At 43.6% G+C, this 288,358-nt stretch overlaps 1 protein-coding gene and 5 long non-coding RNA genes across 23 annotated transcripts; 4 read left to right on the forward strand and 2 right to left on the reverse strand.

Moving 5' to 3' along the window:
• Positions 1-22,659: 22,659 nt before the first annotated feature.
• Positions 22,660-208,808, reverse strand: ERG (ETS transcription factor ERG). 7 transcript variants are annotated; one of them, XM_025449910.3, is made up of 12 exons: positions 208,650-208,808; positions 206,185-206,286; positions 198,181-198,268; positions 80,819-81,036; positions 63,127-63,278; positions 42,782-42,985; positions 41,881-41,961; positions 39,863-39,934; positions 32,836-32,904; positions 32,113-32,169; positions 31,372-31,419; positions 22,660-24,632 (listed from the first exon to the last, which is right to left on the reverse strand). In XM_025449910.3, the coding sequence occupies exons 3-12, from the start codon at positions 198,217-198,219 to the stop codon at positions 24,112-24,114; spliced, it is 1,461 nt and encodes a 486-aa protein (XP_025305695.1). In that variant the 5' UTR covers positions 198,220-198,268; positions 206,185-206,286; positions 208,650-208,808; the 3' UTR covers positions 22,660-24,111. The 7 variants fall into 7 exon arrangements, with proteins under 7 accessions (XP_025305695.1, XP_048960694.1, XP_025305696.1 ...); XM_049104737.1 differs by lacking the exons at positions 198,181-198,268; positions 206,185-206,286; positions 208,650-208,808 and adding exons at positions 117,216-117,342; positions 128,376-128,521; XM_025449911.3 differs by lacking the exons at positions 198,181-198,268; positions 206,185-206,286; positions 208,650-208,808 and adding an exon at positions 128,376-128,534.
• On the forward strand, positions 118,752-121,678 carry LOC118352963 (uncharacterized). The gene is made up of 2 exons (XR_004811010.2): positions 118,752-119,028; positions 119,817-121,678. It is a non-coding gene; the product is annotated as an uncharacterized LOC118352963 (long non-coding RNA).
• Positions 125,809-130,775, forward strand: LOC112661788 (uncharacterized). The gene is made up of 2 exons (XR_004811009.2): positions 125,809-126,070; positions 127,429-130,775. It is a non-coding gene; the product is annotated as an uncharacterized LOC112661788 (long non-coding RNA).
• On the forward strand, positions 208,765-218,455 carry LOC112661789 (uncharacterized). Of its 10 annotated transcripts, none has more exons than XR_007407659.1 (3): positions 208,765-208,827; positions 213,688-214,120; positions 218,046-218,455. It is a non-coding gene; the product is annotated as an uncharacterized LOC112661789 (long non-coding RNA). The 10 variants fall into 10 exon arrangements; XR_007407660.1 differs by lacking the exon at positions 208,765-208,827 and adding an exon at positions 208,918-208,980; XR_007407661.1 differs by lacking the exon at positions 208,765-208,827 and adding an exon at positions 209,071-209,133.
• Positions 218,456-231,748: 13,293 nt separating this feature from the next.
• LOC112661787 (uncharacterized) lies at positions 231,749-269,774 on the forward strand. 3 transcript variants are annotated; one of them, XR_003137965.3, is made up of 5 exons: positions 231,749-232,667; positions 255,026-255,383; positions 262,811-263,060; positions 263,280-265,850; positions 269,293-269,774. It is a non-coding gene; the product is annotated as an uncharacterized LOC112661787 (long non-coding RNA). The 3 variants fall into 3 exon arrangements; XR_003137966.3 differs by having other exon boundaries at positions 231,751-232,667; positions 263,280-265,720; XR_003137967.3 differs by lacking the exon at positions 269,293-269,774 and having other exon boundaries at positions 231,771-232,667; positions 263,280-263,482; positions 264,345-265,789.
• LOC125754154 (uncharacterized) lies at positions 256,648-262,117 on the reverse strand. Its single transcript, XR_007407665.1, has 2 exons — positions 260,974-262,117; positions 256,648-259,306 (listed from the first exon to the last, which is right to left on the reverse strand). It is a non-coding gene; the product is annotated as an uncharacterized LOC125754154 (long non-coding RNA).
• Positions 269,775-288,358: the final 18,584 nt, after the last annotated feature.

Raw genomic sequence — 288,358 nt, forward strand, 5'->3', positions numbered from 1 at the left:
GCAGGCTCCTGAGAAGGGTGCCCGGGAGGTCCCGAGCCAGGAGCCAGGCCTGCCCTGACCCGGCTGCATGCTGGGGCCCCCGGGCTGCGGGAGCTGCACCTGTGCGGGCGCTGGGCCAGGCCGAGGGCGAGCCGGAGCCGGGCAGGCAGGAGGGAGCACACACACACACACCGGCTGGGCAGGGAGGCTGGTCCTGCTGGGGTACTGGACTCGGGTTCCTGTAGGACGGGGGGGGGGGGAAGGGATGGCTGCAGTGATGCAGAGGACACGAAAGGTGTCTCACCCCAGTGTCTCTGCCTTAAGCCGCTGGTCTACCCCCCTCCCAACAGGTGCACAGCCCACGACCTTGGTTACCTCCTCCACTTCCACCCTCCACACCCAGTCTTGGAAATCAGGGCCAATCTTCCAACAAAATGTTTCTAAGAACCTACGTGTCTAAGTAAAATATGCTTTCACGGAGGCGACCAAAATTCGATGTTCATTCCCAGTCTGAAGCAATGAACTGGGGCTCCCTCTGTTCCCAGAGTCGGGGCCGCTGCGCCTCCCTTTAAACGCCCATCAAGGGAGCTTTGGTACGGCGGGGCGCGCGGGGAGGTGCCCTGACCCCCGCCTCTGTATTCCGGAGAGATGGTGAGAGATGATGAGAGATGATGAGAGATGAAGAGAGATGCCTTGGAAGCTGAGCGGTCCAGGTTGGGAAGGCCAGGCCGCGGTGCGCGGGGCTGCAGCGCCCCCTGCTGGCAGGACGGGGTTGGTCGGGCCCAGGGCTCCCCCTCTGCAGACCCGAGCCCTCCCTGCGCTTAAAGACTCCCAGGAGGGTCTCCCAGGGCGCCTTCCCCAGGAAAGAGGGGGACCAGCTCCAAATCCTCCCCATCAGTGTGAGCTGGAAAACATGTTTCAGAGGAGTTAAGACTCTGACACTGCAGCCCACAACACACACACACACACACGGATGCACGCGGACACACATAACACAGGGACACACACACAGGCCCAGGGACACAGGCAGAGATACACACACACGAGAACACACAGACGCACACATGGAGACTCACAACACACACACATACACACACACACACACAGACGTGTACACACATTCAGAAAGAGAAATGTGTCCCCAAAGGGCTCAGTCCCCAATCTCTCTGCAGGCCCTGCCCAGGCTCCCGGGCTGGGGGTGGGGACGCTGCACGCTGCACGGAGCACATTGGCCTCCTCCCCAGAGCTTGCTCTGTTCTAGAGTGCGGGAGAAGCGTGGCACTGATGAGCCCTGATGGCCAGCCTGCCTCGTCAAGATCCAGTCCCTGGTTTTGAACATTCATTTGGGGAATATAAAAATAGTGAAAGGGAATAAAGGGGAAAAGAGAAAAAGTGAGTGGGAAATATCAGAAAGGGAGACAGAACATGAGAGACTCCTAACTCTGGGAAACGAACTAGGGGTGGTAGGAAGGAAGGTGGGTGGGGGGTGGGGGTGACTGGGTGACGGGCACTGAGGGGGGCACTTGATGGGATGAGCACTGGGTGTTATTCTGTATGTTGGCAAATTGAACACCAATAAAAAATAAATTTATAAAAAAATAAAAATAAAACAGTCTCCTTTTCTGCTAACCTCAGATATGGATGAAGGTGGGCCGTCCACCCCACCCCCCCCACCCCCACCCCCGGCCCAGGAGGAGCCTAGAACATCCTAGGATCCTCCCGCTGTGAGCCAGGGTGGTTGACAATTTGCATTCACATTCCCTGCCTGTGCAGCCCTTATCAGGGCCATGGCGGAAGGTCCTGGGGACAGGTCATGCCCCACATTCCTCCCAGGAGGCTGCTGGCCCACCAAGCTGTAACGTGCTTCCTGCTGCAGGCCGATGAGATGCGGGGCTGGTAAGTCCCCTTGCCCACGGGTGATGACGGCCTGGCCTTCACGTAGGCTGGTTTACCCTGTGGGGAGCTGATGTGAAGTCAGTCACAAGAGGCCAGGGAAGAACAGGATTTAGAAAAGATAAATGGAAACAAACAACAAGCAGCAAGGGCCGCATGTCTGCGAGTCCTGAGAGCCGCAGGGAAGGAAATTGGTTCCAAGTGACAGGAAACCTCAGATCTCAGGCCTGAGTGTGAATCTCGTCCTTCTGAGCTGTGTGACTTTGGACAGGCCACTTAACCTCTCTGAGTCCCAGCTCTGCCACCCACAAAATGAAGATTTTAATAGTGCGCGCTTCCTAATGGAGGCCCGATGAGCCAGCAGCATGTGCTGACCTGAGGAAGAGCAGGCTTTTGCTTTGCTAGCCCATCCCGCATAGCAGCACATGGGACAGACGTGGAGCCGAATCCACAGCCTTTGCAAAGGAATGTGGGCCTTTCCTTGTCACTCGAAGTGGGTGGGTGGGGGGAAGGTAGAGCCACAGAGTACACAACTCAACTAAACAGACTACAGAAAAAATTTTAAAAACCCTTTGTTGACTTTTTGCTCAAGTCCACACAGCTGTCCCAAACCTCTCCTCCCTCCCCCTCCAGCGTCCCCTCTCCCTAAATGCTTTCCTTTCCATGCATTCCCCATCCCCCTCAAATGCATGGTTCTCAGCCTTGGCTGTCCATTCAATGCACCTGAAAAACTTTAAAAAGGGCCAATCCCTGGGTTGCACCTCAGACGGGTGAAATCTGAATTTCTGGAAGCTGGGTCTGGGCATCCCTAGCTTTTAGATGCTCCAAGGTGATTTTGTATGCATCTCGGGTTGAAACCATTACTCCAAATATATTTAAAACTACTCCTTTGAAACATGAATCCATTGACCACTTCCGGCTTCTGCTAATTCCCCTCCGTGTGTCCAAGATTACTCATTGCTGGGTTATTTGTAAACTGTAAAATTCCTTGGACGGGGAGAAGTCAAATAAAACGTCGCACATCCAAGCACTGGAATACTATGCAGCTATGAAAACAAACCAGACGCTCTCATGGAACTGTTGTGGAATGTCTCTGGGGTACATTTTTAAGCAGAAAAGGCAAAACGTGTTCTGCTATATTTCACATAGAAGGTGAAGGAAGATAGAAGTTTATATTCACGGCTTTTTTTGCTTATTCATTTAAAAAATTACAAAAAGATACACAAGAGTTGAACAATAGTTATTAAATATTGAGGGTGGCCTGGGAAGGTGGAGGACAGGGTGAGAATAAAGCTTTTCACTATATGCTATTCTGTATTGCCAAATTTTTGAATCATGAGAACATGTTCATTATTCAAAAATTAAGGCAACCCTGTTGACTGTGCCCTTGACCGTGTAACTTGCAACTTGCTCTGACTCAAGGGATGTGAACAGAGGCCACATCTCAGCAAGAGTTGTAAGGGTCATGGCCTTAAAACTCTTTTTTTTTTTTTCCTTTTTCTACAAGAATGGGGGTGCCAAACTGGGAGAAAGCATCCTTCCTTCAACCCAGGATCTAGAACAAGCAAACACAGGGGCAAAGCCAGGAACTGCGCACAGCTGCTGACATGAAGTGTGAGTGAGAAATAGATGGCTGTTCAAAGCCTCTCTGGTTTGGGGATGTTTGTTAGTCAGCAAATCTGAGGCTGCAGGGCCTGTTGAGGCATGACGCTACAAAGGTTTGGGTGGAGGCGATGGGACCTCAACTGATTTTATACCTTTTCTGAAGTTAAAGCCAATCGGACTTGAATTTGATGTGTGGCAAAATAGGAAACTTGGTTTTGCTTGGGAGGTGGGAGGGCATGCTAAGTGTCAGGTGGCTGCTGCGCATCCGGAGACTGGAGCCCGTGGAAGGTGCCAGCTAGAGGTACACCCGGGGAGCCATCTATTTGCATTTACACCGTCAGCAGGCACAGCGCCTCACGTCTGTATGAGCTCATCCAGAGAGGCGTAGAAAGAGAAGCGTTCTGAAGCCTCATCCAGGGCCCTGTAAAACGTGTAAGACAGAGGTCTGAATGGGTCCTGGAGCCAGGAAGGCGCACTGAGCAGGTGGCTATGTGGACGGGGCATTCAGGGAGAGGGTGCAGGGGAGGGAACATCTAGGGGCATTGAGGTGGTGAGCGGTGGAAGGGCTGGTCCCAGGGCTCTGGTCCTTCCTCATCTAGTAGCCTTACCCTCCCGTCCCCCACTTCTTTGTGACCATGCTCTGCTTGGAAGCATCTCCCTGGGTTCGCTCTTGGTGGACTAGTTCTCATGTACCCCAAGGTTTTCGTGTCTCCTGGCAGGGACAGCCTTTCCCTGTCCTGGCTCAACCACTTAGGCTTAGTCGCTTTCCCCTCCTAGGACCTGAAGGTGGCTTCGTCTTGCCCACCCGCATTTGATCAACGTGGTCCAGCCTCACCCCCGCTTCCCCAGGCAGGAGACTGCTTTTCGTCACCAGAGGTTTTATCTTATTGTGAGAGGCATGAAGCTTGCCCAAGACTTCTCTTCCCCTGTGTCAACCTTCCCTGACCTCAAGTTCATCATTATCTGCCAAGGTCCTGGCCGCAGCATCCATCGGCAAGTCCTGGCCCAAGGGCTGTTCGCTCCCCTTTCATCCAGTGCTCCGAGGGGGTCAATCGGCCTGCAGACCCTGCACTGCTCCGGTCGCTCTGCAGCAGCCAGTGTCTCCCCCCACCCAGATCCTTCTCCGCCAAAGCCTCAGAGCAATCCTTCTAAGACAAAAAAAAAGTTGCCACTCACATCCTCCCATTCCGTATTTCCATCCAGTAACTCCCTCAGTTTCAACCTTTCACTTTCAACCTCACTGGGACCTCAAGTCCCTTGGCACCCCATCACTGTCACAGTGTCTGCAGCACTCCACAAATATTAGGCAAAATGTACATCTGGTTGTTCTTGCAGTTAGGGAGTAGGAGAGGAATTCCGTGTATCCACGTTTCTCCTGTTTCCCTGGAAACTTTTTTCTGGGATGAAAGAGGAGCCAGGGAGTGGACGGAGTGGGGGACTGAAGAAAGAGGAGAGAAAAAAGACAAAAGGGCAAGTTAGGAAGGTGGGAAAGAAAGAATAAAACCGTGTGAACTGTGTGATCCAGTGATATAATTGTCAGCCACAGAGGTCTTGGTAAAACTACTTCAACTCTCTTTAGTGTAAGTCCTCAGGTGTATGCAGGGGTTAGGGGGGAAATCACAGCAAAGCTGCTCTTCTCAGCAAAGAGACAGCCAGAGTGTCCTGCCGGCATAAAGGGCGGGCGTTGACTTTACCCCAGTCCCCCACCCACTGTCTTCCTCACACCCTGTGAAACCAACAGTGTCCACGTGTAAGACACTCACCAAGAGAAGCCAAAGACATCCCAGAGCAGGACCAAGTGGCCACATGAGCTCAAAATCATAATGCAAACAGGTGGCATGTTTGCATCTGTCCCCACCATGACTTTCATTTCATGGAAGGTGCTACAGGGCTGTTTCTCTATTAAAATAAAATAAAATAGAATAGAATAGAATAGAATAGAATAGAATAGAATAGAATAAAATAGAATAAAATAAATAAAATAAAATAAAATAAAATAAAATAAAATAAAATATGAGTGAGTGACTCAGTCAAACAGACAGACAGATAAATAATTCTGTTGATTTGGTGCCTGCTACTGCTATGACCACTCACTACCTGGATTTATGTGGCCTTTCAGAACAGAGGCAGGCTGGCAGGTGCTCATTACCTCCCTCACCAGAGTGCTTTGCCTGAAATCACAATCTTTCGGAGCTCCTGGGGAAGAGTCATAGATATTAAATGCACTATCATCTAGTTTACATTTCTTGGCTGTGTTAAAAAAGTTTGAAAACCTTGATTAATATATTTACAGGTAGGGGCACTTGGGTGGCTCAGTCAGTTAAGCATTTTCCTTCATGCTCAGATCATGGTCCCAGGGTCCTGGGATTGAGCCCCGAGTCAGGCTCCTTGCTCAGCAGGGAGTCTGCTTCTCCCTCTCTCTCTGCCTCTCCCCCTGCTTGTGCGCTTTCTCTCTCTCTCTCAAGTAAATAAATAAAAGATAAAATCTTTAAAAAATATATTCACAGAGAACATTTGAGTTTATCTAAACTAGTCATTCTATTATCTACTGACTATTACCATATTTAGTTTCCCATGAATGAACTATGGGCCCAAACCAACAGATGTCAAGTATTTGTTTAGAGCACTGTTCGGTAAAACACAGATGGCTATTCCTAGGTCTGTACTTGATTTACCATTAAAAGGTTTGAAACTTGATGAGCACCAGTGAAATGTATGGAGTTGTAGAATCAGCATATCGCACACCTGAAACTCATATAACATTGTATGTTATCTATCCTTCAGTTTAAAAATTTTTTAAGAAAAAACCTAAATTTCGTATCAATAAAGCTGTTCAAAAATATATAGGTGATTTTTGTTCATTTTCCCATCTGATAAACTTGGGAAATCAGAATAAATATCTTCAGGACTTTGGAAAAAATGAACAGTCTTCTTAAAAGTTTGAAGTGAGGAGGTCAGTTTCTAGAACAATGGCCTTTAATATTTCAGGGTGATGGTAAATTTGGGGATTTGGTGAAAGAATTGAACCATATCACCAGAAAAATTCATAAGTACTAGGAATTTTGCTATATAATTTAGAGGGTACTGAGCCATAGCTGAGGCTCTCCATTCTATGGATTAAAGTACTGAAGTCAAACTGCACTTTCCTAGAAAATGATGACCACCATCACCTGGCATGAAGCAGGCCCAGTGTAGGTCACAGTATGTGTGGGAACACGGACTTGCCCTCCGGATGAGACTTCCTCCTGACTCCGTGATAACTCTTCCCTTGTGGTTGCAAGTTCTCTCACTCACCTTTGGGTAACATCTCCTCCCTACCCGTCAAAAGCTTGAGCGTGACCAAACCAACCCTAATTCCAGGGCACATGACTCATGTTGGCCAACCTGTGTATCCCCTCTCTGTGGCTGCAGTGACGGGGTCAGGGGTGGGCATGTGACCAAAGTCTGGGAGTGACCGTCAATTCCAGTTACTTCTCTTGTAACCATTGGGAAAAAAGATGTGCTTTTTCTTTTGGGGTGGATGAGAGGTCATGATGTAGGCCAACAAGTCTCAACCAGGGCTACTCTGTTTCTCCTGGACTCTTTGGGAATATGTCTGGAGATCTTGCTGGTTGTCATGTCAGGGAGGATGCTACTTGCATCTCAGTGGGTAGAGGACCAGGATGCTGCTGACCATCCTCAGGGAGGATGCTACTGGCATCTAGTGGGTAGAGGACCAGGATGCTGCTGACCATCTACAACGCACAGGACGGCTCCCACAATAAGGAATTTTTAGGCTTGCTGTATCAATGGTCCTGGAGCTGAGAGATCTTCTGGAAGCCTGGAGTTTTGTTTTGGCCACCACCTTGCTCTGACATAGAATGAGCCTGCCCAAGGCAGAGAGGACCAACACTGAAAGTTGGAGCAAATCCAAGCCAGGAAGACTCTGGATGCACCTCTGCCTGAAGGCCATGCCTGAAACATTCCAAGTCTGCATCATCTACAGGTACAACGTCCTTGCTCAGTCCCCCCCACACCCCCAGTGCCAGGAATCTCTCCTTCATGGAGGTTAAAACAGTGATGACGATGACAATGGGAAGCCAGGATGTGAAAGAGGAGAACACCAGTTAGAAGGACACAAGGAAACAGCGCTGGGGATGTGGGACTGGGTGGGGAGGACTCCCTGATTGAGGCAGGGCAAGGAGCCTGCTTTGTGAAGACCTGGAGGACAAGTCCCCGGGAGAAGGGGGAATGGCTGGAGCAGAGGCCTAGATGTGGAAGAGGCCATGGGGATGAGCCACAGGAAGGGGGCAGGGAGGGATAGGTGAGCCATGAAGCCAGGGAAGCAGGCAGAGAGAATCACACAAAGCCTTGCAGACATGGTGGGAAGTGTGGTTGTACTCTTGGCCTGAAAAGAAGCTCCCAGGACGGGCCCCCTGCACCCCAATGTTCATAGCAGCAATGTCCACAAGAGCCAAACTGTGGGAGGAGCCCAGATGTCCTTCGGCAGATGAATGGATAGAGACGATGTGATCTGTATACACATTGGAATATCACTCAGCCATCAGAAAGGATGAATACCCACCATTTGCTTCAACGTGGATGGAACTGGAGGGTATTGTGCTGAAAGAATGAGTCAACTGGAGAAGGACAATCATCATATGGTTTCACTCATATGTGGAATATAGGAAATAATGAAAGGGACTACAAGGGAAAGGAGGGAAACTGAGTGGGGCAACATTAGAGAGGAAGACAACCATGAGAGACTCCCAACTCTAGGAAACAAACGGTTGCAGAAGGGGAGGGGGTGGGGGTGGGGTGACTGGGTGACGGGCACTGAGGGGGGCACTTGATGAGATGAGCACTGGGGGTTATACTATATGTTGGCAAATTGGATTTAATTTTTTTTAAAAAAGAAGAGGCTTCCATACTAAGAGCCCCAGGCAGCTCCCTTGTGAGAAGGAGCTGGAAATCGAACGTCCTCCATCCGTATCCCACACGGCCCATTATAGATAAAAATCAGAAGCACACTCTGCCCGGTATCCGGCTGTCCTTAAAACGCGTGGCTGCAATCATGTCATCTAATCCTTTCCGCATCTTCATGAGGTTCAGGGCCGGAGCCCCCCGCCAGGACTGCCATTCTGGCTGCGGCACAGGAGAGGGTTTCTGGCCTCCAAACGGGCAAGGCGCGCGGTTCTTCCCCAGGGTGTCCTGTCCCTGGGCTGGAGCACAGGACATATGCCCGTCACAGAGGATTTCCAGCACTCAACTCCCGTGTCCGTCCCCGTTTCTGAAAGGACCGTGTGTGCTGATGTTCAGGGACGGGTCACTTAGGCGGGCAGGAAGGGCAGCTGGGTCGTGGCAGGCGGTGTGACCACACGGGGCCCAGCCGTCGGGGCAGCTTGGAAAGGGCACCCCTGGGGGCAAGCAGAGGCTGACCGGGAGCCCTTGCTCATGTCACCAGCCTCGGCTCCTGGCGCTCAGCGTGGTCCCCGGGGGTCGGGCCACATGGTTGTGAATCCTCGTCCCAGGGAGGTTGTCTGTGCCTTTTCTAATTTGCACAAAGGAGCCCTTGTGCCGGTGGAGGCCCCGCTGGCAAAAACCAACCTCTTCCCTTGTCCTTTCTCTGCACTGATAGCGACGGCTGTGTCCTTCGGGCCTCCTGCCACTTGGCGTGTCAGGGGGAAGCAAGCACCTCCTCGTGTGCTGGGTGTCCCTGGACCGCTTTAGCCCTTCCTCCTTCGCACTACCTGGACTGCAGGTACTACTCAAGCGAGGAGGCAGGGCCCCACTGCACATGCTGGGCCTGCTGGGAAACAAGGATTGGAGGAAAATCATGGAAGCAGAAGCAGGTGCGAGAGTCTCCTGTTGGACTTGTTCTGTGGCAGGACCTGGAGGGCTAGCAGGGCCCGGCATCAGGCTGCAGTGGGGGGACCCCGATCCCTAGGGGTTTTAAGCTTGCCTCTCCCAGCAAGGCTAGGAGCTGGGATCCAGCACAGGGCAGATGGGGGGTGGGGGCAGGATGGCAGGACTTCATCTCTGGGTGGTCTCCCAGCAGCTCAGATTCATGCTTGGGGAGCTCTGGTCGCTCCTCTGGCTCTCAGTGCAGGCCTTGTAGATGCACTTTCTGTGACATGGCAGAGGGGATGTGCTTCACCCCTTGACTTCTCAGCCGTAGCTGTTTGTCGTGGAGCTTTGCAGGTGGGAGATCAATCTGAACTAGACTTGTAGCCTGCACCGGTCACTCTCAGCAGGTATTCAAACACTAATCCAGGTATCACTCTGTCCTTTGTAGGTGTGGTTAACACCTGTAATCAGTTCACTTTAAGGAAAAGGAAATTATTCTTGATAACCTGTGTGGGCCTCATCCAACCAGTTGAAGGACTTTAAGAAGAAAACTGAAGAAGAAATTCTGCCCAAGAGTTTCCAGCCAGGTGGCCAGCCCACCGGATTTCAGACCTACCCAGCTGGATTCCACAACTGCAGAATCCAATTCCTTGAAATACACATGTGTGCACGCACACGCACACACACACGCATGTGCGCACACTTAAATCCTATTAGTTCTGCTTCTCTAACTGATACATAGTCCAAGTCCAACTCTTGCTTTTCAGTGAGTATTTTAGAGTTAGAGCATCTGTCTTGGACCAGAATAATTACGCAAGGTGAAACAACAAGACAAAAAGATCCTGGGTTTCTGAATATCATGGATGCCATACCAGCCCTAAACCATCTGCCTTTGGATTTTGATATGGAAGAGACACAAAATTCTCCCTTGAGTAAGACATTGTTTTTCTTCTTTCACAGACAAACTTAATCCTACGTGATACATATATATTTACTGAGTGATTCTGATTTGACCAACAGCTGAGAAAGAGAACTTCTGAGGGGCTAACGCTACACCCAAGGTCCAACAACCAGCAAAGGGCAGGACTTAGTGCTTGCTGGTGGGATTGGAAAGCCCACAGTATCTCAACTACAATCTGCAAAACCCAGAATTTCAAGGCCCTAGGTTTTTGTAATGTCCCTTTATCATCTGTAGGGGAGGGGAGAATATATTTCTTTAAGCAATATTATTTAGTCTCAGAAAACCTGAGAGTCAGCACATACTCCGTCAGTGGGATGAGCTAAGAATCAGCTACGGATATTTCAGAAGCAGAGGGAGCACCGTGGACCTGGGGTCAGTGCAAGCTGTATCACCTCAGGCATTCTCAAAGTCCGAAGCAATATACTAGGCTGAGTCCAAAGCAATCCCGAGAATGCAGGCTTGTTGGTTATCTAATGCTGTGTAATACGCTCCCCTAAAATGTAGTGGGTTAAAACGAAGAATATTTATTACCTCACAGCTTCTGTGGGGCAGGAATTCGGAAGCGGTTCAGCCGGGTGGTTCGGTGCATGTTGTCTTAGGAGATTTCAGACCAAGTCGTGGCCAAGAGCAAGGTCATCTGAAGGCTTTACTGGGGCTGGAGGACTGGCTATTGGCAGGAACCCCTCACCCCTTGGACCTCTTTCATAGTGCCTCTTGGGTGTCCCCACGGCACGGCAGCCAGCTTTCCCCAGAATGAGTTATCGAAGGGACAAGCCAAGGAGAAGATCACAATGCCTTTCATCACCTAATCTCAGAGGTCACACACTGTCACATCTGCCATCTTGTATTCAGCAGGAGCAGGTTCATGAGTCTACCCTACACTTAAAGGTTGGGGGAATTAAGCTGTCTCTTGAGGGGAAGATCATCACAGGGGACTCATGGTAGGGACAGACAAAATGCTGCCCAGACGTTCAACAATAACTAATCAACAGAGAGCATTTGGCAGAGGAAGCAAATCTACTGGGGATACCCAAACCCGTTGTGCCAAAAGTTAACTCTCAGCCACCGCACAGAGGAAATGGAGCTTCCATCCTGTGCCACAGCAATCAATGCAGCACGTCCCCCAAGGCTGCTGAACGTTGCTCCAACAGGAGCCCGCTCTGCTGGGTGTGAAACTGTGACTCAGTCTATGTTTACCCTCTTTTTGTCATGGTGCTTGAAAGACATTTATACTAGAAGATAATCATATGTGCAGATGAGTGTTTGTTTGTTTGTTTGTTTTTTTCAGATGAGTGTTTAAAATGACTACATCTAACAAATAAAGAAATCACCACCACGTTGGGAAATAAAACATTGCCAGGTCCTTAAAATACCATGTGTTCCTCCTTGACCCCATCTCTTTTCTTCCTGCTGAGAGGTAATCACTATCTTGATTTTGAAATAACCAGTCTCTTGCTTTTATTCATATTTTTAAAAACGCCATTACATGATCTCTCAACATGTTGTTTGTCTTTGCCTGCTTTTGAAATCTAAATAAATGAAACCATATTGAATATGTTTTCCTGCTATTTGCTTCTCTGGCTCAATATTGAGTTTGTGAGTTTTATTCATTATATGTATTTCCATTGTATAAATATACTAAAATTGTCTTAACTAATCTAATGTTGATGGACTCTTGGACTATATCCAGTTCTGATTATTCTAAGCATGCTTGTAGGGACACTGACCACAATGTGTCATGTAGGTTAGTGGGCTTGTGAGAGATTCCTGGTTTTATTTGGAATTTCTCTAACAGAATTTTGAGTATATGCTTCATCCGTTCTACAGTGAGTGCCAAAGAATGCCAAAAGGTTTGCCAAGGAGATTGTATCAGTCTCCGCTCCTACCAGCAGTGCATGAGAGCCCCCCCCCTTTTTTTATATCCTCACCATTACTACTTTTTGATTGGACTACTTTTTAATGTTTGCCAAGATGGTGGGTGTAAATGGATACCATTTTGGTTTGAATTTACATATCCTGGATTACCATGAGCTTGAGCACTATCCATACATTCATTGTCCATCATGTTTCCACTCTTGAAAAGGGGGCTATTCAATTCTTTTACACATCTACTTCTTTTTCTTATTGATTTATAAAGGCTGTACATTCTGGATACTAATACTTCGCAGGTTATATGAATCACAAATATCTTTTCCCAGCGTGTAGTTTGTCTTCACTGTCTTTAATGATACCTTTTAATGAAACAAAGTTTATTATTTTAATATAATTTTATCAAGATTTCTTTTTTTATTTTGTAGTTTTTGTGTCACTAAATTCTTTTCCACCTGAAGGTCATGAACATGTTTTTCCTGTAAAATCTTTGAAAATCTTTATACTTTGCATTTTAAATTTTAGTTTTTAACCACATGCTATGGATTTTTATGTGTGGTTTTATATAGTGCTCTAATGTATTTTTTTATTTTTTTTATTTATGATAGTCACAGAGAGAGAGAGAGAGAGAGAGAGGCAGAGACATAGGCAGAGGGAGAAGCAGGCTCCATGCACCGGGAGCCTGATGTGGGATTCGATCCCGGGTCTCCAGGATCACGCCCTGGGCCAAAGGCAGGCGCCAAACCGCTGTGCCACCCAGGGATCCCTCTAATGTATTTTTTTCCTCATATATGACTTCCAATTGTTCTAGCTCCATTTATTTAAAAGTTCATTATTTGTGTAATGATCTTCACTATCATTTCTGATTATATCAGGTATTCATATATGTTGAATTTGTTTATGGATTTCTCCTCTATTCCATTGGTCTATTTTTCTCTTTTTGAGCCATTTCACATCGTGATTCTTAATTCTTTTCACTTAATGAGATTTAGTATTTTGGAGGACAAAAAAAACCATAAAATGTAAACTGTGTTTTCTTCAAGGGTATCTTGGTTAATCTGGCTCTCTCTTTTTGGTTAAAACCAAAAAACCAAAAAACAAAAAACAAAACTTTTGGGAGTTTTTGCAGGAATTCAGTGAATTTCTAGGTGATTTTGTAAATAATAGACATCTTTATAATACTGAATTATCAAACCCATGAAGATGATTCATCCCCTTATTTATTTAAATCTTCTTTGATGTCTCTCAATTAAGTTTTATTATTTTTCCATAGAGATCTTGCATATCTTTATTGTATTTATTCTCAGATACAACATATTTTATGCTATTATAAGTAATACATTTTAAGCTTAATTTTCTAGATTACTTAATATGTTAGTATGCAGAAATGCAATTGAATTTTTATTTCAACAATCTTACTAAAACTCTTATAAATTCCAAAAAAATAACCTAAGGATTAATTTGGATTTTCCATATGCACAGCCATATTTTCTGTGAATAATGAAATATCCATTTCTTTCTTTCCAATACTTAAATTTTTCATTTTATAGTCTTAGTCTTCCAGTGAGAACCTCCAAAATTATGTTGAATAGAAATGATAATAGTAGGCAACTTTGTCTTGTTCTTGAAATCAAAGAAACTGTTTCAAGTTTTAAATCTTTAAGTTTGACATTTGCTGTAGGTTTTCTATAGATAACCCTTTATCAGGTTAAAGAAGTCACATTCTATTCTCAGTTTGTTAATACTTAATATATAGAAGTTTTGTTATATTTTTAGAAGTTTTACTATATTAAATTATTTTTCTGTATCCATCAGATGATGATATTTTGCTCCTATGGTGTGCTCATATGGAGATTACATTAATTGATATTTCAATGATAACTCAACTTTGCATTATTTGATAAGCCCAACTTGGTTGTAATGTATTGCTTTGATATGTGTGACTGAATTCTGTTGGCTAATACTTTGTTTAATATGTTTGCCTCTTACATTCACAAGTGTAACTGACTAGCTTTTTTATACTGTTGATTTTACTATCAAGGTTGTATTAGCATTAAAAACCATATTGAGGATTGTTTCTTCTTTTTGTATTCCTTATAATATTTTGGGCAATTTTAAAACTATTTGGACCTTGAATATTTGGTTTATTTCATTAATGAAGCCATCTGACTAATGGGAGTTTTATGACTACTAATTCAATTTCTTTAATAGCTATAAGACTATTCAGGCTTTCCACTTCTTGAGTCTTATGTCATCTGTTTTATTTTTTATAAGAATTTGTCAACTTAATCTAATTTTCAAATGAAAAGGCATAAATTGGTTTGCAATACCCTCTAATGTTTTAAAAGTCCTTAACAACCATATTTTTATTCCCTTAGTTATTTTTAATTAATACTTAATTTGCATCCTCTCTTCTTTTTAAGCAATTTTACCACAGATTTTTCAATTTTATTAATCCTTTCCAAAAACAACTTTTGTTGGTAATTCTCTATATTTTAACTCTGATTTTCACTCTATGCTCTCATATTTATATTTCACTTTCTACTTTTTTGTTGTTTGTTTATATTGCTTTATCCATTTTATTCAAATATAAATATTTATATATACTTTTATGCGGTGCTTTAGCTATATTCCACAAAATTCTTATATATATGTTCAATTTATTATGCCATAAATGTTTTCTAACTTCCATTGTAATATCTTTTTTGAAAATGTTAGTATAGGGGCACCTGGGTGGCTCAGTGGTTGAGTATCTATCTGCCTTCGGCTCAGGGCATGATCCCTGGAATCCTGGGATCAAGTTCCGCATTAGGCTCCCCGGAGGGAGCCTGCTTCTCCCTCTGCCTGTGTCTCTGCCTCTCTCTCTGTGTCTCTCATGAATAAATAAATAAAATAATTTTTAAAAAGAAAATGTTAGTATATTTCATGAGTATAATTTTTCTGCTTGAATTTTTTTAATTGACATGTAGCATAATTACCTTGGGTCAAAGAAGGTACTTTATGATTTTAAACCTTTAAATGTGCTGAGACTTGCCTAATAAACCTACATACGATGATTTTTATAAATGATCTATATGTGAGAACAAAGTCTATCCTTCAGTTGTTGGGAATAGTTCCCTAACTTCATTAGGGCAAGTTTGCCCATCTTACATCCTTTTCTTTTTTTCCACATGTGTTATCAATAACTGAGAGAAGTATATTGATACATGAACATGACTCTAGTGTAAGAAACTGCATTATTTTGTTTTAAAATCAAAATGATATTGACTCCACCAAGAGTTGGTGAGAACTTTGAATCTTTGAATGTCATCATTCCCATGGGTTCCTCTAGTTCTAGGTCCTGGAATTGAAAGTTTTCTGGTATTTAGCGCACACTCATTGCCCCAAACTGTAGAGATTCTTGCTTCGGTGTCAGGTAGGGTCCTTGATAGAGTTGGAACCCCCAGGACTGGGCTGCAGCCCCCTCGGAGCACCATTCAGCCACATCTCTGAACTCCTGTCACTTTCCAGGGCCTATACATTCATGATGGTATAAGTCCCCATTGCTTGTGAATCCCATAGACCATAGTCTCCCATTCTTGGGGAATCTCCTCCCAACTTTCCTCCTGTCTTAGAACCCTTCTTATCTCTTTTACATGTTGTTCTCAGTAATTCTCCCCTCAAGAATCTTTGGAAGCTCAAATGAAGCTACCTCATCCTGGACGGAGCTGAAAGAATGAGATGATGACAGTTAATATATTTTTTTAATTATTTATGGTAGTCACACAGAGAGAGGGGGAGAGAGAGGCAGAGACACAGGCAGAGGGAGAAGCAGGCTCCATGCACCGGGAGCCCGATGTGGGATTCGATCCCGGGTCTACAGGATCACGCCCTGGGCCAAAGGCAGGCGCCAAACCGCTGCGCCACCCAGGGATCCCGAGATGATGACAGTTAAGATCAGGTATTTGTATAAAAAAAATAGGTATGCATCATTGCACACAGAGGTCAGCAGCTGTGTACATATACTAACAGCTGCTGCTTCATAACGTTTCTGTATGGAGTTCCTGCACTGAAGGGGCGGCAGTGGGTGGTTGAAAGTGCACCTGGCAAGCATCAAAATCCTGGGCTCGGTTGGCCTCTATTTCTCACTTGACTCACTGTTTTTTGTTTTGTTTTAAGATTTTAAGAAATTTATTCATTTGAGAGAGAGAGAGAAAGAGCGCGAGCAAACATGCCCTGGGGAGAGGGGTGGAGGGAAAGAGAGAAGCAGACTCCCTGCTGAAGGGGAGCCCCACACGGGTTTCATTCAGCTTTCTCTGGGAGGTAGAACAGCACCTAGAGTCAGACAGATCCTCATTGAAATCCCCATTTTCCTGTTTCACAGTCGTGCAAAATTGAACAAAGGATCTTAACAAGTGCTCAGCTTTAATTGAGCGAATGCCATAGAACACCTGAGTGTTTTCTTCTTAATTGGAATGAAGCAATTTAACTGCAAGCATGGAATGAACAGTGCTGGCTTCACACCCAGGGACCACTGCACAATCCCACCTGGCGATGCTCTGGGCCACGTGAGTGCAGGAGAAGTACAGACATGTGCAGAATGTCACATCAGAACACAGGAGGGGCACCTGGGTGGCTCAGCCTGCTAAGCGGCGGGCCTCTTGATCTCACCTCAGGTCTCGATCTCCCAGTCTTGAGTTCAAACCCTTTGGGGGGGCGGGTCCTAGAGCCTACTTAAAAAAAGAAATATAGGAGAGCAGGGATTTCTTCTAAGGAGAAGTGTCCTACTGACCAAGCTGAGACTGGTTCCACTGTTGAGAGGGAACAATTATTCTCCACTCTACAGGTTTCTGGCAGTGAGAAGGTGGGCCTGGTCTAATCAGGTGAGCCTTTAAAAGAAGTCCAAGAGATTCAACATGAGAGTCTCCTGCTGGCCTTGAAGAAGCAACTGTCTTGCTGTGGGATGGCCTGACACGCTTCCAGCGGCGCCGCGTCTGATGCTGAGTGGGCCAAGACCCACCCCGCAGGGTGTGCGCCTTCAGGGACACGTGCTGTGCGGGGTTGCTCTTCTGTCCTCCCTGGGAAGGAGGGGGAGGTGCTGCGGTCCCTGCAGACAGCTGCCCCTGGCCCTGTGGGGCCTGGCAGGTAGGATGTGTTGTGACCTCCAGGTGGAGTGGGTGCCAGGCACCCTGAGGGGACAGAGCCACGTCACAAGTGAACTTGGGAGGATTCTCACGCCCATGTGACGCCTCACTCCCCAGGGTGCTCATGCCCTTAGAACTAAGTGAGATCGATGGAGAGAGAGACTGCTGAGCTGTCCTGCGTCTCTTTGCTGACCTGTGGACATGAACCCCAATTGCATAGAAGCGAAAAAAGTCCTCCACAGCCAAGTAGTCCCCTTACCAAGTGCTGCTAAACGTCTGCGACAAGGTCCCTCGTGAGCACACCCACCCACATCCAGGAACTGCTAGGCCAATGTTGGCCAGTCCGTAGGCAGCTTCTCAACTCAAGGGTTCTTCCTTGACTGTGGCCAGTGGGCATCTCTGCTGAGTCCACCTTTGGTCCAGACGTTACCTTTCTGGATGTTCCCTCATGCACACAGCTGGAGACGTTTACTGACGGCTTGAGATTGCCATGCACCCACCATGTGGGGCCTGAATTGATGAAGCATAAATGTAACCCAGCTCCCATGAGAGACACCAAACAGTGCCTTCAGTTATCGCTCCATGGCATGGTCTTGCATTCCTTCATTCCCGTCTCTCTCCAATGGGCTTGCTCTAGCTGGCCTATGTCCCTGGGCAAGTGCATGTTCAGAAATATTGGAATCACTTCAAAATGGAATAAATAGGGCAGCCCGGGTGGCTCAGCAGTTTTGCACCACCTTCAGCCCAGGGCGTGATCCTGGAGACCTGGGATCGAGTCCCGTGTCAGGTTCCCTGCAGGGAGCCTGCTTCTTCTCCCTCTGCCTGTGTCTCCGCCTCTTTCTCTCTCATGAATAAATAAAATCTTTAAAAAAGACAAAATGAAATAAAAATTCCTCTTTTACAATCCATTTTAGAAAATGCAACGTAAGTGTAGGCAATCATGGGGAAAAATAGATTAAGAGCAGAAGTCTTGGAGTCAGATGGAATGGGGACAAGTATCAGCTCATTCTCTTATCTTGGGTAAGCAAAGTAAATTATCAGCACTGAGTATCAGCATTTTTACTTTTAATGTGTATTATGAGGGCAGTTGGAAGGATAATAATGCATTATGAAATAATGCATTTGAGGTACCTGGGATGGTGTCTGCCCCTTAGCTCATTAAATGTTGGTTATCTTGCATATCAGCAAGACCCTGTTTCTTTTCACATGTGCTTCTGTTCCTGGGTGTTTTTGACATAATGCAGGTGCTCACATGGAGTCCCAGCAAGTTTGTTAGACTTGCCCTGTTCCTTCAGCCTGCTATTTGAGATCCTGCATTCATCATATAACCAGTTGTCCTCATCTAACTTGTTCATCAAATAACCTATCGGGGTTGTCTTCAGTGCACCTTCTATGCCCTCCTCCTAGAAAGGTATGAGTCAGTAAGGTCAAGGACAGAGACCTGGAGTCTGTCCCTAGAAACTTCCTTTCAGATGAGTTTTGATCTCTTGATGAGTAATCTTTGGCCATGTCATTCAGTCAGTCATGACCTTGTAAAGTCTCACAATCATTTTATCAAGTCCTCTCAGAATGAAATTTGGCTACCATTTTTGTATTATTTTCCTTAAGAAATATGCTGTGTGTCTACGGAACATGAAAAACTCCTCTATGTTTTTTTATAAAGTTCTTATATTTAACATGCTTCCTCCGTAAGTCTGTAATTCAACATTTTTCTGGCACAAATCACAACCAAATAATATCATGGCTTGCCTTGACAGGATAATATTTTGTGAGACACTTTTATGAGAAAATGAATGAAGCTATTTTGCTTTATAAAATTAGTTTAAAATAAAAATTTTAAGTTATAAAAGTAGGCATGTTCTTTCTATACAGAAATAACGGGTTGCTTTTTAGATAGAATCAAAAGAATATGTAAATATTGCTGAGCAGTTAGCATTAACCCTTATAGTTTCAAGGTAAAGCTTTCCAGATTGGTCAGATGAAGACCATAAGGCCTGCTGAAAGAGATCCACATTGGCAGTGGGAGAGGGCTGGGAACACATGGCTTTAGATATACAAGGCTTCTGAGTTGTGGCTGGTCTATTGGGCAATTTTAGGGAGGTTTGGTTGGCAGAGATGCTTAGAACAAGCTAGAAGACAGGCCATATATCCATGGTGTGTATACAGAATTCTAATTTGAGGGGCACCTGGTTGGCTCAGCAGTTGAGTGTCTGCCTTCGGCTCAGGGTGTGATCCCAAGATCTGGGATCTAGTCCCACATCAGGCTCCTTTCAGAGAGCCTGCTTCTCCCTCTGCCTGTGTCTTTGCCTCTCATGAATAAATAAATAAAACCTTTTTTGTTTAAATTCTAATTTGACTCCTAAGAACCCATGCCCTGGTGTACATAACCCTTTCTACTGGAACGTGAACAGGACCTGTGAATATGATGGATTGTCAGTCCCACAATTAGGTTATATTCTATGACAAAAGGACCATTTCAGATATAATTAAAGCATCTAATGACCTGAGTCTGGGTTAATTTTTTTAAAAGGAAATTATTCTGGGTGGGCCTGGTCTAATCAGGTGAGCCTTTAAAAGAAGTCCAAGAGATTCAACGTGGGAGTCTCCTGCTGGCCTTGAAGAAGCAACTGTCTTGCTGTGGTGGGGACCATGTGGTGAGGACTCTGGCCCCAAAGAGTTGAGGGTGACAGCCAGTAAGGAAAGGAGACCTCAGTCCTACAGTTGCAAGGATCTGAGTTCTGGCAACACCCAGGGAGCTAGGAAAAGGACTCCAGCTTCAGATGAGATCACGATCTTATCTGACTCCTTGATTTCCACCTGGTGAGACCCTGAGCAGAGGACCCAGTTACATTGTGCCTGGACCCTTGACCCACAGAAAGTGCGAGATAATAGATGTGAACTGCTTCCAACTGCTGGGCTTGTGGTCATGTGTTCCTGGGCAGTAGATAACTAATACACATGGGAGCAAGTTGCCAGCAGGGAGGAGAGCTGCTCAGAGGGTTCATAACTCAGGAGGACACATCCAGAGTCTGCTGGCTTCCCCGATGGTGGATTTTCATGTGGCCACAGTAAAACCTGTACAGGATTGAGATTTCCCACTGAACATCACACACAAAGATTCTCTATTGTGGTGGCTCCTAGATCTCAGCACGCACCAGGATCACTTGAAGGGCTTGTCAGAATCCATGGCGGGCTTCTGCCCACAGAGTTTCTGAATCAGGAGGTCTGGGCTGGGGCCTGGGAATCTCCATGACTAACAAGTTCCCAAGTGAGGTTGATGATGCTGGACCTGGGACCTCACTTTGAGAATCACAGCTCTATGATAAACAAAGAGGTTCTAGTTACTTTTAATATTTGACTTCTACAGTCAACCTTTTCCTCATTTGATATAAAAACATTTTAGCAATTTTTTTAAAAAATCAAGGTGAAAATAAAGGAACAGAAATTACTAACTTTGAATAATCCAAAGTGTTTTTTATTTTTGATTAGCCATCCCAGAACTTGTATTTGAGTGGGTGATGAGAGCCAATTAAACCAGGCTTTTAAAAAAAAGTCATGTTGTGTCCACAGTTAAAGGCCCATTTGGGGGCCTGTAGGACATCTGTGTTTTCCTATTTGCCAGAGCTCCAGAACATCAGGAGCTTGTGCTGTGCCCACCATCCAAGGCGAGCCCCTCCGGGCCCTTGTTCCCGGTAACAGGTGCTTCCATGGCTCAGACAGGTGCTTGGGAGGAGCAGCGACTCCTCCAAATGCATCAGTCCTGCCAGACGACTTCACCATGGACCCTCTGCGATGTGGCAAAGGCATCAGACTGGGGGCAAAAATGAAGTCTTGCCTGAGATTTGGGAAGAGCAGGGATGCTACCAAGTGCCCAAAAGTCCATTGCGGGGATTCCACTAATGAAAAAGCCCCGAAGACCATTGAAGACGAGAGTGGACAGATCTCTTGCCAAGAGAAGTGATAGCAGGCAGGGATCGGGTGCATCAGGGCAAACCAAGAGAGGGGAGCCTCAGAGAGAGAAAAGGTTCTTCACATAATTATAAACCGGAACTGAAGAGTGCTCTGGAGTTAGATAAAGTCAGGAGCAGAGACTTAATGTTATTTTGAGATGTAATTTAAGAATTATTTATTTGAGAGAACACAGCATTATCATGTTATCCGAAATTATCCCAGTTGCTCATGCTTGTCATAAAGCTTGCTAATAATCTGGGTTGGGGAGGGGCGTGCTGGAGAACCTAATTGAAAACATCTGCTAAAACTGAGTATGATAATCAGGTCTTATTTTTATTATTTTGCTCATGATATAATCTTGAAGGAGTGGAACTGAGTGGTGATTCAAGTAAACTCATCTTTATATGCAGAATGTAGGTAGGTGTCCTTGGCTTTGCATTCCAAAATAAAGATGACCGATCTTTTCCATTAGAAAAGTTTGGGTCACCCCAGCTGCCAACTTTTATGCTTTTATTTATTTTTTCTCCCTAAGGAGATACAGGCACTTTATGGACCTTTCCCAAACTGCTGCAAAATGATTGATGGTTGGACTCCTTCTAATCCAAGTAATGCAGAGTGTCTGAAGCTTCGGTAATCAGATCCTACTGACTTTAAAGACCACTGCCAAAATATCCATAGCACAGAGGTTTGGCAACTTGATTTAATCATAGCAAAAGGATTACAAAGTGCAAAACAAGCCCCAAAACAGCTATGAAATGGGCCAATTCAGAAACTGACTCAGGCTAAGAAGTTGCTCAGTGTCTGAAACTGCCTTCACCTTGGCCAAGGTTGGGAGGCATGTGTGACACACAGAAAAGATGTCAAGGGAAGTCGACCTTAGATCACAGTGTCTGGAGACTGGTGAATCCCAAACCAGGACACCCAGGTCCTCCTGGTGTGGGAAGACCTGGCGAGGTCCTCTGAAAGGGAAGCCAAATGGCAAATTCAGAAGCTGTCGCTTATTTCTTTAGAGTGAGAAATTGTGGCTATCCGTGAAGCTTTACTGACCAACAGGAATGCAGTTAGCATTAAGAGCAGTGGCTTGTTCACCATTCAACAAACATGATCACAGCAGGAATTCAGGGTGACTTGTGACCAGGCGCTTATTTGGAATTTGTCACAACCTCAGCGCTAGATGCCTCTTTCCATTCTGGGTGCAAATATGGAGGTCCCAACGCAAAACCTTTGGTCCTTCTGCTCCAGGAGAGGCTAGGAATGAGTAAGAGAAAGTGAGCAAGAAGGACCTGGAGAGGCCAAGGCCGTTTGGGCACTAAACATCCTATTTGCTTGGCTCGCCCTCGCATCGAGTTCCTGGACGAAACAAAATTATAACACAAAACCCAAAGTTCAGCACGCGTTTTGTTAGGCTACTTTAGTCGCTTAAAAAAAAAAGTGCAAATGCGGACTCCTGTGTAAATCTGATTTGCCATGCGAGGCCAAGCTTGTTTTATTACATACATTCTGCATTCTAAGAACTAATAACTTCATATTGTAAACATCAAGCATACAGAGTTAAAATTCAAGGCCACATTCTATCATTGATTGTCTCTTTTGTCGTGTATCTTTGGCTGGCCGAGATCAACTCGTAGTGTATAAATGCATAAGTTATATAATTATTATATAAAAAGGAAAAAAAACAAAACAAAACAAAACAAAACAATTGACTTGTATACTTCATTCTGACAAACGCACAGCGTTCGCGACTCAAAAGGAAAACCGGAGCCTCCGCCTAACCCAATGCCTAGGTGGTTTCGGATGGCAGCAGCCAAGAAGGCCGCCTCTTACCTGACCCAGTGGGGAGCAGAGCCCCCACATCATGATGAGGTCCCGAATGTTTCTTTTAAATATCAGACAATTCCAGTTAAAATTTTCTTTTGACAAACAAACAAAAAAAAAGAGAGATGCATATTTTTTGTTTCTGCATTCTACTACGTCCCCCTCCCGTCCTCCTCCACCGTGCGGTACTCTTCCTCTTAACCCTGTGTTTGGTAGAACACTGACCGATGAACCCGCAAGTCTCCTCCACTCGATTCTCCAGTCTCCGTACTGTCCTAAGTCCAGTCTCTACTGCTTGACAAGTGTCTCTCCCCACCCTGTGGCCTCCTCCTCGGCTCCCTCCTCTTCCACCTTCTCCAGCCCTCCGTCTACACCACTCGCTCGCTGTCCGCACACACATTCGCAGCCCCGCCGCCCTGCCGGGCTCGCAGTTCTCAGGATGCTGTCAAGGGGTTGGCAGCTTTGGGTCACCTTCACAGCTGGCGACAGCTGGTGGCTCTCCACCCAATGGAATGAATCGGATTTCACCCCAAACAGCAAGTGCTGCTGAGTTCCACATGGCCATCTGTTCACAGGCCAGTCTCTCTCTTTCTTTCTCTTTCTTTCGTCCTTTTTCAAATTTTTGATATGTTTCTATTTTTAAATACAGGTAGTTTTCTTAAAATGACATTTCAATGGTATGTTAGGTCAAGACCGTGTTACCACTATTGCTTTGCTTTCACCCCCCCTCCCCATTTGCATGAGCAGGACCCCAAACTCTTCTCTGGAGTTTGTACACTCCTTAAGAACACTTTCTTTGGCACTTTGTCCTTGTGACTCCATGCTTCTACTTACAACGTCTCTTATAAGCTTGGTCCACATGTGGTATGTCCATGTACATTACATCTGTAGCATCCTCTTTGTTCCTGTAGTAATACTTTAGTAATCCCCTCCCACTAAGAGTCTTTGGATCTCTTCCCTGGCTTCCTTCCCCAGCGCCAGTCAGGCTTTTTCATTCCTCTTGAGGCACTTTTGATTCACGTTCTCCAATAGAGTTTGTGGCAATTTCTTGGTGATCGTATGCTGTTGGGAAAGGCCTCCGTCAGGGCTCTAGTAGTAGGTGCCCAGATGAGAAGGCATATGGCTGGCTGGAAGCCTAGTGTTGGGGTAGATACCTCCAGTTGGCGAATTCCAGTAGGGGTTCGGGGCGGCGAAAAAACTGGATGATGTCACAGGGAGGGCCGGGGGGTGCGGAGCCACAAAGTTCATCTTCTGTGGGTGGGCGTGATAGGAGCCCATGTAAGGGAGGTCCGAGGGGTACTTGTACAGAGATGATTCTGGAGGGTGGGGCTGCAGGGCCTGGGCGATCCCATGGAAGTCAAACTTGTAGGCATAGCGCTTCCCATGGACTTTGGTCATGATATTTTTGTCATAGTAGTAACGGAGGGCGCGGCTGAGTTTATCGTAGTTCATATTGGGTTTGCTCTTCCGTTCTCCCCAGCGCCGGGCAACCTCATCAGGATCGGTCATCTTGAATTCCCCATTGGTGCCTTCCCAGGTGATGCAGTTAGAGTTTGAGCTATCTGACAGGAGCTCCAGGAGAAACTGCCAAAGCTGGATCTGTCCACTCCCTAAGGAGGTGGGAAAAGGAAACGGGACACCAGTGAGAACAGGCTCTGAGCTAACAGCATTGTTTCTCCAGCGACAGAAGTGGGTGCTGGTGCTGTGCCATGCAAATCCCCTTAACCTGGCCTGCGCACCCATCCCTTAGCTGCTGGGGGTGGCCACAGCTCTTGTCCCAAGGCCTCCCTCCCCCTTCTCCAGAAAACTGGCCTTGGCTGAACAGGAGATGCTTCACCCACCCCAGGTAGCCCATGGCCAGAGGGGCTGACACCATGGGCCAGAGGCAGGTCTCCTTGCTCCAGGAGGGGCTGATTCTGTGATGCTGTTCAAACTCCAGAGCTCCTCGTGGGACCAGACCATGGCAAGGTTCTGCTTAAGGCCACCAGCCCCCGTAGCCTGAGCCCTGCACTATCCTGCTTCATGGCCACCTCTCTCCCAAAAACCTCCACTTAACTGATCACTTGCACAAGTATATCCTTATCGCAAGCTCCGTGTCTAGGGGATCTGACCCGGGGTGAGGATCCTTGGAGACTATCAGGGGGATCCAGAGATCCAAGTTCTTTATAAAATGCAAAGAATTCCTATGGTACAAAGTTTAGGTTGTAAATTTCTGACTTCCTTCCTTAGCCAAGTCAACTTTGCGTTTCAGAGGCAAAAGCATTTATTTTTCCTATTTTGTGAGGCAAAAAGTGCCATTATGTCGATGGCAATAATGACTTAATACCATTTATATTGGCTAGGTCAAGTAAAATAATAAAAGTCAGATTTAGGAAATGAACTTCTAAAAGTTTATGGAAAAACATAGAGAATGGAAGTAAACACCGTTATTTCTAACATAACATTTTGCTGGCACCCAGAAAGCAATTCTGTCAAAACTTTTCCTAGAACAGAATTAACCCACTCAGAATGAGGAAGTTTAGAAAAAAGTTGGCTCTTTTTCAAACCAGATCACCTATTTCCAGTACTTAGGCAACTGCATCGTAACGGAAATCCACGTGTTGCCCCTGCATTGCGATGCCAATTGTGTTCAGAAGAGTTTCCAGAAGAAGAACGGCAGTGGTGCGTGGCTGCAAGCCATTTCGGGGGGACCAAGCAAGACTCCAGCTTCATCAGTGAGATCTCATTTAGCTGGGGGTGCACGGTCAGAATTTTTTTGATCCCATTGGAGACATGTGGATGTGGCTTTTAGGTTTTATTAAATTCCGAGAAAAACCCAGGCCCAAGATTCTAGCCACCATGTTACACTACTTTAAGATGATTTATGGCTCCCCACAGGAGGGAAGCATGTAAATATCAACAGCAATCTGGAGCACCAGGAGAAGCTAAGATGTGCTGAACAGATTTTAGAAGCTTTAAAAGCAACTAAGAGGCATGTCTTTTCCCCCAAACTCCAGCTACAGCACTGCCTTGGGCTTATACCAAAAAGATTACTTTATGTTACACTATCAGTAAATATCAATAGATGTGATAAAATGATTAAGGTAACTTTAACTGGCAACTCTTCAGGGAACTGATGTCATGTAAAGGTCAATTATAAATGTTTTTTTTCCTAAATCCTCCCCTCTCACTAGCTCCCTATATAAACTGTCCAACTCGTAAATCCTTGTTTCCGCATTGGCTACATGGAAATGGGTATGTTTGTGAATTCATCCATACAATAGCATCGTGAGAAAGGTCAGCCTTTTCTGAATGTGTTCTGGAAAATTATCATTTTCAGTCTCACAACACATTTGAAATATATTAACAGCTTGTCGCTCATCTCAATGGAAGCGTATGCTTTTTCCGAACCACATATTCAAACTGTTCCCAATCAAGTTTTGTTGCCCCCAACATCTTATTAATATGCATTTTAAAAAATACAAAGAATGGTATGAGAAAACCATATGGTTTTAGTATAGATATTGTAACCAAAGGATTACTACTTGAAAAAGATTCCATATAGGACCTGGGAATAGGGAAAAACATGGATTTTTTATTTAACATTCCAATGTATGCTTTAATGTAAACACATAGACTTGTCTGAAAATAAATATTCACTGTCAACCTTCTCCCACAGAGAGAGCAGTTCCACAGATTTTGCATAAATACACAGACCTTCCTAAATAGCCAGAAAAATACTTGGTATTTATTCAAACCTTGGCATTGTTCTTAGGAATCTATCCCTGGCCTACTTCCTTTGTAAACGTGTATGGGAGAACAAGTGGACAAAAGTGGTTTCCTATCTCTCCTGCTCCTGAAGGAGGAAGTCAGGGACCTAAGTTCATGGCTGGAAATTCAAAGATGAGCAATTTCTTACTAGACCATGTTACCCATTAGCCAGGCTCAGGCCTCTGAGCATTTCAAGGGTCTATGAAAATAAGAGATCTATAAACAAAATTCATCAGCTTCCAAACCTGAGAACAAATGCAAAAATGCAAAATTGCCTCCTGTATAAATAAATGTTACAAAATACAACATGATATCAAGCTTATTAATCATTAAATGTAATATTCATAACAAAATTTGTTATATATATATATAGGGCAGATTTTCTCGCTGTGCAGAAATTGTCAAGGATACACTGTGGCTGCTGAGAACTCAGCCAATGGTAGATTAATGAAGTTCCCTGTGGCCACAAATTTCAAAAGCAGTTTATTAAAACAGTAACATTTTGATAAAGGTACATCTCAGAACATCTAATAGGGAATCCAAAACAAGGATAGGAAGCCTAAGAGGGGCCTGAGTTGCTCACTGGCCAAGCCAACCAGTGGAAGAGAAGCTCTAACATTTGGGATCTGCCCTCCAGCAGCCCTGCCACCTCCCTCTGGTCCCTCACCTTCCTTCCGGAAAACCCTTCACATCTGTTTTCTTGCCCTATCTGGGTGGCAGCCTTGCAACATCAGAGGGGAGTAGCAACTTTTGCCCTGGTTTTGTCCAGGATTAACCCAAAAGCCAGGACTGGTTAGAAACACAAAGATATCAGCTGCCCACCCCCAGAAGAGCCCAATGGGATGAAGGGAGGAGGGATGCAGCCTGGAATAGATGAATGCAATCCTTTAATTTTTAGAAGGAAAGTGGTCTCTTAATGCAATTAAAAGAAGAGAAATAACAGTAGCAAAAAAGAACGACTGAATTGAAAAAGGCAAAATATCTAAAAGGTTTCTAAAGCACGGAGAAGCAGGGCTGGGAATGACTCAGCAGCTGTGGCTCCAGTGGGGTGGGGATCCCCAGAGCAGGACACAGCAGCCACCTCCCAACAGAGGGCAAAGAAAGCAGAGAGGGGCCCAATAGGCACCACGGTGGCAGCCATCTGGGGACCCTTCGCTGGGCACGCTGCAGAGAAACGGGTGCACACAGCCTGGCCCCTCCACCATGTTAAGCTCCAGGTGGCAGGCGTGTCCCAGGCTTGGTGTGGCTCACACAAGACTTAGGAGAGTGCAAGGCACTAGGGTGGTCGGAAGCACCACTTTGGAATCATCGCCGCTTCTGCTGAGTCCTGGTGCTGGCACACATGGGACCTCGGGCAACTCACCCAATTCTCTGTGCCTCAGTGCCTCCATCTGTAAACTGGGGGTGACTGCAATGCTACTATCTGGCTGGGTCACTATGAGGATAAACTCAATCATGAGGGGGTCTTATCATAATTTGAGCTGAAAATCAAGAGTTGAAAGAGAGGCACACACCTTGCCTATAGCTACAAGCTGAAAAAGGAAGCCAAATGTCCCCCCATGCAGCCTTCATTGGCTGTGAAGGACTTTGAACCATGTTCTCAGGGCTGGCCGGAGGCCACTGAGAGCCTACCATGTGCCAAGCACTGTTCTGAACATTTGATATTTTTAATCCCCATCGGTTCATCTGACAGCCCATTGTAGAGGTGAGGAAATTAGAGCCCAGAAAACAGACCGATTTCTGACTTATTCTGTCCAAGGTCAGCAAGGGTTGAAACCCAGCCTCCAAGCTTGGACGCCAAATCACAGCATAAACCATTGCTCTCAGGTCTGAGTTTCTGCGCACACCTCCACACTCCTAACTCCTCTCCAGGTTGTCCCTTCCCTGGGCCTGGAGCTTGGGAGGTTCCCAGTGGGAGACTAGACACTCCTACCTTCTAACAAATGGCAAAACATCCCAGAACATTGGTTTCTGGGTATGCATGAAGCTGGATACATTTCATGCCCATCATTAAAGAGCATCCAGTTAACATCGAGGGAGCCCCTGCACACCACCTGAGAAAATGCTTTTTCATGGAAAGGCAACTTCAGTTCATTAGAGAAGCTACAGTAGATGTGCAGCCATCCTGATGCGACATAAAGCTGCTGCGTGGTGTATATGTGGTCCCTGTCCTAATTATGCAGGGACATACCTCTCAGCAGGAGAAATACGGCCCATCCAATGCACATCAAATAACTCTCATTGAGACATTGAGATGCTGTGATGATCTTGCACATTTATACACTATGATGTCACCTTTCCATTTAAAATGATTAAGAACAGTTTGCATGGTACAAAGAGCAAAGGCAGCAATTTTCAGTAATGAAGGATTTATTTACCAGAGAATGGGAAAACAGAATCAAACAGGAAGAGATGTTCTCATTCACAGAAAGATAAAAGACATTCCGGTTTGTGGGGAGAAAGCCACACGAATACAACTGACGTGTGGCCCAAGGAGAGATGGAGAGAGAAGGTCTAATTAATTCATTGTAAACGGAGGGACAGAAATCTTTACCTTCCAGCCCCAGGTGGGGATGTTGCTACTCTCCCCAGGGCCAGTGAGGATGGTCTTTGTGATACAAAGTGCAGTCTTCACCCGCCAGTCCTGAGCTGCTGACCCACTATGGACCGAGATGTTTTCCTGGCGCCTAAAGAGTCGTTGAACTAAATGGAAACCCCTCCCTTCTACTCTCTTGGCGTCCCTTCTCCAAACAGTGCCTCCTCCCTCTTGCCTATCCAGAGGTGATGTAGGGAAAGGAAATAAAACCAGGCCTTGGAGACAAAGAGTCAGGGCTCAAATCCCACCTCCCTTCTTATTGGCTGTGTGACCCAGGGAAAGTTACCTAATGTCTCTGGACCTCTAATTCCTCTTCTGTAGGATGAAGATAATGAGCCGCCAGGGCTGTCATGTGGCGGCGCCAACACAGGAGCGCCTGCCCAGGCATTACACAGGGTGGGAGCTATTTGTTATTTCACATTATTGTACTAACGTCCCCAGAGTGCTTCCGCTTCCGGGCCTTTCCTCTTTCTAATCTATCCTGAACACTGCAGCCAGATCAGTCTTCCTGAAGCACAACTGATAATAGTCATCTCAAAACATAGTAATCATTTTTATTTGAACAGTTATGCAGCGGTCATAGGGATGAGGGGGGAACCAGGGACCCAGGCGCCTTGGCCACCAGTTGGATGCTCACTGAAGAGACAAGCACCTGTGGCTCCATGAACAGTGGACAGGGCTGTCATCACCCATGTTTATTTCTCTGCCAAAATATAAGGTCCCTGAGGGTCAAGGATGCTATCTCCTTATTCCTTGCCATTCATTTCTTCAACAAATAATGGTTGAGCACCTGGTCCAGTCCCCAGGGTGCAGTAGTAAACAAAACAGCCCCTTCTAACTGCTCAGATGCCTAAAAGGTATTTGCTGAACTGGTTAATGGTACCTAAAATTGAATGCCAAAGCTCAAGACACTCAATAATGATGATATTTCATGTTCTCAAAATATAGATTCCCTTGTGGGGATGCATGCTGATTGAATCTGGACTCCTCGGTTTCCAACCCTGTTTGGGCCTCAGTGTTTAGGAAATATACATTCCAGCTTGTACTTGCAATATGCCTGTGTCATCTTGGCATTTGAATGTGCTGTTGAGAATACACAGCATATGCCATGAATTTCTGAAGTTGATGCCAGCACAGCTGGTTCTAATCTGAATACAAACAAATAAAACAGTTCGGTGGGCACTGAAATGTGATGACAGGTGATGATCCCTGGCAAGGTACGGGTCACAAGTGGGCCAATTAGGGACTCGCACTTGGTGCTAGCCTCTAAGTTCAAAAACAGGCTATTCATTGACGATGATCCTAAGTCTGATGCCTCATGGTTGTAGTTAAGGTTCTCCTTTTCAAGATATTATTTGATCAGTTTGTGTGATAGGCTGAACTGTGTTCCCCCAAAATGCATATGCTGGAATCCTAACCTTCAGGATCTCAGAATGTGACCTTGTTTGGAAATAGGGTCTTTGCAGAGGTGACCAAGTGAAACTAACACCAGGGTATGTTCTAATCCAATATGACTGGGGTCCTTATAAAGGGAAATTTGGACCCAGAAACACATGCACAGAGGAGACAGGTAAAAGAGATACAAGGATACAATGACCATTGACAAGCCAAGGAGAGACGTCTGGAACAGATCCGTCCTTCACAGTCCTCAGACGGAACCAACCCTGCCTGCCTGACACCTGACACCTTCAATTTTGGACTTCTGGCCTCCAGACTGTGAGATAATAAATGTCTGTTGTGTAAACCTCCATTTGTGGCATTTTGTTATGGCGGCCCAAGGGAACCAATAGGGCTTAGATTAGGTGATACTGCTCTTTGCTGAAGCTAAAGTCTTAATTTATAACATGACCCATTTTTTTCCACTTTGGCAAATAATCCAGTGAGATCTAAAACTCAACTTTGTTCTGTTGAAGGGATTTCTCACCAATACAAGTTCATCTTTCAAAACAGCCACTGCCAAAAAGGTAACTCTATAAGGAGCAAAACCACCAGCATTATCTCACCTGGATTGGCAAGGCGGCTACTTGTTGGTCCAAGAATCTGATAAGGATCTACAGCAAAAAAAAAAAAAAAAAAAAAGAAGTCAAATCTCAGAGACCTAGTCATGACTCGGTATGATGTCACTACAGGCATAATGCTGACCCACTTGTGTTTCCAGATTTCAGAGTTGAACACACCAAAGTTACCCAGCACCACTTCCTTTATTGAATAAGATGTCACATGGAATCTGAGAGAAGTTTCTTGTTAAAGGCCTCTTAAGCTAGTGGCCAAGCACAGATTTGGCTCAGAGCTCCCGACACCTGGCACTCTCCATCCCTGGACATAAACTGGGCAAACGTGTTACATCCCCACTTGGCCTGGCCTGGGGGCCACGTTGCCTGTGCTGTTCAGCACACTGGCACTATCAGCCGTCTACTGTGCTCCACACTGGGCCTGGCACAAATGCTGGCATGCTGCACATGACCTGAAGGTGAAATGAAAAGAACTCATTTGTCACAAAGACACAGCCTGTGTGCCACAGGGTGTTTTTTCCATATTTACTGCATAGGTTTTGGAAATGTTTTAGCAAAATCTCAAGTTATCTCTAGTGAAAAGACTGATGACTTGGTCCACATTTTATACATGGAACCATGAAAAAGAAGACAAAATTCCATTGATTTCATTTAGAAAGTAACACATTTTAGAAATATGCTACTAAACCAACTTCTTTTTTGATGGCCAGCAGGATGTTCCCTGAAACATACCTAACTGAGGACGCTGGTCTTCAGTTTTGGGCACTGCGGAAGGAGATGGTTGAGCAGCTGAAAATCCAAAAACAAAAGACAGAGTTAGCTGTAGCTTCTATTTGGCCACTAGTCTTTGATGCTGTTATATTACCATCCTATCCATTATCTTAGTTATTAACATAATAGTCTTACTCTTATATATAACATCTTAGTCCTATAAGCAGCATTTAACAGCAAGAAAATTTCCTTTGTAATGAAACCAAACATTGACATTGTGACATAAAAAGAGAGGACACTTCCATTATTTAAAAAATATACAGCACTGTTTCTGAAACTAAAAAAAAAAAAATTCTTTTGAGAAACCAATGAAAATGAATCATAGTCTAAATGAAACAGAAAGAGAAATCACTAGGAAAATAAAGCTAGGGATACTTTTAAACATGGCCAAGATTAGGAAATCACCCAGTATTTAATCTGTGCGCAGAAATCTCATGACACTTGCCTTTGTCCATGTTGAAACACATCATTTGTTTCTTTTTGTTATAAAAATATAGAAGTAGGTATAACCCCAGCAGAAAAAGAATCATTGCACTTAAAGATCAGTTGCATTTTGCTGCCACTGGAACAAACATTTTATGCATTAAAAAAAGCATAGATTTGCTGCAGAAATCGTTGTGTTCTATCAATGGTTATCTGCTGCCTAGTGACCTGCAGATTCAAGCAGCTGAGCCAACACTGTACCTTTTGACTGGGGGGTGGGGTGGCCGTGACTAGTCCAGGCTGATCTCCTGGGTGGGTCATAAGGTAAATCTGCAAAGACAAATAAATTGACTGAAAGATCAATAATGTAATTTTATAATAGAAATTTTGTGTTCTGTGTTTTTTGTGAATGTTGTGACTTTTGTGTATATGAGAATAAATATTGTGGAAGAAAATCCAGTAATTCAAAGAAATATCCAACCTGTATCCCATTAGATTTGGGTTTTGTTTTGTTTTTAAAGATTTTATTTATCCATATGAGAGAGAGAGAGAGAGAGAGAGAGAGAGAGAGAGAGGCAGAGACATAGGCAGAGGAAGAAGCAGGCTCCATGCGGGGAGCCTGATGTGGGACTTGATCCCAGGAGCCCAGGATCATGCCCTGGGCTGAAGGCAGTGCTAAAACCACTGAGCCACCCGGGCTGCCCAGGTTTGGATTTTACTTAGAAATTATTGTTTTGTTTATTTTACTGATTTAACATTTTCACCCATTGATCTGACAACTCGCACTGACAGACTCTTGCAGGGTTTGCTGAGTCTTCCAAGGAAACTTCTTACAATCACAGGTCAAGACCATTTTTTAGAGTTTCTAACAATCTACTTTGACCTGCTTCCATCTGCAACCAACTTAAATTCATCCCTTTGTTATCTTCATGAACCATCCAAAACAGTGCTCACAGATTTGATAAGCCCACCAATTCTTGCTTGAGGTCTGCCCCTAAGTCCACCAACTGACACTCGTGTTCCTTTCTCTTCCTCCTTGGAAATGGGCATGGTCATCTTATCCATCAGCTGGCTCTCTCAATGACCCCTCATTTTCTTTTTATAATCTCACCCAGTTATATTACACCAGTTTTAAGTGTCCAGTTATTTTCCTATGTCAGTATCTACTTTCTCTTTTTCTCTAAATGAATTTAGAATTTCTCTAAAAGAATTTCATGAAATCAACTGCAAGACTGAAATAGTATTGCCCATGCAACACATTAACGATGAGCATAAGAGCCGAAGCATATACCAATGATTTCTTTGTATTTGCAATGCATTATCATTTGTCTCATAAATCTTCATTGCACTTTACAATGCAAACTTTACTTCTGCATCCTCAGTGCAAGTTCTATTAATGATTATGAAGACTCTAAGTCATTTCAAGGTTCTTTCAAAAATATACTCCCACACATTACCACGCATAGTCTTGCATACATAAAATGATTTCTACATGAAATCTCATTAAAGAACCACTTCAAAACTATGTCTTCTTAAATTGATGGGTACTCACTTCAATGCCATGTGTCATTCTGAACCAATTGAAAGCCACAGCCAGATACTTCAGGTATTTCTGTTGCCAGACACCTGGAAATCACTGTAAAATCTCACTTGAAGGGCAGTGCAATTTGTTTGAAGCCTCTCTTTAAACAGAGGATTTGACCCTGCTTTAGACTGGTAGTTTGACCAGTCTTCAGAAAGTCTGACTACGTTAAAAAAAGATGCATCTCTTCCTATTTTTGGATCCCAAAGAGAATACCACTGAAATGCAACGTGAAATTCAACACAGAATTGCCTTAATTTATTTGGTCTGTTTGGCTACAAGCATCTCAACCAGTGTGGTCTATGAAATCCTACCCTCTATAGCTTTGGTTGAGTTAGATAATTTTTCTTTGTAAACTCTTCCACTGGCATTTTTGCAGTTTGGACCATAAGCCTCTTCCCACTCAGCTCCTCAGATTCTCACTTTCCTGGTGCTGGGGTTGCCCATGGGAATTAAATCTGCAGCCGCTATCAATTTACAACTGTATTTCAACTTAAGTCTCTGGGAGCACTTTGCACGTGGAGACTTATCCAGTTGCATTTTGTCTAAAACATGGTCAGCCAGTTTCAGTTTGAGAATTGTCTCAGAAAGAAAACTGGACCAGCAAGGCAACTATAACAACTTGCTTCTAGGCAGGAATCTGTGTTCCTACAGATAATAATCTCAAAATTATTATCTGAGCGTGTCAGTACAAATGAATAAATGCACGCAAAGAGCTCTAATTTGGGTTTCACCAGAGAGAATGCTAAGAGAATGAACAGCGAATGTCAGTAGGTTGGTCCACTACCACTTTAATCATAAAAGTATTCCTCATGAAGTGTGGCTGAAAAAAATTAAACACCCAACTACTAAGAGAAAAATATTTTGAAACTTTTTATTCATAAATCCTTCTTAGGATGTATAACTATGTTCCATCCTCCCTTGAAAATAAGTCAGGACCTAAACAACACCAAGTCTGACTTTTAGCCAAGAATTTGAGATGTTTATATGAACAATGATTAACATGTTCATAAACATATTGCTATGGAAGATAAGTAGGCTTTTGTTTTCGTTCATGAAATTCTGGTCCAATGTTGCCTTATCTGCTACCGCTCACGCACTGTGGGCACTGAGCCCCCCTCCAGTGGGAGGGGGAAGGGACACCGGGGAAAGATTGAATGAAGCCACAGTGAGACAGGAGGTCATGAGGGGGGCCCCTCCAGCCACACCTCCCACCCCACAGCATGGCCAGCTCTGGGCAGTCCTACTCCTGGGCTGTTTGGGAAATTAGGACTCCATGCACATTTGCGATGTGTCTCTAACAATAGGACATAGAACTTCTACTAAGAACAGATTTTACATTTAATTTTTGGCACTCATTTCAATATACTCTCCATTTCTCTTGAACCGTGATCTTCGAGGTAATTAACTCATACACTTGGCAGAAGGTCCCATGTCAGAGAAGGGCTGCTTTCTGGCATCAGTTCCATTTTTTTCTATGTGTTTTAGAAACTGAAATTTATAAAAGCCATTCATGGGCAGCTTAGGGTTACCACAGAAATGTGCTTAATGCCATGATCCAGATCAAAAAGCACAAAACTAAAAATAGGGAGTTTTACTGGTTTTGGGTCCTTCCATACCAGCACTTCATTTACTGGGAGCTGGAACTGGTTGCCAGTGAATCAAGATAATATATATATTCTATTCTCCTTCCTGTGTTAGGTCCACCAAGTTTTGTATTCTGCTTTCATCAAGCTTAGAGATGAACATCCTCTAGCCCTCACCAAGTCCACTTGCTCACTTTATTTTTTTAATGGACCAGAACTTGGACCATGGAAAAGCTCATTATCATTCTGCAGGATCCATGCCATGTTTGCAAAGTAGTGCTAAAGGGCCCTGGCTGAGGTGGGAGGGAAAAGATGAGATCTGCCTGCTATCAGTGAACCTAGATGCTAATGTGAAGACAGACCAAGAGCTATTGTCCAGGACCAACCAATAAAGCCATACTCAATGGAAAGAAGTTTTGGAGTCAACCCTAATGTGATTAAGTCATTCATTCTCCTTGTTTTCCTCCAGACCCTCCTACAGTATTCTAATATCCTCTATCAAAGACATAGAGATCTGGGAACATCTTGCATTCCTGTATCACATAGCTTGTGCAGATCTCTGTGGTAATAGTCTAGCCAGGGGGAAAGCAAAGAGTGCATTTTTGGCCATGAGCTGGGATACAGGTTTTATATAGCACCTGATAGAGGAGAACATGCATAGCTGCACTGCCTTGCCACTCGACTGGTAACAATGAGTATCACTAGGTTGAGAACTCTGATGGAGTCATTTAAGTTTCTGAGAAACCCTAGAAGAGCACCAGCTGAAAAGCGAAAATCAAGGCTGTATTTGCTGGCTCAACCCTTCAGCCTCTTTTGATAACATTCAAGATGGGTGTCACAGTACACGGATTGTGTGCTAATGGAGTAGGAGAGACAAGATTACAGAATGGCCCTGATGGCACACACCAGAGCTTTCCTATGAATGGGACCACGGCTCCAAAAGGCATGTGTTTGAGAAGGAAAGAGGGTACTTACAGGAGAGAAGGAGAAAGGGTTTCTAGTAGTTACAACTGACACAACCCAAAAAACCATGAAACACCATAAAATCATGACCACAAAAACCAGAATGTAAAACGATATGCCTATGTGCCAATAATTTATAAGAGTAGGTAGGAGAGAGATGGATCTAAATGCTAACCTAACAAAGGGATCACGAAAGAGGGTGCACTTTGAACCAGGAACATCTGGGAAAAACAAATAGAAGCAAGCCTGGGAAGAGAAGGAAGATAAATGAACAGAGCAGTAATATGTCCACGTGTCCTTGTCTGTGAAGTCAGTAAACAGTCTTGGACAGCTGTGGGGTAAGACTAAATGACACAGCGACTTGACTGGGTAAGCAGTCAGCAGACTCAGGAATCAGTGACGCATTTGGGAAGGAAGGCTAGGAAAGAGGGGAAAAGTAGACTGGGACCAACAGCTCAGGGACGGGTCACTCAAGGCAGAAAGAAGGGAGGGGGCAGAACATGTGGGGAGGGGGCCTGTGAAGTAGGACCCGGCAGGATGGCTGGAACAAGTGCCCTGTTCCCACGGCTGTGGGGTTAGAGAATGGAGTGGCCATGAAGGTCACAATTCAGCAAACCAAGAGGGCAGGGAATGGGGAACTCGGGTCTCTATCCCCAAGGGCCCAAGAACCTCTCACAGGGAGACAACCAGCAACCACCTCTTCTGACAGCACAGGAGCACAGCTGGATCCTCAGTGCTGCTCTGGGAACTGCCCTGTTTCCCCAGAGCCAGTGCAAGCTTTTCACCTGCACCGTAAAGGGCTTTCTGACTCAAAAGAGCATTCCTTCAAGGTTGATCCCTGTCTCCCACCTAGTAGGGAAATAAGTCTCTTCTCCAAGGCTGAAACCCAGAATCTGGCTTTCAGCAAATAGTCCTGGCTTGCTGGGTTTGACTCTTTATAGCTCACATATCAATGTGTATGTATCTCCCTTGACAATCACAGCAGCGGCTATCAAAACAGGTATTTTTGATACAAACGGACTCTTAGGAATGGACTCTCCTGGTATGGAAGTATGGAGGTATGGAGGTGTGATCTCCTTCCAGGTCACACACAAATTATGGCCCCAAGGAAGAGCCTTATCAGAGCTCTGGAAGGTGCACCTGACTTTGCCACCTGTCCTCCCCAGGGCAGCACAGAGGGGTGTCCCAGCCATCACCTCCCAGCCTCCCCCTCTCTATACACCTGGGAGGCCATATTTTCCAAATCTACTATGTCCGAAAATATGAAAAAGAAGTGGTTCCAGGATCCACTGTCCTATGCAGCAACAAGCAACCAGCTAGCTGGTCTGACCACTGGGCTTTATCAATGGATTTGGCTAATGTTGTGGCCTTTTGACCAAACTCCCACACTAGCTCACAATCCCTGGATTTTGTGACTTAGTCAGAGGCATCTATGAGGCAGCTTCAAACAAACAAGCAAGCAAGCAAACAAGCCCTGGCCCACCATTTTAGATAAGTTCCTTTTTTTTTTTTTTTTTAAGTATGGATGGAAATGTTTGTTGTTGTTGTTGTTGTTATTGTTTTTTGTTGTTGTTTTGGAAATATTTTTTAAATGCTCACAAAAATCTTTGTGATTTTCCTATACTTCTGTTTGTTTTCCCAAGGATGCATTTATTAGAGGTAAATAGCAGGGTTTTTCACAGTCTAGTTCACTCTGGATCCTGGGTCTTGTTCCCTATTAAATGGCCTAGGCCATCTCTACAATGGCAGAGGTAACTGAGCACTTTGGCTAAGCCTTTCCGCCACGATCCCTGGGAGCAGTGGGCCAAACCCTTCATCCAAGATTAGAGAAGAGGATAATCGCCAGCCTGAAGGCAGTATGGCTGTAACAGGGCAGTGTCGGGGTGGGAGCAATGCTAAAAAGCTTCTTCACTCTTGCTATTTAGCTCAATGATCCCGTCTTTCTCACTGGAAAGAGTGGTGCCAAGCTTAGTGCCCTGGACGAATTCAAAATGAGTTCTGGACATGACCCAGAGGTCAAAGGGTGACAGCTTGGGTCTAGGAAGACATGATCCACGAATGAATATGGAAAAACCAGCCCAGTGCCCTGAATGGCCACATCCTCAGTAGAAGGCTGGCAGGTTATCATTTCAAGTCCTGGTGAGGAGACAGGTCTACACCGTGCATACCCTTCTCCTCCTTTTCCACCTGGCACACATCTAATCCTCCATCAGCATGTGGCCCTTCCTCTGGAGAGCATCCTTCTTCCTTTCGTGGGAGGTACATTTGCAAGCCCTCCTGCTCCTACAGTCTCTGCTGTTAGAGGTGGCGCCTCCACCGTCAGGCGGGAGCTTCAGGCTAGACGTTCACATGTACGTGTCTGTCTCCGGCTCTGATGCTAGCTCTTATGATTAAATGCTTATGTGTGTGCATCTATCTCTGGCTCTAGGTGGCTCTACTGAAACATCTAGAACTTCGGGCAAAGCACGTACGTGCGCCTGTAAGCTGGATCCCATTGTACCCTCCGTGGTTGGCATACAGGAAGCACGCCTGGACATCTGTGGAATGAACAGGCCAGCTTTCTGAAGGTGGGATGCTTCCTGAAGCCTAGCTCATCCTCACACTCCCAAAACGTAATATTGTGCTCGTCACTAACAAGCACTTGATAATATGTACTTTCTGTAAATGGTACATAAATCAACTACCTAGAGAAATCATCAGGAAAGACGTAAAGTATGGGTCCGATGTAAATTCTATCGCATGCTTCTGCCCTGTATGACTGGCTCTTGGGACATGCTGGGAAGTCGCCACTAGCACCAAGGGGATGCCTTGTGCGTTGCGTGTTCGCCCAAGGATGTAAATCCTTCCATCACCTCGAGAGCAGACGGGTTCCTGACTGCCAGGCATCCACATGCCGTCTTTGCCCGTCTGTCTTTGAAAGCAGCTAGTTAAAGGGCTGATCTGTTTTGAATTCTGCAGTCAGGGACCTTCGGTGTGATCTTTGAATGAAATGGTCGGATCGAATTTAGGCTCCCGATCCAGAGGCAGTATGAGACTTCTCAGACTCCCTTCAGACCCAGGATCCGCTCCCTCTGACTCACGTGACTTAGGTCACGGATCTCACGGGACATCCTGGGATGTGTCTCAAGGAACAGATCACACAGGGGCGTTTTCGTACCTGGCCTAGTTGTAATTCTTTGCGTAGCTTCAGGATATACTGAAGTATTTGGGAATATAAAAGCTGCACCCCCTGCAGACGAAAGGAAAGACAAAACATGTGAAGGTCTTTAGCTGTGGTTGTTGATCTCAGCAACAGTGTCAAATCTACTCTGCCCTGTGACACCAAAGGGAGGTGAGCCCCTCTATCCTGCTGTTCCAGACTTCAGGAGGAAGGGACGAGCACTTGGGGCAGAAGTGGATTCTGACTACGGAAGTGGACGTCAAGCTGTGCCCCATTTGTTATAGTGTCTTGTGTTTTGATTTTATAGCTTCTTGCTGAAGCCCATCTGTTTGTCCCCACCCACTCACCCTAGCCCCACCAGCAATCTCATCTTATTAAGAAAAAAAATTATATGGTGTATCTTTGCATTTTTAAATTCATAAAAATCCATAAAACATTTTACAGAGCCCTTGCAAAGAAAGTCATACCAAAGAATTGCAAAAATTTTGCCAAAGAATATATGGATCTTATTAAAAGTGACTCCACATCTCTATTCAGAGGCATGTTTCCCCTCCTCTCTATCAATGCCCCTGTTGTGAGCAGAAAAAAAAATCCCTTTCTGCAGTTCAGTCCATTTGGAATTGGTCGTCCTGTTCTCTGACTGCTTTGATGTTTAACAGTGACAACAGTCACAAAAGCAGAGCTTTCTTGAAACTTTCACTCCCTGTTATACATTTTTTAAACAACTGTGAAATTATCAGAAACTGTGGATAGCCCAAAGGTGTTTCCTAAGAGAAGGAAATTACTTTGTCTAAGTTATTTGTTATTCCTGGCCACAAGGTCAAGAATAGGCTGATGCGATAGATAGAATTTGCACACATCAGCCTTGAGAGGCGCACTCATGACTCAAAGCATTTTCTTCCTTACTTTACATTAAAAGCGCAAAGTTCTGAATATTGAGGACCAAGATTAAGCAGCAATTTCACTGTAACACTCAAACCTGGACTCACTCACATTACACATTATAAAGTAAACTGGCAAATGGTTGGAACACTGCTGTACTTCCATGGGAGGCTGGCCAAGAACTTGCTTACGAGTGGGTTACCCAAGCCTTGCCAGAATGTGAAGCTTTCCCCCCTAGCCTGGGTGGTGGCACAGGGTCCCTGCAGCTGAAACAGCGGGGTGAGCAGCCTGTGGCCATGCTTCTGTAGTGGTCTCTATCTGGAGGGAGACAGTGGATGCCAGCCGGGAGCACATCATCTGCAGAAAGCCAACTTCTACTATAAGGGCAGTGGGGGGCGGGGGGGGGGAGGTTAGCAGGGACGAAGCATCCTGTTAGACTCTACTAGGCTCAGGCAATAAATAAAGAAAACGCAGAATCTGTGGTTAGAGGCAGAACAGCAGTATTGGGTTAGTAACCAATTTCATATCCTCCAAAATTGTAACGCGGCTTCCCTTTCGACAGAAGCTCATAGAAAGTGACCAATGAGCGTTCCTTCCTGCTGCCTTTTGCCAATGTCCAAAGTCTGTGCAAGAAGATTCGACTCGAGACAAGTGAAATGTCCTGAAACTTTTCCTAAAAGGAATAAATAAAAACTGCCTGTCCTGAGACACATTCCTTTAAGAACAAAAATGAAAAGGGCGGGGGGAGGAATACTAAGGGCCCCTTTATATTGAACATGCTTTTAGTGTCTACAGTCAGCACAGCGTATATTTGAGGACAAACAGCAGCAGATTATAATCCAGCCAACGTGAGCTAAGGCCATGGCTAAAGGCTAGTTCTGCACGGCTCTGTTACAAGAAGTCCTCTGATGGTCAAGGGGAGGGGGGCGTGCTCGGAAACCAAGGGGCACCCCCTGCCTGTAGGCGCTGGTTCCTCCAGCAGCCAGAGCCTCCTGCGCAGCCAGAAGCCCTCATCCATCCTGTGTTCTGTCTTCCTGACCGCTCTGAGGGTCCTGCGATCCAGCCTGAGAGCATGCGACCTGGAGCCAAGACCCTACGTTTGTCCTGTGGGGTAGGGGCGGGGCCAGCATTACCTGTGTTTCTAGCATGCATTAACCGTGGAGAGTTTTGTAAGGCTTTATCAACATCATCTGAAGTCAAATGTGGAAGAGGAGCTACAAAACAAAACAAAAAAGCAACATCAAAATGAAAAAAAAAAGAGAGAATTACCTTCTTTTAAAAAAAGAAGAGAAAAGGAAGAAAAACACCTCCCCACTCCCACCCTAGTATCGTGGGCTGCTTGGAAATCTCTCCATGGCCCTGCTGCTTGTTAGCGTGTTAAAACCTAGGTGGGCCCATATTTAATTCAGGGAATGAGTGATGGAGATGCCAGGCAAAGCATTTACACCAGAGTTCACAACCCCCAACTACTGCGCTACTTCCATCTCCCGCTAACCATGCTTGATGCCTGAAACATTAAAGCATGCAGCAAACTTCGTGAATTCATGCCTCCGATTGCCAATATGCCATTCCCATTGTCAGGTGAGCCACATCTCACGATCCCAAACGGAAACCTGTGTTCAGGTGGGATCTAGGGGAGACCCAGTTTAGCCTTAGGGAGGATAAACCCCCTAATCCCATCAGAGAGGGGCCTTTCCGTCTGTTGCTATTTCGGGGTGGGGCACCACGGAGACTCAGTCATGTGTGACCAGACAAAGCTTTGCTTCCCTCTGCCATGTGGTCTTCTTGCTGGACGTGACCCTGGTGGAGGCAGCTGAAAGCCAATGTGACTTTGGGGCTCCTGGGGCACGCGCTGGCTGCTTCTTACCACGTTCACCTAAATCACGGCCTGGTAAGCATTTGGTCCTCTCAGACCCTAACTGAGAACTACTAGGACAGGAAGAAGCTGTCAACAAACTGTTTTGAACCTTCTCCACTCGGGTTAGCCAGAACCAGCACGACAGTGACCTCTGCCCCGAGCGGGGACCATCTTACTCTCTCTGAGGTAGTGCAGGTGGGAGAGAAGGATGTCAGCGTTGTAGCTCGGGGTGAGCCTCTGGAAGTCGTCCTTGGTCATCTTGCACAGTTCCTTTCCATCAATGTTCTGGAACAGCAAGATGTCAACGTCCGGAAGGCCGTATTCTTTCACTGCCCACTCCAGCCACTGCCGGACGTGGTCCGTGCTCCACAGCGTGGGATCTGAAAGGGGAAGGAGCATAACCCATCAGTTCCTGTGGACACATTCCCAGGGCAGAGTCATGTCCCAGGCGGGGCCCCCAGCAGTCGCAGCTTTCCAGAGCGGCCCCTTTTCCCCCCACTGTCCCAGGAGAAGAGCCTCCAGCCAGGCTCAGGGACCTGTCACAAGGTGTCTGGGGGAAAGATAAAAACACAACTGACCCAACAGGCAGAGATCACTGCCTTTAAAGTGAATTGTTCTGGAAAGCCTAGGACTATTCCCACCACTTGGCCCCCTGGTTGCTCGGGAAATCGAAAGTTTCACTTGGGGATGGATTGTTTTTATTATTATTCTTTTTTTTTTTTTCATTTACTTTTGCTTTCATGTATTTTTTTTAATTTTTATTTATTTATGATAGTCACACAGAGAGAGAGAGAGAGAGAGAGGCAGAGACACAGGCAGAGGGAGAAGCAGGCTCCATGCACCAGGAGCCCGACGTGGGATTCGATCCCGGGTCTCCAGGATCACGCCCTGGGCCAAAGGCAGGCGCTAAACCGCTGCGCCACCCAGGGGTCCCTACTTTTATGTATTTAAAAATGAAAAAAAAATGGCAACTTTCTTTCCTTATTAAACCATGGGCATCTTTATATGAAAATAGAGTTCACAACACACATGGGAAAGGTGTTAATTACTGTCACACCAGAAAGTATTTGTACAAAATACTGAAGACTCCTGACCACAAAATTGGAAGTAAAGTGTAGGTAAACCAAAACCCTAACACCTCTGATGAGCTAGCATTTCTAGGAGAGAGCTGTCAGTTAGTCACTTGCTTTTCCCGCAGAAACTCTGGTTTTGCACCTAGCTGGCGCTGCAGGGGTAGGGGAAGGGCTGGGGGACTTTCTCACTCCACAGCTGCAGCAAACACCCCAAGGCATGCAGGCAATGCCACATATGGGAGGGGACCCCGTGGGATCCCAGATGGCACAGCCCTGGGGAGAATCCCCATGGAAATACAGCCGGAACTGCCCCCACAGGAACAGTCCGGGTAGAGGGATATTCAAGGTCCCCAAATACTGGCAGATGGGAGACACTCGGGCAACCCAGAGTTCAAATCCCAGGGTCTCTCAGTGTGCTGCAACCCCCAGAGACTGCTTCTTCCGTGTCTGTTTTATATGTAAATGAGAGCCTTGACCTTGGTTCTTAGGACAGACCCTTAGAGGTTGGGCATGCCAAGATGCTCTGATCATGAGTGAGAATCTGGTGTAGGGATAAGTCATCCCTTTGAATCACTTCATGGCTAATAGCTTTAGAAGCTTGTTTGATCTTATGAGTGTTTCAGGCTACTCAGGAGTGGCACATGCTGTGTGCTGTTGGGAGAGACTTCAAGTTTCCAGAAGTAAAGAGCAGTAACAGGGAGAAGCAGCCAGATCGTCACAGCACCAGAGGTCTCGCCTCTTCCCTCCCTGCCTTCCTCCCTTCCTTCCTTTTTCCATCTCTCTCCTTCTGCCTCCCCTCCCCCTTCCCTTTCACACCCTAATGTTTCATATCTTTTTAACTGAAAGATTGGATTCAAATCCAATAGAATCCACTCCCTCGCTTTCCCCTCCTGAACATTCCAGAAGCAATCACCATTCTGGACTTGATGCATGCATCATCTCTATGTGTATTTGAATACTGTTACCGTATCAACTATGTGTATTGTTTGTGTTTTTAAACTTAACATGAATGGTATCTGATTTTCTTTTGGCACCCACCACCGTGTTTTCAAGATGGGTTCAAGTTAACACATGTTCAATTGGGTAAGCAGCTCTTGGGCACCACCACCCGCACAGACCAGTGAACGTCTGAGTGCCTCCCTTCCCGCGCACATGTGAAGGCATCTGCCTTGGTCCACAGCTCTGGCTCTACCCTGGAGTCACGGGGGATGGGAGCACTGAGCCTGGTCTCATCCCAGGAGATTCTAGCTTAATTCTGCTGGAGGGCAGCCCTGGCATCAGAACTATCAAAAGCTCCCCAGGTAATTCTTAGGTGCAAGTGAGGTTCAGACCATCGACCCATGGGCCTCACTGCTTGGAGTGTGGTCCTGGGATACTGAGGCGTTGACATCACCTGGGAGACCTACTTCGAAAAGCAGAATCTCAGGTGCCGCTCCCCACCTGTATTTTCATCAGATCCTCAGATGATCCGCATGCAGGTTAAGCACAGGGAAGTGCTGGCCTGAGGGGAGCACCCAGATGTGGAACTGCTGGGCTGTAGGGCAGGCACATGTTCCATTTTTCTGGTTAGGATTTCAACCAATTTTGTAACACTCACATTCTCAACCAGCCACCAGTGTACAGAATCTGAAAACCCAGGAGAGCTCTGATTCTGTGCCATCTACAGAAACTGAAATGGTAGTGTTGACAGGAAGGTGCGCACATCCCTGTGTAATTCAAACACGCGGAGATACTTTGTTAGTGTGTGAAAATTGAGTGTATCCACGGGAGGTTAGCTTTGTCTACCATTAAGTTCAGATGGCTCTTTTGCCATTATGTTGGGATTTGACCTTGGGGGAGAAAATGGTCAAAACTCTAGACTATTTTCATAGAAGGTCCTTCTTTCTTCTTTTGCTCATGGCCTGTCACAATTCCTCATTATGCAGACATGGATCCTTTCAATTCAAGCCCTCATGCCCCTAGGTTCTACGCAGAGGAGTCACAGGCTCTCAGACAGAAGGTCTTCCCATCCGCCAGCCTTCTCGGGTCATTTCTTTAAATCCCACCATGAGGTATTAGGCAAACCCTTCATATTTGTTTTGTTTTGTTTTTGCCTTTAACAACTTAGAAGGACTATTTTTTTTGGGGGGGGGGGGGGGAGGAGCATCTACTTCCTAGAAATCAGTCCAGAGTGAAATTGCGTTTTCTTCTCCTAATGGTATAACTAGATATTCTAAAAATGATATATAAACATCTTCCCAAAAGTCATGGACTTCATGTTAAAATGGTAAAATGACATCTTAGGAAAACAGCCAAAAAGAGAAGTCTAATCTCTCTGTGGTCCCTTGGTACACTGTTAATTGGTTTCCCTTGTTAAGCCCAGGACTATCATGGCTCATTCAGTTTTCCTTTCGAAGACCTATGGGCAAGACCCCAGAGGCCAATTCCTCAGACCTGCATTGTTCTTATTACGAACATTCTCACTTTGGGTTGGTGAAATGGCTATTCTCTCGTACTGCTGGCATGACTATAAATCGCTACCACCTTTCCAACAAACAATTCAGCAATACATTTGAAATGTCTTTTAAAAAAATGTGTGCATCGTCTCTCAACTAAAAATTCCACTTCTAGAAATTTATCGTAAGGAAATAATAGAGGATGTGCGCAATGATTTATTTTCAAGGATGTCCTTTGTAGTGCTGTTTATAATAGCATAACGTTGGAAACACCCTAAATGTCCAACCAAAGAAAACTAGTTAAGTTGCAGCACATTTAGGGATATTCCTGTGATACTTTGAAATGAAAATCATACTGCTGAATCTATTGATATGAAAAAATGCTTAAAGTGGATTAAGTTGAAACCTTTGAAAACATTACTGAAGCATAATTATTGTTGGCGAAGAAATGTAAATATAACCACAGAAAGAATATTGGAGAGCTTGGCAGTAAGATGTCAACTGTCGTCTCTGGGGAGAAGGTGATGGAGATTTTTTTTTTTTCACTAAACTGTATTTTCTCTCCAATAGACATATAATACTTAGGTTTAAAAATTGTTTATAAAAACGTATGCTGCTCTGTTTCAAAATCAAAACAAGATCTTACAAAGAATTTATTTATTTATTTTATTTTTTTAAAGATTTTATTCATTTATTCATGAGAGACAGAGAGAGAGAGAGACAGAGAGAGAGGCAGAGGGAGAAGCAGGCTCCATGCAGGGAGCTCTATGTGGGACTCGATCCTTGGACTCCAGGATTGCACCCTGGGCCAAAGGCAGGCACTAAACCACTGAGCCACCCAAGGATCCCCAACAAAGAATTTATATACATATATGTTTGTTAAAGTGTTTTTATAAAGCTTTCAAGGGCATACTATTTTAATCTCACTTTCTTATACAGTTTATTAATGGGGATTGTTTCATTCAAAAAGAATAAAGTTACACAAAGTTGTATTACTCCTGAATCTTTTTAGGAATGGATCTCTGCATCCCTGCCCTACAAGTTTATAAGCAAAGAATAGAAAAACAAACCATGGTTATATGATAGAGTAAATAAGGATGGTCCTTTCTGACCTACTCATGGGGTGCCATTATTCCAGACCTACTCTGGAGGTGTCATAACAGAGAATACTTTTCAAGGGACAAGCCCAATCACCTCAACATGAAGCACAGAAGCCTGAGTTTGCTAGACCCCAGTATCTTCATGGGATGTCATGCTAACCACTCCCCATCCTGTCATCCTACAACCACACACTACTGCCTGCCATCTCCTGAACCACTGCCCCATGCCTGTGCCTAAACACACCCACTGCATGCAGAACTAGCCCCTTCTTAATCCCTTACCTTCCCTCACCACCTCCTTTGGGGATCAGTTCTTGATGCTCTTGAGGGATAAGCACTTATAATGACCCTCTGGGCAGGGAAGTGACAACAAGACTTGCAAGCCCGAATCCTGCACCAATGATAGTCCCACAGTGAGCCCCACCTTCCCCAGCTACCAAGGCCAGGCATGGATGCTGCAGCGGTAGGCAGCGTTTTGTAGAGTTCAGGTCAGTATGTTCGGTCCCAGCTCTCTCTTCAACTCCAGACACCCCAGTAGTCTCTAGGGTCTCCTCCATGCTCATGGTATATTAGCAAAGCTGTCTTCTTCTGTCCCATTCTGCCATCACAGAAGGGGGCTCACAAGGTCCCACAAGATTCAACAGACCTTACCTCCTTCCCTTATCCCCAACTATGCATACAAAGGAGAAACAGGAGGGAGCCACAGAATTAACCCCAGCCAAGGCATCACCTTTAGCTACGTTTAGGTGTGCCATTCCATACCTTCGGCCTCCAGAGACCAGTGGGGCTCAGGACCCATCACTTGACCTCATGATGAAGCCGGCTATTCCTTCTTCTATGAAACAACATGCAGAATTCAAGGACCTAAAGCAAGACTCCCATCAAATGAGGTCTAAGATTAATTAACTCAAGCTAGAAGGATCCAGAGGAGACAAGGAAAAGGAGACCTACCAAGGGAAAAGGCAGAGTTTTCACCAGAAAGGCTTTGCTCGAGACTACATAAATGAAAAGCATTTGACAGGATTCGGGTGACAGAAGCAGAGAAGCCCTTTAGTTTAGGGGAACAGCGAGAGCCCAGCTTCATGCCCGCAGAGACATGAAACACCTGAGGTGTTGAGGGAGAAGTGAGAAATTGGGTGTGGCTGGAGTAGAGGGCTTGAGAGGGGGCACACAAACACAGGAGGACGGAGATGAAAGTTGGGGTACCATCACAGGGAGCCTTCAGTATCTTGCTAAGAAGCCTGAACTTTATGATTCAGGAATTTCAGAGTCACTGAAAATGTCTGAGGAATCAAATTACAATTACATCAAGCACAGCAACCTCGGTGGTAAAATAAAAGGCTTTATTGGGAGCCAGAATACCAATATTTGGGTTCTGATTCAACGATTTACTAGATGTAAATGCTAACCTTTCTGGATTTTGTTTTCTTTTTCTGTGGGTAATTAAGTGAAATGTTAGGGGAATAGAAAAGTAAATGAGATAATGTATGTGAAAGCACTTTGCCAACAATAACACTGCAGAGAAATAATGCATCCACACAGTGGATTTCACATCGCAAACTCTGCTGAGATGGAATAAACAATCTCCTATCTCAGGGCCAGCCTCTTCCTTTAAGCACAAAAGTCTGATTTACGCTTTATTTTGAGAAGCTTTTGGAGGTGCTTCTGTCAGATGAATCACGAACCACTGAAGATAAGTTGTTTTGTTTTCAGCCTCCGGGCCAATTGTTTTGAAAATAGCTGTGTCATCAGTCCACATTTCATGGACATCAAAATGGTAAACCCCATACTCCAAGGGAAAAGGGAAAAAGAAGTCCTCAGTCTCTGAAGCCTCTTATTTGTATCTTTGATTCCATGGTTAATAACTACAAGTTTTACGAAGGCTATTTCGGTAAGTTGAAATGAAAAGAAAAATAATAAAGGCGAAGCATAGAGTTCAGGAGTTGCACCATTTAAATTACTGCTGGGGTTGGGGGGTGGCAAGCGGTGTGTGGGTAGAGGGTTGAAATTATTTTTACATTTCCCTGAAACTGTTTTCTGACCTAGTAGCGTTCCACTGATGCCAGGAAAATATTAAGTAGATATTTAAATCAGGCAAAAGGATATTGCATTGCCAAAGACGTACTGAATCTTCACGAAATAGAATACCTCATGTGGGCAAACATTCTGTGTCAGAGACCCCCTAGAGGAACGAATAAAAGTCAGGTTAAGCAAGAGTCAAACTGGTGAGAATATAAGCCCTAGTGTCATTTTTCTTGAATACCAGCGTAAAATATTGGCTTCCAGATAGAAAAATCACCCTTGTTTAAGAACAAATATCGACACAAATTGTACCTCTAAGCCATATCACAATCCTATGAAGTCTTTGTTTATAAAACCAGGCCCTGGGCAAGTCTGCCAATCTGCTGTCCAAGACACTCAAAAGCCTGCAAAAATAAGATTTAACATTTTGCCTCTTGTTAGGGAGAGACTTTACATTCACAAAGTAGGCTCAACAGAGAGAACTGGCTTCATTTTGGGCTTTACTTTACCCCAGATTGAAATTTGAACTCAAGAAGCCTACACTGGTGGACGCCTGGGTGACTCAGCGTTTTGGAGCATCTGCCTTCCTTGGCTCAGGACATGGTCCCAGGTCCCCGGATCGGGTCCCACATCGGGCTCCTTGCAGGGAGCCTGCTTTTCCCTCTGTCTTTCTGCCTTTCTGTGTGTCTGTCATGAATAAATAAATAAAATCTTTTAAAAAACAAAAAAGAAGCCTACACTGGATTCTGTTTCTGAACCTTTTAATTTCCTAATTTATAGATGAGGTTCAGTTACCATTTTGATAGCTTTGATCTCTAATTTTTTTTGAATTAGTGAATTAGCCAGTGAATGAGGTCTATATAACACTGATTTTCTTTGATTCTGGTTGTTCTTTTTTGGTGGCCTATTGAATGGCCAATTTCTGCAATTTCTGCAAATGCCCCTTGAGAGTTTAAAAAGAATGCATATTCTCTCATTGTTAGGTAGAGGTTTCCTCAAATCATTGGATTAAAATTGATAATGGATACCTAATTTTTTGGTCAATGATCTATCAGCTGCTGAGAAAGGCAAATTAAAATCTCTCACCTAAAGTGGATTTGTCTTTTTCTCTTTACAATTCTTTACATATCTTGAGGCTATGTTACTATGTATATACAAGTTCATCATTGTCATGTAGTTTTCATGAATGTAACTCAATTATCTCCAGTAGTGCTTTCTGCTATTTCCACTTTTGTCAAGTTTGTTTTGATTAGAATTTGACTAGTACATCTTATTCCATCTGTTTGCTGTCATCCTTTCTTTGTGTTAATGTTTTTGTAAACAGTACTTAATTGACTTTCGAGTATTTTCTTTTAAATCTAATCACTCTCTCTTTAATGGCAACTTTGGTCTACTTATATGTATTGTTACTGATCTGATTTCTGCCACCTTATTGTGTTCTTTTTATTTACCTTGCTTTATATGTTCTTTATTCCTCCTTCGTAAGCGTCTTATTGAATTTATCGATTTTTCTTCATTTTTTTTTTTCCTTTCTCTACTGGTCTGGCTGTTTAACATTCAAGTTCTATTTCTTTACTTGTTACTCTTTAACAAAATCCAAATTTAATCACCAAATTTATCCCTTTCCCAAAGAAAGCAAGGAATTTAAAAGTCTTGAACTCTCATCATGATCATCCTTAATCTTGAATGATGATATTATCCAGTGTTTTTATTCTACTCTGTTGCTATTCTCCCTACTTAGGAGGTTGTGGTTGTTACTCTATAGCCATTTCTCTTTAGATCTATTCTTTTTTTTTTTTTTTTTTAAGATTTATTTGACAGAATGAGAGAGAGAGAGAGCGCACAAGCAGGGGGAGCAGCAGGCAGAGGGAGAGAGAGAGGGAGAAGTCGACTCCCCACAGAGCAGGGAGCCCAATATAGGGCTCAATACCAGGACCCTGAGATCATGACCCGAACTGAAGGCAGACACTTAACCGACTAAGCCACCCAGGCACCTCTAGAGCTATTCTTATTTCAACTAATTTCATTGCTCTCATTTCCGTATCTTATTCCTTTCTTCTAGGATCTACTTTCTTTATTAGATTTTCTGTTATTTCTTGAAGTGAGGGTCGGTTAGCAACAAACTCAGACTTTTGTTTGAGAGTATCTTTATTCTCCCCACAATTTACAGAATGGATTATAATGCACTCTTAATAAAGTTTTTTTTTTTTAAATCATATTCCTCTGAAGTTTATTCTAAAGAGCCCATTGGCTTCAAGAAGCTACTAAATGAGTCTATGGCAGAAAAAAAAAAGTTAAGAGCCCAGAAGAGAGCTAGAATTTTGTCAGTTTCTCCTAGCTCACTGAATATTTTTCTCTACTGCCCTCAGTGTTGTGTGTCATTGTGGAGAAGTCTGCTGTCCTTACAACTGTCATTATTTTCAAATAGTCTTTTTTCTTTGCTGGTTTTTAAGTTCTTTGTCTTTGGTGTTCTACAGTCTTGCCAGAATATGATTAGTGTGTACTTATTCTTATTTATCTCTTTCTATCTTCTGCTTCCTGTATATGGAAAATGGTCTTGTTCATAAATTTTGAAAAGTCAGATTTTTTTTAAAAGATTTTACTTATTTATTCATGAGAGACAGAGAGAGAGAGAGAGAGAGGCAGAGACATAGACAGAGGGAGAGGCAGGCTCCCTGGAGGGAGCCCGAGCGGGACTCGATCTCAGGACCCTGGGACCATGACCTGAGCCAAAGGCAGACACTCAACCACTGAGCCACCCAGGTGCCCCAAGTCAGATTTTATCTCTTCAAATATTTCATCTTGTCCATTCTTTTTACTCCCTCCTTTCTGGAACTTCTATTAGATTCAGCACATTATCACGAGCCCCTTCCCTGCCCTTGACCTTTGCTCATAAATTCCATGTCTTTATCAGTGATCTGCACCCTGAAATCAATTGCAAGTCTACTTTCCTTAATTCACTCTTCGACTTTTTCAAATCAACTGTTTAACCCACCTACTGAGTTCCTGATAACTTGTAAATCCTTTTTTGTGTTTCTAGGAATTTTCATGCTGCTTCTTCAACATTATCTGTTCTTGGGATGCCTGGGTGGCTCAGTGGTTGAGTGTCTGCCTTTGGCTCAGGGCACGATCTCGGATTCCCGGGTTCGACTCCCATATCAGGCTCCCTGCATGGAGCCTGCTTCTCCCTCTGCCTGTGTCTCTGCCTCTCTCTCTCTCTCTCTCTCTCTCTCTGTCTCTCATGAATAAATAAAAATATTTTTAAAAAACAAAAAAACAAACAAAAGTATCTGTTCTTTTCCATAATGTCTTGCTCCTCTATTTCTAGTTCCTTCTACTGTGTGTTTAACCCCTTTTAAACCTACTTACTTTATAGTCTCAATCCCATGCTTCAATTATCTAACATTCTTGAGGCTTCATCATGTTGTCTGTCGTTTCTGCTGACTCCTGCTCTAGGTAGATTGCTTCTTCCTGTTTTTGTAATTTGGAGTCACAGAGTCATTTTACAGTGAAGCTTTCTCTGCAGGAATATTCTGTAAAGTTTGGATTGAAGATGTGTCTCTCCAGGAGGATCACATACATACTTCAGTCAGGTGTCGGAGGTGGGCATTAGCCTACGACCACTTTTCAATGCTTAATTTCTCAGCCTAGGATTGCTGGAAAACACAGTTGTGTGCATATGTACATAGAGAGAGATCAAGTCCCACTCCTTGCTTTGCATAAGACCGAGACCAAGACCTCATCTCTTGCTGCTTAAAGACCTAAATCTCTGAATGAGAGACACTGGTATCCCACCCCCATACACGTCACCTGTGACAGCCAGGTGACAAAAGGACAGAGGAATACTCTGTTCTCAGTTCCTTCCTTGTTTTGAGTTGCTAAGGAATTCACTGACTTTTTCCCCCACAGTTAGACATATAAAAGATGTCAGATTCCATGCTACATTTCCAGGTATTCTTTAAGAGGAACACCTTAAGTCTCTCTTAAGCTCAACATTTTACTAGGCCCAAGAGTCTTCTCGGCATATTTTTTTACCTATTTAAAACTTTTCCATTTCCAATGTACCGGTCAGCCTAGCTCATGCTATGCTCTGTTTCATGCATTTATTAACTGTCAAAAAATTAATTGTACATGTTAATCATGTAATACCCTACAAAAGAGTCAAACACTATAAGGAAATATGGCTATCTTTAGCCTGCTTGAGAATCAATAATTTCATTTAAGTGTTTTATTCATAACACATGACTAAATTATTTTTGCTGGGCTCTAAACATATCTTTGACATTCTGACACGCCAAATACTTCACTGGATGGAGTCATTCTCAGCTCTTCCTGAGTGGATTAACTAGTTTCAGGATTTTGTTTTCCTTCATTTCTTCCCCCTGTTGCCTCTCCTTGGTTATCCCATGACAACACAGCTTTTGCTCATCATGTTTTAGAGATGCATTGACCTGTTCCACTTAAAGTTTCTCCTTGCTCGGGTTTCCTTTGCCTCTTTAGATATTGATGTCCACAGAGTTTTGTCATGGTCCTCACTCCATACTTACCCCTGTACTTTCTGTCTATTCCCATGTCTACCTACAACATGCATAGCACATTAGTTTCCAGTGGTTGCCATTAGAGAGTACACTAAGTGACTCAAAACAACATAAATGTGTTGTCTGATGGTTGTGGAGGCCAACATCTGAGAGCAAGGTTCAGCAGGGCCCTGCTCCCTCTGGGGATCTGTGTAGAATTCTTCCCTTGTCTGTTCTAGCTTCTGGTTGTGGTCAGAATCCTTGGTATTCCTTGGCCTGCAGCTCCATCAATTCAATCTCTGCTTCCATTATTACAAGGCCTTTATTACAAGGCCATTATTACAAATCCCCTGTGTGTCTTCACATCATCCTCCCTTTCTGTATGTCTGTGTCCAATGTTTCCCTTCAATAAGGACACCATTTTATTAGACCCACCCCCAGGACCTCATCTTGACTTGATTCAATCTAAAAACACTCTACTTCCAGATAAATAAATATAAAAAAATACTCTATTTCCAAATAAGGTCATGTCCTAAAGCACTGGGAGTTAGGGCTTTAACCTTTCTTTTTTGTGGGGCCACAATTCAACCCACACCACATGCTTATGTCTGTGGATCGACCTCAAATCTCAGGATTTCTCCCAAATGCTTGACTTGAATATGAAAGAAAAAAAAAACACTATAATATCTGGAGGTCTTACAATATCCTCAGCATTGTTTATGTGCTTCAGATGTATTTTCTTATTTAATCCATACAGTGTCATACAAAGTAGGTATTACCATCATCTGTATTTTGGTGCAGCTGCAGGCCAAGGAACACCAAGATTAAGTGACTTTCCAGGTCCCAGAGAGAGACAATGGCAGAGTTTAGAACCCAGGTGTGGTAAGCCCTGATAAATGACTTTTAACCCTAATGGCTCTCAGATTGCCTTGTGGGTGGATGTCCCACTGGTAACTTAAATACAGAATAAACCAAACCAAATCATCTAACTTAATTTTTTTTCTCCACACATTAACATCCATCTAGCCACTCATGCTAAATCTAAGTTATTTTCAATTCCATCACAGAAATGTAGTGGTTACATCCTGAGCAACACAGTAGACTATTTTAACATCTCCTCTAGTATCTTGTCCTTTACTTAGTCTCCTTTGAAAAGGCCATTTCAGAATCTCTGCAACAAGAGCATCTCACCATTTCATGTCCTTGTGTTCCTCTCTGGGTAATTTTTTTAAAAAGATTTATTCATTTATTTATGACAGACATAGAGAGAGAGAGAGGCAGAGACACAGGAGGAGGGAGCAGCAGGCTCCATGCCGGGAGCCCGACACGGGACTCGATCCCGGGACTCCAGAATCACGCCCTGGGCCAAAGGCAGGCGCTAAACCACTGAGCCACCCAGGGATTCCCCTCTCTGGGTAATTTTGATAGGGTAGCACAAGAATGAGAAACTCAGACTCTGGAGTCAGAAAGAACTGGATTAGAATCCTGGCTCTCAGAGTTGTTAATTGTTGGCTGGGACTTTCTGAGCAATGATCTTTAGTTTCTTTATCTATAAAGTGAGAATAATGAATAATACCTACACCACAGGGTGCTTGGGGATTTAAATGAGATATTACCTTTTTCTACAAAGTGGATGGTCCAGTGCCTGACAATAGGGTGCACTCAACAGATGGCAGCTGTATCATTTCTGTGTTTATGATTTCAGTCACACATAGAAGAACCCCGGGACAGTTTCCTCAATCAGCTTATAGTGTAAGAATATAATTAACTTTGACTTCGGATTTAAGGTTTAGATGGTTTGCTTGTCTGGTTACTTGACTTGGTTGCACAGAAGCAATTTAAACAGAAGATTATAGAAACCCATTTCATAATGTAGACATAGTGGAAGAGATCCTTGGGAGCGTTTAGTGGCGTGACAAAATAACATGAAGACGTGTCATCTTTCTTACAAGTTCTGTAGGTAGATGTGAACACAAGCCTGGGAACTGGCTCTGGTCTTATCCACCTGTGCAAGTATCTCGGGGAGAGGCGCTTCCCTTCTCTCCAGTACTCTACGTTCTCATGTTTAAAGGAAGAGGTTTGTGATATAGTTAGCATTATGTGTCAACCTGACTGGATCATGGGATGTCCAGACATTTGGTTAAACATTTTTTCTGGGTGTGTCTGTAAGGGTGTATCCAGAAGAAATCAACATTTGAACTGAAAGACTGAATAGAGCAGTCTGCCCTCCCCTGTGTGGGTGGGTGACATCAACTAACCCACTAGGGACCTGAATGGAACAAAAAGGTGGAGGAAGGAAGGGACGATTTGCTCCCTTTGCCTGGTTTTTGAGCTGAGACATCGATCTTCTGCCTTCAGGTTTCTGGCTTTCATGCTTTGAGACTTGAACTAAAATCTACACCATTGACTCTCCTGGGCTTCCAGTTTGCAGACAGCAGATTGTGGGCTGTGAGACTTCTCAGCCTCCATAGTCACATGAGTTAATTCCTCATAATAAATAAATAAATGGGGAAGAGGAGAGAGAGAGATGGAGAGACATTGGTTCTGTTTCTCTGAAGAATCTTGACTAATGATACAAAGTTGAAGGCAGCCTGGTGGCTCAGCAGTTTAGTGCTGCCTTCAGCCCAGGATCGAGTCCCATGTCAGGCTCCCTGGATGGAGCCTGCTTCTCTCTCTGCCTGTGTCTCTGCCTCTCTCTCTCTCTCTCTCTGTGTGTGTGTGTGTGTGTGTGTGTGTGTGCGTGTGTGTGTCTCATGAATAAATAAATAAGATCTTTAAAAATAATAATAATACAAAGTTGAGCTAAGATCATCCAGGGTCTTATACCTTCCACTCCTGTGATTCCATGATTCTTGCTAACTAAATCTAGATTACCACTCACTCAACAGATGCACATTTACTGACCTCTGCATACAGGCCACAAGCCTGCTGCTATTTTGTCTGGTGATTAAAAATGCAAAAGATGTGTTCCCCAACCTGCAATCTAATAGAATAGACAGTCTTTAATTAACTCTAGCAAGATTCAAACAAAATAGGTTTACCGTCCAAGGTTGGTGAGGATATTCTTCTATAACTTGTTATTCACCTGCTTTCGAAGCCCAGCTTGGAGGTGTCACATTGAGAAGGAATCATGTGAGAGCCACGTGAGTCCTCTTCCACTCTGAGAGCTCAAAATCTTGACTTTACAATAAGCCAGACCAGCAAAGACTCACCGTGGACATATGCTCTCTGTCCACAATGAGCTGTTCTCTAATGTAATTCACTCTGTTCATAAAGGATGTCTTAAGGACCATACTAGTGAAATGCAGTGCTGCAATCATGTCAGAAATATGGTCACCTCTACAGTCTCACTGGACCTCAAGTGTAAAGTCCAGGGATCCTGCATTTGGGATTCAGAATTAAGAAAAACATTGTCTTCCCTGTGAAACTTCTTTGTAAAATCAGGGATTATGTCCCCACATGACTTTTTATTTTGGCTGCCAGGAAGCTCAAAGCCATACTGGAAGCGTGGCTACAATTTCTTGGCCAACCTTGTGGTCAAATGTGGTCAAAATGGATACATTCTTCTTTCATGTGATTTTGGTTTTTCATTAATATTTTAATTGCCTCAAAACTGATACCTAATTTCTTTTTGATCAGTAATTTGGTTCACAGGTTTATCAGTAGTTTAGTCTACAAAGCATCTCCAATCCTTGTGGGATTAAATGGTATATGCAGATTTAAGTACATATGAGATGCATTCTAGAATATAATGTGAAAGAAAATTAAGCATGCTAATAAAAGAACTGGTTAGATGTTTTAAAAGAAGCAATTAAATTGCCAAAAGATTAAGGTTGGCTTCCTAGACAGGGTGGATTTTCCCTGAAGAAATATTTGTGAGCAAAGAAAGGAGGAAGGGCATTCCATCAGAGGGAACCACATGGATCTAGACATAGGCTTGTGGCAATGCAGACTGTGAGAACATATGACTCAGGGCCAGGATATGGCAGAGAAAAATGATGGAGGCTGCAAAGAGATTAAGGAATCATATGAGATTCCAAGGAAACTACTCTTGACAGTCATGTTTATTGTCATCTCATCTCAGATGCTCTGAAACATGTGTCTGAACCAGTCATTTAAGCTCTTAATCCCATATGCTCTTGTCAGGAACCACTTACTTCATGTGGATGGGTCTTATCTACTCTTGATCAGTTCTGGTCACTTCCTATGTGACAGGCATGAGATTCGCAAATACTCACTGATACTTCATGAATTGAGGAGAAAGGATCCAGTGTGGAGGGCCTGAAGATGACATAATACAAGGAGCTGCAGCCATGTGTGTTTGGGCGGGGGGGGGGGGGGGTCAAAAAAAAGGGGGGGGTCTTAAATCATAGAAGAGCTTTTATTCATGGTGACTAAAACACAGTAAGCCTCAGTGAATGAATGAATGTAGGGAACAAGTGAATGTGGCAACTCTTTATCTCTGAGACTTCTGATTGCCATGAGTGTTTGTGCTCAAGGTGAATATTGAGACAATAAAAGTAGAAATGTTTGACTGATGAGTCACTAAATTACCTCTGAAACTAATAATACACTATATGTTAATCAACTGAATTTAAGTTGAAAAAAGGGGAAAAAAAGTAGAAATGTTTGACAAGCCCAATGCCCAATGCTTCTGCACCCATTTTAGGGAATAAAAACAGTGAAAAGGAAAAATCTTTCAAAATGATGTAAGCTGCTAAAACCTGAGGTCCTATAGCATTTTGGTCACCATTTTGCAACTTTTAAGAAAAGTGGATGAAGACTGTGCCTTCCTCTTTGTTAGCCCTGCTGGTTAGCACACTGCCAAGTACACTGTCAATACGGAAAAAGCTACAATGACCACCAGAGGTATAGCTGGTACACAGAGGGCCAGTGTCCCCGATGGCAGATGCTCTGTGAAATGTGGAGAAATCCAGTTTTAGAATACTAGCTCCATCATGCAATGGCGACCCATTTGTTTCTAAACAGTGATCTATGTTCACAGACTCAATGAGGCAAACGTGGAACACTTGGAAGTCAGCGGCCTGCATTGTGCCCAAGTTGTCTTGGCTGTTGATAGGAATGCAGCCAAATGCCTGCAGGCCTCATACTGCGCTTGACCCAGCTTGTCAGAATGGAGCTCCAGGCTTCCTCCACTCTTCACTGCGTTCTGTAACTTTAATTGTCCTGGGTTTTCCTGTGGATGCCTCAACATATGACCGCTTGTTTTATTTTATTTTATTGATTTTATTTTTATTTTTTGAGTACCTTTGTCACACAATATTACATTGCTTCCCACCAAATGGGCGACTCTTCATTTTTTTAAATTGCTTGGAATGTCAATGTGAAATTGTTGGTTATTTCCTATCTTCCTGGCCACTCCCTCTTCTAAAAAGTAACCCAGCCTGCCTTCATTAAAAACAGTTAAGGTGTACTCAAGTAAAATTTACTCGCAGTCTCTTATTTAGATTAGAGCTTCTCAAATCGTATTATGCATGAAATCACCCAAACAGTGCATCAACAATGTGGAATCCTTGACCCTCCCCACATCCAGATTCAGGAAACTTGGAAATGTGCATTTTCAAATCATAAGTCTCCCAGGGAGTCCTGATGCAAGTGATTCTGACTGTACTTGGAGAAACATTTTCTAGTCGACATCCAAATCCAGCTGAGCCAACCACTGAAGTGCCATTTCACCAGGCTACACGTGTCTAGCTCCTCATAAGACTGATTTCACTGAATGACACTCTGATCTACAACCATGTCAGGAACAGCCCAACTCCATGAGATGTAGACTTAAACATACAGATGTACACCAAATAGACAGGTAGATGAAAACGCACAAATGTGATTTACCATCTAACCAGTGTACTGTGAGAGGAAGAAACACACATACAATTTTTCCAGGACAACATGCATAAGCCAGGGCTCCCCAGAATGTCTGCTGGTCTCATTGATTGAGTGTTTTTCTCAGGACTTTCTCGTTCTTCGAGGGAATATTTTTCTCTAGATTTAGAGTGAGTAGCTGGGCCATCTCTCCTATACTACTTTCCTTTTTAGCCTATGAACACTTCATGCAATGATTGAGGCATCCCCTTCTCACTGCCTGCTGACACCTTGGAGCTGAGTGACACTCACCTTTTGCAACTGTACAAGACTTAAAAATTTGCATTTTAAAAGCAGATGCTTAGAGGGGATCCCTGAGTGGCTCAGCGGTTTGGCGCCTCCCTTTGGCCCAGGGTAGGATCCTGGAGTCCCGGGATCGAGTCCCGCGTCGGGCTCCCGGCATGGAGCCTGCATCTCCCTCTGCCTGTCTCTCTCTCTCTCTCTCTCTCTCTGTCTATCATGAACAAATAAATAAATAAATATTTAAAAAAAATAAAAGCAGATGCTTAGAAATAAGTCATTGTTCTCAGCTATCTTTATGATTTGCCCTTCTGAGTGTCAATCAATGTGTTTAACTAGTAGGAACTCAATGTGCCAGGTGGAAGCAGATTTGGAGAATTCCATTTGTGTGCAGAGTGCTTTATGCCTGCAAGAAGTGCCTGGGTCCTGGAGTGGGGGCTGAAGGTCCAGATGCAGCAGCTGACAGAGCTGCCCCCAGGGCCTGCAATCTCATGGCCACATTGGGGAATTATTTGGATTGTGCAATGCAGCCGTCTGGGTAGGTGGGTGGGTGGGTAGGTGGGTGTGGGTGTGTGGCGTGTGTGTTCATCTGTGTGTCTGAGCACACATACATGAAGCTTGGCCAATAACTGAAAGACTCACAACTTGCAAAATCAGCCACCACTAGCTCTCTTACAAACACTATTAACTGAATAACTGCCTGCATTGGCGTGAAGCAACCAAAGGAGGGAACAGCTGAAAGAGGACTTTCTTCAGGGGATGAAACCAGTCTTTACACAAAACCTTCAGTGTGAGCCAATCTGCACGACCATCAGTCCACTCATCCAACTGACACTTAATGAGCAGCTACTATACAATAGCAGGCACGCTGGATGCTCTGACTCCATTAAAGTGGTTCTTTGCCTCCTCCCCATATAAGTATCTCTCCTGTTTTCTCAACATTTTACTTAAGGTAGCAACCCTCAAGTCTGTGCCTGCTGGGAATGATACTGATGACTTCAAAGCACACTGACGATGTGACAGAAATATGACCCCGTGGGTGAACAGTTTAAGTGGTACCACACATTACCTCCTGGGTCTGTGATTCTCTAAAGTACCAAGACAAGAATCTTCAATATAGACCTTGACTGGTTCTCCCATCTTAGAGAACTAAAAGCTTTGTTTTGCCTGAATTGGAGGAACAACACTCTTAAGAAACAAGGCTACGGGTGAGATGGGCATGGATGGACATCCTTTGCATTCCTACCTCATCCTGGTTATATCCGGATAGTGTCTGAGGCAACACCATCCTTTCCCTCCATTCTTCCCCAGGAACAACTGCTCTCAGCCTTTTGTAGGTACCACACATCCAGGATGCTTGCCTTGGACATTTGCATATCCATATTTTTCCCAGAGGAACAACATTCTATTCTACAGCCCAAGAGCGAGCAATGGGTTTCAGATAAGTAGCTCAGCTGCTATGATCAAACCAAGTACAGGGCTTCTGTAGAAAAGTCAACTGCCTTTTAATCAGCATCAAAATCAGTTCTGTCCCTGTCATCAAGTACACATGAGACTTCATCTCTGCTGTCCCCAGTAAAAGTCTTACAAAATGCCTCAAGATGAGGGACGGCTCCAAAGGATAATGCTTTTCAATCAACTGCACCAAATCAGCTTCATGCAGTTTGCTGAGAGCCACCCTCTCCCCGTGACAATCCTAAAGCAAAGTCCGGTCCACAAACCCACGCCAGAAGTTGGGCCACATCCTCTATATGTTGCCGTCTATGTGGAAGGGGACAGAAGTCCGTGAAAGTGAGCGTATGCAGACTAAGGGGCAGTGGGATGGGAATCACACCACGGAGGGGACTGTTTGTCATCACACTTCACAGAGATGCATTTAGTGACCCCTGGAGCAAGGGAGAATCACGTTCTTGCAAACCTTGCCCATGCATAGATATCCTTTCACTCATCCTCCCCTTAGTTAATATTCACTTGAACACCTACTGCATTCCAGGTCAGCACCTGGTTGGCCATGGAGGTTGGGCCTTTGGGGGGGCTGAGGCTGTATGGAGGGAGGAAGCTAAAAAGCAAACACTCACATGAATGTGCAGTATGATGACCAATGGGAGTGAACACAGTAAAGACAAATAAGGCAGGGAAGATGAGGATGCTGAGATCAGCCAACTGGAGTTGAGAATGGTTCTAGATGAGAAGCCCTCAGGAAAGGGCTCTCTGAGGAGAAGTTTGCACCCAGCCCTGATGAAAGACAGAGCTACCTGGAATCAAGGGTTTCAGGCTGAAGTGGCAGCAAATCCAAGCTCCCGAGACTGAGCCACAGGGTGACCAGATGGTTAGCCACAAGGAGTGACAGGGAGGATCCCACGGGGGCTGTGTCAGGAGCCAAGACTGAGCCCAGAACCTCAAGGAGGAGAACAAAGTGGGCAGGCAGATCTGTGTGAACTCTAACGTGGCCTCTTACTATTAGACCCTGGGAAAAGTTAGTTGACCTCTGGAAGCTCCATTTTCCTCATCAGGGAAATTGTGATTAAGAATTCCATTTCCCAAGATTTCCTGAGATGGTGTCTCCAAACTGCTTACCAAAAACCCTGCCATGGAGTAAGTTCTTATTGTGGCCATGGTATTTTTGGTTTTATGTGGCACATTTCCTCTGAGAAGCTGTGTGAAACTCATCTTTCCCATTCCCTTCAGTTTTGCTCAACAAGTTAGTTCCTGGCATTTCCTCAAATTCAGAGCTATTGCTTTGGTTTGAGTTTAGAATTACTTCTGTGGCAAAGAATTACTCTGGTTCTCGGAATCTGTAGTACAGGCCAGGGATAGCTGGAATTCTTGATTTTGAGAACGCGCAATACATAGCTCCCAGCGTTTTATTTTTTGCTGGATAAAAATTTCTTTTTTTTAAAGCCTACTATCTAGTATGAAGAGCACTTCATCTAAAAAATATTTAATACCAAATAATCTCAGAAAAAGGGCAATTCTTCCCTTGAGTGGTCACTTTTCATAGATTTCCATTTTCTCTCTCTCTCTCTCTCTCTCTCTCTCACACACACACACACACACACACACACACATACACACACAGATCAGGGGACATTTCACCAAAGGTGGTCAGACTCCTGCTGGCTTCCGTGTAGAATAATGGCCCTAGACCAGTGAGGATGATGGAAGCCAGAGGTGGGAAGAGAAAGCTGAACAGCCTTCTGGAAAGGTGTGGCTTGCGGACTGAGCAGAGTGAAGTATGAGCATCTGACCTGCTGGGACGATGACTCTACGCTCGTTCGTGGTCATGTTTGGGGGCGGCATGTGCTTCTCCTCCATGTAGCTGCCATAATTCATGCCCACAGTGTCGGGGCTGCCCACCATCTTCCCGCCTTTGGCCATACTGCATTCATCCGGGGAGTTCCTGAAGGAGAAGAAGATAAATCCTACCATTATTGTTGCCACCAAGAAGCCTGCCTCCCAGTCTTTTTGTGATATACAGAGAGAACCAAAGAAGGGCAAGGTGGGGAGGCTGAGGAAGGAGGAGGAGAGAAGAGAAATGTCAAAGGGCAAATACAGTGTCTGCTCTGCGCTGAATGACCGTGTCCCCTCAAAACTCCATTTTTGAAGCCCTGACACCAAAAGTAATGGTTTTTGGAAGTGGGGCCTTTGGGAGGTGACCAGGGTCCCACAAGGTCATGACAGTGAGGACCCTGTGATGGAATTAGTGCCCTTACAAGAAGCAGAAGAGACCAGAGGACTCTCCTTCTCTGTCTCTGCCACTGAGCACACACTGAGAAGGTGGCCGTCCACAGCTCAACGAGAGAGCTCTCCCTAGACCCCAACCCTGCCAGCACCTTGGTCCTGAAGTTCTAGCCTCCAGAACTGTGAGAAATACATTAATAGATGCCTGCTGGGTAAGCCCCCCCAGTCTGTGGTATTTTGTTATGACAGCGGAGTTGGACTAATATAGCGCCCACGCTCAGTTGAAGCACCAAGCAGACACCAGGGATGCAAAGCTGCCACCTGGCTTCTCTTTCTTAAGCCAGCTCCTTCTGAAACTGTCATGTCAAAACTTCCCTGGTGACAGCTGTTTGGAAACACTTGCAGGGAACAGTGAACTACCATTGTCCTCTCTCTGTGACTATAAACAAGCCATGTACACAGATGCTTGGAGGCAACACCGGCTCTGAAGGCACTCTGACAGGCTTATCCTAGAACGGCATTCCTCTTCCAAACCTCAGAATGAGATCCTTGTGTCCAATTTCAAATCCCTATAGCCAATCTTTAGATATGGAGCTTTGAAGGCTCACCATGTCCCCAGCGGAGGTGCAAGCAGGCAGGACAGAGGAGGAGGCAGGCCTGGTACCCTGGGAGGTGGCGGGAGAGTACACTCAGCAGCCCCTAGGCTGGGATAGGATGAAGCCAGCTCTGAGGATGCAGAAAGGGATCAGCAGCTGGCACTCGGGTAACCCTTCACAGGGCTACTGTTACTAAGGCAGTTGTAGTCATTTGGATAAAGACAAATCTGCCTTTCTTTTCTGGAAATATATATATATATATATATATATATATATATATATATATATATATATATAGTGAAATTTGAAGGGTAGAGGATATGGTGGAATCATATCTAATAGGGAAATCCCACATGGAATATCCAGCTTACCTGGGAAACAGAAAAATATGTCAATGTCTTTTAGAAATTAACCCACAGATGGTTAACTCAAGCTCACTGTATAGCTGAGGGATCTTGATAGTTGGGTTACGTCTTCTAAGGTGGATTTCTAGCAATTGCTTCTCCAGCTCTACCCAACACAGGACTTTCATGCCTTTGGGAATCTCCAAATTTCCACTGGATGTCGGATTTCCTCACCCAGTGTCTAAAGCCTTGAGGCTATGGACTCCACTCCAAGGAGTTTTACTTCATCTTCTCCACAGCTCAGTAGTGGGAGCTCTGCAGCCAACTTGTGGAATCATGGAACTGTGGGACTGGCATGGACCTGACCCTCAAGTCTGAGAAGGTCAAAACCATCTGAGGCAGAAGGGCACTTTCCAGGTGGGACAGGGCTGAGTTGGGATGGAGGAGTTTATTCAAGAGCCAAAGGTGTGGTAAGGGTGTGGACAGAAAGGGCAGACGGATGGGCAGTGCCCTGCAAAGAGCATTCAGCATCTCTAGAACTATAAAAAACCAAAGGGCCTTCTCTGCACTTGCTCACGTGGCTGGTGCTGATGGAAGGGGCTGAGGGCTGTCGAGGAGGAAGGAGCAGGCATGTCTGTGGGTAGAGATCATGGTCAGGGTCACAGGACTAGGGCCCTACCACAGGCCTGGAAATCCATGGTCCTGCTTCATGGCATCCTCACAGCTGTGCTAACATGAAGGAAATTTAAAAACAAACACAGTCTGAGTTCCCATGGTGCAGATCCTCTATATTTCCACCGCTGCCTACACATGCACTACTTCCTGCTGATGCTACTTTTCCTGGCTTCAAACACTTATCTCTAGAAGCCTCATCCTAATATCACAACATGGAATGTCTTCACTTGAGACTTTGTTTCCTATGCCTTTGGAAAATTCCACCAGTTGAGTGGAGGATGTGTGTTTTGGTCTATTTGCCTCAAGGAGAGAAGTTACTAGGGACGAGGGGACAGTCTGAAAATTTTGGTTCTTCAGGGCAAAAGCTTTAGATGCTGCTCAGTGGATGAGAGTAACTCCAGCTACAACTATAAAATCTAGGGTGAGCACTGTGGGTTCTGCTCATTCAGTCATCTGTTTAGACCACTTTTATTGAGTGCCCGCTGTATACCAGGCACCATAAATCCCCTCTTCTCCAGCAAGACAGGTAAGCTTTCCCATTTAGCTTTCATTGTAAAAAAACAGCCACATGAACCCATCAGACCTGATTTTCAAAAGCTGCCTCTTCAGAACATTGTATTTTGTTTAAGCTTCAGAGGAAGACAGATTGGAACCATGTTCTTGATCATTTCAAATAGTTTTTGTAAAAACTCTAAGGGAACTCCATCCCCGAGGAGAGGAGAGGGTCACTCCACAGGCCTCCGACATGCTGGACTCAAGCAGGTAATCAAGGCATAAGGGCCTCAGAGATCCCAGGTGTGCTGTTCCCGCTTCTCAATCTTCTCCCTTGTTTATTCTCTTGGGAATTTTAACAGCCCAAGAGGAGAGCATATATACATGGGCCCTGTCCTGAGACCCTAACCTTTATCGGTCCTCTCACAGCCTGAGGTAGCAGGTATGGGCACCATATCTACTTTTCAGAGGTATAGCTGAAGGGGTATGCTCAGTTCCCAGAGCCAGGAGGGGTCAGAATGAAGACTGGAAGCTAGACAGCCTAACCCACTGTCCATGCTTCTGGTCCCCATGTGGGGACCTCCACAAGGAAGCCTCCACCAAGGAAAGGAAGATGCTGTTCTTACAAGTTAAAATAGGCCTTAATTTCAGAAAGGCATGGAGAACTCCCTGACCACGTGTTACTCTGGTTTAAGGCATGCATTGCAACACCTGCACAATTCCTATTCTAGGACACCACTGTAGCCCCATGGCTTGTTCAATTCCTGGCACAGCAGGTATGGGAACCAACCAGGACATGTCTAAAAAAAAAAAACCTGAGTAAGAAATAGAGGCAATTCCCGGAGATTTTTTCAGAGGCATCTATTTAGACACTTTGTTTAAGGGGAAAAAAAAAATCCCAACATGATTCAGAGAACTGGCAAGTGTCTATTTAAAAGTCTCCCAATAAATACATTTTCAGCTCATGGCCCAGGTGTGATAAGGAAAGACCCACACTTCAGAAATCTGCCTCCTGGCTGACTGCACTGAGCTCCACAGACACTGTGCATTCTAAGGCTTGCAAGTTGGCAGGGAGAAACTTCCCAGGAACAGTTTGGTATTCCACTCGCATCACATGATTCCTACTCCAACAAAAGGATTTGGACGTTCAATGCATTGCTTTTGAAATACACGTAGCAAAGGGCATCCCTTTAAATATTCTATTTTTAGTATTTGCATATGTGTTTTCCAGCAGTTTCTGTGAAAATTCTCAGGCAATTCATTAGATGCTTGTTAAATGGAGAATCGTTTGGGGAATATGAAATGTCTCTGTGTTGTTGTTCTGGGGGTTAATTTCATTATTGCAAATAGATGTCATGAAAGATATTTCTCTCAAGGACTCTGTCTTTTGGGGGCATACAGAAGTTATTATGCAAATCAAAATCACAATGAGAGATCACCCCACACCTGTCAGGATGGCTAGTCCAAAAAAAAAAAATAAATAAATGTTGGCAAAGATGTAAAGAAACTGGAGCCCTCATGCTGTCGGTGGGGATGCAAAATGGTGCAGCATTGGGACACAGGATGGAGGTTCCTTGAAAGTCTTCAGAAAAGACAACCATATGACCCAGCAATCTCATTTATGCATATTTATCTGAAAGAACTGAAATCTAAACTTCAAAGAGATACTAGCACTACTATAGTCACTGCACACTCTTCACAATGATCAAGGCGTGGAAGTGACTGTCCACTGATAGGTGAATGGATAAAGATAATGTGGTGTATACAATAGTGGGATACTATTTTCCTTTAAAAAAAGGAAATTCTACAGTCTATGACTGTGCACAAACCTTGAGGACATTACACTGAGTGACATAAGCCAGTCACAGAAGGACAAATAGCATGGGATTCCATTTACATGAGGTGTCTAATGTGGTCAATTTGAGGGAATTGAAGTGGTTTTTCAGAGCTCAGGGAGGGAGAAATGGGGAGTTAATACTAATCAAGAGGCATAAAATTTCAGTCAAGCGAGATGAAAAATCTCTCGAGACCTGTTCTCCAATATTCTACCTATGGTGAACAATAATAATGTACATCTCAAAATTTGTTGAAAGGGTAGGTCTCATATTAAGTGTTCTCACCCCAATAAAATAAAATAAATTAAGAATTACTGTGCCTTCGGGTGCCTGGGTGGCTCAGCGAGTTAAGTGTTTGCCTTTGGCTCAGGTCAGGATCCAGGATCAAGTCCTGAGTTGGGTTCCCCACCCTCAGCAGGAAGTCTGCTTCTCCATCTGCCCCTCCCCCTGCTTGTACTCTTTCTCTCTCTCATTCTCTCAAATAAATAAATAAAATCTTTTTAAAAAAAGAGTTACTAGGTCTTAACCACATTCTCAAATGCACATTTTCATGTCTGGGTTTTATGTGTAACCCGAAAACCACCAGTCTTGGCAATCCCATAGAGAATGTGGCATCAGTGAGAGGGACCAGGAGCTGAGAGGACAGCTGCTCCCCTCTGTCAGAGCAGGAGAAATCTCACATTGGGCTGAGGTTGCCTCAGGGGGGGAAGGCTGGTGCAGAGGGAAGAATTTCACCAAGACACTGGACAACAGCTGGGGCACCATATCACTTCCCAACTCCCCTACCATCCCCTTGGAGCCACACAGCCTTAGGAGGTCAGTATCAGAAGCAACCTCACAGATCTCCCTGGGGTGTGGGCTAATTGGGGTCACTCCGGGGAATGCAGAAAGCCCATTCTACCAACATGATAAAAAGATGGGGCAATGGAGCCCTTCTTCAGGTAACTGGAGACACATGCCCAATTAAGTTGTTTTATTGAGCCTCAAGGAATGAATCACTTATAAACAGTAGAAAATAAAGCCTGTGACTGAGATAACCAGCACTGACTTCTTACGACATACTGGTATTTCAAATTAACGGTGAAAGGACATGGCAAAGAATATCAAATAAACTGGAACTGCATTAAATTTAAATTCAGGTGAGAAGTCAGACATGAACCCCCCCATGAACATGAACATGAACCCCCACAGGGTTCTCATACAGTTTCAGAATCAAGGAGTTAGAAGAGGCTCCATTCCCAAGCCCCCAGACATGACTTTCCAGAAGCTACTTAGACCAACAAATGAACATTTTTCTAAACAGGAGATTCCATCATTTTCCACTGTACCTTTAGAGTTATATTTCTGTGGATATGTGGTGGTTTTCAATATATTTTCCCCTACCCTTTCTCAAACTGTGTGTCATTTATAAGATTGCATACATGACATGCAATATAAGACAGTTATAAAATACATACAAGACAAAATGATAACATGAATAATCAAAGGATTGAAGTGAATGGAATGTAAGGCAGAAAAATAATTAATCATGAGATAATATCAGCACATTGAGTAGGCTTACTCTTTATAGCTGCTAGAAGTAGGACACCAATTTATCTCTGAGCTTCCTACTAGCCAAAGCAAAGAAGGAAATGTATCCTGTCATAATTCAAGGTGTCAGACACATCAAGATGAACCAGTTATTCAGCAGAAGCAGAAGTTTCTCTCATGGCTTCTCCCAAAGAAAAGTGGGTGATACAGCAAGCAATATCCTTCCCAAATCCAGAGCATTCCACGCAGTGCCTGGGAGCTGGTGACAAAGCAGGGGGCTCCAAGAACACAGATCTCAGCTGCTTTGGCTACAGAAATCAAGAGATTGCACATGCTTAGCTAGTCCTTCATACTTGCCATTTCTTGACACTTTTGGAAAGAATGGGCCAACCAGAGAGATCGGTGAAGGGATCTTGAGAGATGGAATGCTATATATTCCAGTTTCCACAATCTTCTATTTCTGTGTTTTAAACTCAAATTTGCCTCTGAAAGTGCCTAATGCATTGTGGACAAACAAATGTTTATAGACCTCAGTTGATTTGAACTTAGGCTGTTGGGATCCTGAGTCCAAGTACCTTTTTTAAAGATTTTATTTATTTATTCATGAGACACACAGAAAGAGAGGCAGAGACATAGGCAGAGGGAGAAGCAGGATCCTTGCAGGAGCCCGATGTGGGACTTGATCCCAGGACCCCAGAATCATGCCCTGAGCCAAAGGCAGACGCTCAACCACTGAGCCTCCCAGGTGCCCCTTGAGTCCAAGTATTTGACCACTACACTCTAGGACTTCACCTGGTAACTCCACATGAGCAGTCACTCTCATGGACATGCAACATAAGTGGATGGGCCCTCAGAAAACTCCATTTCTTTACTGTTGGGTATTTTCAGAAGAATATCCTCGGAGTGGCCCTGAAGGCAGTCATGGAGAGATGTGCAGATGTGAGCTGAGCAGTGGCAGCCACGTACAAAGCCAGGGCCTCCAGGGAGAAGCCCAAGATGGCATGTTGATGTGGATATACACATGAATTTTGATTAGTCTAGGTTTTTTTTTGATCACCTCAATTTCCAGTTGAATGTCAAATGCTCCCCCAACAAGACTCCCTTGAGGTGCTCGGTACCGTACATGCTCTGCAGAGATGACGGGCTTGCACACTGGGAGCCTGGGAGGGAGTCAGATGAGAGGTCCCCACACTAAGAGGCATAGCAAGCAATAAATCTGATCCAGAATGTCGGCCCAAGAACTGAGGACCAGGACACAAGCTGGACCATCAGAAAAGCAGTCTCAGGTTTTAAGATCAAGTGGAACACAGCCCGAGACAAAAGCTTCATTTAGCTGTTCCTATACATAATACCTTATTTTTAAAAGGGGTAACACACCTGTGAAAATGTACTGAGAAATTAAAGCCGGGGCTTTGTTTTTGAAAAACAGAATAAACTTGGCATCTGACATTGGTTTGCTCACATCAGAGACTGCTTACAGCAGGGGAGATTCCATCATGGAAAGAGCCCGCAGTGAAGGGCACAGACGTGGCCATTAGCTTGACAAAAATGGAGCCTCAGCCCTGCGCTGTCCTCTGTACCACTTGAATGGACCTCATTGATCTGAGAATGTCGCTGAGGGCAGCCCCAGGCAACAATCCTGAGCTCACTAGCCACATGAAGTCTGTGATTCACCCTCACTTCAGAAGAGTTAGCAGAGGCACTAGTGCCTTAGAAAAAAGTCCAAGGCAAGTCAAATTAAATTTGGAAAATCAATATACTTCCTCTAGAAGTGGGTAGAGACAAACCCACAATCCTCTTGAAAATCCACCTATTCTTCAAGACCCATCCTTCTTCCCATGCCTGGATTCCTCTTGCACTTAAAGAGACCACTGTCTGCAGTCTTGCTCTCCACCTCATGCTGGTGGAGTGTTCCTAAGCTTTAACTTCCAGACTGATCTTCCGCAAATACAAACCCATGCTGGCTATGTGTATCCTAAGTCCTTCCCACCTTTGGATAAACCCATACTCCCTAGATTCTCCATTGGCCCTGGGTCTCCTCAATTCATTCACTCCTTTAACCAGTACTTATGGAGCAAGTCTCTCAGCCAGGCCCTGTCCCAGGTGCTAAGAATACATCGGCATCCCTATTCTCATGGTGTCTGCATTTGAGTGCAGAAACCCCCTCTCCCACACTCCACATTCTCTTGCCCTCAAAGACCATGTTCTGTATCACCCTGACTCTTAAGTGGATAAGCAAGCTAATGTTACTATGGTGCGGTCTTCAGCTCGTCCCTGTTTACCAGAATGTCACTATCTTCCCGAATGTTCTTTTTAGTTTATTGGGTGATGAAGCTATGTGAGAGAAATACAAAGGTTTTCTTTGGCAGCTCTGCCCTAAAAGCCCAAAGAGGTCAGTTCCGAGAGAGGGCCCGTGGGAGGCTGGCTGGGGCATGCATTCCGGGCCTGTCTTAAACCCGAATACCGAAAAACCCTTCTCAGGTGGTTTTCCTCCTAAGAACCCTAAAAGCACATACTTAGTCCTAATCGACCGAACAAACTCCTAATCGAGTTTCATAGCATGAATTGAGGTAAGGCACCACAAAAAGTATTTTCAGGACCCCAGACAAGGAGGGGATTGTCTGGAGAGCGCCGGGGTAATTTGTGGGTCTGTTTTATTTCTGAATCAGAGGCAGTGGAAAAGCTGCTTCAGACCCCATGGCCCGAGCAGCGGGTGGAGCTCGGCAGTGATTCATGGAGAGCTCCCCGCTCAAACTGAAACTGTAGATGTTTGTCTTCACAGCTGTGTGTTATTTTTACCCTTGCTAAATATGTTCTCTTACACCTGGAATCCCAGTCTCTTCCCTCCAGTCCAGTCCCCTTCCCCTTCTCCAAAGCAGCTGAAGACTAAGTTAATTAAAAAAGTCACCACTAACTCACTAACAGTTAGTTCTTTGTCCCTGAAAGGGGTTTGAAGTTTCCCTGCATTTCACTATTTAAGTTTCTATTTCTCTTTATGGCTTGAGAACGGATATCAGCAAGATCTTGAAATTTGGGGAGAAATGCATCCTTTTGGGACTCATCATTTGGAAATAAAATATTCTACAGACTAAGATCTCTATAAACATGCTCAGGATGTTTTACCTTGTGAGTGGTGTGTGTGTGTGTGTGTGTGTGTGTGTGTGTGTGTGCGCGCGTGCGCGCATGTGTGTCTTTCTTTTATTCTTTGCTCAAAACAGGTTTCTCAGAGAGGAATGAATTAAGCCCAATAGCCACCAAAGTGCTTCAATTTTTTATTTTCATAACAGGCTATGTAAATTCTGGTTAACCAACATGATTTCACTTTTGAGACAGAGTATGCCAAAGCAGTCCCCCTGTCCCTCTGCCAACACCCACAGCGACCTGATGGGACTCCCGTGTGTCATAATGGGGAGCAGGACTCCTAGGCTCTTTTCCCCTACAAAATGGAACCCATCCACTGGACGTCCCAAGAGATGGCAAAGACAGCAAGGAGCGTCTGCTGCAAAGAGGGGATGAGGAGAAGTCTGCTCCAGACAGAGAAGCAGTAGCAGAGGCTTTGTCCCCTCCTGACTTTTCCTTGAGTAAGACTCTGTCAGGCCATGTCTCAGTTTTGCAGCCCAAGGAACTGACATCTATAAAGACTCAAGGCCTCTTACAAGTAGGACAAGCTATTACTAACTGACCTCACTATCACCCTTTGGAAAATTCACCAGCTTACCAGTCTCCAACACCGTGCCACCCACACCTTGGAAGAAGGCCGAGCTTAATTAGGAGCCATCAGAAGCTTGAGGCAGACAGAAGCAAATGCAATTGCTGTTGCAGGTGTCACAGTCCTAACATAATACATGAAGTCTTACAGAAAATATAGGAAAACACATATTAAGTCAAATGTCGAGGAGTCAAAGTAGAAAGGCATGGAGAAAGTGCAGGCCCAGCAAACCACTTTCAAATACCAAATACTGAGTACTGCACATAAAAGGAGGAATCCCGGCATTCGAAGACTTTCAGCCAAGATTCCATTCTGTAGGTAGAGGCTGGGCACAGCAAGCTCAGCACAGACGACATGCAGAGTCCATGAGCCGTCACCATCCTGAGAACTCTACATTTCAGCCCAATGAGTATTTACTGGGAGCCACCAATGTGCTCGGATTGCAAGTCTCTTCATCACGCTTACAATTTTTAAAATGTGATTTTGTTTGGAGACATCTCACGAAGGTAATGTGAAGGTGAGTGCGGATAACTTGACCTGCTGTAATAAATTCAAATGAGATGCAGGTAAATGGTTTTTAATGTGTACTCTCTGCAAGACAACAAAATGGTCAGGGTGTGGATGTAATGCCTGTCGGACAAGAGACAGAATGCATGGCTCGTCTGTCATTTGGAGGAAGCGCCGCTGTCCCTGTCAACACAGAAGAGCTGTCTGGCTCAAGGAAGCAGCCTGAGGGAGAGGAGAGGAGCCCAGGCCTAGGGTCAAAGGGCCTATGACAGGTGGATGTGAGCAAGTTATGAAAATATTGAGAAACTCAATGTTTTTCATCCAAAAAAAGGGATATAATCATAATGCCATTTCACAAATTTAATGAAGAAATTGGAGGAGATACTGTGTACTAAAATTCTGTTAATAAATCACAGTATGCTGTGGAGGTACTGATGAATGTTGCTCATCTGGGATGCTCTGTTTCATGCCCAGGAGGACTGGGTCACACCATCATGCCTGCTACGGTTGAGCCCTGAACATCCCTCTGTTCTGAACTTGTCACGTGATTTCACAGAACATTCCTCACCTTTGAGGGACCATGAGCTTCTTTTACTCATCTTCATAGCAGCTAACACAGTGCATGATGTAAACACCAATTAAATGTTAATTTAGGACAAGTTTTCTCAGTTTGGGCACTATTGACATTTGGGGCCAGACCATTCTTTTGGAGATGGAAGGAGTGGGGTGGGGGTGGGGATCCTCTCTTGTATATTATGGGATGTTGAGCAGGATCTTTGGCTTCCAGCCACTAAATGTGAGGAATGTCCCCCAGTTGTGACAAAAATGTCTGCAGACTTTGCCAAATGTGCCCTGAGGCACAATCACTGTGGTTGACCACTGTTGGTTTAATGAATTAAGATCCACTGAACTCAGGCAAGAAGGCAAGGGCTCCCTCATTGTGCCTGGTGTTTATGAGCACTAAGTGTGTGGCCTCAAGGTCTCGCCCAATACTTGGAGGGGCCCAGGCTCTAACCACAGGAGGATTCTCAGTGTGGCTTGTCCACACCTCATCTGGAGTATACCCCCAGACCTTATTCACCCCCACTTCCCTCTTTCTTACTCTGTAGGTCCAACCTAGCAGCAAAGCACATCAATTCTACCTTCAAAATATATCCAGAACGCCATCATTCTCCCCACCCCTCCACCACTACCACTCTCACCGAGGCCCCACCATCCCATACCCTAATTCCTGCAGAGGCCTCTCAGCAGGTCTCGGCTTCACTACCGGAGCCAGGAGATCCTGCTAAATCCTGCTAAATCACACCCCCACTTTTGCCTACAGCACCCCGTTGGGTCTCCTAACTCACTCAGAGTGAGGCCCACGATCACTTTAACTCATTGCCTGTTTGTGGCTTGGGTTACTAAATGTCAGTCACGATTGTCCTCTAAAGCTTCAGCCTGACCTCAGGGCCTTTGCACTCAGCACTTCCTTTTCCTGGTATATTCTGCTGTTTAACCAGGGGGCAGTCTCCCTCACTACCTTTGGGGCTTTATTCAAATGTCACTTTCTTAGAGGTAATGTTCTCAGGCCACCCTCTGTCCTGCCTCATTTTTCTCCTTAACATTTACCGTAATCTAACCAGCTATATGTTTTAATTGGTTATCTGATTCAATGGCCATCTTCCCCGAGGAGAAAGTGAATATAGCAGGGCAGATATTTTTTTGTGTTTTATGCCTCTCTATGTCAGGTACCTAGAACAGTGACTGCACATGGTAGATGCTCAATAAATACTTGTTGCATGAATGAACAACTGCCAGCATACCCGGTATGTCTGATGTCAAGATGGACCAATCAGATAGCCCCTTTCCTGTCGTCGTCATCACACTGCAGGTGGCATGCTCATTAAACATTATGTCCAAAGCATCTTGCTATTTCATGCTAGGCCGGAGTTACCCACCCAGTGAATCTTCCTGCCAGACCACACAGAGGGGCAAGACCCAGTCTCCCCCTCCCAGCCACACAGGCTCAGGCAGGTAAAACCCTACTATGGTGTGAGGTGAGGGAGGCGCACCTCGGCTCAGGCAGACGGACCTCCCGGGGGCAGACCAACCTCTCCACGTTGCATTCTCCCAGACTCTGCCGGCCACTCATTTTTCATCTCCCTGAATCCTGCAACAGAGCACTGATTCTCAGATCGGTGAGCACAGGAATCCCCAGAAGGCTCATTAAAGCACAGAGCTGGGCTCCATCCCAGAGTCTTGTCAGATTCGGCAGGTGTGGGGAGGGCCCAAGAATGTGCATGTCTAACAGCTCCCGGCTGGTGCTGATGCTGCTGATCTTGGGGCTCCACTGTGAGAATTGCCACACCAGGGAGCCCTCACTGGACTCGAGCAAGAGGTTAATGACTCCAGGTGGTGTGGGGACTGGGCTGGGGCAGGATTCACAGCATGGCACCCAAATTCATTATGTTCCAGCTGCAATAAGCTTCCAGGGGGGCCTACATGGATTTGTTACTTCCAGGTGGGCTACATGGGATTTTCACGTATGGAAGGATGCAGGAGATGTCCAATGCAGCCTTTCTGAGATCCGGCTGACTCTCTGAGTCAGAGATACTCAGATGCCATCAAACAGCTGCTTTGCACACAATACTGCCTTTCATTTAAGGCAATCATGTGTGTGAGTGTGTGTGCATGCGTGCGTGTATGCGTGTGTGTCTTTTTCTCGCCCATCTTGCCTGTCTATAGTGACTTGAGCCTTAGCAACCTCACAGTAAATTAAGGTCATCAGCAGGGGGCTTGCTGGAGGCCAGGCGAGCATGCAACCCCACTGGCAGGAACCTTTGTGTGTACTGTGTGGGCAAACAGCTGGTTCAAGTTTGACTGTGCACAGACACTTCCCCACCGTATGAACACTTGGGGGTTTCTTGTGTGTAAGGCTGGAGTGAAGAAAGGGGGAAGGCAGGGTGGCCATGGACTACTGAGGCTGAGAAATGATGTCCTGTGTCTACACAGTGTGCAGTGAGATTAGTGTCTGCAAGAACCGTGCCCTCTGATACAGCAGCAGCCAAGCCAAACCCACAATTACTTCCCTGTTGGCTCACAAAGCAGTGGTTCCTTTCTCTCCTGTTTTCCTTTTATTATTTTTTATAGAGCTCTATTATAATGGCAACAGATTTCATTTCACCACTTATATTTCATTTCAGGACCCTGTGAGCCCAGAAGGGCTGAGGTTTTGTAGAATTCCATCATTTGGTTAAGGAACAAAGTCCCTCCCTCTACCCAAAGCACTTGGCCTTTTCCTCCAAGGGTAACAGATTGAGAGGGTCAGAAAGGACCATTCCCAAGGATGGTGTTCTGTCAGAGGGAGCTGGGTCAGATTCAGGCAAGACCCCAGCTACAGAGTGCTCTTGTCCTGGGGGATATTCACCAAAGAGCAATGAAGGACCGCAAAGGGAACTGCTTACATGTTGCAGCCAAAGTCTGGGTTTTGACTTATGTCAATTCCCCCTTGAACTTGACTTCTAGAGGCACGTGGCCCCCTCCAAAGTCCACTGCATGAAAGCTCATAGCAATGACAATTAGAAGAAGCTGCTGAGCTGGGGGCCAGGACATACACTTCTTTTCTTGCTTCTGTCCCAGAGTCCCTGACATACCGTGTCTGGGGCTTCCAGTCAGGGGAGTGGTGGGGAGGTGGCCACTACCTCCAGAAAGATGCTTGGCAGGGGGTGGGGGGAATGTTCAGGAGCTACACCCCTTTTCTTGGTTCCCATGCCCTCCTCCACACTGACTCTGCCATGAAACCTGCAGGGCAGGACCCCTGTTCTCCATGGCACTGCCTCTGCCCCTGACACCTTAGATAGAGCTGATATATAGCCAGGGGCCCATTCAAGGTTTCCAGAATGAAAGTCCAGTTTCCAGTGACTGCAGGGCCATGTCCTCTTGTTACGGAGCTGGGACTGATGTGTGTATAAGTATCATGCAGTGAGTCAGAAAACCCTGCAGGTCTGACCCACAGCCATCTTCTGTCTGCTTGTTGGGCCTCTAGATGAAGTAAGCCTTAGCTACACTGAGGGATTCTGAGTATTCCCTTTCTCCATGAACCCCCCTGGCAGCCTGGCATGCTCTGAAGCACAGACTCTGCTGGGCCACCCACCTCTCAGTACTCTGGTAGGTCCCAGTGAACTACAGATATTATGAACCACCCCCTACCACTTCCCATCCGGCCAGGCTGAGCCCCTTAGTGACAAGGAACTGGACACCCCCAGGGAACCTTGGTTAGGAAGTCTAAAAGGAATGGCTTCACCAACCACTGACCAGCACAGGGTCTGGGAGTACCAGGTATGGCCAGTTTCCTGTGTCCATCTGGTCAGGGCACCACAGCCAGTGACTTAACCCAACACTAATCGAGGTGTTGCTGTGATAATATTGCATAGATACTGTTAACATCTATAACCCACTGACATTAAATAAAGGCAATTATTCTTCATAATGTGGGTGGGCCTCATCTAATCCATTGAAGGTCTAAAGAGCAAAAACTCAGCTCTCCCTAAGGAAGAGAAAGTCTGCAGCATCAACTCCTGCCTGAGTTTTCAGCCTGCCAGCCTAGCCTGTCCTCCAGATCTCACACTTGAGAGCCCACACAACCGCAAGAGCCAATTCAACAGACACACCAAGCCGGCCCCGCACTCAACTCCAGCAGATACACTGGGCTCTGGCAAGGATGGACAGGAGCACTGGATTTGTCTCTATAGTAGACATGTCAGCTGTATTGGGGTGGGTAACGATGTCACTTGGTGACCAGCTGATACCTGCGTCAGAGTTCAACTCCACAAAGCCTAGGAGGTGACTGAAGCCCCTCCCTCCCCATTTCACACCAGATCTGCCATTTTTCATCAAAGAAGCATATGGACCTTGATCAAAGGTAGATACAGTCAGCTGTGCTCTCTTCACGGACGGCACCTGCCAAACATACCACCGTGGATCCAAGAGGAAGACAAGGATCACGAGACTGAATTCCCTCAGTATCCACCACCAAAACACATCACAGTTGGCTTCAAAAGCTGGAACTACCTTCAAAATTTCTGTCATGGGAACCTTCTGAGCAATCCTAGAAATTTGTGAGGGCCTAAGAGAGGAAGGTAGTAAGGTTTCCATTGTTCCTTCACAAGAAAACTGATAGGTTCCTCCAAAAACAATTGCATTTCACAGAAAATAGACCCACCTTTGCTCCCGAAAGGAACCCCCAAAGGGCTTCCCTTAGTCAGCTGGGCTGAGGAATATGGAAGAAGCTTCCTGGGAGCCCCGTCCTTCTTGAGGACCCAGCCCCTGGGCTAGGCTCATTGTTCCTGTCCTGAATCCCTGTGGGGACCTCCTCAGGTTGAGAAGGCTGGCGCACGGCCCCAGCCAGGTGGCAAATGGACACTGGCTACGGATGGGAAACACAAGCCTGCCTCAAAGGAAATAGTGGCCACTTCTTCTGCAAGACAACAGGCTTCTTCTATTTACATGTTCTGCTAAACTCAGGAATAGCAGAATGAGAACAAGAGAAGGTTTCGCTTCTCTGACACTATCCTCGACTCCTTGCTTGGTCTCCTCCCGAGGCTGCTAAATCCAGGCTGGCAATTCCTAGAGCTGGTCGAAGGCCATGCTCCAGAAATAAGGGCCCGGGCCTGGCTCACTCTGCGCAGACCTGCCTGGAATCACCTCAGCACCCTCTGTCCGAAGTGTTCTCTCCCACTCTCTCCCACATGCACAGTCTTTCTCTAACACACAGACATAGACACAGACACACACACACACACACACACTGGTGGATTCCCTGCAGGTAGAAACTAGATTTGGAAGAAGAAGTGCTAAGTACTCTCAGTGCTCACAGCACGATGACCAGTTAATGAACCCTGGGAACATTCTATCAGATGGATAGGTTTACCTGTGAAATACGGGCACGTAACCATCAACTAGCTGGGACTCCGCTCCCCTGAGCCCTTTGACGGCATTTCCTACTGAGCTCTTTCCATCCTATCGGGACTCAAGGAGCCACTCACTGCCTTGCTGGGCCTGCCTTGGCTTTAACTCCATTTAAAGGACCAGCATCATAGCAAGATTCAACAGCAGAGTTATCATTCTCATTTTGCAGAAGCAGCTAGATGCATGGAGGGAACGGACTTCTTGGAGCCGAGGAAAGCTCTGACATCTGCAGTCTCCCTGTCTGGCATGCCAGCCTCCCCTCAGCATTCTTGCTAAGGTACGGTGACTTGGGCCCTTTATCAACTACAAGCTGATACAATGGTTTCCAGCACTTATAAAACAATTATAAAAAGCGCATTTAGCAATATATAGCAATATATATTATATATTGCAATATATAATATATATTGCAACAGGGTGGAAAACGCACTCACTGGGTGTGGAGTCAAACACTCCTGGTTTGAATCCAGTTGCTTTAAGCTGTGATCTTGGGTTAGCCAGAAAATGTGTGAGCCTCAGTTCCCTCTTCCATGGTATGGGGACAAGCATTCCTCACAGGGCTGCTTGGAGGACTGATAAATATGAAAGGGTTTTGTACGTGATAGAGCACTAACAAATGTAGGCTGTTCTTACGACTCCGTGTCAGACTGTGCAACATTTAAAAGAAATTACCCAGGGACGCCTGGGTGGCTCAGTTGGTTAAATGTCTGACCTTTGGTTTCAGCTCAGGTCGTGATCTCAGAGTCCTGGGATGGTGCCCACCTCGAGCTCTGCACTCAGCAGCAAGTACACTTGAGATTCTCTCTCTCCCTTCCCCCCTGCCGCTCCCCCTGCTTGTGCTGTTTTTCTCTTACTCTTTCAAATGAATAAATAAATCCTTGGGGGGAAAAAAAAAGAAATTATCCCCTTCTTGTCTTAAGATTTTATATTCTTTCTGAATAAATATGGAGCATTATACCATACTTGAAATCAACTTTACTTTTCAAACCCCCATTGGATTAAATGTTTTTGAGTCTCAGGGACTGTTGTTCTGCATCTGATAATACATTCTATGCGACAGAGGCTTTATTGTGACAAACTCAGGAAAGTGGATACTCATGCATGCCATCAGAGCTGGGCTTTAAATATAAGAACGATGAGAAGAAACAGCGTGCAGTAAGAGAAGGGACAGAGGAGGGTGGGGGGGGTGGAGGACATATGAAGTAGACGTGCCAGCCAAGTCATATGGCTTGGACATATGCTGCACTGCCTGGCCACTAGCTGACACTCTCCCTCCATAAAAACATAAGACAGCACTATTTTCCAGGCAATAAAAACCTCAGAGATGAATCCTGCCATATGTGGGCATGGCCCCCCTCCCACGGAGCCCTCATGCCTGGGAAATAGAATTGAACACTACATCTTCAAAGGGAGTTCTTGGTAAATATACTACCGGTTTTACAACCTCTATCCTCCACGCAAACCACTGGAGAACACATTTTATCAGCATTGCCCAATGTTACCATTCGGTGGCCTTAGGTTCTGAAACAGTCTTTGGAGAAGCGTGACTGACTTCCAATTTACCTTTTCAGGGGACAGGAAAACCAGAAGTCCCGGAGAACAAGAGTCAGGGGTCTCCTTACCTTGAGCCGTTCACCTGGTTAGGGTTACATTCCATCTTGATGGTGACCCTGGCTGGGGGTTGAGACAGCCAGTCCTGCTGAGGGACGCGTGGGCTCATCTTGGAGGTCTGTCCATAGTCGCCAGAGGAGGACGCGGTCATGTCCGTCTTAGCCAGGTGTGGTGTCCCGTAGGCACACTCAAACAATGACTGGTCCTCGCTCACAACCGATAACGCTTCCTGAATGCCCAAAGAAACACACATTCAGGACACGCCGAAGGACAGTCATGCTTCAAAGAGCCACTGACTTTAGAGTCGTTTCTTACGGGGGGCTACATTTTAGGGAGTTTTCATAGAATCCATTCCTATGTCTGAGGAGAAAAAAGTAGCTTGTTTTCTTTCCCTTAGACTATAACAGTTGGAACTGACCGGCCCAGAAAAACTTTCCTGTGGGTCTCTGAGCATCCCTGGCTTGACTGCAGCAGTGCAGATAATACCCACTTTAATCTCAACTCAAGGAAGTTGAATTTCAAAGGTCTTAGAAGACATCCAATTGCATGTGTCATTATTTGACAAATGCAATCTATAATTCAAGCAGACAGGGTACAGAATGGTCGTGGAGATTAAAAAAAGAAATGTGATGGGTAACACCTAAACATCTGGCGAAATTGCTACATTCCCAGGAGATTTTAAAGAAGAGTCACTTAGAAGAAGGCTAAAGGGAAGTGGAGCCCCGAAGGACAAACGTACAAAGATACAAATTTTTCCACTTCTAAGTTATTAGCTGAAATAGAGTTTCAAGCAGTGCTTCCATGATGGCGAACATCTGGATGATAAATGAACCAGAAAAAAAAAAAAAAAAAGCTGTGAATTATCCAGATGCCTCCAAATACCAGGGTGTTTAAAATATCTGGATCTCTGACTAGCTCTTTTTCTCCTTTATTTTCTGTTAGTATCTTCGGTCTTTTGTAGGATTTGGTGAAAAGAAACAGAAGTATGTCATTGTTGGATCATTAATTCTCCTGGGGTTTGAGGTCACACAAGTGGTTAGCCTATGGCTACACTTCTATATTCTATGGCCAAATCAGCAAAGGCAAGTTAGATTCGGACATTTCAACTACTAATGATATATCATATAGCAGAAGAACTATGACACAATCTAATATTGATTTCTATCAGAGAAAAAAATTGTGCAATAACTCATTTTAATTTTAATCCTTTGGCATCCTCAGTATTGCTACTAACTGGTGAGAAGCAAATGCTGCCAAGGTCACATTTTTTTTTAATGGAAATTTTGATGCCGGGGTGGAGGCAGACCGTGGAGAACTTTAGTCCAAACTTCTCATCCCCAAATGAGAAAATGTGAGATCCAGAAAGGTCTAGAACTCACCTTGAAGTAAGCTGTGGAACTGGGGACACATCGGGCAGGTGTGTTACTGTCCACTCCCTCAACCTATGACGATGCCTTTCTTACATCTCTTGGTTTGGGATACTGTTTACATTAGCACTCCCTTCTTCTTCTTCAATTTGATATTTAAGTAAGTAGGGACCCTCCCTGTTAGTCACAGAGCCTTAAGCAGCAGCCTTTCTTTTTTTTTTTTTTTTTTTTTTTTTTTTTTTTTTTTTTTTTTTTTTTTTTTTTAGCAGCAGCCTTTCTAAGATTCAGACCACTCTCCTTACCCAGAAGCATCGGGATCTTTAGGGAACACATGCAATTTCACAAAGCCCCCCTCCAAACCCAGTGCATACTCTGCTACTCTCTCCGCCACCCACCCAAGGACTAACTTCACAGGTACCGGAACGATGTGGCCAGGCACACTGCGCTAGGAATCAGTGAGCAGGAAAGAAGCACAAGGACCCAGCAGCACTCTGCCCCCAGAGCAGTGGCCAAGTGCCTGTAGATACCTAACACCCCACCACCCCCAACTTATTAAACCCAACTTCTTAAAGATCCCTCAAATCACAGCTTGGGGGGACACCTGGGTGGCTCAGCAGTTGAGCATCTGCCTTCAGCTCAGGGTGTGATACTAGAGACCCGGGATCAAGTCCCACATCAGGCTCCCTGCATGGAGCCTGCTTCTCCCTCTGCCCATGTCTCTGCGTGCCTCTCTGTCTGTCTCTCTCATGAATAAATAAATAAAATCTTTTTTAAAAAATCACAGCTTGGGACACTTGAGGGAAGAGTAAGCTGGTGGTTGACACAGTAACACAAAACATACAAAAAAGAACACGTTGAAAAAAGAAAAGAACACGTTGTAGCTGCTAGACAGCCAGAATCAGACATGAGAACGAAAAAAAAAAAAAAGGTAAGCCATCTCTGAATACATGCCAAAATCAAACACATCGACAACACACAGCAACAACACAAGGCAGCAGCACCAAAGCGCAGTGTGCGGTAACAGGCATGGGGGACCTCAGGGTTCTCTCCTCTGCAAGGGGAGTGAAGGAACCTGAGCCACCTACACTCCCAGATGTGGATTTAAGAGTAAGACTGGCATCACTACATGGACCTAGTGTAGCAGTGCTATTCAATAAAGACATAAATCACAGCTGCTTATATAATGTTTGCGGAACAGAGTCTCCCACCCCGGAGCAGCCCTGGACAGAAAGTTTTCACACACTCACAACAGGACACAAGGCTGACTGGCGCCCTCCACTCCCGCCTGATCCTGCAGACTCCAGCCCGATTCCAGCTCCGGCTCCAAGGGGGATAATGCATTACCGCATGTTACTAGCATCAGCTCACCCGGGAAGAGAAATATGAATAAAGGTGCAATTTCTAACAGAACTTGGCAGAAACAGGTGAGGTTTAAGGGACAGGCTCAGTTTTAAATTACAAGTGAAAAAGAAAAAAGTTTTCATAGCAGAGGTGAGCCTACAAGGTCAAAATATTAGTATACCCCCAAGATAAAGCAGGGTATCCTTGCAAAGCCTGCCAATGACTGAATAAATGTAGTATAAGGTTTAAGAAGTGGACCGAAAGAGCAGAACTAAGACAAGGCTCCAGTGTGTGTTTGGTGGGGGAGGAACCCCGTTCTCACATCTGGCAAAGCATTATTTCAGCATATGGCTTTCTAAAGAAAGAAATCAAAGTTAATTGAGATCGATTTTTTTTGGGGGGGTACTTACAAAGCTAAAGATAAGGAAGACACACATCTTTTCTTCATATCTTAGAATTCTCCTCAAAGTTAACATTGCATAAAAGATGAGAAAGGTGATGCGACTCAGAATATCAAAGGTTGCTTTTGTTCACTAGAGGAGAAAGAGCCCCAAAGTGAGGGTGCTTCAGAATAAACACCTCAGAAAGAGTGAAATACAATCCACATTCTGGAACGACAGAGCAATTAGAAAGCATGGCCCAAAGTGATTCTAACTAACCCGAGAGTACCGAACACCTAGAAGTAAGTACAGGTCAGCAAAAGGAAACACACAAAATCAACCTCCCATTCTCTCTCTCCCTCTCTCACACACACCCGTACCCATGTAGCACATCTGAATGAGGGGGGAGTAAAAAAAAGCCCAAAGGGTGATTTTTCCAAGACCTACTTCAACAGCACAATCACTAGAATTAACTGCTGCTCTTCAGAGGAAAACAGGCAACAGACGCCATGGGCCAGCAGCATCTGTTTGTTCATCCATTAGACTCAGTCATGTTATTACACGCAGGCTTCATCATCCCTTTGGTTCGATATGAATGACAAAGGCTATTGCACAGGATTCTCCCGCCCTGGCAGCTCTGAGACTTCAAAGCGGGAGAGGATCTCGCCCAGTAGGATTAAAACCAGAACGGAGCTCTGAGCACAGGCTAGTAACCAGGAACACATGAATCCCTCAACTCCAGCTCGGCAAGGGACTTCTGGCCTTGACTGATGCTGTCGTTGCTTCCCTGCCTGCCACCTGGCTTCCCTCCTCATCCGTGGCCACCTCACCTACCTACCTGCCTACCTGCCAAGGGTGTCGGCAGATGCCTTAGTTAACATGTATAGGTTATGCTCTCAGAACCTTCAGCCAGCCGCAGGACTTGGGAGACTGCTTTGGTTGCTTTATAGCAGAGAACTCAAAAAAAAAAAAAAAAAAGTCAAAACCTGGCAGAAACATGGCATAATAATTTAATATGCTTGCCTCTATGTTACTATAAAAAGACCTGAACTTTAGATTGGTGTGTGCTAGTGTGTGGGGGTGTTTTCTCTGTAGCTCCAGGAAAGTTGGGATAGTCCAATGTGGCAAGTGGCAGGCTACCAATGTCATTTTTTTTTTTGAACTTACAAGACACACATAAATTCTAAGCTAAATGCCCCCAAACTAAAGGTGCTGCTGTGTTAGCACTCGAGTGTTTATTATTTCATATGAATACTGAATATACCAATAACATACAAGGACCATTCCTTCCAATCTTGGTCAGGGGACAACAGTCAACTGATAGTTTCAGAAACTGGGAAGTTCTCAACTAGATGATATTTCATAGTGTAAGACTAAAATTTGATTTATTTTCAAGTAACTAGATGTGGGTACAGCAAAGGATCCAAATGCTTAGATTACAAAGACAGCAATAAAAAGTCGACTGCACTTTGTAAGTGCACTGACATTTTCGGCAAAAGACTTCAGGGATCCTGAAACAGATGAATCCCTTCTGTAACAGATGAATATTTTTGAGGGGCTCCTATATTTCAAGTAAAAGAATTAGAAAATAAGGGATCCTATTTGCTTTTTTTTTTTAATTTTTATTTATTTATGATAGTCACAGAGAGAGAGAGAGGCAGAGACATAGGCAGAGGGAGAAGCAGGCCCCATGCACCGGGAGCCCGACGTGGGATTCGATCCCGGGTCCCCAGGATCGCGCCCCGGGCCAAAGGCAGGCGCCAAACCGCTGCGCCACCCAGGGATCCCCCTATTTGCTTCTAATTTGTCATCCCCCCGGGTTAAAAGTACTATACTGTTAAATCCAGAGAACCCAACATACTTAGATTTCCATGAAATCCGGGCTTGACGTGGAAGCCAGTCTCAGAATGATCAGCTCTCTTTCACAGCTGGAGCAAGTGAAGCCCACAGAGAGACACGGTCCTTCCATGGTTTTCAAAAATTCAGAACATAACCAGAACTCAACATCCACAGACCTGGATTCTCAAGCCCTGTGTTTCCTTGTGGTGAGGAAACACAAGTGGAAAAACTAAATGGAACAAGTATGCTGAGTAAGATTATGGTCATGCTTTAGAAAACATCCTTAAAGATGTCCTGGTCGTCACAACACAGTGTCTACTCCAGAAAGCTAGTGTCATCTGAAATCAGGAGCCTGCCTCTTCCACTGTGCCTCTTAGCACATTACAACCCAATACAAAACTCCACCTTAAATTTCCTCCCGCACACAGCCAAGCAGAATTTGGTGCATCACACAACTCCACACCCTGCCATGAGTAAGATATCTTGTGGCCACTTTCTCACAAACAGCCGATCCATCACAGAACACCCAGGTTGCCCAGTTAAAAAAGCGCTCTGCATGCATATCTTTTTAAAACCTATGTCACTGACTTTAAGATACACCATTTTTCACATTTTCCCAGCTCTGAAATCCAGATGATCCTACAGTCAATGGTATGCCATGGTTTATGGGCAGCATGTCTTCCACTTTGGTGGCAGAGAAAATAATTGTTCGTTTTATAACCAGTGGGGATCTTAAATCTATGAAATGTGGTTATTCAGTTCTGACAACAGTCCCATACAGTCAGTTGTCATTCCTGGATGAGAAAGCGGAATGGAGAAGAAGTGTGTTATTAACAGTGTGGACCAGGTGGAAGCAGAATCCCAGGATTTAGGATGGAATTGAAGTATCATCAGAAGATGGAAATGAACCCTCTAAGTACAACAGACTCTCCCATGAACCTAAAAGCTACTCAGCAATAGGCTCCAGTATTTATGTAATCCACAAAGCTGTTCTTTTCTCTGGTTAATCAGATAATTTAGATTCAAACTGATTGTCATGTACTGGGATGCGTTCATGGTGGATGGATGCCAGACTTCTCTTAGTGAATAATACACAGGAAAAATCGGACAGGTAGGAACACCATTATAAGTATGCTAGAGCCAGTGCCACTTGGTGGCCTTAATGGATGTCTGCAGACCTAATGATATGGGAAAACTATTTATTAGGTTGTCTCAAGCAAAATTGTTCAGAACATCTCTTTGACGCAGATGCCACACAATTGATGCTTCTAGAAAGTCACCTCCTACTCTCATTTGGGAGAGAAAAAGGCAACACAAACAAAACAGACAAAGCACCTAGGGGAGACCCTCACTTCCCACCATTCATCCAACAACCACATACCAACTGCTCGGGAGTTTTTTAAATAAATAAATAAATAAATAAATAAATAAATAAATAAATAAATAAATTTCATTCATTCATTTAAGACACGGGGAGAGAGAGCAAGAGAGGGGCAGAGACACAGGCAGAGGGAGAAGCAGGCTCCATGCAGGAAGCCTGACGTGGGATTCGATCTGGGGTCTCCAGGATCACACCCTGGGCTGCAGGCAGTGCTAAACCGCTGTGCCACTGGGGCTGCCCTCAGGAGTTTTTATTCTAAATGTGTATGGTTTTGCATTCAGATACAGCCAACATCTCATGTAATAAGAAACTTCATCTGACCAGTGTGTCTTTTCATCATGACACGAAAAAAGCCAAACATTAAGTGACACAGGACTCATCAAGCTGGGTGTGAATCACTGCTGCCCTTTCTTGGCATTCTTTTCTTTTTAACTCTTCAGTGTGGGGAATCATTAAAATCATAGATTAAATGCAGCATCTAGCTTTGTGTCACGTTTTTCTCATTTAACACGTTGCTATTTTAGTCCTTCAAAAAATATAAAAAATCTTGGATTAACCTCAAAGGAAAAACGCACGTAGGCAAATGAAGTCCATGTAAAGAATGTATTTATTCTCCAATATGGCATTGTTGCAGTATCGGAAAAGTTGACAATGCACAACACCAGCTCTGTGCTAGGAGAATGAGACACAGGGCTGGTGCAGAGATAAGGAGATACATCCAGATGTGCAGATACCCACTGAGACACACAGATGTACACCCATCTCACTGTCTACAATCCATCTGTCCATCTATCTGTCATCATCTTTATTCACAGAGCATGTGAGAAGACCTTCACATATTCCCCATCTCTCAGCACACTCACTGGGACAGATATTGCCTAGATGATGCAGAAGACCTGAATTCTCCCCCTTCCATCTTTCCTCGTTTCTTCCTTTTTCATCCTAGGAGTTTTCCCCCCTCTCTGTATATCCCTTTGGAAAACACTGAGCCGGAGATGGGTCCCCTGGTGACCTCCTGTCGCACTTCCCTGGTCTGAACTCTCTGGGTTTCTCCTTGGCTATAGGGCAGGCTGAGGTGGCTTCCAGAATTCTCTTTGTTCAGATACTTCTTCCTCAACTCCTGCATTTATTAAATTATAAGCACTTTCAGGGCAGGATCCTTTGTGCATGTGTTACTAGCATCAAAAGAACTTCCCAACACCACATGTTTGCTGATGTTAATATTAACCATTGAAGTCATGAAATCATATTATAGCCACATCATAATGCAATAAGTAGGGTCCAGAAACATCTATCACATCACAACAAAGGATCGACACTTATAAGATCATTGGATTTTGCAGCCAGTGACCACGAATCCAGAGGCTGTCACCAGCAATATGTCTGTAGTCACTCTCATGGAGCACATGATTGCAGCAGGGTCTTGCCTTAAATCTTTGTGGGCATAAACTGGGGACTTTGTGGAGTTAGAAATATACAAATGAAATAAGGCTTCCTGGAAAATGAGAATTCCAAAGCAAGGAAGAAGCATTCATCAGGGAGTAGAAATCCTAGAAATATTGTGAAAGCCTAGAGCTCTGCAGAAAAATTTCCAAGAAAGAATAGGTCTATCTCACACGATGAAAATGAGATTTCAGTGAACCCTGAGCAATTAGAGAGCCAGCTAACATAATGTTAAAATAACTTCTGTTTACTTGCTCAGTGATGCGCAGGATGCCCTTTCAAATATTTGAAAGGAGAGCATAAGGAGACTATTTCTCCCAGCAATCAAAGGGTACAGTTTCAGATGTGCAAGATGAGTGCGTCCCAGAGACCCACCACACAGCTTGGGGCTGGAGTTAACCACACTGTGTTGTCAACCTAAACATTTGCTATGAGGGTGCATTTTATGTTAAGTGTTCTTATCACACACACAAAAATAAATAAAGAGGGAGGAAGGAAACTTGTTGAGGTGATGGATGTGTTTATGGCATAGATTGCGGTGGTGGTTTCACGGGTGGATACTCATCCCAGACTCATTAAATTGTATACATTAAATACGTATGGCTTTTTGTATGTCAATCAAGACTCAATAAAAAAGGTTAAAAAAGGGACGCCTGGGTGGCTCAGTGGTTGAGCATCTGCCTTTGGCTCAGGGCATGATCCCAGAGTCCCAGCTTCGGGCTCTCTGCATGAAGCCTGCTTCTTCTCCTCCATCTTCCTATGTCTCTGTCTCTGTCTCTCTCTCTCTCTGTGTCTCTCATGAACAAATATATAAAATCTTAAAAAAAAAAAAGGTTAAAAAAAAAAAACCCTAAAGGAACAATATGTAAGTGATGTCAACAGCTTCTTTGTTCTTCTACAAAGAAATGCATTTCCCCCCCCGCCCCACAGGCTTCTTTCCTTCTTTAGAGGTGAACGAAAAGTGTGAAAACACGTGTGGAAGCATCATGTTTATAGGTTTTAGGTAGAAGTGAGCACAAAGAATGGAACCACTGCCCCCATAGACCCTCCTATGCCCTTGGCTTTGTGTGGCTGGCATTCCATGGTTGGTTGGTTTTGTTTTCCTCATCACCGCCATCACAGAACACTCACAGATTGTCAAAAGTCTTCATCTTATTTTTATGAAGTTTTATTTTTAAGTGATTCATTTGAGATGAAAAGATTTTCTTTTCACTTCTTATAGTAAAATTTAGGATACACATGGAGTCATATCACAATGCAGGAAACAACATGGTAGAGCGTAGTGGCACTGGATCTGGGTTCAGAAGAACCAAGTTTGAAGCCAGATTCTGTCCTTGCTCTCCTTGCCACCTCAGGAACTTCGGGGACCTCTTTCTGCTCCGTGTCCCAAAAGGAGCTTGCTGGGAGCTTGTTGGAGATGTAGAGTCTGGTCTCCAACTCTGCTGAATCAGAGTCCATTCTACCACAGCCTCCTGCGTGGACTGGGACTATTGCATACTTGCACAGTCAAGTGCAAGTAGAGCCATTTTACCCCTGCTGGAGTCTCGATTTCTTCAACCAATAAAAAATGGCATTGATAACAGCTGCCCAGCTCCCAACCATGTTAAATGGACCAAATGAGCCAGCATGTGTAAAAGGTTTTATAAACCTTAATGTTGTATTTCAATTGTTATTACGTTACAGAAAGCTGATGTGCCTGACTTGAATTCTCCACATGGTTCAAGCAGTGGTTTAGATGATCCATTTCTAGTCATATTGTTCTAGCAAGCCAGATGCACGAAAAGTATGACATCTCTAATGTGCAATTAGTCACTTATCTTTGTAAGTACTACATTTAAAAGTCACGTACCTTCATCTAACATGGGGGAGTGAATAGGCTAACATCTCTTCTTTTATTGTTAAGAGGGCATTTGTCACTTTGGCCCCACGTGATTTAATCTTTCTGGTTCCTGATCAGTTCTTGTAGGGTTTTTGGTTGTAATTCTACCTTAGTTTCTTTGATATCAATTATCTATAAGTTTTGTATGAGAGGGGATCTAGATCCTCTGGTCAAAACTGTAGCTTCAACTACTGGTATGTTCCTTGGCATGCTTGGCATTCTCTATGTAACGAGTAAATGGATGAATAGATGGATAGGATGGATGGATGGATGAAGATACCATGTTCTTGTAACATAAGCTCTATATCTTTCCCTAGAATAGCCCATGGCATACAGTTGATGTTCCTCTAACTCCTAAAAATATCTCCTTTTCCAGCATGTGGGATCCCTGATGCTTTTTATTTTAACTTTCCCTAAAACGTCATGCGTTTTTAATAAACTTATACAAGGACATGTTTCTATAGCAGCTTGGCTAAGCAACTCACAGGGACTATGCCATCCTTCTGATTTTTGAAGCTTACTCACCAGGAGTAAGGTGATTCAGGTTTTAAGAGGCACAGAGGATCCTCAGAATAGCATCCTGGGCTCACAGGGTAACATGGGCTTTTGCATTTTTCCTCTGTTGGAAAAGAATGGAAAAGTCCATTTCTGAACACCAAGGGTGGGATGCGTATCAACCCTCTCATCTTCAGAAGGATCTCCATGAAACACAGGCAGCACTACACTTGGCCTTTTCAAAACACACAGGCGTATGCTAAAAATACAGTGCACTGCACATCTGGAATTTGTCTCATCCATGAATCTCTCACACATGGATTCATTGTTTTCGATAAAATTCCAAGAATTTTATTCATGAGAAAGTTCTGGCACAATGGAAAACCCTGGCAAGTACAGTACGGGATAGGAGCAGCAGATGTCCCGGCCTCCACCCTCAGTGCTGCTGGCTCAGTTCATTTGCATCAGGCTTCTCTCTCATGCCTTCAAACCTCCAAGCCAAGCTTCCCTAGAAAAGGGAGCAGTATAGCAGCCTTACTTGAAAAACAAACTTGATGCAGTTCCCCCACAATTTCGACATGCAGGTGTCAGGAGGGGCCCATGGGGGTGTGAAAGCAGCATCAAGGCTCAGGGTCACTGGTTCCAGATGCAGCTGCTCACTCAGTACAGCTCAGGCCTGGGGCTGTTGACTCCTTATCTTTGAAATGAAAGTCTGCTCTTCTGATGTGTCCTAAGGTCCCTTCTTGAACCAAAACAAAATCTATTTTATTTAACTAGTGACATACTCTTCCTGCCATGGCCGGGCTGCAAGCTCCACCTTCTATATCTCGGAGCAGATGTGCAGACGTGGCAGTGCGCAGGGTTTGGGGGGGAGGAGGAAGTCTATCCCCTGTGCCGTGGTTGCCAAGAAGTCTTTACACGTTCAAGTTAAAGGTTAACTGTAGGCTCTGTCCATGCTGTCTCAGATTTTAATTTCCCATGTCCTATGGATATCTTCTTTCTTGCTCACCGTGAGAAGGTAGGCAGGACCCTGAGAGCTCACTTCATGTCTTCAAGTGTGGTTAGGACCTAATCTCCTGCATGGGGACTCGGGTTGTTTGACACATAAAGAACACCAGTCATAATAAAGTATGGTTCTACTAACCAAAGTCTTCGGAAGCCAGGATGATCAGGCAAGGAAGGGAGCACATGTTGGAAGCCCCTATCCCTCACAAGGTCCAAAGACCTCCCTGCTTTCTTTCCCATCCCCAACCCCAAATAATTTTTGGCACAGACTGCATACCGTATAAAGCAGAACCAAACATGGACACTCTTTCTTTCCCAGACACTGACTCCCACTGTGGAAAGAGCCAAATGCTCACCCACTGTGAGGGTTCCCTCCCTGCCAAACTCCTGCTTCAGCCCTGTGAGTGATGATGCTGCCGTCCCCGGGGCTGGGAGGCTAAGCCTGTGCTTTGCAGAAGATTTTCCAGTACATAAATCTGCCCTGGTTGCTGCACAGGAAGGAGACCAAGCAGCCAGGGTATCATAACCTTTGTTCACGCTCTGGGCTGAGCTCATTCTTCTCCCATGATGTAGTGTGCAGCACCAGGGAGTACCCTGTCACTGGAACACTTTGCATGCACCAGCAAGCTAGTTGCCAGCGAGACTCATTTTTATGACTCTGGGAGTGTTGATCTCAAAACCTAATACATTTGAATTATTCATTGTAAACTCGTCCAACAATTTCAAACTACACATACATATGTCATAACCAACAGGACTCTCTTAGAGTCTAGCTCGAGCCCCTCTGTAAATTGGTCTACGCTGGAAGCCAAAATCACTCTTTAAAACTCTGTAGGTCCATTCATACCAAAACCACTATAACCTGCAGAACAGCAGGTGGCCTAAAAATTTTAATGAGGCCTACAAAAGGGTCTAAACCTTGGGTTTTGGACTGCCTCCTTTTTTGGGACCTCTTTATACTAATTGCACTGAACACTCATGGAGAAAGCAGAACCACTGATGTCCAGTGTGTTCCCATCTTTTCCAGGGCTCGGGGCTCTGTGCATTTTGTACAGGCCCATGCTGCGCAAAGACATCTGCTGGATGGGTGAGGGGTGGCCCCTGCAGAGCCCTGTGGCCCCTGCAGAGCTAGCTCCTGTCAAAGGGGTGGGGTTTTCTGTGTTACTCATCCACCTATTTTGCACAACGAGCCTATGTATGTGTATATCACACATGGCTCTCTCTACTTAAAAAGGGCTTACCTGGAATAAAAGATGGTTCCCTGTCTTCTATCCTGGTGGACTTCCACTGATCACTACTGTAAGCACAGGTGTACTCTAAATTAATTTAAAAATTAAAATGACATATGCAAAAAAAAAAAAAAAAAAGACATATGCAGAGCCATGTTGCTGGAAGTGACAAAAGCCACTTCTGCCCTTGTCAAATCTTACGCCGGTGAGCGACAGATCTAAAAGCGAGCAGACTGGTGCCCCTCTCAAGTCCTAATCAAGAGGGGACCAAACGGGCTCCCATGGGCTCCAACATCTGAGGCCAGACTGTTACTAATGCAGCTGATGCTGATGCTGAACTCCCACAGTCACAAGGCGCTTCTACAGAACTCATCCTTGCACGCAGGTCTCACTAGCATCCATTGGATTTTCACTCATGTTAATGTCACTAACCTCCATTTTTGCTTCCAAGCAAAAGAGTAGACGTGTGTCCATATGCATCTTGGCAGGTGGGGTGATGAAAAGCAGCATACCTACTTAAGTATTTTTTTATATAAATTTATTTTTTAATGGTGTTCAATTTGCCAACATATAGAATAACACCCAGTGCTCATCCCCTCAAGTGCCCACCTCAGTGCCCGCCACCCAGTCACCCCCATCCCCTGCCCACCTCCCTTTCCACCACCCCTTGTTCGTTTCCCAGAGTTAGGAGTCTCTCATGTTCTGTCTCCCTTTCTGATTATTTCCCACTCATTTTTTCTCCTTTCCCCTTTACTCCCTTTCACTATTTTTTATATTCCACAAACGAATGAGACCATATAATGTTTGTTCTTCTCCAATTGACTTACTTCACTCAGCATAATACCCTCCAGTTCCATCCACCTCGAAGCAAATGGTGGTTGTCATTTCTAATGGCTGAGGAATATTCCATTGTATACATAAACCTACTTAAGTATTTGATAACTCTAACTCCTCTAAACTCATCTCCCGCTGGCTCCTCGAACCTCACAATCTGGGCAGACATTGTCATGCCAGGCAATGAACTCTCTCTCTATAGCACCAACAAAGCCATACCTTCCAGCTTCCCCTTCGTTACCCATTCAAGTGCAGGCAACAGACAAACAAACTCTAAAATTCAAAATAATTAAGTACATATTTGTAGAGTGAATTAGAGCCTTGCTTTTCGGGGTCCGATGCTGGCACAGGCAGCATCAACATTACCTGAGACCCTGTTCTATACACAGAATCCAGGCCTTGCCCCAGAGCTAGGGAGCCCAAATCCCGATGGACAAGATTACTAAGATGAATGGCATACACAAGTAGTTCTGGGAACTGGGTTAAAAAGTTGCAAGGGTTCTGAAAAGAAAGAAAAGGCAGAGCCGAGTGAGGAGGGCCAGGGAGAGAGGGACAGACAGCTGTTGTTAATATAGAATGGTCAGCGAGGTTCTCGTGGGGGGAGGTGAGGCCTGAATAAACTTAAGGAAATGAGGGAGCCATCCCAATGCACTCCTGGGGAGTGAGCCTCCAGGGTCACTGAAGCCACAATGCCAAGGCCAGAGGAGGGCACTGGGGTTGGAGGTGGGACTCTGAGATCAGGAGCAGCCAGGAAGGAAGTGCCATCGCAGAGAGGGAGAGTGTGACTATTGGCTGAGAAGGGGATTCTGATGAGGCTGAGGATGAGCAGAGCCGTGGCCAGAACCTGGTCTCCTGGGAGTGAAGGGGAACCAGGGAAATGTCTTCTTTCCTGAGATGTACTAATATTTTTTACCTTGTAAGCATTCTGCAAAGAAAGATCTTTCTATCTTTTAAGTATTATGATTTTCAAAACTCAGCGTGATCAGAATGCATGTATTATGCATGCCAGAGTATACACCAGGAGTCACACCTAATGAGACATGATAGCCGTCCTTTGCCGCCTATACAATGGAGCTTACTTCCATACATCATCATATACAGAAACTTCAGGAATTCAGGATGCGTATTTTCATTCAGAGAGCCTGTCCATGGCCATGACCGTTTTTTGTGCTATTTTGCACATATAGGAAATACCTCGTTGAGGCTTCCCGCCATCCTGGACACCTCCTATAAAGGGCAGCCCTCAGGGAAACCAACCACTGGCAGTCAAAAGGAACAGCACCAAAGTGCTCCCCCGCCCTGAAGTCAGGGACAACCCCAGGGACAGAAAGTGTGAGGTGAGCAGGTATTAACAGCTCTAGATGGTGAGCAGCAGACAGCAGGTATCACTTCCGTTCTGCTCACCTCACACCCCAGTGACAGCTTCAGAGCTGGAGAAGGGATTCAGATGAACAGCTATTTCCTCTTTAGACAAAAGGATAAACTTGTTTTAGGGCAGAGGCCTTCTGAAGAACTATTTCTACTATGCTTGCCTATCAAGAACCCTAAATTCTCAAAGCTTTATCAGTGGAACGTGCCTCCTCACTGAAAAAGGGTGCTAAATTCCTTGCTAAGGAATTTGAATCCAATGTCAAAATTCAGTACATAGTCTGTGTATTAGTTTCCTAAAGCTTCAAAAAAAAAAAAAAGCATCCTAAATTAAAAGATATTTTTAAACAACAGAAATGTGTTCTCTTACAGCTCTGGAGACAGAAGTCCAAAATCAAAGTGCCAGCAGGGCTAGTTCCTTCTCAAGCTATGAGGAAGGGATCTGCCCCAGGGCTCTCCCCTTGCCTTGTAGACGGCTGTCTTCTCCCCATGGCTTCACAGAGTGTAGGCATGACTGTGTCTCTGACAAGTTTCCCCTCTGTACACAGATGCCAGCATCCTGGATTAGGGCCACCCTGATGACTTCATTCTCACTTGATAACTACTGGAAGGCTGGTTCTCTGAATAAGGTCATGTTCCGAGGTTCTGGGGATTGGGACACTAACATATGAATATGGGTGGCACAGTTTAGCCTGTAGCAGGCTGTAGGTTCCTGGAGAGCAGAGAATGGGTCGACTTCATTCATTGCTATCCCCTGCTGCCTAGCAGAGTGTGAGGTCCCAGACTAAGTAGTTGTTGAAGTGTGTTCCAGGAACCTCCTGGGCTCCCAAGGTCCTTCCAGGCAGTCTCAGGGCTCTACAGTGTTTTCGTGATGTACTAATATATTATCTGCCTTTTCCATACTGAACCTCTCACAGGAGTGCAGTGAAGTTTTCCAGAGGCTACAGGACATATGATAGCAGAGGTGATTGGACACAGAAGCAGATATGAGAATCCAGCTGTCTCCTATTAAGCTGGACATTTTAGAGATTTGCAAAAATATAGAACAATGCCACTCTGCTCACTAAATATATTTTTTGGTAATTATAGTTATTTCTCACTGCACTGTGTTCTTTACACTAACACAATGAGTTTATTACTGTTGTTTTTTAATGAATTCATAAATAATGCTTCAAAAACATCTCAGTTTTGGTTTCTAATTCAGTCAATGTCAATAGATATTATCTAAATAAACAATGGCTTCTTAGAAACTTCAATCATTTTTAATGGTGCAAAGGAGTCCTGAAGCCACAAGTTTGAGGACCATTGCTGCAGGGGTTTAAACCAGCTGGGACATGGTCCATCTTCTCTGAAGTAACCCACAGTCTTATGGCCATTAATGTCCTTTATAAAGAAAATATTTTTAGTAGCTAAATGCTACAAAAATGAAGCCTACTGGCGATTCCCATAAGTTGACAAAAAGGAGTTATTAAAAAAAAAAAAAAGGCAAGCCAATCTTGAGTCTCTGAAGATAGCACTTAGCCATGTGTTAAATTTGCAACTTACACGCTTCAAAAACCAAGAGTCAGGGGGGAATGGCATTCCACGTATCCCAGCTGCTGAGTGCTGGCCCCCAGATACTCCAGCACTGGACAGAAGCTACTAAAGAAGCAGGCTGCCCATCCCCTCTTAGCTACCGACTACCCACCGACATCTGTTTTCAGCTGAGACTTCTGGAGAGTGCTGTGTCTTCTGGCAAAATGGGAGAAGGTCTGGTGAGGGACCACAGACCAGCAGGAAATGAGGGGAGGCTGTAGACCACCTACCCGCTGCCAAGCTGGTTGTGGTTTGGGGGCAGGGCCAACTTGAGAAAGTGGTCCTGGGGCCATAGGGCTGCAGAACCTAGGCATGAACTTCAGGCCCATCTCTTCGCATGTCCATCTTGATGCACTTGGTGCATCTCTGGATTGGGAAGTGGCATTCTCCAATTAATGCCAAGTACCACTCTTTTTTTTTTTTTTTTAATAACCAGGGTATCTTAGGTTCTCAACTCATTTCTTGGATGAGTTCCAATACTTGGATATTGGAAGATCCTCCCTGTTTATTTCCTTGCTGAAGACTGTGTGAAAATGTCATGTCTCATTCTAAAACAGGTTCTCAAAAATAAATAAATAAAATAAAATAAGTAAGATTCTTAAAGGCATTTGATGTAAATAATCAGTAGTTGGGCATCCACTACAACCAAAACAACCACAGTAGGCACTGGTGGTGGTGACAGAAAGCTGGATTGTCCTCAGAATCAATTATTTTAGATAGACTGTAATTACTTTAATAGAGGGACAAAATACCCTGGGAGAAAAGAAGAGCAGATTCATCAGGACTGGGGGAATGCAGGCTCCATGAGAGCAGGGATTCCCTTCTTTCAGTGACTTTTTTCACCAGTGCTTGGAAAAGTGCCCATACTCAATGCACACATGCTAATTATCTGTCATGTAACTTTGTAGTATGTGGGTGCTAGTTTGTTGATTGCTTTGGTGGGGGAGGAAGGAGGGATGAAGGAGAAAGGGAGAAGGAAGGAATTGGTGTTCACTGACCTTGAAGAATGGAGGGACAAGACAGGTTGAGATGGCGAGGAACGTTTTCAGGTAAAGAACACATGAAAAAAACTGCAGAAGTAGGACCATCCTTGTGAGTTGGAGAGGGCCGAGGATGATTCAAGGTGGGGGCAGGTTGTGGAAGCTCAGATTGGATCCAAAGACTGCACCTCATTTCTGATGGCCCTGGATGCCCCATCCAGGGTTTGTCTTTCATTCTGCACAAAACATGGGCTTCTTACTTCCATGTTTCCATAGCCTCTCCGTCCTGATCACTATTGTCTCACATCCTTTCCATTCACAATATTAATCACCTCATCTAGTCTGGGATTATATCCCTCCTATTTAGGTGAAGTACATACTTGATTATCATTTAAATTAATTTGAAAATGTAATTAATTTGTTTTGCATTATCAGGAGTGGTTTAATTTCCTACACAGAATACCTAAGAAGGCTTTCTCATGGGCTTACAATCCTGGAAGACCCAATGCCCAATGGGAGGGGATATATGTTGGAAACAAAAATAAAAGTCAGCAATTTAAAGAAAGCCAAGTTTGGAAAATTCTATCTAAGGACAGGCAATTCCCCATATGGTAAAATGGCAGTGACAACCAAAACAGGGACAGTGTCTATGGAGAATGAACTCATATATCTGAGCCACGACTTGTATTAGTCAACTTGACAGACAGTACATTTCATTAGTTTGGGACTATTGGCTCTTCTGAATGTGGGACAGCTCACAACAAATCACAAGGTCATGTGTAAAATGAAAAGAAGGGCTCCTTTACAGTAATAATAATCACACTGTGTCACCCTGCTGCCCCTAAATAAAGTCCAACTTCCCAATGTGTCCTGGCCCCTAGAAGCCCTTAAGTCCTGAGCTTGTTTTTCTTAGTGACTACTCTTGCATTCACTGTTAGTGACCTAAGCAACGAAAGTAATTCCCAATCAACCGGAAGAGGCAGGTTAACCTGGCAAGGGATGGCCGACATCATTTGACTTTCCAGGAAAATCCTCCTTTTCTACTAACTCAAGAAACATGTACTGTGCTACCTTGTATTTAGCAGAGAGATGCAACACACAATAGCCAAAAGCAAGAGGTGCATCAATGTCAGTGCTTGTGCTGTCAACATTTCTGAGGAAGTATGTACACTCAGAAGCGAGCATTGGAGGGACCCCCTATGGCCCCAGGACTTCTGTTCATTATATGGTTTCCCAAAAAAGAGACACCGAAATCTGAAATCAGAAACACATTTTCAAGGGACAAGTGCATGATGCTCACAAGTTAGGTGCAGTGAGGCAGGGGTGTTGGCAGAGGTGGAAGAGGAGGAGGAGGAGGAGGAGGAGAGGAGGGAGGTCAGGAGGATGTCCGTGGGAAACCTGACAGACCCACAGCGAAGGATCTCGAAATTGCCAATGTATTCTCATCAAATTGCCGATTTCAAAAGACTTGGATCTGAGCCCAGCGAGAGATCTAATTTGGACCTTGACTCTGGCCCTCCCAAAAATTACTACTTCTATCTCAGCACCCAAACAACAGAAAAGCAGTACATGTTCAGTTGGTTAATTCCAAGTAAAGTCTGCATATCGAAACAAAATGTATACTTTTCAGGCATATGAAGTAGAAGTGAGCCAAATTAGCAAAATGCACAAGCGTGTTGGCAGTGTTTCCGTGCAGGGTTGAGCAGACCTGTCATCCACGTACAGGGGCTACATGTGTACCCACCTCATGGCCCGTTACCCACTCTAGGAATTACTCAAGCCTTTGTTTTTCTCCCTCCAGCTTCCTGCCTTCTTAAAGCATTTGCTGGCCATCAGCCAATGGGGGAAAAAGGTAAACTCCACTCTGTCCACGTCGCGACTTATCAGTGCTTCCAGTAAAAGGCCTGTGGTGGAGAGCCAGGGAAGTGAGATTTGTGGTTCCTTCAGATCTACACCTTCCTCATTACCCAGAAGGTCGGTCAATCAATAATTCTTATCTCCTGACTGGCACGGCCCTGCCTGACTTCTTACCCTCTCCCATGGGGCTGCTGTAGGGCCTGCTGAGCTTCCCTGAAGCTCTATGTAAAGGAAAATGTGTGCTTCTCTGGATGTTACCCAGGGTTAACACAGAATAGATACTGTGAGCTTAATTTTGTTTTCTAACAACAAAAATTAAACTGGAGACAACAAAGATTTCCCAAACTCCTTTAGTGCCAGACTCAATTCCTAAAGATCTTTTCCTTGGCAAGACCCATGGAATGACTCTGGAACCCTAGGTGCCCCAATGAGCATAGTTAATGATGCTAAAAAAAAAAAAAATGTCATGATAGAGGCAAGAATGGAACATTCTGATTTCTCCTTTGGCAACTGCCACCCAAGGGGGAGTCTTGGCTGGCTGGGGGGGAGCGAGCTCTTCAGTTCACATAACACCCCATCCAGCCACCCCATATAAACATGCTATCTCAGCCAAAGTGGTGTGCCCACTCTGAAAATGTGACTGGAAGGCAAGGCCTCCAGCCCCTTGTCCAACCGGAACACAAACCTGAGGCCCCAATAGAACTGATGCTCGCCTTCAGACTCTGGCCATACATTTTTAAAAAATATATTAAATCTATCCATCTAGGAACTCAGTAATTCACTTACCAAACATTTACTGACTCGTCACTCTGCCACGCACGCACCATGACACAACTTCAGGACCTCTTGCAAGAAGATGCAAGGGTTCTATCTACCTGCTAGTTGTATGTCATTATTGTAAGAAACCTTCCCATCTCTCTGAATGTCATGTCATAGAAATTCAGCCACCAATGCTCATAAACATCATCTATGGGAGCTGGGCTCTAAAGCTTCAAGAAGATCCAGCTTTCTTAGAAAAATCACTGACTACATATGGATATAATTATCTTCATTCTGTTTTCCCCTAGAATCACTGTATTTATAGCTTTGAGCAATTTTCTTTTTTCCCTTTGAGGAAATACTGTGAAACATTTTTCTTATAGGTAATATTAATTTGTAATAAATGCATTTTTTGATATAATAAATGACTTTTCATATTTATTTTTGAACAAACCAGGGAGTATGAAAGTAAATTTACGGGCAGCTTGCAAGCATGTCTTGCTTTTATGTGAGAAAGGAAATAAATGTAGATGCTTACTGTTAAAGTTAATGAGGCAATGCTAGTGTCAGAATTATAAGCTTCATACTTCCTCCTGTTGTGCAGTTCATAGAGCATGTTTACACACCCCATCTCACTTGGATCTAATAAAATCTTTACACATTGCAAGTATCAACACCTGCAGTAGTGTTACAATGATTTCCCTCAGAACTTGTCTTTGTAAGATGATCATTTGTGTTGCATACTGGTGTTTACAATTTATGTACAACTTTGTTGCACCTCATGGTTTATCCGTCTGTTTCAGGCCATTAAACTGTAAGCTCCTGGAGGGCAGGGACATATCTGACTCGCTTCTGTGTCTTCAGGGCCAACCACACAGTCACTCAATACAGTCATCTAGTGCAGCCTTGCTTGGTGACTTACCCTTTCCAATAGCTCTGTGTTGTCATGTGTGATATGAGGATAGCAACTGTACCACTTATCTTACCTATTCCAATCTATGAGACAATTAATACAACATCGGGCATAAAGTAAGTACCTGTAAGTGTTTGCCACTAGTACCACTGCTGTTCTTGTTATTTAGACTGAATTGAATTGAAGTTCGTGAGAGCAAGGTAACTTATACAGGGGAATGGGACAGATGACCAGCAGAAAGAAAGGACCATCAGGGATTCTGTGTCCTGGTGTGCAGCTCTAGCTAAGCTATGAAACAAAGTCATAGATCTTTTTTTTTTTCTAAATCATTTCCATTAATATAATTTTTAAAATAATTTACTTGTAAGTGTTCCCTGTGTTTCTTTTCCTGCCATGACGGTCTTTACCTTACCAAATACACATGGGACATTGACACACTGGAAAGCTGAGGAGACACAGAAATAGTATACCCTGGCCTCGCTGTGCAGTGGCATCTCTTCTCCTCAACATTTTACATTTTATAATTACATCTGGCAAACTGCTTCATCAGCGTAACCTTGTACCAGGAATCAAATGAAAATGAGCCAGCTCTCAGCATAGAAAGTGGAAAATCAGAAGTACACTCAACATTGACACCATTATATTCTCTACATTTCTGTTTCTAAGACAGTCTATTAAAGTTGCCATCCTAACAGTAGAAGATTCCGTTGAGCACAATGTTGGGTGAGTCCAGATTATAGATTAACAAGAGGCCACCAGAGAAGATGGGATGGGCTGGGTTTCCAGGAAGGATCTGTTAGAAGCCTCTCATGTCTGGGGGGCTTTTCAGACCCTGAAAAATCCAAAAGGGGTTCCCTTTCCTGGGCCAATCCTTATTCTCCACACCACGTTTATGTAATAACAATATTTGCAAGTGCAGTCAGAAAAGGAACTGCCGCCCATCATTAACAAATAGATGGGGCTCTGAATCATGTTCACTTTTATTGGCCAATGAATTCTCAGACTTTTTATCTTATTGTTCAATTCAGGAAAGAGGGGATTAAATAGAATTAAGCAAGGAGGGGAAACTCACTTTTTTCACTTGCAGAAAGCTAATTATAGTTTGGTCACTGAGTAATTTCATTATCTGCTTAGGATCCTTAATTAGATTTGATGTTCACTATGAAGTGTGGCAGATTTCCTTGGGGAAGCAGAACTAGGATAGAACATAAATGTTCAGTGTCACCGAATATGTTCAGAAGAATTAGACATCAGTCTTTTTAATTATTCTAGCAGTTTATCATTCCCTCATGAGCTCTACAGACATCACCATTTCAGCAGGAGAAACCAGTAGACTTCTGGGAAGATGGTCTTCCTCAATTACATGGAACTACATAATACATTTAAGACATCCCTGGCTCTGTCCATTGATGGCCAGAGCACTCCTTCCATGGTCATGGCGTGGGAACCCAAATGCCACACATTCCCTGAGCACCACCCCACGTGGAAGATAAGAGACAGCTGCCTCCACCTGAGAACCACGGTATGGTCATTACTTTCCTGGCTTTCTTGTTTTCCCTTACCCTAATATTTAAATCAAGCAATGGAACTATGTACATGATTTCATCACTGAGCTCCATATTCTGTGGTCTTCCTACAAATAGCATATATTTTTTTAAAATCTTCAGTGTTTATGTGTCACACAGGCATCCACTGATACAAACTAAGCTATAATGAATATACAAACCAGACAGCTGAGGCCATGTAGTGCCCAAGGTGTGGAGAAACCCAACATCCATTCCCATGCATTTGCTGCAGCACCGAGTCACCTTGACCTTCCCTAGCTTATAGTCCAGTCTTACGAGTGTACATACATCCTGTGTGGTATCTGCCTGTGGATGAGTTGACACCCTCTGATAGGCTATCTTAAGTCCTCATATAATAGATTGTGTGCTGGCACTCCATGAAATGGATGTTAGATTAGCCTTTACGCAAAGTCATTTACCGGATTATAGGTTGAGCACTTTGCAGTTTAATGAACACCTTTCGATCATTATCTTTTGTGATCCTTCAACCCCTCCGTCTAGACAGAGAATAGATTTTATGATACCCGGTTTATAAAGACATGGGTTGTGTTCCCAGTGGTTGACTGTGAGCCTGTTCTTTGTAACTTCTAACTCTCTGATTCACCCACAGAGACACGATAGGTTCTAAGTGAGTTGAGTGAGGCTTCCACGTAAGGCTCCTGTCTGCAGCCCTCACGATTGACCCACACTGAGCAGGGCTCTTCAGAGAGCCTGAGGCCTGGGACGTGGGAGATGGAGCTCTGAGCGTCTGGAGGGAAAGGAAAGAAGGCCAACCTCTTGAAAAAGACACTCCTGAACTGCAATGGCAGGGAGAGAAAAGAAGTCACTGCTACTAATGCAGCTTCTCTCTCTCAGGACCTTAGGGGGAAGTGGCTGTACGTGGGCTAACTGTGCTCACACCTGCAGGACTAAGTTTATCGGCCATGTCTAGGTGTCCACTGAGCTCAGCTCTCCTGTCTTCCCATGTTGAGGAACCCTGGCAGGGCCCAAAGGAAATGAGCTCTGCAGCCTCATCTGCATACTTGCATGCGGCCCCTCAGGCTGACCCTCAGCTCTTGGCCAGCAGAGCCCACGAGGGGCAGGCAGCAGCCACCCAGGGGTGGGATACCCAGGACCTGCGAACCTGTCAACCTCCTTCTGGGCTGGGGCTTTTTTTAAAAAAGATTTTATTTATTTGTTCATGAGAGACACAGACAGAAAGGCAGAGACACAGGCAGAGAGAGAAGCAGGCTCCCTATGGGGACGCTGATGTAGGACTCTATCCTAGGACCCCGGGATTCAGGACCTGAGCCAAAGGCAGATGCTTAGTCACTGAGCCACCCCGGTGCCCCATGGGCTGGGGCTGTGAAGCATGGGGTGTTTTCAAGACATAACAGTCAACAAAAAGGTACTTCAAAATTAAACGGAGGAAGTGCTCAAACAAAACAAAACAAAAAGAGTCAGAGACCCGTCAAAAGCACACAGGAACCAACCTGAGAGTTCCCAGTGTTGGTTGAACTCCCGAGAGTTCAACTTTGATGTGGTGGTCAAAGTTGGAACAAGATACACAACAAAATAAGTAACAAGACAATAGGATTACAACCCAAAGAGTGAAAGAAAGATCCAAATATGAACAAATAATGGAATGAGGTAAATAAATAAATGAGGGAGAAAAAGACAACTCTTCTTAACAGGAAAATCCCAAGGGATAAACACAGAAGGAATGAGGGAAATAGAAAATCACCCTCAAAAGCCCACAGTCCAAACTGCTGTGGGCATGATGTATGGACAGGTGCTACAATTAGCGGCTGGTGCTTCAAGGAAAAAAACAGGGTATCTGAACATCCTCAAAGTATCTCCTGCAAAATATGTATCAATTACTGTTATGTTAATCTACATCCACAAAATCTTTGATGCTTCCCCTTTCAGAGATGGAGCTTAATTCCCCAGACACTACCTTTGCCAATGATTCAGGTCAACCTCACCGGCAGGCAGGCTGCCGTCATGTACCCATGTGATCTGATGCATGAGATCACCTCCTGGGTGTTTTCTTCCTAAGTACCGACAACCTCCACCTACCTGGGACAAACCCCCAATGAAGCACGCTCTACAACATGCCTGAGCAACGCTCCTCATAACCGTCAGGGTCATGAAAGACTAGGAAGAGCATGACACTGTTCCAGAGCCCAGGAATCCAATGCAATGTGGTGACCTGCTTCAGAAAAGGGACCAGTGGAAAACTGGGGGAATTTGGATAAGGTGTATAGTTTATTTAAAAGGAGGTAGCAGAGTGCCTGGGTGGCTCAGTAGGCTAAGCATCTGCCTTGGGCTCAGGTCATGATCCCGGGGTCCTTGAATCAAGGCCTGTATCAGGCTCCCTGTTCACTGGGGGCCCGCTTCTCCTTCTCTGCTTCTCCCCTCCTGTCTGCCACCCCCCTCACTCTCTTCTCTCTCTCTCAAATAAAAAAAAAATAAAATCTTAAAATAAAAGGAGGTAGCAGCATTTTCTATCAAGAAGAGTGGTAAATATTTTTGGCCTTTTGGCCTTTGAAACTACAGTGTGAAAGTGGTCAAAGACAACATGTAAGTCAGTGGGTGTGGCTGAGTTCCGGCAAAACCTTCTATACAAAGAAAAAAGCTGTGAGCTGGATTTGGTGCGTGAGCCAGGCTTCCTGACTCCTGGACAGTAAAGTTGTATCAAGGTCAATTTCTCAGTTTAGACAAATGTACCCTGGTTATGAAAGACATTAACACAAGGGGAAACTAGGTAAAGGGATCTGGGAACTCTCCACGCTATCTTTGTAACTCTTCTATAAACTTAAATTTTTTTCCAAAAAAAGTTTTGAAATGAAGTAGAAATAATTGGGGTGAGTTGTGTGCCATTTTTGGATCGTCTTTGCTACCACTGCTCTGAATTTTCTTCCTCTAGTGACTATACTCAAGAATTGGTCATATATGTGGATCACATCCCACCAAACATGACCAATTCCATGTTTTCTATCTGTATTCCGCACAGAATGAGTGATATGGCGCTCATTACAGCACATGAATGTGAGAAGAGATTGCAAGACATGCTTCCTAAGTCTAAGGGAGCCCCAGCCTCAGAATGGATCCCCAAAGGGGGTTAATGGGAGTGCCTTTGGACAATGGTGGCCTCACTGTACCTCTGCTCATAAAAATGGCTGGACAGTTCCCACTAAAACCTAGGTGCCATTTTCAAGAACACAGAGTAGCAGAACCAAACGTACTCCCTCCCAAGAAAGATGAATACTGCTCTGCCACAGCCAGTGGGTAGAATGACCAGGGCTAGAATTCCTATCTCTGTATGTCCATTCTTCTGTAACAGTGGCATTAAAATCATCCTACAGTCATAGACCCCTTCCTCCAACCATACTCTTAGGCGGGAGTTCAGTGTATAAAGCAAGCAGCCTCACAGAGAAGTGACACCACAGTTAAGCCTTTGGGGGATGAGAAGGGCTTTGTGGGCAGACATGAGCAGAGCAGAAAGTGCCCACCATGCTGAAGAATCCTAACACGGTGCCAGGATCACAGGTGGTAAGGGGCACAGTGCCCCTGGTCTGAGACTCAGATGGCCCCACCTGCCACTGAGCAGTTAGGTATTTGTTACAGGTGATGGGCGGCCAGAAAAGGTTTCCCTGCAGGTGAGTGGCACACCAAGCCGTGTCTTGAAAAGACAGCATCAAGTCTAGAGGTGGATCCACACTAGGGAGGTAACATGCCCGTGAACCAAGAGCATGAGCTGGCCGGATCTGGTGGGGTCCACACCCTGAGGCCCCCGGAGCAGGCGTGTGGCCAGGGGATTACAGCTAGTTCTCTCGGCTGGGGCAGGAGGAGATTGGGGCCTGGACTCTCTTAGTCGAGAAGCACCAAGGTCCTGATCTGAAAGCTCTAATTGTAGCCATTTCCGAACCTGAGGCCTGACACCCAAGAAGCTCAGTCTTCTTCCTCTGATGCACCCCAGGCTGCTCAGGTTGAGTAGAGATGTGCTCCTTACCTCTCAAACATAAATTTGTGACTCAGATCCCGTAAGTCAGGACACAGCACAGGCACTGCAAGGACACTGTGTACTGAACTGAGCCACAGTGAGCAGTTTCCTAAATTCGCTTTCCGATCCATCCAGCCCCCACCTTGCCGTTAATCACATTCAGTCCAAGTAGGTGAGGGCTTGATGAAATTGTTGATCTTTAGCATAAACCCCTTCATTTGACTTGTTCAGCTTTCCATTGTTCTTTGGGATGCTGAGCCCCCGCCCCCTTTTTATATTAACATGATCCTACATTCAATTCTCTATATAAAACAATTCTTTTTTTTGAAAAATACTTTAAATAAGAAAACATTTATTTTAGGTATCAGTGAGTGGTGATATAGGAATGATTCAAACTTAATCCTGCCCTGACGTATGGGAAACTGACTCAAATTTGGGAGTGTCAGAAATCAAGAAGCATTTACAAATACCCAGGAGGAAATGTCCTTCAACTTTGTGGCCACAGAGAAAACAGTCCAGGTGGGAGGTTGTGGGGAAGATGGAGTTTGGGGATGCTGCCATTTTGTGAAATGGAGCTGTACTTAAATGTATGAAATTGATAACTATTTTAAAGCTCACTTAAATTCTACCTGTGATATAAGTGGGTGAGTTTGGAACTAAACGTGTATAAATTTTTAAAACAGATAGATTCATAACCTCAAAGAAGGAAGTCAGGAAAATGAACCCATTGACTCTTTCTCGGATGGCATCAGAGTGGAGCTAGGCTTCAGAAGAATGGCTAGGAGTCTACTCATGAGCAAATCTGTATTTAAGGAGTGTTTCCTTCCCATAAGCAGGGAAATGTGGGAGGGCATTTCTTGCTGATGTGTGAGTCACCCATTGAGTCACTGTGAGAGGCAAGCCCCATTGTTGGTCCTGGAATCCACTGACAAAAATGGTCATGCCTGTCAATTTCCTGTCACTTCTCTCAGCCCGACTGTCCCCAAAGCACTCAAGGTTTGTATATTCATAGAAGGACACCTCTGGAAAATGGTGAATGTCTCAAGGAGAAAGCCAAGAAATGGGAACCCAGTAGGTGCCACCTTTCCAGGTGTTCCGACATCCTGCTGTCTGCCCTCTGGCTGAGTGTCTTGGGCTATGCCATCTCTTTCTCATGCCAGGAGCTCTTGGGTCTCCGAGCCCAGCTGGGTCCCCAGGTGGGGGCTATGCTCTGCCTTAAGTGCCATCATCCGTCCGTCCGAGGCCCAGGACAGATTCCACAGCAACGATTCCAAATCTCACCCTGCCTCTCCTCTCCTCCTCAGCTTTTTGCCCTGAAAACTACACACATCTTGAGGGTTTGAGCAAAATCTCATCAATCACGTGATGGCTAGTAGGACAGATAAAACACCTGCTCTTACAGGGCCACAGGAAAACCAAGAGTCCTGGCTGTGTAGAAGGTGGTGGCTGTCCCTTCTTTTCCAAATAAAGAAACAGAGTGAAAGGGGCAGGAGTGGGGGATGGGCAATATGGGTGAAGTGGGGTGGGAGGTGCAGGTTTCCAGCTATGGGGTAAGTGTGTAGCATAAGGGGTGAAAGGTGAAGCATAGGGAATATGGGCAATGGAACTGTAACAGCACTACATGGCACAAGTGGCAGCTGCACTTGTGCTGAGCAGGAGAGAGGAGAGGAAGGACAGGGAAATGGAAAGCTTAGCTCCCTCATTTTTATTTAGAGGAAATGTAATAAGTCTCTAACCAAGGTGTCTGGGTGGCTCAGTTGGTTAAGCATCTGCTTTCAACGCACATCATGATCCTGGAGTCCTGGGATGAAGCTCCACATCGCATCGGGCTCCCTGCTCAGCGCAGTCTGCTTCTCCTTCTACCTGTGCCCCTCCCCTTGCTTGTGCTCTCTCCCTCTCTCTCCCTCTCTCTCTGTCAAATAAATAAATAAAATCTTAAATAAAATCTCTAACCAAAAAAATTATCTCCAGGCTTAATGATAATTTATCCTCAGGGAGATGGACGAGTCTAGGTAAAGGAAACATAGTCCTAACACTGTAGGACTTCAAGACAATAACCGCTGATGTGAACAACATGGTCACAGTGTAGCAGGGGCGCTAAGTGCCTGGGTGAACTCATGCATGGGACCTGCCCTCTCTCCTCAGAAAGGAGGAGCTACTGTCACACCCATTGTAGAGATGGTGATACTGAGCCTTCACACATTGACTAAGTTGCCTAGAGCATATCGTTAGGAAACCCCAGAATTCTGACCCAGCTGCCTGCTTCCAAAGAGGATGTCTAACTATTGAGCACAATGCACCAAATGGCCTGGGACTGAAGTGGCTGCAAAGAGGTTTTGAAACTAGCTCAGCCTGTGAAAAGACACAATGTACAGGACATAAGATGGAAGAAGGGACAGCGACCTAATTGATGTTTCTCTTCATGCTTTTAACTCTGGGCCCCTGAAAGGGACACACACACACACACTTCCACTGGTACTCCATGGCCAAGGCACTCACCAGTCTTGTCACATCCAATGGAAGGCTGCAGCTGGCTACACCCAACACACAGATGGAGCCCTTTGTTAGGTAGGAGGTTCTTCGCACTGCTGCCTCTGAGGAATTAGGTCACAAGAGGCCACGATGCCTGCCACCTGTATTCAGTTCCTCTTCCCAGTGGCCACACAAGTACAGTCGCTGTTCCCAGCCACCCAAGCCTGTTCCTGCCTCAGGGCCTTTGCCCCTACTGTTCCCCCTCTGTGCACTCTCCCACGGGATATGCGACCCTGGTTCTCACATTTCCTTTCTGTCTTCGCCTGACAGCCATCTCCAATCACCTTATCAACACTGGAGCCCCCCACCCCCTGCCACTCGGTGTGTCCCCCACACTTCTCACCCCTGATGTACTCTATCATCACTGTCCCACTGAGTCCTATTTGTCTGTCACACCTCCCATCCCCACTCAATCGGGAGCACTGCATGAGTCCCTCTGCCCCTGCTTCACGTACCCTCTTGTGCTGACCGTCCCATGGGTGTCCAACACATCGGGAGCAAATATGTGAGTTGATTCCCACATGCTAAGCCCCAAAGGGATAAAGTGGTATTGCTCGTTCGCCATGCTCCCGGCAGAACTTCTTGAGACAAGCCAAAAAAACGAAGCTACCTGTCATCCAACAAAGAAAAAATCTGCCTACTGTCTTTGGGCAAATATGCGACGAACTCTAAAATCAAACCAGTCTGAAATGGGCACGGGGATTAAACGAAGGTGCCTCCCTGCAGGTGCTTGCTGCCGCAGGAATTCATCGTGGACGCAGTGAACAACCCCCCGCTGCCCAGGTGGAGGGCCACAAGAGCGAAGATCTGATCAGAGGATAATTTTTAAAAAAAAATCTTCAGCAGGGGACATATCCCAACATGTCATTCTGTATTACAAGAGCTGGGTCCTGGCAGTGGGGAGGTGACCGCTTTTGCCTCGGGCCTCTGCAGGGGAACGTGGGCGTCAGTGGCCCAATTGTCCTGGCTGTTTACGAGCCTGATCCTTGTAACACCCCTGAAATGTGTTCTCCTAAAGATGTTCCCCAAGATATGACAGTGCTCTGCATTGTTTCGCTGCATACCACACTCCTATCCCAGAGTAATCCGCCCTTCTTTTAACGGCTGATGACAGCTCCAATGGCTGGGCGAAAATCAGTTGAAGGAAAGGGAAGTCTTGTCGGAAATGAGATTAATCTTGTAACGAGTGTTCAGCTCTGATAACCCATCTGGGCACAACTGCTTAAACCGGAGAGCAATTAACCTTCACCCGACAAGCTCTGTCCAACCGTTATAAACATTAAAGAGACAGGATCCTCCCCTCCTCCTTGTAGACTAAACAACCAGATTTGAATTCCATATAAACGGCCTCTTTCTGCAGATGTGCGCTGATGACAAAGGCCAGGGGAGAGGTGGGTCACGGCTCTGCTCGTAACTCAGGTAACCTGGACCTTGGCTGGAGCCCGCGGAGGTCGCTAGCGTGAACAGTCGCTCCGGGCACTTTTAAATCAAATCCCTAGCTTTAGGGGAGGTGGGCTTAGCTGCTTTCATGCAGGAACACGTCTGCTAACAGCAACACAACCTGAATGGGGTGGGGATTTTTCCCCTTTTCCTTTTGTCCAACAGTAGGCATATTTGCACGGAGCTGGCCCCTTGCACTCGATTCCTCTCTTGCAACCACGCGGGCAACTGCATGAGTGAATGTATCTTGTGGTCACAAAGGGAGATTTTTTTTTTTTTAATCTCTGAGAAGTTACTAGCTTTCATGGAGAGCAAACCTGTGATCTTGCCTTTATCAGCACATGCTGTAACCGACGGGGCTAACCAAGTGGCCCACGGAGAACACTGCGTGGTTAGGGGACCCTCCGGTGAAAGTAAGTTTCCCAACACTGAAGAGAAACCTCTGACATCACTTACCACTCAGGCAATAGCTTTCTGGAGCATTCTTTAAAGATTTGTTTTTATGTATATTTAGAGAGAGAGAGAGAGCATGCATGAGCCAGGAGGAGGGGCAGAGAGAGAGGAAGAGAGAGTCTTAAGCAGATTCCATGCTGACCACAGAGCCTGAAGCAGGGCTCAATCTCATGAACCTGAGATCATGACCTGAGCCAAAACCAAGAGTCTGGACACTCAATGGACTGGGCCACCCAGGCATCCTTGGAACATTCTTTTATATGGGGGCCACTGGATTGTGTTTATGGACATGGTATTAATAATAAATAAAGAATAAGGCCCCGTGACTTAGAGGTGGCTCCAAACCAAGGCAGGTACATAATATACCCTACAGAACATGTAAACAAGAATATGTAAGTATATGTACAAACTGATACAAAGGACAGATGTTCTATATAACCAGCCAGTCTGCTAGTGGGCTAAAGCCTCAGATTCTAAAAAATAAACAAATAATAAAAGGGGAAACATGAGAACAGTCACTTAGCATGTTCTACACAAATCTCTCTCCTGAGGTTTCAATCCAGTCTTCATGATGGCCAGAGACAGCTCTCTAAATACTTCAGGCTAACGTTTAATCTCATCTTATCCCTTGAACTCAGTTTCTTTCTTCCAATGGGTAAGTCATGATATTTGAGGCCTTGCAGATGTGTCTGTACATGACAGGGCTGAGCTTACAAGACACGAGTCACTCACGCTGGCCTCTCGTAACAGAATGAGAGAGAACAGGAGAGCACTGGCATCCGCTGGGCACTATTACTGCCACAGGGACACACTCTTGCAGCCACAGCCAGGAGAGCATGCTTTCATGGTCTACATTTGCATCTCCACAGTGCCTTTTCCTGCCACTGCTGGGCAGGAGTTGTGAAGGACACCCAGTGGGACTTACCCTTGCCTCACAAGGCTTTATGCCACCTCTGTGTTTGCAGCTACATGAGGTAGAAGCAGAAGATTCTGGATGTCCAGTTCTCCCAGTCCCACTGGGAGCTTTCCAGTGTCTCAGGCAGAGGCCAAGTGAAGATGGGCTGGTCAACTTTTCATCCCCAAGGAGCCATCGAATGCACTCCAAGTAGACAAAGGTGCACATAAACAACACAACAAGAGCTCCTGACTGGTTCTTGATTTAAATTTGCACGTCTTCCCCAAGAAAAATCTTGCGGAGCCTTCATCATTATGGCTAAGATGAAACTCCCTTCTTTGTTTAGTGACAGATTCATGTCATAAGACATGACACCAGGACGCTGAGGGGAAGTTCATGTTTCTGGGCCAGTATCCTCTATGTCTACAACTCAGCAGGTATCAAAACCAGAAGACAAAAATGAAATCATTTTTGATGAGCTTAGTCTTAGGGCCGTGGAGGTTCAACTTGAGAACTTTAGAGAAAAAAGCCACAGGAATCACATATATATATATATGATGTAAAAAGCATATTCATCCATGAGTCTACACTGATGGTGAAGCCAGTTCCCCATGTGACACTGATGAGCCCTGCGGTGGCACCAACCTTGCTGCACTCCTTGACATCCACCAAGTAAAACTCTGAGATAAGGAGAAACCACAGCATCACACCCAGTATCTTGTGAAACTGAAACAGCTGTAGAGTGAACGCCTGCCTTACAGTGATTTGTGATTTTGATCATCACACTGGATTTAACAGTGTGATGGCTGCCATTCATTCTGCAGAGCTGTACATGCTTTTCCTGAAACTAACTGCAGTTGAATATTCCCCAATGGCACTTACACACAGGCATGATGCCGGAATCCTAGCATCAGCACTCGGTTGTGAGGATTATCGATGAGTGGCTGCCTGTATTTCCAAAGCCCAAGAGAGGCTGCCAACCTCAAGGCCTGCCTTGTCTCCTTCCTGCCTGAATGGTGCCCCCATCCACGCCCACCTGGAACCTCAGGATGTGGGCTTATTTGGAAACAGGGTCTTTACTGATGTAATGAAGGCAAGGACTGGGGGCGGGGGAGGATCATACGAGATGAGGGCAGAACCTAAATCCAACAAGAGAACCCCAGCAAGGGACCAGAGAGGAGAGAGCAGCCAGATGCAGAGACAGGGTGATGAGATGACAGAGGAGGGGTTCAGGGGATGTGGTTACAAGCCAAGGAATGCGGGCAGCCATCTGAAGCTGGGACAGGCATGGGACCCACTCTCCCTCAGAGCTGCCAGAAGGAACTGACTCTGCTCATACCCTGATTTTGGATGTCTGGCCTCCCAAACCGCAAGAGAATAAATTTCTGTTATTGAAAGCCACCCGGTTTGTGGTTATGTGTTACAGCGGCCCTGGGAAACTAATACACTACGTATAGACACAGTTTTTAACAAAATTTTTGCCACTTTGGGGCATTATATGGCTCACTATTTGCCTTATAGAGTTAGTAAAGTTTCCAAAAGTGCTTGAGTTTATGCCAAAATTACATAAACTCCTGGTTACAGCAACCAGAGAGTCTTACGCTGTCAGAATACTAATTTTTACAAACTTTCCACGTAAATGCCTTTGTCTGACAGTGCCCTGATTCTTCTAAGAATTTTTCTGCTTGTACCACTGAGGGAACAAATGTCTGGTTCACATTCTAATGAAAGTCATCATTGTGTGGGGAGATGTCTTCACAAAGATCTTTAAATCTCTCAAAATGTTATTTGTTTGAAAATAATGTTAGAAGTTAAAAAAAAAACAGCCAATGGAAATGAAAATTTAATTTCTTTAGTATTTTTTCCAACCAACATTTGTGAGGCAAATTATGACAGGTTCATGTATATTCTCTTCCCAACAAAATCTTAGTTCTTTTAAGAATTCCTTTCAATTATCCTAAGAACAATTAAGAGTGTACGGACCTCAAGTAAAATTGGTTGAGAAACACTGGACCCCTACACGGCCAATCAAGTTTCATCTAACTTTTGGACTCCCAAATAAAAGTTGTGGGTGGCTTTCCTTTGACTCCTTAAAAACTAGATCATAGTTTTTGCAGGAGAGGAACCAAGTCAGATTTCTTTTGTTCATATATACTGGCTGGAGACATGCTCCACTTAGGCAAAGATTTCAATACACATTTGGTCATGTGTTCATGTTTTCATTCATTCAGCAAACATTTACAGGGTAGCACTTCACGTGCCAGGCACTGTGCTAGGTGCAGGAGAAACAACATTAGACCAAATTCATAAACCGTTACATTGAAAATCAGTTAAAGTTACCAAGATAACAGAATAGTTTAGGTTTTATGAAAGATCACATTTTCTTTGGCTTATATATAATGCCTTAAACAGTAAGGCTTATCACTAAGCTAAATACTATGTTTGCTAAACTTAAAATCTTAACTTAAAATTTCAATAGGAAATCCGGTTTTATTATCTGGCTTAGATAAGTTGGTTGTTAATTGCTATTAAAGTTAATCTTTAGGGACACCTGGGTGGCTCAGTGGTTGAGTGTCTGCCTTCGGCTCAGGGCGTGATCCCGGGGTCCTGGGATCAAGTCTCGCATCAGGCTCCCTACAGGGAGCCTGCATCTCCCTCTGCCTGTGTCTCTGCCTCTCTCTCTGTCTCCCATGAATGAATAAATAAAATCTTTAAAAATAATAATAAAAAATAAAGTTAATCTTTATTATAAAGCAGATTGTCTTGTAATCAAATACAAAGAACTTACTATTAACAAAAATGTCCTAGCACATCATACCCATTGCAGATGGGTATTAAATATTACTATTATATACTATATTACTATATATATACGATACTATATACTACTATAGGATTATTATACAGTAATTACAGTAGAGTAAGACTGCCTGATTCACTGATGATTATGGAAGCTGTCAGTGTGAACCAGTACATCAGATACCAGTATATGTCTTAGGAGATTAAGTTCTAGCCTCCCTGAAATTTCAAAGGAGGGGCTGCAGTAACAACAAAAGAGAAACACGTAGTGCCCATTGTAATTCATTAAACCCAACTCTTCATTTCTTTGTGCCCAGAAAGACTTTTTGCATAAGGGATTCTAATGCCTGAACACTGAGGTAATGTGAGGCAAAGTTTGGATATATAAACACTAATGGGTGTTGCCACTTAGTGAAAGTGAAAGCACTGCTTGGCTTTACCCCATCTGGACAGGTGTCATGTAGCAGAACGCAGGCTCCAAGAACCGTATTTCTGCTTCTAGTTTTCTAAATTTTTTTTTAATTTTTTTTTATTTATTTATGATAGTCACACAGAGAGAAAGAGAGAGAGGCAGAGACACAGGCAGAGGGAGAAGCAGGCTCCATGCACCGGGAGCCCGATGTGGGATTTGATCCCAGGTCTCCAGGATCACGCCCTGGGCCAAAGGCAGGCGCCAAACCGCTGCGCCACCCAGGGATCCCTGCTTCTAGTTTTCAAATGGAAAGCATCTCCCATCACAGCCTTGGCAGAGACATGTGCACATATCAGGCACATGCTCACAAATGTTCCCATCACAGTTATATTCTGGACAGCCCCATGATCACCCCACCTTCCCAAACATGGGCAGGTTCTTTAGGACACACATGCCTGTGTCTAACATTAGGTGTCCACATGTGACCCAGGGGCATTCAAGACACTGGTCTCAACACATAGTAATACCTCTGTCTTCTGATCAAAAAAGTGCAACTTCCCTCATAACTTTGAGGGGCAACTAACACAATACAGTGCATATAAGAAGTCAATAATTGCCCATTGAATGAAATGAATGAATTCTCTATGACATATGAGCAAGTATCACCTCACAATTAATGAACTCATTCAGGCATTTATTACCCAGGCAGACAGTTATTTATTATTGAACAGACATCTAATAAAGGCTTGCTTCTTACTGGGCATGTTCATCACAAACAAAAGATATGATAATTCAATAGATGGAGACGCCTGGGTGGCTCAGCGGTTGAGTATCTGCCTTTAGCTCAGGGCATGATCCCAGGATCTGGGATCGAGTCTCACATCAGGCTCCAAGCATGGGGCCTGCTTCTCCCTCTGCCTATGTCTCTACCTCTCTCTGTGTGTGTCTCTCATGAATAAATAAACAAATCTTAAAAAAAAATAGATGCCTCCTCTCCTCCTGTAGAAAATGTACCAGCTATAGTAGCTGGTTCAATCTAGCACTTGACTTCTTCCACTCTAGGGCTCCTCCAGAAACCAGCTGTAACTCGCCATTGCAGACATGCATTCATTCACGCATAGAAAAGGCGAGGGAGGTGACAGTGAGTACCTCACAGTCCTCCATCTTGGTTTTTCTTTGGATCTTCAAAATTGTTGGTTTTCTGAGCTCATGAAAATGCAGCTGAGTTCAGCAGCTAAAATTTTAAGTAACATGTTGCTTGAACCATTGAAGGGACCCCCGGTGGTGACTCTATTATGGCATGTCTACTATTCTAAGAAAAAAAAAAAGCAAAAAAAATACCATGAGAAAGCAGCAAATAATATATAGGGAAAGATTTTCACCTCTTTAGATAGATCCATATCTATTTAGATAAATACCCAAAGCATATTGGAGGATACCTTTCAAAAGCTGAACACTGAAACAAACAGTCAAGAATGGATTACTTCAGAAAAAGTAAAATACGGGATGAGATTAAATACTAGGAACGAGACTAGAGTGAGTAACCAAAGTGCTCATAAAAGCAAATATTGCACACAACGCATGCTATTATTTAATGCTCAAACCACCAAGATGCAGGCACTGTTATCATTACTCAATCTGTTCTACAAATGAGCAAGTGAGGCACAGAAAAGTGAAGTCACCTTGCCAGGGCACAGTGGAGCTAGGACTCGCCCCAGGCAGTCTGGTTCTGCTTCCTAAGATGGAATATGAAGCCTTAATCTCAAAAGGGGATCATGAGAAATTTAGCTCTCACTCCTCTTCTGTATCCTAGAAAAAAAGGAAGCGAGTAGAAAAAGACTCTTAAAAATGAGTTTAATTTCTCAAATGTTATTATTCTTTTAAAAGAATATGTCTCTGTGCATGGAAAAAAGACCAAAATATCCAAGAAGTGCCAAGTCTTCACCGACCCTTCACGGTGAAATATCAATCATTTTAATTTCCTTTTCTAAATGCTTATTTTCTAAAACCTATAGTAATTGTTTTTAAAATAGGGGTTAAAGAACAAAGGTTTTATTATTGTTGTTGTTGTTTGAGCAATGCTATTCAGTGGATATACTGAACCTGTATCCACTTCAGGCTAAAGAAAATAAGACAAAACAAACCCAACCACAAGCCCCAGTCAAGCAGTGGTGATTTTCAGGGAGGATGCCAGTAGGGGTGCTGCTCCATCCCACACCAAAGTCATGTCTATCTGCTGTACAACCCTTCACCAGCATCACAAAACCGTGATTCTACTGGCACTGGAACCAATACGGACTCTGGAGATCAGAGAGTCATTTTGCAAAGAACCAGAGGTGCGGGAGGTGGCATCTGGAGGGAGGCATGTTGGGGGACGCCCCAGGACATTTCAGTAAAATGTAACAAAGCTGTGCAATACAGTTGCAAAGGACGGAAGGAGTCTTCACTCAAACAGGAGGATCCGAAGAGCTTCCAGTGTCTTCCAAGAAGATGAGTAAAAGTATATCAACAAATGACTCCTGAAAAGAGTGTCTCTTTGAGCAATTTCATGTCAACTCAACCTGCATATACGTACGGAGTAACTGTAGATAAAATCATAGGGCACACGCATGTACTAGCCTCTTCATGAGACAGGACTGCATCTAACCATGTCTGGCAGTTTCTCTGGGTCAAGTGCAGTCTGCCACCCCACCTGGTGGTCATCAACATCTATGGAGAAGGTCCTGGAGGAGGCGCTCTACTGGACACGATGTTCTTGACATTGCAAGAGCTTTCAGATCATCAAAGGAGGTGCTCTAGCATGATGTGACCCAACAACTAAGGGCAGCTCGGTCTTCTGATTCTTTTCAGGCCCGGTAGGAGATGGGAGGCGGAGGTTTCCGTGTTTGCAGTATGTAAACATCACTCTTTGGAGTTCTGCCCATGCTTGACTTGAGTGGTTTTCAGGTGCTGTTTATTTGGTTTAGTTTATTGTTAAGTGTTACTGTTTGTTGACTTGGTATATTATTTTCCCTTACAAAGGGGCCAGTTGGTAAGGACACATCCTGTAGATGGATAATTGATGATTCCCCATTGTTCAATGTTTGTGTGTTGTGGTTTTATGTGCTTTGGTTCAAAGGACCCAAACAATGCATTCACTGGAACTTCATAGCTGGTGTAAAGTCAGCACACAGAACAATCTGTGCACTGAGATTTCTGTACCCAAATCTGGTGATCTCCACTTGGCTGAAGAAAGCAAAATCTAAAATGACCTTTACTCTAAATAACCACAGAAAAAAAACCCCAGCACTTGAATCTCCAAGAGCCTTATTTTCCACCGACTACAAAGGCAGACTCACGCATCGTTCACCATGATTCACAGGGGACGGAGGTTCCTACACGACACACCTCTTACTCACAGACACGTCTGGTCTGGTGACACTCATCCCCGCCAACAACAGCACGGAGACAAGAGCAAGGATGGAACAAGAGACTAAAACCATTACTTCAGAGACGGTGGGTTTCCAACTGCTTTGAGATAGAGAATTAGGCCAGAAGGTCTGTAGCAACAGGTTTATTCCCCCCGGGAGAGGAGACAGTGAGTGAGGAGCACACATGCGCAGGGGAAGTCTCCAGCGGAGCCCTTCCTGCCGTGGTGTGCCTCTGGCGGGGCTGGCGATCTGCGGAGGAAGTGAGCGCAGGAAGTATCTGTCTACAAACCCTTTATCCTCAAGGCAATTGCTGCTGCAGCATTTTACTGTTTACCAAAGCAGTAAACATGTGATCTAAAAAAAGATGTTTTCCATCTCCAAAGAGCAAGGCTTAACAAAAATATATGTGTGCTTATTTCATAACCAGCCTCTTATCAAAGCTGTGCGCGGTATGATTGTGCTTCCCAGAGAAGGGAGTCAATGGGAACGGCTTTTTAAGGAGGACAGAAGGTACTCTGTCAGAGATGCCCAAGGAACAAACAGTGGTTCTCTCCACTGGGCTGCTCCTCTAGCCAAGTAAATTGTATTTCTCCTCTAAAGCTTAATGCAAGCTTAAAAGGGCTCATTGACTGGCTTGAGAGGTAAAGTCAAGACAACTATCCATATCGACTCAAATTGGTGGGATGGACAACCCCCAAATCAGATCAATCATAAAGTCACCTGTACCTGACTTTGGACAATATTCTTATTTTACACCTGACTCTAAACACACTTCTAATTCTAAGAGTTCACATAAGATGAAGTAAAAAATAGAACTCGAAGTAGACGTGTGGCGGCTAGGGGTTTTGATGGCATTTACCTGATTCTTTTCAGGCCTTGTAAGGAGCCTCTTGGCCACTCCTCCCTGTACATCTTTATCCCAGATCGAAGGCCTATGAGCTGCACCGTCCCAGATGCCTGTGGACAGACCAGCAGTGGAGAATCCCAGAGAGCCAGCGTGATGTGAAAGGAGGCAGGTCCCAGGGGAACCTGTGAGCACTCCTCATTCCTGTTGTCCCATATGTTTTCGAACCCTCCACTGGGTTGTTAGCTATCGCAAAGAGGGGGAAAGAGGAGGGAAAGAGGGTGAAGGTGAGAAGTACAGAGAGGAGCAGGGAGTGACAATGCCCCAAAGTGTCTTCTCCAGGAGCGGCTGCACCCAGACTCCACCACAAGCACCTCCCAGCATGGTAAGTCACCTCCAGGGCAGATGAAGTGCTGTGAGTAACGGAGAACTCATCATCTGTAGGAGTTTTTACTTCATAATAAAAGAAAGAGAACATTGGAAAATTGGCTCAAAAAAAAAAAAAACTGCTGCAGAAATTGAAAAAAGAAAGAAAGAAAGAAAGCTTTTGTGGATTTCCTGATTTTAACCCTAGAAGAATTTGACTTGAGTAAACATTTATTAAGTACTTCGTACGCAATTAGTAACTTTCAGTTCACCTCACCAGGACCCCATTACACAGGTAAGAAAAAACAGATATTGTGAGGTCAGCACTTGTCAAGGGTGATATGCCAGGAAGACCATGTCCATGTTCCCTGAGGAGGTGCTAAGGCCCAGCAGAGGTGAATTCACCTGTTGGCTCCCACAGCAGCAAGCTCGGGCCACCATCCCCTAGGCTAGCTCCCTCCCTCCCCACCCCACCCTTCCCTTCCTTTCCCCTGCAAGCAAGATAAGACCAATCCTTTCCCCCACAGAGGCTATTTTAAGGATGCTGTGAAGACATGTAGAGTATCAGTGTCTCCCTGGGCACGAGATAAACACAGGCTGGGCTTGCTCCATTTCACCTTCAGCTTTCTGTTTGATCTTTGGAACATTAGGGAATACATACACATACCACAGGTCCAAGGAGCGCTTTGCAATATTAAACCCCACACACACTTTTTTTTCTTTTAACTTGGAGCAATGTCTTGGGAAATCTACCTCAAATTGAGACACAGACTAATCGTGTTGACAAATTCTGAAGTGTTGTTTCAACAGCTTCCTCTTCCTCAAAGGTGAGTATCACATGCATACAGTTAAGTCGGAGAAAGAAAACTCGGTAAGGCCAGTGGGACCCAAAGGGGACAGGATGGTGAACCTGCTACCGGCCCTAGAGGGTCAGGGGGATTCTATCTTCGGTACAGACTCTACATCCATAAAAAAAAAAAAAATCAATCTGCTACGCTGTAATTTTATAAGGGGAAGACAGCCATTCAATCCCCAAAATGTAATGATTTAAAGGTGGCTCTGCTAGATTCAAGAGCGCAGGTTCTTTGCCTGATAGGTTATAAACGTTCTTGACAACGTTCTCCAGAACTTGACACGCACTGTCTTGAACAAAAGCATGGGAAGGACCAGCCCTGGCATCCATGTTATGATTGGACTGTGATGTGGCTTTAAAAATAAATAATTTTGCTTAGCCTTGGCATTTCTTTTCTACATGTCTCAACACTTATCTGTGCACAACAGAAGTTTACCGTTCTTCCCAGAGTTGAATCCCATGAGCACCCCTGCTGAAAGACTTGTAAGGCCTGCTGGAAAACGAAGCTGCATTTTCATGACCGATGCCAAGGCGAGAGAGCAAGGAAGTTGATACTTGGGATGAGGAAATTTAAATCAGCAGCTGATTTGGAATCTGGAACCACTGCCCTGTGGATATGGCCAAATATGGGAAAGAATTCTTGTCACCAAGCAAATGCAGATGGGTGCTGGAGTTGAGCTCTTGAATTTTCTGGCATTTTATCTTGATTAGTCACCGAAAGCAGAATAACTGTTGCCTATGGAGTTTTTCACACAAGAGTAGCAACAAAATAAGCCAGTTATAAGAAGTTTCATTATTCAGTTATTTAATGTATCATTGTTTCATTTGATAAATCATTTTTCTACATAGTCATTCAGTATTTGAGGCAGGGCAAGTAGCAGGAGAAAGAGATCATAGGATGGTAAATTGAGGGGAGACAAACAGATTTGTGTTACCTGAGCAAGTGCCTCAGCCTCTCTAACCCTCTCCCCTGGTTCCTGGTATGTACAAAAAGCAACAGTTATCTAGGGGGCATGAGTATCAAATGAGATAATGCAAGCACCTAGCACAGAATCTGGCTTTTATGCAGTTTTGAGGATGATGGTAATTTGGACTAGGAACTCTAGATACAACAGCTACCTCTTAAAAACATTTCCTTAAGCTCTTTTAAAACATCAATGTAATTCTATTAAATTAATTTTTACTTAACTAAGAGAACTCTCAAGAAATATGACTTCTATTTAAAATCTATGATAATGGTTAATTATTCTACATCTTAATTTTCTCTTTATGACTTCAAAAGATTTTAATTTTTAAAAAATTAACAAAAAAAAACTTTAACAAGTATTCATTGAACCTCTATACTTTGCCAGTCACTGATGAGGACACAAAAGTGGTGGACAGACTGTCACTAAGAATGAGTTCCAAGGCTTACATAGGTCTGTGCACATGATGTATTCACAGAGTATTCACACTCATAAACACAAGCAGAGCTGGGAGTATGTGCTGACAAGAGACAACGAAGTTTAAGAGAACAGAAAGAATAAGGAATGATCTTTAACTTTAGGAAACATCCCTCAGGCAAGTTTTATAAGGGGAATGTGTGGGAAATACGTTTGATCAAACAGAATGAAGGCATGAAGAAGAAATCGGTCCAGAAGTCCAGTGGCCACTGGTTGAAATAGGTTCACAGCAAAACACAAAAAACAGCAAAATCTAATGAAATACTATAAATAAGGAAACACAAATAAGAGATGCCAGCCTTGCCTGTGAGAATGGCAAAGATTCAAAGGGTAAAATATTCACAATTGTATGGAGTGCATGCAACCGGCCTTCTCTATGGCTAGAGGTGGGAACTAGTAGAATCTTTCTGTAAAGTCAAGTGGCAGGTTTTTTTTTTTTTTAATTGCCAAATATTTAAATTTCCCAGTTAAAAATATGACTTTAAAAATATGTATGCCCATTGGCCCAACAATTCCTTTTGTAAGTGCCGATACTAATAAAGTGAATTTTTAAAAATTAGAGAATGTATGGCAATGCTAGTAGTGAAAAACTGAAAGCAACATTATTTTCTATAACAGGATATTGGTTATATAAAAGATAATATTTATTGTAGATGGGATATAAGGAAGCCTAAGAATTTTGCTTATTGAAAATGTTTTAAGTGACATGGGGAAATCACCTAAAAAAAGAATGTTAACTAAGAAAACCTGGATGGATAGTCAGGTGGATAAAAAACATGCGGAAGGAAGACACACCAAATGTTAGTAATTTTCTCTGGCTGCTCGGGATCAGGAGCAACTTACATTGACTTTGTAATGATTTTGTTTTTGTTTTTTTCTACATTGTGAATGTTTTATTACTATATAATTTGTGCAAAACAAGATGTATTTTTCAAAATTAATGAGAAAATAGAACAGTGGAAGATATTTCAATATTCCCATTCTTGCCCTAATCAGGAGCAACATGCACTGCAGGTCTCAACCCTCCTTCAGCAAAACAGCAAACAGCCTCTGCCCTCAAAACAAACCTAAACCAACCCTCTGCCCAGCCACACCTTGAGTGACCCTTGCATGTGTTTGCTATCTGCCCTGCTGCACCCTGACCCAAGGACTCCTACAGGCTCCTCCTCCTCCTGACCTCCCCTAGCTTGGTACCTCCCAGACCTAGGTGTGCCCTGGTCTAGGTGGGGACACTACAGTACTGACATGTAGAGGTGACCCTGTTCTTTTTGAAAGCACTGGAGCAGAGGCTGTGTAGCTCTGGGCTTCACAACTGAAGCGGGATAAGGTAAGACTAAATGGATTTGGATGGTCCAATGGCATCTGCCATTTATTGGGCACCTACCAGAGGCTCTATAGACCCCTACCAACACAAAATGGGATAGCCATTTTAATCCCATTTTACAGGTGAGGAAACTGAGGTCAGATAGGTTAAGTCACACAGGCTCACGTGACTAGTCAGGATCCAAATGCAGGTGTCCCTGTAGAAATGAAATCTCAGAAGCTGTGTACAGAATCCCCAGGGCAGGGAATAGCTGTCCTCCATCCTGTTGGGACAAAAGGAGGAGGTGGGTCCTGTGGCATCTGCAGTGTTTCCTAGCCCTGAAGAGAAGATCCTGCCAGAGCAGAGTGTGCTACCAAACACTAGAAGGACCTGGAGACTGTCTCTGTCAGTCTTCTCGGAAGATTTAGACTTCAGAGAAATCCATAATCCTGGCTTTCCCACAGCCTCCTGTATGGGTGATTCTCTTCTGCATCAGCCATTTAATCAATGTACCTGCCAAGTTACTGGGATGCCAATAACATGTTTTCTGCTTTGGGTCAACACTTCTACAGAGGGACTCTTAACTCCAAAGTTCTAAACACAGAAGTAATATTTTCCATAAGGCATTGGTAGTGGTGGTTTTATTTATTCTATTTTTATGTATGCTTTTTCAAGAGACTCAAATAAGTATGTGTGTGTTTGTAGGGTTTTTTTTTTAAGTAAAGGTCTATTTTGCAAAATAATGATGATAATAATGAAATAATCACTTTAAAGAAAATGTAGATAATTAAGAAATGATTCAGGCTTTCAGAACATTCTGAGTGCACTAGAATCCTACGTAAGAGTATTTAATAGGAAAGAATCCAAAAATTTCATTGTTTCTTGTTCCCCTTTCCATGGTCACTGAGTCAGGACGGTGAGTGGACACAGGTGCACACACACAGAGGGCTAGGGAGTGCAAACCATGTCAGAGAACTGCCCATGAATGCAGGCAACATGCACTTTAAGTTAATGGCCTGGAGGTGCCTGGGTGGCTCAAGTCAGTTAAGCTTCTACCGTCAGCTCAGGTCATGATCTCAGGGTCCTGGGATCAAGCCCTGCATCAGGCTCCCAGTTCAGCGGGGAGCCTGCTTCTCCCTCTGCCTGCTGCTCCCCCTGCTTGTGCTCACTCTGTCAAATAAATAAAATCTTTAAAGAAAAAAAAAAAGATAATGGCCTTGACGTCCACTTTCAAGCAAGGACAGGAGATCAGGGCCTGCTCTGGGGACATGCCATTTACATAGCGGGACAGCAGCATATTACATTTTATATTCCTTCCGCTGCCACTGAGTATCCCCCTCCCCCACAGTAACGAAGACTGAAACAAGTCTCACCCCACATAAGCCAGCGGACTGATGAAAAATTACATGCCTAGAGCCATTCAACTCATTAATCACATCCACCCAAACCCTAGGAGATGAACTTTACTTCATACAACCCTGAGCTTTTCACTAACTTTTCCTTCACACATGATGGCAAATATTCAGAGTGCCTGCTATGTGCAAAGCATGAAACATAGAAAATAAGCAATATATTTTTAAATTAACACCATGTTTCAATCATCAAACCCTCCAACCTCTCTTAAATCAAAGTAACTTCTTTAAACAACTAATGAAACAGTGATAGTGTGCTCCCTCATCAAGCCTTGTAATTTTCCACATCCTGCCTGCTTCTAAGATGCCTTCCACTGGCACCATTCTCTCCTTGTCCTTCACAGTCAGAGCTCTGTGATAACGGAAAATCCCCACACTCCCATTTTCAGGACAAAGGGTCTTGAAATTCTAGGATCAGGGATTATAATGTAGCATTCAAGGGCCACCAGAGGAATCCAAGAGTTGAATTGTACTTGGACAGATTCACTTGCTTTATCATTCTAAGCATCGCATTATACACATTTAAGGGCATTTATCCTGAGATGGGATCACTGGCTTCATTAGACTTGCCAAGTGACCCAAGGCATAATGAAGGGATCAACGAAGTCTTTGGAGACTGGATTAAAAGTTCTAACCTAAGCACAACCAAAGTTCCGAGGGTAACAACTGGCTCCTTGGAGTCTCTAAGCAACACCATGCAGTTCTGAGAGGAAGGACGGAAACAGGGTGTTAAGCACCCCTCAGTACTGTCAGATGGTGGGAAAGGCAAAAAGCAGATGGGAGCACCAAAACTGATCCATGAATCACCCATGGGGACATCACCTTTGATGCTTACGTGTTTATTTGAGAACTCTTAAAATCTGATCTTAAAATCTGTGGACACTTAGAGATAAACAGGCACTCTCAGGTAAGTTCCCCAAATTCCTTTGCTTCTTCCAATGGAAACTTTTTATTCCCGATTCCAAACACCAAGAGAAAATGATGACAAGGGTCACAAAGACGGGATACAAACATCTAACTTTTCATAGTGCCTCACAAGGTCTTATAAATATTAATGAGAAAAAAGCCCACTCCAATGGGGAGTACCAAATTCAGTGAATCTGATGCTTAATCGACTAATTGATTTATTTACTGAAACAACAAAAGAACAGAGTGTGTTTGAGACTAGAAATTGCCTGTATGACAGGCTGTTTCCTAATTCCAACGGACAGCCATAATTTTCCTTATGCTAATTTGAGCTTTGCACTCACATAATTAAAACTGCAGTCAACAGAGTCGGGCCGCCTTTTTCCACTCTATAAACAAGTCTGTAAAGTCATCTCATTACTTTACCCAGGAAGCCCAACAGAACACGTTTTAAAGGAAGTTACCTATAAAGATGGGCTATTTTGTTTGAACAGAGGATTAAAAAGAATCCACTTGAAGTTATTTTAAAGTTCACCTGAGATATATAAAATATACACATAACCAGTGCCATCACATATTAAAGTGATTACAGTACCCTAGAAAAGTGTTAACTACGATCCAAAGTTTATTCTAAAACATTCAAGCTTCAAAATAACTTCCTATCTTCAGAAATGTATGCTTCAAATTAAACAGTATAATACATTTGTCTTTCACAAAACATACCCCACATTCTAAAGAACGGGCCATTATGTCAATGTCCTTCAATACACTGATTTTTTTTGGAAACACACACAATTGTACTCAAGCTATTCAAAATTCACAAAGAATATTTTATTTAATTGTTATGAAATATGGACACAATTAGTAAAAATAAGAAAAGGGTAGCATTCTGCATTATAAAAAATAATTTCTGCTCATATAGTTGAAAGAGGGGCACATCAAACCTCCACTTTTAAAATTCTTTCCCATGATAGCTACATTTCACAGCAGACTCCAATCCTTGATGCCAAAGAAAGAAAAACCTTTGTAAGGTTAGTTTTTGGTACATGATTTTTTCATACATATTACTGAACGTTCCGCGAAAAATAAAACATACCTTGAGAGGCAAAAACTGAACAAAGCTTCTAAGACACAGTTCATATGGCAGGTATTAATCATACCCTCTAATACAAACATTTCAGATACCAAACCAAGAAGGATTTTTGAAAATGCCGTGGCCCAATTCTGGGCAAACTTCCATATTCATGAGCTTTCAAATTAACCAAGACCCTTGATGAAAATACAACCAAATGCTTCCCGCCTATACACAGCAAAACTAAAGACACACAACTAATTAAGCTTTCTTTTTCTTCCTTTCAGTAGATTTTTGCTGCTGATTTTTCTCATTTCGACAAATGTCACCAAGGCAAGGTGGCCTTGAAAATATTTCAACAGACCACCACTTCACAGACTCCATGCCGCTACCTTATACTAACGATTCTACTGGCTTCGCTTAGAGGAATTAAGCTAAATATAGGTTCCCATCTACACGGATTCACCACCCCATTAATAGCTCTATGCTATCTACTAGAGACATTTGCAAGAAAAACATCAGACCACATACCCCGGAGCACAGAGCACTGGTCGGCCACCGCTCTTCTATTCCCACAAACCAACCATGATGGGCAAGAACATTTACTCACAGCGCACAGAGGAGTAGTATTTTATTAAAGTTAAATATGTAACCCAACAAATCGAATTACCACCGTTTGAGTTATGAGAACAATCCACTCTCAGCATGAAGGATCCAAAAACCAAGCCAACATTTGCGTGTCCCATGACCAACCGCCACTTGTCAGGTATCTCTTCGTTTCCACTGGGGCTGGCTGGCAACCCTGATGCTAAGGAGTCATTCAAGAGCATCCAGAAGTTCAACATTTACCAGCCCATCTTTTTCTCCGACCCTGCCCTCCAACCTCTCTGAGTCCAATGCCTTCCAGCAGATACACATCCACGCACCGCTAGGGATGGTTAAAGAATACGAAAATTCGGACGCGCTCCAAAAAGCCTTTGCAAAAGTCATCCACAGCACTCAACAGTGAATTTAGAAACCCCAATTTTTTTCTGAGTTTGAAGTTTTTAAGCCTTGCGGATGGTTGGAGTAGGAAAAAGGAAATTTACTAGGCAGTGCAGAGGAAATCTTGTTGTCCTCTATTGTGGCAGTGGGGGTGTTGCCCAATCCTGACTTATCTGCCTTGATAAAGGAAACCAAAGAAAAGAGTAACAAGCACAAGATTTTGTCAAACGAAAAGGAACCCTTTTCTTACCTTAATGGTGCTGGCCATAATGCAATCAAATTTATTGATCGTTAATAAATGTTAATAATAATTATTGCTTCTCTCTGACCAGAAAGTAGTTTTGATGAGGTTGTTTAGAGCGGATGAGATTGTGCTAAGTCTGGGAAATGAAGTCAGCCAATGGCAGGAAGAGGTTTCTATTGGTCCTGGCTGCCCAGCCCGAAGAAACAGGATATTTGGGAGTGGAGAGATAAGGGACCCTGAAAACAATGTTGTTTTTCTTGATGATATGCAGCCAGGAGGTGTTTTTTTTTTTTTTTTTTTTTTTTTTTTTAATTAAAAGAAAAAAGCATCCATTGCCTGGGACCAGGACCGCCACAGCAGGTGTGATTTGGTGTGCTGTCGTGTGACACGCTGCCCTGAGGCAGGATGCAGATGTGGCGGGACTCCACATGGCTTCACACGGGCTCTGAGCACCTCGGAACGAGGCGCAGAGGGCCCCCTCGAGCCAGGGTGCCAGGCATTCTGCACCCCCAGCTCCCTGGACCTGTCACACGCCTGGGACACAGGCCATGAGCCGCTCCTCCCCATACCCTCCCTGTTCCTTTCTCCCAAAAGGAAACTCTGCAGGTAGAACTTAGTTCATATCAATGTAATATATTTCCTTGCAGATTTTTAATGGCCTTCATTTATTCAACATCTCACATGAGTTTTCCAGAAGAATTTCATTTTCTCTTTCCAAACACATGCAATTTTTATTTTGCTCCATGATAAACCAGATGAAAACATAAAGACTTGCTAATCGATAAGGTAAGCAAGGCAAACAGAGAAGAGTAATAAACCTGTCAAATCCTAGTTTTTAAATATTTACTGAAAATTCAAGTAACAAAAATAAATAAATCCCAAATAACTAAAATTATACTACAGGTGGTTTATAATGTGAGCATGCCGGTCCTGCTCTAACAAAAGTCAGTGTGGCAGGACCACAGACCCCGAGAGAACTCTTGGCTATGCACGGATGCCACGTGAAGACCTCATTAAGTGTTTGAAAACCCAAGCTCCAAGTTCAGGGCCACACGTCTGTTTTCCACTCAAAGGAAGTACAGCTAATGGGGGCTTGAACATTCCTTAGAGGATTTCAAGCCTTTAATTACTCATTTTCAGGAAATTACTTGTTCTCTGGAAGAAACAACATTTTGCTTTGAATCTAGCTACACGAAAGCTGGACCAGGGAAGAGGTGTGGTCTCCATAGGGGACCCGCAGAACACAAGAGACCAAATCCTGAGTGATTGAGCAATGCCTGTTTCCAGAGGTGGGTGGTCAGGGGAATGGATTTCGCTGGGACTTCAGGCCTGCATCTGTCAAGAGTTCTATAAACAAGCCCAGGTTCCCATATCTTCTATTGTCCCCTGGCTCCCCTCCTTGTGTTAGGATAGGAGGAGGGGGGACAAAGAGACAGCAAAGGGAAGAGAGAATAGAATAGAATAGAATAGAATAGAATAGAATAGAATAGAATAGAAGAAAAATAAAAGGCAAAGAGAAAAAAGAAAAGAAAAGAAAAGAGAAAAGGAAAGAAAAGGAAAAGAAAAAGAAAAAAGAAAGAAAAGAAGGAAAGAAAAGAAAGAAAAGAAAGAAAAGAAAAGAAAAGAAAAGAAAAGAAAAGAAAAGAAAAGAAAAGAAAAGAAAAGAGAAAAGAAAAGAAAGAAACCCTGTTCTGGCTCAAAATCATAACCTTCAGGTTCTCAGCATCTACACGTCGAAGGGGGCGCTGATTTCCCCTCTTTTCATCTCTGAACAATGAACGAGATGGCAGGCTGATTAAAATTTTGTTTCCCTGAAAATTTCAAAGCACTGAGTTGTTTTATCTGGGCAGCTTCCACAAGGCTTCAAGAGTGCTGAGAAAAATGCTCTCGGCTGGCTCCACCAGGATTCCTTGCTTTTCTGCTCTCCTGAGAAGCATCAACCTTACATGTTAACCTCAGTACCCCAGTGAGCAGTGCTCCATTATGGATTCCCCAAAGAACAGCCTGAAACAGGATGAAGGCTTTGCTAACAAAAGAGCCCAGGGAGAAAGCACTGCCTAGGCCAACCTCACCCTCATCTCCTGGTTCCAACCCTGCCCCTTCCTTGTCCTCACCCAGAGACCCAATTCTTCATGGAGTCTCTGCTTTTAATTCCTTGGTTACTGCTTAATTCAGCTGAAATAGTGAAATCTCTTAACTGTTTATGCAGAAATAAATCTCCAATGTACAGAAACAAAATACAAAGGACTCCTAATATCCTCCACCCAGTTACTCCAATTGCTGGAAATTTACATCACTTGCTTTGTGCTCTCTTTCACTCTCTAATATTTATGAATAATGCATATATGTGTATATTCGTATATATCCTTTATTCCTTAATAAAAATATTGTTTTAGTAGAGACTAATTTCCCTGCTTGGATACTTATGAATAGAAAACCAGATGCTACTATTTGATCTACCTCCTGAAGATTCTATCCATATGTTTCATTGTGTCAAATTTTGAAAATGCACACAAATACAGAAAAGTGATCTTTATTAGATCACTTATGGGCTGTAATTCCCACAATTTTTTTAAAAGGCAAATCTTCCTCACTTCTAATGACAAGATTTCAGTTGATTCTTAGCATCTTCAAAGATAATCATTCCTGATCTCTAGAATGGCATAATAGCATCCAAGCCCAGTATTCTCTGAATATTTAATGCAAAGTTATTTTTTTACTTTGATTGGCTATTTATTAGCAGATGGCATATCTATTAACTAGAATATATTAATGCAGAAGCCATTTCCTAAACATTATCCTGGGGGAATCACCCAAAGATAAAGATCCCACTTTATCTTTCCCTTCACCCCTACCCCAAGCCTATACCTACAAATGGTCTCAGCACCAGGTCACTCAGCAGCCTAGTGACTGGGCAGCTTCTGACCAAGCACCACCCCTCCTGGGGGGAAGCCACCCTTTAGGTAGCCAGATAAATCCATGTCAGGGGCAATCTAGCAGAGGGGCACTGCCTAGGGACCATCCTGTCATGAGTCTGCAGGACAGGTTCCTTCTCTGCCCTCCCTGGGACATACAGTAAACACCACGCTGGCCCGGTATGGCCCCCTAGAGTCTGTGGTCATCAGACTCCCAGGAGTAAATTCTGCATTTCCATTTTTACTTACCCACCATGGACTCATTAGCTACAACTTATGAAAACCCTTTGTAAGCCTGTTCTTCTCTTGGTCCAAATGATAAAAAGGAAGTAATATAAAATTGACTACACATTGACTAAAACAATAAAAGGGACACTGTCATTTATTTGTCTTAAAACCACGTATTCCCGTTTTCTCAAGATTCAACAAATTCTCATCCTTGTTCTGTTAAGTAACTTCTCTGAGTGGGATATGCAAAGGAAGGTCAAGAGTTAAGATACTTTGGATGAGGGCAACATAGTTCTAAAAATGATATATGGGCACAGCAAAGAAATAAGGCCCATAATTTTAACTGGATACACAAAAGGTTTGCTCATCAATGTCTGATCGCTGTATTAAACATCCATACACTGGAATGCTCATTATCATTGAAAATATTGCAGGAAAATCAAGTAGTAGGTGAATTCTCAGTGATATGGAAAATTGTTACGATACTATGCCTGGTTAAGGTAAAAATCCAGTTATAAAGGAGAATTATATCAGAGAACCATTTTGTTAAAGGGAAAAAAGCAAGACAGAAATACTAGCAGGCTATATACTACAGTACTCATGGTAGAGAATCTTTCTTGTTTTCCCTCTTCCTTTGGCTCATCTAGATTTCCAAACATTTACAGTAAATAGAAATCAAATTTTTAAGATAAAAATTACATGAGTAACATAATGTTCTATGTTTTTGTAAATATCTGTGTCACACACAGCTCACAATACCCATGCTTCTTGAGCTCTATGTGTGTGTACCCAAAATTCACATTCCTTTTTATATCTCTAGCAGGAAGAGAATAGTTCTTTTTTTTTAATTAATTTTAGTAAAGAAACCCAGAAGATACTCATGTGTTTTGTCATGGTCATCTACCAACATATCAGTATTAATAAAGTGCCTTTTCCATGCCAGGCCCTCTGGCTAGCACTAGGAAACAAGGATGACAGGGCTCTGTCCAGCCACTGAGTGTCCTAGCATTCCGGAAGTCTGTGTTTGTTTACTTAAATTCCACCCACATAAAACTCCAGAGCCTGGAAGCAACCCATGAAATGCAAACTTTTTAAGAGTCAAACAATAGGACAAAGTGCTCTATATTGTCCCTAAAAGGACACATGAATCTTTAAATGTAAAATGTTTGGATTATTCATGAAAGCCCTGCACGGAGGATGTTCTAAGGATCCTTGCCAGGGACATGCCTGAGATTATAGATAAGGATCAAGCATCTGGAGCTGCCCCCACAATGCAAAACTGTATCACTCAGTGGAACTTTTCTATGTCAATTGGAGGATTTGCCTGAGAATATAATTCAGCATAAGGCACTCTTAGGCACCAAGGTCACTCTCATTATACACTGGTTAAGAACTGTTTTCCATTCAAAGCATGCTTCGTGAGCACAGTTTCACTCCACTGGATAAGACTCTGTGTGTGTGTGTGTGTGTGTGTGTGTGTGTGTGTGTGTGAGAGAGAGAGAGAGAAAGAGAGAGAGAGATGCCCTCCAGCAACACATTAAGAAATAATCCAATTACAATTTAAATAACTATTGTTTCAACACCTTCCCTAAGTGGTTAACATATTCTTCAGCATCTTGGTTGATTTGAACTAATCTAAACCAAGGAAATTGTTATCACATACTAAATCCTCAACTTCTCAACACCAAGTTGCAATTTCCTTAATTTTGAAGCATGCGTCAGTTCAGTTCCGCAGGCTCAAATGGAGCAATGATTTCAATGAACACAATTTCATAAGCATCGCATATATTCTCAAATTTTGACAACTTTGCTCTTACCTAACTCTGTATGCCTCTAAAAATGGAGGAGTATTAAAACCAGTATTAGGAACCCTAAATATGTCAATTTATTACTCAGGGCTAAAAAGAAAAGCTGAAAAAGAAAACCCTAAGAACAATTATTTTGCACAATAATTTAAAGGAACTTTTAAATTTCCTGTTTCAATGATCATGATTCTGTACACAATTTGTGAACCATTAAACGCATTAAGGTCTTCATCCATGTCACTAGGCATATATAGGCAGATGTGTTACAGTCTTTGGACTGCACGGGTCACCAAAAGGCATGGTCTACCTACAGGGCAGTCTAGCACCCATGCCACATAACTGATGGCCACCTTGTCTAGAGGCCGTCCTGCTCCTCTGCCCCTACTCAGATCTGGAGTACTATGTCCCAATTACTTCTCGGTAATCGAGAAGTTATCTTGAGTTGTATAAATTAACTTAGATTTTGATCTAGTTAGATTTTTAACTTTCTTAAGTATGTCAGGCTCACTTATAAGAGACTAGATATCAGCATTTATTTTTGTCTTGGTATTTCATAAACAACAGGCTACTTTTTTAAGAAAGATAAGAAGTAGCACTAGACTGTCCCCCAAATAATGGAAATTTACAGAGAAGCCTGCACTAGACAATTGCTCTTCCTGCTTTCAGAAAGTCTGTTCTGAGTCAGATTCAGATGGCCTTTCTTCCTATATCACTTAATACTTTTATATATTTGCTAATTTATTTATATCACAAATTGAATCAGAAATGAAGCCAAGGAACAGAACATTTGCCATAAATAATGCATTTACATTTGCAAGAGCAGAAGACAGCAACTTACATACTTAAGGGAGTCGTATGCCTACACTTAAAGGCAGGTGTGTGCAAGAGGGTGAGTCTGCATGGCTGTGGCACCTGCTACGCCGTATCCTCCTGGCACTGCACCGTCCCCCTGCATTGTACCCTCCATGCATTGTATGTACCTCTCTGCACCGTGTCCTTTCTCTGCAAACTGATGGAGAGGACCTTTCCACAGTGTCCAGTTCAAATGCAAGCAGGCCAGTTCTCTTCCAGTGGAGCCTGACAAACATCTGTTTAATCCACTTATATGTACTGAACTGAACTATGATGTCGGTTAATTCATAGTCTTCATTTGATCCCAATGCAAATCCCAGCACATATTTTGGGGAAAACTACAGTACTGGGGGACAAATGGAAATGCTCTTTCTAAATATATTATCAATGATAGGCCAGAAGACAAGCTGGGGTGTCTCTGTCTCCAGTGGACACATTTTTATCCTTTATTTACAGGCACAAAAATAATCCTGCCTCATGAATTTTAGGAGGCAACCACTTACTGGCCAAAGAACTTCACTGTTTTGTTGACTTGCTAGCTCGAATCCAGAAGCATTGCAGGGACTTTCCTTTCAACTGCTTGAACTATTGTCACTAGAGGGTGCTAAATGTCCCTTTAAAAGGCCCTTAAAGGGACTATGGGCATGGGTAATTTTTCACTTCACACTTTTTGAATTGGTATCATTATCCTACACACTCATCTCATTTTTATCCATTAAAATTAAAATCCAACATTCATAATGCAAAAAACTTTTTTGGAAAATTTACATTGTTCATCCATATAACGTAAGGAAATATACCCGGATAAGGAGCAGAGATAAATCACACAGATATGCATCTAAGACTAAAGGAATCACTTTTCTAAAGGGTGAGATTTGGCCATGGCAAATGTAGAATATTCTACACCACTATCAGTAATTCCAAACCATAAAAATATTCTACTTCCCAGTAATTCTAGATGGTTCAGTATGTTCCCCATGCAAGTCCCATCAAAAACAGGTCAATTTTGAGTGCAGCTGTTTTATGTGTAGTCAATTGCTGGTATCATGCAAGCACCTTGCCTAAAGTCAGATATCAAAAGATCCTTTCCAGAGATGAGAACTGCAGGAAGGATGTGGATTATATGATAATATGTCAGAGATACCTTACAGTACCTTTGATTTTCTTTCATTATAGTTTTGGGAATATGCTACATTTCACTTATGAAAAGGATATACAATGTTAAAATATATAAAATATATTAAACTTTAAAATAGAGGATATTCTTTAAAATAATCCAATTAATGTGGATACATGGACTTCTAGGTCATCTAAATGCTAAACACTTAAAACCAAACACAGTGCCTAGGAAACACTTGCAAAAAATTCAACTGATCTTGCAAACTTCCTCTTTTTTGTCCTCACTTGTACTTTATTTTATTTTGGGGAAGGAGGGAAGGAGGGGGAGAGAGAGAACCCCAGCAGGCTCCAAGCTCGGCACAATGCCAGACGCAGGGCTTGATCTGACAACCCCGAGACCACGGCCTGAAAGAAAACCAAGAGTCGGAGGTTTAACCCACTGAGCCGTCCAGGCGCCCCCTCCCTTGTGCTTTAAAATATCTGCAGTTTTTCCTTCTTCTCCTCTTCTACTTTGGGGCGTATACCAAAGAATAGCAAGGTCAGTGGGTGACAGCTGTTTATGTGCACAGCTGTCTGGAGGCGGGGCTGCGTGTGGCTAAGGCTCCCACCTCTGAAGAGGCCACAGTAACTGGTCGCCAGGGATGTGTTTTCCTCTGGGTCCACCAGGAGAGCAGAGGTTTATTTGCAATGCACTCTGCAGAAGGAGAATCAAGGCAGAGTTTCATCTGTCAGCCTGCAATTTTTTTTTCTTTCTTTTTTTTTAATGGAGGGTGGATTGCAACTTATTATCTTTTTTATTATTATTCATTCATGAGAGACACAGAGAGAGAGAGAGAGAGAGAGAGAGAGAGAGAGAGAGGGGCAGAGACACAGGAAGAGGGAAAAGCAGGCTCCAGGCAGGAAGCCCAACGTGGGACTCGATCCTGGGACTCCAGGGACTCCAGGATCACGCCCTGGGCTGAAGGCAGGTGCTAAACCACTGAGCCACCCGGGCTGCCCCTCAGCCTGCGACTTTTAAAGGGAAACACACTTCACCTTGGCATGTGAGAGGCACACAGCAGATGGACGAGGTGCGGAAAATGGGGGGGGGGGACCCTCTGCCCACCTCCCTGTGACACCACTCCAGACAGAGGCACTGTGAACGGAAGAGCACCTCCAGGCTCAGGGGGGTTGACATCCACACCATTCGGTTCCAATAACAAGCGCCTTAGCGGGGAAGTGCAGCATGGACGCACCGAGCTACTCCTGGATCACTGAGTGAGGCTGACACAAATGTGCTGGAGGGGAACCCAGGCGGTACCCCCCGCCGAGGGCACGAGTCCAGCGCAGCACCCTGCACATGCGCGCCCGTGCAACCGCGAAGGCAGCGATGAAGGCAGACAGATGATGATGGACAGAGTGACAGGTGCTGAGAGGCAGAGATAGAGAGGCTAGCCGGCTGTCCCACCGCCAGGCCCCGTCCCCCGAGGGTCCTGGCCACGTGACCTGGGGAACTTCGGGGGTGACTTTCTCGAGCAACACCCCCAGATGGAGCTCCGGGAAGTGAAGACGACCAACCAATGGTCTCTAAGAGTCCTCCCAAGTCTGTATGTTATGGGATCTCCCTCTCAATAAAGGAACTAACACCACCTGGCAGTGAAAGGATATTCAATAATAACAATAATAATAATAAATAATAATAATAATAATAATAATAATAATAAATACTGAGTAAATAAACAAGCAAATGAAGGAGTATGTGCCTTCTATTTTGCCTGCATCGTGATATACTTACAGCCAATTTGTCTGAATTTCAAGACAAATAATAGCTCTCCTTTTTATGCTCAGAGCCCTTGCAATTTTCCAAAGCAACTCTGGCTAAAATTATTTCCAGTTAAACTAGTTCAGCAACTGAGTTGATCCCACATGAGTGACAGATCCATTGCATTTCTAGACATTTGCCATAGCACTCCTGGCGACCATATTTCCAAGATAGCCCAATAAGATTTCCTATCAAATGTGCCCATCTAATAAGGTGACACTGACATTACTCCCACCAAAAGGTAGGGTCTGTGTCCCCACTCTTCGAAGCTGAAAAGATCTGTCACTACAGTGTAAGTTCAGCTATGTGCCTTCCAAGGTTGCCTGTGAAGACGATACAGGCAGCCTTGGATTTTTCTTGTCAAGAGCCACTCTTAAACCCCAGCCATCATAGTGAGAGAAAGCTCAAGGCACATGGAGAGGCCGCCTGTAGATATTTCAGTTCTGAGTTCCACTGAGCCAGCCGCCCCAGGCCCAGGGGTGCAAGTGGAGCAGACTTGCAGATGACGCCAGCCCCTGGCCACCATTTGACTGCAACCATCTAAGAGATCTTGGGTGAAAATGCCTGTCTTGACCTAGCCAGCTCCAGGAACCATGAAGAACATAAGTAATAAAATGGGCATTGTGATTCTAAGCCACCAAGTTCCAGAGCGATTTGTTATGCAGGGAAAGGTGACTGGAACACCCTGAGAAGTTTCCTTACTCAAAAAAGATTTTTGCAGCATTGTTAAAGCAGCAAATATTCTTCTTATGTGATTGTTCATCCATTCACCAAGATCTTTACTGGCATCGACTCTATGCTCAGCATTGTGTCAAGCACTGAAGATGTGGGAAAGATGAGAAGCGCTCTTCAGCCAAAAAAGCCTATTAGTTGGGGAGGAAAGATGCCAAAATTACAACAACAACATTTGACTCAAGAGAAAGGACAAAAGAGGCAGACGTTAGGTGTGCTTCCCTCCACTCTTCCCCCCACTTCCTCTCTGCCCCTTACAGGTCCACGTGCCTCAGGATCACCTGAGCTCACCAGACTAGGACCCCCTCGCTGCCCCACTGTGACTCCCCTACTCCGTCCCCACCCCAGCCTTCATCCTGCTGGTGCCCTGTTCCCATTTTCTGGAAGCATCTCTGCCCATCAACCTCAGGTTACTTTCCCAAGGAGACGTGGGAAAACTTTAATTTCCCCTCTGTGACTTCCCCAGAAATGGGACTGGTAAATGAGAAGCAGAGGGAGAAGGGTTCATTACCCTGAGTTACTAAAAAGAAAAGCCCCAGTGTTTGGGAGGTGTTATTATTTCCCTTGAAACATTAGCTCCTAGAAACCAGGGGCTCTGTCCCCCGTGCCGTCTCTCAGGCTTCCAGGATGCCACGGGGGCTCCCATCGGTCAGTCCTGCCCATAATGAGAGCCATCTGGAAGGCCGCACGGCGGGCCTGGCCACCCGCTGCACCAGAGCTCCTCTGCGGGCAGAGGTGAGACGCACAGGTACACACGGCGGGGCTCCGGTTTTCCAGAACCACAGTCCGAGGTGCTCCTTCCCCCAAAAAGCGCGTGAGAAAGCAGCAGTCCCCTGGAATTCTCCGCAAACATCTGTGAGGCTGCTGAAAAGGTAAGTTCTCTTGCTTTGAAACTCACACAGGAGTTCTTGCGGATGGGGCGCTGCTGTTCTGACCCCGGGCAGCCCGAGCGCCCGGACCTCACCTCCCAGACTTTGAGACATTTGGATGGGAGGCATTTGATTCCCTATTACTTAAAGCTGTTTCGAACTTTTCATCAGGAATGGAAACCATTAATGTGTCTCGCATGCCGCTCTGTTTTATGGAATTCTTGCACTGGGGAGCTCTTTTTATTTTATTATTTTCTTTAACGGCCAGAAACCTGGGAAGTTCACAAAGGAATTTTTCAACTGCCTGAAGTGACCCCTAACCTGAGAGGTTTTTGCCTAATCTGTAAATTGGAGTTAGAAGTACTGCAGTACCTTTGGAGTGGGGGGCTCTTTGTCTTTAAAAGAGCAGGGAAACCGCTAACAATGAGGCTATACATACCTTGGGCTTCTTTGTTAGTGACTCTAAACCAAAAGCAGATGTGAAGTATCAGCGGCCACCTTGTACTGACCCATGGAAGTTGAGGCTAATCCAGACCATTCTTAATAACTCAAAACTGCCACCCTTTAACTTTCTAATTTTTTTCTCACTTACAAGTGCAAAAAAGAATTGACAGTACGCATTATAGTCCATTTCCCTCTGAACACATACAGATTTTCCCCGATAGGAGCCAGGAGCAAAAGCTGTCCCCACTAAATTGTGCAGCTGTCAGCTAACCCGGTACCAGCTGAGGTGCTCATCGCCTTTAACAAACAGTATCTAGAAGGAGAGAATTTATGCTGAAAATTAGATGTTCCTGTTGTTACCTTTTTCCGAGAACCAGTAAGTGCAGAGTTAAGTGAATTATTAGACTGTAAGTTAGAAAACAGAGGTTTCATGGGAAAATCCAGCAATCCAAAATGTTTCCTTAACATTGAAAACTGAAACCCTTTTAATTTCCAACTATCTTCCTGAATTCAAGAGGAATGAATGTACATGAAGAAGAAAAATCAATAGACACAGAAGTGATTCATAACCCCCAAATGAAGAAATCAATCATTCTGCACTAAATTTGAACATTCTATCAATACTGTGTCTATTTACTAAATCCAAAAGGAACTCTTCTAACATAAAATCAAATACAAAATTGTTTCAGACACTGAATATTGTTTTTTGCCTGAAAGCAGACATAAGGTGGAATGGGTACCGATGCAAGGCTAGACACTGATTGATTTTAACACCTATCAATACAACAATTACATCGTCATGTGACACAGGACTTCCTCGTCTTACACTGAAATTAGATTGATGCATAGGTATAGCTGGAAAACAATAAGACATGATCATATTACCGTATTTCATTGACGTGAGACAGTGGATGGTAGGTGTAATGCACCATCTACTGCATCACTAGGAAAGAAAAAATAATTCTGCCAAACAAAATTAGTCACAATACTTTCTTACCCAACAGCTGTAAGACACATCCCAATTTCTGAAAATAAATATGTGCCTTAGAATAGATGAGATCGAGTCTACTTATGAAAAAACAAATCATGAAAGCACTAAAATGTCATTTTTCTTCTAAAATGTCATTTGGAACATACTGCAGGGGTTCTCAGCATTAGCACTGTCCACATTTTGAGCTGGACAATTCTTTGTTGTGGGGGACCATCCAGTTGAAGGACGTCTGCCAGCATCCCTGGCCTCTACCCATTAGCTGCTAGTAGCAACACCCCTACTCCCAGTTATAACATCCCCAACCATCTTCAGACACTGGAGGCAAAATCATGCCAGTTGAAAAACACTGGAACAAAGCAATTCAATTTGGTCAGCTTCGCAATATGATTTAGCCTGTGTATAAATGAAGAGTATCAGCCAAGTGAAGAATATTATGGGATGAGATGTATTGATCCAAAAAACCATTACATAAAAGACAGTTGCTGCTCATACAAGAGTGTGCACTGACCATCCCAACAGTCGCGATGTAAAAAAAACTTGGAAAAGTGCTCAACATCACTCATCATCAGGGAAATGCAAATCAAAAACACAGTGAGATATCACCACACACCTGCTAGGATGCCTGTTATCAAAAAGAGAGAATAAAAGTGCTGGCGAAGATGTGGAGAAAGGAAACCCCAATGTACTGCTGATGGAAATGTGAATTGGCATAGCCACTAAGGAAAACAGTATGGGAGCTTCTCGAAAAATTAAAAAATGATCTACCATATGATCCAGCAGTTCCACTTCTGGGTGTTCAACCCAAGGAAATGAAATAATTCTCTTGAGAAGGTATCTACACCCTCCCTCCATGTTCAATGCAGCGTTATTCACAATAGCCAAGATGTGGAAACCACCTGAGAGTCCATGGACAGATGAATGGATAAAGAAAAGGTAGTACATATATATAGTGAAATATTCTTCAAGCTATAAAAGATAAGGAAATCTTGCCATATGCAACAACATACATGGACCTTGAGGATATTATGTCAAGTGAACTAAGTCAGACAAAGAAAGACAAAAACTGTATGATCTGACTTACATGTGTAATATTCTTCAAAACCATAACTGAACCCATAGATATAGAGAACAGACTGGTAGTTGCCAGAGGCAAAAGAAAGATGAGCAAAATGGGTGAACTGGTCTAAAAGTATAAACCTCCAGATAGAAGATAAGTAAGTCCCAGGAGTATAGTGTACAGTATGGTGACTGCAGTCAACAACACTGTATTGTGTACTGGAAGGTTGCTAAAAGAGTAAATCTTAACGTTCTCATCACAAGAAGAAGAAATGTGTAACAATATGCGGTGATGTATGTTCACTAAACTTTTTGTGGCAATCATTTCATAATATAAACATCAAGTCTTGTCGTACACTAGAAACTAATACAACGTTATGTCAGCTATAACTCAATAAAAAAATGAAAAATCAGAATTTGGATAAAAAGCAAGTCACTATCACAAGATCTCACCACTTATAAACTACACAATAAATATTAAAAGAAATTTTTAAAAATCAAAATAAGGAAGCCATATCACAATATTTTGGGCCTATCCATATGACAAAAATGAAAAAAATTTCATTTTGGCAGCACTGGTAAGAATGTGAAGGATACACACTCTCATTCATGTATACTAGGAATGCAAATTAAGATCTTATCAGAAAATAATTTATCCTCTCACTCAGCAATTTCAATTCTGGAAATCCACCTTTTAGAAATGCTTTCAATAAACAAATACATGGGTAAGAATATTCGCTCTAGCAATTTTTAACTAGTAGTAAAACATGAGAACAAGTTGAATACCTATCAATCAGAGACTAGATAAACATATTACACAGTATTAAGAAGGACAAATCTAAATTTATCACATAAAAAAATATTCAAGGTATATTAACTTCAAAAAATTACCAGATATAGGGCACCTGGATGGTTTAGAGAGTTAAGTATCCAACTCTTGATCTCAGCGCAGGTCTTGATCTCAGGGTCGTGAGTTCAAGCCCCATGTTGGGCTCCATGCTGGGATGGAGCCTACTTTAAGAAAAACATTAATAAGATAATAAGACTTATTAATACAAGCTTTTTGAGAAAAATGAAATTTTACTTGTGTTCCACATAATTAGCATGTGTTCAAATGGTAGGAAAAAGTGGCAAAATCTTTCAGGAACAAAATTTTAAAACTTGGGTAAAGGATTTGGTTCAACACAAAAGAAACTATAGGCTAAGATTATTCTGAAAAAAAATGTGTCAGAGTGAGGAAATATCTTGACGTCTACAGAAAGATATTTGTTGTTGATTCATGTGGGCAATGAGGACTCACAAGAATAATCCAAAGGAACCTGACATAAAATGCTTCTGATTAGAACACATTGTATGACATTATGTGAAGAGATGCCTGTAGAAATTACATGTATCTTAATTCTCACTTGAACCAGGTTTGGTTCTGCAAATAAAAAGGAGTAAATATGAGACAGATTAGACAATTACGTTACTATTTCTGTAGCTAATACCTCACAGTAAAGAGGCAAAGTTATTAATCTTAAGAAGTTAGAAAAATCCAAAGAAAAAAGGAGGAAAATAACAAAGATATGAGTAAAATAAAATTAGAGAATGACCATATAATGGAGGAGATTAACAAAGTCAGATCTTTGAAAAGATCAGTTATTTAAAATCCCTTAAGTATTAAATGACAAAGAGAGAAGGTAAAAATAGCCTACAAGAATGAAAAAGGAGCCCTTACTACAGATTGTACAGACATTAGAAGGATTATAAAGAACATTATAGACAATTTCCTATTAATAGATATGAAAGTTTAGATGAAATTGATAAAATCTTTGAAAAATATAATTTACCAAAACTGCCAAAGAAAAAAACACAAGATCTGAAGTCCTGTAAATATTAAAGACATTGATTAAATCATCTAAAGCATTCCCAAAAGAAAACCAGAGAAATGAGAAAGGAACATTCCAGGCCCAGACTGACTTAACAGCAAATTCTAACATCATTCAAACAACTAATGCTAATCTTATACAAACTGCACTAGATAATAGAAAAAAGGAAAATCTGACTCAAAATGTGACTAAGACATTATGAGAGAGAAAAATTACAGGCTGATTTCACACATAAAAGCAGATGCAAAATAAACTGAACAAAAATCTCAGAAATCTAAATCCAACAGTATATGAGACATAAAAATATATACTATGATGAAGTTGAGTTTATTCGAAGAATGTAGGGTTATTTTAATCAATGTAAATATCAAAGTTAAATTGTAAAGGAGAAAAGTCATATGATAATCTCAAATAAAAGAGGGGAAAGCATTTAATAAAATTCAATATTGATTCATGATAAAAAAAATTCTTAGTAAATTACAAATAAAAGGGAACTTTGTCAGTCTCATAAATGGCATCTATGAAACCTTACAGTAAGCCACACACTTTAATGATGAAACAAAAATTTAATCCTAAAAAAAAATTAATCCTAGGAGAAAAGACAAAGAGGCTCACTGTCACCACACCTGCTGCAAATTGTACTGGAAGTCCCAGTCAGTCCATAAGGTAAAAAAATGAAGTAAAATGCCAAGAGATTAGGGGAAAAAATAGATAAGACCTTAACTCTTTGCAGATAGAGTTTTTTATCTAAAAAATCCAAGAGAATTTAAAAATACATCATTAGAATTAAGTTTGGAAAGCTTGCTGGCCATAGGCCAATACAGAAAACTTAATTTTATTTTTATATATCAGCATTAATAGAAAATAAAATTTTAAACAGTACTATTTTCATTAACATCAAAAATACCTTAAAATATGGTAATAAATTAAGTATAAGAATGCAGGACTTCTACACAGAGAACTACAAAATATAATTGAAAGAAGGGTCAAATAAATGGATAACCATACCATATTCATGGATTGAAAGACTTAATACTATAAAGATATCAGTTCTCTTCAAATTGATTAAGAAGAGATTCAATGTATATCTAATCAAAATTGCAACAAGATTTTTGCAGAACTTGAAAAATTGATTCCAAAATGTATGTAGAAATGCAGTGGGTCAAAACTAGAATAGATGCTCTTAAAAAAAGGTGAGGTAGAGTCACTGGGGTGGCTCAGTTGGTAAAGTGTCTGCCTTTAGCTCAGGTCACAGGATCCCAGGGTCCTGGGATTGAGCCCTGTGTGGGGCTCCCTGCTCAATGGATAGTCTGCTTCTCTCTTTCCCTCTGCTTGTTGCTGCCCTGCTTGTTACACACACACTCTCTCTCTAATAATTAAATAAAATCTTAAAAAAAAAAGGTAAGGCAGGACAACTTATTCTATCAAACATAATTACCAAGGCACAGTCATTAGGTCAGAGTGGTATTCATGGAAGTATGGATGAACTGAACCAACAGAAAAGAGAAGATAGCCCAGAGACAGATTTATACACATATGAACATGCTTGTTCATGACAAAGGTTGTATGCAAAGCAATGTAGAAGAAAGGAATCTCTACAAAATGGAACAGAGAAATGGGATATCCATATGGGAAAAAGGAACTTGACAACTAACTCATACCATCAAAAATCAATCAAAAGTCAAAAATCAATTCCAGGCTAATTGTAAATATAAATGTGAGGCAAAATAATTAGGTTTCTAGAACATAATATAAAAGGATAGCTTCATGACTTTGGGATGGGGAAGATTTTAAAAATAAGGCACAAAAACATTAACTATAAAGGGCAAGACTGATAAATTGAACTCCATTAATTATTAAGAAAAAATTAAGAAATTATTTTCATCAAAAGATACCACTAAGAGAATTAAAAAAGCATCAATGAAAAAAAAAAGCATCAATGGAGTGAAAGATTATATTCATAACTCATCTAACCCTCTATTCACATTCAGAATATGTAAACAACACTGGTAAATCAGTAAGAAGACACACAACTCAGTGGAAACACAGGGAAGAAAACCTGACAGTCATTCATAAGAAAAGGGTAAGTGTCCATTGAAAGATGAATGGATAAAGAAGATGTGGTTTATGTATACAATGGAATATTACTCAACCATTAGAAGTGACAAATACCCACTTGCTTCGACGTGGATGCAACTGGAGGGTATTATGCTGAGTGAAATAAGTCAATCGGAGAAGGACAAACATTATATGGTCTCATTCATTTGGGGAATATAAAAAGTAGTGAAAAGGAATAAAGGGGAAAGGAGAAAAAATGAGGGGGAAATATCAGAAAGGGAGACAGAACATGAGATACTCCTAACTCTGGGAAACGAACTAGGGGTGGTGGAAGGGAAGGTGGGCGGGGTTGGGGGTGACTGGGTGACGGGCACAGAGGGGGCACTTGAGGGGATGAGCACTGGGTGTTATTCTATACATTGGCAAATTGAACACCAATAAAAAATAAACTTATAAAAAAAAAGGGTAAGCAGATTGGAGAAATAGAGAAAATGCAGCACACCTCTATCATTAAACCTTGCAACTCCACTATGTAATAAATCTGCAATGAAATGGATGCATATGAGCACCAAGAAAACATGTACAGTAATGTTCTCAGCAGCTTTATCTGCTGTAGCCAAACGCTGGGGACTTCTCAAAAGCCCTTCAGTAGTAGCATGAATCACCAAGTGTGGCACATTTGTATATTGGGTACTCCACGGCAAATAAAATGAAGAAACCGCACCACATTGTGGATCAATCTCACACATGTAACAGTGAGTGGAGCCAGCCATTCCACAAAGGAATACACTACACAATTACTTTTATATAAAGATCACAATGGAGGCAAAACTCCACTATAGCGACTAGGTATGCACATTAGGTGAGAAAACCACAGAGCATGGCAAAGAGGCAATGATCAAAAAATTAAGATGATATTTACCTTAGAGGGAGGTGGGGAGGAGTAAGTCTAGGGGAGGGGCCCGGGTGAGGGGAGGTCTATTCCTGTATTATAATTAATCACAGCATACATGTATTTTTCAGGTACTTTTCTCTGTTATGTTTTGAAATTTTAAAAGATTAATGAAAAGGTGTGTGTGACCATGAAATATTAGATGTTAGGCACCCATTCTCTTGTTCTCACAGATAAACATTGTATCTGGCTTCATGGGCAAGATATAAATCAGGACAGAGACCCTGATCTGGGAGAAAGGAACGATCAAGAAACGCTTTGCCATCCAATTAGCTTCCAAATAAGAGAAACTCAGATCAGGTCACAGAAAGCATTTTGTGTAAAATACCTTTTACATAATCCATCCCTCAGAAGGAGGAAGGAAGGAAGGAAGGAAGGAAGGAAGGAAGGAAGGAAGGAAGGAAGGAAGGAAGGAAGGAAGGAAGGAAGGAAGTGGGGGGAAGAGAGAGAAAGGGAGAGAGAGAGAAAAGGAGAGGAGAGGGAGTGAGGGAGAAAGGAAGGAGGAAAAGAAAAAGCTCCAGGGCTACATTTTCTCTTCAAGCCAGCAGATCAAAACTTTTCACTTGAGGAATACTTTTACAGGCAGCCAAAAGAAACGTGGGATCTGGCAATGGAGAAGAGGTAGTCTTGCCTTGCACTAATGTATCAGTTCCACTTTTCCAGGTGGGAGGAAATGGGGAGCATCACAAATACTTCTCATGACCCTCACCACCCAGTGACGAAGATCACCTCCTCCCTCCATGAGGGCCCCCACCCAGGAGGTGGTGTTAATTTAAAACCCACGCAACAAATCAGAGCCATTTATAGATGCAGAGGAGCAGCCCTCCAAGTGAAGGACCAGCTAGCTCAGTATTCCTGAGCCAGGCAGAAGCTTGGCACATCAGAGCAACAGACAGAGTTTACTGAAGCACCATGAGCCAGGGCAGGGTAATTTCATCCTGCATCTGTAGGGTGGGCAAAAGCCAGATCATACTCAGGGGTTTGGGCTTATCCCCAGTATGGCAGCAAGCCACTGGGGCTGGAGAACAAATAGACACTGTATAATCCGGCTCACGTGAACAAAGGTTTGTCAGCGTGCACAGAGGGAAGCTGGGAGAACCCAACTAAGATGCCATTGCACCTCCCAGGTAAGGGATGAGGGGCTAGGAGCTGTTGGTCGTTGTTTTGATGTTATATCTGGCCTTAGCAACTGGGAAGATAGTGTTTGCACTTCAGAGATGCGAGGAACTTGGAAAATTCAAGTTTAGGGAGGGCGGATCAGGATTTGTACTTAAAGTTGGAGGAGCTTATAAACATGGTTATGAATAAGATGGGAAAAGGTTATAAACAGGGAGGTAAGATTGTGAATCATCAAAACACATGTGCTCAGATCACATTTTTTAGAGGTGGAGAGGTGAATTCCACAAACAAGAGGTGATCAAAGCTGCATCTTGAGCTTCTCTATCACTTAGATGCTGAAGAGAGAAAAGAAGAGCCCGCCTATGACCTCAGGGCAGTGCAGGACCTGGAGGCAGCCGTGCTGAGTGCCCATTGGAGATTTGTGGTCACAGATTTAAATACCAGCCAGCACAGTTCTGTATGTTTTCTCAGGCAACATTCAGCAGCTCAAAGTGCAGCTACTATATGTGGAGCCAAAGCCTGAGCCAATCATCACAAAACCTTAATAGGTATGTCTATTATTAGCAAGATTTTATACCTGAATGTATGGAGGATAGAGAGGTTAAGTAACTTGCCCAAGGTCCCTGCCGGTGACCCAGTAGGAGATGGTTATAAAGACAGAGGTGAGAACAGGAATCCATTACTTTGAAGCAAACTGTTTCTAACTCCACACTTCACATCCTTAAACACCATTATGATGCTACCTCTACAGGAAATAAGAAGATACCCTGGGGCAAAAGAAGCTTATAAAAGAGAAAACTTACAAAAAGACACAAGGTGGAATTTAAATTAAGAACAATACTCAGGGTTCCTGGGAAGGGTATCATCCATGTAAATACAATGTGGTACATCACGGTGTGATGATTAAAATGAGGGGGAAAAAAAACAATACAAAAGTAGTTCACTTGACTTGCTTTTAAGGATCCATAATTCAGGTCTTGAATTTTGGAAACTAAAATAAAATAGTCAGCAACTTAAGAATGAAAGAATTTGCAGCCCAAATTAGGCACAAGGAGGATAGAGCACCTCTGAGCAGGCGTGAAAAATCTAATCTTGGAATTCTCAAGCGAATGGGCTTAACTTGACAACTGTGATCATCATAAGTTTGATCAGATAAGCATATGCCAATCCTGACACACTTACTTGTGATATTCTTGATCACATATTGAGAATTTATGGTCTGAATATTAAAAACACGATGTAAGGTGCACCTGGGTGGCTCAATCGGTTAAACCTCTGCCTTCGGCTCAGGTCACAGTCCTGGGGTCCTGGGATTGAGCTCCACATCCTGCCAAGCAGGGAGCCCACTTCTCCCTTTCCCTCTGCCCCTCCCCCTGCTTGTGTGCGCTCTCTTTCTAAAATAAAAATAAGTAAAAATAAAAATAAAAATATGATTGGAGGGATCCCTGGGTGGCGCAGCGGTTTGGCGCCTGCCTTTGGCCCAGGGCGCGATCCTGGAGACCCGGGATCGAATCCCACGTCGGGCTCTCGGTGCATGGAGCCTGCTTCTCCCTCTGCCTGTGTCTCTGCCTCTCTCTCTCTCCTCTCTGTGTATTCTCATGAATAAATAAATAAAATCTTAAAAAAAAATATGATTGGAACTCTGCTATCTCTAGGTAAAGATAATAATTAGTTCTCTGGTCAGTTCAAGTTCTCAAAGTGAAGGGTGATAATTTGTGTTTTGTGCAATAATTACAAATAGTACCAGATGAAAACTAAGAGTTTTCTCTTACAGAAAGAACTGCTTAAATCTATACCTATACCTAGAGTAGCATTAACAATGTTCCATAATAAGTGGTCTCCTCCCTATGAATAAGTTGCAGGGGGGAAATAAAAAGATTTCCTTTTAAGAAGAGGTATACAGGGGTGGTCTGTTTTATACATAAATTTTGGCCAAATATAGTTAATTAAATTAAAATATATAAAATAAGATTTGTACTTTCCCTAAAATGTGAGGAAAGATTTACTTCTGAAATAATGGTTTTTACAAAATATGCATTTTTGGTTTCCTTTTTCTTATTGTATCTATAAATTTACTAATAAAAGGTTTTGTCTTGATTTACTAACATTTGAAAAGATGGATTATATTGGTATGGAAAGAAAAGGATGTCATAAATTAAAAATCCATACATGAACTGTTATTTTCTTACTTGCAATATGACAAATGATTGTGTAGAGTTACAATCAATAAAAGCTATTTGAAAGTTATAGAATGGATTTGGCCATAACTGCTCTACTAGCAATGTTAAAATACTCCAACTCTTCTTAATTATCAGTTTATGGTGTGGATCGAGCATGTCAAAATATTTAATTTTAAGCAAGCAATTATCTACATGTGGCTTCCCATTTCAATGCAAAAGTTCGATCAAATATTTCCTGGGTATTTATCAAAGTTCAATAAAGGTCCTGTCTCATAAATCAATTTCAGACCAGACAAAAGGAATAAGCAAATTCTTGTTTATTTCAGTATTTTCTAAACCAATCCCAAAGACAGCTGCTATTTTCATGTGACTTTTCAGTAGAAACCTGAGCAATCTCGCCCTGACAATATCTTTAGATACGATATGATGGAAATAAAACAAAAAAGAAGGCATAAGCTCTATTAAACTATTTCTCTTGGACATAAAATATGTTTGGGGAAGAAATGAGTTGTTCCATATGAGCTAGGGTAGTTATTTCTTACGTGGGAGCAACTTTGGCTCTGCAAAATGTTTTATCAAAGGAGGCTTTGTGTCCGGGTGAGACTAGTTTTCCACTCAAAATCATTTCATTAAATGCCATTGGATCATACGCTTCTAGGTTCCCTCTCTGAAATATGGCCTATACAGTTCTTTAAAAAAACACATAAGTTGGGGGGAGAGGTGGAATGCTAAAATAATATGGGTTAATATTTATATCCTGCTTATGTTTTCTAAGTATCTCCTGCCTGGGCATTCAATATTTTTAAATAAATTATCCAATCATTGGTTGTCTATCATGGATAACAATCTATTATGTTAAACCTGTACCTTTTCATAGAATCAAAACAGTGGTGTTATTGTTGATACATCTTTTAGAACACCAAGTCTATACATATAATAAACATTCCAATGAGCGTCTGTCACTGCCATTCCTCCAGAAATACTCACAAAAAAATAATAAATTCTAAGAAAAATACTTTCTCTTGTCTACTTCGTCTGGAGAGTGATGTTGGTTGTAATAGCGACATACGCCACTAATTTATCATATACTGGGAATCACAGTAAATGCTTTATATACACTAATGATCTGAGTTCACTCTTGCCATAATCCTATGAATTGTGTGCTATTCTTCCCATTTTACAGATGAATCAACTGAGGCTTAGACAGGCTAAGTCCTTCATCTAAAGTCAGAAGCTTGCTCTGAGCAGGAATCTGGTGGTCATCCTGACCTGCCCCTCTGAGCTTCCATCCCTGGTTAGTCTACTGGGTCTGATCCTCACGCGACTCATTACTGTAATTCTCAATAAAATCCCAGTTACCCATGTGGAATACCCATCTACATCTAGCCCAATTTGCTACTGGATTTCAGTGTTTTTTCATATGAAAACCATCAATAGCAGGAGGGGCCTGAATCTGGTTTCGAAAACACAATTTGAAAGGAATTCACTCTGAAAGCTCCAAGAAGCCCAGTGATCTCTGACCAGCACCCTGGAAAGGCTCCTCAGATACCTTCACTCTCCTCTGGTTGCCTCCATCCATCTAAAAATACACATCTGGCTCCTCCTGCTCACAAACAGAAACAGAGAGTTCCAGTATCCAAAGGCAAGGCTGCTCTTTTAAGAGGCACTTTGTTTTTGTAGGTGTTCAAGGATTTGGAATCAAAGCAGCAGAATTATTAAAATTAATCCAATTTTCTTTCATTTATTTTGTTAGTTCATACCTCTAAAAGATATATTTTGGAAGGCACCGTTCAACCCGACCATTTACAAATCAAAGCTTTCTCTGGAATCCCAGAGACCTAATCCAAGCTAGACAGCGACACTCTGCCAGCTTCTGAGCCCTCCCCACTGGAAGGAATATGGAATGCGTTATTTGATTTGTGCTCACATTTAATTATAGTGTCAAAAATCTAACTTAAATGGCTTTAATCACCTGCCAAAACTATGAGTCTTTCTGGCTTGAACTTCTACAAACAAAGAATAAATTCAAATATGTCACAAAGTGGCAGCACCTCGTTGGCCACCGGACGAGGAAGGGCAACCACTGCTCTCTGGGAAGAAAGTCAATGTCTTCATATACATGACTCTTTGCCGGTTGTTTTCAAGTGATTAAACAGAACAGACATGAAGCTGAATGAGCTACCAGCACCAATATCCCACAGCCTCAGCCACCCCAATTGGCAGCACCTGAACAGAGCTACTGCTGGCTTTCCCCTGCTCCATTTTGGAGCACTTTTCGAAACATCATTGCGTGTCTAAAATATATGAAGCAAAAAGATCCTTGATAGATAACAGAATGTTCTGCTATCAGAAACTCCAAATTCCAGGAGGGAGGATAAGAAGTTACATTTTCTTGGGTGAGAGGAACCACTTGGCTGAGGATCCCCCTAGAGACAAGGAACTCCAGAGCCAGAAACAGTGTCCTTTATTTTGGAAATATTTAAAAGTCTTGAAGGAGAGATGTCAACCTCAGCACTTCTGGAAATAACTTCTGCCTCTTCTGTTTGAAATCCTTTCCTAAAGAAAATACAGAACTGGCGCAAAACACAAGAGCCCATGCTAATTCCAAACAATGAGACCCACAGTCACAAATGAAGGCTCAGTCGCAGAAGCTACACATACTGCTTTCCACTAAGCCACGATCAGAAGGAGTAGAGAATTAATAGCGCTTGTAATCATAGCAAAAGTTCAGAAATTAATGTTAAAAACTAAGACAGAAATTTATTTCAGATATTCTAAGAAAATGGGTAAAGATGACCCAGGGGGATGGTCAAAAGCCATCTCTCCTGGTGTGATGTGGATGAAGGTCATGGGCAGTGAAGGTGACCCCGCTCACATCACCTTCCTGGCACCTGTTTTGCCACCTGGCCTCTGGCATTCACACTTTCTGCTCCCTGCCCACATTCTCCGTGAAAGGCCATGTTCATGCTCATGGTGGCCCCTGCCTCTTAGACTGCTGCCGTCCACGGCTGCCCAAGCTCTGACCCTCCTCGGACTGGATCTGGATCTGTGCATCCAAATGCCTGCCAGACGGCTCAGCCGGAGGAACCCTCGCACATCAGTGAAACATGATCCCCACGGAGAGGAGAGCGGCTCTGTCCACAAGTGCTTTCCCTCAATGCTTTCCCCCACCCCGCGGTCCCCAAACCAAGATAAAGGAGCCGGTTGTTATGAGTCATCTCGCTACCTCATCCCCTCCAAGCAATCCTGCCCCAAGACCCCGCTGACTTTGCCTCCTAACTGTTGCTACTTCACTGACTTTTCACGGGGGAGCAGAGGTGTAACTGTATCCGTGGAAAAACGAATGCCCACGCACCTCCGCCAGCGCGCTGGAACTGGCAAAGAAGAAGAGAAAGCAAGCCTGAAGTCTCACGGTCTTCGCCAGTCCTTCTGGCGATCACATCTTGGGTTGAGATATGGGTCTGTGGATATGAAAAGGTAGACTGGAAGCCAAAGGAGCCAGCCAGGGGTGTGAGCCAAACATTCAGCTCATATTTTCCTTAAGGCATGAGATCAAGAGAGATACAGGAAGATTCCATCTCTTGACTATAACAGTGTTTAGATGACAGCGGGGAAAACAGTAACTCTCCACTGGAGGGCAGGAGCTCAGAGACACCTGGGCTGTACGAGGAGTCTTGAAGAAGAGGACTGAAGTTCACTGATGCGGCCTGTTGCACACCCAGTTCTGGGGAACGCAAGGACACTCTCTTCTCTGCCTGTGGAAGCAGCGTAACTCATGAATGGACCAAATTCCCTGGAAGCAGGAAGCTCGAGCCAGAGGCGATTAAGAAAGAGCTGCAACCACCTCTGCACCTCTCTCTCACTGAAGTCCATCTGTAAAATGTTTTGCTAGATAAATTACGTGTATCTACTATAATGTGGATCACAATGCTGTCTGTGATGGCAAAAATCTGGAAACTACCTCGAAGAGTCAAAGCAAGACTCTAAGAATATATTGGGAGACTTTACGATGTCACCGGAGACTGTGTCAAGGCAGAAAAAGATACTCATAATTATACTGACAAATAGAGCAAGTAATAAAACTCCAAGTGAACGATTTTTAATTTTAGTAATTTAAATCATGTTCGTTTTAAGTTTTAAAATAATTTGTTATTTCATACATAAGTATAGAACTGAATTAAAATAAATTGACATGTTAACAAAAAGACTAATACCTAAAAATATCAATAGATATTCCTTCCATGTGATGGGACCAAAGAGGATTTCTCTTTTTCCTAATTGTATTTACTAAAATATCTACTGTTTATTAACTTTGTACTAGAAAGATTACTTTAAAAAAGATTTTAGGGATCCCTGGGTGGCACAGCGGTTTAGCGCCTGCCTTTGGCCCAGGGCGCGATCCTGGAGACCCAGGATCGAATCCCATGTCGGGCTCCTGGTGCATGGAGCCTGCTTCTCCCTCTGCCTATGTCTCTGCCTCTCTCTCTCTCTGTGTGACTATCATAAATAAATAAAAATTTAAAAAAAAGATTTTATTTATTTATTTGAGATAGAGAGCAGAGAGAGAGAGAAAGAGAGAGCGCGCATGAGCAGGGGGAGGCACAGAGGGAGAGGGAGAAGCAGACTCCTGCTGAGCAGGGAGCTGCATGTGGGACTCGATCCCAGAACCCTGGGATCATGATCTGAGCCGAAAGCAGATGCTTAACCAACTGAGCCACCCAGGTGCCCCTTGAAATGTTATTTTTTTTTAAAAGCATGAGTATATTAATATTATTAGGACATGTGAAGGCACAAAATCAAGCCGCAAAAAACATAAAGAATTGGAAAATTATGTGACGTAGTCTGAGTGTAGCCATGGTAATCGAGAAAAATCCTAGTTCTGAGCACCTTATTAGACGGTGACTTAGGGAGTTCTCACCATCTACCAGAAGTCCACCAGTGAGATAAAGCGAGCAGAGTCCCCAATAGGAAGAAACACATGGCCTATCCCACCCTGGCCTGTAGTGAAACTCAAGACCACCAGATTAAACTGAAATTGTGGGAAGAAATTTCCACCTGGCCTGGGGGCAAGCATGTGGGATAGTCCTGGAAGGCCAGAGCTACCACAAGGGTGGACTGCAAACCAGCAGTGTTTCCTCCACTGGGGGGTCTGTTAGAAAAGAAATGCTCAGGCCCCCTCCCCAGACCCATGGAATCAGAACTTCTGAGGCAGATCTGGGAATCACGTCTGACATCCAGTTTGGAAACCCTAGTGACAGGTAATTCCCCGCTGCTTGGCGCTCAGTGAATGCTGAGCGATGCCTGGCTTTATAATCCCTACATCATTCCTTAGAATATAAACCAGCCAGTGTGTTGGCGCCAGTGATGACAAACGGGACTGCAGTAACAAGGAGTGTCTGAAGAGGACACTGACTGTAAGGCAACACATGATGGTTCTGGCTTCTTCTCTTGTGAGTGGAGCCCCACCCCTACTTCTCTAGGAGGGATGTTAAAAGGAGGAACTTTCTAGAGAAAGTAAGATCTGTCAAAGACCAGAGGACAATGGAATAGGATGGGAATGGCCCTACCTGAGAAAGCTCTGAGGTCAAAGGTTACTCAACGGTTACCCCGATAAAACCTGAATGTGACCACAGTAACGTGTGATTTTATAGAATTTTCTTCTGTAAGCATAGTCTCCTGGTATATTAAGTGACTTCACTTCCAGTAGGGTTGTGTGTCAGTCTCCTGGGGTGGCCCTAACAAAGTAGCCCAGACAGGTGGTTTAAGCAACAGGAATGTCCTACAGTTCTGGAGGCCAGAAGTCTGAGCAGGAGGTCAGCAGGTCCTAAGGGCTGTCAGAGAGAGTCTGCTCCAGGCCTCTCTCCTGGCTTCTGGGGATGCTGGGAATTTTTGATGCTCCTTGGCTTGTAGATGAATCACCTGGATCTCCATATTCATGTTCAGGTGGAGTTCCCCCTGTGTTGTGTGTACATGTGTGTGTGCATGCATCTGATCATCTGTCTTCCGATTTCCCCTTTGATACAGACACCAGTCCTCTGGATTAGGGCCCACCCTCTTCCAAAATGACCTCATCTTAACTTAATTACATATGCTGTGACCCTATTTCTAAACAAGATCACATTCTGATGCACAGAAGAGTTAGGTTCTAACATGCAAATTTCATGAGGACATAATTCAACCCAAAAGAGGCTGTTTGGTATCACGTACAAGGAAGCTGGAATAAACTTTTCAAAAATAACTGTTTATTTAGAGTTCAGTATAATTAATATGTGAATATCCTTCCTGGCAAGATTTAGCTAAAATATTCAGCTGCACTTACAGTACCAGGATATTAGCATTAATAATAGAATGGTCTTTTTTAATACCATGTCGCTGTTCCAGTTAAAACTCGTAACAAACATTTTTAGGTATAAGGGAAATAAGGAAATCACTGTCAACCTTTTGAATTATTTCCTTTCAGATATCTTTCCAAGTGTACGTTTACAAATAGCAGTGTGTAACATTTTTTGCCAAAAATAATGGGACTTTCTACATACATCATTTCAAAATCTGCTTTTTTCCACTAATTATATTATGGCTATCTTTCCATGTGCATACACAGAGCTTTACCTCAATATTTTAGTGGCTGCCAAGGACTCCCTTGTGTGACTGGGTCGGGGTTACCCCTTATTTGGTCTTCCTACATGTTAGATGTTAGGCACAAGATCACCTCTGTGCCTTTGTCCTTGTTCCTTATACTGAGAATGAATCTTCCTCCATTCATCCATATGCCCGCCTCCCCTCACCTTCTACATGTGTTTGCTCAGACTGTGCCTTCTCTACAGCCTTGCTACCACTTTATGAAAAACCCCAACTCTCTTTCCCATACTTCCTGTCCTTCTCTGCCCAATTTTTCCTCATCTCACTCAACACCTTCCATGTATTTTACTTAATTACCTTGGGAACTGCCTCCCCCGTCGGAATGAAGGCTCTCCGTGGAAAGGGATTTCTGCCACTTGGGCAGCTTTAGCCCTGGGCCAAAAGCAGTGCTCAGCACGGCTCATGAACTCAAATAAAAAGTGTTCAGTGATGGAACCACTTTTCTATTAGTAGAAAATCAGGTCACTTCCGATATTCCAATATTAAAAACAAAGATCTTCTTAAACTCGTCCAGTTATTTAGTTAGGGGGAAAATCTAGAAATACCATTAACTCAAAGGGTACAAATGTTTTAAAAGTGCCAAATTTATACCTCACACTGTATTATCAAGCTTATAAGTTATAAATTGTAATTATAAATTAAATTGTAAATTATAAATTGTTTTTAGATACATTATCACATTTATATCACTTAATAATCTAACAGTAGCTAATGGCATAGTAATTCATCCTAAAGCCCATCTAAGTCCTGAGGCTAGACCATTTAATTGAAACATCCTCATCTGGAGTTCACTAAGGGAAAATTGGGTGTTAAGTTTTGATCCAAAAGATGGATGAATTTGAAATTAAAAGTTGAGCACTTGGGGGATCCCTGGGTGGCTCAGCGTTTTAGCACCTGCCTTTGACCCAGGGCACGATCCGGGAGTCCCGGGATCGAGTCCCGCGTCGGGCTCCTGGCATGGAGCCTGCTTCACCCTCCTCCTGTGTCTCTGCCTCTCTCTCTCTCTCTCTCTCTCTCTCTCTTTCTATCATAAATAAAAAAATAAATCTTTAAATAAAAAAATTTAAAAAAAGATTTAGATATGATATTCCTTTAAAAAAAACATTGAGCACTTTTTACAAGATTTGGGACTAATCAGTTAGACATGGTTTAAAACTTCTAAATTAAAAAAAAATCTTTCTAGGGTTTAATCATATGTCACATAAACAGAGGCATGAGTAGGTCATGGTTAGAATCCCGTGACTAGGGGGCCCTTGCTTCTCCTCTGCTACAGACAAGCCAGTGTCTGTGACATTCAGATCTTAGTTGGAAATTAGCCTTAAAATCTTCAGTTGCCTGAGTTTGTTTATGAAATGAGCTACTTGTAGGCAATTATTAAGAAATTCACTATGCTTAAAATTATTTATGAATTTCTCAGTAAGCTTTTTTAAAAGCTTTTGTTATTGTTTCAAAGGCTTTATAAAGCTTAATAAATTTCTTAGTGTTTATCTAATTATTACTATTACCTTTTCAAAAATTTTTTAAGCATAATGTATTTCTCAGTAATTTCTGGGGCACATTGGAAGATTTCTAATCCTTGCAGTGATGTGGGACCTCTGGCCTCTATGTTCACAGACCAGAAGTGAAGGGTGTCACTGATGTCCCCAGGATCAATAGTACATACAGATATGAATCTTATGTGCTCATCTTTCCCTGCTCGGGTGAACCCAGAAGCCATGTATTGATAGGACAGTTGCCTAAGATGGCAGAAGTTCCATCAGTCAGGGTGCCTGAGGGACTATGCGGTAGCACATGAAACAAATGCTCATTGGGGTTAGGCCACTAGGATTTGGAGTTCATTTCTTACCACAGCATGACAGTCTACCCTGATGCCACGCCTCCTCAGAGCTCCATTAACAGAGTCACTGACTCTACCATGGTGCTCTTGCACTCCTGCAGGATGGATCAAACCAGGGAACTTCCTGCCATTTCTTTCACTCCTCAGGGCCAGAATGTAAAGATTTCCAATTTGACTACAACATGTGGGCTCAGGTATGCACATCGAAAGAGAAGAATACAAAGGAGAGTTCTCATACCATGAAAAGTTGCTTATGGTGCCTGAGTGGCTCTTGCTTCTTCTCACATATCTTGACCTTCTCATTCACCATGTGTTTCAGGTACATAATCAGACACTAAATGCATAATGCTGCCCCCAGAGGAAATTTAAAGGAGAAACAGGCACTACATGTAATGTGAATGTCAGAGATGAAAACACAACAGGGGCATGATCAAAAGGGCTCCTTGTCCTGAAACGTATCTCTGAGGCTCACACTGATAAGAAGTGAGTCACAACTCTACATTACTTTAGTTACTTCTCTTCAAATAACACTGAAGTAGTTATCTCTAGAGTTATGGCCCAAAGGAGGTCCATCTGCCTAAGAGAATTAAGAGCATGGACTAAGGTTTTTGCCTGAAATGTTCCCCAACCCAAGGCCATCTGGATTTATTCACTCCAAAACCATTTGTTTACTGAATGAATACCACATGCCAGGCACTGTTCTAGGTACTGGAAATACAGCAATGAATAAGACAAAGACTGCCCCCATGGCACTTACATTCTAGTGTGGGAAATAGACAACACAACAAAAATCTATAAATAAACTTAAAAATTAAAACAGCCAAGTTGGAGATGAGAGGTGGTTCTTTTTGGATAGTGGTGTCAAGGCAGGGCTCTCCAGGAGAACTCTAGAGCAGAGAGCCAAGGTATGTGAAGGAGTAAGCCATAATGATTTATGAGGAAGAATGTTCTAGGCAAAGGAAACAGTGAGCACAAGGACTCTGAGGTGGGAATGAGCATGGAATATTCTAGAACCAGTAAGAGCCAGTGTGGGGGCAACAGAGTGGGTTAGTGGCTCTGGGAGACAGGCCAGATCGTGTAGGAGTTGATCTTACTGGGAACATCAGAAGGAGTTGGGATGTTATTCAGATTGCCAAGGGAAGTGTGCATTGTGGTTGTTTTTGTTTTTGTTTTTTCTGGTTGGTGATATCACTTGATTTGTACATGAAGGAAAACACTCTGTTTTCTGCTTGGAGAAGAGACTAGAGGGGACCAAAACTGGAAGGAGAGGGGTGAGTGAAGAGTTATGTTAGTATCCAAGAGGATGATGTGATGGTGTGAATTAAGATGCTAGTGGCAGGGATCAGTAGTGGGCACTTTGGGATATATGTAGATCCTACAGAACTTATTGATGGATTGGATATGGGATAAAGAGGAGGAAATCATGATGCCAAGGTTTTGGGACTAAACAGCTGGGTGAATGGTTCTCCCATTACTAAGATGGGTAATACTAGGGGAGGAGGAGACTTGGGCAGGGGAGAGGGGTTGAGTGATCAACTGTCTTCTCAGAAAGTCTATGAGGTTCAACAGAGTCTCAGGTTACTTTCAAATACCTAATGGACTGATGTATGTCTTTGTTGTTTCTGTCAAGATATACATGATCACATTAGGTCCCCCCTTTAATAGTCTTTATTTAGACAGATACAGGTGTAGAAATAGGTATGGATATAGATGATACAGATGTACCACATTCTTTAAAAGGTCAAATCAGAGGCTCCTGGCTGGTTCATTTAGAGGGGCACAAGGCTTTTGATCACCGGGTTGTGAGTTTGAGCCCCACATTGGGTGTAGCTATTACTTAAATAAAAACTTTTTGAAAAGTCATCATTAACATTTGGTACTTCATCACTGTCTCTAAACATAAAAATACACAGATATGATTTTCCACATACAAGTCCTATATTATACATACCATTTTGATATTGAGTGGTGTGTTCATCATCGTTATTTCTCAAGAGTAGGATACCAGATTTTTTTAACTTTTATTCTTTATATTTCTGTGAATTGGTTACAATTTTTAAATGAGCAAATAATTATTTATGTAACCATGCACATACAAAAGTAGTGGAGGTCCTCCTGTAAGGCACTTCTTATACAGGTAAGCAGACAGCAAGCTAGAATATGGAGCAGAGGGGCTCCTGTTATACCCTACAAGTGACTCAGATGGAGCCCCTCCAGCTTCAGAAATTGCACTGTGCTGCTGGGCTCCAAACTGAAATACCCCACTCGCATTAGGCTGACCAGCACAGAATGAAATGCCAGCATTTTTTAAAGTGATGGGAATACATTCTATCAAAGAGCGAAGCTGGTACATGAAATAAAATCATGGGAAAGAGGAGTGAGGAAACCAGGGAACTATCTTGGAAAGGACGAGAATGAGGATTAGTTGGGAGGAGCATGAGTCTGTCTTCATCTGTTTGAAAGGTTCCATTTGGAAAAGGGATTGCCTCATCCATTGGGTTTTAGTAGTTCTGGAGGGTAAGACCAAGGGGTGAACTTTTCAGAAATGCCAAAATAACGTTCCCCCAGGGGAACAAAGAGACATCAGCTTCTGTTAGGATTCTGTGGAGAAGATCCATCAGTAGAGCAAGGAATGGGCAGGGGATAGCTCTAAATTTCTCTCAATCTACACACTTTACACTGTTTGGTCTCTTGGAGAGGAGGAGACATCACCATTTCCCTAAACCTCTGCTACATGGACAGTTACATGCTCAAGTGGTACACGGCTGTTCCTGATGACAGTGACAGAAGGCGGGAAAGCGGGCTTTTTGTAAAAAGGGAGTTTGACTTCAATGAGATTCATTTTATAGTTTGCAAGCTTCCAAAGGAAATCTGATGCAATGAAATGCCGGGACACCTGCACCCAGATGTTTCTAGCAGCAATGTCCACAATAGCCAAACTGTGGAAGGAGCCTCGGTGTCCATCGAAAGATGAATGGATAAAGAAGATGTGGTTAATGTATACAATGGAATATTACTCAGCCATTAGAAACGACAAATACCCACCATTTGCTTCAACGTGGATGGAACTGGAGGGTATTATGCTGAGTGAAATAAGTCAATCGGAGAAGGACAAACAGTGTATGTTCTCATTCATTTGGGGAATATAAATAATAGTGAAAGGGAATATAAGGGAAGGGAGGAGAAATGTGTGGGAAATATCAGAAAGGGAGACAGAACATAAAGACTCCTAACTCTGGGAAATGAACTAGGGGTGGTGGAAGGGGAGGAGGGCGGGGGGTGGGGGTGAATGGGTGACGGGCACTGAGGGGGGCACTTGTCGGGATGAGCACTGGGTGTTATTCTGTATGTTGGTAAATTGAACACCAATAAAAAATTAATTTATTAAAAAAAAACAAAGGAAATCTGAAAATGTAAAGATCCCAAAAAGCAAATGATCTTCCAAGTCCCTTCAAGGTTTACAATCCAGGGTTTTGTAGTTATATCTAAACATAAAAATTCCCTCCTCAGAAAATGCTTGAAGTATTTAATACTTGCTCAAAAGGATCTCTATTTGGGCAGCAGCTGAACTGAAGCCCATGCCAAACATTCATGCCAAAGAACAAGAGACGTGAATATTAATCACAAATCATCATAAACTAGACCTTTCTTTATCAGAGTGGTAGGCAGAGAGAGGGCTTCAGGTGTGGCCTTCCTTCGGCAAGGATTAACACTGAGAGCAGTATCTGAACACATGTAGCTCACAGGACCATCAGAAAGCTTGAAGCGCCTGCCCTAAACATCTGGTGACCAGTGGTGCGGACTCCCCATGGATGGGATGTCAAGGCATCATTATTCAAAGTGACCCTCCCTCAATTGGGATAATCAGAAACAGTTCACAAATCAAATAAGCCATAAGATTCTTCATCTTCTCTAGGTAACCTCCCCGCCTGGTGACATCACTCAACATGTGGTGACATGGTTTTTCCACAACCTTTTTTTTTTTTTTTTTCAAGATTGGAATCTGGCTGAAGGCTAAAATTACCACTTAAAACAAGGATTGACCCCTCCTTGACACTTTGAAGAAGGGTCCGTGTCAATAGTTACCCTTACCCCTTGGACTTGCCAAAAGGAAAATCTCTGCTTTGCTTTTGTAGGACATGCTCTTCTTTAACTGGTATAAGATTTTTAAGAATCTAAATGAATAAAGAGATGCACACTTTGTTTTTTAAGTCTGGCTTGGATATATTAAGGCAATTGCTATTTTATATGTAGAACAGGGGCAAACAAATCTCAAGAGATTAAAAATCATGTTCCTGTGGTTTTCTTTTAAAAGCTGCAAATTTGAATTCAATTTAAAAAATCATGGCACAGGGACAAAATAAGAAAGAACAAAGCTGGGAAAAACGTCCGTACCATTCTTCAGAGTCAAGTGCCGCTGCGAATGTGCATGTTTCCAATTACACATTACGGCTCAGAGAGCTCCAGGAGACATATTCAGACAGAACCCAAATGCAGGGTGTTAAACAGAACCCAGTCCAGCAAAAGCTTCACAAAGTCTTTCTTTCAATGGAAACAACCGTGTAGACAATTCAGTTCAGTTCAAGAAAGGAAAACTTATATGAAAAAGAAAAATATTATTACATGATTTCTCTTTTGCCTCTCAATACAAAGCTAAGTTGTGTTGGCATAAGAGCCAATACTTTGTATCTTCTTGATCGCTTTTAGAACAACAGGACTTATAAAGAGAAAAATAGCAAAAGAAATTCTTGTGGAGACAATCTGAAATAACAAAGCAGGGAGGACCTTCCATCTATTATTCACAGGGACAGAGGGAAAACCAATGAAAACAGAATGCACATGTGGAGGTATTGACAAGATAAACTGTTATATATGAGTCAAAGGTGCTCATTATTGGCATCGAGCTACAGAAAAAAAATATCTTTTTTTCACATAAAAGACACAATAGCTAGAGGTGGAGACTGTATTTTAAGGGGAAAATATATTTGTGGGCTTCCATTGTAATGGCTAGCATTTCTCAAGTTGCTACTAAAGCTTCATTCAGGGACACCTGGGTGGCTCAGTGGTTGAGCATCTGCCTTTGGTTCAGGTCATGATCCCCGGGTCCTGGGATCAAGTCCACATCAGGCTCCCTGCAGGGATCCTGCTTCTCCCTCTGCCTCTGTCTCTGCCTACTTCTCTGTGTCTCTCAAGAATAAAATCTTTAAAAAAAAAGCTTTGTTCATAAAACTCAAAGAAGCCTCCCCACCTTGTGCAACCAACCCCCTTATCTGAAGCACTTCTAGTGTGAAAACAGGTGGCTCTCTGCAGAAGATTCCAAAAGGGGAGCTTTATGGAAAAGGCTGGAACTTCAGGAGACTTTCCATAAGAAGAGCTAAATGCAAAGACTTCTGATTTCAGCCCCTGGCCTCAATGTGTTCATGCTGAGAACAGATCATCCCCAGGCAGCTCTGATATTCTGACCAGGCAGCTCTGATATTCTGACCAGGCAGCTCTGATATTCTGAATAGAATGAAGCTTTGACAATGACATTGCTGTCACACACTCTCTCAGCTCCCTCCAACTCCACACCTAAGGATAGCAGAAGTCACTGCCTCTCTGATGTTCTCACTGGTGATTTACACGGGCAGTAGACTAAAAAGAAACAAAGAAATCAAACAGTAAGATTACATCAATGGACCCCACACACCTCCCAATGCCATATCAGTTGTCAACTGACTTTAGAGATTTTTGGTCAAAATTAACTCCCTAGCTAGCTAGCCACAGCACTTCCTGAGGACACCATCTCTTTTTCCTATGTTCCCTGACCTGGGAAGTCAGCAAAATACCTGTTCAACTAAAAGGAATTAGAGCACTTTGAGACTTTATATTTCTCAATCAAAGGATATTATACAAAAACTGCCATTTTTCAGAAAAGTAGTATTAGAACCCATAGCTAATACCCATACGAGGTTACAGGACACCTTTTTCTAAAAACATTTACTAACAAGAGAAACAGAAACCTGACTTGGTAACTTGAACCCAAATCAGCACATAGCCAGGGCAATGGAACGGCTCACCTGGAACACACAATCTGGTGTCCTGACTCCAAAATTTGCCAGTGCATGTCTGCGATCAGTAAACCAGCCATGCTTTTATGTAAATACAAAAAAAGTCAACCACTGAAAAATGCGTTTCTTCTTATTTTAGCGTTTTTGTGTCAAACTCAAAGAAGCCTCACATAAACGATCAAAGACTTTTCAGTAGTTCTTCCAAACGCACGTACCAGCAAGGGCTGCTGCACTTCAATAGTTTTCAATGAATCCTCTAAAATGAAGGTTTTGAAGATGCTTGCCAATGGAACGTCCTGCCTCACAGCTATAATATTTTTTAAAAGGCATTCAGTTTAAATTAATATATTTGGCCAGACAACCGTATTAAAATTTTTGTTATTTTTTCTGTTATAATGGTAGCCTGTGGTATGACTAGTCTTCTTCAAAAATCTGTAGAGTTATTGCTTCTCCCTTGCCTGGGGTACATCATGTGTTTTTCATTTGAGTGTGCTACACGGCAATACCTCATTAAAACAAACACTTAGGCTAAACGAAAGTCTTCATATCATGCCATGAAGGGCGTACACTCCCTTAGAACGTTTCAGAGCCTCATAACTTATTGCAAACCACTCTTATACCAGCTGCTAAACTGATATTTAACTCTGCTGGGTGATGTCACAGTATCCATGGTCTTAAAATGGTCTGCCTTCACCTTCGGCAAGGAATTTTTTTTTCTTATGCAGTAAGCAAGGGGAATTTCAGGAGTAAATAGAGCCCATTTTTCCTACAGGAGAAACATGTCCATCAAAACACACATGTGCATGTGCACAAGCACATCAAACACTTCACTTCTACTTGTCCTGCAACCAAGAGTCATAGTACACTCCTTGCAAATAAACCCTTTGTAATGTGCCTCCGTCCTGCTGGACAGCTCCTTCAGCCAAGGATTTTCCATCACAGACAATACCATCAAGATCCGTTCTCATCATTACTGTCTGCATATCATCCTTCAAAGACTTACCTATGAGTCTTAACTTCTATATGGGCCCACAAGCTACTGTTGACAGCAATCAATTTTTACTTTTAAATTAACAATGTCTACTATTTTCCTTTTAAGATTTGATAGAAAGGACACCTGGTGGCTCAGTGGTTGAGCATCTACCTTTGGCTCAGGTCATGATCCTGGGGTCCTGGCATCAAGTCTCACATTGGGCTCCCCACAGGGAGCCTGCTTCTCCCTCTGCCTATGTCTCTGCCTCTCTATGTCTCTCATTAATAAATAAAATCTTTTAAAAAATTTGAGAGAAGATGTCATTTTGGATGCTTCATTGAAGCTGCTTTCCTAAAACAACACTTGATTCAGTTCTCTAAAGTCACACATAAGAAGCCTCTGACATCTGAATATAGTCTCTTTGAAGAATGATTTCTTAAAAGGCATCGACTGATCAAAGACAAACAAGTAGCACGCAATAGCTTCATTCATTAATCCTAAAGAAGGGCAGCCTCAGTGGCTTAGCAGTTTAGTGCCTGCCTTCAGCCCAGGGTGTGATCCTGGAGACCCGGGATCGAGTCCCACGTCCAGCTCCCTACATGGAGCCTGCTTCTCCCTCTGCCTGTGTGTCTCTGCCTCTCTCTCTTTCCATGTGTCTCTCATGAATAAATAAATAAAATCTTTTTTAAAAATCCTAAAAAAAATGTGTTATGCCTCACACCAAAAACAATGGCTACTATAAAAACAAAAACTGAACATAAGTGTTGGCAAGGATGTGGAGAAATTGGAACCCTTGTGTGTTGGTGGTGGAAATGTAAATGGTGCGGCTGCTTTGGAAAAGAGTATGGAGGTTCCTCAAAAACCCAAACACAGAATCCAGCAATTCCACTGCTCAGTATATACCCCCAAAGAATTGGAAGCAAGGGTGTGACAAGATATTTGTATACGCATGTTCATAGTAGCATTAGTCACAATGATGAAAAATGAAAACAACTGAAGTGTCCATCTACAGATGCATGGAAAAGCCAAGTGTGGTATATACGTATGATGGAATATTATTCAGCCCTAAAAAGGGAAGAATTCTGACACCTGCAACAACAAGGATGTGATTCTGGAAGACGTTATGCTGAGTGAAACAAGTCAGGCACAAAAAGACACTGCATGATTCAACTTTTAGGAGGCCCCTGGGATGGTCCAATTCATAGAGATGGAAAGCAGAAGAGTGGTTCCCAAGGGCAGGGAGAGGAGGGAATGGGAAGTTGTTGATTAATGAGCATGGAGTTTCAGTTCTACAAGACAAGAAAGTTCTGGAGATTGCACAACAATGTAAGTATACTGAACATTACCAAACTCTACACTTAAAATGGCTAGGTTTTATGTTGTGTATTTTACAATGAAAAATGCAAACAAAATTTTAAAAACCAAGGATTTTTTAGCACCTATTACAAACATAAAACATTTAATATCTTTCACTGGTGACTATTTTGTGATTGTCAAAGCATCCTTCATCCATTCCTATAGCAGGTATTTCCAGGGACCCACAGTATATACACTCTTAGGTGTGTATATACCTAAGAGCTGCGCAACTAGAAGACCCATAGAGGATTCAGGGTGAACTCCACACTTAAAGACCTTGGAGGAATTTAATACTGGCTATTTAAAGTAAAATGGGTTAACATGCTGATTTTGATGCCAGCTCACTTATCACAAGAGAGATACAGTCAAGATGCTATGAGATTTCAGAGGTAAAAGAACTTACCGTGAATTCCACATCTTCAACCAGTAAGGACACACAGGTCGTTGTGGTTTTTGTAACCAGCACTATCTTTTCTACGAGACATGTAAGAGCACACCTCATCCTCTCTGCTTCTCTGCCCTGCCTGAGGACCCCATCCCAGGTCATTACATCTGACAGCAAACATTATGTGAGTGGTGAGCCATCAGTTCCCTCTACACCCTCCCATCCCAAGGATGGAGCTCGCATGAGGATTCCCAGCAGATCGTGGTGAAATGCCCTCCTGGTGAATCAGCCCTGAAAACAGACTCTCCGGGTAGATGGTGAAATTGTCTCCAACCAAACCTAACTTCTGTGGGTGGCTCTGGGAGCCATGAGAGCTGTACAGCTGAATCTCCATCCAGGGCCCAAAGCGGAAACCTAATGAGAGAACACCAAGCAAGGGTGAGCCATTTGGGGAAGCAGATCACATGGAAATAACTGGTTTCCAGAACAGCCATTCCCTCCCAGGTCTAAAATACCCTTCCTTCTTTTTATTGACCTTGAGAATAATCCTCCATCCTTCCATGCCAACCCAGCCTCACCTCCTAAGTGAAGCCTTCCCCTGCAATGTCACCTGCTCTTCTGTGTCCCCCAGCATTTTATACATTCTGTGTTAAAGCACCATTTGCAAGGCAGTATCCAGAACTGCACTTGGAGGCAACAGGCCACACTTCTGAATGTTCAGAATCAACACCCAGCATGGATGGAAGAATGTGTGAGCAGATGGAGCAATGGGGTGTCTCATCGCTATTCATATTTCAAAATGCTACAAGAAAAATGTGCAACCAGCCATAGCCAATCTGTACTCAAAAATGCCCAAAACTGATTTGGCTGCAACTATTTAAACCTTGCAATTTCTTTCTACAAGTTAAATCTTTACTTAACAACAACAACAATAAAAGATAAATTTAATAGATGCTTTTTTTTAGCCCATAAAAATCTCAGAATTGAGTGCTACAGGAGGGAAATAGAATTAAATGTGTCCTCAAGTATCCCTGTGTCTAGCTGGTCCTCCTTCCTTCACAGCACCCAGACTGTGGAGAGAGGAGAGTATCCAAAGTGACACAGAAATGGGCCCCATCTAGGCCCCACCTGTTTTACTGAGCTGCAGTGGGAGAGGCACTGGCTGAGAGCAATCCAGATATCTGGAATTGGTGTCTGGTTGGAGCTTGCCCTAGCTGTGCTGCTCAGGCAATGAAAATAGTCTGTCAGAGATCATAGTTTCAATAGAGTCATGCAATTTCACAACGTACCACTGTCTTTTGCTTTCAGCCACATGGTCAGGAGTGGCTGATACTGGCCAAGACACTGGGGGGTAGGAGGTGCCCTGGGCTCCTGCTTGTACAGTGAAATCAAAGAGCTCAGTGTGACTTGTTCAAGCTCTGCTGTTGACCAACAACAACAACAACAGCAGCAGCAGCAGCAGAAGAAGAAGAAGAAGAAGAAGAAGAAGAAGAAGAAGAAGAAGAAGAAGAAGAAGGAGAAAAAGAAGAAGAATTCACTTAGAGTACATTTCTGGCCTCTGAAGCCTCTGCCTCAGTTTCCTTCCCTACACACTTTTATGTGTATGTGGACAGAGCAGTCCTGTGCAGTAAATGCCATGCCACACCCAGGAAGGAACAGGTGCACTAACCCTTGGTCTGGTGAGCATTATGGGGGCAAGACCTCCACCCCCTTCTTCTTCCACTCCAGGTCTGACGTGCAAAACCAGCATCTCAGCCTCATGCTTTTTTTTTTTTTTTAATATCATTCAAAAATAGTTTTCTGGGGGCACCTGGTGGCTCAGTTGGTTAAGCGCCTGCCTTTGGCTCAGGACATGATCCCAGGGTCCTAGGATTGAGCCCTGCATCTGGCTCCCAGCTCAGCAGAGGGCTTGTTTCTCCCTCTCCCTCTGCCTGCCACTCTGCTTTGTGCTCCCGTTCTCTGTCAAATAAGTAAATAAAATCTTTTAAAAAAGTAGTTTTCTACTGCCATTTTTTTAACGGAGATGAAATTCACCAGATATGAAATAAATCATTTTAAAGTGAATAATTAGCAACATTTAGCACCTTCAAAATGTTGTGCAACCACCACCACTACTGAGCTCCAAACCATTCTCATCGTCTCAAAAGGAAACCCTGTACCCATTAAGCAGTCACTGTTTTGTGCACAATGGGTTGCCCTTAGCTTTAAGTTAAAATGCAAACAAAATTATTAAAAGGGCACCTGGGTAGCTCAGTGGTTGAGCATCTGCCTTTGGCTCAGGTTGAGATCCCAGGGGTCCTGAGATCGAGTCCACATCGAGCTCCCAGTAGGGAGCCTATTTCTCCCTCTGCCTGTGTCTCTCATGAATAAATAAAATCTTTAAAAAATTATTTAGAAAAAGCCAAATCCACATAAGTGAACTATTTAATATCTCCCCAAATCCCAACATGGGCTGATTCATCCACAATGCCACAGAAGACACTGACAAGGATGCTGCAGTAGAATAGCACCCCCTCCACAGGGTGAGGCACAGCCGGGGGCAGGCTCCGTGATCATGGGTTAGACTTAATCACCCACTCATTCAGCAACGCACAGGTATGAGAGCCTGCCTTCCAGATCTTTCCAAGATCCCTTATTAGCTCAAACCAATCCTTCCCTGGAAGTAGGATCTTCTCCTGAGTATAATACTGTTCATGCTGTTTCCAAAAATACTGGCCTCGTATCAAATGACTGACTTCCCAGCTCTAAGTGAGGGGACACTGTGGCGATGACAAGGGAGGGCGGCTCACTGGTGAGATCAACAAAGTGCCTGAAGAGGACCAGGACCCAGGGCCCACGTCAGGGACCAGTGTCCCCAGTGCAGCAGACCTCTTGTAGACAGTGGTGGGCTGGTTAGACTTCCGGGTGAGAACAGGGATGGGGACTTAGTACACGTAACACCTTCCCTAACTGGATAAGGTGCTTTTCTATGAACTCACATCTCCTTTCTATAGCAGACCACAATGCAAGGGGAAAGCGTGCCATTGTGTGCCTGTCTTGCCTTTCTGTACGAGATTTCAGAGTGCTGTCGAACCCATCTGGATGAAAGATGTCATCCAATTATAAATTCTTATTACTCTTTTTATTGCCTTGTAAGAGTTCTGATGCTGGCTTTTACATGCCCATATGTTTCTGTTTAAGACGCTTCATTCAAATTGAATTTGAAGAAAAGTCCAGATTACCCAACCACAATGACCTGAGTAAAAATCCTCTCAATCATTTTGGTAATCCAAATAAATCCAGAGCATGAAGGTAAGTTGCCTGCATAGCTCTGGCTAAAAAATGCACTGTCTTCTATTTCACCTTATGTTATTATAACACACTTAATTATACTGTATTTATAATAATGGGAAGGCTTTATTTTATGCCATATATTGCCACTTGCCATAGAATAAAATGAGCCTTACATGGTTGACGCTAATCACTGACATTATCTGAAAAAGCAATCGTAACAGGAATTTTAAGGCAGTGAGTCAGGCTTAAATAGAATCTCAAGCAATTTAAAATTTATTTTGTGAACAACTGAGATTCAAACATCATCAAATTTATTCCAAAAAAAAGTTTTACTTCAAACTCATTTAAAACACAGATCAAATATAATATATAATCTGTAGTGTATTTAACATCACAACTTGTGCAATTCAAGTAGAATTCATGTCACTCTTCTTAAATATAGATCATCTGAAAATATCAATAGCTTTAAAGTAAAAATACTACACACTGTTAGTCCTATCACTTCATCTATACATCTACCAAGATGCCCTGAGGTTCTTTAACATAAATTACTCAAATTACTGACTTTTCTTTGTATGTATTTTCTAATGGCTTGTTTATGAATTCCACTGATAGATCTGCTATGATTCTCCAAAGGCTAAAGATGTTTACAGGACAAGTGACATCATCTCCATGACAGGGTTAGTTGTGTTTATACCAACTGGGCTTAGAGGGTCTTCAAAACATGGCTTTAAAATCTTAGTTATTATGTAGGTTAATGTGTTCCTGATGTGTCTGGAGTATGGTACTTCTAAAAATAGAGAAATCGTTTGTTAAGAGAAAATGAACTACTTGTCCCATCTTATGCATGATTAATTCACATTCTTCCAAGAGAATGTGACACTTAACCTGTGAATACCAATGGCGTGATAAAAAAGAAAAAAAGAAAAAGAAAAAGAAAAAGACAACAACACTAAATAGGTATTCTATGCAAGTCATTGCTACATAAAAAATAAAAAGGATATTTTATGGACAAAATATCCTCAGAAATATAAGAAATGTCTTATTACTATTAGTAAATTTACTGTTGCTGGCTTAAAACTGTTAGAAGTTTTTTTTTTTTTTTTTTTTTTTCTGTTAGAAGTTTTTTAAGTGTGTTCTTAGTACCTGAGAGTCTTCAGATGAAAGCCCACAAGTAGAACATACCTAATGTGGCCGCAGAATTTCTATTTGAACTCTCAGTGATGGAAAGTTCTGTCCTTTGAAATTTAGTTCCACTGGTGGGTGGCCAGTTGGAGAGAACTGATCTTTCTATGGAGCTGAAAGCAACCGTTCAGTAACTTTCCCCATTAACGCACGTTCTATCCTGGTCTAGATTTATGCAGAGTATATATAATTTGACTTAGAGGCCATACTATCTAAAACATTCAACATGTTCCCCAAAACCTTCTCATCTCCGGGACAAATATCCCTCAAAATATTCTCCAGGTGATGTAATCTGAGATCTTTATGCTCCTGGTCATATTCCTGCAATCCCATTCTGTTTACCTATATCCCTGTTGAGGTGTCAACTCTGTATGCACCGGTTGAAAAATAAAAAGACTCTATACCAAAATATTAGTGGAAAGTGTTTTCTAGATAGAATTATGGACCATTTCTATTTTCTTCTGCTCTTCTGTGTTTTCCCAAATTTTCTACAGTGGTCATATATGACTTTGATAACCAGATCATCCAACATCCATGCATTCGCCCACCATCATCAAGCACTCAACCCCGGCTGGGAACTGCTGGGTGAAGTGAGCATGCAACCACAAACAAGAAATGTAAAGCTCTGTCCTTGTGAACTTACCTTCTCATTGGAGGAAACATGCAGTGAAGGAGGAGGAAGAGGAGAATAGTAGTAGCAGTAGTAGTAGTAGTAGTAACATAAACAACATGTGAGGAGGTGACATAAAACTGTGAAGGGGAGGGATGCCTGGGTGGCTCAGTGGTTGTGTGTCTGCCCTTGGCTCAGGGCCTTATCCCAGAGTCCTGGGATCGAGTCCCACGTAGAACTCCCCACAGGGAGCCTGCTTCTCCCTCTGCCTATGTCTCTGCACCCCCCCCCCACCCCATCTCTCATGAATAAATAAATAGAAAATCTTTTTAAAAAAACTGTGAAGGGGAGCAAGAGTGAAGGGGGACACTGTTAAATAAGATGGTCAGGGATGGCCTTACTAGGAAGGTGATAAAGACCTAAAGGAATTGAGGGAATAAGCCACAGAGATACTGGAAAGAACATTCCAGATAGGAGGAACAGCAACTGCAAAAGCCCTGGGGTAGCAACATGCCTGAAATTCTCGACAAACACCAAGAAAGCCTGCATGAGCAAGGTAAAGGGAAGAAAGGGTTAGGTAGTAGTAGATGAGATGGAAGACATAATGAGGTAAGATGTTGTAGGGCCTCATGGGCCACTGGGAAGACGTGAGTCTTCGCTAGCAGAGAGGCAGAAGCACTAGAGGGGTTTGCAGCTATGGAGTGGCAGGCCCTCACTTCACCTTTAAACAGGTCACTTTGGTTGCCTGTGGAGAGTAGACCCACGAAAGGTCAGAGCAGAGGAAGGAAGGGTGGTAAGGAAAGCAGAGTCAGGATTCATGCACAGGATAATGGGGGCCAGGATGAGAGACCCAGGAGCAGAGAAGTGCCCACATTCTGGATTCTCGATGTTCAGCCACCAGGATTTGTGGAAAGAACAGGGTTAAAAGAAATGTCTGGAACTAAATGTGACACTCCCAATGTGGTCTTACTATGTAGAAGAGATAGGGTTTTACATTTCCTTTCTCAGAGTATCTATTTCCAGCAAACACAGAAACCCTCAGGCCAAGCCAGCCAACACACTGAGCATGATTAAGTAAGGTACGCAGTCCATGCAGGATTGGACCTACGGAGGCCGAAAAGCCCTCTAAGGGCAACTGCTCCCCACAGCTACAGCTTTCCCTCCTTTCCCCAGAGCCAGAAAACTCCCTGCATCCTCCTGAATGCTCCTCTTCCTGGACTAGTTTCTGTTTTCCCAGACCCTCTATCAACTCATGGCCTCACTGATATCCCCATGAGCAGCTCATTAACCTCCTCCCGGTATCCTGAAACCCCTCATCTCCTTATTAAACAGAAACCTGGCCACCCCTCCTTGATCCCCCTTTCTCCACCCAACCCCAAGACTAAGCATTGCTTATGCAATGGTACTGGTCAGGTCAACCACAAATCCCAGAACTGTTTAAGCTCATTTGGAATCTACTCCTACTCCTGAATATCTTTGTCTTCATTTCTAATTCACTTCCTATGTAATACCCGGGACACCTGTCAGACCCCTTATATATTCTTTCCCCTCACCCCAAACTCTCTCACCTCACTCACAGAGGGCGACTTTGTTCTCTAACTCATCACGAAGCCTGAAGCCACAAAATATAAATTCTTCCACTGTGAACCTCTCACGCTCGAGCTTTCTATGTAGCTTCACCCACAGTCTTGCCATTTTCTCTTGACTGAGAGGAAGAAACTCCCTTGCACCTTTCCAAATGTAACCCTCCATCTGGACCCTGGATGCAGGCACTGCCAGTTTTCCAGCATGCTGTTGCACTCACTGTCTTGTCCTTTCTGCATCTTCCATCTTTCTTTCTCCAATGGATAAGTTCCCCTTGCAAGAAAAATTTCTTCTAAAATAATCCAAACCATCTCTTGACTCCACCATCTCTTGACTTGAATGAGTGAACATTCAAGATCTTAGCTTCCCTTGTTTCAACAAACTCTAGTTGAGCCACTAAGGCACAACAACTGTGGAACACAAAAACAAAGATGATATAGTCCCAGGCTTCACCACCACATTTCTCAAAAGATCAGTCAACACTCTGCCATTTTGCCTGTGTTTTCTTTAATTACTTGCAAGATGGCATCTAGAGAATTCTACTGAAAGATCTTGCATGATGGAACCACACTCATTCACAAGAGTGAGTTCCTCCCCTCGCTCTGTGGACTTCAAAACCCTCCAGCTCCACAGTCTCCCTGGCTTCAGTTCATCCTTGCTGGACATGGTTACTCAACTCTAAAGCCACAGGTCAGAAACCAAGTTCTCCAAACTTCTTCCACTTTCTGTCTCCTATCCAACTCCATTTCTTCCTCAGGACTTTTATTGTCCCAAAAAATGTCACCCCCTTACCCAGACCTCCAGGCCCAGCCTTTAGTGATCTTTGGCTCCTCCCTGATTCTGATGCCTTAGACTCAATTGGGTTCAAAAGTGGCTTTTCTGCATATGGCGCCTTAGTATGGCCCTCCTCCATCTTGCATGTTCCACACCTTGTCCCTTTGTCTGTAAAGCCTTTCTTTTACTTAAGATGAGTGGTATCCCCCTTAAAATCCCATAACATTGGTATTGGCGCAGCGGTTTGGCGCCTGCCTTTGGCCCAGGGCGCGATCCTGGAGACCCGGGATCGAATCCCACGTCGGGCTCCCGGTGCATGGAGCCTGCTTCTCCCTCTGCCTGTGTCTCTGCCTCTCTCTCTCTCTCTCTCTGTTACTATCATAAATAAATAAAAATTTTTTAAAAATCCCAAACATTATGATTATTTTTTGTTACCACACATCCACTTGTATTAGAACTTTTTATGTTATGTCTGACCTTCCCTACTCACACAGAAGTGCTCCAATTACAGGAATCCTGTTCTATTTCTTTTTCTGTCCACCACAGAGCCATATAATCCTCAACAATGGCTGAACTATGTTTCCTTCAGTCTTGTTTTAGGACACCCTTCCTTGCCAAGGTGTGTTCATGTGACATTACAACGGGCAGTGCCTACTACACAATATACATTTGCCACAATCACAATATTGTGACCTGAACTCATTTTTCAGTGCCCACACCGCTAAAGAGTATGCATTTCTCCTTTTTTTGTTTTGTTTTTGATACATAATGTTTAATGGCTCTACTCTGGAGCCAAGGCATTTTTCCTCCTAATCGCTGTGTCCAACATCAAAAGAAATACAGTAAGAGAGAGCTGGAAGTGGCTCTAAGAAACAACCTGGTCTAGTCCCCAGCCCTCAGTCCCCACAAAGAATGCTTGTACAATGCTTATGAGTGGCATCTGCTCCTGGGCTCAGCTTCTCAGAAACAAATGCACATTTGGGGAAACAGAATGCTCAGTCAAAGCCTCCCACTGAATCTGGCTGTCCATCTCCTGTTGAGCTCTCTCCCTCCCTGAACATTTCTGGAGAGTAAGAATGATGTTAATAGATCTGATTATTTCCAGTGCCCAGGAAATGAATCAATGATGACTTATTTCTTATTTGTGGATGGACATATGAACTGGTTATCAATCCAGCTGACAACCATGGGGAATAATATTCCTCGAAGGTGATTTTGCTTGTCTATAGGCAGCGTGCCTGTTTGAAGAATTTCTTGTAATTTCTTTGAGCCAAAGTATGAGCTTGAATGTTGGGAGAAGGAAGAGTCTAAGAGATGACTCACAGGGAATTTCCCATCTCCATTGGCCTAGTCTGTCCTGGATCACCTCTGAGTCAGTTCACAGGGTTAAATGAAGAGACCTGGATTTTCTGCCATCTACGTGACCTCAAATGTCCTGATTTGGCATTAATATCCAGCTTCCTATGTATTTGGCTATAAGTTCATTCTTGCCAAGTTATTTGGAATTGGGTTAGTAATGAAAAACGGTATATTCCTCACTGTTCATTAAGATCTCCATAGCTGACAATAGGTGGTGGACTATACATAATATTTAAACCCTACTACCCATTCACTAAAAATAAGGAGAGTATCAAACTTACTCCCACAAAGAAAGAGGGAATGCTGGCTCCAAGTAAGAGTGCTGCCACTATCTGAGACACGAGAAAGATTCTCCTAACAGTAAACAAAAGAAAAGCACAGATGAGTGGTGAATTTTTAACTATTAAAGAGGCCAACCAGATCATAGGCAATATCTACCATTAGCACCAAAATTCCACTTTAGATTTTGCTGACTCATGGATGTTTTTTTGTTTTGTTTTATTTTGTTTACTTTGTGGAAACTGATTTGCCTTCGACAAGCAAAAAGTGTTGTTATAAACACATATCTCTACAGAAGAAAAATAAATAATGCCCTTAGCCCATTCAGCTGTATTACTGGCCATTGAAATACTCCCCTGAATCTAGTAAGCCAAGAATATTCCATACCAGAAACTTTGTTACCACAGCCCGAATTTGTAAGACTTCACCCTTGTTAATTTGTGGCAATTTTTAACATATAAGGCATAATAATCACACGTAGCAAAAGGCAAAATTGCATAAAATGTTATATAATCTTTTACTTCTTGTCTAATTAAACCCATAAGTGCTAAGCAGAAAAATATTTAAGATATCTAAAGTTATGTAATCATAATTGTTCTACATCAGAGGTACTTTCATGATATACATGATGATATTTTGCTCTAAAAAATTTACCATGTTACTCCCTTGGTCTTTTGTCAAGCCCTTGGGGTCTAGAAAAGTGGAATAGCTATAGAGATGAAGACAACACCTGTCATCAGCAAAATGGGAGCAAAAAATTGCAAAATATCCCCTTCACAAATATCCCCCTCTCTGAGCAAGCTCTGATTATATCAGGGTGAGGATCTCATCCCATCACAGAGAACTGACTTTGTACCTTAACCTACCAAGAGATCAGGAACAGCTTTTCAAAAAAAAAAGTTATGATGTATATAAAAGTTGATATAATATAGTTATATTCCACTGTTAGTTTAATTTGTAAATTATGTTCCAAAACTAAGGCCCCCTCAAACCAATGCAGGCAACCACTCTAAGATTATTAAAATTTGCTTCCCTTGAACAGAGTCCATTCTCATATGATTGTTTTTAAGATTTTTTAATTTATTTATTTGAGAGAGAGAGAGAGAGAGAGAGAACCAGAGAGCACAAACAGGGGGAACAGTAGTGAGAGAAGGAGAAGCAGGCTTCCTGCTGAGCAGGGAACCTGACAGCGTCTCCATCTGAGAACCCTGGGATCATGACCTGAGCTGAAGGCAGACACTTAGCCAACTGAGCCACCCAAGCACCTCTCATGATATTTCTTAAAAGGGAAACTAAAAAATAGTTTTTAAAGACTCCACAAAGCATGACTTTGGAGTATTTTTTTTAAAGCAACAAAAGTTTATTTCTATTTAAGTCATTTTAGTTCAACTCAAGAATATGATTAAGAATTAAAATAATACAAGTTTTATAGATTCTTGACAGGATGAGCACTGGGTGTTATACTATATGTTGACAAATCAAACTTCAATAAAAATATACAAAAAAGGTAAATGGAAGATATTTTCAATTGTTATTATTTATAGCAGTGGTGTGTGAACTTTCGGAAGCACATAAGAATCCCTAGCAGCATTTTTAAAAACAGCCACGTCCCTACCCATCGCTGACCAAGTTAGACTCTCTAGGGGTGGGGCTATTTTTAATGCACCCTAGATGATCCCTACAACCCTAAGTCTTTTAAAAGCATCATCTGAAGGCTCCTGAGAGTATTAGAGAAGCTTCGAATTAAGATCCTGCTCCATGGCATATCCTGACACTAACCAGCTTTGCACGTGAGACAGGGGCATATCTAAGCAGCTAGTTTAAAATCTGCAGCTAAAAATGTTTCTCCATCTCCATATTAGCTGAGAGTTCAATATGCCTTTCTATGATTTGCTGTTAACAATGTAACACACATAGTAATGCATATGTAGTGATACTTGGCATTTTGTTTTGTATTAAGGACTTCTTTAGTTGTATAATGGGATAATGTCATGGAAGATGAGTCTTTCAAAACAGAAGCTTGTTTATGTGTATATTTTAATAATATGAAAAAAAGTAGAGGAAAAAACCCGAGCAGTAACATGGAACTGAGTGCCTTCCTTCATACAGCATGTTTTAGCCTCAGATTTCTTAGAACATGTAGCCTGAGGTAAAGACTAAGCACTGCTGCTTCATTTTGGAGGTGCAAACCCAGGGCTGTAATAGTGAGGGGAGTGGGAAGCAAGGCAAGGAGCCATGAGAAGCAATGCAAAGCAACGTGCCACTGCTGGCTTCATTGATGAGCCACAAATGGAGACAGCAGGCTCTAGGGAGATGCCTCCCCTCACACAGATGCCTTTCAGCAAGTTGTAGAGAAACCCTGCTTCACTGCAGCCCATGGGAAGGAAGGAAAAGAGGTACTTAGTTGCCTATATTATTTCCATATCCTGCTTGCAATGAGATGAAGTTACCTTGCACTTCTGGGTTATGTCATCTGGCCCTGAAGGTGACGATCTCAAAGTCAGATTCTATAGCTGTAGTTGAGTACTTCATCCAACTGTAGTTGAGTACTTCATCCAAGTGCAAATAGCAAGAGGATCCAGATACTCTCTGGCCTGCCTGCTCAGCCACAGGCAGGAAGTCTCAGCATTTCTGAGGCAGCTAACTGGCAGGTGATTGGGGTTCCCAGGCAGTGTAATTGAGAGTTTTGGAGGGAGAGGATGGGTGGAGACCCCTGAGAAGTGTTCAAACACATAATCTGTTTAAGGTTTACTATGTTTGAGCAAGTGACCTCCAGACAATTGAGGGAACAGACTGTCACTACCACCAGCCAGAGACAGGCAAATGGGACTGAAGCCATACAATGCCTGTGACACAGGATATGGGGCCCAAAAATGAGCAATCAGGAATTGACAACTATTAGATTGATGAAACAGTCTAGGAAATCTAGGAAAAAACCTCTGTATTCATGAGAATTTAGAAGGAGAAGTGACACTTTTACATCAGTTGGATTAAAATGAGTTATTCAATAATAGGGTGGGTATAGCCTCTGTCAGGATGAGCTAACAGCAGAATCTATTACGGACAACAGCAATAGATTAAACTACATTTGAAAAAAATCAAGACAAATATTCTAAACAAAGATGAAAGCCCATAGTTTTGTCGTTTCTCAGTAACAAAAGAAATACTCTATGTGAAAAAAATTTAAAAATTTTTCAACTATCTGGGGAAAATATATGAAACACATTCGACAGAATTTTAACTCTCTTCATATGTAAGAAATCCTTCCAATTTCCCTTATTCATTTAGCAAATGTTAACTGCCTGCCTATACTGTAGTAAGTTCTGTGCCTCACACTAGCAATATATTTGAGGAACTAGAGAAGAAACTTTGAGTTCTCATGGAAAAATGGGCAAAAAATAAATGACAGAAGTATAAATGACTGTAATGCTTTAAAAAATAATATTAAAGGAAATGCAAATGAACAATGACAAATCAATTTTTGGCCATTTATATTGTCAAATTAGAAAAAAAAATAATGAATACTGGCAAGCAGTGGGGGGGAAAGTAGTCCTGCATATTGGTGCACATTTAAACTGGTATAAGTCTTGAAGGAAACTTTGAAATTTACATAGTATTAGAACTTTGCTTTTTGTTTTTGTTTTTTTTATAATAAATTTATTTTTTATTGGTGTTCGATTTACCAACATACAGAATAACACCCAGTGCTCATCCCATCAAGTGCCCCCCTCAGTGCCCGTCACCCATTCACCCCCACCCCCCACCCTCCTCCCCTTCCACCACCCCTAGTTCGTTTCCCAGAGTTAGGAGTCTTTATATTCTGTCTCCCTTTCCCCTTCCCTTATAACTTTGCAATTCTTTGACTTAGCATTTCCATATCTGTGATTATATCTCAAAGAGGTTATCATAAGTATTAGCAAAGATACAGGATGGTCCTATATGTAACAGCATGGTCCTATATGTAGCAGTGAAAAATTTAAAACTGTCTAAAAATGCATCAATAAATATTTAGTTCAGAATTCATGGAATATGCATAAGAGGGATTCCATGAGGTATTAAACAGTTTTTAGGATATGGAAAAAATGTCACTGCAATAATCCTGGATGATAAAAGAACAGTTTTGAAATTTGTTTACTATGAACTCTTCTTAGCTAGAATAATTATATATGTAATATTATTTATGGAAAAACAGGCAGGATGTCCATCAAAACATTAATTGTGGGTATCTGAGTTGGTGGGATTTTATTTAATTCCTTATTTTACTTAAGTTGTTCACAGTGACATATAACATTCTGGCATGAGAGAAAATGAACAAAAAGACTATTATTTTGCAATCATAGAAAGAGACAGAGGGGGGATCCCTGGGTGGCGCAGCGGTTTGGCGCCTGCCTTTGGCCCAGGGCGCGATTCTGGAGACCCAGGATCGAATCCCACATCGCGCTCCCGGTGCATGGAGCCTGCTTCTCCCTCTGCCTATGTCTCTGCCTCTCTCTCTCTCTCTCTCTCTGTGACTATCATAAATAAATAAAATTAAAAAAAAAAAAAGAAAGAGACAGAGGAAAAACAGTCACATACGGAGGCAGGAATGTGAAATGATGGACCTGCAGCTCCGCTACAATCCAACCAGTTTTCACCCTTGCCATGATGATCACTAAGCATTTGCCAAGGTCTCCTTCCTCCCAGGTGCCCAGATAGACTACATTTTCCAGCCTCCTTTGCAGTCAGGTTTGGTCATGTAATTGAATTCTGGCCAATAGAAAGTGAAGGGAAACCTGGCCTGTGGCACATTCCCATAGTGGAATCCCCCATCCTCTCCCCCACTACCTGGTTGAATGGAAGGGTTTCTGGGGACCACAGAGAAGGATACAGACTGGGAGGGAAGGTGACTGGGTCCCTGAATCACTGTTTACAGGTAACAGAGCTACCCAGGAGAGCCACCAAACCAGCAACTCCTGCAATGGACCGAGTAAGAAACACACTTTTATTTGTTTGACTACAGAAATTGCAGTGTTTATGAGAGTTGTTAGCATTTCCAGATTAACCCTGAGGTAGTTAGTTCCTCACTCTTGCCTGCACCCCCAGCCAAACCTAACCCAGGAATCTGAAGTTATGCAGCAGAGAACTAGCATCTTCCAGTGGAGTGATCATCACAATGGGGCACTGGATCTTCCTGCATCTGCCCATGCTTTGGGAGACTCTTCACTTGAATACTCACAAAGCACATGGATTCAACTACCCAAAGCTACAGGTGCTCATGAAGACAAAGTTCTAAAATCTCTGTTTTCTGGCACCAGTGATATCATGTATTACATTCCTTGAAGTACCAAGAAAAGTGTTAAATCACCCCCCAATAACTACGAAAAAATGAGAAATTTGGAACTTTCTCTATTTTTAGTTGTTAACATATGCATTTCTGAAAACTTTCTTTAAAGCCAAAAGAAATATTTCCATATTGAATTTCAATAGTGCAATATGCTGTTTTAGAATAAAATTTTAAAATCTGGTACATAAAGATCTGTAAAATTATATAATCTCTGGTGGGTATCACAGACAGTGCTGCTCCACACTACAAGTTATAAGTGGATTGCCAAGACTTTGTGTCACGTGCCATTAGGAAACATCTCCCAGTCCTCTTAGGGTCTCACTGGAGGTTTTAAAGATCTGTGAGGATCAATGGCCAAAGAGACAGTAGCTTGAGATAAAGCTAGTATTTTTTTAAATGATTAGATGTTGAACAACTTAGAAGTCTTGGGACTTTAACCAAAGAAAACAACACAGTGATCATTTAGATGTAAAGCTCTTAAAAGTGCAGAGTAAACCATAACCACATGAGGAAAACAACATGTGTTGTGGACAGTTCCCCCAGATTCTTCAGAAGACTCTCAGAACGTTCTAAGTATGTCTTTTGAGGTGACTGTCCCATAAAGATGCATACCCCAGCACCACCTCCATATTTAACCTTTCTTCTTTGCCCCTAAAGATACAGAATTAACTGAGAGTGGGAGATATACAGAGTTTTCCCTCATGTGTCAGCAAGCAAACAAAATTTCTAAAAACTTCGTATGATTTGCAACTATTTTATTTAACATATGCTGTTGACAACTGGTATTTTATATTTCATTTTACTATACATTTTTCTTTTAATGGTAGCAGGGTACTAAGTTCCTCATAGGATTTAGAGTTCTGGTGTCAAGACATTCAGCAGAGACCATCATTCTAAAGAGAGGTACCAGACTACTGAAATAGAACATGCCTAGAGAGTTGCCCCAAAGTTGGTCTGCTGAACTCAGCCCGCCACGGATCTCAAGAACCCAGGAGGAGTCAAGACCATGGCTTGACTCATCCAGAGGTAGATGAGTAAGGTGAGAAAGGGGGCACACTCCACATCCTTCTTCCATATGGGGTTTCTCAAGATGAAACAGGTCAGAATCAAAGGAAACAAGAAACCTTAAATTGAATGGAAGATTGAAGCTTAAGAATTAAATGAACTCCTCAATGCCTGGAAACAAAATTGTGCATTAACCATTATAAGGAACATAAGACTATGGATGGCCTGAGATAGCATCTGAGAGTGGAAGAGAATATTTCCTCTAAACAGGTGTGCACCTGGCTGATCAGCTCATTCAAAAAATGGTTACACATATGTATGTTGGCACTCTAATAAATGAGCATGACCATTTGTAAAAATCATATTGGTAACAGTTTTAAATTTCATCCTCTGAGAGAGAATAAATCCTAATCCCCTCTATCTTGGTCTTATCTATTAGGCATTCTATTTTTTAAAAGGCATTCAAAAACTTCTCATCCTAAGGCAAAGATTACTGTAAGTGTGCCTCAAACAAGAAATTGTTTTCCAGCCTCAGCCTCGGTGTCCATCAAAAGATGAATGGATAAAGAAGATGTGGTTTATGTATACAATGGAATATTACTCAGCCATTAGAAACGACAAATACCCACCATTTGCTTCAATGTGGATGGAACTGGAGGGTATTATGCGGAGTGAAGTAAGTCAATCGAGAAGGATAAACAGTGTATGTTCTCATTCATTTGGGGAATATAAATAATAGTGAAAGGGAATATAAGGGAAGGGAGAAGAAATGTGTGGGAAATATCAGAAAGGGAGACAGAACATAAAGACTCCTAACTCTGGGAAACAAACTAGGGGTGGTGGAAAGGGAGGAGGGCGGGGGGTGGGAGTGAATGGGTGACGGGCACTGAGGGGGGCACTTGACGGGATGAGCACTGGGTGTTATTCTGTATGTTGGTAAATTGAACACCAATAAAAAATAAATTTATTAAAAAAAAAAAAGAAATTGTTTTCCACCTCTTTCCAAGTCCTCAAATATGACACAGCAAAAGTGTGGAAATACAAGATAGAACAATGTGTAATGTCACCACAACATTCCTATAAGTCTGGAATAGATCTTCCTTAAGAATTAATTTATTTTCAATGATATGTCAGTAAAAAAAAAAAAAAAAATGGCTTTAGGTGAGCCAAACATAATAAGAGAGGAAGCCTCACAGATATACTTACCACACACAGAGGTAACAAAGATTACAATCCAAGATAAGGGGTAAAGCTAATGATCCCAATGAATAAGACAAACGCACTGAGGTACCTTGAGAAGAAATGAAGTCATGAGGGCAGTATTTGTAAAGAGTTTAACCATCAACACAGAGAAAAGTGAGAAACGTACAATCTTTCCTCAGGACGGAGGGAAATACATAAGGTAATGTTAGTTACTGACTGTATAATCAGAACACAAGGAAAATATCAGAGACCCAGGAAAGAGAAGAGAGATCGAGATTCAGTCCACAAGGCAAACAGAAGAAGCCCAACACTATGAAGGGCCCACAGCAGACTTAAAACTTTACACAGCATTGAAGCCACAGACCCGGCTGATTGAGGGAGATGGGAAGGTGGCCTGGTGAAGAAACATCAGGAGTAGAACAAGGAAATCCATATGAGCATCCTCTTCCAATTGCTTTTTCTGGTCAGAAATTCCCAAATCTGGTATCAAAGCAGGAGGGCTGCAGCAGGAGCATGTCGGGTCCCATTTTCTGCAAGTGCCCATGAGGTATACCACTCAGCTCTCCCTTCAAAGAAGAATCCAGCATCCAATTGAACAGCCCTCAGCTGTTGTCAGCTCAGACTCGCCCCATCACAGACAGCCCCAAGCCAGTAAGTGAACACAATGGGAGGCGAGAGCCTGGCCATTTCTGCCCAATGCAGGACCCCTCCAAGGGCAATCTCTGCTCCAGGGCTCCCTGCTGGGTTGGTCAAACTGTCCAATCTGTATCTGGTCTGAGGCTCTCCTTGCCCAGACCTGCTTCATCATCATTTTATCATTCACAGGCACACCCCTGCCTCATCCCCTCTAATAAACTTCTTGCATTCCTAATTCTGTCTCAACATCTGCTTCCCAGTAAATCCAACTAACACAATGCTCCTAAAACTGATAATGGGGGAAGTGACTTTCTATGCCCCAAAATGAAGACCAACTTTCTGGAAAATAAAACTTCCTATAATTACAGTTATCCATGATGTTATTTGACTATTTTTAAAGGCAATGAGTAAGCATCCCACATTTTAATCCGCAGTGAGTGAATTGATGATTGAAACATTACTGTCATTATGACACAAAATAATCATGGTTGTATGTAACATGTTAGCTTTTATATTTTCAGGTAAATCCAAGTAGTTTCACTTGATGCAAAAATAATAGTACTTAATAAATTCTTCAATTGATTGATATCCTGTATTAATTTCAATCAAAAGGTTTTCTAAGACATATGCAGTCTTAATAATGTAAAATGTGTTAAAAAATGTGAAGGCATTATGCTAATTGAAATAAATCAGTCAGAGAAAGATAAATATTGTGTGATCACACTACATGTGAATCTTAAAAAAATCAAACTCAGACACAGAGCAGCATGGCTTTCACCAGAGGCTGGAGGAGGGGACTGGGGATATCCTGATCAAAGGGTACAAACTTCCAGTTATAAAATGAAGAATTCTGGGATGTAATGCACAGCATGGTGACTATAGTCAATAATACTGTATCTTGAAATATCTTTAAATGGTTGAAAGTTGTTGAGAGAGTAGACCTTAAGTGTTCTCACCATTAAAAAAAAAAAAAAAAAAAAGATAATTAGGGGCACCTAAGTGGCTCAGTCAGCATCTTGATTTTGACTCAGATCATGATCTCAGGGTCATGAGACCCTGAGCCAGCTCCATGTTAGGTGTGGAGCCTGCTTAAGATTCTCTCTTCTTCCTCTGCCTGGCTCCCTGCTTGCACTCTCTACTCTCCCTCCCTATCTCTCAAAAAAAAAAAAAAAGATAATTATGTGTGGTGAGGGCCATGTTAACTAACCCTACTCTGGTAATCATTTTGGAACACATCTGTACATGTGTCAAGTCATCATGTTATATACCTTAAAATTACACAATGTTAAGTGTCAGTTCTATATCAATAAGGCTGGACAAGGCAAAAACAAAAAACCTCCTATTATTTTTTCTTATTCATAGCCACATTTCCTTACCGGTATGTGTTACAGCACATGCTTTGGAGGTTGTTGCTATTGTTTTAAATTTCAGTTTTGAAGAATCAATGGGTCTTACATTCAATGGATATATGTGAAATTTCCATTCCAGAAGACTAAGAAGTAAGAGCAGCAGCATACTGTTTAAATTATTCATAAGATAAAAATATCTTTTCTCTTTGGGTCTGTTTTCTTTCCTGACATCTTTGTTCATTGCTAATATTGTCTATTTTATGGGTAATTCTTCCAGGACAACCTCTCCTGACAGCCTAATAGGAAACCCACCCAGCTGGCCTAACCTGCAGGCTCCAGATCTCCTTTGTAATGTGCAATGAAATAGGTAAATTTACATAAATCTTTTTTTTTCCCAAACAATAATAGCAAGTATTTGAATTGAGAGTTTTTTCAAACAACATTAAGTCATGAAAAATGTGACTTGTTTGTGACTGTTACTTTAGGCATACACTTTGGGGATTATGGACGATTAAACTTAAGTATAAAGACATTTTAAATTTGGGGTTTAAAACAAAGGACATAAGAATCACATGGTTAGAGTTTTACATTTTTGTCAGCCTCAAACGTGGTTCAATAATAACACTACCATAAAATTTTATGAGACTAATTTGGAGGTCCATATAAATCGGCGTTATTGTTTATTTTTGGATATTGATACTAGCAGTCTATTAGCAGTTAATGTGTAATGCAAATGAACAGTACTTCCCAGAAAACCCACCAAAAAAATCACTAAAAAATTAAGAGCCATGCTTTAGTTAATTTTTTTCACTTTTTTTAAAGTACATTCTCAAAATTAACGTGTATTCTCAATTAAGCAATACACAGCCAGGATTTTAATTTAATCCTGGAATTTGATCTTTAAAATTAAAAAAATAAACAAAACACACACACACAAAAAAAAACCATCCCTTTCTCTGCTATTTACAGTTCCTGCTTTGGGATAAATCCCAACATCTGGATACCAGAATCAGAGCAGCAAAAATCCATGGAGACACATGTGCAATTTTATGCCTGCAAACACACTACTTTTTAGGGTGAAACAGCTATGGTGCTTCCCCCCTCATTTCTTACTTCACAGAAATCCTGAGGAGTGTTTTCCAAATGTATCTAGAGCAAGAAGTCATATATTATATATCACAACCCCACTATATACACATTCACATATATAACCAAAATGAAAGTTTTCTCAAAGAGCACTTTTGCTTTCTGTATGCAGTGTGCACTGATGGTTTCCACGTTATTCCATTCCATCCCATTTCCTTTCGTTAATCCCAGCCTTGACTCACTTCCACAAATGGGTCGTGACCTGTAATCTGAAAACCAGAGTTTCAGAGTCTTGCCCATAAGAAGGCTGGTCCTGAGGCCAGCCACACTGGCAGCACTCGGCCTGAATTCAGTGCAGAATGTCAAAGCCCACCCTGGTCCCTGGGTGACTTGTAGGCACAGGGAAGCCTGAGAAGCCCCGCTCTAGAATACAAAACTGTGGAATGAACATCCATCACCCGAACTGAATTTAGATCAAGAATGTGCTTCAGAACAACCTTTGGTCAAAGCAGCTCTGTCAGCCCACTGAATTCCAGAGGCAATACATTTTATGACAGAATAAATCAGTGCAAATGAGAATTTATTTTCAACTTCATTAACTGCATCCAGTGGGTTTCCATCACTAGCACAGGGTTCCTAATCTGGGATCCCAGGGACTCTGGGGACAGGTGTGCAGGGCTGCTGAGTCAGCTGCAACAGATCTGGAGCATATGAGGGAAAGAGAGAGGGAAAGAGAGAACATGCTTTTTCTGGGGAGAAAATGTATGACGACATTTAGCAAATTTTTAAAGAGTTCCGTGACTCTAAAAAATTAAGATGAATTATTAAGCTATGAAAAGACCTGGAGAAATATTAAATGCGTATCACTAAGCGAAAGAAGCCAATTTGAAAACACTACATACTGTATAATTCCAACTCTATGACATTCTGAAAACCATAAAACGATGGAAACAGTTGAAAGATCAGTGGTTTCCAGGGGCTGGGGCAGGGATAGGCCACGGCAGGGAACGATGAACAGAGCACGGAGGATTTTTAGGACAGTGAAACTATTTGTATGATACTACAGTATCATATGACATGACACCTACCATTATACATTAATCTAAACCCATAGAATATACAACACAAAGCATGAGCCCTACTATAAACTATGGGCTTTGGGTGGTAATGATGTGTCAATGTAGGTGTCAATTGTTAACAAGTGCACTACTCTGGTGCAGGAGTTGATAATGAAAAGGCTGAGGGTAAGGAGTGGGCAGGGGGCAGAGGGGAGATCTGAACTTTCCGCTCAGCTTTGCTGGGAACCTAAAACTCTTCTAAGAATAAATATATATAAAAGTTAGGACACACTGCCCTTGAGAACACATTGTCTCTACTGCACATAGGCAGTGTGGTTACAATCATACCTACAAAGGAGGATAGGGACGTATAAAGAGTAAGTGAATACCAAATAGGGCCATTTGTCCCAGAATAGAACAGGGTCCCTGGATCATTCTCATTTCATTAGAACCACTGCTACTTAATCTGATCAACAGACATATTAAGAAGCTAATAAGCACAAGGTACAATGAGAGACAATAATGACCATCTGATCACTTTAAGTCACGTATAATCTAGCAAGCAGAGAAAACAAGCATTCAGATATCATTATATGGTAAACACCCTCTCCTCTCTACAAATGGCAAGGAGCCAGATGTGCAGATTTGGAGGGTAGAGAGATAAAAGCAAGAGGTCAGAAGAGCATAGGGCAAAAAATTCAGTTCACTGTTGGGTGGGTGCTGGACAGACATGTATAAGCAGGGACATCAGCAGTTTCCAACCATGACCTCTCCCAATTGTTCTGTGCTGCATCCTGATTGGTGTGCTCATGCTCCTTGTCAAATATTTTATTTACCCTTCAGGGTCCCTTCAGGGGGTATTACCAGGAAAAACCTGCTGCAAAGTTATTCTGGGTTCATTCTGACCAGAATGAAGAACCCCAGATGGAAGAACCTGGCTTTGATGCTGAGAGCCAATGCTGCATGTCTTCTGTGAACACTGAATGCCTTTGCTGGTGGTTCTTAAAAGAAAATCGATTTTCTCTTCTTTTTATTAAACAAGTCCTATGGAAAACTGGGAAATACACAAAAGTGAAAATAAGAAAAAAACTCATGGGGTGCCTGGGTGGTTCAGTCAGTTGAGCGTCTGACTCTTGATTTTGGCTCAGGGTCCTTGCATTTAGCTCCATGCTGGATGTGGAGTCTGCTTAAAATTCTCTCTCTCTCTCCCCCTCAGCTCCTTGCCTCCCCACAACCTGCACTCTCTCTCAAAAAGAAAAGAAAACCGGGAACCCTGGGTGGCGCAGCGGTTTGGCGCCTGCCTTTGGCCCAGGGCGCGATCCTGGAGACCCGGGATCGAATCCCACGTCAGGCTCCTGGTGCATGGAGCCTGCTTCTCCCTCTGCCTGTGTCTCTGCCTCTCTCTCTCTCTCTCTCTGTGTGTGACTATCATAAATAAATAAAAATTTAAAAAAAAAAAAAAAAGAAAAGAAAACCAGATAAGAACTTCCTATGTTTTTAAGTTAAGGGAAAGATAGTAAAGAAAAATATAAGTAATGTGAACAAATAAAAATATTTATCTTGTAGGTATAATCATAAAAACTAAAAATCCTAATAGACATAAAACAATCTGTATGACAAATATGACATAGCTCAGGGTTAATCTCATGAAAATGTAATCTATACAAGTTGTTGAGAAAGGTACTAAACCTTCTAAACCCTGTGAGAAGAGCAGCTGGCAAGAATCTTCTGCAGGTTTCTTCCTTTTTATGTTTGCACCACTCCAAGGGGACTTTTGTCCCCTCCAGGCAAGTCACTGCTACCATAGCTACCATGACTTCCGAGCTGTCAAAGCTGATGGTCCTCACCTTTACCTTCTACCCACTGGCTGCTCCTCTCAGCCCTGCAATGGGTTCCTCCTCCTCTTCCCAACCTCTGCATGTCGGAGGGACTCAAAGCCAATCCCTAAGACTCTTCTGTATCTGGGTCCCTAGGTGACTTTGTCTGGTGGCCCAAACTCATATACAAGCTTCTGACTCAATCAAATTGGGTCACCCATTTTGCTTAAAACCTTCCCACTGATCCCAGCCCCCACATGCAAGACAAGATTTAAGAATCTTTCCCCTTGCAGTGTGCCTGGGTGGCTCAACAGTTGAGCAGCTGTCTTTGGCTCAGGGCATGATCCTGGGGTCCTAAGATGGAATGTCACATTGGGCTCCATGTGAGGAGCCTGCTTCTCCCTCTGCCTATGCTTCTGCCTCTCTCTGTGTATTGCTCATGAATAAATAAAATCTTAATAATAAAAAAAGAATCTTTCCCCTTGCATATCAGAACTCATCTATATGGCCTCACCACTGCCTCCCCAAGCTCATAGCCCACAGCTCTACTCTCACTCCTTGGTCAGCCCCCAGTCTCCTTGGTATTCCTTCAATACGCCAAGCAAGCTCCTTCCTAATGGCCTTTGCACACATTGTTCTCATTCTCCAGGATGCACTTCCCCCAGATGATGATGTGGCTCATGCTCTCACCTCTTCAGCTGTTTGAATTTCAGCTCCTCCAATGATCTTCCCTCACCTCCTGTATAAAATGGCATCTCTCCCTCCATTACTCTCTTGATTACCTCTTGCTTACCTTACATTTTGTTCTGGAGAATATCAACCAGCATTGATGTGTGTAAGTTGTAATATTGTAATGTTACGTGTATACAAACATATCCTATCTCAACCCCTAGAACGTAAGCTTCATGGAAGCAGGATCTTATCTGTTTGGTTCATGCCCTGCTCTCAGCAATGTTGAATGATTTCACTGAAATGGTAAAAAAAAAATGACCATTTATAACTTGCTGATAAATGTATGAGATGATCACATGCACAAATTTCCAAATGAAATAACATTTGTAAAACTCCACTTTCCACCAGTCAAATCAGCAAGGTTAAAAAACACAGCACAGTGTGATCAAATACTTGTTGGAGAAGTATAGAGAAAGGCACAATCAGGTGGGGAGATTGGTATAAAAGCCTTAAAAGTAATCATGCCCCTTGAATTTATCATGGTTTCTGATGAGAAAAGTGTGAAGGAGGTAGGCTTCCAGGAGGATTAATCTGGCAGCACGGGGGAAGAAGGTAAAGCCAGGTGGGAAGAGAACAGCAGGCAGAGCAGTTAGGGATTCCAGCGACAGAACAGGAGGGAGACAGTGCAGACTTGTCCTAGTGCCACACAGAGTAGGGGCTATAAGGTAGACACAAAGTGAGACATGAAAGAGAAAAGTTAAAAATATATCTTAAATTTTAAGCCTCAATCCCTGGGAGAAGTGGCCACCATGAAAAAAAGGGGAAGAGAATTAAATTAACAAAAGTGCTTACATGATGATGACAAGAGTAACAACTGCTATTTACTAGACACCGTTCTAAGGCCTTCCCATGAATCACCTCACCTCATCCTCCTAAAAGCCTAGGAAGTGATGCCACTGTCCTCACTTCATGGATGGAGACCCGGTGCTCACAGAGGCTCAGCAGCTTGCCCAAGGTCAATGAGCAAAGGTTCTGCCTGAGATCATAAAGTCTGGCTTCAGAGCCCGCCTGCTCACTCCTCTATAACTGCCCCAGAAGTGCTCTAGAACAACTGTGTACAACTTCTACTCATTCTCCTGGGATGTGATCTGAATCTCCTCCAACCCTGCTGTACCTCCTGATAAAGCTGGTGCCCTCCCTGCACGTTAGCATCTCTGAATCTCAGCGAGGAGTCACCAGTTTGGGGGATACTGTTCCACATGCCCAGGGGAAGCATGCCATTTGAACCCCCTGTGAGCATCCTGAGTTCAGCACCTAGGGGCACAGGAAGCCAGTGAGGAGACAGAGAGTACAGCCCAGCCCCAGCAAACCCCACATAAGGTATCAGCAGGCGGGCCCAGCGGATATTAGAAGTCTCCATGTTTTGCCATATCAAATGCCTGAGTATCTTTAAACATTATTTTCTGATTTTAAAAATATGACACATTCATTGCAGAAATTCAGGCAGATCTGCTCTTCTATGTTTAATTAAGTGCCACCATTCTGCAGAAAGAGAAGTGTGGTGATAAACGGCCACTAAGTCGTCAGGCTTGTCGGGATGTGTGAACCCCGCTGGAATCTGATCAAAGCTGATTTAGTGAGAAAAAAACAGGCAGCTTATCAAAGGCTTCCCTCATTTCCACAGTACAGACTCTGGGGGAGAACTAGGTTTCTGCCGAGTAGGTCTTCAAAAAGATACACCTTCTATCTTCCTGTGAAGTAGTTGCTGTAAAATCAGGTTTGCAAATATGTGGGAAATGTTTACAACTCAATGGGGCTTTTGACACCCAGCTGGGGGGTAGGTAGTGAGCTCCACACTTCTCCCCAGGGAGGGGCTACATCACCACAAGCTGGAGAAGTCCCCCCATCCCTCACTGGGGATACAGGCTAGGGCAGGCATCTCTTGCACCTGCTCCATCCTACTCACATGCTGGATTCTCTGGCTTCCCAGTGACCACACACTTAACGCTGGCTACCTCCTGAAACTCTTCTAGAACCTTCTGTGACACACAAACAGAGCTTCTGTGTAGCATCTTTTATAGTCAGAAACATTTAGGGCCACTTCCAGAGAGGCAGCCACAGAATCAGTGGGAAAGAACTCAGTTCAGCAGTTTACTTTTTGGCAAGTACTGACCTTATGTCTGTCCAATTCTCTCCTAAATATTCTCTCTTTTTCCTTCGTCCCTTCTACTGCTATTATGAAAGAATATGCTAACATAGAACATTATATATTAATAGCATAACAATAAGTTATATAACTGCCACTTCTAATAACATATTGTTTTATGAATAATATTAATATATTAGCATACTAATATATTACTGTCATATATAACTAACAATGTTTTATTAATTTAACAATACGTTCCATAATTACTATGATATACAAATGTAACAAAATATAATATATAACATTATATATTAATATTTTATAACTAATGTGGTTTAATAACATAATACATTAATGAAGATATGTAAAGTAATAGTGCTGAACATGCTCCAGCCACTGCTCTGAATGCCTTAGACACATTAACAGTTACTAATTTAATCCTCATGATTCTATGAGGCATGTACACTATTTAGCTCCATTTTACAGCCGAGGGAACTGAAGCAATCGCTAAGTGAAGCCAAGAGTCCAACCCAGACTATCTGACCCAAAAACACTTAATTAGCAAAAAATATAGAGGCTGAAAGGAAAAGGAGAAGAGGAAAAATCACAATTAAAAATAAATCCTGCATAAGCCGATTTTTCAGTCCTTCTCACATAGAAGCAACAGGAAACCTGGACAGAGACCGTGTTTACTCCATTGTCCACCCTCTGGGACTGATCTTTACATGAAATCTCGGGGGGCAGGATCTACACTAGCTAGAAGGGGACACAGAAGCGAACCTGCCCCCCACCCCCCAGAGGACAGAGGGTCAGTGTGTTAGTGCAGTGATAGACTCCAGGCATTTTTAAGCGTGGTGGCACCCGAGCTGCCCCTCTGATCCATTAGCCACACAGAGCATGCTCAAAACACCTGCGTGCTTCTGCTACAATAAATAGTAAAGTGGAATGCCCAGGGGGCCCCGAGGCCACCAGGTGGTCCGCGGGCAGAAACACTGGGATGGGTGAGCACAGGTGGTGTGAGCGGGACAAGGCAGGACAGGTGAGGGTGACGGCTGAGCTGGGGGTAGCAGGTGAGGCAGCTTCCCTTAGACACCTGCCCAGCCCCCTACCCCTGCCCCAGTTCCTTTCTCAGCTGCATGCAGTGCCACGTCCCAGGTGTTTGGGAACATGTGACCTGCACCCGGGGTGGCAGGTACTGTGTCTTTGTGGTCTCCTATCCCCCTCCACTCCCAAGCCCATTGTGGGCACACAGAAGGCTCTGATAAATGTGGTGAGCCACTCTCAGAGCTAAAGACAGAGGACTCACTCCACACTCAACTCAGAAATGCCTAGAGCTTCCAGAAGCTCATGCTCAGGCTCAGTGCAGACTTGGCTCTCACCCAGGTCCGCGGCCGGGATGTCCCTTGATCAGCACAGGCCCCCGCCTTCCATTCTAGACCAGCACTGGGCCAAGTGATCTCTAATGGTAACAATTTGTGAGAGTGCACAGTGGTTCACAATTAGAAAGTATCTCCTCCCCAGGCATGATTTCATCTTGAGCTTCCCACCTCCATCTTCCTTTCCCCTTCTGTTAGCATCCTAACTTTTTTCAATGAATGTCACTCTCACACAAACAGGATAGGTAATAATTTGTGCTTTTTAAAGAACAGGAAAGGGGATCCCTGGGTGGCGCAGCGGTTTAGCGCCTGCCTTTGGCCCAGGGCGCGATCCTGGAGACCCGGGATCGAATCCCACATCGGGCTCCTGGTGCATGGAGCCTGCTTCTCCCTCTGCCTGTGTCTCTGCGTCTCTCTCTCTCTCTCTCTCTCTGTGACTATCATAAATAAGTAAAATTAAAAAAAAAAAAAGAACAGGAAGCAAATACCCTTGTACACGCTCACAACAGGCAACACCAGGACTTCAGAAGCCCCTTCCTGAAGCTCTCCCCTCCTCGACAAGGTAACTCCTCTCAAGTGTGTACTCAACATGGCTTTTTTCCTTTTTGACACGTATATGTTTCTCTGAAAACACAATGTCTTTTAGTTCTGCCACTTTTGATCTTTATATGTAGAATCATGTGGTATGTATTCTCCTGTGACCTGGGGTTTCACCCAACCTTGAGAATTATCCAGATTAATACACAGACACAGGCAGACACTTGTTGATTTTCACTGCTGTACAATATCCCGTTACAGGACTAGAATGCCATTTATTTATCCATTCTCCTGGTGGGCATCTGGGCTGTTCAGTTTTGCTCACATACATCTCCGGGTGTCCAAATGCATCAGGATATATGCCTAGGGTGAAACTGCTGGTGCACAGGGTGGGTGCATTGTTAGCTTCACAAGGTGACACCCAACTGATACCAAAGTGGCTGTGTTGGTTTACACTCCCACCAATGTGAAGGGGACGACCCCGTGTGCCATAGCCAAACCTTTATGCTATAAACCTGTTTTATCTGTGTATTACTATATTTTTCCTTATCCCTTAGCCACTTCTCAAAGCAACTAGCCAACATGTCCCACATATGCACAAATCTACTCTGATGTAGTCACGACGTTTTATTTAAGTACGTGCATATACACGAAAAATATATGATGCTCTTTGACAAGTGTGTACGTGTTTTCATGTATGTGAAAAGCACTGTGCCACAGAGGGCACTGTTTTAGATTTTTTTACATTTGACTCAATATTTTGTAAGATATACCCATTGTTGCTCCATGTGTATTAGAGACACTCTAATACCGTATCTTTAAGATAGATGTTGCCCTCATTTTATAAACACCACAGGAATAGCTGGTGATAGTTCAGCACTCAATGAGGTTTTGGTGTGTTGCACGTAATAACTCACTGAATCCTCACACTGACCCCAAAAAGTAGATGCCTGCATCTCAGACAAGAGGAAAACCAGGCACTGAAATTAAGGAACCTGTTCAATGTTCGTAAACGATGAAGCAGGATTTGAAACAAGTCAAAGATGCCAGAACCCTCACTCTGATCCACAGCATGAACCTAGCTAGGAGGGAGGATTCCCAACAGTTTTGTATCTAGCATCTCCAGATTACACAGCTGGTGAACCAGTGAGTGAAACTGATATTCACGCTGCCTCGCCTTCATCCTGTCCTCACCTGGTCAGTTCCAAGAGGGACAGCCTTCTATGAGACTAGCTGGTGAATGGTAGAGGGCTGCAACTGAAAAACGTGCCAATCAGGTGCCTCTTTAAAGCTGTAAACTTAACTAATGCGTTAATCCTCTTCATCAAACGTTAGTACATGAAAATATTAAGAAGATGGAACTCTTGAGAGGAAATGCAATAATGTAAATTGGAAATTCCTTTACCAGAATGAGAATTAATGACCAAAATCTTGAATCCTTATGAGATAAATCCGCAACTCCTTTCCCCTGCTTGGGATGATAGCAGGAGTCCATCTTTGGCAACGGTGGATTCTAACCCTCTGCAGAGCAGAAGCATACCCCCCACACACCGAGCATGCTAAGATCACGCTTATGTGACATGTGAAGCATAGTTTCTATTCTAAGAAAGGACGCAGAAAGGCCAACAAAGAAAGACAAGTTAAAATGTGCTGAGTGGCTTGGTATTATCACCAAGAGAAGGAGCTAAAATTTTTTTAAAGTCCTGCTCATTTTCTTTGTAAATGAATTGCCACAACTGTTACACTATTTAAATCAAGAATGTTTTATATTTCACAGTTACTTACCATCCCTCCCTTTTACTATTATTATTTCTAGCTCCTTAAACATATAAAAGGGTAAAAGTAATTTGTTCTGGCAGACAAGAACTATAGTAAATCATGCAGAATAAATTTCTTAAATACGAAAGGAACACTGCTTCCCTCCAGATCAGCCTATGGACACTCGTGTGAAGGACACATAAAAAAGCCTGTCTCCCTACACACACCTGCCACGTGAAGTCACTTCTGTGGAGAATTCAGGTCTTTTTCAGATGAAAAAAAAAAAAAATGTTCAATAGCAAAGTGCCAACGACAAAGTCTTCCACTATTTACATTAACACATCAAGTAGAACCATCCATATGCCATTTATAAGAACTCTCCCTCCCAGAAATAAAAGCTGCACTAGTCCTGAACCAGAAACTTCTCAGCACATAAAATTTTACTGAATAAATTTCCCAAATCAGGTATCTTAAGGAAACAGTGGATGACCATCTATTTTTTCTGACTTTGTTGTCAAGGACACCAATTTGATTTACAAAAACAAACAAAAAACAAAAAGGAAGTCAAAGACTAATTATCCAAATTCCAAGAGGTGGAATTTGATAGATTTACAAAGGAAACAAACATCTTTAATATCTTTCTCTCCAACTCAGAGCCAACATCAGCTGTTGCACCTCCAAATTGCCAGTTCATCTTCAAAATACACAGAGGCAAGGTGAGTTGAAATTTATTTTTAAAAAACTTTCTAGGCTACCATTTCTCTTTGTCCTTCACTAAAAGTTATGGTAACCAATACAATGATAATAAGATAAATCAGAGCTGAAAATACGGCTCACTCCTGAGGTCAAATATGAACATTTCCACTAACCACATTTTCAGAGATCATGTTTCTCAAGTTTATTGAAGACTGTTGGCCCTTGATGAATTAACTTTTAAGAATCTGTCATAATTTCTTGCTGACTTCATCTTTTCCTTCTGATTGGCTAGGAATAAAATGGCAGTTAAAAAAGAATTTCAGTTGTTGACTTCCATACCCTGAAGTATAGAAAATACTTCTTGTATCCCCTTCTCTGTGAGCTTTTATTTGCATCCTGCAGCTTTGATTGTCAACAAAGACTAAAAAGAAAAAAGTCATCCCCACCCTCCTCCCTGAGTAGCATGGATACACTTGCCAGCTATGCTCCAGGGAGAGAAACCTTATCACGGCCACAAATTCCCATTTGAATTTTGTAGACATAACTGTTATACCCCAATGAAACACCACAGAGAAATCACATTACAGTGTCCCCCACAAAGATCTGCTTCTCCCCATCTCTGAATGAAATCCAGAACCCTTAACACTCCTTGGGCAGCTCCTCCTTTTGGCACTTTGGGAGCACCCACAAAGTTTAATGCACTGAACGCGTTACCTCTAAATTCATTTTGGAATGTGTACAAATGTGAATGAGACATGGTACATAATGCTCCCAAATGTACTGCTTTTACAATGTGCATGTGTGCGTGTGTGTGTGTGTGTGTGTGTGTGTGTGATGTGGGAGGGCATTTTATATTTTAGCCAAAAAATATAATTTTTGAAAAATTATATTTATTTAGCCGTTCAATTACAAGCCACTTTGCATGTTCAATAAATGTTTTAGGCAAAGTATATAGATTAGTAAAACCTACTGGGCCACTTAGGGAAAATGAACTTATATGGGGAACATGAAGAACTGGCAAGGTGGTGAATGATTTGGGCCAGTGTAGACAGCTGAACTAACTACGACAGGTGTAGACAGCCTATCTGGGTAATGTAGCTCAAGTCCCAGTATTTCCTGAAACTTTTATTTGGGTTAAGTTACTAAAACCATCACTTCACTTCCTCCTGCGGCTATACCCACGTGTACTACAGTGTTGGCACAAACAGCTGGCTTCCTCTCAGGGACTTTGAGTGGCTCAAGTCTCACTTCCTCGTTGCCCACCTCCAGAGGAAGTGCCACAGGAGAGCAGCTGGAACAGGTGTGACCTGACAGCTGCTGACGTGCAGGCATGCCCAGGTAAAACCACCTCTGAGCATGGGAAGTGTGAGTGCTCAGCCTCCAGGGCCTTCCCAGGGAACTCCAAGCAAGTGTAAACAGGGTGAAATTAAAACAGAAGTCCGAAGAATCTGGATGTGGCTTATCCATTAATTCAGAGGTCAGCGATCCTCTACAAAAGGCCAGACCATAGAGATTTTCAGCTTTGTGGACGACACGGTGTTTGTCACCACCACTCAACTCTGCCATCAGAGCACAAAAACAGCCACAGACGGTATGGAAATGAAGGGAGTGTGGCTGTGTCCCAGTAAAACCTTCTTTATGGACAATGAAATATAAATCTCATGTAATTTACACATGTTATGAAATATTATTCTTTGATTTTTTTCAACCACTGAATATTGTGAAAAGCATTTTCTTAGCTCATGGCTGAGGCTGGCTGCCCCCTGCATTCACTGAGACGTGGGTAGGCATCCACAAACATCCAGCCAAGAAGGAAGCCCATGCAGCTTCCCAGCCAAGGTGAGACCTACCTTGATATGAGCTGCTGGGTCTGGGACAGTCTGAACCATGTCCTTCAGCAGGTCAGCTCACTCACCATCCACTCAGAACCAGAGACAGCTGGGAGACAAAAAGGGGCAATCAACAATCACATTTCTAGGTTTTGTTTTCCATTAGGACCCCAAGGCAACACACCAAGAGGAAAAGAATCATAGCTTTACACTGAATGTCTTTGCCCGCAAGCATCTTTTGGGCATGCAAATGAAAGAACTAGAAAGAAGATCCACTTGGGTTCTGTTGGGAATGTCACTTACTTTAAGTCCCCATCAGACACCGGTCTGACAAGCCTAAGCAAACCCACATCACAGGCAGCTCACACACATCATTTTACGTGGGCAGCATCTGTGAGTGATCATTTAAAGGAAGAAATAAACAAAAAATGAGACATTTCCTAGTATATTGAGAGAACTGGCTTCTCTCAGTTCCCACCAAAACTACTGCCATCTACACATCTTCTTAAGTTTCACAATTAAGCTCTTAATATAGAGCACAGCCGCCAGTAATCACGTGCCTAGTGTGCAGTCCCTGGACCAAGGGCTCCACAGCATGTTCTCACTTAATCCTGACCACCACTCAAAGTTAGCATCCCCATCACCCAGTCGGAGACCCAGGAGGGCCACTGATTTTTTGGGATTAATAAGCAACAGAGACAGGATTCAAGTCAGATTGGCCTGACTCCAAGGCCAATAAGAAATTTCAGTTTGACATGATGAACAGGTTTCACCCTATTTGGATGATATGTGAATTCATTTTAAAAATTAATTTAAACAAATTAAATTTTGAGGTGTCCATACTCTAGGGATCAATACTTCATCCAATGTATTGCTTTACTCATATTATAAACCAATGAGTTCTGGCTACTGTCCGTCTGCCCCTCCCTATCCCCAGAGCCACTCTCCACAGCCTCCTTCTCTGTCCCATGCCCCCCAGGCTGACCCCCATAGGCTGCCTTGGCAGGGATCCCTAGCTTCTGGCCCCCATCATGTTTTGGTCAATGTGACACCATCTGGAGATGAGGGAGCAGGAGGAAAGAGGGCTGGAGTGTCTCTTCCCCACACCTTCCCACCACCCACTCCACACTCCCTCCCTATTTGGCAACCATTCCGGCCATAGCTGGACCCTGCCATGATCTCTCCTGTCCTGGGGATCCTCCCTCAGGGCTCGTAGCTCCAGGAACCATGCCCCACCCAGGCTTTGGTTCTCTGAACATCTTAGCCATACATTGTTTCCTGGCACTGAAAACCCGTCTTTCAATTTATATTTTTAGGTGTCATCGCTATTTGCTCTCAATTGTCATTTTGTTGTTGTCGTCTTCATCTTTGTAAATCAGGCCTATGACTCTTCGCAGTAGTAAAATGCCAAATAAAAATCAACAGTTTAGGGCAGCCCCGGTGGCACAGCGGTTTAGCACCGCCTGCAGCCCAGGGCGTGATCCTGGAGACCCTGGATGAGTCCCACGTCAGACTCTCTGCATGGAGCCTGCTTCTCCCTCTGCCTGTGTCTCTGCATCTCTATGAATAAATAAATAAGATCTTTAAAAATAAATAAATAAAAATCAACAGTTTAAAAAAAACCAACAGCTTATAGGACAATACCCACCAAAGCTGCCTCTCAAGTCTACCATTGACATCATTATTCCAAGGATATGCAAAAGCATTCACTAGAGCCCCAACCACATCTGTGTTCTGCCTTTCTGACCCTTTCAAGGTGCAATCACATCCACTTCCAACAAAGATGGGCTTCTCGTGGGAGGCCTCCACCTCCAGGTCTACATGCTTCTCTTCTGGCCTATCTCCCAAAAGGGTTCCATGAAGCCATCCCAGATCTGGGGAAGTCTGGCTGGACAAGGAGACAACAAACATGGAAATTTAGGCAATACTTTTTAATACAGCCAATTTTGTTGATCTTAGAAAGTAGGCAGTGTTCCTAAACCTAAAGCAAGTCCTTTTTGGGATAATAGTTGCTAAGAAAGCCAAAGGAACAAAGCACAATCTTGAAACTGAAATGGGCAGCTATTTAAGGGGACCCACAGTCCTGGTGTGCTGGTGACAACAGAGGCTGGGAGACGATGGAAGCCTGGTTAAAGCTCTCTTGAAGCTTGCTCCTCTGACCCAGGAACCTTCAACTCCCTCAAGACCATCTCCTCAGGGGAGCAGTAGTTACCCCCAGGAAAACAACACTCTGTTCCCAAGGCCCTTCAGCCTGACAGAGGCCCCTCCTCGAGTCCTCTCAATGAAAGGAAGGCTTCCCATTGCATGACCACATGCTCAGGAGCAGACCATTCTTTCAACATGTTTTGGTACCCCCCTGGGGCAGCTCACCCTACAAAATTCCTCCTTCTCTGCACACACATGCTGCTGCTCATGCCAAGAGCTGAAGCTTGTCCCCTCCCATTGAATCAGCAGAAGGAATATTCTGAGGGTCCTAAGCCCAGGTATTAACAGATTCAGAAGATTCCTCTTCTTGCCTCTGGGAACCCAGTTCCCATACCTCAAGCAGCACAGTCCTGTGGCCAAGGCCCAACGTGGGTGTGCAGGTGACAGCACTTCATGCCAGAGCCATAAGGGAGCCTTCCTGGATGTTCTAGAATGTCATCCTCAGATGACTGCACCCCCTCCTGACATGAGGAAAGCAGAACTAACCAGCTGAGTCCAGGCAGCCCACAGAATCATGAGAAATAATAAATATTGTTTTAAACTACTAGGTTCAGGGATGGTTTATTACACAGCTAGATAACTTGTAAACCCTGGAAATGTTCTAGAACCTAGAAAAGGTAGAGTAGCTTATGGTTCTCTGTCACACCATGGTATACTACAGTTATGTTTCCAATTCCCCTCTCTTCCTTGTGTCTGTGCCTTTTGCCATGTGACTTTGTGGTTCTCTCACTAAAGAAGTCAAATTTGCTTCCCCAATCCTTGTTTTAGAGCTGTCCACGTGACTTCCTTCAGACAACAGAATGCAGCAGCAGGACAGTGTGCTGGTTGCTAGCTAAAGCCTCAAAAGGCATGAATTGTTTCCACTTGCAACCTTCCACCACCATGGGAGCATGCCAGGATACCATGCTGGAGGGTGAGAGGCATGTGGAACACAGTGGAGTCATCCAGTCTTCCCAGTCAAGTCTACTCTAGACAGAAAACCTAACCCCAAGTATGGGAGGGAAACTTCAAGATCAAAACTGACCAGCCAAGTCAACTGGAATGGTCAACCCACAGGCTCATAAGCTAATAAATGGTTCTTGTTTTAAAACACTGAGATTTGAGGTGGTTGTTACATAGCTTTTTTGTAACAGTAAATTGCTAATACACACAATTAGCCTCGAATAACTAGGTTATCAAGATCCCCCTTAAAAATTCTCCACCCAGAAAGATAAAAGGAGAATCAAACAGTGGCTTCAAAGGAAGCAAACTTCATCCCAACACAATCATATAATTTTCATCCAGCTAAGAGACATGACCTCAAACCCTGGTCTTCCCCTCAAAATAAGTTTGGACACCAAAGAATAACCAAGACACTGCTACCACAAGAGTCTGAGATTCTCAGAGCCCTTCCTACAACAGCTGAATTCCGAGTCTGAGATTCTCAGAGCCCTTCCTACAACAGCTGAATTCCCATTTCACAGAGGGGAACCCTGCCGGCTTTCTGGGGATTTCAAATATGAAATGGAATCAATTTTCTGGACGTCCAAGACAACAGAAATGTCACAGCAGTTACAGCAGTCATTCCAGCTGTGAACCAAAAGATAAATTTAAGAAACAACTGTTTGTGTCTCCCACCTTTTATGGGGAAGCTTTGGGTACTTACAATATATCAAAGATAAAATGGCAGGGAAGGGAATATATAGATTCCAGATGCAACACCACCCCACCCCTCAAGGGATGGGAAAATAATTCACACAGATATCAAGAGGTGCCAAATGCAGGTCAGAGAGAGAGGAGGGATAGATTAGACACATAAGGAGAGCCAAGGAGGTGCCAAGAGGGAGCCTTGAAGAACAAGAGGCACCTGGGCTGGCAGGACAGCAGGAAACAAACCTCCTCCTAGCTCCCCACATTAAGGAACCAAGGTATATGACCCTAACCCACAACCACCAGCAGCATCGCCTTCATCAGAGGAATTTATCATTCATTGTGAATGGTATCCCTACCTTGCAAACCAGATTAGCAAAAAAGCAAAGCACCTCAAGACCAAGAGGATGAAAGTTCTACCACTTAGCATGCCCCCTTCGCCCACAAATATCCTTGACTGTTTATATAGCCATTCAGGTGCCTATTCCTTTCTGCCCCTTGGGAGGAATTTTATGGATTTCCTAAGAGCACTTCTAATTTACATTTGTGTTTCTAACGATCATTTTTCAAATATTTAATTGATGAATGACATTTGGTTTTATATCACTGTGAGAACTCTTCCATTTCCTATTTTACCTGGCTTGAAACCCTTACAGAACTCGAATCTGTGTTGTCCAAAAGCCCTTTAATATTTATTTCTTGTGATAAATTCATTTGGTAATGTGTATGTTTACAACTTTGTGTTTCATGACCTAGCATTATTTCATCATCAGGCATCTTAAAAAATAAAATACATTGACATTCAACAGAATTCTACTTGTCTCCCTTCTTCATCCTTTTTTTTTAAAAATACCAATGTCTTATTAAACAAAACAAATACTTTGAGTTATTTTAGCCATAATTGCATCAAGTGTGGACTGACACAGTACCAAAATGAAAATAAGGATTTCATAATTAGGGAGGAAATGCTGAAAAAAAAATGGCTAAGAAAAGACAGGAATATTTGTAGGGTTGGGGCAAGAATTAGAAATAGAGCGGTTCTACCATTCCTTCTCTTCCCAACCCAAGCCTGTCCATATGCAAGGTGCCCCCACCCAGAGTCAAGTGGGCACCCCAGTCCACATGGCCATGCCCCACCAAACAGCTGCCTTGCTGGCCATGCTTGCAGCTGGGGGGAACACACAGACTCTGCCAAACAAGATGGACCCCAGGAAAGAGGCCTGTGTAGACCCCAAAGATGCTCAGGCCAGTTTGGACAGGAGCTATGGGCTCCCAGGTACCCCCAGGTATGGTATGGAATGCTGGATGGGTGCAGTTGAGGAGGGCAAGAGTGGTCCTGGATGGTATCAGGGCAGGCTCTCTGGTGAGGCAGTGCTGCATCTGAGTTGGAGGTGCGGGGTCTCATTTTCTTCCTCAGAGACCTAGAAAAGGCCACCTCACCCTTTAGGAACTATAATTACACATCTGTAAAATGGGGATAATATAACTGGTATAATAAAAAAGATATTTGGTCTCTTCCCCAGTTCCTGGCACAGAGCTCTTAAAAATCACTGGATTTCCTGAGTGAGAAGAGCAACAGAATCATCCCTGAATGACAGGAGTCAAAGCTTCCAAGTTGGAGACACACATGTGCCGAGAAAGTGGCACACCCCACCTCCATGGGGGCAGAAGCACCTGGGCTCAGGAACCTTCTAGAGCTCACCTATGAACCTCTCTATTCATCTGTTTACCTGCATCTTTTAAAATAAACTGAAGTAGTGAGTACAGCATTTTCCTGACTTCTGTGTCCTTCTAGCAAATTACTGAGTCATGGAGGGGGATGTGGGAATCCCCAACTCTGCAGCCACGTTGAACAGAAGTGTAGGTAATCTGGGGAGAGACTGGATACTTTGAATTGGTGTATGAAGTGGATGAAGGAGGTTAGTCTTGTGGGACTGAGCCCTTAACCTGTGGGGTCCGAATGCTAATTCCAGGTAGTGTCAGAACTGAATTAAATTGTAGGCTACCTAGCAGGGTTGGAGACCTAGAAAACTGGTTCATGAGACACTATATACCTGATGTCAGGAGGGAGACAAATTCCTCAGTTATCTACCTCCAAACTGATGGTCAGTGGTTCACACAGGTATGAACACAAGGTTTGGCCAGTGTCTGTTCCAACTGGTTAGTACCTGAATGGGACCACTATCTGGCTCTCTCCCCAGCTGACTCCATTAGATTTTGTGAAGATTACGCTAAATTATGCCTAAGAAACCTCTTGTGGTGCTAGGCATACAGCAAGCACTTAATAAGTGTTAGTCACTATGATTAAGAAAGCAAAAATTCAATACTGTATAAAGTGTTGGCAACCTTTGAGAAAAATAATTCTCAATAAATAAATTCATAAGAGACCTTTGTCAATTAACTAAAGATATCCCTAATTTAAATACTAGATGTTTAATTTTAAGCTAACTAGTTTTCATTAAGTAAAAATATTTCAGGCAAAATGGCTCTAAGCAAACCCACGATAACAAATCCATTAATCCAATGAGCTGGTCATCAAGCACACTGCTCTTGATGAGTAGGGATCAAGCATGCCAGTCTTTTACCAGCAAAGCCTAAGCCTACCATAAGAACTGCACAGGTCTGATTCCTGCCAAGAGCATAAGCACCCTTCCCCCTAAAGGAATGGGAAGCACTCCCTCTCAGGCCTACCCTAGTCCTAGCCCTGGTGCCTGCATACCTGAAGTAGGCAAGAGAGGCCAGTGGGAAGTGGAAGAGTCAACCAAATGTACCTTCAACAATTATCTACAAAGACAAAATAGAGAGTTTCTTCAATAGGATATGGCTTCTTTCCAAATAACTACAAATACCTATTGCAAAGAGTTGAACACTATAGATCTCCATCACTTCACGGGTTGGGGATCCTCACCCCCAGCAGCTCAGAAAGCGTCCTTACAGGGCATACGGTCCTTAGAGAAATTATCAAATTACAGTGAGGTCACAGGGTGTACCCTAATCCAGTATGACTGGTGTCCTTACTCATAGAGGGCAGATTGATATGAAGACATGGGAAGAAGATGACCATCACAAACCAAGGAGAGAAGCCTGAGACAGACTCTCTCTCATGGCCTCACAAAAACCAACTCTGCCCACATCCTGACCTCAGACATCCAGCCTCCAGAACTGTGAACCTATTTGTGTTGTCTGAACCCTCAGTCTGCAGTACTTTGTTACAGCTGCTCTGGAAAATGAATATACTTTTATTAAGGGACTTGCTCAATATTTCAATTGACAAAAACTAGTGGCCTGATTTGGGAGGGTAGGGGGAAGGGTGTGCCTCAGGAATCACATCCAATTTATTTGCAACCTTTCTTACTAGACATCAACTCTGTTCAAGGAATGTACCAGGCCCCATGTATTATTGTCCCACCCACTAATCACTCCTGGTTTCATTTTGGCAAAACAGAGACTTTTATAAGTTCTGTGGCCTGAATGAGTGCTATCTGTATAAGCCCCATCATAACCTCTTCTAACCACTGAAATGCTTTTCTGAGAGAAGCTTGATGGTTTTCCAACAGCTAAGGGGTGTATTTTGCAGATAAAGGGATGAAATCCTCCACCTTTTTTTTCTTCTTCTTTTTTTTTTTTTTTTTTTTGCCTAACTAATGACGACAGAAACCAATTCCCTGTGTGCGCCTCTTGAAATGAGGCTTCCACTGAATTCCGGTGAGATAACTATAAAATAGCCATAACCTAAACTTTGTAATATAATAGGAAAATGTAAACAACATAAAGTATAAATATCCATAGATACTGCCCTTGGCCTCTGGTCCTTCTGGAAGGAGCAGACCATGGCCGAAGGCAATAAAAAAAGGAGTGATAACAAGGTTTATACTTGGAAGGCAGTGACATAACCAACACTCCCGTGTCAGTGTCAGGGGCTGGCAGGCATTCCTGGGCTCAGGGCATCTTACTTAGCAGAGACAATCAGTGGAACCAACACAATCTCTCAACATATACCAAATGGTCCACGGAGAGATCTTTGGTTTTTGTTTTTTCACCATAAGTATAATCTTCAATCCTCATCACCTATTTCACAAACCCCTTACCCACCTCCCAGCGCAACAAAAGGTCTTGGGAGGTTTGGGAACACAAATATCAAATATTCAAGATGTTAAAGGAGAGATAGGGTTATCTGGGATTTTGTTTTACCTTTAATTGCCCTTGGCCCCACCATCTTTTTTCTCTATGAGTCATTTGTCTTGCTTTGGGTCAATACTGCTTTTCTTGGGTCTTCAAAGATCTTGAAACAAACTGAAAAAGAATTTAAATATATTAAAACTTGGGTTTTTTCCCCAAAATATTAATACCAAAGATCAACTCTATGTTTAGTGACAAAGTCTATTTCTTAAACAAATACTCTAAAATGAGAACGAACTTAAAATCCTCCCTTTAAATAAAAGGGGGGGGGGGAGTGGCAACATTCCTCCAGGGAAGCTCAGCGTTATGAAGCAAAAATGAGGAGTGAAACAAAGGCCAAGCCTGAACTGGCATACTGAAGCACACATATACTTTTGCAAAGAAAATATTTTGAAAACGTTTTCCTTTCCTTACAGACCCCAGCTTTAGTAATAATGGTTTCCCCAGATCATCCTTTTAGCACTTTTGTCTGCTCAAAACAAAGAGTAATAGGGTTTATTAAACATCTTGAGAACTGTAATTAAACAGTCGTTTTAGTTCCAGGAAAGAAACAACCCTTTTAATTTGTAGATGCTGAGGAGGATCCATATTTTTAAAAACATTAGAACACGAACAAGCTGAAATGGGGGGGGGGGGGGCAGAGAGGGAAGAAGGAGGGGGAGAGGGAAGGAGAGAGAGAGAGGGAGAGAGAGAGAGACTTCCTTAGAATATGCTTGTTGCCACAGTTCTAAAATTCAATCTCTTTTTTGGAGATACAGGAATTTCTGTGCTGATGCAACTTTCCAAGTAAAATATCCAATCCGAAAATATTACATTTAACAGAATCCTCACAACATGACAAATTGCAAATGGCAACTGTTTCAGTTGAAAATATTTTCAAACTAGAAAATGTCTTAAGTATTGCATCAAAATCAATATTTGCAATGGGCAATAGTATTTATAAATGTTTCCGCAGCCCCACTGACCCTCCCACTCTGCTTGGGGTGCCAGCCAAGTCCATCTGAAGTCTTTGGGCCTGTGCTTTGGGACAGTTCATCCAGTTGCCCAATGTCACCACAAAGCGTGTTACAATACGAAAAATATAAACTCTTGGGAAACTAGTAGAATCCAAATCCACATGTATAATATGATTCCCATATTGTAAAAAGACCAAGAAACCTAGATGGATGAAAGATTAAAAGGAAGGGAGCAGCTCTAAGGAAGGGCATGAGATCCCTACCAGAAACGGGCTTTGAGTTTCCAGTGTGAATTAGGGGGGAGTCTTGTTTTGTTCAGTTATCTTCTTTCAGGGATTTTCTTCGTAACCAGGAAAAAACTAAGCAATAATCATTTTATACCCCTGAACGTATTTTCAAAGCGCTTTTCTCAACCGCAACGGGTGACTTCGGCACCCAGCCTTACGGAGCAGTGTTAGCCTAACTCAGGGACGGCATTTTTAGCCGGAAAGGAGAAGGTAACCGTGAATTAGAGCCTGCTTTGCCTGGCTGCGCAGACCTGGAGTCAACAAAGGGGTTCCCAATTTTTTTTCTCTATATCCAAAAGGCGATATTGATTATCACTCGGTTAAATGGTTTCCATAGACAAGTGGTTAAAATCCTATTTAGTTTCCAATTGCTGAAAAGGGAATAAGAGTTTTAAAAGCGTGGGCTAAGATTTACTATACTATGTCATCCTAGAGTATACTTTAGTGCCAAAATCTCTACATGCCGAAAGAATAACTTGATTTATGGCTGAATATTGCTGGACCTGATTTAAAGACAAGAGTAAAGCCCAGAGAAGATTCTATTAAATATGTGCAATGGGTATTTTTAAATTAGCATTATGGCGTTATTAATATTTCATTTATCCAGAGGGCACTTATCTGACAACATAAATTATCCATAACACAGCTGAGAAGCCACAAAGGATCCAAAAAAATGTCATGAAGTCCGAGGAGAGCAGCTTTGCCAGGGAAAGGCACGCTACCAGCCGCGTGAGGTAACAGCTGGCCCAATCAAAGCAGAAAAGCCAGAAAATTATGCAAACCAGACTCAAGAACTCAAAAAACACACAGCCATTTGAGAACTCTGGCGCGAGAGCACGCGGCTTAACCCTGCCCGCAGCCCCCGGTCCTGCAGGAGGCACGGGCCCCAGAACCACGTGACCCGCGGGAGGACCCCAGCCCCACCCCAGCCCCACCCCCACCCCAGCCCCACCCCCAGCCCCACCCCCGCCACAGCCGAGGACACGACGCACGTCACCCGCGGGGTCACCGAGGCTCCATGTTCCCCACAGTCAGAGGCAGGAGAACGTTCGCGGTCGTTAGAAAGTGGCCCCTGGAGAGGAGTCAATAAAGCCAAACAGCTCTGAGCACCTCAAGGGCAGGCCTCCTTTGCCAAAGCAGCCTTGGGGCAAAGAAAGTGCCCTGGACGGGGAGCTCCGGGCGGAGCTGGCCTCCCAGCAGCTGGCAGAGCCGCTCTCTGCCTCAGTTTGCTCACCCGGAAGCCGTGGGTAAGAGAGAAGTACCGGGGGAACCGGAACCCGCATTGTGGGCGAGAGGGAGGCGGTGCGGGATGGGCGGCCGTTGCGGGGGGGAAAAGGTATTGTGGGTAGGAGGGGGGCATTGTGGGTGAGAGGGAGGCGCTGCGGGATGGGCGGCCGTTGCGGGGGAAAGAGGTATTGTGGGTAGGAGAGGGGCATTGTGGGTGAGAGGGAGGCGCTGCGGGATGGGCGGCCGTTGCGGGGGGGAAAAGGTATTGTGGGTAGGAGGGGGGCATTGTGGGTGAGAGGGAGGCGCTGCGGGATGGGCGGCCGTTGCGGGGGAAAGAGGTATTGTGGGTAGGAGAGGGGCATTGTGGGTGAGAGGGAGGCGCTGCGGGATGGGCGGCCGTTGCGGGGGGGAAAAGGTATTGTGGGTAGGAGGGGGGCATTGTGGGTGAGAGGGAGGCGCTGCGGGATGGGCGGCCGTTGCGGGGGAAAGAGGTATTGTGGGTAGGAGAGGGGCATTGTGGGTGAGAGGGAGGCGCTGCGGGATGGGCGGCCGTTGCGGGGGGGAAAAGGTATTGTGGGTAGGAGGGGGGCATTGTGGGTGAGAGGGAGGCGCTGCGGGATGGGCGGCCGTTGCGGGGGAAAGAGGTATTGTGGGTAGGAGAGGGGCATTGTGGGTGAGAGGGAGGCGCTGCGGGATGGGCGGCCGTTGCGGGGGGGAAAAGGTATTGTGGGTAGGAGGGGGGCATTGTGGGTGAGAGGGAGGCGCTGCGGGATGGGCGGCCGTTGCGGGGGAAAGAGGTATTGTGGGTAGGAGAGGGGCATTGTGGGTGAGAGGGAGGCGCTGCGGGATGGGCGGCCGTTGCGGGGGGGAAAAGGTATTGTGGGTAGGAGGGGGGCATTGTGGGTGAGTGGGAGGCGGTGCGGGATGGGCGGCCGTTGCGGGGGGGAAAAGGTATTGTGGGTAGGAGGGGGGCATTGTGGGTGAGAGGGAGGCGCTGCAGGATGGGCGGCCGTTGCGGGGGAAAGAGGTATTGTGGGTAGGAGGGGGGCATTGTGGGTGAGAGGGAGGCGGTGCGGGATGGGCGGCCGTTGCGGGGGGGAAAAGGTATTGTGGGTAGGAGGGGGGCATTGTGGGTGAGTGGGAGGCGGTGCGGGATGGGCGGCCGTTGCGGGGGAAAGAGGTATTGTGGGTAGGAGAGGGGCATTGTGGGTGAGAGGGAGGCGGTGCGGGATGGGCGGCCGTTGCGGGGGAAAGAGGTATTGTGGGTAGGAGGGGGGCATTGTGGGTGAGTGGGAGGCGGTGCGGGATGGGCGGCCGTTGCGGGGGAAAGAGGTATTGTGGGTAGGAGAGGGGCATTGTGGGTGAGAGGGAGGCAGTGCAGGTACACGGCGGGCATTGTGGGTAAAAGGGAAGTGGTACGGGAAGGGCATTGCTGGTGAGAGATGTATTGCGGGTAGGAGACAGGTATTGTGGGTAGGAGATGGGCATTGTCTTAAAAGGGAGGCGGGACGGGTGCGGGACGGGCATTGTGGGCGAGAGAGGTCTTGTGGGTAGGAGACGGGCATTGTGGGTAAGAGGGAGGCAGTGCGGGTACGGGGCAGGTGTTGTGGGTGAGAGAGGTATTGTGGGTGGAAGACGGGCATTGTGGGTAAGAGAGGTATTATGGGTAGGAGACGGGCATTGCGGGTGAGAGAGTGTGGGTAGGAGTGGGGCATTGCGGGTGAGAGGGAGGCGGTGCAAGTCCGCGGAGGGGTGCTTTGGCCGTGCCAGGTGGACGAACAGAAGCATAACTATGTTGAGGGCTGCGTGTCCTCTCTGTTCCCCTCATCGCTGGACAAGGAGCCACTTGGCGCACACAGATTTTCCTGGCCGCCCAGTGTCGGCAGCAGCGCGTGTACCACAGGGGAGGCGGGCTCGCGGGAAGATGCACACCTCGATGCCCGGGAGCGCTGCCTCCATGACAGCACAGCGAACGGCAGCCTTTCGTGAGAAGAAACGGACTGACAGATGCCGGGGACAGAAGGGCTGTAGTCACCCCCGTGGTCCCGGTGACCACGGCCACGGAGGACACAGTTTGTCCATTCCCTGCCCCCGCAGATGGCAAAGGCGGCCTGCCCTTCCTGCCTTACAGAAGGAACCCCAGCTGTGGGTGTCCTGCTCATTCCCAGCGCCGCGTCACGGGTAAATCCTATCATGCGCACCGCTTCTTCCCGCCCCTGGTTGGCTGGTTTAGGGATGGGCGCTTGGATCCTGCGGGAAGTGAGCCAGAGGACTTCCGGGAAACATCTCTAGGCGGATAGAGAAAGGCCACATGATACCATCCTCTGTGTGACACTCGGAGCTGTGACAGCCACCCCAGGCCTATGAAGGGCGGTAGCCGGCGGACGAAACTAACATGCTGTGAGTGTCTGGGAGTCCATGAAGGACTACTCAGGGTGGGGAAAAGCAGACTTACCCAAGCCTGGAGACACAAAACATCCCATACACCATAGTACCTACGTACAAAAGAGTCACTTTCGACTCATTTACCATCTGCATCCAACTCAGACATGCTGAATATGCTCCACGGTTCTAACTTTAAAATGATCCACTGGAAATTAGCTCAGCCTGTAAGTCTCCCTGCATAAACACTATATCTAGGATTTAGAGAACGAAGAACGATTATCAAGATGAGAGACCTATCGCAACCGATGTATGTATTGAGTGCCCAGCGCTGGAGATGACATAGGACATGCCCTCTATAAACAGGGTTTATATATAAGGGTTTGATGGAAGGATAATACTTACAGTTAAATAGGTGCAGAGTAGGGGGAGAGGTACAAAAGAGGTAATTCTGTCTAGCGCTGTCGAATAGCAAGGCCTCTCTGGGGGAGTTGGGGATGGGCCGTTAGTATTCGATAGGTAGGAATGGAGCAAAGAGCATGCAAGGTGGATGAGACAGGTGAGCAATGGTCTGAAGGTGAACAGGTGTACTTAAAGGTGTGCTGTAAGGAGAGTGTCTTTCATCTTCATGTCCACTTAGGGCACAGGGTGTGAGCTCAGATATATTGAGTGGTTCATCTCTGTAATTCAGGAGAAGGTCCACTGGTATTTATCTCCTTCCATTATCTAAACTCAACCCACTTTTCAAACCCATTCATTTATTCAATCGTGCATCCATCACCCATCCATCTGTCCTACATGCAATTGACTGAGGCCCCCACACGTGCCAGCTTCTGAGCTAAGCAGTAACTAGCACAGGCTTTGCCCATGAGCTGAGTCTAGTGGGAGAGACCAGGCTGCAGGGAACAGTGATAAATACCCACTACCCGCTGCTTTGTTTGACATGCCCCCCACTGCCCCACCGCAGAATATGATTGAGGGCAGCCCCTGAGCTGTTTGGGACACTGAAGGAGATAATAAAACATTTAAGATCACAGGGAAGAGCAGTGAGAATTAGAAAGCTAGAAAAGATCCGCATCATGGACTCCAAAGAAGGACGTCCAGTAAGACACAAATAGTTCACAGCATCTGATCTGCAGAGGGATGAATAAGCATGAAAAATTCATTCAACCCACCATACGAATTGAGAACAGGCATTGGATCTGGCATGTCAGAACCTCATGGGGGCCTCTAACAGTGTTGCAGCAGAATGGTCAAGCAAGCTGGTTTCCAAATGAATGGTTGAGAGGATGTGTGAAAGTCAATGCAGGATTTTTTTTTTTTTTTTTTTTTTGAGACAGAGAAGGCATGAGCTGAAGTAGGAGCAGGAGAGAGAGAATCCAAGCACTCTCACTGAACGAAGAGCCCAAGGACTTGATGCCAAGACCTCAAGATCATGAGCTGAGCTGAAATCAGGAGTCCTACACTTAACCAACTGAGCCACCCAGGTGCTCCAGATGCAAACTATTTTTAAGAGAAATTGAGCAGCCAAGAGAAAAGAAGGCAGAGAAGTTGGAGGAAAAAGCACCGGTGCCTTTACCCACCCAACACTTGTTGTGTACCTACTATGCTTCAGAAACTGCTAGAAGTTCGGGATATATCAGGGCTCAAGAAGTCTTCCCCTCAAGTTTATGATCCACTTTGCTTATTGTTCTTTGTTTACTGATAATGAGCAAAGAAGATGGTACGTTTATGAATAGGATAGAGGGAACCAGTGGAGTAGTAGACCTAGAGATTCTTGAGACAGAGGAACCAGGGGTGGTCCCCACTGGAAGAGACATAGGAGAGGCCAGACACCACAGCACGTGGGTGGGGTCAGCTCTGGCAGGTGGGTGGGACCCCACTGCTGCAGAAGAAGTGGCATGCTGTTGGATGTTTAGCCACCAGCTCTCCAAGGGAAAATGGATATGAAGCATTTGGCAATTTCTGTGGAGAACTGTTGCCACCGTGGCCACACTCATGGAACCAACGGCAGTGCCTACACGCAGACTTGGATGGAGATGCGCACCATCACTCTAGGAAGCCCGCAGGAGCCGGCCCTGGCATACACCTGTGCTCCAGAAGCCAAGTGACAAAGGAGCCTGAGACTATATTAAAGGAAGAAGAGGATGGCAGAGGCAGTCTGTGCAAGGCAGCCCAGCCAGCTGCTGTCCCAGTAGCTGAGTCCCTGTGATGAGTCGCTTCTGGGAGGGGCAAATGCTAGGGAGATGGAGTTCAAAACCCAGAAAATACGAGCGGTCTGGCTGCTCTAAATTACTTCCATATCAGCTCTCTGCTTCCTGAAGCTCATTAATAGCCCAAAATGATGCCGTTTATCGTTGTCTCCTTCAGGCTGACACTGTTGGTTGTGTGCACATGTGTGTTTCCTGCTCTGACTTAGAACTCAGTGAGGCAGTGCTTGAAATCTTACAGAGTCCCCTGAAGGGTCTCCTTTTGCTCCCCATCATAAAGAAACGTCGCCAAAATAAACTAAGAGCAGTTTAACTGGAAAAAAAAAAAATAGCAAGGGTCTGCATGAATCACGTGTGAGCTTCACAACGGCCACAACCGTATGCTTCTTACCAGTTCGGTTTGCCTGGGTTGGCCGTTGTTTGGTTTATTTCATTTCATTCATTGTGCTTTAGGGTCAGCGTTTTGCCATTGGTGATGCTACATCGACCTCCGGCTCCAGGGCTTCTTCTCCATTCTTTCCTCGTGTGGAGAACAGAATGAAGAGAAACATCAACCCGCCCAGACACACAGACTCTTGCAAAGCCCATACTGCTCTTGAAGGAAGGGCCTGTCCCCTCTTCTCAGCCTTGCCCCTCGCATGTGAAAGCATCAGGCTGACCTTGGAGGGGAAGGTGTGGCTGCCAGTTTCCACCAAGACCAAACCCACAGCAGCAAAACAGCTCCGCAGCCTCTCAGTCTGGGGACCGTGATCTGCCTCAAGGTCCCAGTAAAAATGAGACGTTTGAAGGAAAACAGGCTACATTTGAAGAGCGGGGGACATCAAGAAAGAGAAAACAGCTATAAATACCACTTCTCTCCCCTTTTACACTGAGCCTTCTGTTAAAGGTACATTTACCAGGTTTTTTGTGTTCTTTTTTTCCTAGTTCAACTAGAAAAACATAAATATTTAGTCATTTCATAACAGCTGACAAGTGGGCCACAGGTTAAGGGACACTATGTATTTCTAAGAAAGTTCATCTAACAACATGTACCTTTGGGAGGAGAATCCCAAAGTCTGTTTTAGAAACAAACCTGACCATGATGACTTTTGTCTTGATATTCTCACAGGATCAAATCTTAAAGATGCCAAAGGCATTGATACCATCTTTGCAAACAATGAGATCCATTTCGTGTTTTTAAATTAACACAGGACAGAAAAATCAAAACACTGGTAATAACACATGATCATTCTTGAGGTTGTCTATGGAAATCACTAATTGCTAGTTAAATTAATGGATACTGTATTAACATCTCAATACTATAAACCAAAAAAAAAGCAAAATTCCTGAGTGACAAGACAATCCATAACAGAACCAAAAAAGACAACAATGTACATTAATAGAGTCAGGGGCCCAAAGAATATTACACATCATCACTACTAGGTGAAACCCTCCTGTTGGCATCACCCTGATGCTTTGCAGAAGGCAGATGTTTTTATTTTGAATACAGTAGGAAGAGGCAGATGGGAAGAGGGTAGAAGCTTTCTTAACAAAAATCAACCAGCATAAAGGAAGAAAAAAATACTGAACAATGTACAGAATTCTCTATGTTATATGCCATTATTGCTCTGTTAAAAAATAAAAAGCCCAAAATACCTACAAAATACCAACAGGGAAGGTTTCTCTTGTACCCTTTAAGGGTAAAGAATTTCACAAAGCCTTGAACTCACCATGAAAGTAGGTCTGTGCCCCCTGACTTTGCTCAAACACTTTGGCACACCAGTGACGAGCTCACCAGCAGGAGCTCTGAAACCAGCTTTTCCATCTCCACTGACTTCTGACAAGCTTCGGAGCCTGGCATAAAGATCACCTTATTTGTACTGGACACAATTTGGAAGTGAAACTTTTTAAATCCTCAGACGTATGTTACATAGAAGTCATGAGCCTCGCCACAAATGTCCTTCACCGATGTGAGGTTTATAACATACTTCTCACTTTACAGCTACGCACTCCAGATAGGATTTTCCATGATCTCCACCATTAACGAGTCGTTCAGTAGGAATTAACCGATCACCCCATGTGCAAAGCCATGCCCTGAGGTTTTGTAGGATGAGAAAGTTCCATGGTGTGTGTGTCTCACTCCTGGAGAGTCTACATGCCTCGCAAGACCGTAAGCTTGTGGATCGAGGTTTTATGATACAGAACAAGAGGACAATGTAGTGGCTCCCCTAAGAAGCACTGGGATAGCTCAGGGGAGGCGAAGACAGAGCTTCAGCTTGGGGTGGGTGGCAGGACCTAAATGCAACCACAAGGTGAGAGAGATTTCTTATAGACAAGAGAGGAGTGTAATCCAGGTAGAAGGACTAAGTAAACTATGCACAGTCCTCGTGTACACAGGGCGCACAGTGGAGCCACGTTTTCTGTGAGGATTGAGTGAGCCATGTGGGACTGGGCCTCCATCAACAGCATAACAACGTCTTTACCATCTTTACCACCTCCTGAGGCATGGAGGAGAGGCCTTCAGAGCAGGGCAGTGGCCTCAGACGGGGTGTGGAGAGAATCGGGTGGTCTCTCAGGCACATGTTCCAGAAAAGTGGAGAAGCAAGAGGGCCCAAGGAGGGAGAGATGGTGGGCACACCAGCTGGATGATTAGCACTCTGTGGATCACAGATGTTGGACACAGACCACCGGGGGGAGCCCAGGAGGACCATCTATCCAGCCCTCACCCCTTTTTCTGGAGATTTCTGAGCATCTGTGGCACAGAACTTCACAAGAGGCTTCTGGGAGGATAACCGAGGCATTGACTGGAGAGAGGGAGAGTCCGCAACACACTGCTGCTATGGCCCCACCAGGGTGTGATGCTTGGGCAGCCACGGGATGCAGGATGAGGGAGTGCCAGAGCCTGATGGCCAGCTGGGCCCAGAAGTGGGGCGGGAGGGAGGATGGCGAAGAAGCAAGAGGAGGAGGAGAGTCATGACAAAGATGGGGAGCTCTGTTTCAACCCCAAGAATGGGAAGTTTCATCCTGGGGTGCCTGACCCACAAAGTTGGTCAAGGTGAGCGGGGTTTCCACAGCTTCGTCTGGTCAGGGGCCACGACCCCAGCCTGCGCGGGGCCCCCTGCAGAAGTTGCTTCCAGGGTGGGCTGCACCACACAGAACACGGTGACAGAGCTGCCGAAGCCGCGGGCCTCCCACACACCTGCCTGTTGAACCAGCCCCGTTAGAGTGTTCTTTTCTCACCTGCAACCTCTTCGCATTTTCAATTTGCAGCACTCACGAGGTATAATTACAGAGCTCATTCAGCGATTTTGTTAATCTTCTCTTGCTGGGAAAGGAGCTAAGTACCAGCAGTTTTCTTTGCTGGCCTCACCCTCTGGAATCTGCTGGGTTTTGCAATCCCCAAACCAGACCTTCCAGGCTGACACTCTAAACAAAAGGAGTGGGGAGGGGGGCTTCTCTCTTCTTATCTCATGTAGATAGAACATCTCAGTCTTTGTGCAAAAAAAAAAAAAAAAAAAAAGACGTCCTGAGCCAGAAAACACAGCAAGGCCACTGCCATTCCTCTGCAGGACAGTAACCGCCTTGTTCATCAGCCCAAACTCCAAGGCCTTTGGGGGCACCAATCATCAGGCCCATTTTTTTTTTTAAGATTTTATTTATTTATTCTTGAGAGACAGAGAGAGAGAGAGAGAGAGGCAGAGGGAGGAGGAGGCCCCACGCAGGGAGCCTGACATGGGACTCGATCCCGGGACTCCAGGATCACACCCTGGGCTGAAGGCAGCACTGAGCCACCAGGGCTGCCCCATCGGGCCTATTTATTGAGAGAGCCTGGAAGGTGACTATTACTATCTTCAATTCTCTTGGTAAAGACCTTGAGTCTTATGAAGATCACAGAGCTGATGAGTGGATGGGCAGGGACTCAAACTCAGAATTCAGACCCAGCTTCTAGTATTTCATGGATGGTGCTGTCTCCTGAGTGGAGGGAAAGCCACACCCTGCTGCACCAGCAGAGAAGGCAAGTGGGAGTCAAGCTTCCTCGAAGCATTCTGCATGTCACCTCCATTGTGGGGCCCTTTCTCAAGCCCCACAAACCCAGGAGAAAGTGGAAAGGTTTTCCTAAAAGAGCAGAGCAGCATTTCAGTCAGATCAATTACTTGACAGAACTAAGTCTCCTGTCCCAAAGCCAAAAATCCACATGTATGGGTACACGCAAGCTAGTCTTTGCTTTTTCCTAGATTCTCCGAAGAATCTCTTAGTTTACCGGATATCTCGGAAATGCTAAGTTTCATTAATCACCTCTCTGGATTAACTTCCTAAAATCTCAGGCCAGCCCAACCGGCCTTCCTGAAAGTTCAAGAATGTGATTTCAGGGACGCCTGGGTGGCTCAATCTGTGAAGCATCTGCCTTCGGCTCAGGTCATGATCCCAGGTCCTGGGATAGAGTCCCACATCGGGCTCCCCACAGGGAGCCTGCTTCCCCCCTGCCCCTGTCCCTTGTGTGTGTGCTCACTCGCTCTCCCTTAAAATAAATAAAATCTTTAAAAGAAAAAAAAAAAAAAGAATGTGATTTCAGGCAGCCTCTCGGCAGGTGTTCCCCACACTGGTGTTTCAGACATGGCATGGACAAACCAGGGGCAGACCCAGAAATCACACCACCCACCCTCCACCCCATCATATCAACCAGCATCTAACAGAACCAAAAGGCAGTCTCCCAAAACAAAAAGCCTCGAGACCCTTCCATGGGAAATCAGAGCAGACACCAATTATCTGATCTGGAGGGGAGCTAGCTGCTCTAACACCACTGTCTTCTTGTTCCTTCCTACCACCACCAGCCCGCTACTTGCTCTGGAGAACTTCCCTCTGAAGCCAAGAATGAGGCCCTGGTTGTGTACCAATTCACTCCTCTCAATCCACTTGGAGCTCAGGGCCCAGAAAACACACTCCAGCTGTCCTTGGGGCTGAGGATGTGTGTACACAGGACAAACCCATCAGTATCCTCCATCCACTCCTGCTTGACGTTTATAGCATCACGAGTGAGAAGACAAGCTGTGTGACCCTGGGCAAGTCTACCTCTGCCTCCACCTGCACATCTATAAAATGGATACAATAGCAATAGCTACCTTATACGTCTGTTGAGAGGACTAAATAAGCTATTTAAAGACCTTCGAAGAGTTCTTGGAACATGGCGAGTGCAGTAAATGTTAACTACTTAATTAGTCACTAAATGGTATATGGAAAAGAACTTAACACAAGTTTGGGGGGATTATTTCTGAATTTTAAATACTTTGTCCGCTAGCGTCATATTTCTTGCTGTTAGAGGTCATTTAAAGGTGAGTGTGAATTACAGCAAGGGTGAATTACACACCCGCGACAGTAAAGGCAGGACAGGAAATGACAGTCCACTGCTGTGGCCTGACTTTGCCAGGTTTGGTTTTGTGGGATGGGTTCCCAGGGAGGTGGAACCAGAGCTGGAGATAAGTACACAGGGCACTCAACAAGCCATGCTCTTGGGATCAGCACACATGGATGCAGGTGGAGGAAGCAGGGCTGGGCAGGGGGAAAGGTGAACTGTGATCCAGCCCTGACAAAGGCCTCAGATGAGCCCCTGGGGCCCTCTGGAGCTGGGCTGATCCCTCAGAGCTGGGAGTCAAGTTCAATGGGGCCTGGCCTTTAACTCCTGCTGTGTGGTGAGCTCTCTGTGAGGCTCTGGTGTCCAGCCCTAGTCTAGGTGTTGCTGTGGTGATATTTTGTAGATGTGGTTCTATCTATAACTTACTGACTTCTAGGTTAAAGCAGATTGCTCTCCCTAATATCAGTGGGCCTCATCCAATCACTTGAAGGCCTTAAGAGAGCAGACTGAGGTTTCTTAGGAAAGAAAGTCTTAACCCCAGGCTGTAACATAAAAATCCTTCTGAGGGGTCCCTGGGTGGCTCAGTGGTTTAGCGCCTGCCTTTGGCCCAGGGCGCGATCCTGGAGACCCGGGATCGAGTCCCACGTCAGGCTCCCGGCATGGAGCCTGCCTCTCCCTGCCTGTGTCTCTACCTCTCTCTCTCTCTCTCTCTCTCTCTCTGTCTATCATAAATAAATAAAATCTTAAAAAAAAATAAAAAATAAAAAAAATAAAAATCCTTCTGAGTGTCCAGTTTGCCAGCCTGCCTGATAAGCGCCAGACTCAAGAGTGGGACATTTTCCCTTGCCTAAGTACTCAGCCTGCTGGCCCTCCTACAGGTTTCAGACCTGCCACTCCCACAGTTGTGTGGGTCAATTCTTCAAACTAAATTTCATTAAAATATAGACAGAGATACAGATGATACAGATACAGATACTGCTAGAAATCTACCTACATACGCCATGTCTATTCTACTAGACCTGCTTCTCCCTGCAGAGCTGTTACTGCTATGATGAATTAGTCATGGGCTGCCCTGGGAAAGAGGCATTGCCCTGGGCAGGGTTGCATCATCAGCTGGCACCAAAGAGGCATCTTCCAGAGACATTCTCAGCATCAGAGAAAACAAGGTCCTGCATTCTTGAGGGGAAGCTGAGCACCACATCCCAGAGTCCATGCCTATGGAGAAAACTCTATAGGTACGGGGAAAATTACTAGAACTGCAAGGTAAAACCAAGAATAATAAAATCACATCATTTAGAATTGGAAGGAATCTATCCATTATAAGTGTGAAATAATAGAAATGGACAGCATCAGATGCTCATGATGTTGAAGTAAGTCTCAGCAGACCAGGGACGTCAGGTGGCCCCACATGAAGTTACAGTGACCTCTGATATCAGGGGATCCACGACATTCATGCACAGTCAGAATGGGAGCCTGACACTCCCCTATGCACAGGAGGGAGGGGAGCCCCCCCCCTAAAATCTGGACTCGGAGAGGGAGGATGCTGATTTGTAGGGTTTGCTGATCTCTATGTGGTATAAATACTGCACCCCCCATTCTGTTTACCAACAGTAAGGGATGGGAAGAGAAGGGCACATACACAGTTCCACATGTGACACTCGGAGACACTAAGTGGCCCATGGAAGAGAAAAGACACCTGGTGCAGCAGCTCCTCCACTCCACCTGGACGGGGAATGGGGACTTGGGTGAGGAAATCCACGAGCATGGCCACACTGAATCAGTGAGCTTCAGAAGAACCATTCAAGGCTTGAAGCTGCCAGTGTACAGAGACAGGTGCCTGATCCCCAGGTGAAGAGCGCCCTGAGGGCAGGTAAGTAAGGCCGTGGTGGGAGCGTGTTGAGCTACCATCCAGGGTGAGGTAAGATGGCCTGAGTGTCTTCTCATGCCATGGAGCCCATAGAAGGTTGCTGGGCTTCTGAGGGCAAGTGAACCTTAAGAGAAAGAGACTGGATGTGTACCAAGGGTGAAGAATCTGGGGACAGGGTGGTACAAGCAGGTAAATATAGGGAGCACCATGTTGCCACAGAGAGCTGTAGTCAGATGACCCTATAGGAGCCCAGAAGTCTCCACCACCAATGCCACATGAAGGAGAGCCAGGGCTTGGACCTCAACTACAATAAGTCAATAGCCTCTCTTTCTGCTCCAGCCCTAGGGGGCCAGAGGCAAAGATCAGTGGGGTAGGAGGCACAGAAGAGGGAGTGTAGGAAGAAGTGGAAACAGCTGGAAGACAGGGAGACAGCCAATGAGGCCATCACAGTTCTGAGACAAGCCCAAGTGCAGAGGATCTTTACATGGACTGGAAAATGATGAGAAAGGGACTTTTGTTTGGTACATTTGTCTGAACCTCTCAATACTTGAAAATTAGACTGTTAATTAGTATCTGGAAGTGATGGGGAAAGTCTGGCACCTGGCAAGACTTGGATCTGGGGGGTGGAAAAGTGTCTCAGACTTGAGCAGTGAGTGTGGGTAACAAAGTCATGCTGCACCTGACTGGGTCCAGCTCATTCGGCCAACAGGGACACTGGTTTTCATATGCATGGCAGAGGGCTGGCCATGGCAGGAAAACCTGTAACAAAGCCAGGGGGAAATAGGCAGGTGTCAGGACCAATCAGGTCAAGAGTCAGCAACAGCCCACCTGGTCTCTAACAGGAGATGGGGAAATAAGAAAACGCCAAAGCAGTGAGCAGGGGGTCCAACATCAAAGACAAGACATCAACAAGACTGAGAAGCATCAGATGAATAAGCACCAAGAGACAGAATGGTCTAGAGCAGCCAGTGATCCAGGCTGGCACCAAACCCACTCCTCTACCCCCACCCCGCCCCATCCTGTCCTTGGGTCAAAGATACTGCACCTCACACCAGTCAGAATGGCTACAAGTAACAAGTCAGGAAAGGACAGATGTTGATGAGGATGCAGAGAAAGGGGTACCCTCTTATACTGTTGGTAGGAATGAAAGCTTGTGTAGCCACTCTGGAAAACAGTATGGAGGTTCCTCAAGAAGCTGAAAATAGAGCTACCCAACAACCCAACAATTGCACTACTCGATATTTACCCCAAAGATACAAATGTAGTGATTCAAAGGGGCACCTGCACCCCAATGTTTATAGCAGCAATGTCCACAATAGCCAAACTGTGGAAAGAGCCCAGATGCCCACTGACCCATGAATGGATAAAGAAGATGTGGTATACACACAATGGAATATTACTCAGTCATCAAAAAATGAAACCTTGTCATTTGCCAATAACGTGCCAATATAGTAAGTGAAATAGGTCAATCGGAGAAAGATAACTATTATATGATCTCACTCATATCGGCATTTAAGAAACAAAACAGGATCATAGGGGAAGAGAAGAAATAAAACAAGATGAAATCAGAGAGGGAAGCATAACAGACTCTGAGCTACAGGAAACAAACTGAGGATTGCTGGAGGGGAGGTGTGTGGGAGTTAGGGTAACTGGGTGATGGGCATTCAGGAGGGCACATGATGTCATGAGCTCTGGGTGTTATATGAATCACTGAACTCCACCTCTGAAACCAATAATACATATATTAATTAATTAAATTTAAATAAAATAAATTTTTAAAAAAGATATTGAGACTGCAAAGGTAATTAGTAAGAATATCTAGCAGGGAGAATGGATGGGCATCAAGGCAGTTCTAACGACCTCAGAGCCAGAAGGGCTTGCCTGGAGGCCAGAAGCCAGAAGAAATGTTCAGCTATATAGAAATATAAAATTCCCAGCTGGGTTCTCATTCTCTCTCGCAGTAGGGTAGGTCAGACAAAAAAATGTCCCATGAAGGACAAGACTCAGAACAGCTCTAGTGTGGTGTCACAGAGACCCCACCTGTGCTACAGGTGGCAGCCCCACAAAGTGCAATGAAGGGGTACAGAGGGGACCCTGCCATATGTGGCTCCCTCTCTCCTGCCAGGACTGTAGGACATTTTCAATAATGTCAACCACCCATCCTTCCTCTTGAGATGAGTGAAGTGTAGGCAGGAGGAGCTCCTTGTGCTTGCCCAAGAAATACAATAAGAAATCTTAAAAAGGATAAAATCATAGAACCAGTTGAAGTAGAATTAAACAATTAAGGGATGTTTATGGCTGAAATATACCAAGAAGTTTTTGCTTATTTTCTTTTGTTTCTTTGTGTTTCAACTGTTTTTGGACAACCACTCACTAATATAGAATGTCCTCTAGAGCTGAGCCAAGATTATCAATTTGAGACTCCTGGCAATTTCCAAACTCTGATATGGCTCATTGCAAAGTGAAGGCAGGCCTGGGATTTCAATCCTTCCACATATCTAACCCCACCTGGGAATCCTTGGCTCCAAGATTTTCCCAGTTGTCACAGTATGTTGTTTGCTTTTCTCCCTTGGTTATTGTGATTGAGTTTACAGGGAAACAACTGTCTGCCAGACCATCACCTCACCCACCAGACACAGGATTCGCCAACTTTTATCATTGGGACTCAGATTTCATATAATTCAGAGAATCACTGGATTCCAGGATTAGTCAGAAGGACCCCCATCCCCACTCTCAGCCAACTCAGACAACAGAATTCCCAACACAACAGTCAGACCAGCCAAGAATCCAACCTAATGTTCAAGTAGCACCGATGATAGGGATCCTAACTGAAGGCTTGACTATGAAATACTGTGGCCTAGAAATGGCTACAGCTTTGTAAAACCTAAAGAAAATCATGGCAAATCCCTTAAGGGACAAGGACAATGTACTAAGCTAACTTTTGAAGCAATCCAATGCTGTATGAGTGTAACAGACATGCTCAGTAGGAAAAAGTCATATAGACAGATGCAAAGATGTATATATAGAGAAATAGATGATAGGTAGGTAAGGTAGATAGATGATAGATGATGATTGATAGGTAGATAGATGATAGATAGATAGAGATAGAGAGAGATAGAGATATTTGAGTCTTAACTATGAAAGCCTAGCCAGAGAAATCAGGACAGATAACACGGTGGGGATTAGAATCACAAGGAAACACTATTCCCATACAAGGGAAATTTCCCTCATTTTAATTCTTGAATTACTTAACTCTCACGTTTCTCATTCCCTTGACATGCTCCGTGAGCACTTTGCTGTGAACATGATCTTCACATGGCTGTGGGCAAGCTTTCTGTCACCACTTTTAAGGAGAGGGATTGCAGTTCGCTTCTAGAGTCTTAATAGAAGCAAGTTTAAAATAAATTCATAGCCATAAAGAAATAAAAATGCACACAAGTCAAGCTTAACAAGCACTTTGTAGAAAGGAAGTTATTTTATGAAGAACGTTTGGAACTTGTGAAGGCTTTGAAGGACCTCTGAGCCACTTCCATTGTCTTCCTGAATGCTTTTCATCCTGTTCTTTTGCACTTGGCATAAACCTCCTACTTCTTGATTTAATTTACATTTTTAACTTTTGACACTTGCCTCGCAAATGTGGAGGAACTTTTGAAGAAGAAACCAAAACAGCTGTACAAACGTAAGATATCAGAAAATCAAATGTTTTTTGATAAATATTGATTTAAATGAGGGGAAAGGTGGTAAGGACTGGAAAAGCAGCAACTGATGTATTTATAGGAATTAAATCCGCCCTTATCGGTACAAATGCTTCCGCATTCTGTAAATAGCAGCCCAGAGTGACAACCCTGTGAAAGTCATGCTCTGTCACATGTTCACGGGTGGACTTTGCGATTTTCATTCTATTCCTCTCAAGCCCTTTCGGAGAATATCTCTGAACTCCTAACAGTGTTTGGTGTTTAACGGTCCACTCCTTTAAGCAGCTGGAAGTTTCTTGAATGAAACACAGGAGGCTTTCACTTCTGGAACTCTAAGATCTGGTGAGAGTCCTCAAAAAAGTATGACGCCAGTTGGTACGAATTTCCTCCTGAGAAGTGAAAGATAAACCACATCAAAAAGTTACCGAAGAGCTTCCTGACTCTACTGAGAATGGGTTACCCTAGCCACAGCCGGGGTGAGAGCACAACCCCACCGTCTGTTTTTCCAGCGGGGCAGGGCACATTCAGACCTACTGCAGGCAGAAGCACAGGCCGGGCATAATCCTGTCCCACATAGACGCTATGAACTCAGCCAGTTAAAAAACGTTCAATGTTTAACATGAATTATTATTCTCCTAAAGAATTTTTCTTTGAGAGGGTCTCTGTCCCAGAGGAAGAGATCTGAAACGTGTCCAGATCGAGTCCTTCTTTGACAAAAAATGCAGACGGAGATAGACGTAAGGGTCTCCAGCAACAGGCCTTATCTGAACATTTTCTGGGATTTTCAGACAAAATTTTATGAAAACCAACAGACAAAAACCAGAGTCTTCCTTTGGGGTTTCTGACCCTGGGACCTCACAGAGAAGCTCCACCTGGACGGAGCAACAGTGGATGGAGGGGTCTTCCATGTGAACGCCAGCTTTCTCTCTGCTTCTACTGAATTCATCGGCTGTTTTGCAAGCAAAATCACAAACTCATACAGCAATAAGTTCTTCTAGACATCACCTAGCCCAGGTAATATGTGATCCTATTCTTGGATTGGGGAAGGTCTCTGATAAGGTTTTTGGTCATCCTTAGAAAAGTAAAAGAACAGTCATTTTATTCATGAAGCTGAATTAGAGAAATTCAGTCTTTTTTTTTTTTTTTTACATTACAGTTGACCCTTGGACAACAGAGGATTGGGACACCCATCCCCGGCACAGTTGGAGTCCATGGGTAACTAACTGTTGACTCACCAAAACCTAACTGCTAATAGCCTACAGTTGACCTGTACTGTATCAAAAAAATCCACGTACAAGAGCATCTGTGTATTTCAAACCTGTGTTGTTCAAAGATCAAGGTATATACATTGTTTTTGTTTTTTGGGTTTTTCTTTTTTTGGTGTTAAAATTTTTCATTTGCAGAAATGCTGTGAAATTACAGAATAGGTAATATTTTAATATTCTTGCCTCCCTTTTATAATTTTAGTCATCCCATGTCTCCTTTCTAAAATCTCCACAAAATTATGATAATTTCATTAGGTACCTGCAAATATTTTTTATAAAATAAGTGGGAGGAAATGCAAAATATTATATACACTAGGATAACAACCAGGAAAGACAATACACAAATATGATATGAAACAAAATGGAAACAGGTGCATACAGATGGTATAATTGGGGCAGTGCAAATTTTTTAAATTTCTTTTAATATTCCTACAGATCTTTTAAATTAAAAGAAGTTTCAAATGAATATACATTACTATAATGAGCAAATCAAAACACAAAACAATAAAATTCCCTATCAAGGCATGCACATTTCTCTCTAGAGCCATTGGAGACTGTCTTTCCAAAAATATTCAAATAAATGTTAACTCTTTTATCACTTTCTTAATTTATGCATTATGAGTATTATTATTGTATCCTGTCTAAGTACTAATCCAATTCACATGTCCGTGCTGGGTCCTAAAGAACACTCTAGACCACATTCAAAAACCCTTCTCTGGTAGGGTAATCTTGAATAGGACCAATTTTAAAACCCTCATGGAATTGCTATTAGTTTTATGCCACTACAAGAGTTATAATCCATTTGCTTTCTTATTGCAAGTCTGAAATGTTAACTGGAGAGTATACTTATTACAGAAGATCTGACCTCTTCTTCCTCAATTCCCAATGAAGATTCTGCTTTGGTTCCCCTTAAGACAATCTTCCCATTATACCTACAGTTAACTAGTGAAAAGTATTTAAGAGGGTAGATCTCTATTAAGTGTTCTTAATAATAATAATAATAATAATAATAATAATAATAATAAATGTTCAATGCTTATTACATGAAATCATTTTCCCTATCTGTCCTCCCAACTTCCTTTTGCACATAATTGCAAATGTAATCTCTTCCTGAATCCTCAGTTTTTCCCACCAAATGAATGACATAATTTTTATTATCTTCCTCCCCACTTCTGTCCACTTTTTTTAACTATCAAAAACTATCTATACTATCCAATGTTTTCAACACCAGTAACAGATATTATATGAAGAAAATCATCTTGGGGCACCTGGTTGGCCCAGTCAGTTAAGCATCTGACTCTTGATTTTGGCTCAGGTCATGATCTCAGAGTTGTGAGATAAAGCCCCACATTAGGTTCTGTACTCAGCAAAGAGTCTGCTTAAGTTTATATCTCTCCCTTCCCCCTGCCATTCCCCCCACTTGCTCACACTTACATGCATGCGCGCTCTCTCTCTCTCTAAGCAAAATGAAAAGAAAATCATCTTTGAATGGTCAATATGCCTCCCTGTCATCCAAAAAGATTTTTTTAATGATTTTTTCTTACTTAATGTCTGCTCTGTCCCTGGACTTAGCTATAAATACAATAAATAATAAATATTCTTCTGGAAAAGCAACCATAGGCCATCACATGGCAGACTCACCTGAGACAATCAGGCCCTATTCCCATTACAAACACATTAAAATCCTATGGAAAAGATAACCATCCACACTCATTATCCAGAAAAACAATAAATATAACAGCCAAAAGAGAAAGAAATTCTCAAGATCCAGAATCAAAGACAGATATTAAAGCAAGAGTGGTTAAATGCTAGCTGAAATCACAATAAGCCATAGGAATTTGGGTCACAAATATAGATCCTAAGGACTTTGAGTGGGGTTCTTAGGCCCAAGTAAGAACCAAAGACAAAGTTATGGCCCAGAGGAAGCAGTAGAGTGGGGAATTAGAACCCTCCCTAGGAAGAAAGTTTGTTGTGTGCCTAAAGCCAGATGCAGAAAAAAAAAATCATCTGTGAGAACTCATTTCTATTATCTGTATAGTACATACCAGCATAGGTGAAGAGAAGATAGATAGATAGATAGATAGATAGATAGATAGATAGATAGATGATAGATAGATAGACTGACTCATAATGATCAATACTCTCAGGGCTCTGGCAGAAGTAAACAGAAAACCTACATTGCAGGGACAATTTCACATTTTCACATTTTAGGGTACAGTAAACTTACAAAGAAAAACTAACACCCACTGAAGATGAGATCACAAGCAACGACTACAAAGTACACGAAGAAAAAAATAAAATGAGTAGAGTTTAGTAGATGTGACAAATGTAAAAGGAGGAATTAGCTTCACAAACACTGTGGGAAAAAAATCAAACCAAAAGAGTCCATAAAATGAGTTTAAAATACTTTTTTCAGTAATTACTTTTTGATGAAAAACAGTATAACAGTAAACCAGTAACAGGCAGAGCAATAATAATTGAAGACAATGTAATTAAAATAATTGAATAATAATTGAAATAACTGAAGACACTTACAGAAGTGAAAAACTTGTTAGACAATTTTAAAAATTACTTATTCACAAACGATGAGAAGAATCAGTGAACTACCTAGAAAGAAGTCAAGAGAGGGAATGAGACATATGGTAAAGGGCATGAAGGCTAGAAAGTGATGTCTAAGCCTATTAGGATTTCCGTAGTAAGTGAGTAGTGAAGACAGGGGATTAAAAAATATTCAAAAGGGATACTTAGGGAGAAATCACAACCAGATTGGAAGAAAGAAATGTGACTGCAGAATAAATTTTTTTTTAAAAAAGAGTCCTGTCCCAAATAAATATAATCAAATCTCCATTTAGCCCTATTGTGACAAGACATGAAAGACCAAGCATTAAAAGTGGCCAGAGGACATGAGGTGCCTGGGTGGCTCAGTTGGTTAAGCATCTGACTTGTGACTTCAGCTTATGGTCTCATGAGATGTAGGATCTAATCTGTGCTCATCAGAGAGTCTGCTTGAGATCTTCTCCCCCTGCCCTCCACACACACTGTCTCTCACACACACGTTCTCTCTATATATATAATACTAATTAATAGATAAATAAATCTATCTTTAAAAAAAAAAGTGGCCAGAGGACAGGAAAGAGACTAGCTACAAAGGAGGCAGTGCAAAGGGTACAAGCTTCTCCCCAGTGACAAACCTTCAAAGTGCTGAAGGAGGAGAACTGGTAACCTCAGGTTTGGCCATGCAAAATGATCATTCAAGAGGGAGGGCAAATGGATGAAATATGGAGGTGAAGTCCAAAGAAAGATTTTTCCACTCATATATCTTTCATTAAAGAACTACCAACGTATGTCTGTAGTAACAAGGAAATTAAACCAGAAGGTAAAAACAAATACACTTAAGAACCAAAGGTAAACAAAATCAGTCAGCAATTGAGAGAAGCAGATAAACACTGATACAGTTAGAACAATGGTCTGGGGGATTGGCATGGGGCAGTGGTCACAGGGCAGATGGAAGGAGGGGCTGGGAGTCCAGAGTCTGGGACTGTGTGGGAAGAGGACAGATACAGGGCTGGACTGTTGACTTTGTTGGGTGAGGAATAATCCTAACATGGTAGCAGGAGCCCAAACCTTCCAAAACCTGTAGGCAGGGGGAGGAATTAAAGACATCTGATAAAGTGATTAGAGGAGTAAAAACAGAAAAGCATAGGCACACCTGGGTGGCTCAGTGGTTGAACATCTGCCTTTGGCTCATGTCATGATCCCGGGATCCTGGGATCGAATCTCATATCATGCTCCTGCAGGGAGCTTGCTTCTTACTCTGCCTGTGTCTCTGCCTCTCTCTGTGTATCTCTCATGAATAAATAAATAAAATCTTAAAAAAAAAAGAAAAGCACAGAATAAGTTAACAGTAGTAAAAAATAAATAGATGCTAGAGTAATATTATAAATATACACATGAAACTCACTAGTCAAACAGAAATATTCTCATTTAGGGCACCTTTTAAAACCAGTTGTATTCTGTTTCTGGCAGACTTTTTAAAACATAACCAAACAGAAAAGTTAAAGATAAATGTGTTAAAGAAGATACACCTGGGAGCGCCTGGCTGGCTCAGTTTGTAGAACATGTGTCGAGTTCAAGCCCCAAGTTATGCAGATATTGCACAATAAATAAGTAAACTTAAAAAAAAAAGACACAACTGGTAAACCAAGAAAGCAGCAGCTCGACCACCAACAAAAAGAAAGCTGAAACAATTTTAATTTCAAGAAAAAGTAGATTTTAAGGTGAAATTAATTATTTGGAATAAAGATGTACAATCCGGAATGATAAAAGGAAATAATTCACCAAGAAAATAGAAAAATCCAGAAGCTGCATGCACCAAACAACAAAGCCTCAGAATATATAAGCAAAACATGAATAGAATTATTAAAAAAAAAAAACAGAAAGATCTATTATAGGTCACAGAGAGAAATGGTCACTTCCTCCAAAACTGTTAGATCAAACAGCCAAAAAGTCAGTATAGATGACTGAGGATGCCTTGTGCTACTTGACCTGGTGCCTGAGATCTGATGACTGGACCCAAAGCTGAGAACACAGAGTCTGGGACCCCACATTCTGAAGAGAGACATGAATCACTGCGGGCTCGTGTTTAATAGGAAGTGGCTGACATGGCTCCAGGCATGTACAGAGGGGGTGAGGGACAGGTTGAGGATGTGTTTCCTAGAAATGCCACAGGAGACAGCAAGGCTTCAAGCCTCTTGCTTATACAGAGTGGGCTTGGGAATCAGTAGAGCTTCCTATCAGGTGAAGGGGGCACTGAGGGAGCTTGAGCAATCAAGCCAAAGGGGTCTCTCATCCTGGGAACCTGGCAGGTCCCCTGACGTACTCACATGGCTGCCACCCAAACAGCCTGTATCAGACAGACAGAAGCAGCCAGAAAATTCGTTTCACTTATACCTCACCCCACGCATGCTGGACGGCATGGACGGAGTCTCTCATGTTCTTTCTTCCTTTCTGATATTTCCTACTCATTTTTTCTAGTCAGAGACATATTAAATCATTTTTCTCAAGTAAGTTATACGTACTCCAGCTCATAAATAGGAGGAAGAATGTGGGTGACATTTCCAACACTTGGCAAAAGCCAGCCAAGGAAAGAACATATAGGAAGATGTCCTGAAGCTCTAGCAATGTCTTGCACACGAAGGATTCCATCTTGCAAAATTACAGCCACGAAATGCTTAGAAAAGTTTAAAATACTATTTAAATAGGATCTGAAAAGCTTTCTCAAAAAGAGTTTGTGGAAACATGATTGATTTGGATGCCTTTTCTCTTTTTTTTTTCTTTTTCTTTTAGAAATAAAATAATAGGAGTAGCTTTCTGGTTAAAGCATATGAGTAAAAAATTGAGATCTTATTTGGTTTAAGAATATTTTCCAGTTTGTATCATTATACATGGTGCCTTCTCTGTAATATGCCTATTTTTTTAAAAGGCTAAAATCACATGTAGTGGGCAGATTCCATTTACACCAAGAACATCTGCACTTATTAAACCCTGTATGTCCCTTTTGAAAATGGTCCTTTGCCTTCCTACATCTTCCATTTCAACCGAATTATTTAAATCCTCATGAATAAACAGATGAAGAAAAGAAATACAGTGAGTAGGCGTCTATTTAGAGTTAATTTCTTGGACATTTCTAAGCAGCAGGTGACCTCTGAACATGCTGACCATTCGTCTAACAGCGGAGGGCCCCCAAAATCCTAATTCACCCTCAATGGTTTGCTGGTTCTTATCTGCATAAACACCATGTTCATCTCGTCAACTGCATTCCAAGCACACAGGAGGGCTGGTGTGGTAGCAACACTGTCTGGACGTGTCCATCCAGGGCACCCTAGACGCCAATCACCTTACTTAACACTATTTAGTAAACTCACAAATGAGACTGAGCCATTCACTGCCATGGGCTTAAGACGATCACAGGCCTCTAGTTAGATTTAGTTTCCAAAATAAAAATTAGCACTAGCAACTTCTTTTCAGCCTATTGTTGATGCAGTGATAAGAACAGGAAATCCGATGGTCTCACCATCATCAGAGTTATTGCATAAATTTATTGCTTGGGAGCCAGTTAGTAAAGCATGCCACGTGACCACATTCCATGGCAGTGAAAAGCTGTCCTTGCGGAAAGCACAACTCCCCTTCCTTTCCTGTTTGCAGTGGGTTGCTGGTCACTTTCTGGAGAGCGTAAGAATCCTCCCCCAAGTAGCTCTGTCCCCAAAGCACTGACATCAGCAAACACCAGCAGGTAATGTACCGCAGACTGGTCGTCTTCTTGTTCACCATACAGCCTGGCAGGCAAGAACATCACTTTGTTTTCCTCTCTCTCTGGTCCATTCCCACCAACAGTCACCACAGTGGACAAATGGCTGGCCTGGTTGAAGCAGTGAGAGTGACAAATGACCCTGAAGTCGCTACATTCCTTCTCATCAAAATGGCAGAGAAGGAGCTCTACATGTGCAGTTCGCTCCCAAAAGAGGAGAAATGATCTGTCTAGAAGGGGAGCCCATCCACACCCAACAACAGGCTTGGGTTCACCAACATGGCCAGCCCTTCTAAGCTCTGCCGACCAAGCTTCCTCAGGACACAAGATCAACTCAGAACCCCGATATCTTCATCACTTGTTCCTGCCCTCTGGGTCAAGGTGTTTTAGAAACACAGAACCATGGGCTTTTGGAGCCACTCAGGACTTTGGAGCTCACCCCATTCTTTTCATCGGAGAAAGGAGGAAACTAAGCAAACTTTTCCTCAAAAAATCCCTGAGGCATTTTTCCCTCTGGTTTTATAAGCAATGGAAGAGGACCAGCTAGAAGTGCCTACACTCAGAGCCCAAAGCCCACCTTCCTTTCTGGCACCCTCCTCCCTCTCCAAAGTAGTACTACACAACTGATATGTAGAAGGAACAGCTTTGACCCTTTTCCATGGGTCCATAGAAGGAATGTGACATAAAAGCATGGGTGCCTTGGCCAAGAAGATGTAGGCAGACATCTACTCTGGAATTCTGGGAAAATTTTACCCTCCTAAAATAAGCCCCGCCTGTCCATTGTGACATCATCCTTATTGCATCAAAATCAGATGCGAGGTTGCAGGTGGGCAGCCATCTCAGGACCAATCAGATGAAACCAGCTTCGAAGGTGGCAGAGCAGGAGCTAGAAGGGGTCTGGGTCCAGGACTACTCCTGTCCACACTGCTCCTTATGCAAGACACACACTCTGGGGGAGACAGGCTGACCAGTAAGTAGGAGAAAAAACACAGAGTATGCCCAGCTTGGCCCCAGCAGAGTGTCTTTTGGTTGGGGAACCAGCCTGCCCAAAGGCATTAACCTGGTCTACCATATGCTAAGATTCCTGGGACAGGGTCTCTCCGGGGGAGGCCTGAGGTTGTCCACCTCAGCCTATGACTAATGGGTAAGTGTGTATCAGAGGTGACAGACACATCAGCAAACATATTGCTTATTTATTAAGGCAGGGATTACATCCCAGCCTAGCAAGTGGGTTTTCAGAGCTGGCATTACTCAGCATAACAAGAAGCAGAGACACCCAGAAGTCGCAGGTATGCACTTAATTTCGTACTTTACTAAAACAGCTGACAGAGTTTCACTGACAATACCGGTGCTTCCCACACACCTACCTCCGCCTCGTCAACAGATAAAATGTCAGCCATGTAAATTAAACAGGTGATAAATGATCTAACTGAATGTAATGATTATCTGAGCAAAATATCCTGATTGACTTGTCACAGAGCCTACAAGTCTTCTGGTTCCTATCCCAAGGGTGTAGCCACTGTACGTGTGGAAGGCACCTGTTCAAAATGCAGTAGAGTCCAACTCTGGCTCTGACATTTACTGCCTGTCGAGACCTTTATGATGCTCATAATGGCCCCAAGCCTCAGTTTCCTGGTGAACAGAAGCCACCTCAAAGGTAGCTGTAAAAATACTGAGACAAGGTCTGTAAAGCACCCAGCATGTAGAAAGCCAGGTAAGGAAATATATATTAATAATGCTATGAAATCATAATGTTCACACCAAATGATGGCTGATAATTAGAATTATCTGTGCTGCCTTCTTTCTTTGGGAAAAAAGTCCCAATTTATAAGGACTGCCAATTTCTATGGTGCAAATGTGCCCACTGTGGCCAACTTCCAGCCACCAGCGAGATGTCACTGAATGTGGAGTTGGGAAGATGTGCATACAGTCAGCAATCATGAGCTGGAAAGAGCTAGCAACAGCTCGCTGCTGGCTTGAGCATAGTGGCCACACTCATGCAGCTTCTCCTGTGTATGGCTTATACCTGCCACACAGTCGGCACTAAGAAACAGTTAATGGATGAATGAATGATTGACTAATAAGGTACTAAGCTATTTTCATCTCTTAATAATTCGGCATACATTTGAACTGAGACTTAGAAAACAAAGTTTTGATGAATACTAACTAAATCAGGAGGGAATACCTTAAGGGCATAGGCGGGGGGCACAGCCAGAGCAAAGAGGCTGCTCTCCTACTATCCAGCACCACCCTAGGGACACAGCACATGGTCAATAAACATCTGCTCAATTGGATGGAACCAAAGGAGGCTCCAGAAAGAAATGAGCTGTAAGTTGGCTTGGGAAACACGCAAACTATAGGAGATGTATTAGGCTTCTCCAGAGACACAGGATGTGTGTGTGTGCATGTGTGTGTGTGTGTGTGTGTGTGTGTCTAAAGAAATTTACTATAAGAAATTGGCTCACATGATTATAGAGGCTGAGAAGTCCCAAGATCTGCAAGCTGGGGAACTAGGGAAGCAGGCAGCATAAGTTCCAACCCAAAAGCAGGCAGTCTTGAAACCCCCAAAAACGTTCATGTCTCAATTCAAGTGTAAAGGCAGGGAAAGACTAAGCTCAAGGCAGTCGAGCCGGGGAAGTTTCCTATTACTCATGGGGGGCGGGGGGGGGGGTCAGGCTTATTGTTCTATTCAGGCCTTCGACTGATAGAATGAGGCCCACCCTCATCAGGTGAGCAGCTTTACTCAGGTAAAGGGTTCCTTTCGTCCAGGAACACCCTCACAGTGTTGAGGCGCCTGTCCTCTCCTCCCTCATTTATATTGTAAGTGCTGCCTTGAGGAAACACAGCCTAAGATGCTGCTCAGTTAATGGAGGTGACTCTTTATCTTAAATCCAGTTCAGCTTCAATTTCTGAAATTTCCTAACCACCAAAAGGTTCTAAAAAAGCCACTATGCAATGCACCAGCAAACTCCCCGGGGATCCCCAAAGGAAGCGACGTGATGTTCCTCTCAGCAAAAGTCAAGCTGTGCGTCAAAATTTATTGACAGAGACAGCACTTCGTGAACCCCCCTGCCTGAATTTCCAGCAAAAAGACCTAAAGCATCGAGTCCCATTCTGCTTCTCCAAATCCACCTGTGAGTGACCTCCACCTGGGGATGACACAGTCTCATTAACAACACTGTGGTAAATGTCATCTACTCCCTCGTGAATTTTGGCAGAGATGACCGACCTCACATTCTTCCCCTTCTAAGATTCAGTGGTACCATAAATACGTCTAAAACAGATAAGGTTTCATAAAAATTCCTCTGCAAAGAGTTGCTTATGAGGGACCACAGGCCCTCCTTGCCTCTGGCACGGAGTCCATGTCCTTTTGCAGCCCTTGCTCCAGCCACAGCAGATCTGGAATGGACATCTAAGGAGGGTCCCTCAAACCAGCCTGTGCTCAGCCTCCCCTCAGACCAAAGGGGAAGGACAGACCACTGCTCCGAGCTGGGAATCCCCTACACGTTGCAGTCCCCGGCTGACATTTGAGGAGGAACATTTTGTTGGATAAGTGTAGATTTTTCTTTAAAAGCATACCCACACCTTCATTTTTAATGCTCAACAGATTTTCAAAAGAACAAATAAATGTAGCAAGTATACACTTTAACCTCCTTTTCCACCAATTCCCCTCCTGATAATGTTCACTGAACTAATTCCCCTCCTGATAATGTTCATCGAACAAGAGATAGAGACGGTGCAAGTCCTGCACTCATTTCTTTCTTTCTTTTTTAAGATTTTATTTATAAGGAATCTCTATGCCTAACGTGGGGCTCGAACTCATGATCCTGAGATCAAGAGTCGTAGGCTCCACCAACTGAGCCAGCCAGGGACCCCATACCCATTTCTACTGCACTTAGTCACCGGGAAAGCTTCTATTTCATGCAGGCAATGCGGAGATTTGTTGCTTCCTAGAGTTTGCCGAGAGTCAGCTGCTGAGGGAGTCCAGGGAGATGCCCCTGTCCAGAGCAGAGTAGGGATAGTGAGAAAGGAAGGCCCTGATTGCACCCTGTATGGACACCATCCATGGCAGCAGGCAGAGGGGAGGGATACCAGTGGCATGGAGTCAGCCCAGAGACATGGTAGGAAGAAAAAAGGGAAGTAGACCTGAGGCCACCTATGCTGGGCACAACTTTCACTTCCTTGTCGATATGGACAGAGGATAGTCTTCTAGAGAGAAGACAGAGGCTTCTAGAACATCACTAGTGAGACTAGAAAGGATAAGGACACATAAAATGAAGGCAAAGCCATTGGGGGAAACCCCCTGCAACAACCCAGCCCCAACCAGAAGCTGGAAGTAAGACCCCCCCTCGTGGGAGTTGCCTTGAGTCGTGAAAGTGACCTTGCAGCCTTTGCAAAAACAGGGCAGGAAGACGATGTGAGAATAAACAGATTAATTCAGGAGAAGGTAAGAATGGAAAGCAGCAAACGTCGGAATCATAAACTGGCAGAAGCATGCATGTCCCTTAAAATCACAGCTGATGATGAAAAAGTAACATAGATGGATCGCCAAAAAGTCACTTAGATCTGATTGAATCTAAGAGACAATCCTTGGCCCCAAAGCAAGAGGCTTAGTTAGTGACATTTTAAATCACCATAAATATAAGGTGGGCAAGAACGAGCAAGTTCTCGGGGCACCCTGGTGGCTCAGTGGTTGGGCGTCTGGCTTTGGCTCAGGTTGTGATCCTGGAGTCCTGGGATCAAGTTCCGCATCAGGCTCCCTCTGCGTATCTCTCATAAATAAATAAAATCTTAAAAAAGAAAGAAGGAAGGAAGGAAGGAAGGAAGGAAGGAAAGAAAGGAAGGAAAGGAAGAAAGGAAGGAAGGAAAGAAAGGAAGGAAGGAAAGAAAGGAAGGAAGGAAGGAAGGAAGGAAGGAAGGAAGAAAGAAAGAAAGAAAGAAAGAAAGAAAGAAAGAAAGAAAGAAGAAAGAAGAAAGAAGCAGCAAGTTCTCTCATTTTGGGACAAAAAAAAGAAAAGAAAAGAAAAAAGAAAAGAAAAGAAAAAAGAACAAAAAGTCTTAAAAACATAACAATAAAATGGATAATACTGAGCCCTTCAGAAAATTCTTCCAATAAAGGGCAATGGTCTATTGGGGATGTAGCTTTGCTGTCACCAGCACACAAAAACAGCGCCTTCTCCGCAGCAGGATGATACTCAGGACCACCCAGCACTGCCTTCCCCTGAAAAATCAGAGTACGTGGAGATTAAGGTGGACTGATGAACTGAAGTGCATTCTGGTTCCCCCCTGCCACTCACCAGCAGCGTGACGCTGGCCAAGTTATAATTCTGTGCCTTATGTTTACAACTATAAAATGAGAATTAAATCATACTTGGCCCCCAGGGGCCTGGGACAATCAAGTGGGTCACTGTGCATTAGCCCAACCCAGCTCCGAAAATTTAGCCAGCACTTAATAACTCAAGGGCAGTATCTGAAGAAGGCACTGAGAAGGACCCTACAATATTAAGAAGATGTAATTCAACAAGGGCCATGCAGACCACTCGGTCTGCTAGATATTCCAAATCAAATCAAATTCAGGCTTTGTGATCTGTTGCCATCCTCTCCCCTGGCTCCTTCCAGGACGGCATCAGTGACGGACCAGGCCCTTTCCCATTCCCCAGGCAGCCCAGATGCTAGGCTGAAGGTATTTCAAGGGCTCTGGTTCATGAGCCAAAGGGATCTGGAACTGTGGCCACATACCTGGTGTCCAGGGAGCCAGAGAAGAGCCTTGGCCACTTATAAACGACCTCTCCAAGATGTGGCATTTCTTTGTTCTCTCCTCCCTCCCCCCACTCCCTCTCCCACTTAATCTCCCTGCAATGCTAGCCTACTTCACTACCTTTACAGTTCACTAAAACTGTGACCCTTAGTCTTCCATGTAAAGAAAAAAATGGTGCATGAGATCTCCTGGCAAACCTAAGAGCATCACTTTTCCGAGATTCTAGCTAATGGGGACAGCTCAGGAGGCCCTACATGATGTACCAGGTGAATCTATTATATTTCAATCTACATTGCCTGACACAGTTTATGGGACCAGAATTTATTACCAGCCTTATGGCTTCATAAATTAGCTAGTCAAGCTATTGTCCCATCTCCGTGCGCTGTTTTAGCCATGAATTTATGGTATTCTGGCTTAAAGTAGCATCATTGCCATCACTTCCCAGTACTGGGAGCATTAATTTTATCCTGAGATATAATTCATCATGGTTATTATGAGAATACCAACATAAACAAAAGAGGAAGAAAAATATGTAGGTTATGGTCTAATTGCCAGAACCAATCCCAAAAGGAAAGGGGACACTTGATAAAGTTTGTAATCTTTGGATGAGTCTTGAGTGTGCTTAGCGTGATTCCAACTCAAAAACCTTTACACACTTGAATGGGAAAATATACAGTGAAAAGCCCGTTGAAAATCCACAGAGCGCCAGCCAAGCAAAAGTGCTGTACTCTGTCAGGATATCTGGGCTGTGTTCCCTCTGTAAATCTGCATTTTAAGTGTTAGATAAAGAGAATCCATAAATCAGTATTCTATTTCCTCAACGTGACCTGGTGTCTTCGGCAAGGATCTTCTGCTATTTGGCTGTTTGGTCTGGTCTGGTTTTATGTGGTCAGTTGTGGGCTTGGTTTGGTTTAGGGGGTGGAGAGATCATACGGCCTAAAAGCTATGATTTGTTCTTTTGTTCCTGCTCATTACTCCAAGGACTAAAACTGCTGCCAATTCAACTATCCTGCCCACGTGTGCTAGCCAAACGGACCTCTGGCTTGTAGCTGCAGAACCCCGGTGCATGCCACAGTTCTGCAGCCAGCGGGTGGCACGGTACCATCAGAAGGCACAATATCACCACTTGAAAATGACCAAAAAAAAGCGAACACTGGCTTTATTTACTTTAAAATACAGCCTACATTGTCTCATGAGTAAGGAATTGATTTTTAATGCATTAAAAAAATAGTCAAAACCATTAAAATGTTCCCATCATCAAGATTTTAAGGATGCCAAAAGCAGCTGGCATTATCAATGATATCTCTGTAGGGAAAGAGCATGGATTTTGGAAATAGAAAGATGTGGATTCCAATGTGGACTCTACCACTACCCCGTTTTATCCAAGGACAGACCTTCTGGTCCCCAGACTCTGGGGCTAAGTCAAGTTTCCATTGCAGAGTTGGGGTGGGTGCATGGGCAGCAGCCTTAGTAAATTTGGCCTGAAAACAACAGGTCTAAAGAGCTTGGAAAGTGGAATCCAGGGGTGCCCGGGTGGCTCAGTCGGGTAAGTATTTGTCTTCGGCTCAGGTCATGATCCCGGGGTCCTGGGATCGAGCCTTGCCTGAATCTCCCTGCTCAGCGGGAAGTCTGTTTCTCCCTCTCCCTCTGCCCCACCCTCCACATATCCTCTGTCTCTCGCTTTCTCTCCCTCAAATAAATGAAAAATTGAAAAAAGAAAGGAAGAAAGAAAGAAAAAAAAGAGGAATCCATTTGGCAGCTACTCAAATACACTCACCAAGCAAAGACTTGCTTGGTTAGAAGGACTTTAGACATACTCCAATACACTCGAGGGGTGAAGAGTTGAGGATGACACTGAGGATTTTCAAAATTTAAGAGGGCACAGATTACTGGAAGAATAAGCATTAAAGATGCCCATTCAGTATCCAAGTGAAATGCCAAGTCAACAGTTGGATATCGGAATTTGAGAATGGGGGACGGTCAGTGATGGAAATACGGGGAGTCATTGGCACACATGGGGAGAACTGGAAGCCATCGGCTGAATGAGGTCACTCAAAGTAACAGACTAATGCCCTTCTGTGATAAATAGATTGAGGCAAGTTACCGTGGATTACAGTTCCAACTCTTAGCTTTCCTCCCTCCTGTAATAGGATAATGCAATTCTTGTGGTCTTGTGACTTGCTCCCCACTTCCAGTGGCCAAGTATACTTGCCTCTCCCTTAGCTTTGAGCTTGGCCATGTGCCTCACTTTGACCAATAAATATCGGCAAAAGTGTCCTCGTGCCACTTCCAGATGGCAACTTGAAAAGGAATGATAGATTTTTGCCTGCTTTTAAGCTACCTCCCACCGCCATGAGAAAAGCATGCTCCAGAGAGCTGCTGCCTCTTCAGTGTGGGACCCAGGATGGAGCTCCATGAAGCCCAGCTGACCCCAACTGAGCTGCATCTGAATGAGAAATAAATGTTTGCTATTATAAGGCACTGAGACTTTAAGGGTTGTCACTGCAGCAAAAACTGGCTAATGCATAAGTGAAACCAGTCCCCTAGTATATACACCCAAAAACCAACATCAACCTACCTCAAGGATGTTTGGTGCCCCCCCACCAAGTCTAATAAGAGTTCCAGGTGGCTGTACAAGGTCGGCCGACTCCCTGCATGGAGCCTGCTCCTCCTTCTGCCTGTGTCTCTGCCTCACTCTCTTTCTCTGTCCCTCATGAATAAATAAAATCTTTTTTTAAAAAAAGAAAAAAAACAAGGTCAGCCCGAGATAAGACTATTAAATTGGTTCAAGTTTACCTCTGGAACTTCCAGACTTTGCTTAGGTGTTCTCCACCTCACTCCACATGAGTGAGTGCCTTTCCAAGTGAAAACCTGCTCTGAAGGAGAGCTCTGACATGAGTCATTGTGGTAGCTCAGTTAGACAAATATTTACAGGATTCATGAGCCAGCAGAGCTGCTTACATACAAAGGTGAACACAAAACAATCTTGGCCTTTGGTGAGCTGACATCCAGTCTGCTCCTTACTGAGGGCATTAGCCTGGGAAATGATGGAGACTGCCTTCAATCTCTACATAAACAGGTGATTGTTCTGGAAGGGAGCCTGACCCAGTGGCCTCAAGGACTCTAGCTCATGCCCAGACTGCCTGGGTGCAGCCCCAGGTATGCTGAGAAGACGGGGGGCACATCCTGGCGGATGCTCCTCAACTGTCACTATCCACTGCACCAGGCTGTCAGCTCAGTAGGGGCCCTGGATATACCCCTCATTTCAACCAAAATCTGGGCTCTTCACTCTCCATAGTCCAATGCAACTCACCAAAGGGCGTTCTTCTTTGCATTCTGAGCCAGATCCATGCAGAAGATTGAAAGCTGGCTTGCAACTAGGAACCTGAGGCTCTGCTACTCTCGAGCAAAAGGCTTCTTGAGACTCCTTCAATATCAAATAGCTAATACATGCACGCATGCAGGCTTGCACACCCACACAGGTGCACACACCCACAGGCAAAATGAAGCAAACAGAAAGGAAATGAAAACAAAGACTCATTTCTCTTGTAGTGCAGACTGGCTTAAAATGTAGAGAACAATAACCAAATTTAAGGCTTTGGTAAAATATCTCTGAAAAGCTCATCACGCTCAAAATATGAGTTCACTTGTCTCTTCACCTACCGAGTAGTGGTTGCGGCTTCTGTCACCTGACAGTAACATGTTCTGTAGTATTACCTCACAGAAGGGCTCTTCTGTGTCTTAGCTTATTTTATACATCATCACAGGAGCAGAGAACCAAAGTCCTACACACCGATGCACTCCTCTCCCCTTTCAGAAATGAAGCACATACGTTTCTTTGCACCAACGGCAATCATATGACATATTTCACCTGCCTGGGAGAAATTAAATTTGAAATGAATCTGTGTATTTGGGCGCGTTGCCTTTGACACACAAGCAACATCATTCCATAAATAAAGGGGGCAGCACTAAGCCTCAGCCATCAGATCTCTTAAAGGACATCTCCACTGTATCTTTGATAAAATACAATTCAAATGAGTCATTTCTTCCCAAGCAAATTTTTACAATAATTTCTTAAAGCTCTCAGAGTCATAGTAATCACATATCAAATAAAAACATTCTTGAGATGTTTTTCATTTTCAATAGTGAAACTATTTATTGAAGCATCTCGGGTTTCTTTATCCTTCAGGCTGTATTTAAAGCCTTGGAGAAAAGTTCCAAGTGAGGCCAACAATGTCACTTGGAGGTCCTCGCTCCTACTTTATGGGTCATCCTTGGTCATTCCACTGCCCATCCTATGGTCCAGCCTCGCTGTACCACTGGCTGCATCCAGAATGCACCAAGCACCGTGGCTACACTTTGCATATAGTTCTCCAAACCTGCCTCCTACTCATCCCAGATAACTCAAGTCTGCCCTTTACGATCAATGTGTGTACCAGACTGTCTGGGAAGGCAGCCCTGTCCCCTGGGCAGTCTTGGTGAAATACCCCTTCCCTGGCTCCTCCTAGAGCACCCGCCTGCCCCCATCCTCCTGTGGAGCTGGGAGCAGAGCTCTGCTGGATGGCTTTGAATCTCAGCTCTCCCACTCACTAGCTGTGTGCCCCTTGGGCCACGTAACTCTTCTGCCTCTCAGTTTCATCATCTGTAAAATGCCGATAATGAGTACCCATTTGATAAAACTGGGGTAGTGATCAGACATTTTAAGAAATGTAAAAGCACTGGGGGTGCCTGGTGGCTCAATCAATTAAGTAAGCATCTGCTTTTGGTTCAAATCATGATCCCGGGGTCTTGAGATGGAACCCCGTGTTGGGTTCCCTGCTCCAAGGGGAGCCTGCTGCTCTCTCTCCCTCTGCCCCTGTTCCTGTGCTCTCTCATTCATACACTCTCTCAAAGAAGTAAAATCTTAAAAAAAAAGAAAAGAAAAAAAGAGAAGAAAAGAAAAAAGAAGAAAAGAAAAGAAAGAAAAGAAAAGAAAAGAAAAGAAAAGAAAAGGAAAGGAAAGGAAAAGAAAAGAAAGACATATCTCCAATATCCAGCAAATATTCTGGCACATGGAAAACATACTTCAAGAATGCTGAATGAACAAATGAATGAAATAAAAATATATATCCATGTATATTCACATTACATTCCTGCAACACTTCCCCCAAAAGACAATGTGATACCATAACTGCTTCAAAGAGGAAGTATGTTATTTCACACATCAATTCACCAACATCCTCTGAGGATTGTTTTTAGAACAGAAATAAATTCTATGCATACCTTATGGCATGAAGCTATTGCTTTTAAAGATAAAGGCATTCTCCAAAAATACTGATGTACTTCACCCAGAATATTCATTTTCAGCACTACAAATTCATGAAGGAAGAATGAAAAATTGAGAAATATATAAATTTCTCTCTTAAAGATGAAGGTTTGAAAAACATGGCCAACAGACCCATGAAAAGATGCTCAACATCACTGGACATCAGGGAAATACAAATAAAAACCACAATGAGATACCACCTCACAACAGTCAGAATGGCTAAAATTAACAACTCAGGAAACAACAGATGTTGGCAAGGATGCAGAGAAAGGGAAAACCTCTTACACTGTTGGTGGAAATGCAAGCTGGTGCAGCTACTCTGGAAAACAGTATGGAGGTTCCTCAAAAACTTAAAAATAGATCTACCCTATGACCCAGCAACTGCACTACTAGGTATTTACCTCAAAGGATACAAACATGGTGATTTGAAGGGGCACCCACACCCCAATGTTTACAGCAGCAATGTCACTATAGCCAAACTAGGGAAAGAGCCCAGATGTCCATCAACTGATGAATGGATAAAGATATACATGGAAGATATATAGTGGAATGTTACTCAGTCACCAAAAAGAATGAAATCCTGCCATTTGCAAGTACATGGAACTACAGGGTATTATGCTAAGTGAAATAGTTCAGTCAGAGGAAGATAAATATCACATGATTTCACTCATGTGGAATTTAAGAAACAAAACAGATAAACATAGCAGATGGGAAGGAAAAATAAAATAAGATTAAAATTAAGAGAGAAGCAAACCATAAGATACACTAAACTCTGGGAAACAAACGGGGTGGCTGGAGGGGGTGGGGTTGGGGGAATGAGGTAACTGGGTGGTGGGCATTAAGGAGGGAACGTGATGTGATGAGCAGTGGGTGTTAGATGCAACTGATGAATCACTAAATTCTACCACTGAAACTATTTTCAAAAAAAAAAAAGAAAGAAAGAAACGTGAATTGATTAAATAGGAAAAAAAGATATATGATCTCTTAAATTATCTTGTAGGAATTCAGCAATATTGAAAAACAAAATGTAGTCTTCCACTATGTAATCTCACAAAGGATGAGATTAAAAAAACAAACCAAAGACCTCAAAAACAAGAAAAGAAAAAAAGAAAACCTTAGTTATTTGTTCTGCTTATACCATAAGTTTTGAAGAGTTGCTAATCTTTTAAAGACCATGTGGCCTCCCCTTATATTCACCACCTTGTTCTCTGGGAAAGAGGTTAAAATATCCTGTAAAGGAAGCATATTCTGTTAAGGTGCTAAATGAGGAGACTCAAACAGTGAGCATTCCCTGGCTCAAACAACAGAAGGCAAAGCGTGCCCTCAGACTGAGCAGAGGGTGAGACACTGCTTCCACAAAGCCAAAAGGAAAAAAAAAGAAGCCCTAAGTCAGCTTGCCGCTGGAGAGTTGGCTTCGAGATCTAACTTCTCTTGGTTTTCACATCAACACTTTATTTTTGAATAGGTCTGTGATAAAAGCATTGCTCCTGCAACTGGCTGCTTTGTTGAAAGCAAAGTATTGTGCACTTAATTAAATAATACTGCTGGCATTATGGTGACTATTCAGAATAATCTTACATAAACTCATCGAAGTAGCCCCCCAAAAGCCCATTATAATAATAATAATAATAATAATAATAATATTTGAAGCTCATTTGAATAAATGTGTTGAGCAACAGACTGAATTCTGAGTCACCTATGACTCTTCTGTAGCATTGGTACTCAGAGTGTGGTCCGTGGACTAGCACCAGTTTGCAAAACATCCATTCTTCAACCAGGATGAGGGAAGGACACAAACGGAGAAGGGTTTAGAAATCTTTACGGCAAAAAAAAAAAAAAGGGAAAGTAAAGAAACTTTTACAGCAATTTGACATCATTGTGACATCCACTGTGTGCTCAGTGGACCCGTTCCTCTGAACAGGGTATAGGTCAGCTCAGAAGTCACATCATGACCCAATGTGGTCATGCACTGGTAGGGTCATCTCATAATGCATGACATTTTAAGGTTACTGTGTCAAGAATAACCCAAAAATGTATTTAAAAATGAGAAAAAGTAAGCATATAGTTATTTTTGTAACTTGCTACTTTTACATCTTTTTAAGTTTTATCATCCTCTCTAAATGTATAGTTTAACACTGCAACTAAATAAGGAAAGTAAAATTTGTATTATTTATTTACAACTCCAATTTACTGATAGCCTCTTTTTTTATGTACTCATTTTTTGGAGACAGAGAGTGAGAGAGGCAGAGGCAGAAGGAGAGGCAGGCTCTCCACAGAGCAGAGAGCCTGATGCGGGACTCATTCTAGGACCCTCGGATCATGACCTGAGCCAAAGGCAGACACTTCACCAGCTGAGCCACCCAGGCGCCCACTGATGTCCTCTTTTTGGTCAAGAGAAGACACATCTATTCTGAATGTGACAATCACAGTAAACCAAACAATGACAAAGAAACTGCTTTTGAAGAAATTAAGATGAGAAAACTTTGTATTTGTTTTACCTGGAAGGATGATCCCTCATACAACTGAATTCCATTTTGTGGCCATAATTGATGGCGAAGTGCTACACACACTGCGTGTCATTCGAAAAGATATATTGGCAAATGAAACAATGAAACAATGAAAGTGTAAGCATTATTTTACACAGAAAATGGTTTCTAAAAACTCAAAGATATATTTGCAAGAAATAGCACTAACTGAAAAGCAACAGAAGCAAATGTCCAAATTTCATACTTAAAAAAAAAAAAAAGATTGTTTTTGAAGGCTCCTTATGAAGCGGCACGAAAGACATAAAATTGCCCAGACATTAATGTAACGGTGCATCCAGTAAGTCTACTTGGAAATACTGGGTGAATCTGTGACCAAGAAAGGGTTGATCAAGTATCACTTCGCAAAAATATGATAAATATTATGTTTCCAGTGGGGGCTGCTTGCAGAGCCTCAATGCAGGAGCCAATCATGGACGGCTGCCCTGCTAAGTGACATGTACTTGAGCAGCACTCAGCAAACTGCTTCCTTGCTTGAGAAAGCCCTGCCACAATGTCAGCTGAGCAACACGCCTGGTGACATAGGACATGAAAGTTAATGCATTACCTTCAATACCCCTGTTTTTATTTTTGAAGAGTTACTTATTTGAGAGAGAGAACGAGTGGGGAGGAAGAGGCAGAGAGAGTGAGAATCTTCAAGCAGACTCCCCACTGAGCATGGAGCCCAATACAGGGCTCGATCTCATGACCCTGTGATGTGGTCATGATCCGAGTTGAAACCAAGAGTCGGATGCTTAACCGACTGAACCACTTAGGTGTTCCTATATTTCTGTCTTTATTATGTGATCTTATGGAAGATGAGCGCAAAGGAACTCAGTGTTTCCTAAGAAACCAGTTTTTTCCAGATTTTTAAAGATGTGACTCGCTCATTTGTCTGACTTAGTATTTTTAAATATTCTAACACTCTTATGCAAGGAAGAGATGCAGTGCTTCTTTAACGTATGTCTTTATATAATGATGCATCGTAGAGTCTGGAAATATATAAAACAAGATAATGATAGTGGCTAACTCTAAGGACAGTTACAGGGAGCTTTTTTCCCCCCTCCTTTGGCTTCTCTGTATTTATAACTTTTTTCTACACTGAATTATACTCATGTCATAAAGAAACAAAAGACCACAGAGTCAATAAAAGGGTTGCATGAGGTCAGCCATTTAAAAACAATTCTCAAGAGCTTTGCCCATCTAGGGGACCACGTGAGCTGTCAATTATGGATGAGCCCCATACACTACTCAGAACCACAAACTCATCACTCTGAATGTGATGACCTCACAGCTGAGGAAGAGGTCAATTAAAACACACAATGGCCCTGACCAGTAGCCACCTGCACACCCACAACTATGGGGCCAAGCAAAGAGAGTATTCATCCCTGGATGTGTCCATAACAAGACAACTGTGAACACAGCAGGATCGGCCATGCCAATCGAGGAACTCAAAGAACGCTGTTTCCTTCTCATAATAGTGGGGGGCCCTCCCAGGGGGTATATAGCACCTCACTGTCCATCCCCACTTCTCTTCTATCCAGCTCCCCACTTCTTCCTTCCACTTGCTTCAGGCTCTCAGAATAACACCTGTCGTGCTCCAGAGCCAACCAGGCTCAGTCAAGCATTTTTACACAATTTTTTAATAATCACTGCATTTATTTTTTTCTCCTTTATCAAGAGATACAAAAAAAAAAAGAGATACAGAAAGGAACAATATACAAATTTTGTGTATAAATGTCATCCAAAGTCATCCAAATGTAATCCAAAGCCTCCTGTCCCCAAACTGTCCCAAACTGATTATTGTTATTGTTGCCTTTACTATCACTATTAATGCTAAGAAGGGACCTGTTTTTAGGTAGGTAATATTTACAGTTTGCCAGTAAAGTTTCCCATGTTAAGCACACAATTCACAGCATCCCACAGCCCCTGGAAACAAGTATCTAATGCTCACAGATGCCTGTTTATAGAGCTTTCTAGTTGGAGACAGTGAAATATACACTCCTAGATGAGAAAGTAGAAGACCAAAATCCCTCCATCTCTGCTCAACCTCCACGCAGGTAAGCTGAGGCCGATCAGCCACTCTCTCTGCACCTAGCCCAGAGGCAATGTTAGCTGGCTTTGAGAATTGATATATCAGGTCTCTATGATCTCCCCCCTTCCAAGGGGTTCTCATCAGAGCCAGAGCAACAGGGCAATGTGTAGTTATGATTCATTTCACTTGCAAATGACAGAAGAGAAGTTGATTTTTTTAAAAATAATAATGGCTGCTTTTAAAAACAAGCTACCCAACTTAAAAACGGGCAAAGGACTTGAACAGACATTTCTGGAAAGCAGACATATAGCCAACAAGCACAAGAAAAGGTCGTCAACGTCACTCATCATTTGGGAAATGAATATCAAAACCACAATGAGATACCACCATTTCGCACCCATTAGGATGGCTACTATCAAAGTGGCAGAAAGTAAGTGTTGGTGAGAATGTGGGAAAAAATTGGATCACTTAGGCATTACTGGTAGGAATGTAAAGTGGTATAGCCACCATGAAAGGATGCATGGCAGCGCCTCAAACAGTAGAATTATCATATGATCCAGCAATTCCGCTTCTGGGTTTATACACAAAAGAAAAGAAAGCAGAGAATCAGACATATTTCTGTACATCAATGTTCGCAACAGCACTATTCACAACAGGCAAAAGATAGAAACAATTCAAATGTCTAACAATACATAAATGGGTAAACGAAATGTGGTACAGACATAGATGGCATGTTATTCAGTCTAAAAAGGAATGAAATTCTCATACATGCTACATTACAGATGAACCTAAAAGACATTCTGCTAGGTGAAATAAGCCAGACAAAAAGACTGCCCCAACTCCAGCCATCACATCAACAATCCATCAGGTAGGAAGGATAAAAGGAAAGAGAGTGCACATTCTTTAAATATTCTATGTCGTACGACAGTACAACTCAACAAGATGACCTTTTGAGTTCCCTCTTGTGATAAGATGATATAAGAAAAATAGCTCCCCTAGGGGCACCTGCATGGCTCAGTTGGTTAAGCACTGACTCTTCACTTCAGCTCAGGTCATAATCTCATGGTCACGATCTCAGGGTCATGGTATCAAGCCCCACCTTGGGCTTGTGCTCAGTGAGGAGTTTGCTTAAGATTCTCTCTCTCCTTCTCCCTTTTCCCCCTTTACCTGCTCACACATGTGTGTGTTTGCGCACACTCTCTCTCTCTCAAAAAAAAAAAAAAATAGCTCCCCTCTCTGAACACTGATGGTGATTTAGGCACTGTACCTGTACCTTTTCTCTGTTGCTCCTCACTCCTGCCTAGAGAGGTACAGACACCCTTGTCAGCATTTCATAGATGAGGAACATCAAGGCCAGGAGCCTTGAGCCATCAGAAAGGGGATGAATGTTTTTAGCATTAAAAACATTGTCCTTTGGGGGCACCTTAAGTGTCTGCCTTCAGCTCATGTCATGATCCCAGAGTTCTGGAATGAAGTCCTGTGTCAGGCTCCCTGGAGCTTGCTTCTCCTTCTCCCACTCCCCCTGCTTACACTCTTTCTCTTTCTCTCTCTCAAATAAATAAATAAAATATTTTTTAAAATTAAAAAAAAAAATTCTACCTGGAAGTCCAACCTTCCCTTTAGGGATACTACCTGGAGGTTGTACAGGGCCCTTCTGCTCACATTCTAGTGTCAGCACAGTCACATGGCTGCACTCTACTGCAAATGAAGCTGGGAAATGTGATCTTTTTCTTGGGGAGCATGCAGGAATTTTATTACTGAGGATGAAGGAAGAATAAGTATTGACAGACAGCAAGCCATCTTTGTACACATGAAAATTACCTTGAAAGTTTTTTTTTTAACACCAAGCTGAAAATCTTCAAGGTTTCATAGGATCACATGCAGAAAGGGGGAGCTTTAGGAAACAGCTGTGACCCAGTAAGTACTTGCTCCTTTGATGAGCTCACTTTGCAAAACAAAGAATCCAGGGATGTGCCGTACAAAGACCCTTATTCACCACACACCTATCCAAGGAAGAAAGACGTGCAGGTTGAGAATTGAGAAGCCCAGCAGAGAAAAGGAAAAGGAAAAGGAAAGAAAAGAAAAAAGACGAAGATAAAGGATGCCTCATCCCAGCCATTTCATAGAATTTGAAACATGGCAAGAAAGCTCTTATAATCTGGCTGCATTCAGTGCTGGCAGAGACCAGGAAGATTCATTGGCACATTCCTAACATTTCAGGTGGGGACATGTTTTCTTGATCCTGGACATCCAACCCCCTCAACTACGTGAGCATCCTGCCCTGGAGAACAAAGATGTAGCACCTTCAAAACATAGGGTTAGAGTTCCCCACACTGTGCTTCCCATTAAGTCTGTCTTTGCTTAAATATTTCACAGGCTGAGCACACGCTCTCACATATTCATTCTCACAGTTGAGAGAGAGAGAGAATGGGAGTTCCTATGAGTCATAGAAAATTTGGTTTTTAAAAAAATGGCATCAGGAAGAATCAGTAACACTCAACGCCCACATGTCTCGTCTCTTTAAAGCACATTGGGGGAAATTTTGCTTTTAGTGGTAACTTAACATTCTGTTGCTGCTATATATGTCATTTGCAGCAGAGACAAAATAACTAACAGCCTGGGAAGACTTTTATAGCCTGCCCATCCTTTTTAAGAGATGGCGTGGTCCCAATTTTGACCTCCTTTTTACTACTCTCCTTTCCTTTGGACAAAATCCATGTAATCCTCAGTAATACTAGAACAACTGTGTTACTGCGTATGCACACCTGATTCCCGTGCCTTTTCCATCCCCGACTTTGGCAAAGATCTGTTCGTAGAGGCAGAAAGCCCCTATACCCTTGTCCTGACCTCGTAGTAGCCATGGCCCTCATCCCAACTCAGCCCTCCTGGCATCTCCTGTCTCCTGCCAAGGCTACTGCCTCAAGTCAGGAAGCACTGCAGACCTAATGCCTGCAAACCAAATCCCATAGACAGTTCGAGGGTGTGCTTTGCTTGGGAAACCCAGCTTAAATGGCTTCTGTCTGATTCATCACTCCACCAACACGACACTACACAAAGTCATCTCTCGAGTTCTAAAATGCTTTAAACCTTCCCTTAATTTTAGCATTTATTACCCAACTTACATTACAGCTTTTCATATATGCCTTATCTCTGAATCACACATTCTAGTTTGTCCAAGACAGTCTTAGTTTAGCCTGCCATCAATACAATTCTTTTTCTGTCTTCTTTCTTTCCAGTTTGGAAGAGAAATTACACAGACACCCAATTCACTACCCAAATTTGTCTGTGACCTCCTTGATAACCAGACTCTGTCCTGGTCACCTTGCCATTCTCCAAGGACCTGCATATAGCACCTGAGCCAGGCAGGTGCACTGTACAAACTTGTTGAAAGGAAGAAAGGAAAAAAAGAAGGAGGGAGAGGGGAGTAGAAGAAGAAAGCGCTCTCTCCTACTCCTCTTGCTCAAAATCCAGTCATGTGTCCAATATAAGGAAGAGTATTTGAAAAAACTAGTTGATGAGGCACCTGGATGTCTCAGTTGGTTGAGCATCAACTTTTGGTTTCAGCTCAGGGTCATGATCTTAAGGTCCAGAGATCTCAGGTCAGGCTCTGTGCTTAGCGGAGAGTCTGCTTGAATTTCTCTCTCCTTCCCCCTCTTCCCCTCCCCCCTTGAAATAAATAAATAAAATCTTAAAAATAGAAAAGAAAAAATAACTACTTGAAGAAACAGCATTCTCCCACACTGAAGGTGTGCTCCCATAGGGAAGGATAAAACACAGTGGTTATGACATGAGGCTCTGTAGCTGTATGTCCAGATTCAAATTCTGGTTCTATCATTTACTCTTTATATGACTTTGAACAAACTGACTAACCTTTCTCACCTAAATTTCCTTATGCATATAATGGATGTAGTAAAAGTGCTCCCCATATACATGTGACCAACAAGCATATCACTGGGCATCAGAAAAGTGCATGTCAAAAACACAATGGAAAAAAAAAAAGAAAAAAAAACACAATGAAATACCACCTCACACCCACTAGGATGGCTATTATAAAAAAATTTTTTTAAGAAACTGATAATGGCATGTGTTAACCAGGATGTAGAAGAATCTGGAACCCTTGTGCACTACTGGTGGGATTATAAAGTGGTACAACTGTTATAAAACACAACTGTTATAAAACCTCCACAGTATGGAGGTTCCTCAAAAAATTAAACATGGAATTACCATAATATCCAACAACTCCACTGCTGGGTATATGCGCAAAAGAATTTAAAGAGGATCTTTCCTCTGTTCACCCATCTGTACACCCATATTCATAACAGCATTATTCACTAGCCAAGAGATGGAAGCAACTCAAGTATCAGTCAACAGATGAACAGATTTAAAAAATATGGTCTATACAAATAATGGAATAGCATTCAGCCTTAAAAAGGAAGGAAATTTTGTCTCATGCTACAACATGGAAGACATAAAGCTAGGTGAAATAAGCCAGTCATAGAGGAACAAATGCAGCATGATTCCACTGATGGGAGGTATCTAAAGCAGTCAAATTTACGGAGCCAGAAAGTATAATGGTGGCAACCAGCAGTAGTGGAAGGAAGAGAGAGGAACTGTTGTTTAGTGGAGACAGAGTTGCAGATTTGGCAGATGAAAATATCTGGAGATCTGCTTCATAACAGTGTGATTATACTTAACACCATTAAGCTGTACACTTAAAAATGGTTCGGATGGCCCACTTCATGTCATGTGTTTTTTACCACAATAAAAAATAATCAAAAAAATAAAAATAAAAAAAAATCATAAAGATGTGCCTTTCCATAGGCTGTTGTATGGATTAAATGGATTCACATGTGAAAAGCCTAGAACACTGGTTGGCACAGTCATAAATGTCATCTTTATTAATGAACCCACATCCTTTGTTCCACACTACATCAATGTGTAGAAATCCTTTTAGGTTTGGGGTCTTTTCTGTCTCATGTATTCTCACTTTTCTATCTCATGTATTACTCTCTAAGCTTTATTTGTCCTATCTACAAATTATTATTAGGTGTCCATCGCACTCAAATAAAAAAGTTATCACTTCCAAACACCACCTTGCCCGAAATTACTGAGTATTCATGGGCCCAAATCATTGAAAGTTAACTTAATTAAAACATATGGAATATATCCTGTTAAAAAAAATTCTTATTAGGACACTAAAAAATATCACATGAATTTTTAAGAAAAATATTATTTGCAACTTCTTTAATTTCATAAGATACAATTTGAAGTCTCAGATTATTTTCTTTGTCTTGAGTTTTTAATGGCCACCCAATTTATTGAATGGCAGGGGTCTGACTCGGCAGCAGTCGATGTCAAGAAAACACATGAGTGTTTTCAAAGGCAGTGTGATGGGTCTGTCCCGAATCTAACATAGTCAAAGGAAGCATTGAGCCCAGATCACAAAATGTAATGGTCTCTTATTTCTTAGGGACTATTCTGGTCACGACTTTCCAAGAACAATATGGGTAGAAAAAAAACAAATGTCCATAAAAATAAAATCAATATATGATAGCTCAAAAAATATTGTATAAAATGGGTTTTTAAAAAAAGCTAGTTGTGTTTTGTCTGCAAAAAAGACATTTAAGCAGATACGCATTTGAAATGTATGAGAGTCAGCCAAATATTTATCCATCCATTTGTTCGGCTTTAAAATTATTTGATAAAAATTCATTGAAAGATTTCTAGGAACTAGGCACCATGTTAGGTGTTAATTGTACCAGTCATGAGCAGAAACAGCCACCCTACTGTGTTATTCTAGAAGGCAAAAGTTGACATAATGATGGACACCATCTGAGGTCAGTATAAGGAAGCCCCGGCTGACAGAATGAGCCTAAGATGGGAAGGACCATTTAGGGAGGGGGTGATGTCCCCACCCTGGGACTATGCAGGTAGAGACAATATGAGCATTAGGAATGCCAAGAAGAAACTTCTACACTAGGTTCTAATGATCTGGTGTAGATAACAATCTACCTCTCCTCCAACTAGAAACACAATGAGCTCCAGTTTCAGAACACACTGAGTGGAGAATAATTTGGGTATATGATGTCCAAAGAAGTTTCATTTCAGTTAACCCTCTGAGCAAAGACCCAAAATGACTCAGACCTATCTGAAATCTGCAACAAAAATAATCAGCTCCCCTCTGCATGGAAGAATATTGATGACCCATTATTAGAATCTCAATTTTGCTTATGGTAGGACAGCATTCACCTAGAGGTCACACCCTCCCCTCTGAAACTTCATTGCAGCTTTGAAAAATATCACAAAGATAACAGCTAAAAATAGCTGGAAGCAACCAAGATGCCCTTTAATAGATGAACAGATAAGCAACCTACAGTATGTCCATAGCATGGAATATTATTTGGCCATGAAAAGAAATGAGCTATTGAACCACAGAAAGATGTAGAGGAAAGTTAAATGTACTAAATGAAAGAAGCCGTCTGAAAAGTACTACATACTGTATAGTCTAACTCTGTGACATTATGGAAAAGGCAAAACCATGGAAACAGGAGCGCCTGGGTGGCTCAGTGGTTGAACATCTGCCTTTGGCTCAGGGCATGATCCCAGATCCTGGCATCGAGTTCCACATCAGCCTTCCTGCATGGAGCCTGCTTCTCCCTCTGACTGTGTATCTGCCTGCCTCTCTGTATCTCTCATGAATAAATAAGTAAAATCTTAAAAAAAAAAAAAAAACCCATGGAGATAGTAACAAGGTTGGTGTTTGCTGGGGGTTCAGGGGAAGGAAGGGAGGGGTGAATAGGTGTAACAGGGGATTTTTAGGGTGGTGGAATTGCCCACTAGGATACTGTAATGATACATATATGGCATTACACATGTCCAATCCTACAGAATAGACAACACAGAGTGAACCTCAATATAAATTATGTACTTTAGTTGGTAATAATGTATATTGGTTCATCAATATAATGAATGCATCACACTTTAAAAAAAGAAATAAATATTTAAAAATTTAAAGACAATCTATGCTGAGACAGCAAAATATTAATAGATACATAGATAAATAGTAAATAAACAAATGAAAAAAAGTCATGAGGAAACTTCGCAGGCATGTCTTCCTTTACAGAAAAAAAATAATTCTCATTTCCAAAATCCAAAAACTATTGCAAAAGAATTCAATGTGGTATTTTCAAAGCATAATTATTGAGTATGAAATACAATGTGAAGATAAACCGCTTTGCATGTTTAGGTAAGGTCAACTGCAGGGCTGATAGCAAGCTGTGGGCGTCTGGAGTCACGTGATGGCGATCCCCTCGGACTGTCACCACATGTGTTCAAACGTGACTGACCCCAGCACGACTCAGGCTGGAATGAGAAACAGGATATGAGCGACCGGGCAAGGGTTCCCCTCTTTGCCAATCACCTGTCCTGCAACATTGGACAACTGGCTTTTACAGGTGTCTATTTTCCCAGGCAAGAAATGGACAGAATAGACCAGCTAGTAGTTTTCACACTGGTTCCCAATGGGAGAGAGCATCTGGGGACAGTGGGGGGGGGGGGGGGGGGGAGCGGACAGTGCAGGGCAGGAGCGCACTGGCTTCCACCAAAAGAGTTCCACTCTATTAGGAGGGGGTATTTATTGGGCTTTTCTGTACAATTTTAGTTATATAAAGGTCTCCTCAAGCTAAATAGTTCTTTTTTTTTTTTTAAGAGACATCTGGTTCCTTTTCCCTGAAGGTATTTGCTCAAGCCAAGGAATGAAGCACCTGTGAGTGAGGAGCAGATGAAAGCTGGAAACATAAAAACTTGAGAGAACCTTTTTTTCATTTTCAAGGGGATTATCGAGGGAGGAATGTACTTTGGCTCCCGTAAGCCCATCCAATATCTGATCTCCCACCTTGGCCACTGCTGCAGTTCTACAGGATGTCATCCAGAGTTCCAACTGCCTAAAGGAAGAAAGAATCCCATCTGGATTACCAGGGGCCCGTGTTTGGAGGGACCAGTGGGCACTATCTGGGTAATCTCCATACTCAGAAGGAAACAAATGTTTCTTCCAGGTTATTTACCAGGTAATAAGACAAACTAACAAAAAGAACAGAGGCAAATCCCCACGATGGTTTACCGACAAGAATCATGGACCCTTAAGTCATAAGAGCCCTAAATGAGGAAGGAAATAAAGCCACAGAGGGAAAGATACTGCAGCATGCCATGCAATGGGAGGCACATCTGTAACCCAAAGCTGGTCCTGCCAGTGATGATCTATTCTAAGCAAAGATCTAAATGAAGATCCTTTTGCTCAGTCACCAGCTTCTCTTTGCTTGCTGGTTGGTGTAAAAAGCATCTCAAAATCCTTACCTTCCTGGACTTAACAGTGAAGGAAGACCCAAGACAACAGCATGCCTGGAAGGAGCCAGTTCAGCTGGAGCCTGTCAGCCCAGCACCCCCAAGGGTCCTCCTCTGCCCTGAGAGGTCACCCAAAGTGTCCCCACCCCACCCAGAGAGGAGATGCCAGTCCTGCAGGGGAGCAGAGGGCAGTCTTATTGATAAGTACCTAGAAAACTAAGGCAACACCCACATCCCAGTTATTAAATCTGGAAAAGAAAATGTCACCACAGCGCATCATGCAGCTCACCTCTTACATTTATATAGTTATAATAATGTTAGAAGTGAACATTAATCTCACTGACATTTTTGCTTAACTACTCTGGAAGAATGGAGGAATGGAGAATGGAGGAAGGGGAGTAAACTCAACTCTCCTCTTCCTTAATAGAAAATCAATAATATCCAGATTGAAAGCTCAAGAAGAAGCGCCAGGAGCCCAGGACTTATAAATATGGACAGAAGAACAGCCAAGAACAGCTAAGGGAAGCTGGAAGGCAAAGAACGAGCACTTTTCATTATAAGCCCCGAAATACCATTTAACTTTATGCATATGTATTATGTTGAGAAAAAAAAAACAGCAATTAAAGTAGAAAACTGATAAAGGACATAAGAGGCCTTCAGAGTGAATAAACTCAATACTTGATGGGTGTTGTGTGGGAGATTTCTATGGATGGGTGAGAGCCCAGAGAGACATAAAACTTGGTCCTGTAGCACTGCCACTTGCTCCTGGCCAGGGCTGTCTCATTTGCCCAGTGTCTGACCAAAGCTCCATGGGGAGAAACTGGCACCAAATACATTTGTCTTCATGATTTTAGGAGCATGCTCATTTGTTTATTTAGGTCATGTCACAATACCAAAAAACTAAGCAAAACCCCAACAGCCCCATGTGCCTGTTTGGTACTGTACAAACCTCTTCCCCAAGTCCACGGGCAAATTCTTTTCATCCTTCGCCTTTCAGAAGCCTTGAAGCTTAAAGTGTAAATTAGTTTAAGAAGAAAAACCTTCTGAACGATAAGGTGGCAGTGTATATAGCAAGAGACTAAGACACATACCTCGATCACACAATTCCACTTCCAAGAATGTACCCTAGTCTTTGGAAAACTGTGGAGAATGATTTGTAGCCATGATTTCCAACCCTACAGGCATGTGAGAATACGGACTTCTAGGCTTCACCATCAAGAGAGCCTGATGTAACTGGTCTGTGATGGGTCCTGGGCACCCATATCCTGCAGTCAAGATAGAGAACTCTGGGATCATAATACAACAGAAAACACTCTAAATACTCAATGGAAAGGACGGGTTAAATCCATCACACTAGAACCCCACAATGGAATCCCAAACAATCTTAAAATAATGTGGCAGAAGGAAGATATTTCATTAAACATATTTATTGAGATGGACAGATATTTATAATGTGTTATTAAGTAAAAAAAACACCAGGTTATATAAACTTTGTAAATGTGATATGATCTACTTTTGGAAAAAGAGTATCTATAAAAGAATCGCCACTATTGTAGAATTAAATGCACCATTGTCAGTAGCCATAATGTCTGAGTGTGGAAAGATTTAAATATTTTTGTTTATGTGTGTGTTCTAATATTTCCACAATGAACAAAGTATTACAGATACCACCCTCTCAAGTTCCAAAATGCCCAGACATACCTCTTGTAAGCTTTAAACATTTTAATGCTGTTCATCTAGATTTCAGCTCACACCACCTCTGCTATAACCAATAAACCCACACACACATCCCCAGCCTTTTCCCGGGGCACTCCACTGCCTGCCAAGTCTCCAGGGTGGAAAAACAGCCCCTGGGTTTCAGCTTTCCTTTGCAGGTAACAAAGTTCGGCTGCCTGAAATCCAAACTATTCTGGTAACTTTGTTGTACTCACTGACCTTCTAAATTCAAAAAAAAAAAAATTTTTTTTTTCAAAAAGAAACCCATAAAATTTAATTTAATTAACTAATTAATTCACTAATTAATTCCAACTCTGAGGCTCGAGAAGGGAGCACCTAGATTTGGGACTGTGAGAAAGACAATGCGGAAATCCCAAACACACCCCCGATCCCTCCCATTTCCAGCCCCACTGCATCATTCACCATCACTGGTGGAAGATGCTGGAGCACTGGGGATACAGGGGTAGGTAGGAAGAACTGGTCCTAATAGACATTGGGAACATACACGCAGTTTCTTAAGAAGCTTGCAACAGGAGAAAGGGGCTGAGTTTCAGACCACTGAGAGGGAACAGAGCCTTGTGTTCTTAGCAAAGATGGCAGGCTTCCATTGCCTCTATCCTTCGCTGTAACCACCTGATGCCCACTCTCTGCCCGAAGCCCCTTCTTGGTTCCTTACATCAGAGCTGTCCACCAAAAAGAACCAAGCTGCGGTGTTTCAAAGAGTTATCTTCAGAAGCTTTTGAAACTTAAGATAAAAGCCATCCAGGAATTACAACCAAACCCCAAATATGAGGCTTTGGGTTCATATTTGAGAAGAAGGCTTTCACACGTGGCCCAGTTTAAACAGCCTACTCCCCAGGTCCTGCCTTTTTGCCACCCTAGTAGCAATCAGGCGGGACACCGGAGCAAGCAGGAAATCTAAAATTAGGTTTGACTACCTATAATGGAGGATTTATGGGATGGTTTAATTAGCAGTCTCAGGATGAAAACCCAAAGTGGAAGAAGGAGAAACATCTTTGTGGACATACCCAGTGGGCCTGCATGCACTCCGTGAACCTCACCTACAGCCAGGGAAGATGCAGGAAGGCAGAGGGACAGGGCAAGGACGCACTTCTTCCTTCTCCTAAGCTTGACACATGCCACATCCAATGGTGCAGTGGCCCTGGTCCCTTTACTTAAAAGGCAAACGGAGGTCTTGACACCACACAAAGAAACTAGGTGTTCTGAAGAACAGAAGAACCGGTTCGGTTGAATCCCCTCCTGAAATATTCTAAACCACAAGAACAATGCTCCAAAGGTCAAAAGAAGATTCTCCTGGACCACAACGTGTTGGTGAGTGTTGCCATTGCACCTGTGCTTTGCCATTTTCAGTACCTGGCAAGATCCTTCGAAAACTCCCAGAGTACCATTTTTGGGGAGCAATGTTAAAGACTAATTAAACTATGTGTTAACATAAATTCCATGTGTTCAGAGAGTTTTCAAGAAAATATGAGAAAAAAAACAAAGGGCTTGAGCCTGTGTGGGCAGGGGACGGAGACAGGATAACCAACTCTGTCCCCTGAAGTGGGGACCCACAGCTGAGTGCCCAGAGAAACCACTCATGGGTAGCGGTTTGGAAAGCAGGGGTCACTGGAGACTGGCATGACCACCCACAGTCCCCTTCTGTGCTCCCCTCGACAAAAGTTAGTGAGCCTGGACATCTCCCCTACAAGTGTTCCCAGCCAAGCTCTCTCCCCTCTCCGGGTGGCATCCCTGGACCCAGCAGGGAGTCGGAGATGCCAGCCTGAATCAGGGCCAAGCCAGAAAGAGAAATGAAAAAGCAGGGGCTGTGCTGTGGTTGGCTTCTTTTCCAGCGAAAAATATGGCTCCAGTTAGCAGGGCGGCTTTCTCTCTGCAAATCGACGTGACAATATTCCTATGAGTAGAAGAGTCCCTTGAAAAGAAACGTTGCATTTATTACAACACACAACAAAACCGGAGGACATCGTTGCTTTAAAAAAAAATCTTATTTTCTTAAAGGAGATTTCAACTTTCCATGGCAAAAGCACTTTCCAAGGTCCCTCTTGAGAAGGCTGGTATTTAGATGTGGTTTCTTAGCATACTGGAGCCTTCCTGGACATGGAACAGCAGGTGCCTCGGCCTATAGAAATCCCTTATAAGGAGATCAGCACAGAACAGTCCTTTTCTTTTTTAAAAAATATTCTATTTATTTATTCATGACAGACACAGGGAGAGAGAGAGAGAGGCAGAGACACAGGCAGAGGGAGAAGCAGGCTCCATGCAAGGAGCCCGACGTGGGACTCGATCCCGGGTCTCCAGAATCACACCTCGGGCTGAAGGCAGCGCTAAACCACTGAGCCACCCAGGATGCCCAAACAGTCCTTTTCTACATGAGTAATTAGCAGGAGGGTAAAATTCAGTATGACTCGGGTCCTCCTCAGACTTCTTTGAATGTGGTCTAGAAAGAGAGAGTTTAACCTTAACTCTAAGGCTCTGGTCACACGGTTATCATAATACAGGATTATTACAATATATGTGTTATAATGTAATATACATACACATAACCCATGTAATATTATATGTAAGAGCTTACATCTATTAAAAGATTTGGAGAGGAAAAATGCCACATAGAAATCATATTGAATAAAATAGAGCCAAGTGGGAAGCCTGGGTGGCTCAGCGGTTGAGCATCCCTCTTCAGCTCAGGTTGTGACCCTGGGGTCCTGGGATCGAGTCCCACGTTGGGCTCCCCGCAGGGAGCCTGCTTCTCCCTCTGCCTGTGTCTCTGCCTCTCTTTCTGTGTGTCTCATGAATAAACAAATAAAATCTTTAAAAAATAAATAAAAATAAATAAAACAGAGCCAAGCAGTGAAATAAGCCTGAAATGACCTAGGAAAGGAAACAGTGTTTGATATTTACTCTGTCTGGATACAGACGTGGATGGACTTTGTGTCATCATTGACTCTGGTTCGTTAGGATCATCAGCGTTTTCTAAGTTCCTGGGCTGTTTTATGGTCAAAAGGCCCAATTATTAAGTTTGAAGAGAATTCCCCAGAAAGAGCCCAGCAAAGTAAGTGTCAGCTATTGTCGTAGAAGAGGAGATCTCATCTACAGTATAGATGAGCCTATACTATAAGCAAACATCATAGGTAAGTGTTCAGGCACACATTGTGCTATGTCATCTAACCCGACCTGATTACCAAAAAGAAAAAAAAAGAAAAAAGAAAAAAAAAGAATGAAACACCAGATACCAATGTGATCTTACTACGATGGCATCCACTGTGTGAGGAGTCACCTCATAAAGAGGTATTTTTAGTGATTTTTAAGGGCAAGTATTCAGAAAAGTCCAAATCTCTGCTCCATGTGACCATGACCTAGCACTTGGTCACCCTGCTGCTAATTATCCAAATTCTGACTGCAGGTCACCGCTGACTCAAGCTCATGTCTGTCTGTAAGGCATTAAAAAGAAGCCATGTGGGAAGAAGAAGAGGGGAAAGTTTAAGGAGAGGGAGCTCTCCTAACCAGCCAGCGCTTGCTTGGAGTTAAGCACCCCTTCCAAGGCAGGCAACAAAGACAAAAAGAATCCTGGAAAAAACGTACCTTTCACATTCCAAGGAGCGGGCACAGATGGCCCCGGGGGCGGGTGGAGGGAGCCACAGGGCTCTGCAGGGCAGCTGGGAGATGCTCGTGCATAACCACTTGGATCTCCTGCCTCAGATGCAAGCAAGCTGCCTTGTGATGTTCCAGAAGGAAGTGTACCAGCAGAAAATACCATAACACTTCCTCTGCCACGAGCTGGAGGTAAGCATTTAAGGGAGAGACTTCATCCGTGCGCCTTCCTCACTCCAGGAACGTCGTCTCCCATTTGGCCCTTCTAGAAGATCATCGGGGACTGTGCAGCCCTCAGCGGAGAACAAGAGGGTTATTTGTGGGGCTGCTCCTGGGGAGGAGAGACTCAAATGCAGCGCTAGATTCTTCCCAAGCCGTGCTGGTTTCACAACACACATTTCTCTCCCTGCCTAAGAATCTGGCTTTTCCCTCGTGAACTTTTTTTCCTATTTTCGGGATGGTTGGGTCACTTCTAGTAACTGTGCTTGAGCGGAGCTGTCAGCCTCGGGCGTGGGCGGGCCCTTCCGACTCTGGTCTGCCTCACGGGACACTCACCCTCCGTCTCTGAGTCAGTTGCCTTTTCATGGAAATACTATTCAATGATCATTTTCATAAAAATTTGTGCTGGCGCGGTTTTGTTGCTCTTGACGCTGGCCCAAGTGTTTTTCTCTTCTGATTGATTTTTGGTCTAAACTCAGCATGTCTTTTTTGGTTGTTTATTTTTTAATATATTTCCATTTTTACTGGAGGGGAAACATTAGCGTCAATGTGATCCAGCTGCACCAGATCGGCCACACGACCCGCATTTATACATCCAAGAGGACGGGAAAAGGCTGTCCGCAGAAGCCGGAGGGCTGCTCCTGCCCGGACTCCGAAGGGAAGGCAGCCCTGCCAGTGGCTACCACACTAGGGGCCACTGGCCCCTGTCGACTTGTTTTTGCAGCGTGGGTGTTTCGGCAGCCCCTCCGATCTTGTACACCCAAGTCTGATCAGAATCCTCCCTCCGGGGCACCTGGGTGGCTCAGTGGTTGAGCATTGCCTCCAGCTCAGGGCGTGATCCCTGGGTCCTAGGGTCCTGTCCTGCATCGGGCTCCCCGCAGGGAGCCGGCTTCTCCCTCTGCCTGTGTCTCTGCCTCTCTCTGTGTCTCCAGTGAATAAATAAATAAAATCTTAAAAAAAAAAAAAAAAAAAAAAGAATTCTACCACCTTTTCGCATGTGGAAAGAACGTGTGGGTCCAGAGTTTGCAGGTTTAATGGAGCCCTCTGGGAAAGGGAACCGTCAATTGCTTTTTGCTTTATCGCTATCCGTTCTCAGGCCACGCTCCCAGACAGATGCCCTCTCTTCTCCTAAGCCGAATCTTTTTCAAAGCTAAGCACGGGCACTGTGTACGTAAGCCATGTGTTCCCAAAGAGGCTAAAATCAGTTCTCGGAGGATGAGAAAAAGTCTTCACTCTTTTCTTGTATAAAGTACAGACTACACCTGAATGTAGACAGACATATAAATGTATAATGTGAAATTCCTAAACAGATAGGGTATCTGTGCTGTTAGATTAGTACATGGGAGAAGGAGGATTTGGGGGAAAATGGTTGAAAAGACTCCACCTGCAGTGGATTGGTCAGGAAAAATAGTTGAAAACACTAATTTAAGCCTAAGGGTAACTGCATCACAAAACGTTGTCTCTTCGCCACTTGTTAAGCACCGAAGCCTCAGTGATAAAGTAAATGCTGTCTGCACTTACTCGCATCTGTTTAGGATGTCCCCATCGTTATTCCCGTGAGAGCAATGCTACCCTGACAGGCTCTTTTTTTTTTTTTTTTTCCTGACAGGCTCTTCAACCAACGACTCACACACACACACATCACCCCTTGCTTTAGAAGCCAGTGGGTGTCGAGCAGAAGAAACAAAACCAGAGAGAAACAAAAAAATAAATAAAAAATAAAAAAGGACAGAAATAGGAGTGAACGATCTGAGACAAATGAAGCTGAGGAGTGTACTTATTCAAAAACATCAACCTATTTTTTTTTTAAGTGTCTACCAACCGAAGATTTCTCAGGACATCGTTTCATTCCATATTAAGTAAGTATCCAGGGAGCAATCTTTGCCTTGCCTGAGTCTGTTATGAATCTTGCTTATTCCAGAAGGGAAGCATGCATTTAACTTTCTCAAATACATGATATGCAATTCTTATTTCACTTGCTTGGAGCAAAGACTAAAAACTAGTGTTCAATCTTGTTCTCCGTGCCAGTGCAAACATAACGAATCCTGATCCTCATTTCCACTACTTCTTTAATCTAGGGTGGACCAGAATTTATTCTCCACCTCTCAGGACCCAGCTTGTATTTCCAACAGCACCAGCCGTGATGCTGCCGCACGTCTTCCTGACCTGAACTGGCCATCTCTTGCCAGAGAAAGAAATGGAGTCGTTTTACCCATGATCTCTGAAGTTATGTACACCAGCATCACAGGCTATAGAAATAACATTGCGACGAACTCAAATGGTAATTTACGGAGCACGGACAGTGAGTGGAGCGTGTTTTCTGTCCTAAAAATCCCAGTCTAGGGCAGACTTATGAATAATTTTAAAAAATCAGGAAGTCTGTGAAAATCCCCCCACTGTCTTATAAAGACTGCAGGGTGCTCATCAAATCTCCTAAGACCTCTGGGTCCCTCCCCCTCTGAGGAGGTCCCTGGACCTGACTCCTAATGGCCAAAGCCAAGGAACGCAGGCACCTGCCTCCAGCAAATCCACTCCGATTCCCTCTCATTCCCAGACACAAATTTCCATGAAAACCAGACACAGGACAGAAAGCAGAGCAGGATATTCCAAAATCGCTTCAGATCTGCAGCCTGATTTCATTAGACTCGCCGGCTTGTTTCTTTTAGCCCTTGTGTGTGCCCACGGCAGGTGAAATTTCGCTGGCGCTGCCGTCTATCTACAACATCCATGCCGTCCATACACTTACGGAGACCAGGCTCTTGCAGGAGAGATAGGAGACTGTGATGCCGAGGGGGACACGTATCTGTCCAGAGGTCAGCAGGAGGAGGGAGGCACTAGGCGATGCTCAGAATCCTTGACGAGGTGGGTCTACGGGGTGCCACTTGTCATGTCGCTGAACCCACCCCCACAGCCCTATAGCATATGAAAGCCTGAAGGGAAAAACTCCATAGTTGTCGTTATTAATCCAAGTCTAACTAAATACAGCCGCTTCCAAGAGCACATGTTGGCCATTTCACACCACAGACACCCAACCTGAGAAGCCTGTGGGGAACCCACTGGGGGTGGGGCCCTTCTCTCACCTTCTTCCTGCCACAGCAGCACCCACCGGCTGACAATCCCACATTCGACACTTTGTCACCAAGGTCTTCCCGGATGAAGTGGCAAGGACCCAGCGCAGGAGCGACTGGACATCAACCCTGCCTTGGGAGCCACCCGGCCAGCCTAAAGCTCTGCTTGCCAGCGATGACACGGATTTTCCTCCAAGATCTTAAGCACATGTGGCTTACATCAATGTGGTCTCGTATCCACTCTCTGTTGAGACCACTTGCCTCGCACATTCTCATATTTACACATGTTCACTGAACGTAACCCCAAGTGAATTATTTAAGAAGCCTTAATGTGCTTCAGACTTCGCAAATATAATTTAGACCTTAAATTAAATTTGTACTCCCCTGGGAAACCGGTAGGTTGAACGCGGCCTACGGCATCCAGTGGACGGCAGTAGCCCCAGAAGGGAATTTCAGTTTACCTCCGGGAGGATCTCACCTGGTGGCCCATGCTCCGTGTTGAACGGAACGGGATTCGACTGCAAAATGGGATTTGTTGCCCACATCTGAAAGCAGTGGAGCCGACCGAGCGCGAGATAAGTATTCTTGCTTTTTTGTTTGTCCCCCGATGGCCTTCACAACGGAGCATCCCAGCAACCAGAGATGTGCTACTAGTACAGACGAGAACACACAGCCCCGTTTGTCAGTTTTGAGGCTTGGGGGTTTTTAAATATAAATCCCAATATTCTCTTTCCCCTGTGTTCGGTTGCCAATAACTGAACAAATGAGGTGTTAAATTTGACACAGTGATTAGATTTGAGAAAAGCCACATGCATCCATTCCACTTAACGCAGTTTTGTTTTGTCTTCTGTTTCTTTACAGTAAGCATTGCCCACTGGGAAAAATACAGCAGAATAGGGACAGTGAAATTCCCTTATCATGCACTAGTGATAATGAAAGCAAACCATTTACAAGGAAGCACAGACTAGGAGTTTGCTGCTGCAGACCAGGCACTAGAACTGAAAACAAATTTCTTATTCAGGGAAATGCGAATGAGGAAGATCTACAGTGGGGGTCTTTTACTTTGCATAAAAATTAAATTAAATCTGAACTCTAAAGCACGCATAAGGTAAAGAGCTAAGTTATTCAAAGACTCATCACACACAGCACATTGATAATAACAAGTAGCATATGAACCACACACGACTGACTTCATAAGACTTTGCCATGAGCTGGTGCGTTACTTAAGAGGGAGAGGCCTGTGTTAGAGGAACCTGCCATTACCAAATTGTGTGAATACGTGCTCTTGAAAGTTAATCCTGCAACAATCCATCTCACTGATGTTCTTTCCAGCACCTCAAGAATGCTATCCTTCAAAATGATAAAGTGCATTATTCTCAAGAAACTGTCCACCGGCAAAACAAGAAATTTGTCATCATGCTGGAATTATCTTTAAATAAGGGAATATTCAAGTAAGAATTTTTTTACTCATGAAGTTGTCAGAGCATGATTCCAATAAAAGCAGCACTACTCGTTCGTTACCAGGCATGCAAAGCCTCAGCCTGAAAGCAGAGATTTTATTTTGCTCTTTAAAAGCATGAAGTGAGTCAACAGGAAATTATATATACATTTTCCCTCCAATTTGAAAACTGCAAATTTAGTACTGAATATGTCATGCTAGCACTCAATGTTTTACTGCTATCATATCTGGTTCCACAGTGATATTCTGGGTGAGATCCAAAGGAGACACAAAGTCACAAAATTCTACTCCTGTGATCGAGTTTTATAATGGATTTCATGGTTACTGATTATATCAAATATGAATCCAAAGATTCGTATCCAAAGATTCTAAACCTGCACTAATAATACAGTAGCCACTACACACACGCGGCCACTGAGCCCTTGAAACACGGTCAGTCCAGACAGAGATGTGCTGTAAGTGCAAACCCCACACTGGATTTGGAAGATCTAATATAAAAAATAATAATATTAAATATCCCACCAATCTTTATATGCATTACACTTGAAACGATAATATTTTGGACATGTTGCGTTACATGAAACAGATTATTAAAATTAATTTAACTGGGGTTTTTTTTCTTTCTTTTTTTTAAAGATTTTATTTCTTTATTTGAGAGAGAGAGAGAGAGAGCACAAGCAGGAGGCAGGGGCAGAGGGAAAAAGCAGAACTCAATCCCAGGACCCCGGGATCATGAGCTGAGTGGAAGGCAGACGCTCAACTGACTGAACCACCCAGGAGCCCCTCCTTTTCTTCTTAATGGAAAATTTTAAATAAGCCATGAGACTTGCACTCTATTTTCTCTGCCCAGCACTGCCCAGCACTCCTGACTCCACCTCTGCATCACCCTGCTCCCTCCTTGTCACCTCTATAAGTGGGCCCTCTGCTCCATCCAACCAAGAGGATTCCGGACACCAGAGCCTCTTGCACAGATTCCAGGACTTGGTTCTGCAAGTCCTTACCTAACTCTGGCCTTAACACTCCCAAGCCTCACTCTGCTATTCTGGAAAATGGGAGGATTAAGGGACCCTCCTTGAAAGAGCCGTGGTGAGCGGGGCAACACATGCCCCAGGCCTGCCCCATCCCTGATGCAGTCACTGTCCCTCAATCAGCCAAAAACCACATTCTCCCTTTCCTATTGCAAGATCCTCTCCTCCCTACCTCTTAACTTCACACTTGGGATATTGAAGTTAAGTGTCTAGGTTGGTCCCTCCAAAACCTGAGAGGGTTGGGTAGCCCTTGTGCTACAGGACCCAGCTCCTGGGTAACACTTCCACGGCTCCAAGCACCAACAGTGCCTGACTCCCCTGCCCTCCTGCCCCCTGCCACCTGTCAGGTCAGCCCCCTGACCCAACACCAGGTATGGCATGGGGACATGGTACAGCCCCAATGCCTCATCCTTCGGGCAGCACTCTCTTCCCATGGTACAGTTTAGATCATTCTTTGATTATATGATTTTTATATGATGGACTATTTTATTTATACTGTACCTTGCTCCAAAAAGAAAAAAAAAAGATTTGAACTCATCTACAAGGATATATGCAATATAAAAAGGCTTTTAAAAACTCAAAAGTAGATGCAAAATAAATACTAAAGATGGAGCTAAAGAGAAACAAGAGTAAGAACACAGCGGGTAGCTAAGGCCGTGGGAGCCCAGCAGGTGGGCAGTGGGGGCCCTCCCTGTGCTGGAGCCAGGCCATCCAGCCAAAGGCTCCCACAAGTACTCCTGATGCTGAGACTAAAAAAGTTCTCCCACCAGTCTGTAGGAGATAATGGGCTGTGTGATGGGATAGCAAGCTTGCCCAGTGTGTTGCATGGGCGGTTGCTGCTGTGGCCCCCAAATAGCACTTGACGTAGACACTCCATAGGGGCCACTGCCTCGGCCAGCATACAGTGTTGGGGGGGGCGCCCTACCTCACCATAACACCCATCACACCGGCCTGGTCTGAGCAGCTGGCATTACTGAATGAGCCACTTTTGTTAGCATATGAAGTCACTCCCTCTCTAGATCCCATGGCTCCAGGCTTCACTCCCCTTCTAGATCCCATGGCATGTGCCTTCCCCACCCCACCCCACCCCCGCCTTATTCCCTTTCTAAATTTCAACTTCCTTAAGGTATAACCTGAGGCTTCCCCACAGAGCCCTGCACAGCATCTTGCACAGAATATAAGGCAATAACACAGGCTAAAAGGCAGCTTGCCATACTCTGATACACTCTGCACTTTCTAGTCTCTCTTCCTGTACTTGTCTCTCTGTGACCCAGAATGCCCTTCCTCTGCTGGAGTCCTGAACCTTCACAACCTGGATCAAATCTGACCACAGACCAGTCTCTGCCCTATCAGCATTCCCAGCATTCTTGGGCATGCCACTTGTCTTGCATTAATTTCCACCTGCAGATATTTATCCCAAGGACGCTGCTTTCAGAGTGAATGCTATTAGCTATTTGGAGTAGAAAGGGCTAGAGTTTGTTTACATGTTGTCAGTACGACTGGTTGAAAAAAGAATAATTCAGGCAGGTCACTAAATTGTGGGAGTCAGACAAGTGAATAGGTGAGCTCCACACTGGACTTTTCTGGCTTTCCCCCCATTAAAGTTGCAGCTGTCTTTCCAGACTCTAGACATATCCAGAGCCTTCACAGCCCCTAACCAACCCATGTTCCCCACACCTCTCTGTGGCCAGTGCTCTCAGGCAACAGGTGATCAAGAAATTTCAATTGAGGGACGCCTGTGTGGCTCAGTGGTTGAGCACCTGCCTTTGGCTCAGGGTGTGATCCCAGAGTCCTGGGATTGAGCCCCACATCGGGCTCCCTGCGAGAAGCTTGCTTCTCCCTCTAATAAATAAAATCTTAAAAAAAAAAAGAAATTTTGATTGAGAAATGTGTTCCCAGGTTGCTTAAAATTAATAAAGGAAATATAACACGATTGAATGCTGAGCTTTTGCAAAGAAAAAGTTTATACTGAAGCCAACTGTAGTTATAAATATGTTATTAATAGGCACACAAATGTAACCCCTTCTCTGCCTCCTGGTAGCTTACCATGGGGTCTACATACTTATGGGAAGATTTTATTTTATTTTAATTATTTATTTGTTTATTTATTCATTTATTTGAGAGAGAGCTCGCAGGAGTGGGGGTGAGGGGCAGAGGGAGGAGAATCTCAAGCAGACTCCCCACTGAGCAAAAGCGGGACTCGGGGCTCCATCTCAATACCCCGAGATCATAACCTGAGCCGAAACCAAGAGTCAGACACCCAACTGACTGAACCACGGGGGCGCCCCGGGGATGATTTCATGGACGTACCTCTGGTTTTTGGTACGGAGTATTTGGGAGGAACTGTCCTTGTGGGACATTCTGTTTGACCACCTGTGTTTAGAAGCCTTCGGAAATTGCAAAAATAAATCCGAATTTATCATACCAACCATACGACGGTCAGCCACCTCCCAACTAACAGTCTCAGCCATGAAATCCTCCCATTTTTGATACTTTGAGCAACAATCAGTAATCTATTCCTCTGCCTCCACAACAGGGACTTTCGGCTGGGCTTCAGAACTTGCAACAAATATCGGTCATATGCTAACATAAGGTGCCTTCTCCAGACAAGACCCGGGATATTCCCCAGGACTTGATCTTTATTGTCATGACTTCTATTTTAGAACTCCGAAGAGAAGTGCATTTTCCTGCCAGGGTCAAACAGACTAGAAAGTACTTTTCGATACTGAAGAAGCAAATTTTCCTCCACTTTTGCTTATCCTGTCATCTTGCCGCTGAATCTTGCACTGCAAAAAGAGCAAGCCTTGCACAAGACGAGTTTAAATTCTGTGCAATTAGAAACCCAGATTTGTAAATCTGGCAGCAGGCTCACATCAGCTTTGTGAGGTTGGATATAATTTTAATGAGAACGCATTCGAAGGATGAGATCTTCTTATGAACGTTCCTGAGCAGGCTAGTCAGTTTGTTTTCTATGTGTTTTTATCTCACTTCCTAATAAAAGAAACTTCAGCTTTCTCATACATTTCACTTAAAAGTTTTATCTTGAGATTGTAAGTGTAAGTGGCTTGTGTTTCCAAACACTTTATTTTACTAGCACTTACTTTAGTTACTATTTATACCAGATCTGTGTAGGCCCAAGCGAGGATCCCAAAGTCTACCTTGTTCCCTCCTGGGGTCCAAAGCTTCACTTAACAGATGGGGCCGCAGTGGTCCCTTCCCCACCCCACCCCACCCCCATGATGGCTTCTTCTAATCCCTCTCCGATGCCTGAGATCCTCATTCATCCTGGCCTCAAGCAAATTTCCAGCCTCAGGGACGCACAGAGGAGGGAACAGCACTTTTCCCATTGCCAATTCCAACCAATTTATTCTGTTAAGGCAATGGGCCATGAACAGATAGGGTAAGACCTTGGGTTTCCCCTATTGTTCCAGAGGGTACTGAATCTGATGCCCATCTTAGTTCAGAACGACACTGGCGAATCCATCTCCACAAAGCAGTTTATGACTACACCCAAGGTGGTTACACAAACTGCCCTGCCTGGGACACAGAAGAATGTGCACAGTCCGATTCAGCCTTTCGTTGACTTTGCAACTTTCATGGACTTAGTAAGCCCCAAGAATCCATAACGCACACTTCCACTCCATCACAGAGAAAATGAATCTCCCCACCGGGATGGAGATTCATGTAACAGAAATATGGCAACAATGGTACATTGCCAAACAGGGCTTACCTCCTTTGCTCCTCTGCACCCAGAACGAGAAACAAGCACCCGTCTTCACTTTTAAATTAAGATTTGGGAGCCCTTGCCGAACCCTTAATTAAGTGAAAATTAGAGTTTCCTGCTATTAAAAGTAAAATGTGGCCATACATGAGCCTGTATTTCGTATTCATTGGAGAGATGCTTTTCTCCCCCTTCCAGAGGGAATAATTATTGGAATAATATTATTCCTAAAGGGAATATCATATGAGACACCAGTATGTATGAAAACCTCATTCCCACTAAAGCAATTCAAAATTATAGTGTATGTTTTAAAAAGAAGGAGCCACAGATCTAGTTTTTTAAAACCTTTAGACATGCTAGCAGTTTGTCCTAGATCATATCTCACGTCTAGTTCTCTAAGATTATAATCGAAGACTGATAGATTAATTCAAAGGGCTTATTATACACACTTTAAGGATATTTCAGTCTTGACACACATAGAAAAACGTCACATAATAAAACTTCTTTGCACACACTTCTGAGCATACACTGAGTCAAGGTAACTGAACCCCTTACTTTCATTGTCAAATTACTATTTCTCATACGCAATCAGGGTCTTCCAGATTATGACATGTCACTATAAAAATAGAAGAACTTAAAAGTTAGTTTAAATCTAAAACTCAGACCCAGTGCTCCATTCTTAGACGCACCCTTTAATTTCTTGGTGTTGTCTACATTTTACTTACACTTAAATTTAGCAAAGTAATTTTAGATCATCCGCCTTCACTACCTTCACTAGATTTGCAATGTTACAAACATGAAGCATTGAATCCTCTCTCCTTTAAATGCCAAAATGTTACAAATAAAAGGTAAAATTAAAAGCGGACAATTCCCCCGGCTCTTTTGAAAAACTGATTCTGAGGCTCCTCCAATGATTGGAAACCCCTGTTGTTTATCTACAGAACACCTCTGATCCAATAAATGTGACGTGTATATTGACAATGCAAAATGCACAACTAATTAATTGACTGCTAACAAGCTGCTAGAAGTGCAAAGAAGCACTGGGGAGATCATCCTGAGCCGCAACAATACAGAGGGATGCCTGGTCAACCTCATGCCTGAGCAATCACCAATTATCACCATGACTTACAAAGTCCCCCCAACACCCCAACTGGCGCTGCTATAGCCAAGTATCCAAACAGCCTGAAATTGTGCCCAAAATATTTGACTATTCCTATTGTGTCAGCTTGCTTTTCTTACAAATGTCATTCCAGAGTTTTTAAGACAGTTTCAAATTCAAGGTGTGGATCATAAACAATTGCTGTATTTTGAAGGACTATGTTCCCCCTGGGAAAGCCCAAGAAGCCTTATACGGAAAGGGGAAAGAAAACAGAACCCCTTTGGTTTTCTCCTCATTGGAAAAGCTTGCCTGGAAAGCAAAAGGGTGATGAAGCCAGGAGGTGACCTTTGTCTCTTTACCCTCGTTTAGAGAGAGCAACTCCCACCATAAACGGAGCAGCATCAAAAGGCTGCGATTTTGCTCATGATGACTTAAGTTACCTTGACCACATCTTGCTTCCCTGGCTCCGTAAGTCTCATTAGAAACATGCAGGTGTCTCTATGTCAACACCTCCTGAATGGAGTTCTATGAAATAGCAGGCAGCACTGACATTTATTCAACATGACAATGTCTCCCCACCACTCCATATCATATGACTGACGCTGACCTGCTATCCTTTTTCACTAGCGAGTAGGGAAAGCCTTTAGAAACATTAGCTCCTCTGTCTTGCGAAGAAATAAATGCCTCTTTTATTATTTTACGTTCTTGTTGTTTAAGGATAACTAACTGGGAAAAAAATCAGAGCTAATATTAATTTTAGGAAAAAAGGTTGAGAGCTTTCTAGTATTTATTTATCTATAACATGATATATTCTATATATGCACAGAATACGTATAATATTTTAGAATAGCACATTAAGCTAAAAATCAATGTTGACATGTTTCGGAGATGCTTTACTTCGTACTTATATATCTAGCAGTCCCCTGGGATCTTAGCCCTTGCCATAAAATACCTGATTTTATGAGATTAGAAATTCAAAAAGGTGTTTCTTTAATACCAAAACAAAGCAGGAGAAGTAGAGGGGGGGGGATGTTTATCTACGCCTGTATATATAGCCCCAATCACATAATCCATTCAATGGTAAAAAACGCTGGTTTCAAAGTTTTAGCCGAAGGAGGAATATCGGATCAAGTCACCCAGCACCCATCATGAAATAACAGACACATGTAAAATAATGCATCACAATTCTCTCCTGAATTTTTAAAAATAAAATGAAGTGATGGCAAAGTGTTAGAAGAGAAACTATAATTTTAAGTAGTGCTAGAATTACATATTCTTAAACCTATAAATCAAAAGATATAATACTCATTCGCCAGTTTAGTGTAATTTCCAGAAGTCATTGAGTCAAATCGAAGCTAGGATTACCAAACCACAAACAGCATTGGTGATGTGGGTAGCACTCATAAAACCTTTCTTTAGAATTATAAAACTTTACATATTAGCCACAAGTTTGCATAGCTCATCCTGTTTCCACTAGATTTGTAATTTCAATGGTATGATTAGCTCATTCATAATTTGACACCCAGTGAAGTAATTTTTCTGGTTGGGTTTTTACATAAGTTCTATTGCCTGGTCTTCCCACTGGTGAAGGAACTGGCAGAAGCTGATGCTAGCAGAGCAAGGGTTAAACCCCAGGAATGTGACAGTTCTCCTGGTGATAAGGTGATGGGGAGCTGAGGTCGGTCAAGGGCTCTAAACTGCTTGGAGAGAACTGAAAATACTCAAAAGTAGTTCCGATGATAAATAAACTCTATGCGCTAGGTTATGTCACCCAGGGAAAAATACAATGTTGTTGTTTTTTTTTTTTTATTTCCCACGCACACTGAAAGTTTTTTGAACTGCAGAAACTACAGAAACATGTCGAGTGTGAAATCTGTGGCCCATATGAATGTGTTCTTTTGAAGGATAAACGAAATTCTCCTTATATCAACGAAGAGTTGCATTAAGCCCACATCTGCCTTAAAAACTGTTTATGCACTTTATTGGGCAGTCTGGCCTGCTATTAATAAACAGCATATAAGTTTATGCTTAAAAATAATAAAGATAACTGCAGAGAGTCACAGTACCTTTTGCAACACATCTAGCAATACGTAATAGCAATAAATGGATGATGGATTTTCGGACGATACCCAGTCTAGCGGAGGAGGAGGAGGGAGGAGGAGGAGGAGGAGGAGGAGGAGGAGGAGGAGGAGGAAGAGGAAGAGGAGAAGGAGAAGGAGAAGGAGAAGGAGAAGAAGAAGAAGAAGAAGAAGAAGAAAGAATTATTATTATTATTATTATTATTATTATTCCAGGCTACATTGTTAAACACGCCAAGGACCCCCAATTAAGGTAGCAAATTGTAAGCACCATACACAGAACAGCTGCAAGGTGGTAGCACGGGGCAGGGGAGAAGAAAGAGAGGGAGCCCGGGGTTGGGGCGCCGTCGGAGGGAGAGTCCACGCCTGCGAGGACCACCGCGCAGTGACAGCCGAGCGCACACCTGGTCCCTGCTTTTCAGCCAAGAGGGGGCTTTCAGGTAACATCTACTTGCAGTCTAGACAAGAAGAAGTCGGCTTTTGCTCGCGGGGGGCCCCAGATGAGCCCCCCTGCAGACTTCGGGGCGCCCGCTCGCTCCATCCCTCCGGGACCCCGCGCGCCCTCGGGGCCGGGCAGCTGCGAGCCACCCCTCCGCGCCGCACGCCCCACCTGTCCCTCCGCCAGCGCGGGAGCCGCGGGGCAGGGCGCGCGGGGCGCGGGACTTACCGGAGGCGAGCGCCGCCGTCGGGGAGGGCGTGTCCCGCACGTGCGTGTCCGCGCCCGCGCGTGCCTGGCGGTGCGCGCCGAGCCGGGCCGCACTGACTCCCGGGGCGCCGACGGGCTCAGCCCATGGTGTGGGCGCCGGCCTCGGGGAGGCTCCGGCTCCCGCCAATCGCCGAGCAGGGAGGCCGCCCCGACGCGCGACCAGCGATCCGGGGGTGCGCGCCGGGGGCGGGGCGCGCGGGGGCCAAGCGCGCGTGGGTGTGCGCGCGTGGGAGTGCGAGGGCGGGGAGCCCCGCGGCGCGGGCAGGTCTGCTCGCTTCTGGGTGTAGGACGGAGCTGGCGGCTGGGGGGGGCGGATGGTGGAGGGGAGGCGGAGAGGGAGGAGGAGAAGGAGGAGGAGGAGGAGCAGCTGCAGCAGCCGAGCCTGGGACGGCGTGAGCGCGGAGCCGGCCCCGCAGGAGACGCACCCGGGACGCGCCTCCAGGAGGCGAGACGGGAGCACGCGGGTGGGGGGAGCGGGGGAGCCGCGGATGTGCCTCCTCTTCCTCGGGGCTCAAGGTCGCATTTAGTGAGAAATAGTTTTTTTGTTTGTTTCCTTTCTTTGTTTTTTTGTTTTTGTTTTTTTTCCCTAGCTTCAGCCACCGCAGACATGCAAAATCATAAAAGAACTGGTTGCTGCCCTAGAAGTTTAAGACGGCCGCGGACAGCCTCGGATGCTCGTCGCTGTGAAGACGCCGCCCTCAGGCTAATGCAGAGGAGACGGGGTGGCCGGGTGCCGCCGGCTTCGGGAGGCCGAGCGGTGGAGGCTCGGCGGCAGCGCGATGCGGACGCGGCGCGAGGATGCTCGGCCCGCCCGAGAGCGGTGGCTGCAAAACGCCGCTCGCAAGAGGGGGAGCGCGAGGTCCTCTCCGGGGCCGGGGCGCGCGGTGCTAAGCCCCTCCAGATGGTTTAGTTTATCAGTGAATCCTGACATCAACGTCGCGCTTACCTGAGTGCTGCTGCGGTTCACTCGCTCGTGTCCCACGGGGGCTGTCACGACCGTCCCTGCGTGATGGCTAGGAACCCATCCCACAGCGTCCTCTTGCACACTCTCCCCTTTTCCGACCGAGTGAAAACTCCTCGTGTCCCTCCCTCTGCAAACTTTAACAGCCAAGAATTTCAGCAAACAGCCAGAAAGAAAGCTAAGCCCCCCCCCAACACACACACACACCCCAAGGGAAGGGAGGGAATAAGCACTCCTTTAATTTGAAAAATAATAATTAAAACTCCCTCAACTTTTAAGGCCGGGCAACATAATCTATTAATTGGTCGCTATTAACATGCAGTTTTATTGACCATAGCACACAGAAGTCTGATTGTGAAGGAGGAGTGTTTTCAATGAAAGTGGAGTTATTTTAGCTGCAGACGTGTTTACATTTCTGTGGTTTAGTCTATAACTTTCTCTTTTTCTTGCTGCAGAATTCTGCTCCATGAAGCAAAGCCCTTAGCTCCCAGACATTCCAAAAAGTCTGCCAAAATAATAGAAAAAAAAGAGAGAGAAGAAAAAACACACAGAGACCCCCAAGTCTGGGTCAGGCTCGGGGTTGTAAGTGGGCATCGTGAGTATGCCCCCTCCCCACACTTTCCAATTTAAAAAAAAAAAAAAAAGGCCTTCAGGGCTCCATTTCCTGTTTGCTGGGGGAAAAAAATGGGTCTAAGCAGCTGAGTTTAGAAGCTGCCTTCTCCAGGACCTATAGATTCTGAGAGGATCTTTAACCCTCAAGATGCCAAAATAGACTCCTTAATTTGAGAATCTACCATTACAAACGCTCCAAGGAAGTGTTTCTTTTTTAAATGGGCAACTTTCATGCAATTACAGATCTGTTCTTAGGAAATTTCTGGAACAAACACACACATCATAATAAATGAGATACAAGCCCCCCTCCTTAGGGGGCCAAGATAAAACACCAATAAAAATAAAAAGCGAAAACAGAATAAGCTTCTAACAAGAACGCATCCTTTTCTTAAAGAGGTTATGGGTACTGGGAACCCTAGGTGGCTCAGCGGTTTAGTGCCTGCCTTTGGCCCAGGGCGTGATCCCAGGATCCTGGGATCGAGTCCCACATTGGGCTCCCTGCAGGGAACCTGCTTCTCCCTCTGCCTGGGTCTCTGCCTCTGTGTGTGTGCATGTCTCTCATGAATGAATAAATAAAATCTTTTAAAAAAGAGGCTATGGGCACAAAGAACAGAATGCATATGAAAAGGTGCACATTTATAGGAACATGTCAATTTATATGATCTGTGCTAGAATCGTCATTTGCAGAATCGATTGATTCTTTTCAGTTGCTCACTACTAACAGAGAAATCACAATACTGCAGTCTATGTGGTCTTCAATAACTTTCAACCTGCCTTTCCCCTTCACGTCAATTGCATATTTGGGTTCCTTTTCTCTCTAGCTTTTCTCCAAAAATTCCAGATCCAAGAAACCTCACTGTATTTTGAAATCTTCCCCTTAGCCACTAATTTTCAAAACTCACCACAGGGAACCCTTAACATTTAGGAAAGTGCCTTAAAATAAATAGATTCCCAACCTATTCAATGAGATCAGCGGTCCACTGGGCAATGACTCTGCTTTATAATACTACGGTATGCTAGTGAAATTTCTCAAGCTCATCACTGGCACATAATATTATACTGCAGTACAGTGCTGGAAATAGTACTACATGTGCTAATGGTAAGGAAGAAAGAAGAAAGAAAGAAAGAAAGAAAGAAAGAAAGAAAGAAAGAAAGAAAGAAAGAAAGAAGAAAAAGAAAAAGAAAGAAAGAAAGAAAGAAGAAAGAAAGAAAGAAGAAAACAACCCATACTTAAAGAATAAAGAACCGCTCCTTCATAGTAGAAAGAACATGACCTCAATAATCCAAGTGACCACTGTTGAAACTGAAATTGAGGTTTCACTTCCACTTCCCTTGTATTACTCTTCTTCCATTCCCCAAGAGACATTATGCGCAGAGAGAGAATTTCTTAAAAGGCAAGAGGTACATTCTGAGCATACTCAAAAATTTGAGGTCATCTACTTGAAAAAATCTTAAAATGCCAAAATCCCAGAGTTCTCCATTGATCTTGTGACACCATGTCCTCCAACTGATTGCATTTTATAATTCGCAAATAGGAAATTCTTCCTATTGTCTCATCTATTCCCCACCTACTGCCACAGCTTTGCCTGTGGTATGGTCCATACTCAAGGTCAAAATAATAGGAAATCTGTGTCACCTAACCGGATCAATTAACTTAATTCAAGAGGCCAACAGAAACCAAGTGATGAAGACGTATTCACTCTCTGTGCTGCCGGACAAATACAAAAGACAGTAATTGTAACTAAGCTAATAATATATCATTTAAAAGAAAGGTTTTTACAAAAACATGACTTGACATGCTTCAGGAGAATTAGTATTTGTAAGAATTTCATATGTGAAATGGTCTTCTTTCCATATAAAATTTTGTGGTCAACTTAATTCTTTTTGAAATCCCTTTTATCCAAAAGATGTTTTGGATTAATTTAAGTATTTGTTACTGGATAATGTCAAGCTCTTGTTCAATGAAATGTCCTGCATTGGATTGTCACACCTGTTAAATATAAGGCTCCTTTTCTTTTGATATTCTGAGAAGGGCCTTAAAAGGTTTACATCCTTCAATATGGAGATTTAATTGCTTTACTATAATAAAAATAATCCCTATAAAATTCAGATTGTGGATATTTCAAAGCTGAAAGAACTATTGGATCGGAATGTAAAGGTTGCAGTTCAAAAAGCCTTCCACTTTTAATATAACGTGCATGGGGTTATGAGTTATAAACTCCTGGTTATCATTTTGTAAGGTCTGGCCTTTGTCGTCCTCACACGGAGCGTCTTTGAGCTTACTTTATGGCTCATAGTTAGTTCTGCATGCGCATGTGTTAAATATGGAAAGGGTAGCATATCCCTCTGCAGTAAATGCTCACAAAGGAGGAAGTCTCAGATTCTGTTTTAAATGAGGTCCTGAAGTGAGGTTCCCCCACTGACACATTCATGTCTTTGGGGAGCTCAGATCTGGTGTGAAGCCATTCTACAGGACAGCGGTAGTTTGAGGAAGCAGATGTTGTCCAAGCTTCAGCAGTTGGCCATTGCATGAGCCGACCGGGGTCAGCGTTCACCCGGGAATCCTGAGCCCTTCCCCACAGCCTCCACTCAATCACCTGGGACCCTTTTTTCACTGCGGAGGTGGGTGGATGGGGGTTTGTGCATTCCAAGCCCCACCCTCTCCCAGGGTTACCCAAGACCAGGTAGGGAGGAGAATAAGCACTAGAAATCCAGAGTTGAGTTTCTAGACATAGCATCCCTGGGGCCCCCTCTCCCCACCACCACTGGCATCCCACTCTCTGACTTCTATCACCAATCGTTAGCGAGCACAAAAGGACAGAGGTACACACTGTCCTGGGAAAGTCCTCAGCCTCCTACAGAAGCTGGTATCTTATATGACCACCTGCTGGGTTCAGTTTTCTGTGTTCTTTATCCTTTCAGACAAACTACTTTCCTGCAACACTCTTAGCCTCTGAAGCAGTTTTTCGATCTCCGTCAGATAGAGTTTGAGCATTCAGTATGCACAGCAGTTCTCAATAACACGTGGTGGCCACAAACTGCTCTGTAAAATTGCATAATGCATAATTCCTATCAACTTGCATAATGCACAAAATACGTTGATATGAAACACATTGTGCGTCTGTCAGTGAGCTTTAGTGACAAAGGGTCTACAAAATGGATCAGGAGACTAGATTTGCTTTTTTAAAAATGGAATTACATAGGACACATCAGGAGATTTGCCCCGGCTCTTTTGGCGATTATACTTAGCCAATTTGCTTTTGAGCTTCATGTACTGTGACACTAAATCTATCAATGAACAATTTTTGTCGTGTACATTTTCATCAACATGATCACTCATGAGTATAAAAATAGTTGCATTTTAGAAAATCGAGACAATATCTTCTCAGTGATTTTTCTGTATTGATACAGGCACTGGTATAACAGTGCATCAGTGCAAATAAAATCAGTATCTTAATGACTTCCTTTTGTATCTTAGGATAAGTAAATTAGCATTTTAGGGTTATAGATGAACTGATATAATTTTCACGTGTGGAAAGACTATTTCAGATACAATGCAGAGACATTTGTTGAGGAACCCATGAGAAGAGGAATCCAGCACCTATCAGCCATGTGACCTTGGGCAAGTCACAGCTTCTTGACTAAAGCCTCAATTTTCTTGCCTATTAAGTGAAGCTATTGGAATGGATGACCTCATATAGGCTCAAAACAGGATTTCCCCAGGAAGAACTGGGATTATTCATCTTCATATTCCTACTTTGTGGTGTAATGACTAACTGTTCCAACTGCTTTGTTGGAGGCACCTATTAGAAATTATACCCCTCTCCCATAAGTCCTAACTTGCACACCTCCTGCTTCCCTTTCCTGCATCCACGCAGAAATAGCAGTGCCCTCTTGGGATGGGTTCCCTTACCTTTGGGTCCTACATCAGCACTGATGTTGGATGGAGCACTGCAGTCTGTACAGCAGTGACCTGGACCTTCCTCCACATCAAAATCACCTGTAGCTTCAAAAATAATGCCATCATCTGGACCCTGCCTCAGAGACAGTAAATCAGAATCTCAGGGGACAAGGGGACTATGGCACTGACATTGATATATATGTTTGAAACTCTCCAGGTGGTTGGAATGGACCTCTCGGGTTCAGGATCATAGCTATGGAAATTATAGTCTTTAAATGAATAAAGAAGGAAGTCCAGGCTCTCATCTGGTACCAGGACTCTGGGAAATGCACTTTAAAAGATGAACTCAGGACACCTGGTGACTCAGCGGTTGAGTGTCTGCTTTCAGCTCAGGGCATGATCCCAAGGTCCTGGGTTTGAATCCCACAATGGGCTCCCCGCAAGGACCCTGCTTCTCCTTCTGCCTATGTCTCTGCCTCTCTCTCTGTGTCTCTCATGAATAAATAAATAAAATCTTTTAAAAAAATGAACTACATCCTCCAAAACAGCTGCCTGGCTGGAGTGCCCTTTTTCTGGGTTCAATATTCTCACTCAGTTACAAAATCCTGAGATCTTGGGAATTCTCCCTTATTCTGCCTCCCTTTCTTGGACTGTCCTTCCCATCTTCATGTGATCTGCCACTGATAAAGCCCTTACAGTAATGTGTATCATGCAGGTGACTTCAGTCACTTTGTGCAGTAGGGGCAAGGCCTGTCACTCTCCAAGTTCTAAGGGCTCCAAAGTGAGTCAAGACTCAAACCCAGATCTTAGAAGCTTTCATTGAGTGGCCATTTGCTACCCTTCCTTATTCAGGATATCCACCTTCTGGATCCCTCTGCACCACCCCTGAGCCTACCTTACTCCCTGTTCTCCAGCAAGCCCTCCCACCTTTGGGACAGCACCCATGTGCCTTTACTACATCATTCACACATTGGAACTCAATAAGAACTATCTGATAAGAATTGACCTTTGAACCCTGCCTCTTACTTGCCCTACGCTGAAGAGTCAACGTGGGCCATACTGACTCCCTACAGCTCCCATGCATACCCCCTTTGTTTATTTCCACGGCACAAGCCTCTTACTCAAGGTTTTATAACCTCACATCTGGCTGCTGGGGATGTCTCCTGACTACCCACCCACCCCCTAGCACAATCTTGCTCAAGAGTCCTTACCTCATCACACTATGGCTGGCTTCAGAAGCCTTTGGGAGCACCTCCTGCTATTGGGTAGATTCCAGGTGCGTTGGTAGGCATCACTGAAGAATTTGAAAATCATAAACACACCCTGCGGAGGGCAAGCTCCTCACCCACAGACAGTCTTGGCTGTCTACCTACTTACCCAGAAGGGAGGGGAAGATTAGTATTTGTTACAGAAGAATCTCCAGGTGAAGATTCTGATATACAGAGTAGGATTACACAGCAGGACGAGTTCCTTTCTTTAAGACCCCTGTGCTTCACTCATCACTGTATACATTGGAACACCCTGCCCGAGGAGTCCTCTCACAGTGTGGAAGAAGAAAGTCCTGTTGGATTCAGGAGGAAGAGAGCACAAAATGGGGGAAAGCCCACTCCTTTTAAGGCCCAGATTAGCAGCAGGGGTAAAGGAGGAGCTGCACATGATGAAACCTGGGCGAAGTCTGAGTCCCATTTGGAACTTCTCTGGCCTCTGCCCAAAGATACAGGACAACTAAGGGCAACAGTGGGGCAGAGGTGGTTCTTGCACAACAATGCCTAATGGGGAACCTGGAAACCCCCACAATCCAGAGCCTAGGGTGACAGAGGGGGACGCAAGTGTTCCTCTGTGGCATGAATGCCAAGTTGAGATCCCAAAAATCTGTTGTGGAAAGGTAAGTTTATGGTAAACCTTGGAGGCCAACGTGTGGGCTTACATACTGGGCGCACAATGTGGTTGAGCCTCAGAGCTTGATGGCCAAACCAGCCAGGTGGCACCAAGATGGTCTCTGAAGAGCAGGTTCAGAGGCTCCATCTACAAACACCAGCAGGGCGAGTGGTAATCAGCAGGATAAATGATCTCCAGAAGCCCGAGGATGTTGTACCTGAGAAACCCATCTCTTCTCAGAGACGATACAACTCCAAGGGTGGTTCCTGGAAAGGTACCTGTCTGTGAAATCTATTACTAGTCATGACAAGATAAGTCCAGAAATTGAGAATGAGTATACAAACACTCCTAAAAGCAATTTGACAGAGTAATTTTATGTATGTTCAATCTAATAGTAAAAATGTAAGTTTGGATTTTGAATGTCTTTTTTTATTTCATTTTCCTAGTAACTTAGTTTTCTTATTTTTATGAAGTGTCTGTGAAACACATATTGGGAATGTTTTAAAAATAAAATTAAAGTGGTGTTTCGCCACAGAGAGTTTGAGAAACGCTGCCATAGATCACACGGATCCTATGCGCCCTGGACACCACTTGGGGATGACCTGCAAGGGGAGTACTTCCTAGTCTTTTATCCAGGGGGACCTACCTCCACTTAAGAAACTGTTTAATTTGTTGGATCAGACTAAAAGTTCTAAGGCAGACTTGCTCATAAAGCTAATATTTTTCCTGTTAACCAGCAGGTGGGGCATATGAAGAAGCTCAGAGTCACGGAAAAAAAAATCATCTTTCTCTGAACTTGTTAGTTGTGGTGTGGATTGCATGGGTATTTGGGTCTCCCACAGTCTGGGTCCAGGTTTTCTTTCTAATTTCACACCCATCATTTTCTTACTCAGATCCCTTGGGTCCCCTGGGCTCTCTCCCACTGCTCTCTGACTACATAGACTATTGCTATTATTTTTGTATCATGGAACAAGCACAGGGTCAGAAAGAAAACATTTTAACAACTGTCTACTGATTTATTGATCTTTGGTGTCACGTTGTAAACCTCAGGTGGCACTATCTGTGACCCACCTCACATCCTGCTACCTACATGGGATAGCAGAGTTGGCGCCCTCCCCTGGACCCCATTGGCCACCTCTGAGTTTACCTGCCATTGTGGTGGCTGTTTCCTCAACATGCCAGAAGCTGCCCTCTCCGGCATCCCTGGCTGCCCCGCAGAAGGTTCTCTCTGGGCCATCAGAGCTCACTTAGCCTCTGGGAAAAGCGGCCCAGGAGTGCTGGGGATTGTACCAAGGTCGAGTCTTAACCAACAAGAGAGAGAACTTGGTGAGTTAATATCCCAGCTCTTCACTGCCCCCCCACCCCACAGGTACCACTTTGAAGTATGTCCTACAAGGTTCCTTAGCAGGTTTCCATGGAATCGAGCCTTGACTGCCCCCAGAGTAGTAACCAACTCAAGAACATTCTCTATATTGGCTTGCCCCATCCCTCATTCCTCTTCCCTCCTCCTTCACTCTTACTTCTTGGAACCACTTTCCAGATAAACTACCTGAACCCAAAAGTTTGTCTCAAGTTCGTTTGGGCTGGGAACCAAACAGAGGAACCACCACAGAGTCATCTGTCTATCACATATATACCCTGACCCTTACCCTGCCGGCATTGGGTGCAGTGGCAACATTGGGCTTGACCCTGGAGCGGACCAAGGGCCACGTGGTACAGCTGGTATGAGGCTTAGGACCCAGAAGGAGTAGATCCTCTGTGAGGGATTGAGCTGTAAGGGATGCAGGCACCTCACCCTCTTGCAACATGACTGATGAGGTAGTTCCATTGTCTAAAAATGCCCAGAGCTCCCTGTTATCCAAGAGAACTTCCTCTTTCCCACCAACCACAAGGCAAACGGGACACTATCCAATGTCTTTTCTCCTTTGTAGTCCCTTTAACCCAGCAGGGAAGAAAAAAGCAGCAGAAAGCAGTGCTGGGAGTCAAGCTAAAACACATGCAGTGTCACCATGCGTCGCCCACAGTGATGTGACTGTAAGGCCAGTGGCGACAGCTTCTAGAAGCAAGTGTGCACACAGCACTGCGCATCATGTCCAGAGCAACATGAGTCACTGCGTCCCGAGAAAGCAAGTGCCAGACAAGCAATGGGCCACAGAGAGAACGTAAAAGCATCCGATGGAGTGCCAGTCAGTGTGTTTCACGTGTCACCTCTTATACAGTCCAGGCTGTTCTCTTCCCCTTGGAGTTCACACTCTCTCCCATCACGGAACTCGGCACAGGATATTGGTTGCATTTGTCTGTCTCCTGCCAGCCTGTACATTGCCTGACAGTTGGTTTGGTCCCATTTATCTGAGTGCTCTCAGAGCCTGGCACATGGGAGATATTGAATAAATGCTTTTTAAATTGTGTTGAAAGGAATTAAATTGGGTCTGCTTTGGTTTGGATTAAAATACTCTGGAGCTAAAAACAGAGCATAATGTAGTTCGTATGAGTTGTTCCCTCGATAGATAGATGATAGAGAAGGAGCTAGAAAGATAGATGGATGGGGCACGGGGCGCCTGGGTGGTGCAAGCCTTTAAAGAGCCGGACTCTTGGTTTGGGCTCGGGTCATGATCTCAGGGTTGTGAGATGGAGCCCCGATTCGGGGTCCCCACTTAGTAGGGAATCTGCTTGAGATTCTCTCTCTCTCTCTCTCTCTCTCTCTCTCAAAGAAATAAATCTTAAAAAAAAAGGAAAAAAGAAAGATGGTTGGATAGATAGATACATACCATATGCATTTATGTGTAAACACACACCCTCTCTTCCACGTAGGTCTGAATCCAGGCAGAACAATTTGTGTTCATTTCCTTAATCAGCCAAATCCAGGTCATAAGGATGTTCAGCATATGATTCCAAACCATCAACAGGCAAAGACAACCCCAGAGCCCAGAGCCTCACAACCCAGTTCCAAAGAAAAGAAAATGTGAACTTTTTCTCCAAAGCAGTCAGTTCTAAGGAGGGGTTTGGTTTTCCTTGCACACATTGTTTCTGGGCCCATGGGCGAGTGCCAGATTGCTAACGAACAGGCCGACTTAGCTGTCCATTGACTCTTGGCAATTAAGGCTAAAGTTAACATAGTCGTGATATCCTCCCCCCGAAGGAGCCCCTGCAGCTCTATCTTGCCCCCTGCAATGCTCCCTTCTCACCCTCCACCTCGGCAACTGCTCCAGGAACTGGTCTCCCTTTCATGAGTTCCAATGGAGCCATGTCAGCCCCCAAGTCCCACCATGGGCCACAGCACCCCAGACCAGACTGCTTTTGTTGAGTTAGCTGTCTATTTCTATGGGGTCTATCACCAAAGTAGTTGCATTCTTTCACTACCAAAGTCACTGGGTTCTTTTTTTTTTTTTCCCAATAATCCTTGGAAATGATCCCAGCTTAAGAAAGAACGAAACTCAACATTCAGCCAAATACAACTTTTGAATAATTTAAATGAGAGCTACTTAAGTCTTCTGAAAACAACTCCAACCCTGTGTTCTCTTATGTGAACAGAAAAAAAAAATTATGCACCCATGTGCAGAATTTGAGCCCATGCAGATGGCATGTTTTGCACTAGAGACTGTTGTTCCTGTTTTGGCAGGAGCCATCCTATGACTGGCTCCGCAGAGGGTTTCCACGCCCGCACGTTTGGCAAACCAGGCTTCGGGTTTTTGCTTGTGGACAGATCTCTAAGTTACATTACAGTTAAATCCATCATCATCACCATCATATTTTCCTAGGTTTTTTGTTTCTCCGCAATTTAGATACATCAGGCATAGAGTTATAGGCAGGAGCCAGGTTCCTCAGCTTCCCTTTGGCCAAAATGTCCACTCACTTCCAGAAGGATCTGTGGTGGTCATTTGACACGCAAAGACAGAATTGGGCATTGAGAAATTTTCTAAAGGAAAATAAACCTTAATGAAGCCACTGCAAAGACATCTTTCTCCTGGGGCCATGAACACAGCACTGCATAAAGAAACACAGAACCAGATGATTTGCTTTCCACCCACTCGTGACACTGTGGATGGATGTAAAAAAGAGTTTTGGGAGATTATTACTAAGCAGTGTGAAAATTAAGAAATGGTAAAAATCACCAAAATGGAGTCAGGAGGGAGAATGGGGAAGCCCTACCCTTCCATGTCAATTATAGGAAGGTCAACCACAGACCCAAAAGAAGAATGTCAACAGGAGAGAACCATCAGCTAGGCGACCCAGCAGAAAAGGATGTACACTCCTAGAAGCAATTGACTGCCCTTGCAATTCAGCCAAGGGAAAATTGTCAGCACCCAGAATGCTTGCCTTTCTCCAATGAGCAGAGTTCAAAACAACCCAACTTCCTCCTTCTTCTCCATAAAATAAAGTTCCTCAGCTTTGTTTTGTTGAACTTGCCTATGGTTGTGCCATGGCTTGAATGTTCCAGTTTGCAATTCTCTGTTATTCCCAAATAAACTCATCTTTACCAGTAAAAAAAATGGACTTAAAAAAATAAATAAAAATTAAAAAATGGACTTGACTTATTTTTAAGGCTACCATCACTCACTACATACACTGCTCTGTGCCTGGTACAATGAGGGGTACAAGGATGTTAAACTAAAAGATCTCAATTTTCACCAAGTGTACTTTCTTATTAAAAAAAAAGTTAAGACATCTTCATGAGAATCAACAAAAAGGATACTATAAGCTAAAGGCTATGGAGGTAGAACAGAGTACTAGCACCGAAGTGTGGAGCTGCAGGCAAAATCTCTTTAGATCTCAGCAACCAAGGTGGGCTTCCCATAAGTGGTTCAAACTGGTTTACCGCCCTTGTGTTCTCCTCATTCTATGGATAGTGGATTAGGTATCAGCTAGAGAAGTACACATTCTTCTATGCATCCAGCACACATACATTGAGCACCTACTTCTACAGCATGCCAAGCACTGGCAATGAAAAGGTGATAGGACTTCCACCCTCCCAGAACTCCCATTCTACAGGGGTAAAAAGATATGCACTCACATTCTTGCAGAGCAGTACAATGAGAGAGAGAGAAGCTCTCTCAGGGCATGAGACTCACTCTTGTGAACCCAGATGCAGTACAAACGTAGAGATGATTTCATCGGTTGGGCAGAACCATTTATTTTAAGTAGACTCAAACTATATCTGTTCAGGAAGCTGTATTTAGATGTCCAAGCAAAATCGCAGTGAGACAGATGACTCTCATTGGCATGAACATAATCCATAAGGTCTCCATGTGAATGAGCAGGGCAAAATTCAGAAATGAATATTGGAACACAAATTCCATAAATTTGCACCTTGTGGAAGTATTCATTATTATCCTAATCGGATAACATCCAAACAAACAAATTTAACTTTGGAGTAAAAGAATAAAAATTATTTGACACCATTTATTTAACACCTATTTGGGTTTCTGTTGTTGTGTTTAGTGATTTCACAGTTGAGAAGCCAACCTAACTTCTCTAATATAAGCAATTAGCATGACTTTGCATATCCTTAGTAAAAGGCTACCAATACTTTTGAAAGAGTTTATGATGTTTTTAGGAGAAATTAAGTGCTAGAATCTAAATCTATTAAGAAAATAGAGCATAGGGGCAGTTAAGTGTCTAACTCTTGATTTCGGCTCAGGCCATAAGCTTAGGGTGGGATTGAACCCCACATCAGGCTCTGTGCTGGACATGTAACCTGCTTAAGATTCTCTTCCCCCCACCACAAAAAAAAAGATTCTCTTTCCCTCTCCCTCTGCCCCTCTCCTTGTTCATACTTTCTCTCCCTCTCTAAAAAAAGAAAAAGAAAAAGAAAGAAAGAAAGAAAGAAAGCAAGCACAGGACATTGGGTATAAATTCAAAAGTGAAAGTGAAATTATGTTAAAAAGAAAATTGGGCATAATTCGAAAGTGAAATTATGCTGTGGGGGGTGGGGGCTTCCCAGATCATCCTGACCCACAAAAATCCTTCTTTCCTTAAGATTTAAATGCATCAGGATCTCTTCTTTCCCGTGTTGTCTGTCAGTGTCTGTCTCATACAACCAGCATTTTGTTATCTCTTCACACAAATCGTTTCTCCGCCCAAAGGAACCCCCCCCTTCTCTTCCCACTGAGCTTGAGGACTTTTCAAAATCAAGAGTCAATTGTCCCTTTTCTCTTTTTATGGTTCTCAAATTTTCTGGAACACTAACAAATGTAGAAATATAAAAAATATTGTTGGGTCCTTTGGTTCTGCTCAGTCGTTGCTAAATTGCCTGTAAAACAATTAAGATACAGTTTATTTTTCTCCAATCATCCAGTACAGATGCATAAAGTAGGTGCTCAAAACAAGTTATGGGGGAATGAAGCAATACTGAAGAAAAGAGTGCACCACAAGAGTTCTATAATGCAAGGACAATTCTGCATATTTTTAGGAAAAGGTTCCCATAGCCCCTAAAAAGCTTATAATATAAATTACGACGAGGTTCTCAGGTTTTAAATCTCTAGTTAATAGGCCCAAGGGTACCACTTTGTGGGATATATTTCAAAACAGAATAGAGAGGGAGAAGGAAAAAAAACAATATACAGAAATATTTGAATTTCTTCTCATTTGCTATGGGAAGCCTATTTGCATGTCATGTATCCACTACTTCTGTTTTTCTTTGTTTCAG

Source organism: Canis lupus, chromosome 31, assembly GCF_003254725.2.
Source record: "Canis lupus dingo isolate Sandy chromosome 31, ASM325472v2, whole genome shotgun sequence".
NCBI classification, from domain to species: Eukaryota; Metazoa; Chordata; class Mammalia; order Carnivora; family Canidae; genus Canis; species Canis lupus.

What these genes read in the sequence shown, in the direction of transcription:
- ERG (XM_035709178.2), bottom strand. Translation starts at nt 102,575, where the DNA reads ATGAAATTACTCAGTGACCAAACTATAATTAGCTTTCTGCAAGTGAAA. An exon ending in GCTTTCTGCAAGTGAAAAAA is followed by an intron (nt 81,037 to 102,524) that starts GTGAGTTTCCCC and finishes TTGGGCATTCAG; the next exon opens with GAAGCGTTATCGGTTGTGAG. An exon ending in AATGCATGCTAGAAACACAG is followed by an intron (nt 39,935 to 41,880) that starts GTAATGCTGGCC and finishes TTTCGTCTGCAG; the next exon opens with GGGGTGCAGCTTTTATATTC.